This window comes from Sinohyriopsis cumingii, chromosome 10 (assembly GCF_028554795.1).
Source record: "Sinohyriopsis cumingii isolate HCF-2022 chromosome 10, ASM2855479v2, whole genome shotgun sequence".
NCBI lineage: Eukaryota > Metazoa > Mollusca > Bivalvia > Unionida > Unionidae > Sinohyriopsis > Sinohyriopsis cumingii.
This window is the reverse complement of record NC_142970.1, coordinates 84,442,105-84,730,462: the sequence shown is the minus strand read 5'-3', so window position 1 is coordinate 84,730,462 and position 288,358 is coordinate 84,442,105. Positions and strand designations below refer to the sequence as shown.

General features: G+C 36.8%; 4 protein-coding genes and 1 non-coding gene across 6 annotated transcripts in view; 1 reads left to right on the top strand and 4 right to left on the bottom strand.

The window, feature by feature from the left end:
- The window catches only part of LOC149790496 (uncharacterized), a 116,926-nt gene extending 55,913 nt beyond the window's left edge, over positions 1-61,013 (bottom strand). Inside the window, exon 1 of one of the 2 annotated variants that reach the window (XM_089972543.1) lies at positions 60,811-61,013. In XM_089972543.1, the coding sequence (XP_089828669.1) occupies positions 60,811-60,840 (30 nt within the window). In that variant the 5' untranslated portion in view covers positions 60,841-61,013. Of the gene's footprint in view, positions 1-31; positions 462-60,810 lie in introns of those variants that run through there. The other variant, XM_089972545.1, reaches the window with a different exon arrangement.
- On the bottom strand, positions 59,828-59,900 carry Trnas-cga (transfer RNA serine (anticodon CGA)). Its single transcript has one exon. It is a non-coding gene; the product is annotated as a tRNA-Ser (tRNA).
- A 27,041-nt stretch (positions 61,014-88,054) lies between the features above and the next one.
- On the bottom strand, positions 88,055-103,646 carry LOC149790495 (UPAR/Ly6 domain-containing protein cold-like). The gene is made up of 4 exons (XM_089972542.1): positions 103,504-103,646; positions 96,918-97,037; positions 92,303-92,481; positions 88,055-91,401 (listed from the first exon to the last, which is right to left on the bottom strand). Exons 1-4 carry the CDS (start codon positions 103,550-103,552, stop codon positions 91,315-91,317), a joined length of 435 nt encoding a protein of 144 aa, XP_089828668.1. The 5' UTR covers positions 103,553-103,646; the 3' UTR covers positions 88,055-91,314.
- Positions 103,647-132,352: 28,706 nt separating this feature from the next.
- On the top strand, positions 132,353-178,675 carry LOC149790494 (ubiquitin-like modifier-activating enzyme 5). Its single transcript, XM_089972541.1, has 12 exons — positions 132,353-132,601; positions 136,543-136,588; positions 137,507-137,596; positions 138,304-138,413; positions 140,069-140,155; positions 142,869-142,953; positions 143,409-143,513; positions 147,822-147,949; positions 148,710-148,845; positions 168,535-168,613; positions 169,476-169,591; positions 170,124-178,675. Exons 1-12 carry the CDS (start codon positions 132,465-132,467, stop codon positions 170,196-170,198), a joined length of 1,194 nt encoding a protein of 397 aa, XP_089828667.1. The 5' UTR covers positions 132,353-132,464; the 3' UTR covers positions 170,199-178,675.
- Positions 178,676-182,125: 3,450 nt separating this feature from the next.
- LOC149790493 (uncharacterized) lies at positions 182,126-272,663 on the bottom strand. Its single transcript, XM_089972539.1, has 14 exons — positions 269,652-272,663; positions 264,165-264,245; positions 263,354-263,492; positions 258,507-258,646; positions 247,734-247,973; positions 200,387-200,572; positions 199,341-199,493; positions 197,612-197,695; positions 195,637-195,782; positions 194,401-194,515; positions 191,349-191,606; positions 188,603-188,713; positions 187,434-187,532; positions 182,126-186,918 (listed from the first exon to the last, which is right to left on the bottom strand). The coding sequence occupies exons 1-14, from the start codon at positions 272,262-272,264 to the stop codon at positions 186,793-186,795; spliced, it is 4,491 nt and encodes a 1,496-aa protein (XP_089828665.1). The 5' UTR covers positions 272,265-272,663; the 3' UTR covers positions 182,126-186,792.
- Positions 272,664-288,358: the final 15,695 nt, after the last annotated feature.

Genomic DNA, 288,358 nt, shown 5'->3' with positions numbered 1-288,358 from the left:
GGTAGCATGTAAAGTTAAAAATTAGAATTACCTTCTCGCCGGAAGCATCTTTTCTTGGGGGCTCTTTGTTCGGTTTCTATGCTGTACTAACTATGAAATGTTTTATCGACGCTAATCTGCGACCAATACCTCTGATATGTTTTGGCGTAATATGTTTTCCATAGACTCTGATAAATCATAAATCATATATGCTATCAAATTAATGCAGAGCAAACTTCCACGTGGAAAATTCACAAACACACTGTGATCAACACAGATGGTATATACATCACATATACTGATAAGAATAATCCCTTTTCACCAATGTTTCCATTGAATTATCATGTCAACAGTAAACTTTTAAAAAATTCCTTTATCTAACGGTTTTCAACATACATGACAATCACATATCACACGCGCATCTGTCTTTATTCCATATCACACACGTGTATCTTTAGTCACTGTAAGATGCATGTACAAAAGGCAAACGATCCAAGGAAATGGGAAGTACATGAACTGCTGACAGCGCCACCTACCAACAACACATGAGATTTTAAGTACACGGCTTTGATAAGGATTCGATAAGAATAGATTGAAGCTAAATTCCTAATGGAATTCTTGTTCTGTTAGAAAACTGCTGACATTTAACAGATTTCAGCAGTACTTCTGACAATGCAAAAGTTTTCATCCAATATATGAGCACTCCTTCAGTTTCTGCACCAGACTTTGCTATGGTTGGCAGCAGCCAATTTTGGATCAACTTGAAAAGTGAGAACAGATGCTGCACCAAGTTAGGGGAATTCGAAAGTGTTGAGAGGCACTTAGAGGGAAATTGCCGTTTGATGTTCTCTGTATGAAATTCTAAATAGACTGTTTTGTGTTTTATCCGTAAAAGAGTCAAATATTATTTTTAAAAAAAGATCCATTAGGATGCAAAAGCGATAATTTAATTGTGAGATACATTTGGTAGTGGTGGGGGTGGGGCAAGACGTCTGCATTCACTTATTCCAATCATAAACTAGTTCTAAAATGAATAATGCAAAATTCAACCCCTAAATTCCAAGTTCTGAAATAAATTCTCAGCTGAGATGAAGATGTACTCCTTAAGACAGAACACTTTAAAATTATATAAAGTTTATTTTGCTCATTCGAGGATGATTTAGAAATCGTAATTTATACCTTCACGCCTGTATTAAATTGATCTGCATGCAACTGCGTCATTTCACTTTCTTTGCAGTTACCCGAATGATTGACTGAAGGGGCAATTATCTCTTCACATTTCCCATACGAATTATATATATATATATATATATATATATAGAGAGAGAGAGAGAGAGAGAGAGAGAGAGAGAGAAATATTTGAAGAAAATTACTACAAACCGAAGTCTCGCAATCACCTGCTTGGCTGTTTAGTGCTCTAAAATCCCAACGTTATTAAAACAGAAAGAAAAGAAGGTTCGCTGTGACCTTATTTTTGTGACCGAATATTAGCGTGCGTCGATTCGCTGGTAATGTTTCATGTTTGTGCAAGCAACATTATCTGAGAAAGCATGAACTATCAGTGCACAAATCTAATGTAATTACTTGAGTGTAAAAATTAAGTTATTAGCAGTGACTAATATTCATTTAGATCAATGCATCAATCAAATTGTTATGAACATAAATAAAACAGTTTCAGAGAAACTGAATTTAATACAACAGCTGCATGTATTACCGCCTAATGATATAGCAAAACCAATATAAAACCAATTAAAACAGGCAACAAGAACGTCATAAATGGAAAAGCGCCACCTATCTTTGTCCATGCCTCACTGGTAAATTATAATATAACGTACTGCATTACTACATGAATATACCGTTATTTTCTTAAAGCATACATGTGAAAAAAAAAGTATACTGGTGCCTACAGTAATATTTAATATCTAGAGAAGCTAATATTATCGCACATTTCTTATTAAATGTCTGAAATTAGTGATTTAGATGGGAATGTTCTGCAAATTATTCAACCAATATAATAAATTAAATCTAATATCAAATATTTGGCAGTATTTCATTACATTTTATTAGTTACCAGTTTATTTATCAATAGCTTCAATTTACAGTCATCAGCATCTAGCATGCGGAAATCTTAATTATGGCCTGCTTTCCAATACTGAACTAAATATTTTTGGACTCTTTTAAAACATTAAAGCTTAACACAAGAAAATATAACTATGACTATTACAACACTCTTTCACTATAGCGCATTGCATTATAACGCAGTTCCTATAATAAGGTGAGTACTGGATCTCATTTCAGAATGTAGCAGTAAAGTTATATATATATATATATATATATATATATATATATATATATATATATATATATATATATATATATATATATATAGTACACCTCATTAAAAGGCGGTTTTGCTATAACGCAGTCTAATCTGTATAAAGAAGGGTTGATGTAGCTACACATTCCCCCATGATTGAGCGCCTGCTTGATAATAATATAAAACGATGGAAAATTTCTATTGTAAAATTAGCTTCATCCAAATAACAAGCCAACTCCTACCCCTTTCAAAATTTTCAAAGTAGTGTCTTAAGGGTCTCTCATATGCGAAATGCTCAGGTGTAAACTAAGGTAAAAGATTTACGAATTTATTTTAAAGTTTTTTTCAGACGAAAGGTCAAATATAGAGTGAGAAACATAAAGGGTTATATGGTGGACGTGTTGTGTTATTCAGGGATGTATGGTATTTCTAACTGATCATGCTGTGTAAAGTGGCTAAATTTGTGCTCTCAAATTAACCTTGCAACATGGTTACCGTACATTTTGTAATAAGAAGGATAACGGAACATGTGCGTCTATGTCGTTTTCCGGTAATCTGTGCGCCTGTCATTTTTCCGCTAATATGTGCGCTTGATTTTGTTTTATATTTTTACACTGTGAGATTGATTTGTCTTATTTCCGCGAATATGATGCGACTTTTCGTCCTTTCTTTTCCTTCAAATTGTGACAACTCTGACATAAAATTGTGCAGACCTACCGGCAAGAAGGGAATCCAGGAGCACCTGCTCTGATCGGTAAATTGGACAGCTTATCTAGCAGCTAGATAATCATCCTTGCAAAGGAATTATATCACAGTGCCAGTCTGCTCGTGAGCCAATTAAAAGAGTGTATTGATTATAGATATAATAATGCCAAGAATTTTTACAATTCAAGTTTTTGGTCTGATTTTGTATTAAATGTGGTTTCAATTAAACTTTCTATCCTTTAAAACGCCATACAAAGTCACACATTATACCTGTATTTAACACCGTGTCCATTTTGTTTTCTCCCCGCCTCTTATGCATGCGAATGACCAATCACGTGACTAACTGATAAGTTCTCAATAACTCCTAGTCTCCAAAAGTTACAGCAAATGTTGTTGTGGACTGTTTTGCAGAGAAGAGTGTTATATGGCCTAATGGTACGTCAGCACAATGCCGGCTATGTAGAGATGATTAAGTATTAAGTATCAAAAAAATGTAATGATAACGAATTGCAATAAAAATGATTTCGGGTACTTTGGTACAAAGAGAAGAGAAATTAAAACAGCAAATCTTGTCATGGGAGATCACTCCTCCTGATAACAAATAAGGGTCTCTAAAGACAAGCGGTTCTACATGAAATCCCCACATTATAAAGTACATTTGATCTGTGCATGATAAAATGCGGTCCTTCCAAAACAATGGAATTTGAACAAGATTTTATTGTAGAAATGACTGCAGCCTGAAAGTGGCAATTGATTGTTATAGGTAGCCCAAACAACGCAAATGGCATCCTAAGCTAGTTGTCAATAGTATCCAAGTTGTCAATAGTATCCAATATGTCAAGAGGGTCCAAGTTGTCAATAGCATCCAAGTTGTCAAGAGGGTCCAAGTTGTCAATAGCATCCAAGTTGTCAAGAGGGTCCAAGTTGTCAATAGCATCCAAGTTGTCAAGAGGGTCCAAGTTGTCAATAGCATCCAAGTTGTCAAGAGAGTCCAAGTTGTCAATAGTATCCAAGTTGTCAAGAGGGTCCAACTTGTCAATAGTATCAAATATGTCAAGAGGGTCCAAGTTGTCAAGAGGGTCCAAGTTGTCAATAGTATGCAAGTTGTCAATAGTATCCAAGTTGTCAAGAGGGTCCAAGTTGTCAATAGTATCCAAGTTGTTAATAGTATCCAAGTTGTCAAGAGGGTCCAAGTTGTCAATAGTATCCAAGCTGTCAAGAGGGTCCAAGTTGTCAATAGTATTCAAGTTGTCAAGAAGGTCCAAGTTGTCAATAGTATCCAAGTTGTCAAGAGGGTCCAAGATGCCAATAGGGTCCACGTTGTCAAGAGGGTCCAAGTTGTCAATAGTATCCAAGTTGTCAAGAGGGTCCAAGATGCCAATAGGGTCCACGTTGTCAAGAGGGTCCAAGTTGTCAATAGTATCCAAGTTGTCAAGAGGGTCCAAGATGTCAAGAGGGTCCACTTTGTCAATAGTTCCAGGATCCCTTTTCTAATGAATATGAATTCAACTAATTTCCATATTAATGCTCCAGTTTGGAATTTTGCATCACTGCACTGGAAGTTAAAGGAGAGGCATTCTACGCATTTTCTCCAGCGGTACATATCCTAGGGGAGGGTCAAGGAACCCACCATTTTCTTTATTTTGATCTATGAGAGATGTGGGTGGGAGGATTTGGGCTTGAGAATGCACAGCTAGGCCTTATATTGATGCAGTGTTTTTCATGGCTGTTTTTACTTCCTGAACTTCAGAGGAAAGTCATTTAATAAAAAGAGTTGAAAACATTTGATTTATTTTTAATTTTAAAGTTTCAGGAGTGGACTTTTTCAGAAAATAGTAGTCTACACTGTGAAAGTTCAGTTTTGTATTTTAAGGGCAGGCAAAATTGGTTCCTTTGAGCTATTTCAGGAACATTTCCCCAGCACACTGACATAGTAATTTTCACCAATTCAGTGTTTCATTAAACGGTTTTCCTAACAGTGATAAAAATGTCAATCGAAGTAGATTAAATACATGCAAGTGTATGGTAACTTTCTCAATAATGCAAGAGTTGTAGAGCAAATAATATTTTCCTATGTCTTCTCCACTTTCGGAGGTTTTCAAAATCTCCAGAACGGGACCCAAGGCATACAAGTATCAATTTAGGCCACACTACATCTTATTAGAAAAGGCTGTTAGAGTTTTCACAAGGTTAAGTGAAAGGCCTTCTCCAGACACTTATGAATTTCCTAATTTAGCCCTAAATATTAGTCCAATCTCCACCCCTCCTTGAGAGAAAGCAAAACAGTAAGAAATTTTTAAAAAGCTGAGTTAGTTTGATTTCAGAGATTGTTTTAATTTTTAAACTGGGGGAAGGGATCTCAGCGTGTAACTTGAAACAGCGATGCACGTTTCTGCTTAAAGAAGTAAACATAATCTAAATTTTAAAAAATCCAATACAATTCGGTTTTGATGAAGAAGAAAAAAAGGTTTACTGCTTACATTGGGTTAATTCTATATGGTTTCCAAAATGTCCATAAACATGCAACAATTTGGACGTGACAAACTCATTCTGTCTGAAAAGTGATACCTACTTCCACACGTGTTTCTGATCAACTATATGTATGCTAATCGTCACTTTTACTACAATGAATAATGGCTGGCCTACTGGCCTATGTATCAGTTTTTTTCCACCTCAAACCAGGTTTTTAGCTGTTGTAAACAGGTACATGTAAATATATGTATTCACATATACATGTTTCTGCTTACAATACCATATGCATCCCAGTATGACATACATATGCCATTTTTTATTCAGAACATCTTGGGGTTTTCAGCGGTGGCCGAAAGATCCGAAGTGTTCCAGATGATAAATGCATGCATATATATATATATATATATATATATATATATATATATATATATATATATATATATATATATATATATATATATATATAATAGAAAGTGCTGACAGATCAGGTTGGTAATAATGGTTGTGCTATATTGGTCAAATAATTATGACAGATGTTGGTGGTACTGTTAGTAATGCTATACCTGTCACACAATTATGACCGACCAGGGTGGTAATGTAGTAATACTATATTTGCCACACAATTATGACCCATCAGGGTGGTAATAATGGTAGAGCTATATTTGTCAAATAAGTATCACCCATCAGGGTAATTATAATGATGCAAACTTTTGTAGAGATATTTTCACAGTACATGATGGCGTTGTCAGCGTGACAAGTAAACATTATGATTGACGTATGTGATGGGATCGCAATAAATTGCTGACTGCGAGGGATGGGATCTGCTCTGTTTGGGGCATGAACTGAATTTTAATTATAGTCCGTTCGATAATGGTCAGACACATGGAAGAGGATAATAGTAACGTAAGGTCAATAGCGGAAAATGACACGAGTTGAGACAACCCAGAGCAAATTTTGGGACATCTTGGGTCATTTGAAAGAGGTGTCATGAAACGATATTTTCAAGAATAGTTACTAATAAAGGCTGACCAGATAGGATTATTCGGACTTCGATGGGAGTGTTAAAAATATTTTGGCAATTGGAGAAAGTAATCCTGATTGGCTAAGCTAAACGAGAGGGGGTGTTCCCAAAAAGAAGTAAATTTCCCTCGCAATATTAGTCAGTCCGAGGTTTTTCTGCCGATGGGGGGGGGGGGGAGCCAAGGACAGGGAGTCAGGAAATGTGAGAGACGCAAAGCCAGAGAAGAGACAGAGATAATTCTCTGATGATAAGCGAGCGAGGGCTCGGGAAGGCACCAAGGTGTTGTCTCAACTGCATACAGTAGGTTCATTGATGTAACACTAATGATTTGTTGAATTTATTCGTTTTAAATTCTTGCTTCAATTTTCCTTGAATTCAGAAGATAATTGTTGCATGCATTTTGTCTCCAATGTCATATGATTCATATATTGTAAGAACGTCATATAGTATTTCACTGATATAAATGTGTTCTGATTTTTTAGTTTTGTATGAAAATAGAAATCGTGTATTGTAAAGATGTCATGCATTACTCTGATACGCATTAAATTAGTTAACTCGAAGGGTATAGGAAACATGTATTCTAAAGATTTAATGCATTTCTTCTCATACTAACAGTGACAAGTATATTATCTGCGGTCATGTCTTATTCATTTTATTCATTAACGTAAATAATCTCTGATAAGCTTAATCGAGCTGAAAAGATAGTCAATGATCTGCCGTTGCATCGTGTTCCAGCAGATCAGGGTCTATGTTCTACTTGATAACTCCTTTTAAAAAAACGTGTAGATCTAGATCTTCCGGTTTATCATGCAACAGCAGACATAGTTTCCTGCAGTTGTCAGCTGGACTCTACCTTTCAGCGGTATTTATAAATTCCACTAACTTTTTTTTGGGGGGGGGGTATCGATCTTATCTGCACATGTCACCCAAATAAGAAAGCGTATACGTTCTTCAATAATGCGTGGACTGGAAAGCTGTTTACACTTTTAAAATATGACAAATCCTCTTATGCAGCCATTATTGCAAACATCTCAAAATACTTCCATAAAACGAGAATGAAATTAATAATAATTTCATGCACCGACATAGCAAGGATGCTATTTCATGATGGGAACAAAAGTAAATGTTGACGCAAGAAAGAACATAACAGCAAAAGCTTTATTGAAGAGCATCTCTTCAGTATGCCAAGTGTGAATCTAACCAGAGTCGATTACGTCATCCATATGGCTCCATGTGATCCTTAACATGAAATAAGATGAGGTGGTCTTCTTTTGATAAAAGGAAGTACCAAGAACCGACATGAAATCAGATGAACATAAAAACAGATGCAAGAGGTTATAATAAAAATCCACATTTTAAAGTTTGATGGAGAATCAGCTTCCTTTATAAATTCTTCAAAGTAAGTTGTTTCACTATCAGATTTGATAAAACTGTGTTTAGCGGTTGTTGGTAATAAAAGGTTAAAAGGCTTTTCTATTTTTAGCACTTGTGGCGATATTTGAGGCGGACAGGAATAAAAGCAATCCGATAATTCAGATCCAGTCCCCTCGCCCCAATATGTATTAGTATGTTGTCAGATTACAACATGTATTATTAGGTTGTCAAATTACAACATGTATTATTAGGTTGTCAAATTACAACGTGTATTATTAGGTTGTCAAATTACAACATGTATTATTATGTTGTCAAATTACAACATGTATTATTATGTTGTCAAATTACAACATGTATTAGTATGTTGTCAGATTACAACATGTATTATTATGTTGTCAAATTACAACATGTATTAGTATGTTGTCAAATTACAACATGTATTATTATGTTGTCAAATTACAACATGTATTAGTATGTTGTCAAATTACAACATGTATTAGTATGCTGTCAAATTACAATATGTATTATTATGTTGTCAAATTACAACATGTATTAGCATGTTGTCAAATTACAACATGTATTATTATGTTGTCAAATTACAACATGGGAGGATTAACTGATATGGTTCTGAGTCGTCTGGGTTAGAACACAGTCAATTATTTCGCCCATTTTGCAATTTGACGAGCTATTGAACCGCGAAAATAGTCACATGACGAGATATTTATCACAAGACAAATCCACAAACGCTCCTGTCACATACCAAATTAACCATTCTGATGCAACGAAGTCGCATTTGGAACTGACGGTTATACGTTGGTGGAGCCTGACGGTTATACGTTGGTGGAGCCAAGCCATTCTGGATAGAGACAAGAGGCAGGGCTGCACTATTTCGCGGAGAGTTTATAAGTTGTCAAACATTTGATTTGATAAGAAAATTTGTTTAATGATCACCAGGCGGCCACTTCAATGAACTTAAAAATAAACGATATATGCACCAGTGTTGCACACGACTCTGCAATCAATTGCTAAGTTGTATAATTACGTAACATTTGACCCCTAACCATATAACATACCAATACAAAACTGGGAGGGGGGTAATATATCAAACTAGCACAAATTTATAAATTGTAAAGCCTTTCACATCAAGTTGTTTTCTTTCAAATTTTGTCAAATTCTGTTCAGATTTATTTTAAAGGTCATTACAAGTTCTTTTTTCTAATTTGGGTAATGACAGCCACATTTGATGATGTATCAACTGCATCTGTAGAAACATTTAAACTCTGCATACCAAAGTGCCTTCTCTTACATTTAAACTCTGTATACCAAAGTACCTTCTCTTACATTTCAACTCTGTATACCAAAGTGCCTTCTCTAACATTTAAACTCTGCATACCAAAGTGCCTTCTCTTACATATAAACTCTGTATACCAAAGTGCCTTCTCTTACATTTAAACTCTGTATACCAAAGCGCCTTCTCTAGCATTTCAACTCTGTATACCAAAGTGCCTTCTCTTGCATTTAAACTCTGTATACCAAAGTGCCTTCTCTTACATATAAACTCTGTATACCAAAGTGCCTTCTCTTACATTTAAACTCTGTATACTAAAGTGCCTTCTTTTACATTTAAACTCTGTATACCAAAGTGCCTTCTTTTACATTTAAACTCTGTATACCAAAGTGCCTTCTCTTACATTTAAACTCTGTATACCAACGTACCTTCTCTAGCATGTTAAAATTCTTTTCAGTTCTTTCTATAAGGTTGAAAACTGTGTATGTTTTTACCATCGGTCTCTACATTATTAATGTCGAATCAGCATCCTTTCTATAATAAAAAAAAATGTAGCCATTCGTGTTAAAATGTGTTTTTTTTTCTTCCTCTGTCAACATCTGATCAAATTCTCTTGAGTGTATTTTGAAAAGAATGTCGAATAAAGTTCTCTCTCTCTCTCTCTCTCTATAAATATATATATATATATATATATATATATATATATATATATATATATATATATATATATATATATATATATATATATATATAACCGCCGCCATTTTTAAACATGGCAGATTGGAATAATTTTAGAAACCTGAAAGTCTTTCATGCTATGGTCATACCTGCCAAAATGGGCTGCAGTTAGTAGAGTTGTTTTTTAAAGAAGCTGAAAACAAAACTGTTGACGGAGGTATGATGGACACTTGGACGTACTATAAGTTTGCTTAGCCTTAGAGACAGATGAATTAAAACAAAACAAAAAATGGTAAAATCAGCTAGTTCAATGAAATTCATAATGTCTGCACAAAACATATAAAAACAAAAATATCGTACATCTCAATCTCCCGAATGTTTACTTTCTGCTACTCAGCATTTTAATCGTCTCCCGAACACATATGACGGAATACTCTGGCGATCTTTTGTGGGCCGCCTATACCCCGGCAGGGGTGACGGGCAAAACTGAAGACATATGATATCCCAGCTCAATATAGACTAAATGATATCACCTCAAAAACCATATTCAATAATATGACAATTACATGAGATTCTACTGTATTTGTAACTTGCACCCCCACCCCCCAGCAAAATTCATGAGATCCATAAATATGACCCATGTCATGGATTTCACTTTTCAATGATGTATAATCAAAGAAGGGTGTCTCATAATAATGCATTACTAGCAAATTCAACATGTGTTTTACCCCATCTCCCATGGCAAAGCCACCAGAAGTGTACAACAAAATGAAATCTGACTGGGTTTTGTGCCCCTGCTGTAAACATATGGGACAAACATGGAAGGAAACACAATGTCGTGACTATCTTGAAACTGCACTACAGTAATGGCAACAACAACAAAATTGGACAAAACTGACATTAAAAGCGTGTGTGTGATTAGGATTTTTAATGTAGCTTTAACAATTTTTCAATCATACCGCTACGATGTCTGCAGTGTGACAGTTTAAGGTGATGTCTAGCACTGGGACATCATGCCGCAGACAAGTAGCATGATGTCCTATCACATTATCCTGACACCAGGCTGACCAGTCCTAACATTAACCAGCTAATGCTGAGCGCCTAGAGAGGCAGCTGTTAGTACCATTTTTTTTTCTCTGGTATGACTCGGTCGGGGTTCGAACCCACGACCTCCCGCTTATGAGGCGGACGCTCTAACCACTAGGCCACCGGAGTCGTCAACATTGAAAAGACAGTATTGACTGTGATACCTGTCATCAAAATGAGAAACAATTTTACCTAGAATCATCTATCTATAACAGCTTTTAAGATCAAAAGCAATATAACCCAATGCTAACCAGATACGTTGACCTTTAATATAGGGCAACAAATTGAAGTCAGAACATCTTCTGACATTGACCTTGAAGATAGGACAACAAATGTGCAGTCAATACATTTTCTACTGATATTAACCTTGAAGATAGAGCAACACATATGCAGCAGTACATCTTAACCTGGCATTGACCTTGAAGATAGGGAAACTAATATGCAGTCCATACGTCTTCTACTGACAATGACCATAAAGATAGGGCAAGAAATATTCAGTCAGTATATCTTCTGACATTGCCCTTAAAGATCGGGCAACAAATGTGCAGTTAGTACATCTTCTACTGACATTCACCTTGAAGATAGGGCAACAAATATGCAAGCTAGTAATCTTCTACTGACAACATATAAGTATATTATCTTTCAGCCAATTATCCAAGACGGAATTTAAATTATAGGACAAATGGAAATTATGACCGAAACCTAAATCGACACAATGTAACATTTAGTGTAATGATAGCTTTCCCAGGGTGGTACGTGACACACAATCTAATGATGACGTGCAAGTAAACACAGTTTCTTCCATTTATCTCACACGGCTCTAAAGTTGAAGAATCCAATATAGAGGAAAGTATGTGGAAAACTTGAAATACTGACACATACCCATCACCTTAAAAAGATTAGACTTCATTTCCGGTATGCATCACACATTCTGGTAATGATAATTAAACCAATTATCCTTCATCTCAAACGGATTTAACGTTACAGAGAGGAAAGTAAAAAGTGTGAAGGACATCTCAAGTACTGGTTCGTGATTTTAACCACGACACACCTTCTAATGAATATCTATACAAATTTTCATCCCTAATCTCACAGAGCGGAAATGACACTGTGACTGAAATCTGAAAACACCGAACCATTACCGTGACCTTATAAATAATGTCTCAGTGTGGCATGCAACACACCTTCTAGAGGTAACGGTGATAGTATCTAAATATGCCAGGTTTCGTTCGTTAATTTCAATCATCTTTAAAGTTATTAAGGGGGCAGTAAAGTGTGGCCAAAAAAAAATGAAATACTGATATGTGGTCATACCCTTGAAGATAGGACCACCAATGTTGTGTGAGACACACCTTCTAATAATGATGTTTACGTTCACAAAACTACAACCTTTAACCTTTTTACGTACTTTCAGCGAATTATTTGCATATTACAGTAAAACCTGTCTTGAGAGACCACTGCTATGAGAGACCACCTGTCTTGAGAGACCAGGTTCTCCATGTATAGATTTAGAGATTATATAGTGTTATAACCTGTTATGAGAGACCACCTGTCATGAGAGACCATTATGTTTTGGCAGAAGGGGTGGTCTTTCAAGACAGGTTCCACTGTTATATATATATATATATATATATATATATATATATATATATATATATATATATATATATATATATATAATGCAAATAATTCGCTTAAAGAAATGAAACTCTGTAGTAAATAACTTACCTCTTTATTTTCTGAACAGAGCTCAATTTCTATACTTTTATGTTGTGGAATATTTATTGCTGTCCTTTGTGTTCTTTTATGCAACTTTCCGGGCTTTTTCCTGACCACTGTCTGCTTTATTGATATGAATAAATTTATCAGTCTTTGAAAGCACGATTTTGCCATGCTGAATTCAAGTGTTTTGATGGCTTCGTTATCTGAATGAAACACACGAATTTCTCAGTCAAAGGAATTTGGGATAATGCCATTTGTACTTCGTGTCACTCTGTTATTAAACAGAATTTGTTCTTCACAATAAACAAATAGCAAAGTCTCCTTCTGGTAACAGGCTTCAATAAAATGACCCTCATATTAAGACTAAGTATTAACGCCGTTCCTCTTATTCTGCAAGAATCGCATCAGCACTGCACCTCTCCCCTAAAACAAATGTTCCACAGGCTAGTTAAATTTCAAATACAGTCAACAAAAGACCGTGAATGAATCTATTCACAAGCTGCATGACGATCTTTAAATCCAACAGAAAATCGTTCGACTTTTATATTCACTTCAACAATAATAACACATGTTGATTTCAATGAGTTTAAAACAATATGTGCATTAGAACGTCACATCCAAGATAAGATAATCCCATGTTATGCATCCAGTAAATTTCATTAGTTATAATACTATGATATACTCACAGTACAATGAATCACGTTTTAACAAACTCCACATAAAGTTCCACCTATAATTAGGACGCACGGAAGTTCAACAAGTTGAAGAAAAACAAAGTTTATTCCACTGACCAATTTTTACTGATGAAATTTCCATTTAAAATCTAAATATTTCACTGATTATAAAAGGTACCGGAAAACATTCGCTTGAAAAGACCACAGGATAATCTTTCAATGGAAAAATGTCAAAGAAAACCAAAAACAAAAAATATTTTAAAAAATAACAAAAACAAATCTCATTTTTATACAAATTCTGCAAAAGTAGCGCGCAGTGTGCAATCTCTATAAAGAAGCATGATTTTGACTTTCCTAGATGCCATTAATAAATTACTGTTTTTTTTTCATAAGAATTTATCCCGTACAGTTTTTTAAACATTTCTTCTTTCAACATAATTTTACATTCCTTAGAACTTTCATGTCCTTTCGATACAAATTCTATCTGAGGCTAAGAAACGGTTCCAGTAGCCTTCAATATGGCTCTTTTCACGATAAGTACTTTCTCCATTTAGCCTTGAATGACAGCTGCTGAAACTCTCGTCTTTATAATCTGCCCATAAATCTGACAATTTATATAAACAAATACTCTCCAACTCTGCATCTGATTCGAGGCAGAACAAGAAACATAATGACTGTTCTATGTCTATTGCAATTTCATCCCTTCAAAGGTAAATCTTCAGTCGGAGCTGAGTCATTATTGTACACGTACCGTAATAATCCGGTGATACGCCCATCCTTGCTTATCAGTGTATTCCAACGTAACAAAATAATTCTTTTTCCTATAATGTTTTTGAAGTGTTACAAAATTTACAAGATGTACTGGGTTTATCGTAAAATATGTTGTGTTTTTTGGTGTTTTGGGTTTAACGCCATTTTTCTAACGCATACTACGCTCTATACATGGCAGCCAGTATAACTGGTGGAAAAAGAACTTGGGACAACCCCAGTAAAAACCGCCGACCCACAGGAACCCACTTGGTAAGCTTTTTCTCATATCCACATTGGCCGAGCCCGTGACTCAGACCCTTGCGGACAGAGGTGAGACGGCATGATTGATAAATGAGAATGCTTTAGACCACTCGGCCATCGGGGGCTCCAGGAGAAATATTTGACGTAAGGCCATATGTGCCATGATGTGCCCCCACCCCCACCCCAAAACGCATGATACAAGACGTTACTAACTACGTGTAATTGGATTGTTGCATATCTTGTTAGATGAAGTGGCTGATAAAAATCTATGTAACTCTGGCTTCAGTAAGTCTCAAGAATATATCTTACATACGTTTTAAACAAATCGACCATACTGGGGGGAAAGAATGGACCTCCAAACGGAGAGCTCATAAAAAAAAGAGACAAACGAAGCTAACTCTTCAAATTGTATACACGTGACAGTAACAGTGTTTATGATATCTTCAGTGTCCACTTGTTATGACGAGTTTTACCTCTTGACATTAGATCAGAAAATAATTTTATGAACGTAAGCTGTGGGAACCTCTATTAGGTTGAATACAACACTCTAATAAACTCTTTTAAGTGATAGACCGGGGGGGGGGATAAATACGCATGCGCTGTATTTTTGAAGATTTGTTTTCAATGCTAAGTATAGAACACCGTAAGTAATATTTCAAATTTAGAGCTATATAAATTATAAATCAATGGCATGTATATATAACAAAAGTCATGAGAGTAAGTGAATAACCCTTATATAAGATTTACATCATGAGCTAGTATCCGTTGGGCAATGGCATATTGTTTTGACAAGAATATCCTGTATTTAGTCGGTGTGATAATACAAAATGAACCATATGCCGGGAAGCTGCCCCAGGTTCTACAGTAGACTCTGCTCTCATTCTGCAGCAGCAGCACCTAATACGTGAGCAGAAACCGTACAAATTCTTATGTCCGTATTAAGGCTAAAAGCGGATGGGTGAGATCTGTGTTACGTACACCCTATATAATCCTACCCCATTATTGTCAGCGTCTGTAAATATATGGATATAGTTTGACGGCGCATCAGCACAGTTATGACCATATGGTCTAAGCAAGGTTAGGTATAACCAGAGCCGGGTTATCCATACAGCAAAGCGGGCAACGTGTCCAGGGCCCCCGAGGCTCATGGGGCCCTGTATATTATTGTCTGATTTCACAGGCAGGGCCCTCGAGGCTCAAGGGGCCCCGTATATTATCATCTGATTTCACAGGCAGGGCAACCGAGGCTCAAGTAGCCCCGTATATTATCGTCTAATTTCACAGGTAGGGCCCCCGAGGCTCAACGGGTCCCGTATATTATCGTCCGATTTCATAGGCAGCGTTGTTAATAGTACTGTAACCATATATATAGACAAGGCTGGATAGCTATGGGCCCCATATGCTGGTTGTGCCCAGGGCCCCCAAAGGCCTTAATCCCGCTCAAGGTATATGCCCCCCACCCCCCCAAAAAAGATTTTTTTCACAAAAAAGGCAAAACGGTAAAATATTTTAAATACATAATCAAGTATTTGACATAATCCACGCTCTTTTAGAAAGCCAATGACATTTTCAGGTTGATCATTTTCGTGGGACACACTCCAGGGCAAACATATTCCACACATGTGTCGCCTCTTACAATATGCAGGAGGGCACAATATAAATACAGTATATACTCGCTTATAAGACAAAGCATACTGAACAGACCCAAATCTGCTGTCGCATAATACGCCGGCAGATATGGGTCTGTGTACTTTCTTAAGAGAAACCAGTAGAACAAACAACATAGACCCTGATCTGCAGGCACATTATGTTATTGCTGATCAGGATCTGTGTTTTGCAGTTGGTCTAAACTTATAACCGAGTTTATACATCCCCATGACCACAATGGGGTGTGGAGGTTAATGTGGATTTGGAGTGGGGTCAGTTTTGTTGCTAATTTTAAAAGTACAGTCCTTCCTCTCTGTGACACTTCGTAAAAGTGACCAACATTATAGCCAGGAATCACATACTGAAGGGCGTGTCCTTACAGTGCGCTAAAACAGAAATGTATTATATTTTACTGTCTGAAATTACATTTATGGTTATCACTGTATTTTTATGGACCATGAACTGACTAAAGTGCAATAAACTAAGCAGCATTGACAAAACACATTTCTAACTAATTATAAGGGACCCATATCCACGTGCACTATATAATTGTTGTAGCGGTGTACTGAGAAACTATGTAGTGAGCGACTGTTGTAACATTTTTCTTTCTCAATGAATTTAATTACGACAATGACCAGGGACGTAATTTTTTTTTTTGGGGGGGGGGATGGGCAGAAATGAAATGTTGAAATGGCGTCCCTGATAATGACTACAGCATAAAGCCGTCTTCTCAAGCAGAGGGAGATAACTCTTTATTACTTCCTCGACCTACGTTCTGTATAAAATAACAGCTGTAATTCATCAAACGTATTACTCCCCATGTGATAAAATGTATTTCTAGTAATTTACAAGCAAATGATTGTATCTATATTACTCAGCAGAATTAATATAATTTGTCTTTTATATTTGGAACACGGTAACAAACTTCCCAACAGAGCACAGAAAGGATCTTTGTTCCAAGAAAAATAAAATCATTGTACAATATAAGTTTCAAATAAAATTATATGTACTTGCCACCACTTACAAATATACACCAAACAGTTCGAATCTCCACCGAGTACAAATTAAGAATTATCTAACCTGTATGATAGTATTATTTGTATTAAATATTAATTCTGCCTAGTATTATCAACCATTCTCATCTATAATCCAGAGATAACACTTTCCGTTTGGTATATAGTTGTAATTAAGTATAATTAATCCTATATACATTCATTTATATCATAGGAATCCAGAATGACTGTGTAGATATATGAGAATTAATTTCTAGGTCGTCATGCGAGTGTGACTGCAATAACACCGACTCACTATCAGCATTTTTAGTAATGCTTTTCTTAGTCTGATGAAAAATGGACCCGAGTTCAAATCTCCGTAGAGTACAAATTAAACATTTTCTAACATGTATGATAGTAGTATTATTTATCAATAACACAACTCGATTTTAATATTTGACTGAAATGTTTAAATCGGAGAGACTAAAATGCGAACCGTGTCGTATAACATCGGAACATCGCTCGGCAGCGATCGGAACATCGCTCAGCCATTTCCGTCAGGAATACACATAAAAACAGAGATGTTTCTTTTGTGGCTTTGTCTCCTTTTGCCGCCTTATTATTCCATATTCTTATGTTACATGTTTAGGCTCCAATAAACAGTAACACAAGAAAGAGTGAAAAGAACAAGCTTTGAAACATTTAACAAATTATTTATTTCGCTGAAAAAATACTGTAACAATTAAATAAAACAATAACTTGCGGTTTCAAAAATTAAATTCAAAAATAATCCAATAATAATCCACGAATAAAATTTTAGAAGTCCTAATAATAAAATGCTCTTATGAATTCAAGTTGAGTCCGACGAAGAATCCAAGATGGAAGGCGATGACGTATGCTGAAACCTGTACTGTTTTTAAGTCTACAGTCCGTTGTAGAAACGCAAGAAGTAATCCGGTGTTTGATTTTTTTAAGAAATGTCTTTGTTCAAGAATTATGTATGAGCACTCAAAATATTTCCATAGAAACAAATTAATCCTTTTGAATTAAATAATCTGAAGAAAAATTACCATACAACTCGAAAACTGGCTACAGCAGAAGGAAATGACTTGACATCAAGCGTTTTTAATCCCAGACTGAGAAATCTCTCTCTAAGCAATGGTTTGAAACTTGAATAATGCGTAAAACAGATGCCCGGATAAGGGTCATATGATCATATTTACATATAAAAAATCACGTAGCCCCTGTATGTCCTTGAAAAGAACCAATCATTTTATTCCGAAAATAAAAGTTGTTTACTTCTCTAAAAACTATTTACAAGTGGAGGGTCACGTATCCAACACAGCCTCGATCTCAACCTTATTCTTACAATAAAAATCAATTAAATATAACTTGTTCACGTGGCTGTTACTAATTTTGAATTAAAGATGGGAACCAGGCCAGCTTATGTTTACAAAAATGAAACGTCAAAGTCAAATGTCAAAGTCAAGCTGTTTTCTGCAAAAAGTATGAGTTCCTAGTAACAGAACTACATTATTTTTACATAATATGATTTTTTTAATTAAAAAAAAAATAGATTTTAAAACTTACAAACAATTAAATCAGATATAAATTAAATCAAATGTACATAACAATATGAATGAAAGTATTTTAGAATATAGTTCTCAATGGTGACGGATTACGTCAGAGATATCTTTCTCTACTTGAAGGAAAAGGCCGAAAATGTTCCAATTGCGGAGACCGATACTGCCTCCCCAGATACATGCAACAAGGAATCTGATTTGATCAGTTTCATTCAGCTGCATCCGGTAGGGCAGTATAAAACGTTGCGGCTAACTAGAAATGCCAAAGGTTAATGTGGATACGGCTTTCTCTAACGAAGATGATGTGCACTCAGAGAAATTACAAGAGAGAGATGTAGGACTAACACAGAAAACTTCAATCCCTATATCAGGTGCTAAGGCATTTTCAAGTAAAAGCTTAAAGCACCAAACAGTGATTTCAGTCCTCTTTCAGACACTAAGGTGCATCAATACACAACTAATTGGACAACAATATGCCACGGCATATAGAAAAACTAGATACAAATAACAAAATGCAACTCATACACTCATGGTACAAAGATACTATCCATATAGACACTTTATTATTTTTAACACTATTTTTGGATACGATTCAAAATTGTACACAGGCAGGATTAGATAAGAAAACAAACCATAGAAGATCTGACCTAGATAGAGCCGTCCATACACGAAAAAGGGGACATAATACAACAGAACACACATAAGCACACATCACATTGGACTAAAATGACTCTGGCAGAGTCACTACTCAATATTAAAACAACAGGGGAAAGGGAAGGAAAACTACCCTGGGACTTAAATATTCCCCAGGGTGGATAGTACTTCCCTAGGTTCAAAGTAAGGGAGGATAGAAACCAGGCCCAATACCAGCCCAGGTATTGGGAAGGGAGTACAACCGACCAAACTTTATTGGGATAATTTAAACTCTGTCATATGATGAACAAAACATAGACTAACCCTGACCAAATTTGTATCTTTATTCTTCTTGGGGGCAAACAAACTTATAACACCTTATGGGTGGACAGGGATACACAAAGCATAAAACATCATTAGAAAACCAGGATGTCACTTCTAAGTCTTAATCAATTAAATGTGTTGGAATGAGACTAAGAGGTGTCAACATAGAAGATGATATTCGTAGCAATTAAGGAAATCTTTCCAAACTAGGTTTCCACTTGTATGGACTAATATATATTGTATGAAATAATAGCGACGCCTTCACTGTAAACACACCCGTCTCTTGTCAAAAGGTACATTAAAAAAAAAAAAAAATATATATATATATATATATATATATATATATATATATATATATATATATATAAAGTGCACCTGTCTTGATCTGTGCCTGCCCCGAGGGAGGGAAGCGGCAGCTAAAACTCGATTAAAATACCGACGTACGTTTTCTGGAACGTAATATCATGTATGCCTGTACACCATAACACCAGCGGTTCTGAACACCCTAACCCCGGTGACGCTGTACACCACACTATCAGGGTTAGAATAGGACTAATATATTTTTAAAAATGGATCATACCTGTTGAATTTTATCCAGTTATATTAAAGAGACGAAATGCACCTCCATCATAACGAGCTGACCAGAAAAGTCAGAGGTCGAAAAGTCTTTCAGTATGCAGATAAACTTGATTGCACAGAGTCGGTAAAATGTAAAATACAGTTATGTGGAATATTGCAATCTTGATTTACACCCTAAATTAGAAAATTATACTTATAATGCAAGAATTTGTTTACCTAGCATTTCATATTAAACGATTGGATCCATAATTTGATCTGTGAGGGTGAATATATATCCCCGGTTGCCCCCCGCCCTTGTCGGCCCAGACAAAATGAATGATAAAAGGCAAAATGGTAAACGTTAAAATGGTACTAATGTACGTAAAAATAAATATCAATTTAAAACGTAAACTCTTTCATCTGTAAGTGTTTTATGAGCCAAGTTAATTTCAACACTTCAAGATTTTATTTTGTGGTACGTTATCAAAAATGCTTTGTAAATGAGCTAGAGGTAACAATATTTTCAAGATAACTACCATGGTGGACTTATGGAAGGTTAGTTATTTTCATTTAGACAACTCCATGTCAAAACGACTTTGCCCTTAAGAGGAATAGGTAAGATGGCCACATATTTAATTTAAGATCAAGAAAATATTATAAGAAGTCTTTTATTGAAAATCCCACGATAACATGACCATCTATTCGGGAGTTGTGAGAACAAGATTTTCAAGCTGGCAACTGTCAGATATATTAGACAAGATAGCGGCAACATTTACATTTAGAAATAAGTAAACATCATAATAAATCTTTTGATGGAAACCATATCTGTCTACGTCTTTCCGTTCAGAAGGAGAAGTGATAACGAGATTTTCAAGATGGCACCTGTGTCAACTATATTGAACGACAGACCAGCGCCATTTATGTTTTGGACCAAGTAAACATAATAGGAAATTTGTAGTGAAAACCCCATGATGATGAGACCATCCATGTAAGATGTGTATTGATAACAAATTGTTCAGAATGACCATCTTGGACCGCAGATCGGCACCATCTTCATTTGGGACCAACAGACATCAAAATAAGTCTTTTAGTAAAAACTCTATGTTTATATAACCATCCATTCAGAAGGAGTAACGATAATAACAAAGGTTCAAAATGGCTGCCGTGGTGGTCATATTGGACATCTAATCTGCACCATTTTTCATTCAGGACTAACAAACATCGTTAGAAGTCTTTTAGTGAAACACCATGCGAATACGACCGTCCATTCAAAAGGATTAGCGATAACATAATTTTCACGATGACTGCCATAGCGGCGACACTTTATATCAGATCAGTACCATTTTCAATTATGACTAACTAAGCATCACGAAACGTCTTTCGGTGAAAATCCAATGTTGATTTGACCATCCATTCAGAAGGTGTAGCGATAACAATATTTTAAAGGTGGTCGCTGTGGAGGCCATACTGAACAATGCCATTTTCTTAACGACTAACTAGGCCATGAGATGAATGTGTCTGTATAGGTTCATGACAATCCTCTAAGCAGTTTAGCAGGTGTAGCTTTAACAAACTTGTGTAAACAGACATACTGATATCGGTCGACTGACGACGGACATAAGCTCTTCTTGTCTATGACCAGTTGAACTAAAAAAAATCCAATGAAAGCATTCCACTGCATGAATCACAGAGAATTCATTCGGACAGGTAAGGGTATACCTACCGCAGCTCAAATGCATCTATTTATTCGTCAGACATTGATGGAAGCCTTTGATACTTGTTACTTGAGTCTGACGTGGTTTGCATGGTATTGTACCATAAAGACTCTTATTTGTGACCACATCCCAAAATAGTGACCGTAACTATAATGTATAAACCTATAAAATAAAATAAAAACTGGAACAACTGCAAGCTTTCACACAGGTGACGATTCCTGGTTTCCCCGGAGAATCCAAATTTAATCAAGATTCCTCGTGTGACGGTTTAGGGGGATAATTTTGGTTCTTATAAGTCAAAACAAATATGCATTTTTATACTTAAGTTGATTTCAAATGACATCACGAATAACAATCGCTGCTGCATAACAAAATCTATTAATACAAACGGCCCGAGTAATGGTTAAAATGGGCTCCTTCTACATACGGGCTGAGATAATTTTACATCGTTCCTTCCCCTGTTGATACGAACAGTATGCATTTAAATTCTCCCTGTAAAGGTTAAGCAAATCGTATTGTAAATGTGTACCGCAGGGTAACAGTGGTTATACGTGTGTAAAACCATAAAGGGATGAAGGCCCTTGACTGGTCGTGGGCTAATGGCAGCTGCATCATAATTTGCCAGCATCGTGATGCCCAAACAAACAAAAACAAATATAAAGAGGGCGAAAATTCCAATTTTCACTTATCAATCAGGCAGTGATGATGCATTGAAATTGCTGTCAAAATTTGAATGATCTTTTTGTCTTCTATTTATAAATTTGCCTATTTATATACAGTTTCACTTGCCCAACATGTAATTTCAGCAGTACGGTCTAGACGGTCTGTACAATTGTCAACTCATAAATAAATTGAATAACACTTAGAAGCAACTTACAAAATTTTAAAAAATGTATAAATCAGAAAAAAAGCTTAAAATGAGATACTGAAATGGGACACCACAAAATACAAGTTTTCCATACACCTACAAGTTTCAGCAGTACTTGCAGCATGTTTACTATGACCCCGACAAGAACGTTGTCTAAGTCAACAACTGTATCTCCAGCTCAGAGATTACGTGAAGCACTGCATTACGCTGCATGACAAAATGAACGGTGGTCTAAATGAAACTGTGGGTGTAAGTTGATTTAACTATGTGCTTATAGTCAGGTCATGGCTATAATATTTACTAAGATTCGAAGGTATCCATTTAAAACTGCAGGATTACCTGTGTTAAAGGGATTACATCATATACTAAAGCAAGATACAGAAAGGGCAATCAAGAGAGCACTGTGATTTGTCCATATGCGCAAGCTCAGGTCATGATTATAGAATTTACCAAGGTTCCTGGCAATACATCAAAAACTGCAGGACTAGGTGCATTAACGATTGCAAGATGGAAGAACGGATGGACACAAGGCGATGCATACATTTGCTAGTGTCAGATTTTGAGTCCATCACGATAAAAACAGCAAAGTAAGTATATCAATAACACTTAAAGGTCACCTGCCACCTATATTGTACAAACGTGGGATATTATTATAGTTATAAACAAAACGCGCTGGTTATGTATACACACCATACAAATGTTTAATTAGACTTAAAACTCCGCTTTATAAAAGGAAAAAATTATTCGGCAATCTCCGTAAACAATCGGTAGTTTCCGCGTGCCCAAACCGGATATGACGTAATTTATCTCTTCTATTCAACCTAGCCATTCAAGTGCTTAATTTCCCCACGTAAATGTCTATGTGATATAGCGTACGATCGTGCTTTTGAACAGCAAATATGGTGCACTGTGTTGCATACGGATGTAACCAAAAGAGTGATGATGGGGAAAAGGCGTTCTTTCTTTTTCCGAAAAACCATGTTTACCAGAAAAAAGTGTATTTATTATGTGGGATCGAATAGGGGAGGGATGAGAAAGTTGTATCATTTATGCCGGATTATAGTGAATTTGGCCCAAAGACAATTCGGCCCAACTCGAAATACAATTCGGCCAAACATAACAATAGTTTGTATGTGCTTTTTCTTCAACAAAAAAGTAGATGCTATGTAAGATAGGTTTTAGGGGAAAAAACTAAATTTAAACAAACTATTTTGATATTCTTTGAAAGAAAATAATCATACTTCGTAATGTACATATTTATGAGAGAAAACAAACTGACATATTTTGCTTGTTCTAATTAAAATATTTATATACATCTGCACAAAGACATTCTCAATTTAAATCTTCCGGTCAAATTATCAATAATCATTTATAAAACAAAAATACGTAACAGATAATATTCTACATAAAACGTATACATTTTGCTAAGGGTAGTGTACATGAGATATTAAAACAAATATACGTAATTTTAGGCTTCACGTTGTAACACAGATGCATACAATACATACTAGATTACACATGAGAGAGAGAGAGAGAGAGAGAGAGAGAGAGAGAGAGAATAATGTTGAGCATTTTTTCAGTATTTAGTTTCTGCAATATGAAGCTCTTACCAGTTAATTTTATTGTTTGTTTATATTTTTCAAGTTGTCTTAGTGTTTGCACGCGTAAATTGAAAGCTTGTTATTACTGGTCAATATCGTCAATCATATTTGCTCCATTATTCCGTACAAATTAGAAAGGAAATAATTTTGTGTTTAATTTGTGCCACACACACACACACACTCACGGTACTAAATAAATTGATAAACATACACTTGTTTGAAAATAAAATGAAAGAAATTAACCTTGCATTGTTATCATATATAATGAGCATTTTTTTTTTACTGCTTATCTGGCAGATTATGAAAAAAAACAGTCTGCCCACATCTATGCTGATGCTAGCAGTGACTGTGACGGGTGATAAACACAACTGGCATGGAGCAATAAACTCATTGTTTAAACTTACCGACAGGATATCAAAATACATAGGTTATTTTATTACAATGCAAACCAACCCCGGAAAATTGACTTTTGTATCTTTTTAGTGTGCCGATTTTTTCTTCTGAAGTCGGCCGATAAAAGGAAGTCAAGTTTGGTGCCTTTGGATTCTTTAAGTGTGCCGATTTCTTTCATCTTTTTTTTATAAAGTCTGCCGACATAGGGATGCCAGCATTGATTCTTTTTACCTGTATTAGCAGGAATTTTCAAAATAAATTGAAACAATGGAACAGTTTTGAAAGCGACACAATCTAGTGCGTCGTGCACGCATACCGATATAAGGCTCAACAGTAAATTAGTTTTCATTAGTTTCATCTAAAATATTCCCTATTCATAGTTTATAGTGTTTTACTTTTCGACAACAAGAAGCATTTACTTCGTCTTGTAGGGATAAATGTACGTCATTTCCGGTTGCGTTCTCTGTAGGTGGGAAATCGAAACTAAGAGGAAGTAACAGCGTTGTATACTTCTATTTAGAGTAATTAAATTATTATTTCTTCTTTACCCTTTATAAATTTTTTTTTGTGCGAGTATAACTATTTTTAATCGTGTAATGGAAATCTGATATAAATAGGAAAATGTTGGAGTATGGCCGGTGACCTTCAAATATGTGGAGGAATGTCGACATTTGCTGCGAAGCATGTGATAGTCATGAAAATTCTACATCTGCTTCTTATGTTAGTTGAGTTGGGAACAAGCTACACAAGGCAGTTGTTTAGGCAGTAAGATTCATCACCCCTCAACACAAAAATGTCGGGTGATGTTTTTTTTACCTTGTAGGACTATGGAACTACATGTATATAAAAAAGAGATGCTACTCCATCTGGTAACTACCAGTGTCGTGTGTCGTTTGATTCGCCCATTTTAATCCGATCTTATTTGTTTCTTCATTATGTCTGGGAATGCGTAAATAAAAACATTCTGAACGATAAAAGTTATTGATCTTATCCAGTTAAGCATTGTGCATTCCATGAGATAACGTTTTTGGACAAATCTTTTCTCAAACAAATCAAATAATCACACCGATAAGAAATAACTCTTATAGAAAGTGTCGGAACAAACTGCTTTTTCAGGTATTGACCGTAATATTTACAAAGTTTCATCGCAATCCATAAAAAACTACTGGACTATTTATAACGAGATTGTGTCATACACTGCATTCAGGTACAAGACAAAAAGGGCAATAACTCTAAAGAAAGAAACTGAAAGCACATTGATTTGTTGAGAGACGAATCTTCGGATGAGGACCATAACGCAGGGACTGACTGACAAGAGGGTTTATATATATCTTCTCATCTACATTTTGGGGGCAATTTATATGTCTAGTGTGAAGGGCAAGTAAATAAGCCCTCAAACACATCATCTACATTTGTGGGCGATTCACGTCCCAAGTGTAAAAGGATCATCCACATTTTTTGTCAATTCATATACCTGTGTAAAGATGGAACAGTGTCAAATGATGGCTCAGAAAGCATCTCTTTTTGGAAACAAAACTTTAAAAAAATAAATAAAAGAGTCAACCACTCAGTCTATGATGGGATGTGGGATGAAATTTTCCTTTATGTCGAAATAATTTTGTTCCCTATTACAGACATACAATATTCAAGAAAGAATGTGGGATATATGTATAAATAGGGAACCAAAACATTTGTTCCCAGCAAAGCACAGCTGTTTTTCTTTAAAAACATATCCCCACTCGTCACCATGATAAAATGATTGGTGCGTGTAAGCACGTTAAAGAGATTGGACTCTTCTTCATTTGTGAATGGATACTGGTGCGTGAAGAAGATCTGAACATAGATAACTCTGATCAATCAACGGACCTCATTACCTTTAAACCCCAATACTTATACGTTAATGGCACGGTTACAGTATACATTTGCTCAGATATAAGCATCAAAGACATTGGGAAAATAATACATTTCCCAATTCTCATGGGTTGTAGAATCAAAGTTAAGCCTTTCTTTTCTATTGGTAGGCTCTATTAGTTTTCATCCATCCATGCTTTGCAGGTTCATGCAGGTACTATTTGAGTTTTAGGCATAAACCACTCTACCTTATGCCACCATATGCATAAACAACTATACCCTATGGCAACATAGGTATAAACAACTCTACCCTATGCCATCACAAGCATAAAGCAATCCACACTGTTGCACTATAGGCATAAACCACTCTATCCTATGGCATCATAGGTATAAAACACTCTACCTTATGGCACCATAGGCATAAACCAACCTACATTATGGCACCATAGGTATAAACCACTCTACCTTCTGCCACCACAGGTATAAACCACTCTACCCTATGGAACCATAGGTATAAACCACGCTACCTATGGCACCAGAGGCATAAACCACAATAACCTATGGTACAATTGGTATAACCACTCTACCCTATGGCACCAAAGGTACCCCATTACAATATTCTACTAAAAATGAACAGAATATGAATTACGACTTTTAAGTGTGAGGAAAACGTTTCATGAAATTGAGATGTTGAAGTCAAAATCTGTAATGGTATACTTTATAGTTCATGCATAATAAACAAGGACTGATCCTGTCTAACCGCTTCACCACAGCTGGATTAATCCTGTCTAACGGCTTCATCACAGCTGGGCTGATCCTGTCTAATCGCTTCACCACAGCTGGACTGATCCTGTCTAACCTCTTCACCACGCTGAACTGATCTTATCTAACCGCTTCACCACGCTGGACTGATCCTGACTAACGGCTTCATCACAGCTGGGCTGATCCTGTCTAATCGCTTCACCACAGCTGGACTGATCCTGTCTAACCGCTTCACCCCGCTGGACTGATCCTGTCTAATCGTTTCACCACAGCTGGACTGATCCTGTCTAACCGCTTCACAACAGCTGGACTGATCCTGTCTAATCGCTTCACCACAGCTGGGATGATCCTGTCTAACCGCTTCACCACAGCTGGAATGATCCTGTCTAACCGCTTCACCACGCTGGACTGATCCTGACTAACGGCTTCATCACAGCTGGGCTGATCCTGTCTAACGGCTTCATTACAGCTGGACTGATCCTGTCTAATCGCTTCACCACAGCTGAACTGATCATGTCTAACCGCTTCACCCCGCTGGACGGATCCTGTCTAACCGCTTCACCACAGCTGGACTGATCCTGTCTAACGGCTTTACCACGCTGGACTGATCCTGTCTAATCGCTTCACCACAGCTGGATTGATCCTGTCTAACCGCTTCACCCCGATGGACTGATCCTGTCTAGTCGCTTCACCACAGCTGGACTGATCCTGTCTAACCGCTTCACCCCGCTGGACTGATCCTGTCTAATCGCTTCACCACAGCTGAGCTGATCCTGTCTAACCGCTTCACCCCGCTGGACTGATCCTGTCTAACCGCTTCACCACAGCTGGACTGATCCTGTCTAACGGCTTTACCACGCTGGACTGATCCTGTCTAATCGCTTCACCACAGCTGGATTGATCCTGTCTGACCGCTTCACCCCGCTGGACTGATCCTGTCTAACCGCTTCACCCCGCTGGACTGATCCTGTCTAATCGCTTCACCACAGCTGGACTGATCTCGTCTAACCGCTTCACCATAACTGTACCGATCCTGTCTGGTCGCTATATCATATGATACTGTTAACTTAATTATCCCATCATGCCTATTATATGTGCACATGGCTATAGGATGGAGAGCTTAACATTTATCAGTTATGACCCAGAGTTAACTTCCCTACCCTTGGGGATGATCCACGGTTTTTGTTGTATATACATATGAATGCATCAGTGTCTGATGGTGTTATATCAAATCCCGTTACATGTGTTAATATATCTAGCCTTGGCAATGATGCATGCCAACGTACCGACCACCGTCTAGAAGAAGGAAAAAAACCCAACTAAATTCCTTCAGATTTGTTCAACACCCCAACCCAACCGCCACATCACCCTCCATAGAGGTCATATACAAATTTTAGAATTACTGTGCACGTTTAAAGACCTCACTAAAACACACCACAAATGCTCAGGTCTATCTTTTCGACAATGAACGAAAAACAGCTACATAACTAATGTGCGGATAACCTGAACAGTGACCCAGACTTCATAATGCAAGCTATGCAAATTGCTTGATGTATCTGCTTGCTTTGTCTACATAGGTCAAGGTTGGTCATAATATATTCTGACAATGTCATTGTAACTGAAAGTTCTTCACATGTTACTTTTGACAACCTCACAGAAAGCACGGGCGCAGTAGCCAATGATGACCTCCCCCCTCCCATATGGTCACCCTACGAGCAACATTAGAATTACTTAAATGGCTCGCAAGTCCCCACGATGCTTATTGCATATTTCCACCAACCCCTTCGATCTGAGACCCCAAAACTGTAGCCACAAACCTGTTACATGTACTGTATATACTCACTTATAAGTCAGTTCCAACGGCACAAAACATATACTCTGTGTCATCAGATCACGGTCTGAGTTGTTCGTTCTGTTGATTGCTCCTGGCAATCTGTATATACCAGATATAATATCACATTATGCGACAGCAGACTGGAGTCTGTGCAGGTACACGGTAGTTGTCTCCTTTTTCAATCAAAACATATATCGGTACATAAATCGGTATAAAAATGTATAAAATAAAACTATTGAAAAATATCCCAGTGATTGCAAATTTTCTATACTGGTGGATATCTGACCTAATCACAGAGACTCAAGTGGAGAGGTCCAAATATAACCCCTCTCGCAGATGGTTAAGTCTTGGGCTACCAGTCAACTAGGTTTCATGTATTTCTATCCAGAAATTTAGGAGGAAAAAGTAGTTATCGACAGACGGATGGATGGACTGAGTTATGGTATTACAATATCCCCGACGCTTTTTATGTATGATAATAACAGGAATAGAGATGCAATACGTCACACTGGAATTAAAATATAACATTTCCACTAGGTATCATTATGCAGTGTTATAGTTCTACTGGGACATAGAATATGTGCCCTGTTATAGTTCTGCTGCTACATTGAAAAACAGCTCTACATGTGCACAGAATAAACAAATTTATGCACAGTTACAGTTCAACTGGGACATTCAAAACCAGATTTATATGCACTGTTACAGCTCTACTGGGACACTGAATACAGGTGAATAGCAGATTTGTGCACTGTTACAGCTCAACTGGGACACTGAATACACAGGTGTTTGCACTGCTACATCTCTACTAGGACAATACACATATTTATGCATAAAATACATCATTACAGCAAAATCCCGCATTCTTTCAATTTATTCATAATGACCAAAAACTATACCAATATGAACAATATGTTTGTACAAGTCCATTTTCACAGATACGAGTGGTTGTTGTTGTTGTTGTTGTTTTGTTGTCTTGTTTTTAATGTATTATTCTGAGCCTATCCGTACTACTATCGTAGAATAATACGTGACACTTGGCAAACAGTAGATAGGTTGTAAATCACGAAAACTTCCCTCATAGGCGTGGGCCCTCTGGACAAATCGATTGCCGTGAAAATTTTTAAAAAAAACGTTTATCATTTTAAGCGATATAAACATCCTACACACTTTCGTATTAGGCCTGTCTGTATTGCAGATATTCACGTATAAGTCTAGTCAAACTGCAAACGACAAAGACCCTGATCTGCTGCAGCATAGTGCGCATGCTGATCGAGGTCTATATTGTTTGTTCCCCTGATTATTCCTAACAAACTGCACATACCCAGATCTGATGGCGCGTAATGAGCCGGCAGATCTGGGTCTGTGTAGTTTGCAACTGGATTTGTCTTACAAGCTAGTAAAAACTGTATATATACTAGTAAATCAGCTCATCTTCCCCCAAGAAAGGCCACAAAATATAATAACGCACCACCACTACCACCACCCATTACAGACATTGTAAAAGAAGCTGATATGTTTAATAGACAGTTTGGGCATTTGCCATTATTCTTTCAGATAAACTATACTTTCTGATAAAATGAGGATCTGTTCACTTATATTAATCTAAAAGTGATATTGTATCTCCACAGGTATTACTCTAAATAACCTAAAGATCAACTCTTACATTCCAGAATAAAAATATATATTGTTCATTAATTCAGTGTGATAAATATTTTATAGAAATGAAAAATGAAAAGTGAAAGTATCAGTTAACATTTCACCTTTTCCTAACATGCAATTGTTGGGTTACTTATTAATATTATGAAAATTCTTTTTTTTTTTTTTTAAATATCAGTGCAAATCGAAGATTCAGGGTGTCATTAGAAACTGAAGTGTTGGGGTTTTCCCTTGCTAATTCGGTCTATGACCAGGGCTACATCGATGGAAATCGTTGATTTAGAATAGTGTTGGTTTCCCTCGAATGGACTGACGCTCTAATTGGTTAATGAATTTCCAGGTACTCTAGATAACACTATTTCTTTCTTTAAAATGCAGGGAGTTGAAACCATCCCTCATATTATTTAGCGATAACAGTGTTATCAAGTTAGCTGTTGGGGTGGATATACCGGATGTCCGACTTACACCATTTTCATTTTGGACCAGCTAGGTATTGTAAAAGTCTATTGGTGAGAAATAAACCCTACGTTGAAATTGCCATCCATTTGGAATGAGTAGAGATAGCAATATTTTCAAGACATAGTGCCAGCTAGATGTCATAAGAAATCTTCTGATGAAAAGATTGTTCTATCCCAGCTTGTATCTCATCTGAATTCAAACAGTCTCTTTAGCGATGTACAATCTGCACATCGCCCTTGTCCACAGTAATGAAACTACTCTTTTAAAAGTAGTTAATGACATTCTCTCTGCGTTGGATAGCGTAAAGATTACAGTCCTCATCCTCCTTGATTTGTCTACAGGATTTGACACAACAGACCACCGTCTCCAGCATGTATTTGGCATTCATGATACAGCCTTACTGTGGTTCAGGTCCTACTTGGTCAACAAGACACAGATTGTGTCTGCAGCCCAGTTAATCTATAGTTTGGCGTTCCACAGGTTTTTGTTTGGGGGTGGGACTGTTTTCTTCATTCTATACACTCAGCCGCTCTCAAGTGTCATATATCATCATCCAGTGTCTCACCAGTTGTACGCTGATGACACCCAAATATACAAATCTAGCCACCCAACTGAAGTTGATGCTACTATCCAAGGTGTAGAGAGATGCATTTCTGATGTGAAATCATGAATGACATGTAACAAGCTGCAGATGATTGATGATAAAACTAAGGCCATTCTGATCACAACACAAAGACTTTCTCATTTACATCCTTTACCTCAAACAATAAATATCAGTAACACCAACATTAAATTCACACAGTCAGTACTAAACTTAGGTGTTACTCTGGACAGTACTCTCACATTGTACCAACATGTCATGAACATATGCAAGGCTGCATATCTTGAGATAAGACGCATCAGCTCCATTCGCAAATATCTTTCAGTTGATGCCACTAAAACACTTGTGTGTTCATTAGTACTTTCAAGACTGCACTATTGTAACTCAGTTCTGTCTGGTTCATCGCAATATCTACTCCAGAAATTTCAAAACGTTCAAAACACAGCTGCTTCGATCATAATTAGAGTACCACGATCAGGGCACACCTCCCCTCTGCTCTGTACCTTACACTGGCTATCCATTCGATCCAGAATCAAACACAAAATTTGTTCTTTGTGCTACGTTTCACTGACGGCCTCCAGTCCAACATACCTATCCAACCTCACCCATGTGTACACAACAGCAAGATAGTTACGCTCCTCTTCTGACAGACGTACGAAAACTCATTATTCCGACTATGAAAATGAAGTCATATGAACAACATTATTTTGCATATCAGGGCCCATCAACGTGGAATGAATTGCCCAGTGAACTTAGACATAAAGACACAGTGATCCCATTCAAGAGTGCTCTTAAAACTAACTTAAAGACCTAATAATGTTTCCTACCTTAAATATTTTCAGCATGTTTTTCATGTTTTCTAATTTCATGGTGTTTTTGTTGTTGTAATAATATCATTATATATGTTTTTTATGGTATAGGTGTTGTCTAATGTTGTAGTGCGTTAGAGCTTCTAAAGATTAGGCGCTATACAAAGTCATCGTGATGATGATGATGATGATGATGATGATGATGAAAACATTATGTCAGTAAAACTTTCAATTCAAGAGGAGTAGTGATAAATATATTTTCAAGATGGCCGCTGTGGATGCCATATTTGATGTGCGAACAGGACCATATTAATTTAGGACCATTTAGACCATGGGATGTGTGTGCATATTGTCTGGGTAATGCTCTAGAAAGTTTAGGAGGAGCAGCGATAACAAACGTGTGCTAACGGACGGAAGGACGATGGATGACAGACGAAAGACCGTCTCACGAGCTCTTCTGGTCTACTACTTGTAGAGCTAATACGTGATATTAGACATCAACTGACTAACCATTATAAAACAAACGTGTTCAATGAAGAGGCAACCGAATCGATTTGGCAGAGATTGAAGGGGTATGGTACTTTTTAACAATATGTCTGTTTATTTGCATTTATATTCATTAACGAAAAGTACTTCTGCAACAAAACGGTATTTTTATTGGTCTGGTTTTAAATCATAGAAATCTGAGCATTAACATATACTTTTTAAAGTTTTGGTCTTCAAGACTCTGTGTGTGTGTATGTGTGTGTGTGTGTGTGTGTGTGTGTGTGTGTGTGTGTGTGTGATCCATCTTCACCGTGTTGACTGGAACGAAACAAAATTGAATTTGAAATAGAGATAGTTAATAAATAAAAAGTAGGTCGTACTAGGCGACATTAATAGCGACCTCCAAAATCAACAAATAAAGAAGCATTGGTTGGATTTTGTTGAACCTTCTATGATTTCGTAGTTAGTTAATGAAACCACTAATTGACATCCAATTCAAAAGCGCTCATGGACCACATATTCACAAAAAAGACAAAAAACATTTCAATAATTTCTCACCCAAATTTTGGCTGAGGCAATCATTTTGCAATATATCTCATGTAAGAACATAACAGCAATATAGAAGAAAAGAATATTCATAACTCTATCACGTACATGTCTTTTAAATCTTTTGATAACGAAAATTTCTTTAAGGATTTAGAGTGACTCCCCTTGGATCCTACTGATGTAATGTAAGCACTCGGTCAGATCTAATTTTGGAGGTTGTTCATAAACATGTATCCTTGAAGACGCAGAGTGAAGCAGGATCGTCATCAAAGAAATTTTAATTATGAAAAGATGAGACCACATGAATAAAGAGGAATATAAAACCAGGATTAAAAAAAAGTAAGCAAAATGAATATTTTTTTTAAAAAAAAGAAAAGACAAACCACTACCAAAAATTCTAAACAACCTCAAAACTATCTGGAAACGTTTGATAAAATTTGGAGCATGGAAGTGCAAAAGTAAAACAGATATATTATCAATAATTAATGCTGGTAACTATGCTTATGATTCAAATAACATTGCAAATATTTTCAATGAATTGTTTCTAAATATTGCTTGTAAAATTACGGAACATAATTTACGCTCTGAATAAAAGATTTTTGTTCACAAACTTCTAAATGATACTAAATTTGAAAATCAGGAGATGAGTTCCGCGTTTGTTTTGAATTACCTAAAACATATGGGTGTTTCTAAATCTATAGGATATGACATGATAATTCCATAACTTCATGAGGTTGCTGCATCTGCTATTTCTGATAGTATTACCTTTCTATGTAATCACAGTTTGAGAACAAATCAATTTCCACCAATCTTGGAAATCTGCCAATATAACACCACTATATAAAAGAGAATCAAAGGAGGATATAAGCAACTATAGACCAATAAATATTCTTCCATTCCTTTCCAAATTACTTGAAAAGCATGTACACAATTATTGTATGACACATCTTTAATAATCACAGTCTTTTTCATGAACATCCACCTGGCTTTCAAAAAACGAATTGCTGTTATAAAATTGCAATCGTCTCCAAGAGTGACAGAGACTGAAAGCCTCAGATGAAGGCAGGTTAGTTGGCGCTATACATGAAGTGCCTCAACATAGATGCAGTCTCATCAGCTGACATGTATCCTGGTGACACATCTTGTCTGATGCTGAAAGCGATCAAGCTGAATTTGAGAAAAGGCACCAGACTGCTCTCAACAGATTTCAACATTAAGAGGTCAGTGTTAGAACTAGTCGGCCTGGTGTCAAGATAATGTGAATGGGTGGGACATCATGCTATATGTCTGTGGAATGATGCCCAAGTGCTAGACATCAACATAAACTGTCACACTGCAGACATTATAGCGATATGACTGAAAAATTGTTAAAGCTACGTTAACAATCCAAATCACGCACACACTCACAGAGAAAGTGAAAAATTACATTAAAGTGTGAAAAGGAAGTAAATGTTTCAGATAACTTTAGCACTTTTAAATCTCATTATGTGAGTGCGCGAGGTCTGGGCCTGAGGTCCCGATCGCCAAAGTGAAGCGTCTCTCACAGCCTCTCCTTTCCAGGTGTAGTGATCTCCGCGGGACCACTGTCTGGCTCTACTGGGCAGGAGGTTACTTGCCTATGGCCTTTCCTTAACTACTGTGTCCACAGCAGCACCTTCACGCGGGGAACCCTGTTTCCACAGAGCCTCTTGTGTGACGCGACCGAGTGGCCGGTGGTATAACTGGGTGGGCAGACTGGGCTCGTTAGCCTTGGCAGGCAGCCAGTCTAAGAGAAGGAAAACTCCAAACCCGGGCATATGGAGCTCGTTAGCCTTGGCAGGCAGTTCGTCTAGGAGAAGGAAACTCTGATTTCAAACCCACCACCTCACAGCCATTGGATGATGGCTCTGTTGCCTTGGGGATATTTTCTGGACAAGGAAAAGCAACGGGAGTAAACCCAGACAGAAAATCCGGACTGGAGTCCCTAAGACGGCTGGGTGTCAACTACGACTTCATTCCGGCAGCTCCTGCATCAGAACTGGTGCCAAATGGCATGCTCATCATTCATTTGGACCCCACCAGCAAGGACGAGAGGGGGATACTGACGTCTGGGCAGCTCAGGATCTCCATATTCCACGCTCAGGCTTACGCCCTGGCGCGGTTACTCCAGTCTCGCTACTGAGTAAGGAAACAACACGGAATCTGGCAGTTTATGGGCTATAAGTCCCACTCGATTGGCGTAAGGAAGGGGTGCCATGGGTCAGCTTCGACGGGGGGAGGGATCATCGTGTCCCACTGGCCGACTACCTACCGCCTCAAGCCAGGCAGCCCCCGGCCAGTAAGGTGTCTGCCTGCTCCAGTGGGTGTCCATCGTCTGCTTGCTTCAGTGGGTGTCTGGAGTTCAGTGTGTTGCTCAGCATAACAAGCAGACGTTAATTCCACACAAGACAAAAGAAACAAGAAACCAATAAAGAAGATTATAGCTCTTCGATTCGCAAGTTGAAACGTGCGCCCCATGTGTACAGTAATCTCTGACGACCTCAGGGAGGTGGACGACACTAGGAAGACGGGTATCATCGTTAGAGAACTCACCAGACTAACTATCAGCATAGCTGCCCTCCAGGATATCAGGTTCGCCTCTAGCGGCTCCCTCAGAGAGGAAAACAACACCTTCTTATGGAAGGGTCGAGAACTTGAAGATCTCCTCCAGCACCGAGTGGGCTTTGCCATCAGAAAGAACACCCGGCCTCGGTTGAGCCTCCCACAGGGGGAATAGAGCGTCTCTCCGCCTCACCACTGCTGCAGGTCCTGTCAACATCCTCAGGGTCTACGCCACCCACCCTCAGGTCTTCAGAAGACACAAAGGATCAGTTATATGGGCAACTGGACGAACAGTGCAAAAGATGCCCCAAAGACGAACCATTATTCCTCCTCGGCGACTTTACTCCCAGAGTAGGTACGGACCACGAGTCATGGCCTATCTGCCTTGGACATCATGGCACTGGAAACACCAACGAAAATGGTCAGAGACTGCTGCAGCTGTGCACCTACCATGGCCTGTCCATCATACACAACACAAAGCCACAACACAAAGTGTCATGGTAACACCCCATGTCTCATCGCTAGTACCAGCTCGACTTGGTCATCACCAGCCGCTCTGTCCTTAACAGCGTCCGCTCAAATGGAACCTACCACAGTGCAAACTGCGACTCCGAGCACGCCCTCGAGGGCAACAAGGTACGCCTACAACCAAACACACTCCACAGCTCAAAACCAAAAGGACGTCCTCGCATAACCACTGCAAAGATATCTGTCCCTTTCAAGGTCAAGGGGTATGCGTCCGCCCTGGACAAAGCACTCCAGGACCTGCCAGAACACGATGACACAGCCAAATGGAACGCAGGCTGCCCTCTACAGCACAGACATGTCCACGTTTAGCAAGAAGGAACGGCCCAGCCAGGACTGGTTCAACGCACACCTATCAAGGATGGAACCAATAATGGAAGACAAACGAAAAGCCTTCATAGCTTAGAAACAAATGCCCTGATGAACATATGCTTGCAGATCTCAAAAGTGCCCGACTGCTAGACTGTGCGCGAACAAGTACTATCAACAACTGTGTGAAGGAATCCAGCACAGTGCCGAATCCGGAAACATCTAAGGTATGTACAGTGGCATCAAGAAGGCTCTAGGCCCTACAGTAAAAGGGATCGCCCCCTTCTCTGACGGTAGAGAAGATCACTGACCGTGAGCAAAGGATGGCCAGATGAGTGGAGCACTACTCAGAGCTATACCTCTGAGAAACTCAGTCAGCGATGCGGCCCTTAGCAGCATAAAGAAACTGCCCACCATGGAGGATCTCGACAAAGTGCCCACCTTAGAGGAGTTCAGAAAAGCAACTGAGTCCCTCACAAACGACAAAGCACCAGGTAGTGAAGCAATCCCGCCCTAAGCTATCAAACGTGGAAAACCAACATTGATTCAGCCGCTGAACGAGCTACTTCGTCTCTGCTGAGAGGAAGGAGCAGTCCCCTAAGATATGCGCGACGCCACAATTGTGACCCTTTAAGAAAAAACAAGGGCGACCGCTGTGACTGTAATAATTACAGAGGGATCTCGCTCCTGAGCATCGTTGGCAAAGTGTATGCCCGCATCATACTCAACAGGCTGCAGCTGCTACAGGACCGTGTGCAACAGGAATTCCAGTGCGGCTTGAGAGCAGGCAGGTCGACGACAGACATGATCTTCTCCCTATGGCAACTCCAAGAGAAGAGCAGAGAGCAAGGTCAACTACTCTGCATGATGTTCATCGACCTCAACAAGGTCTTTGACCTGGTAAGCAGGAAGGGCATTTTTGAACTTCTCAGTAAGATCGGTTCCCCCCCCCCCCCCAAAAAAAAAATAAAACAAAATGCGTAGCATGATAATCTCTCCATGCCGATATAAAGGGAACAGTCCTAAATCCTCCTCGGCCTCCTTTGGAATCAACAGCGGCGTGAAGCAGGGCTGCGTTCTGGTGCCAACCCTTTTCGAGATCTTCTTCATCCTGTTCCTGTCCTACGCCGTCGACTCGTCCACTGATGGCGTATATCTACACACCATATCAGACGAGAGGCTGTTCATCCTGGCACGACTGCGTTCGACGACCAAAGTGAGGTCGGTACTCATCAGGGAGATGATTTTTGCAGATGACTCGGCTCTTGTGACCCACACCGAGGACTCCCTCCAGAGACTGAGAGACCGTTTCGCTGATGCCTGCAAGCAGTTTGGATTCACCATCAGCCTGGGAAAGACAAACGTCACAGTGCAAGATACCACCAATTCCCCTTCCATCAAAATTGACGTTGTCACCCTGGAAGCAGTCAACAACTTTACTTACCTGGGGTCAACCATCAACAACACTCTCGCTTGATGTGGAGCTGGACAGAAGGCTTGGAAAGGCAAACACCATCATGGCTCGACTAACGAAGAGGGTGTGGGACACCAACGCGCTGACAGAGCACACCATGATCCAAGTCTAACAGGTCTGAGTTCTCAGCCCCCTTCTATATGGAATTGAGACCTGAAGCACCTACACGAGGCAAGAGCACCGGTTCAACTCCTTACATATACGATGCACAAAACGTAAATCAGCTGGCAAGACCGCGTCCCACACAGCGAGATCCTGCAGCGTGCAAGTACTCCCTGCTAAGCAAACACTGCCTTCGATGGCTGAGACACGTTCGACGCACGGAGGATGGGAGGCTGATAAAGGACATCCTATATAGACCGCTGGCCACTGGCACCAGAAGAGTCGGCCGCCCCTCACTCCGTTTCAATGATGTGTGCAAGAGGGACATGAAGGAATGCGACATTTCACCCAACGGCTGAGAAGTGCTGGCCGAGGACAGAGACACCTGGAGACTGACGTAAAGCAAGGGCATGGCAGTCGCTGATGCGATGAGAGGCCAGTTGGCGGGAGAGAAACGTGAGAGAAATAAGAGCGCGGCAGCAACCCCAGTAACTCAGACTTCCCAGTATGTCTGCACCAACTGCAATAGGCACTGTCACTCACCCTTAAGCCTGCACAGCCACAGCAGACGATGTCAACACCCCAGAGACAGACGACTCTCCAAGGGCGCTATTCGTATGGCCTCTCGAGACTCAGCCGCAAATGATGATGATGATGACGATGATCAATGATTAGGAAACATTATAGCATGCGAATTAATCCAAGCTACAATAGATATTATCGTGATTACTTTTCATCTTTTTTACCGCCGGTTACATTGGTGGGTAGAATGGTATTAGCCGGGGAATCCGGACAGTCAAGTTCGTCGTACCACCAGCAAACTTCACCTCCAAATTATATTCCAGATAAAAAGATAAACACCTACCTTTCTTAAAGAATATCAATAAAAAAATTATTTAGGAATACTGATTTTCCTTCTTCATTTGGCACTAGCTAATGAAAGACCAATATGTTTCGTTGCTACACAACTGGTGTGGTAGTAGGGCTATTTCTAACATGAGTTAACGAAAGAGAAGAAACAATCAAACCAAACCAAAACATGATGATCGGTTGATTGGCAGGTATCAGTAGGATCAATACCACAGTATACCGATACCCTCGTTAAACCACACACCCATAATAATACCAAAATAATAACCTTGTTGACGTTCAAACTTCACAAGTGCCGATCTTTTTTGAAAACCTATCACTTATATTTAGGCATTATGGGATTGCGAACTACAACCAAAATTTACTTACCTCCGAAATTGAAGAGTTTTACCATGCGCAAACGTACGCAACTCCGGAAATGAAGATTTTACAACGGAAGTGTTCCAATAGTCATCGGCATTTTTACGCTTTACAAAAATACATATTTTCACAATTTTTGAAAGAATTTGACTTAGTTTCAAATTATTTCCAAGAGATTATTAGATTGACTTAAGTAAGTCATGAAAATTAAGAAAGTAATGGGGTCGCATTTAGGATTATTATGTTCTTCATAAGATACAGACGTGACAGAGTTGATCGGCGTAAGGATAATATCTAAAATTGGATAGTAAACCGCCTGATAGCAGAGTCACTTATTTAGTGACTATGGCGGAGAGTAGTTGACGTTATAACTACTAGCAATCGGAACGTCCTCTGCCTTTTTCCGCCACATGCTTGAAAAGAAACATGTTATGTAAAGGAGCACTCCATAGATATTATGTACTTGAGGCCGGTGTAAGATGAAGCTGTTTGCATCTGCAACGTGAACAGTGGAGAGAATGCTGACATACCTCTACTACTTGGACGTACTATAGCTGAAATGTCTTTACATGTTGTAGATGTGGAAATCGTGTACGATGTAGGCACACATCTGATCAAAATGTTATCTCCACGTCCTCGAAAGATGAGCCTGAGCTAGTCCAAAATACACTATATTTAGCAGGTATTAAAACAGAGAAACAAACTGTGTTAGGATAATCACTGCCATCATTTGAAGGTGCAACGAATGAGTTCCAAAATAGAGAAAAATTAAAAACAGTTATTGGCTCTTTTTATACACGTTACCAAGAGGTGAAAATGACCAAGCGGAACTAACAGTTTTTTTTATATAGCTGCACATCTGAATTTAGGCCAACATGTATACTATACTATTCAAATTACACACATCAATCATACATCAAAATGAGGGAAAACAAATGTTCTTTTAACAGTACCTATGATATAAAACGCCTTTTTAAAAAATAGCTTGGAAAACCAGTGAAGAATACCGGGAAAATTATTCTTCTCTAAACATTAAACTCTACGATAAGTTCGAAACGGCAGAGAGCCACCAAAAAATATAACATTATAATTAACAGTGTGCCTATTTAATTTATTTCTTCACATCGTCAAGCATTGTTTTCAACACTTATTACTGTACAAGAATCTGCTCTTTGCACTCTGAGCTTCTATCCAAACACTTAACAATTTAGTAACTATAACTACGGTTATGTCCGAATATATTTGAAATAGCCTAAGTTATTCCTCTCGCATGGGACAAACATTAGGACGTTCTGAATGTTGAATTAGATGATGAATGGGTACAATATGATTGCCTAGACGTGGCTGAGGCTACGAAATGATTGTATACTTTGTAATGGTACCAATAAAACTATTCTCAAAGACACAAATATGACTTGCGTTAAAATCTACTACTTAAGTAGAGTTCTGTTTTTTCAAGAAGCTTGGTTAATGATAAAGTTATCAAGCCTATATAAGGTATGTTGACGCTAACTGTAGTTTGTCCGCCATGACAGATAGCACAAGATTCTCGTTTAATTCATTTTACAAATAAGTCTTTCTATACTATATTTGGATATTCTATGATACGTTATTCAATGCATGCCATATGTACTACGATCTGTTTCCAAATAATGACGCGGTGTCATTATATTGCACAAGAGAAAATGAAGCTGAAAACGGAAGTAGTTATTAGATGAACTAATATGGCGGACAATCCAAAACAAAACATCTGACGAAGAAGGCAGACAATATTTTATGCGTATTTCGACAAATAAATTCAGCAACTCTGGTATCAAATATGAGGACTATTTAATTTCTTTCAGTATAAGTATCGAAAATCTTCAAACGTTTTGGCTATGTGTTGAAAACGCGCCAGGTGTCAATCGCACTTGACTGCTCTGCTCCAATTATACAAACAAGCTCGTTTTAGTACCCTTTCGCGAAGTAGGGGTACTAGTATAAGAAGTAGACGACGTATCTTCAATACTAACAACATAGGGTTATAGTCTGCGACTACGGAAAGTGAATGATTCCGTCAATTGTTGTATTTAAAAGATAATGGTATAACATTTGCACTGTGAGCACCACATGCTGTCAAAAATGGCCTTTGGATGTGAAAAATGCATGTATAAAATAGGGGTTGGGGTATATAAACTTCTTTTGCAATGAACTGCCATTGACTTCTCTGGTCAAGTGAATAGTATTCTTATGCTTTGTTGTAATATAGGTATCTAAAAATATGGACCTTTTTGGCCTCACTTGTGAAATTGATTTTTTTATACAAGGTCGCTGATTGCGGCATTAAATTTGTACATAAAATCTGGCCCCTGCTCCCTAAGGTGTATATGGAAATTCAACTACGAGTAGTAATATAAGGGAGACAACTCTATAAAGACCTGTTGAAAAGTAATGGTTTTATACTTATTTTGCTACCATTTTAAAACGTTAGAAATCGATTAGAATTTCACATTCAAAATTTAGTTCAGGCAACTTCTCATAACCAGTTTTTCCCCAACCAATCAAAATGTGTCCCCAACTAATCAAAATGTGTCTCGAACTAATCAAAATGTGTCCCCATCTAATCAAAATATGTCTCCAACAAATCAAAATGCGTCCCCAACTAATCAAAATGTGTCTCCAACTAATCAAAATGTGTCTCCAACTAATCAAAATGTGTCCCCAACTAACGCGATCACTCGTACCTAACACCTAACGCGATCAGAACCCGAACCCATTCAAGCTCGAGAAATCACTCGTACATAACATAGGTATTTTTTTCTATAATTAAAAAAAATGAAACTATCACACATAATAGCTGCAAATCAACCAACTAAACAAGTAAATAATTAAACAATTAATATTCATTGAATTGTCAGATTATAAAATAACAATAGGTTGAAGACAAAAATTATTTTCTTAAATAATTTACAAAGATTGTCTGATTATATGAATTAGTCATCAATTATCGTATCGAATGTAGTAACAGACTAATCACTGATCAAGTGTAGTGCACACGAATGGTTTTTTTACAATTTAGGAAAGCGAAGTAGCAAAACGACTCAAGCAATTAATGCAAAATCCTAGATTTAACATTATTATTTTGATGTAATATGATTAAATCAGGTAATATTGTTGGTCGTCTATATACCGTATTGTCTTTTTACAAAACACCCACAATCATACGTACAATCATCAACCATAAAAGTCATATTTATTTGGTGTACTTAAATATATCGTGCAGAGAACAATTTTCTTTTGAAAATATTGCAGTTTTTTGTACCTAGAATACACGCATCAATAATAATAATTAATGAAGAAATATAAAAAATATAAAAAACAGAGTAGAGACTTTATGGAAATCACATACTATATGTGATACCTATTTTTTAAAATCCCCATCCGCGTTCAGGAATATAGAAGAGGTCCGATGAGCTCTACCGAATGACGTAAAAAGTGCTTAATGGAGGCAGGGGCCGCGAATGCTTAGTGGAAAGCTCTTCGAAATCGTGACTGAATGAGTACGAGTTTGAATCTTATGACTGTATCCGGCCGGGTCGACAAGGCGCTTTACTTCAAATGCCTTGGCACTACAAAACACCAAGCCAAGCCAAACCAAGCATATCGTTTAAAAGAAAGAGTCCAGTTGATATAGAAGAAGCAGACTGAGTGGTCGGATGACATGAAAAGTACAAGAGAGAGAGAGAGAGAGAGAGAGAGAGAGAGAGAGAGCACGTTTCGACTAGATATGAACATTAGTCGGGTAAATTTAATAAATTTAAATTTCAGGTTCTACATTTTAGCAATATTTTTTATGAATGAAATCTGATGTAAAACAGTTATATTAAGTGTTTGATTTTGGTACGGTAACAAACCATTAGGAGTGACATAAATAAGCCCTTCATCACCTGCGGCTCATGTCAGTAACTTATCAGCATATTTTTTATATATAAAAAGTAAAAATCCTTTTCTCGAATACAGTAAACATAGGTATCAATTCACCCCCAACTGCTTTCAGCAGATCTCTGTCAATTTCGACTTCCGTAAGCACCCATTTATTCCCAAATGTCGCACAGGTCTATGAGAACCTATGCGTATTGATGATGTTGATCTAGGAACTGTTTTTTTCTTCTTTTTTTTCTTCTTCAAAACCTGGTACTTCTGTGTGTATCTATAACATGTACTGACCGAAGAAGAGCTATAATTCGTACATCGATGGTATGGACTATTAAGCACTTGACATTTAACTCTTTGTATAGACGAAAGTTTGCTCCTTTCTTGTAAGCAGAGATGCCGCACGTGTATAGCGTGAAAATTTGTATTTGTTTCCTTTATGTGAAACGGCCAGCAGTCATAATATGACCTGCGAAAAACACGAAAAAAACGACTCCACGTTAATTGAACAATGCACGAACAAATAACTAGATTCCGATAGATGCACACAGCAATGTATGTATTATTCTTACATTGATAATTCAGATTTTGATCAGTTCTAACTACTGGAGATAAGTGCTCAAGCATATCAGATAACATCACACATGATGGCTAACAACTGCTGTATCAACTATGTCCAGTATAGAGAAATTTCACTAGGAAATGAAGTTAAGAACAAAAGGTTAACAAGAGATCGCATTTTTGTCTAGCGAAATCTAAAATGATGAAATATAAACATTAATATAGTGGTTAGATAGAAGTACACACTTATATAAAGATGTACAGACATGCTGTTGTTGTTGTGGGATTTAAAACCATTTTTCTGCACAAGATAGGCTATACATGGCGGCCAGTATTAATGGTGGAGGAAGACGCGGTAAATCCCGGAAAGAACCACCGACCCACGAGAAGCTACTGGCAAGCTTTCTCATATGCTCACATAGGCCGAACCTGAGACTCGAACCCACGCAGACAGAGGTGAGATAGCAGTGATCCGTAACGGTGAGCGCTTTAGACCACTTGGCCACTCGGGGCCCCGCCCCCAAATGAGGTAATGGTTGACTACTTGAAGGCAATAATAAATTGGCTTTCTTTTTTCTACATGCATCACATATATTAAACTAAATATCCTTTTTTAGAAAATAAAATGATTTCTCAAGTATATTAAATCTTTGTTTTTCGGAGGTGGGTGGGGGTTAATACTTGTTTTATTGTTGGTAATGCTTTACACTGACCATGCCACTTTCATGTGAACTTCTATATGTTTGTGTATGGTAAATCAGCATGGAGAGACACAACCCAGGAAATTCCCAGCATGCCCTATCGGGATATCAGAGAAACGTTATCAGTTTCCACAACAGTTAGCGAAGACTCGATATATAGTTTTTATTTCCATAACACCGAGTAATTTGGATTTCCTGTCTGCTACAGTTCTATTTCTTTTATTTCCTGCAACCTCAAAACTCTTGATTTAGGACACGTTATAAACGCATTCATAGACTGGTTATCTACTGTGTGTCGGGGACTGTGTTTTGAATTGTTTAGAAAGTTAACACTTCACACTTATAGATTGAGTTTGCTGGTTCATCAGCGCAATCCTAACTATAATGTGCCGAATAAGTATAGGTATCCCCCTCCCCCAACAAAAAAGTTATGCAAAAACAAGATACAGGCAAATAATGGTAAACTCCTTAAAATATAATGTCGTTTTATAATACAAGGAATCCAAGGTATAAAAAATAAGAAAGAAAAAGAGATTGCTTCCATTAGTCGCCTTGAGCGACATACAGGAAGATAATCAGGCTTGTTCTACAAGGGGGCCCCGAGTGGCCGAGTGGTCGAAAGAGCTCTCCATTACGGATCACTGCCATCTCACCTCTGTCTGCCTGGGTTCGAGTCTAGGATTCGGCCAATGTGGGTATGTGAGAAAGCTTGCCAGTAGCTTCTCGTGGGTCTGTGGTTCTTCCCGGGGTCTTCCTCCACCATTAATACTGGCCACCATGCATGGTCTATCGTGTGCTGAAAAATGGCATTAAACCCCACAACAACAATTGTTCTACAATCTCGGGCCTCGAGCGACATATAGGAGGCTCATCAGGTGTGTTCAACAATCTAGGGCCTCAAGCGACATACAGTTGGCCCACCAGGCTTGTTCAACATTATAAGGCCTCGAGCGATATACAAGAGGCGAATCAGGTTTGTTCTACATCCTAGGGACCGCAAGCATGGATGGGTGTCGGGTGGGATATGATTGTAATACTCTTAATGTAAACAAACAAAAAAGGTTTTATCTGCATGTATTTTTACGTTTACAAATCTAAACCCATAAACGTTGCAAATGGCTAAATTTACTGTAAATAACAACATTTTAGAATCAATAAAATGTTTGAAATGTTTTACGAATGAATGACAGAATTACTCTATTATGTTCTCAAACTCAAGTCACAAGGAGACTTAAATTTTCAATCCATTATTGTAACAATCGGTGCACAACTTCCTTCAAAATATGTACAGTTATGCATATACATTGTGGATGCATAGTCCAAAATATAAATTAAATTTGATATGTATTTTCTCCTCAAAATGGCTAAATAGTTCAAAGCAACAACTGAAATTTGTTAAGGCAATAAACAATCCAATATTATGCATTATCCAACATATATTTGGCCTTTGTGCGCCAAAAATTAACTTTTTGGCCCATACATATACAAATTTGTGTAAAATTAGTCCGAAGTGCGTGTGCACCCATAGCATCCCACTTTGTACAAGCATGCTCTGGACTTTTGAGACCATGGGTATTGGAAACTAGCTTCGTTTAATTAAAAGCTAAACAAAAATAATGCTTCGTTTTTTAATTCCATTACTATTTTAATGCTACGAAAATATAGGCGATTATGCAACAGCTGGCATGCAGTAGACGGAATTAACGTATCATGGAAAGAACCATATTTTATCGCAGAAATTCAGCTATGAAACATAAACCATGTGATTGATTTCTATCAGTCATTCGTGAGAGTTTATATTATGGCATACCAATGCTATGCAACATAAGTATATGCGTATTAATAAACTGAACCGAGTGCTAAAAATAACGCAACATTACGTAACCAGCAATGTTTTAAATGCACGCTCGGTGTTCGTCAAATACACTGGAACAGCAACAGATAACGTTAGTAACATATATGCTTGCTTTTAAGTATATCCAAATAACAACAACTTAGACCCTAATCAACCGGCAGGTCAGTGTCAGCGTTGTTTAGTCTAGTGATTACTCCTTAAACACTTTGTATTATGCTACGGCAGATCTGGATCTGTTCAGCTACAATCGGACTTGATTTATAAGCGTGTACATACGGTATATCTCTAATACGTTAAGGCCCCATAATGCACTTGGTTTTCCAATAAAAGCGCCCATACGAAGGTAAGTATGTGTCTATGTACAGTATGCCACTTTTTCCTGTTATTAAACGTCTTAACATTTGTAGTTTAAAATTGGTTTCAATATATAGTTGACAGTTGAGGTTTTAGCGGCATTTTCAACACATACTTGTCTATATCATGTAGAGAAACAGGGAGCTAAGTGCCTTTCCCAAGGATACACTGATGTAAGTGACCAGAGCCTGGTCGGTTATCGAACCCGAAACCATTGGATTACGAGGCTCGTCTCAGATATTAAAGCGAAAATATTGTTGGTCCGTAATAATGTGCTACACCGCCAAATAAGAAATATGCTATTAGTCTGCAGTGATGTGCTACACCGCCAAATACGAAATATGCTATTAATCTGCAGTGATGTACTACACCGCCAAATAAGAAATATGATATTAGTCTGCAGTGATGTACTACACCGCCAAATAAGAAATGTGCTATTAGTGTGCAATGATGTGCTACACCGCCAAATAAGAAATATGCTATTAGTCTGCAGTGATGTGCTACGCCACCAAATAAGAAATATGCTATTAGTCTGCAGTGATGTACTACGCCGCCAAATAAGATATATGCTATTAGTCTGCAGTGTTGTACTACGCCGCCAAATAAGAATAATGCTATTAGTCTGCAGTGATGTGCTACACCAAGAAGTAAGAAATAAGTTTTTGGTCTTAATGATTTGATATACCGCGAAGTAAGAAATATGCCATTGGTTTGTAAATGATGTACCACACCGCGAAGCAAGAAATAAACCAGTGGTCTGTAATGTTGTGCCGCACCGCTAGCAAGGAATAAGCCATTGGTCTGTAATGTTGTGCCACACCGCGATCAAGAAATATGCCATTAATCTCTAAATGATGTGCCACACAGCAAGGAAGGCATATGCCATTAGTCTGTAAATGTTGTGCCACACCGAGAAACAAGAAATATGGCATTGGTCTGTAAATCTTGTGCCACACCGAAAAGTAAGAAATATGCCATTGGTCTCTACATGATATGCCACACCGCAATGAAGAAATATGCCATTGGTCTGTAAATGTTGTGCCACACCGAAAAGAAAGAAATACGCCATTGGTCTCTAAATGATGTGCCATACCGCGAAATAACAAATATGCTTGTTTGAGGAAGAAGAGTTGAACAGGATAGATTAGTTTAATTACTTATTTTTTTTACGCCATGTTTTTGTATCGCAGAATATTGAAATATTCGTGTGCAACCCTTGTTGATGTATGCAGTATAAGCATATTTACGCAACATACACTTATATATTATTACTATCCAGAAGTACTGTATTGTTGATTTCGTACTCGTCTTAGCGCACGGAGCCCGTGCTGTGCTTGGCTCAAACAAGACCTTTAACAAAGAGTCAACACCGACTCAACTACATCCACTAACTTCGTCATCTCCATCTTACATTTGTTGCCACAAAAAGTGTTACATTACTTGTATTCCTTCTAATGCCTACATATTCATTACATATTTCATAGTGAGTTATTGAAATATACCAGTCGGAGAAAAGTATATGGCCATTTGTGACAATATAATGTTACCATTTCACTTGTGAAATATTTCTTATATTTACTCCAACAATATGGATATTCTCAATATGGTTCATGTCTGCCTCAAGATTAAATCAATTACTATTTGAGCGTTTGATTTAGCAACCGGTGGCAATGCTTCGGTTAAGTTTATGATATAACTTTAAACCTAAGTTGATTTCGTGCAGTTCAGGTTTCGAGTTATTTGTGGTTATCTGTCTTGGCATCATTTTTATTTTAGAACAGGTTGTATCTGGCTTGCCTGACAAGCATATGCATATCCAAAACACACGAACATTAATCAAATTTAATAGAGCTACAATATAAATGACTTTTTGAGATGCAAATCTGAATTCATGCAGGGTTGGCAAAAGAATTAATTTGTATTTATCACATGATTCACATCAAAAGCTTTCCACTTTGTTTCTTCATCAGCTTCCTTCATGTAACATTCACAGTGCTCCCTTTTTACAAGGATACAAATGCGGGCCATAAAAAAGTACCCAGTGTAATAAGTAAGACCGCCTTATAATTTAGTACATGGTAAATAATTTTACTACGGTTCACTGAAATGCAATTCATTATCATACCCGCGTTATGACAGGAACCGTGTTATAATACAAGACATTATAGTGAGAGAGTGTTGTACATTTCTCTTTTTTCATAATGCTGTTAATGGGAGACATAAGTGACCAGTTTTATACGAGAGTGAGTCTTATACAGGTGATTGTTAAGTTGATTTTGGATTTAAAGGTTTGCTATCACTGCAAGTTTTTTTTTTAGCGCCTACAAGAAAGGTTATACGATAAAAAGTATGCATCAAAAAGGTGTTTTATAATTAGGGATACTCCAAGAAGGTTATCTTACGTCGGTGCATGAAAACACACACAAAAATTTAATGACGTAAAATCGCAGTATAATTTGTTTTTTTTGAGTCAAGAAGGAAATATGAGTGAAATAAATCACACACACACACAGATATATATATGTGTGTGTGTGGGTGTGTATGTGTGTGTGTGTGTGTGTGTGTGTGTGTGTGACAGGCAGCGTTATACTGAAAGGTTTTATAGCGGGGTCCACTGTACCGCTTTAACTCCTCTTAAATTTTGGGATTTATTGTAGATGCTGTGTGCGTAATAAATTCAGCACATTAATATTATCCGGTTACTGACTTGATGATGTGTTTATGAAGTCGTATCAACAGTGTGGATGATGAATGTCATTATCTCCTTGAATGTAGCTATTTCAGAGAACAATGAGAGCACCTATTACCCAAGCACACCTGTGTGAGACAAATGTGCTAAAGTTTAAAGAGTTATTGGGTTCTGAGAAACTTGGCGTTTTAAGAACTCTATTTAAAATGATTGATTAAATTTTATAAAAATTTCGCTAATTTCAAGTCATCTTTACTCGATGTGTTTATTGTTCTTTACTTTTCTAAGGACGAGATAAACATGATATCTTCATCATTGTAAGGCAGTGAGTTTACTAGAAATTAATTTGCGTTCCACATATTGTAATTTATAACCTCTCTTCACAAATATATCAATATCTATGTATTTAAGTTTCAACATGATCTTATTTCATGTAAAGTAATCACTGTAATAATTTAATAATGCTGTCAATCTGAGGTATATTGCAATTATTATGAAAACATAAATCTTTCATGGCTGATGTACACGCAGGATACACGAGTTATTATTATTTTACCTCAATACATACAAACATATCCCGCAAAAACAACCCACTTCAATGTCATTAGAGTAAATCAAACAGGAAATGCCTGATACCACCCCATCATATAAATCATTCTCACTTAATATCAGTTTCATACAACTTTATCCCGCACAAATATTTCACCTCAGCTAAGTATAATATATCACAAAAAAAAATTGTTCCACCACAGCATACTATATTCCACTACAGCCAACACCATCCATTCCAACATAGCCTACTCCATTCCAACACAGCCTACCCCATTCCAACATAGCCTAACAGCATATTCCTTTCCACCACAGCCTACTCCATCCATTCCAACATAGCCTACTCCCACTCCACCTCCTCTTACCCCATTCCAACATAGCCTACTCCATTCCACCACAGCCTATCCTATTCCAACATAGCCTACTCCATTCCACCACAGCCTATCCTATTCCAACATAGCCTACTCCATTCCACCACAGCCTATCCTATTCCAACATAACCTACTCCATTCCACCACAGCCTATCCTATTCCAACATAGCCTACTCCATTCCACCACAGCCTATCCTATTCCAACATAGCCTACTCCATTCCACCACAGCCTATCCTATTCCAACATAACCTACTCCATTCCACCACAAGCTATCCTATTCAAACACAGCCTACCCCATTCCAACATATCCTACTCCTTTCCATCACAGCCTACCCTATTCAAACACAGCCTACTCCATTCCAACATAGCCTACTCCATTCCACCACAGCTTATCCTATTCCAACATAGCCTACTCCATTCCACCACAGCCTATCCTATTACAACATAACCTACTCCATTCCACCACAGCCTATCCTATTCAAACACAGCCTACCACATTCCAACATATCCTACTCCATTCCACCACAGCCTATCCTATTCCAACACAGCCTACCCCGTCCAACACAACCTACTCCATTCCCCCACAGCCTACCTATTCAAACACAGCCTACCCAATTCCAACATAACCTACTCCTTTCCATCACAGCTTACTCTATTCAAGCTGTATTAAATCATAGTTCACTTCATTCAGCCAAAAGCCTAAATATATTATAAGTTCACTTCATTACTCCACCGCCCATCCAAATCAATTTAGCCCACTTCATTATGCACTAACACATTCCAGTCCCAGGGAAATGCCATAAAATGGATAATACTACGATTTCATCATAACCCAACAGACTTTTTTAAATATAAAAATTACCCATTCCATCACAGACAAATCAGATTCACCATAGCAACTTCATTTTATTATAGCTCACTCCATTCAAGCATGGCTCACCTATTCAAATTTCAATCAACGTCCATTTCATTCCACCATAGCTTCCGTCTGCTCCGATGGCCTAGTGGTTAGAGCGTCCGCCTCAGATGCGGAAGGTCGCGAGATTGAACCCCGGCCGAGTCATACCAAAGACGGTACTAACAGCTGCGTCGCTAGACGTTCAGCATTAAGAGGTTAGTGTTAGGACTGGTCGGCCTGGTGTCAGGATAATATGACTTGGTGGGACATCATGCTACATGTCTGAGGCACCAGGGCCCAGCAACGTGGAATGAATTGTCCAATAAACTTAGGCACAAAGACACAGTGATCACATTCAAGAGTGCTCTCAAAACTCACTTATTTTGACTGCAAGAACAAACTTAAAGACCTAATAATGTTTCCTGCCTTAAATATTCTCAGGATGTTTTTAATGTTTTCTAATTTCATGGTGTTTGTTTTTGTAATCATATCATTATATGTTTTTTTATCTTATATGTATTGTCTAATGTTGTAAAGCGCTTAGAGCTTCTAAAGATTATGCGCTATACAAAGTCCTCATTATTATTATTATTATTATTATTATTCCCTAGTGCTAGACATCCTATAAACTGCCACACTGCAGACATCGAAGTGATATGACTGAAAAGCTCTTAAAGCTAGGTTAAAAATCCAAATCACACACACACACACACACACACACACACACACACACACAATAACTTCCGTTCCGCCAATTCTATAAAAGCTCCTTGACGCCACAGTGACTCGGTGTTCTGAACTTTTTACACGAAAGGTACAGATTCGAAACCCAGCACAGCCCAGGTCAAGTCAGCACCCACGGCAGGGCCGGATCGGGAGGTTGGAGTAGGTTTCCGGATCCCTCCCCCGGCTAAAATAAAAACAACAAAATGTATCCACAAACAAACGTACAGTCTCTTGTCACTTGAAATTTGGCCATCGTTTCATTCTTGCGCATTGGGTATTATGCACATTTTGCGTTAAGCAGACACAGACTTTTTCTTTGGTACCCATTCGAAGAAGGTCGGTGCTATTTTAACATTGGTGGTGGTGGTGGTGAGGGGGACCCACAACACTTTACCTGGTCTGGCCCTGCGTGGTGTGATTCTGAGTGAGACACTTAAAATGTACTTCAGCTATGAGATAACGTTCCATGTGTTTGTGTGCGGTTAAACACGGATCATTCACTGCGACAACCAAACACTTTCCATTCTCCGCAGCCCACCCTGGTCATTATTATAGCCATTTCAATTCCAGTATAGTCCTCTCCATTGTACCATCACCATGGCTTTTCTCCGCTAGTAAATTGTTCTCTTCTATCGTGCTCATCAGCATCCATTTCCAAACAGGCACTCGTCCATCTGCCATCTATTTTGTATCTGACCTTCCCATGACCTTTCTTATTATCCAATGAAACAGTGCGATTGTACAAATCGTCAAGCTGCAACTTGTACAAAATTTCAGCAGACTTTAACTGACGTAGGTGGTAATCTTTACTAAAATAGACTAGTGATTTTTTTTTCTCAGACCGACAAGAATGGCTAATCAGCTGAACTTAGCGGTGGAATGCAGATCATTGTGTAAGCTACAATTCGACTCTAATAAACTAGACTACGAACGTTGTCTTTACTGATTTATAAATACAGAATAGGATATTTACTTTGGTTGCAGGGGTTTTCTTCATGGAGATTATTAACAAGGATTTGTTACCTAGCATTTGTATAACACTATATAGCGAGGATTGTTACCTAGCATTTGTATAAAACTACTTAGCGAGGATTGTTACCTAGCATTTGCATGCTACTCTATAGCGAGGATTGTTACCTAGCATTTGCTTACTACTGTATAGCGTGGATTGTTACCTAGCGTTTGTATAACACTATATAGCGAGGATTGTTACCTAGCATTTGTGCAACACTATATAGCGAGGATTGTTACCTAGCATTTGCTTACTACTGTATAGCGAGGATTGTTACCTAGCATTTGCATAACATTACTGAGCGAGGATTGTTACCTAGCATTTGTATAACACTATATAGCGAGGATTGTTACTTAGCATTTGTATAACACTGTATAGCGAGGATTGTTACTTAGCATTTGCATACCACTATATAGCGATGATTGTTACCTAGCATTTGCTTAACACTATATAGCGAGGATTGTTACTTAGCATTTGTATAACACTATATAGCGATGATTGTTACCTAGCATTTGCATAACACTATATAGCGAGGAGTGTTACATAGCATTTGCTTAATACTATATAGCGATGATTGTAATGATGTGTCATCAAAACCAATGCATACATACTCATCTACATTAAAGGACACCGTGCACAAATAAATGAGTCATCCAGGAGCTATGGTGCACTGAGTACTCCCTCATTATCATGCAACTTGATATTACACTAACTTTTATAAGAGGTCATGGTAATGGGTCATTTGTTTTAATATTAACATTATATGTAAATAACTTAATATAAGAATAAGTGGTGGTGTAAAGCGTCCATTTTAACGTTTCTAGTGAACTGGGTGAGAATAGCAATATGCAAGCTATTCAAACTTGTGAGTTTATTTTAAAAAATTTAACTCAAGAATTATATTCATATTTCCAGTCAGATTGAAATCACAACTATCCACCGCCACTCTCAGATTCTGAGTCTTTATTGTGGATCGTGTAGGAATGGAAATATGGAGAAATAAACCACCAGAATCGTACATCTGCATACGATTCTTTGTCTTCTTTTCTTTTGTTCTTAACAATGATGAGAGAACCAGACTTGTGTAATTCAACGCTTTTCTTGGGACTTTTGAAGCGTGATGCGGAAGAGAGAATATGACCATACAGAACGCCTTTCTTTCTCGTTTCATGCTATGGAAAGCAGGAGAGCTACCGACTTTCACTCATGTTACTAATTCAGAAAGGCGGGACAAAACGTGCAACTTCAAATTGTACCTTATTAGCAGTAATATGATGATATGAGCGGAACGGCAGCTTGCGTAGATTAAGTGGAATTGAATATAACTCTGCTCTGTAACTAATACTTTGATTATTCTCTGATCTGGCTGGTAACACAAAAAATGCTTGCCCTTATCTATTCAGACCGGAACAGACTGAAAATTGACAGTTAAGGGAGCAAAGAGCATGCAGCCGAACATAAAACAATATTAATGGTAGATAAGTGTATTTTGCACAAGGAATTGAAGCTGATGCACACATTTTATTTCAAACATTCTGACATGATCCCATCATCCATCCGCAGTTACTAAGTCGTCGGTGAGAGGGTAGGTTGGGATAAGAGTAGTTGACTTCAGTGATATATATATATATATATATATATATATATATATATATATATATATATATATATATATATATATATATATAATGATTCCAAATAATCAACTATAAATGATTATAATATATAACTTTGAGTTTTATTTTTACGCCATTAATTTCTAAGTTTAATGTTTTCACTACCACGAACAAGCATATTTACCGGATTTACGGTATACCATTTCAGTTATGCATTCTTAAGGGTTGTCGATCATCAGTATAATGCGTCCGGGTTTTTTTCTGTCTTTCTTTCTTTTTCGTAAGATATACGGGTGAATGGTAATTCTACGGGAACACAGAGAACCGTTTCCAACTATGCCACAATGAAATTTTCTTTGAAAACAGAAAGCAGCTGGAGCAGACGGTTGCTCGATTCTGAGAACTGATTGTCGAATTTTAAATTTAAACTTATTCCCAACACTAGTCGATTTTCGATGGTAAGGTCATTGTGGTTCAACAGCAGATCTTAATTTTTCAAGAACTGTCTGAAATGAGTTTTATTGTTAAACTATCACTCTAGACATGGGCTCCGTTTCTCTTTATCTTGGCGATATAAAAAGTAATGATTATCTGAAATGATACGTTATTTCCCTTCCAGTATAATGTTACTTTTTAAATTTCATAGAATTCATTTTTAATTGGGCTGTAATATAGCAATGCGTATAGAATAAGGCATGGGTTTTTAAAAAAAATTCCAGCATAATGACTTTTTTTAAAAACCTTCACCGCTTCCCCAAAAATACAATAAAATATTTTTCAAACAAAAAATATCGAAATTATGCCCCCCCCCCCATCTGAGTAACATAATTGTAACATCAACTACTTATCAAACGTTGTAAAGTAACAATGCTACAAGAACCTTGTGCAAAAATTGGAGCCATACAAGTTTATCGCGATATAAGCAAGACCGCCTTATATTGCAGTGCATCACATGAACAATACGAATTACATGTATATTGGATAGGACAATACTCCTGTTATTTAAGGAACAGCGTTATATACAACAAAGAAACAGCGAAACATACGGTGGCAACTTATCTTGTAAAACTTAACTTTATCGTAATGATGACCCAGAAATCACACGTCTAACATCTTTGCTTTTCAAACAAGGATACGATAAAAGATATAGTATCATGCATTTATCTAGAAAGAAACATACATACGAATAGAGTCTAAAGTTCTATCAAGTGGCTTGACTTGTATATCAGACAAGTCTTATCATAAAGTTGAAATGTACTAATCTAAATCGTGAAGTTTCAAGAATACTTCAGCTGCACGAAGATAGCTCTGCAACTGTGAGTAAAGTGGTAGTTCTTGGTCCACGCGCGCCCATCTTCTTCTCTCCGCGCATTCACTGCTATCAATTTTAGTTTCACGTGGAAGCCGCATAATGTCTGATAACTTAATAGTCCACCTCTGTACTTCACACGAATAAATGAAAACACGATTCGTGTAAAAAGTAAAAAAGATAGTACTAAAATTGATCAGAGAAAGAGAGAGAGAGATTTGTCATTTAAATTGAGGGTTCAGTTCAAAAGTGTGCCTTACATAATTTTCATTTAATTTTTTGTGCATGTACGTCCTCTAAGTTACTCTGTATGTCATCATTCGAGATTTAGGATTCGGATATGAGTCACGGCCGTTCTGGTGGACGGTGGTGGGAGATGTACCACGTACTCTGAACCCTGAACATCGGGTGTCCAGTTTCTACGTGTTTTCTTGATTCATGTGTGTTTCTATATCGAACAGAATGGAAGACGGAGGGTGTAATTCTCAATCATAACGAGTCACATAATAGGTCACCCGTATTTGACTTGAAAATGTATATTTTATAGTGAATTAATTGTGGAATAAAATGAATGTATGCACATACATGCACACACACACACACACACACACACACACACACACAGGTCTACGAAGTTTGCATTTGGACCCGACATATAAGCAAACACACAAGGTAGCATACCATTCTTAAAATAAGTTCCTTAATGTTTTCATAAAATATATGCACTGTATACAATGTGTTTTAATCATGAGTAACTACACATACATTTTGTGTGCAAAAACCTCTATCTATCTATCTATCTATCTATCTATCTATCTATCTATCTATCTATCTATCTATCTACATATGCGCACAGGCTAGCGAGATACTAATTTCGCACTGTCCGTTGTCAGTTTATTGCCTTTATCTTAATCAATCCCTGACACACGTGATCCCTTGCTGGATCCAGTGCACTTGAAATGATTGTTATTCGCCATATGATTTGTATCCTTTATATATGGCCCTTCGTGGAATCGTCAGACGCACTAAAGTTAATCCTGCCAAACAAACATGAATTATCCTACCGGAGACCAAAAAACCTCAAAGGACATCCTATTTAGCACGAAGCTAACGCCAATCACTAATCAAGACCACCCTAGTCAATCTGGCCCCTGTGGCGATAAAAAGTGCAAAACCTGTCAACATATGATATAGTCCAGGACATTTTCTAGCACAGTGACTAGAGAAAAATTAAACATACATGGTCTAAACAAAACGTGCAAAACTGAGAATGTCATTTATCTCATCACATGTAAGATCTGTAGCCTTCAGTATGTCGGAGAAACTGAAAAGCTACACAAAAGGATCAAAATTCATAGATCTGATTGGATGACAAAAAAGCTGTACAGAAGCCCGGTTGCAGAACACTTCTCCCCTGGCCACACGTTCAGTGATATAACACTTATTGCTAATGCTCACAACCTCTACTGGAGTCCCCAGACCAGGAAAGAAAAGGAATCTTGCTGGATCCAGTGCACTTGAAAGGATTGTTATACGCCATATGATGGTTAAATTTGAGTATTTAATACTATCAATGAACCAGTTCACCTTACATGGGTGTACACTGTTAACTAATTAACGAGATAATCTTGCAGTTGAACAAAAGTCTCCCTACGGCAGATGTGTTGATTTAACAATCTCAGTCGAAACCAGAGAAAAACATTCACTGTAGCTTTTCTCGTCTTTGTGATTTTCCCTAAAGCCAATGTTTCTTTGGGGATTGTGTTTAGTTAGTTTTTTTTTATGCAACTGCATATTAGATTCTATGTTGCTTGCATCAGAATCATACCTATAAGCGAGTACATGCGGTAATTTCTTTTTTTTAAAATTTAGTTACAAACTTGCTCATTTGCTCAACTTGATTCTTTAAACAGATTTTGTTGATTATATTTGAATTAGAGATTGGCATTTTTTTTTAAAAAAGCCCTCAAACGGCTGCTTGATTGGGTTGTTTATTTATGGGGATTTGTATTGCCTCAAAATAATAAAACTGTTACAAACTACAATACTTCTTTAGTATGGTTAATTAACAACCATTTCTGTATCAAATCAACTCGCCTTCCTTGAGTAAACACCATCGTAAAATAAAATAATTTATTTTATCACAAGAGTGATATTCTCGTAACATGTCCTGGGTTCTAACCTACAAGGAGGTGGAATATTTATTTTACTACACCTTGATGAGAAGATCCAAGATCTACAGCAACCGGAAGAAAGCAATCTAGATTCGCATGGCCGCCAGCAAAAAAGTGATTTACAACACCACATGAACAGTTGCATGACAACCGCCGGAGCCCCCCCCCCCCCGCAATAGACGGGGGTGGGGTGGGGTGGTGTGTGCAAAATTCCATCAAACATCTATTTTTATTGAGAAGGAGCCCATATTTAAGTTTTGCGGTGTGGGGGTGGCGCCCAAAATTGTTTGCTACGCTTGAATAATTTTGACTGGCTATAATATCTTGATGGACCAATTCATCGTTTATGAACACACCGTGCCTGTAATTACTGCTACAAATTTGCAACATTAGAAAAAGACTGCTTAATTCAGACGCGTTCATTTAATAACCACAGTACGTTCCGTTATATGTAGTTACTCTTTAATAATGGAAAACACAGAAAGATTTCTACTCAGGAACAAGGTAAGACTGAAATATACCAAATCAGATCGTACACAAGTGAAATGTACAGTAAACATTTGTCTTTAACGAAACAAAGCTAACTTTGTAGTTTCGAGTTTAAAAATATAATCACTGCATTTAAATTAGTTAGCAATCTCTTCGAATTAAGATGTCTTTTGTGTAATAATAATAATAATAATAATAATAAATGACGCAATGAAAATGATCGGTCTATTACTCCAATACAAACACTGATTATGATGGATAATGTACAACATAAACACAAACTACCTTACTATCATCAACATCAACACCTGTCATAATAAACCATCACCACTTGTCCTTCCTCACACATTGTCACCTAGCGATCAAGGTAAGAAATATTACTTTTCACGGATGGTAAAGATTGCATTATTGAATTCCCAGATCTATGTAAACATTGATGTTCTGACATTAGTAGAAACGTTTTAACACAGTTTCTTAATTTATGCAAATATAAATCTTCTAATTTATTTATTCGTCTAGCTAGTTAGATGCTAGTTTTTATTTCTAGGACGAAACTAGGTTACATTCCTGAGTAATTGTTACAGACTGTACAATGAACACTTTGGAGTGAAAATCTACAATAATTTTCATTTTTGCAAAATGCCTTTTTCTGTTTTGTGTGCGCATGTGTGTTGTTGTGGGGGTAAGGATGAGGATGAGAGCCAAGCGAGGCAGCTGTTAGTACCACTTTTGTAAGTCTTTGGTATGACTCGGCCGGGGATCGAACCCACGACCTCCCGCATTCGAAGCGGACGCTCTAACCACTAGGCCACCGGATCGGTCGAGGTACGAGTTCAACTTGAAGAGTGGTTTGAGTTGAAAAACTGGATGTGCCGGATAGAGAGATCGATATAAAAATAGAAAGATCACCAGTTACCTGCACTGATCATGTCACCTGTTCGCATCCTCCAAGCTAGGAATTTGGTAGAGAATCAGTGAAGTTCGTAGCTCCGTTATCATAACCAGACTACACAAAATACATGTAGGTCATATACCATTTCATATGTTTAAAAATAGCATTAGCAGAAAACGTCGGAGAAAAATGACACTCAACCACTGTAATCCAGTCCGTAAACTGACAAAATGTGTCTGAACTGTTTCGTAATAGGTATATAGGACTGTTACATGTAAGGTTGTTAACACAGAACAAATGAAATTACCTTTCGGCCTCACGAAACTACAACTCACTTAAATAAATACTCTGTGATGTGTATGCGTGTGTATGTGTGGAAAATAATGCCTCTAGTGTTGAATCTACAATTCATTTGGGTTGGAACTGTTGCTTAAGAACGTACTTAATAACTGATTAATGATTAATCAACTGAATCATTTTTGTTCCTTTGAATGAATGGATGGTGTTTTACTAGTGTTAAAAATCCAAATACACAAACAAAATAAAGACACTGTATACGTTGATTCTACAATATCTGGCAAATTTTATGCAATAAATTTCAGACAAAACAGCGTAATTAAACAGACTCCAATTTCATCCTGTGTACCAAACATTTCGTAGTGTTGATCATTGATACGGATTCAAAGAAGATACATTTAGCCAGAGTTGGGTAAACATTACTGGGGTCTACTATTCTATGGCAGGAAATGTTAGTATGCTGGAATTCTAAACAAAACCCCCAAACCCCAGCATAAAAAAACAAACGCCGACTCTTAAGAGTAAAAAGATACACATACCTTCAGGATGTTTAATGCTATTTTCTTCATGCCTGCCGTTGAAGTGGAAAACCCAAGTCCTTGTTATCTACACAACACTAGTAGTAAGGTGAGATCGGCGATGCGTTTCCCATGTTTGCAGCAGCAGCAATAATAACAGCTCGAGACTGGTCATAGTCTGGTCCAGGATTTCGTAGGTTTTTGCACTGAATATACCAGATGGTGTCATCAACCTATAAACCATAAGACCAGTTTATAAGGGATGCCTGGAGAGCATTTATCTTTCATTTCCATCTTAACGTACTGTACAATCTATATATTGTAACTAATCAATCTAAGGCAATCATAAGACTGCATAAATTTACCACATAATAATAACACACACACACACACACCAGTCGTTACTGTGGGCACGTGCATGTGGCAAAATGAAATGGCTCTATTCTTTTAATTTTTACGAAAGTATGTTAATCATTAGCCTAAAATGACACTTCTTGAAAATTATATACAACTGTGCAAATCTATCCTTCGAAAAAATATCGAAGTCCTTCAAACGACTATCGAAGTCCTTCAAACGATTATTGAAATGTCATGTCTTTATTGATTACTAAAAGCTGTATTTCATAAGATGTTAATACACATGCAAGTATTACATATATCGCGATTTTTAATTTGCAAGCTAAAATCAATCACACTTGTGGTAGCTGTTCTAGTGGAAAACAATGCAACCAGGATATGCCCCCCAACCACTTCCCAGACAGAAAAATGAAGAAGACTGCCTCATTGGCGGAGTGAGTGTTTGTGGCGCCCTACTTTGTTACATAGAACAGTTTTCATGTCAGTTGCTCACCTCCCCCTCCCCCCCCCCCCGCCAGTTTTATGAAGAAACCTCGTCCTAACACTATGGTGAAGGTGAAATACTATGAACATTTCAGCAACACACACACACACACACCCAAAAAAAAAAAAGAAACAGAGAAGCTCTAAACGGAGCCTCCCTTTGCCTGACGACCGAGGGCAATTTCCCTCTCACAACCCCTACCCTCCTCCCGCCTCTAGACCAAATGTTAAATGGTAAATGTTTTTTAAAATAAGATGGACATATTATCGAGACATAGTAATTTTCATCCCCTCGCAATGACTTTTATCACGGTCCCAGGCAACTAATTCATAATTTACCGCAAAATTACACCATCCCACCAAGCCTTTAAATATTGCCAAACACTCCCGGGGAATCATATGAACCTAACCCTGTGATACTGTTGCTGGCATTTTTCAAGGTCAGTATCTGTCTTCAGAGTTCCAGGAATAGCTACTGTATCAGTTTGCACTCCATACTGTAAAATAGATAGCTAAATTATGTAATGTTTCATAGGATAGGAAAATCCAGCTGTAATTAAAGCATGATTGAAGACACATGTGGTCTATACCTCTGTGTTGACTGCTTCGCGTATACAAATTTATAAAAGACTGCACTAAATGCAGTCTTAGATTCGTAATAAGTTGTTGGTTGTCAACAACTGCACTTTCTGGTGTGCAAGCCAAATGACGGACATCATTGTACGTTTCATTATACGAGTATGATATTTTGTTTAAGACTATGTGGAAGGGTTCAAGGCTTCTAGTTATTAAATTGAACAAATATATTTTCGTGTTATAAAGGGTAAAGTACTATATTTTTCGCGTTGAAGAGGGTAAAATAAAATATTTTCGAATAGTTTTGAAAGACTCGGGTGATTTTAAAAACATTTTTTCAAACTTTTTATATATTTCTCCAAATTTTGCTGATAAAAATATGTGCTTTTTCAACGTTCGTTCCTGTCCCCGACATTTTGTATTCTATATTTATGCAAAATGTTATACATTCTTCAAACATCATGCCTCATGTCTTACCCTTATGCAGTTTTGTCTCGCATTGGTATTTACTCGTAAGACCATGTCTGCCATTTTTGTGGCAAATACCTAGGTCAAACAAAGAGCTTAAACTGGTCAAAAGTTTGGCCAGGTTTTTGGTAACTCCATACAGTATGACACTTTATAATTGCCAACATTGCAATACTCCGTATACTGATGTTATTATTCATATGCTTGTCACGTGTTCAAAACTCAAAGAATAGGGATCTGTTTTGGTTGCATATTATCAATAATTTTGATATTGTACTTGGTGCGTATCTTCAAAATATATTTAACGAAGAATTTGTTCAGCACTTACTGGGAAGGGAATTCCCATAAACATGTGGACTGAATGTCCCAGAAGCCTACATAAATGTTATGATGTCAGCTGCTATATTTTCTGCAGGAAGCCTAAATGAATTTTGTAACTAATAGAATGTTTGTTAGCTTGTGACGTTTTAAGGTTAACTAACGAAACAACGATAAATAAATGAATTTACTCGAAATTATCCCGCCGTGTTACCTTTATAACTTGACTACACAGCTTTTGTTACGTAGCTATATAATTGCTCATATATTTTGATGTAATATCTCTGCTAGTTTTACGATGAACCGAACCTCACACTGGATGGAACACCTATTCCAGTTGTTGAGGAAACCAAATTTTTAGGTATAATCTTTGACAGAAAACTGACCTTTATTCCACACCTAAAGAACTTAAAAGCTAAATGCTTAAAAGCACTTAACCTACTTAAAGTAGTAGCGCACACTGACTGGGGTGCTCATAGAAAAGTCATCCTAAATTTATACAGAACGTTTATTCGCTCCAAACTAGACTATGGTTGCGTTGTGTATGGTTCTGCCAGAAAATCGTATCTTAAAATGCTTGATCCAATTCATCATCAGGGAATAAGACTGGCTCTGGGAGCATTTAAAACATCCCCGTGTGAAAGCCTTCTAGCTGAGGCGAATGAACCACCGTTATCGCATCGTAGAGAAATGCTTTCCGCACAATATGCTCTCAAATTAAAATCAAACCCTCTGAATCCTGCTTTTTCGGCTGTTATTCAACCCAAATACAAAACTTTATACGAAAATAAACCAAACGCCATACCTTCCTTTGGCATTAGAATATCATCCAGCCTTGACACTACAAATATAGATCTTTCAAAAATTCAGAAAACATCCATCTCCGAAACACCACCCTGGCTAATTAAACAACCAAAAGTACGTTTTACGCTACACGATGGGAAAAAGTCCGAAACAAACCCTTCTATCTTCCACAACTCTTACCATGAACTCCTCACCGAATTTAAAAACTATACCAGAATTTACACTGATGGATCAAAGGATGAGGAAAAGGCTGCTGCAGCCTTTGTTTGTGGAAGTCACACAACGCAAGTTCGCTTACCAAAGGGAGCATCAATTTTTACAGCCGAAATCAGAGCAATAGACCTTGCTCTGCAACATATAGAAAAGAACCGTATTTTAAACAGTATCATCTTCTCCGACTCGCTATCAGTACTCCAGTCACTACACAATAGAAAACTGGAGAACCCATTATTGAAAAACATACTCGTAAAAAATACCGAGCTGAGTGTCTCCCACAATATAATATACTGTTGGTTACCTAGCCACATTGGTATTAAAGGTAACGAAAAAGCAGATCGCGCTGCTAAAATGGCCCTTTCTCAAGAACCATCTGATTTTAAAATACCATATACTGATTTTAAACCTTGTATCAGAAAGTTCTTACGTCAGAAGTGGCAGGCATCATGGAATGATGCTGTAAATAATAAACTTCATGCAATCAAACCAACTCTAGGAGAATGGACTCCTTCCTACAGAACCATTCGTAGGGAGGAGGTAGTCATTACAAGAATCCGAATTGGTCATACTTATATCACCCACACGCACATACTAAAAGGTGAAGACCCACCAGAGTGCGTTTCTTGCAATGAACCATTCACTGTCAAGCACTTTATGATAGAGTGCTTTGACCTACAACCTACGCGCGATCGTTATTACGTTGTGCATGACATGAAAGAACTTTTTGATAATATAAACATCACTCGTATTATAGAGTTCTTGAAAGCCGTAAATATTTACTCTAAACTCTGACTTTTATGCTATCACCTTGTGCAGTTTTATGCAATATATATACCGTCCCATTTTAATACCTATCCATCTTTTTTACATCTCCCGTTGATCGGGAAGCTTTATTTTGCACCGTTACCATCTTACCGTTTTTAATTTCAACCATTTGTTCTTTTATATCGCTGGTCGATATAGAACCTTTTATAAGTTTTAAAAGATTATACAAGTAACACTTTGTTTGGCGCTAAATAGCCTAAAAGTGCTGATGCGCCGTTAAAAAACAAACAATCAATCAATCAATCTCTGCTAGTTTCCACATTTGATAATTGTATTGTTTACATCATATATCATGCTGAATCAGAGAATATCCGAACGATCCATTTTATTGGTTGGAAGCACTATCAGAATTCCAAATACCAAATGCATTCCTATCTATATACAGGGTCGGCGCTACCATAAGGGCAAACTAGGCAGCCGCCTAGGGCGCTGATTTCACGAGGCGCATTTATTTTTTTAAATTAAAAATTTATTGTTTATAAATTTTGAGATTGATATTTTCCGGGGGGGGGGGGCGCCAGAATCTAACCTTGCCTAGGGTGCCATATAGTATGGCGGGGTCTGGCGCCGGCCCTGTCTATATATGAATGAATATGTAATTTACATATGTAATTATGTGATTCTATGTACGAGTTTGTGATTTACATATGTAATTGTACGTATTGTCCTTGTCATTCGCGTGTCTGTATCAATTAGCTCTGTTATTAATCTCCGAAAGGAGGAAACAAAGATGTTTCAAAATAAAGTTTTTTTTTAAACATCAATGTTCACTTTATTGAAAACCCTTAAATGAGAATTATCCATTAATAACCCTTCATAAACGTAACAATTTCAAACACAATTATAAATAGGAAAATATGCAAAACAATAAATAGCAATAAACTACCGAAATATTCTAAATTGTTAATCTCACTTGGTTGAGCGCCTAGACACAGCCTCCACGGCATACGGTATGGAGTTTAGCGCCAAAAACCAAACTGATGACAAACAACACAAATGGTTTCATTGCAGAAATAAGGGTTAGTGGACAGAAGTTGGAAAGAGCCACATGCTTCAAGTATGTGGGATCAATTATCACAGATTAGGGCTAGAAACCAGAACAACTAAACAGGATTGCCCAGGCAACAGCAACAGAAACTAGGCTGAGACCAAAATGGAAAGATACCAACATTGCTCTGGTTCCAAAATAAGGCTGATACGCTCGATTGTCATAACCATCTTTCTGTATGCTTGTGAGACATGGAAGCTCAGATTAGATCTGCAAAGTAGGGTTCAAGCCTTCGAAAATAGATTATACCCCAAGATCATGGGCATATCATATATTGACAATGTAACGAACGAAGAAGTCCACAACAGGATCCAACGAGCCATCGGACCCTATGATGTCTTCTTGACCACTGTATAAAAAAGCGCAAACTGAAGTGGTACTGTCATGTCTCAAGATCATCTGGACTGGCAGAAACAATCTTGCAAGGCACAGTGCGAGGGTTCAGAAGAAGAGGCAGATGTAGAGGTGGGAAGACAACATTAAGGAGTGGACATACATCTGATTTGGAGATTTTCAAAGGGCCGTAGAGAACAGGGAAAGATGGAGAGAATTGGTTGTAAAGTAAAGTGTGGTGCCCCAGCGACCTCAAGGGTTAAGTGATTGACGATGAGACTGATGATGATGATGGAATATTCTCATTTGTTAATCTCACTTAAAATGTTTTCAAATACGAAAATCACAGAGATATTAGAAGACATTAGTTAAATATTTATTTGTCATATATATTTTAGCCACCACAGACTAAAAGTAAACTGGATAAATAATAGCATAATTTCTTTACTAATCATTTTCTAAATGTTACATTCGGGTTTAAAGGACACACAAACACCGAATAAGGGTCCAACAACTTTATGTAAACTAAAGATAAAATCTTCGCAAAAACTGAACCCTGTGTTGCTTACAGTACCAAGTCCAGCTCTCCCACACTGTTCTTGTTTTAGTCAGGGTGCGAGATAAGGAAGTTTAATTAATTTAACACGTGTGCCTTGTCCAAGGGCATGAACTGGTCCATGCTCAGTTAGCCATGGGAAGGTAAATAACAGAATGAGTCTGTTGACAGTCTCTTGTAACAAATATCAAGACTGCTGATATTAATGGTTTGGCCAACTGTCACTACGAACAGCTAGAATCTGATACAGGCACTGAGTGTGAATCTAACTGATAACACCTCCCTTTTTAAGAGGAAACTATGTTTTCGATACAATATTTTTTCAGATTAATTTGCTGGCTTGGTACATCAATAAAATTGTAAAACGTACATACAGCTTATGTTACTGCTAAAATGCATAAAGCTTAGAGTCACTACTGTTAAATTCTGTAAAAGAGTCTTGAATTCCATCAGTGACCATCCAGAATAGTGGAAAACCAGCAAACTGGTTACCGTCTATATCAGCATAAGTTCCTTAAGATTACAAAAATAGAACACAGTGGAGTTCGAAAAATCCAGGAATCCTGGGCTATACCAATAGGTTTCTCAGCACCTTTGAAGTGTACTTAGCACGCCAGTATCTTCTGTCATTTAATTCCTACATACTTCAGTTACATGCGCGATAATCCATATGCATTCCCATGTTGTTTTCTGCTCCTGTTCTTTATAATGAAGTTGTAAGGCTGGAGTGCCAAAACCATCTAAGTAGGCGCTGATTCTTACTTTGCATTTGATGTAACCATGTCCATGGGTTGTGGTAAGTCACGATTCCGAATGTTCCTGACATGTAATACCTTAAAGAATCAATCGCCCACACGATCGTAAGACATTTCTTCTCGATAGCTCCATATTTCTGCTCCCGCGATAGAAGTTTCCGGCTTATATAGACCACCGCATGCTCCTGATAGTCCACTGTCTGGTTTAGAACAGCACCAATTGCTATGTCACTAGCATCCGTCTGCACGATGAATTCCCTGCTGAAATCTGGTGCAATAAGGAATGGGGTATTAGTAATAGCATTCTTCAACATTTTCAAGGATTGGATGGCGTCTTCAGTCCATACAAGTATAGTTGGTCTTCCTTTCTTTGTCATGGAGGTTAATGGTACTGCTACTTCGGCAGAGTTCTTATGAAGTTTTCTGTAGTATCCAACCATTCCAAGAACTAATTCTCTTTTTCGTTGTGGGTAATGGAAATTCACGCATTGCTTAATTGTATTGTCGTCTGTCTTAATTTTTCCTCACCCAATGATACGCTTGAGGACTTCGATCTCAGCTGCTCCTAACTCTCCCTTTGACGGCTTTATTTTAAGGCCATCTTCCAGTATACATTGCATCAAGGCACGCAGATTGTCTATATGTTCTGATCAAGTTTTGCTTGACGCGATGATGTTGTCAAAATATGCTGAAATATTATGTAGTCCGGACATCAGAAAGTCGATGAGTCGGGCAAAACTGGCGGGTACCGTTTTCATACCGAAGAGCACGAACGGGAGTCTCAAATGCAGACTTTTGCCTCGATTCTTCAGCTACAGAAACTTGCCAGTAACCCTTAGTTCGATCTATCTGGCTCGGGTAACTTCCATAACCATTCTTCTCAAATAGATCGTCCATTTGTGGGACTGGATTAGCGTCGAATAAGGTGATATAATTAAGCTTGCGGTAATCTACACATAGCCGAAGTGTTCCATCTTTCTTGTCAACTTATGCATAAGGCGAACTCCATGGACTGATTGAGGGCCGAATGAGACCTTGCTCAAGCATTTCATCCAATATTGCTTTCACCTCTTTCCGCTGCGCGAAAGGTATTCTATATGGCCGTTGTTTAATGGGTGTCTCCGACGTTGTCTTGATATTGTGAGTTAAGATATTTGTTCCACCAAAAGTTGTTGTCAAAGTATCCAGAAATTCGTTGAAAAGATTTCTAATATCCTCTCGTTGCTATTTTGACAAGCTGACCCCCCAGCTTAAGACCAGCACCATCTTCACCTACTCTTGGAGGAAAATCAATATCCACACCATCGATCTCGTCTACCTGCTTCGCCAGTAACACGCTTGTATCCACGCACCTAGTTTACATGATAGGTTACCGTATCGCGCCTACCGGGTACAGATACCTGGTAGTTAACATCGTTTATCTTTCGGATCACACGATAAGGTCCCTGTCATTGTGACATCATCTTGGACGAACTTGATGGCAAGAGAATAAAGACTTCATCCCCTGGACTAACTTCTATTGTTTCCGTGTGACGATCATACAGTGCCTTGAATTTTTTTGGCGATCGAACGTATTATCTTTGATAGGAGCCCCGATGTCAGCCAACTTCTCGTGCATTTTCACAACAAGCTCCACAGTTGACTTCCTTACATCCTCCTCTCCCGTAAAGAAACCTTGTAAAATCTGCATTGGCCCCCTAACTGACCAAGCATACAACATCTCAAAGGGCGCAAATCCAGCTTTCTCATGTGGGACTTCGCGGTATGCAAACAACAAATATGGTAACATCTGATACCATTCATTCTTGTTGTCGATACAGAACTTCCGCAACATTAACTTCAACGTCCCGTTAAAACATTTTACCTGTCCATTCGCTTGTGGGTGACAAGGCATTATTGTAACTCCAAGGATACCCACTACCTCATACAACTGTTTCAATAAGGTGCTAGTGAAGTTGGTCCCTTTGTCTGTTAATATGACCCTTGGAAAACCAACACAGCTAAACAACTCAATCATTGCTCTAACTACACTCATTGCCTCCATATCCTTCAGAGGAAAAGCTTAGGGATTATGGGGATATATCGTTTAATCATCAACTACCGTCAGAATGTATTTGTGTCCAGACTACTTATAAATAACGGTCCTACAATATCCACTGCAATTTAAGAACGGTTTTGTTATCACCGGTGGGCAAATCATTGATGCTTTCCCACCTGCAGCCCGTTTTGCTGCCATGTGACATTCATGGCACGATGTACAATATCGTTTTACATCTAAAAATATTCCATGCCAAACTAACGATTGGAGAATCCTATCTTTCTTTTTCTTCAGGCCCAAGTTACCTGCAAGGGGTCGATCGTGTGCCAGCTCCATTATCATTTTTTGTAATCTTGTTGGTACAGCATATTTGCTCGCTTCCACGCGAACCATCACCAGATTGCTATTTCCGCCTAAAAATATCATTCTCCCATTAGAATGCCGTTGGTTCCTCCTCAGCCTCTTCACGAGTAGCAACAGACTTTTCTCGAATACTTGCAGTGAAATATCCGCAGTCTATAGTTTCGACAACATGTCCGCATTCATTGCTGAAAGTTTGTCAACTTCAGTGTAATCACGCTGATCATAATCTGCTGTCTCGATGCTGTTGCTGACAACTTCCTTCTTATTTTCATCCTCACATTGGTCAGTATTTTCTAGTCCTCTCATCGTTGAGTCCTTTTACCATCGACCTCGTAACAACAAATGACCCCTTCTTGCTAAGAATATCCATCCCCAATAAGGCTTCAGCAGCTAAATTTGAAACAAGCCCCATTTGCGCTAGTCCCTTATAATGCGGCGTGTCGATATTTACCATAGCCAACTGTGCGGTAAATGACTGACCCACTGCTGTGTATAATGTAACATTGTGCCCCTCCAGCTGGCAACTCTCGTTAGCAAGATCGTCTCTTATCAAGGTCATATCGGAGCCAGTGTCCTTCACAAATATGATCTCGCGCCCGTTTACACACTCTGTTTCCGAAAGAAGTCCTTCACCAATTGTTGGTTTAACAAAACAAGTTGCTGGGTTGCCACGATGTTTCGTATCATCTGTTGGACAATGCCTTGCAATATGTCCCCATTGCTTGCATCGATAATACTGCATATTCTAATGTTTGGACCGGTCATTCGTCAATGTTAGTTTCGCTTGCTGTTGTAAATTCTGAATATTGGTCTATTTACTATTTACCTTTATATTCGGACGAAACTTATTATTTTGCCATTGCTGTTGTACACTGGTGGGAATATAAAGTTCTGCAGCCTCTTCAACTGGACTAGAGCCCTTGTTCTTGCTAATCCACAGTGGCTGATCTTGTGGCAGGGCTTTCAAGAAAAAATCCTCACGAAGACAAATAACTGGGCCACGATCATGCAAGAAACGCTTTATGTGCTGATCAATCCTGGAGATCATACCACGATACGTCTCTGTGCTTTCCTTGTTCATACTCACCAACGGAATGAAATGTTCATGCGGTCACTTTCCAAAGCGATAAAAAAGTCCTTTCTAGGGTTCAAGGTAATCGCCACAAGCTTGGGTTGCAACATATCTAGCCTCACCTGTCAAAAGAAGTCTTAGCTGTAATACTTTTAACTAGTCAGACCACTCAGCATGTTTTGAAATTGATTCAAACTCTGAGAAGAAAGTCACAATATCTTCTCGTTCATGGTCATATGCCTACGCTGTACCTTAAATGGCACTGAAAATGTTTTTCCGTCGCGTTCTCTTGATGTTTTACTCTTTCTAACTACATTTCCAAACCCTTCATTTCTAATCTTAATTTCTCTCTTTCCCTTTCCCATTCAAACTCCTTCTGTCTTAACTCCAATTCTCTTTCATTCTTCTTTGCGCTAGGTTTTCTCTTTGTTTCCATGGGTGGTTGCATGTGCTCAAGGTTAAGTTTCTCTTCATACTCCGTAATCTGAATATCTGTAAATTCCACCAGTTTCTGTGCTGCCGCTTTTCTTCGTGGTCGTCCTGAAGCAAACGTTGCTGCCTCAACTTCTACCTCATCAGCAACCGACATACTGACGAACCATATGTACGTAGTGTAAGTTCTATCACTATATTCACAGCCACTGACTAGTGTTTCTTTTCCACGAATTTGGGATTGTTAGTGTACACTCGTTACAGTGATGCACACTTTGCACTTAGCAATCAACATTGTACGTTATATACACAGTTCAACCAGTCACAGCCAATATCACACACATGTTCGCTGAATCCACAGTTTTCAGAATTGTCTAATACAGTTCCAACGTATTGAACAATTCCAAATAATTCGCACGGAATTACTGGAATCCGTACCGCTGCCACCAAAATGCTTCATTCGGGTTCAAAGGACACATAAACACCAAGTAAGGGTCCAACCACTTTATGTAACATAAAGCTAAACTCTTCACAACAACCAAAATCAGTGTTGCTTACAGTATAAAGCCCAGCTACATAACTGCATGCTCTCCCACTCTGTTCTTGTTTTAGTCAGGGTTAGAGACAAGGGAGTTTAATTAATTTAACATCTGTGCCTTATCCAAGGGCATGAACTGGTCCAGGCTCAGTTAGCTTTGGGAAGATAAACAACAGAACGGAACCTGTTAATAGTCTCTGGTATCAAATATCAAGACTGCTGCGATTAATGTTCTGGTCAACTGTCACTACTAACGGCTAGAATCTGATACAGGCACTGGCAGTAGAATCAGACTGATAACACCAAATAAGTTAAATAGAAACAACAGAATATGATTTAAAATGTTTCTGATAAAAAGTACATAAAATAATTTTTCATAAACAATCTTAACATTTTAGACGAAATTTAAAAAAAAAATTGTAATAGATAAAAACGAAGCATGTTGAAAGAATATATTTTTCAAACTTTTAGAAAATAAGTATATACAATTCTTAAGAAATATAAAGATTTTTTTCCAAACATTATAAAGTCTATTAAAAAATATAACAATTTTGAAGGGGAAAAAAACAATTAAACAGAATTTTAAAAAATATATATGATCAAATACTTTTAAGATCAATACAATCTTTGAAACATCATTTTTACCCTCTTGAACACGAATACATTATTTGTTTCCTAAAAAAAGAAAGAAAATAATGCATTAATTGTAATACTGTATTTGAAACTTTTACTTTTAATTCTACTACTGCACCCCTATCGAAGTCATTCACCATCAAATATTACTGAATGATGCTTACTACAGTGAAAAGAAAGAGTTTTGAGATTGTTATAAAGAAATAATGCCCAAATGTCAGTGGTGGGAATGAACTTTTTATATCACTGGCTGTATAGTTTGCCTACCACCACCACGGTAGTTCTAACGGAGGAATAGAAAATTTCGCTATTTACTCAATGGTCAGTGAGACCCTACATTGTCCAGGTCCAGTGTGATCCAACATTGTCCAGGTCCAGTGAGACCCTACATTGTCCAAGCCACGGACAGATCCAAGAGCCAAGTCTGACATGCAAGTATTTACTACAGTGCATTTCTATAAATAAATGACATAAAAAAAACTAATATCTCAAACTTCATACAAGAATTTTATTGCTTATCAAATCATAGAAAAATTGGATATCCCTAACATTTAGAAATTTTCAAATCATCTTTGAATCTTAATGCCGTAGTTAACTAAAACTTCTAAATGTTCTCAAACGAAAAGATATGAAATACCCAACACACACACACAAAAAAAAAACCAGAACACAGCGGACATTCAAGCTTCATTCAGTGAAACAGATGGGAAAACACACTTGAAGTCAATCTATCTGCATCCAACAGTCCCAAAACTACCAATTTTCTCAGCAGAGAATCCAAGTTTCGTCTGACCTTTCCCACCCATTAGATATATTTTTTAAATTTTTTGGGTCAAAATATCTAAAATGTAGTAGGGAAAGGTCAGATAAAACTCAGACTACTTGACGGACTAATCAACCTAAGATTAACTTTGTTTTTGCCAACAGAGGTTATGTATAAAATGCCGTGCTCCTCAGAAGAAAAAAAGAAGTCAGTGGAAATGGCCTCATCAAGACAGACCTCAGATTAGCTTTGTTTCAGCCAACAGAGGGTGTGTATAAGGATAAAAAAGCAATCAGTAGAAGTGGTCTCATCAAGACAGACCACATATTAGCTTTGTTTTAGCCAACAGAGGGTATGTATTAAATGCCGTGCCCATCAGAAAAAAGCAATCAGAAGTGGTCTCATCAAGACAGACCTCAGATTAGCGTTGCTTTAGCCAACATAGAGTATGTATCAGAAAAAAAGCAATCAGAAGAAGTGGTCTCATCAAGACAGACCTCATATTAGCGTTGTTCAGCCAACTGAGTGTATGTATCAGAAAAAAACAGTCAGTGGAAATTGTCTCATCAAGACAGAAGTCAACAAGTTCTGATCCCTCTGACATGGCGAATAACCCATTTACGCTCAGTTTTTGTAATGGATCCGAATTAGGGTCTTGATGATTGAGACATGTATTTATATTTACTGCCAATAATATGTCTGGTGCAAGTAATATGCTCTTTGCTTGTTTCACGTGCGATCAATGGATCAGCTATATAATTGGATGTGCCTTTGAATAAGGCACTTGAACGACTGGCTTACCCTGTGCTTTACAATACATGCTGGACAAAACATACTGACCTCTTGTCATCATACTCAGGCCATGGCCAAGCCCTTTTCCAGTGGTCCTGGAAAGACCAAATACATTTATTTTATTAAACTTTCTGTCTTTTTTTGGACACGGAACATTTAAATCGAATCAGTGAAGTCAGACGAATTCCACGCAGTTGAGTCTTGCCTTCACTAGTGATGCTTAGGTTTAGCTATGGTTGAGGACAGTCAGATATTTGATTGACGAAGCTTAGACAGGCGATCAGCATATTGCATGCTAAATTAGCAGATCAAATTTAACACCACTGGTCTCTCTCTATCGATTGACTTCCGCTTGCAATCGTGCACTTTTATGGCTCTTTTGATATGTTTTAAGGTTTAAAAAGCACATTTTCTTCCATTTACAGAAACAAATAAGAAATATTAACGGTCCACCGAGCTTACATAAAACTTGTCCACAGCTATATAACAAATCAGTCCCGGATCTCGGACCACAGTAATTTTCAGGCCCGTTGTCAGTCAACATAAACATTTAGACCAGCGGCTTGCCTCTGAAATATTCTCGACATGGTATGCCAGAAATATGTTAAAAATATATTTGCACAGAAAGCTGACAAATTAAAATTCAGAACTTCAAAAACGACATTTCATCTATGAAATCGAAGTACATGCCAGAATCATTGTTACCATGGCAATGATGTATAAATATACGACAACACGGCATTGTATATATCACTCTCCATTAAGATCAGGAACGTGTTCTACTCTCTCTCTCTCTCTCTCTCTCTCTCTCTCTCTCTGATGTTGCCTATATACGAAAATATCAAGGAATGAAATACTCGGATGCTCTGAAATACAATTTATACTCTCTAGATGTGCCTTTATACATGTGCTTCTTTTATTTATTGACAGAATGTTTCAAATCCATCTTCTGAATCAACTACCGTTTGTCAAGCCATACGTCAAGAAGCTTGCAATCAACGTTTTAGTGTTTTATAGCACAGCAACACAAATACATTATTTAATGCCAAAGTAATTGGAGTAATTTAGTACCATACCCAAAGACATGCCAGAATTAACAAAATTCTAAAAAGAGAGGACTGTGAACATCTTATATGCCTGCTGCATGTTGAATAATCTTCTATTTTGCACTAATATGGTTTTGTTGACTTGGGATGTCATTAAGGGGTCTCAATGACCTTGACCATTTGTCAATGTATGTAGTCTCAGACCAAATTTAATATACAGAAACCATTATTTTCAAATCAGAAACTGCTGTGACTATGGACAATGATCTCTAGACCTAAGAATCTGTTTCCTTTTTCGCTTAAACGCAAGCCACATGCGAATGTTTAGTAATTGCAAGATGTGTGTTTGTTTCAGCCACAACAGTCTTTGAAGTTAGAACATTTGCCTCTAAAATAAAAAGTCCCTTGTTTACTTAAAGTGCAAGCAGGAAGTAGACTTTGGTCATCATACTAAAGTTATTATGCAACAAAAAAAAACTCCAAGTTACATTTGACCTTTTGACTCTTACCAAAATATGTAAGCTGTCCAGAAATTTTGTTGATTTTTGTAGGGTTTACGCCATTTTCAGCACAAGATAGGTTATACATGGTGACCAGTGTGGTGGAGGAAGAACTCGGTAAAATCCCAGAAAGAACCACCGACCCACGAGAAGCTACTGGCAAGTTTTTTCACATACCCTCATTGGCCGAATCCGATACTCGAAACCACGCAGAGGTGAGATGGCAGTGATCCGGAACGGCAAGCGCTTTAGAATTATGTTTCAGGAATTATGTTGATGACTGTCATTTTTGTACAGAAACCATATCTTTCTTTCAGTCACTGAATCAATGACCTTTAACCATTGTTTGTTATAAAATTATTATAAATAATTCTTATTTACCAAGATATCCACAAACTTTGGTCCAGCTTCAAGAACTACCATTAATACTCCTTTATGAGAGCAGTCCAAAGATCCAAACCTGCTGTCGCATAATGGACAGTTAGATGTGGGTCTCTGAAGTTTCTATTAAGTAATCAGTAGAATAAACAACAGTATGATGCCATATTAGAATCTGTATTTTTTTGCACTTGGACTCGACTACTTATAAGCTGGTGTATATGGTAATGTTATTGCACATATATCGTATTTCTTCTTTCAATTAGGGCTTTGAACTTGGAGCTTTTGATACCCTATTTGATGGGCTTCTTTCCAATTCCAGTGCAAACTTCCAATATTCACAAACTTTGGTATCTAATGCATAACTTATATTGCTGTGCAGAAACTATGTTTTCTGTTGGTGACAGTGACCTTGACCTTTGACCTTAAACTCAACTGGGTTCTTCCCTGCCCCATGGTTCAAGCCAAAAGTTCATTAACTATAGATGCTTTATAACCTGAGCTATTTTGCAGGAACAAAATTGGTAATAGACAGATGGTCAGATCAAGACAAAACATGGTGGGCAAGTAAGCATCTGAAAAATGCCTGAAAAATTACCCGAGGGCAAGATGGTTAACATAAAATTACCCGAGGGCAAGATGGTTAATATAAAATTACCCGAGGGCAAGATGGTTAATATAAAATTACCCGAGGGCAAGATGGTTAACATAAAATTACCCGAGGGCAAGATGGTTAACATAAAATTACCCGAGGGCAAGATGGTTAACATAAAATTACCCGAGGGTAAGATGGTTAATATAAAATTACCCGAGGGCAAGATGGTTAATATAAAATTGAAGTTCACATGAACACCTGCTCATGAAAATCAAGATCAAAATATTTTCTTGCCTGGTTATGTGTTTATGCATTTAACAAAGGCTCTGGTGTGTGTGTGTGTGTGTGTGTGTGTGTGATTTTTGTTGTGAAATTTGCTACAATATTACCATTCTACACAACCGAATGAACAAGCTGTCATGAATCAAATATTAAAACATAATAACTCTAATTTTCATGGACTAGAGAGCTGCAAAGTAAACATATTCACATTTGTTTTACACGATGACTAAATGTTACATTTCACCATAGTCACTACTCTGCTGATATGCCGGTATGCAGTATGCTTCCATATTCCATCTACAAATGTTTTTCCAAGGTAATAATGTGTACAAGACTTTAATATCATAAATGAATCAGATGTATGCAACATAAGCACAAAATCAAAATAAAGTTGGTATTTTGGTGATTTGCATTTGAACTTTAAGCTAAATGACAAGTAAAACACACTTACTTTGGACCTCTTTTAAGTAGCATGTAGCATCCCATCACATCCTCTACAAGTGCAATCCCAACAGATGTGTAATATATCCCTTCATGTTTACCAACATCACAATTCTCCCACCCCTCCAGACTAATATGGACTGAGCCTAAGTACCAGGTGATATTGGTTGGTGCCAGCTTGATCAACAGATAAAATCTTGTGCTGATGATGAACTGGGTTAAAGATCAGGATAATTTTGGCACAGGATGTAACAACTGATGAATGCCAGAGAGGGGTGAACCATTCATAAACTGGGTTCATTGATTTAGCAATAGATAATAGACATCTCTACATTAACTGCACCCATTCATAAGGTACTGCTGTTTAACTGGTAGAATTAGTCATGACTTTTATCCAAACTTGATCAGTCCGTATACACTATCTCTGTTTCCCTGCCTGGTTGTCTTTCTTTTTATTTTATGTTTAGGATGGCAGGGGATCTGAATAGATGAATGGATGAATGGTAAAGGGCATGCAGACTATTTTATCCATTTGGAAAGTACAATGAGTGGACTCTTCTAATCAAGTAAGCTTTATTATATGTACAATGAATCTGTAGCTTTCGTACAATAAAGGGACTACTCCGGTGGCTCAATTGGTTGGTTGGTTTTAACTCAGCTGAATCATAACAAAGACTTGTAAAAATGTTACTTTAAACTGTGTCGCTTGGCACTCAGCATTAAGAGGATAGTATTAGAACTGATTGGCCTGGTGTCAGGATAATGTGACTGGGTGGGACATTATGCTACATGTCTGCGGCATGATGCCCCAGTGCTAGACATCACTGTAAACTGCTACACTGCATACATTATATCAAACTGACTGAATGTTTTTTTTTAAAGCTACGTTTAAAAAATCCAAGTCACACACACACACACACACACACACACAATAAAGGTAATAAAGTAGCTGGAGTCAAGTGATTGTGTTAGATTGGTGTTTTATGCGAAGGCAACAGGTAGATTATTTCATACCAAGGTGTGTGTGTGTGTGTGTGTGTGATTTGGATTTTTAACGTAGCTTTTAACAATTTTCCAGTCATATCGCTATAATGTCTGCAGTATGGCGCTTTATAGTGATGTCTAGCACCGGCAGTTTATAGTGATGTCTAGCAAAGAGGCATCATGCAGCAGACATGTAGCATGATGTTCCCACCCGGTCACATTTTCTTGACACCAGGCCAACCAGTTCCAACACTAACCTTGTAATGACGAGAGCCTAGAGAGGCATCTTCTAGTATCATTGTTCTAAGTCTTTGGTATGACCAGCCAGGGGTCACACCCGCAACATCCCGCATATGAGGCGGATGCTTTAAATTCTTAAATAACCAGTGCAGTCCAGTCCTTCAGTTACATGTCTTGCATGCTAACCAATAAGTCACCATGACTCTTGAATTAAATGAAGTCATGGTTATATTTGATGGATGATCAGCATAATTTGTATGTAAAACTTGAAAAAACCCGATGTCGTAACCTTATCAAACTTTGTGGTACATTAGAATATCTTTTCATTCATGTTGCTATGATGTCTGCAGTATGGCAGTTTATAGTGATGTCTAGCATGGGGCATGATGCCACAGACATATAGCATCATGTCCCACCCAGTTATATTATGCTGACACCAGGCTGACCAGTCCTAAACATTATCTCTTAATGCTGAGTGCCAAGTGAGGCCGCTGCTAGTACCATTTTTATAAGTCTCTAGTATTACTCTGCCAGGGTTCAAACCCGCAATGCATCTGCAATAGACGCTCCAACCACTAGGCCACCAGAGCGGAAATTCGAGATTTATGGAATTTTAGTCATAGCTGCCAGGGATCGTCCTGAGCTTCGCCAATGTCGCAAATTGCGATTTTGTTCCCCTTTACTGGCGACAAAATATACCATTTGGGGATTTTTTTGGGCGACAGCCTTTTCGGTTGTTTAATTTATACATTCAATCATGGATTTGGAGTGCAGAAATTCAAAGGGACAACGAAAGGAAGCCACAAACTTGGCTACATAATGCACTGGAATTTATCTGTTACATAAACAATTCCTTTCTTCGTATTGATGAACCCATTTTTACAGTGCACTGTTACATCAAAATCCGCTTATGTTGACATCTGGCTTGAGTACTGTATGCTGTGATACACTCAGTCATGCTACCGGACTATACATACAATCGACTGACCTCTGAAGACGCGAACAGAAACAACTACAACTAATTAAATGGCTAATCCTTATGTTGTTTGTTTTTCTGAACTATAAAAATACCAATAAAATAGCATCGCTGAAACTTCAGAGAAAACTGATTACCTTTGAAGTACCGATTGCTGTGTATAAATACAAAGCAAATGGACAAAATCTCAATCACAATTATATACTGTCGACAGTGCAACATTATCATGGGTATCTGTAAGTTAAGAAAATTTAACAGCATTTGGATTTAGTGCAAATTCATCAGACAACACAGTCACTGACCCTGATATTAAACATGGCAGTCCAACATCACGTAGTAATGCTTCAAGTGCAACACCACATCATGATGAACGGGTCAAAAGTTCCCGAAAATGCCTAGACAGCCGAAACTTGGGTGTCCGTGGCTGAGATATGATACAAAGTTAAACCAGGTGTTCCGTGATATATGTATCAAGGCACAAGTCGTCAATTCATTTACAACTGGCTATCATATTTTGAAGGAGTGTGTCACCAAACATTAATCCAAGTGGGGTAAGTACTATATGCTAATTTTGCTCGTTGATCTTTTCCGTTTTCCGTCAATCCCGTGTTACGACAGCAGAGACTTAAACTACGCAACAAGAAATAGCGAAAAAACAAAACAAAACAGGTTTTGCATAATTACAAATAATTTATTTCTCAAAATACAGGAGTGAAAGAATTAAATTAACTTACAGCTTGGTGAATGAATTCCTAGTTCCTAAAAGTCCTATCAATTCCAATAGTTGCAAGAAATCCGAATATGTTCCACGAACGAAAACAGGCTCTTCTGTCTTGAAGTTTCAAATGTACATAAAGAATTAATTAATTTCCAAAGAATTCAAATAGTCGTTGAATAAATTTAGTTAATATCGTATCGTACAGTACAGTTATTCCAGAGTGTCATGCAAAAAATAAATCTTTTCAAAAGCCAAGTCGGGAGATTGAATCCGAAAACAGGCAGAATGGGACCTACCAGCGGCAAGTTTTTTTTGCGGCATACTTAAAGATCATTTTCACTAAAATATTCTCTGATTTTTCCAATACACGTGAAATTTTCAGAAAGGACACGCTACTTCTCCCTGTGGAGTGTCTTATTTGCCCGCCCCCCCCCCCCCCCGTATCCCCATTTCATTTTCTATACAATAGCTGAAGGTTAGTCGTAAGCCTATTCGACATACTTTAAAGAAACCGCTTGTTCTACAGTGAGTGAAAGCACTTGCAAATGATTGACAAATAAACCATGCCCTTTTTTTCTGTATCTAAAAATCCCTAAACTGGGTGTGAATTTATGTTTATATCTATGGTACATTAGTGCCAGGTGTTGACTCGTGCAAGTTTCATTGATGGGAATGGAGATATATGCTTGTCGAGAAAAAATATACAACAGTCAGTGATCATTCTTGGGATTTAGGAAGCACTTCACTACAAGCAAAGCATTAAAGCGCGGCAAAAATAAATTTCAGAAATTCCTGGTTAACGGAGATGTACTTTAAAAGGGGAGGGGGTTAATTGCTAAATGCATGCAATCGGCGGTCGCATTATACGTCACTTACCTTACATTGCAAAGTACGATCATAGGTTTTTCATAATTAACATGTCATCAACACGTTAACCCCTGGTGACGAGTTTACATGGCAGGAGGTAGTAGCCTACTGCCGAGCTCTGTGGCGTCAAGGTCATGTATGTTACACTAAAGTGGGTGGTATTATAGAAAGGAAGGCAGATGTAGTTCTACAATGATACCAAATAATCTAGAATTTCTAGTCGTACTACAAAATACAGAGTGAAAAACTTCATTTTTTGGGACCCGATTTATTTCCACCCAAACTTTGCACGTGGTCGGAATCTTAATTTGTGTCCGGATTTTAGACTTTTTGGTCTCAGATCTAAGGCAGACCGGTATGAACTGCAAACAGACAGATGGACCTTTGCAAAAAGTAGGATAAGATGGGCATTGGTAATAAAGAATGGTCTCCATACGAACATAATAGGTCTGTTAAGCAAAAATAAATAATAAAAAAATCCAACTTTTACCCTTCTGATCATGCGCGAGCCAAATAGCCAATGAAAAACGATGTTTCTAACACAACTTGGCATTATGTTATTGGATGATCACCTGGAAGTTTATGTATTAGGATGTATTCAGAAATGGCTTTCAAAATGTGTTTCCTGCTCGAATTTCAGGCGGAAACGATAAAAACCTCCAGGAGTTAATGTTAACTAAAGTTTCTTACAAAACTATTTTTTGAAAAATACTATCAGGGTTAGTAGCAATTTCTGTTCTAAAAATTTTAGGCTTTTTTAAAGGTTTTTTAAGGCCTTTGTGAAAATTATTTAGGTTTAAAGAATTGCGTAGTGTTCAGACTTTCAGACACATAAACAATAGGATACTCCTCAATATTACATTATTTTTAATAATATGACATAACTTCTTTTTCACATCCTTAGCAAGGTAAGATTTAAAACTTAACGAACAAAGCGTTAAAAGGTGTGTGTGTGTGTGTGATTTGGATTTTTAACGTAGCTTTAACAATTTTTCAGTCATATCGCTACGATGTCTGCAGTGTGGCAGTTTATAGTGATGTCTAGCACTGGGGCAGACATGTAGCATGTTGTCCCACCCAGTCACATTATCCTGACACCAGGCCGACCAGACCTAACATTAACTTCTTAATGCTAAGCGCCAAGCCAGGCAGCTGTTAGTACCATAAAATTTAGGTTTTCTTATAGTTTTTTTAGGCTCCATATGAACCTAGTCCTACATGTAAGACATAGCACATGTTGATTTTGTTAAGGTGCCATGTCTTACCACATGGGTCTGGCGTTTTATCAATAAAGTACGGCGAAATCTCTGACAATATGAAATCCCCTTATCGGTAATATAAATAAACACAAGGAGTGCAAGCGTGACCACAATCCGAGCAAAATCGGCTAGACTGAAGTAGCACATTCTACCAGTTTCTACCCTGCAGTAAATATGCGTTAGGGTCTAATAATTGTACCGAACACGGCGCAGAATCTGTTTGAATATTAGGGAAATTTATGACGTTTGATGACGTCATCAACCGTTATTTCTACTATCAAAACTTTGACTACATATTTCTGTTCTGGAAATTTAAATAAAATTATAAAATGATACAATCTGAAATACAAAGCAAGATAAACATTTTATCTTGTGAAATTACTTTCAGCATGTTATTCAGCATATTTACTGCAAGGTAGAAACTGGTAGAATGTGCTACTTCCGTCTAGCCGATTTTGCTAGAAAGGGATTTTGACCGTAGTGGTGAAAATAAAGGTTACTTCGCCGGATTGGATTCAGGACATGGTCATTTAAGAGATATTCGTTGGTACGTTACTGTCTCTTGAATGTATATGTGTAGTTTTTCAGTCTTCTTGCGATTCTGAAGCGATAAAAGACGCGTGAGAAAAAGTCGAATCGAGCGAAGGGTTGTGGTCACGCTTGCACTCCTTGTGTTTATTTATATTACCGATAAGGGGATTTCATATTGTCAGAGATTTCGCCGTACTTTATTGATACAACGTCAGACTCCTGTGGTCTTACTATCCAAATAACGGCCTTGTATAGTGTGTTCCGATGTCGTTGACATCGGAATGAGTAATCAAAGTTTCAGGAACATCTCACACACTTGGCAGTCTATATCGACATTCTTCCACAAATTTATGTGTAATTAATATACTTACTGTGCTGTCTTTATCCTGGTTGAATGAAAATATGAAACTAGCAAATGGATGCATTTTTACGTTCCGTTGACATACATTTGAATTTGTTGCAATGCGACGGTAGTCGAGGTATGCCGAAGTAAGTTCGAGTAGGTTCATGTTGGGGGATCTGTTCCTTGAACGAAACGAACCGTTGCTTACAGTTTCAATAGGCATAATATATTTTTATTCGTTTCGCTAAAAAAATAATATTTCAACTTAACCCGATTTCGGCATTCTCGGCTTTCATCGCTTTCCAGCCAAATGAAATGTAGGCCAAATAAACTTGAAAACGGGTCCATTTCTTTTGTGAGAATTTGAATTTATTAGAGAAAAGGCATCAGAGTAAGGAAAGTCCGTCGAAAACATTATAACTTTACTTTGTAGAAAAGCGTAATTATTTTAGTTGTCAATTGTGTGAAATATTCCTGAAAATTTTACTTTGATAATGATGTTTGTCGACATCAAAACACACTACACACCGCCGTTAGTTAGGCTGTAAGACCCTGACGCTCCAAACATAAATATCAGCGTCAGGTCTTACATGTAGGACTACCTACGAACCCTGTAATATACACAATATAGATTTGCTTAATATCAGATGTTTCTATTTAAAATATTGAGTGAGATACTGTAGATATCAGTAAAGAAGATATTTTACATTTGATAATGCAGTTTTTTCAGGGGAGAACAGTCATACCTATGCACTAATGGTGATGCAGGATGCAAAGACCATGGAAGTAGCGAAGATCGCTGCTATTAGTAAAAATGCCATTATCAGTACCATGAGGAACACTTTCTTTGCAGCTTACTACCACCACAATTTTGTTCCAAAGCTACACCAGTTGTGTATCACATAGGTATTGAGAATATTATATTATAGCTTGTTAACAGTAATATTCTATCGATTTAAATGACAGTAACATAGGGAAAAACACGTATACAACCTTAATATATTTATTGTGACGTTACAGCTGTAGTTCACTGTGATTTCTGCATTAATGCCAACTTCTTGCTAATTTTATATATATATATATATATATATATATATATATATATATATATATATATATATATATATATATATATATTCAGACCATGTATAATTATAAATTAAATATTTATGGCATAAAAAATTAATGATTCTTTCCATTTCAGAGTGCCATGGAACTCTCGGACCTTAAAGGAGACTAGAAATCAAAATTTTCATTCTACGTATGTAATTCTCTACAGATTTTAATTCGACTGACATGTTTATAAATTAAATATCGTAAGCGGGTAGTGATTTTATTGCATGGAAGATACCACGATTCCGTAAATTGCCGAGTTTTTCCGAGTTTTAATGAGACGACAGATCACGTGGTACCATGACGCAATACTAGCCAGTCCTCGAATACAAACATTAACATTGGCGAGCGAGGCAGACGGAAGGAGACCACATTTGGGTTGCACATTCAAAACTTGAATCTGCAGTCTGATATAATAGTTTATGTACTGTACTGGTCAGTGTTAAAAGAATTTTTTTAGGCACAGGCCCCGGGCAGGTGACTTAAATAAATTCAAGCCCTGACTAAAATTCCACAAGCCCGGACAGTTCATACCTGTCAACTCTCAAGCCGGGAGAAAAACCTCCTGATTTTGGGGGTATTTCCTCATCTACATCTCGATCTCGTAATATCTCTAAATTTTTCGCAGCGAAGTCCCGATAATTACATTATGTCTGTCAATTTTCATTTGTCAGAAGAAGAAAAAACCAACCCCAAACTGTTTATAAATAGATATAACGTATGCAATCCACAGTCTAAGCTGCCACACTGCAGACATCGTTGTGATATGACTGAAAAATTGTTAAAGCTACGTTAAAAATTCAAATCACACGCACACACGTCTAAATCCGGCACTGGACGAAAAAATTAATATCACACAACATTTTTTTTCTTTTTTTTTTCTTCTTCAGTAAATAGAACGTGAAAATTAAACATTATTCAAGTAAATTTCAGATGTTTTTAAACAACTACAACATTACTATAGTATAACAAAATTAAAAGAATACAATTGTCACCAATTAGCTTAAATGAATGATCACTGTGAAATTTTCTCTGCAAACAAAAATCGCATCTCCATTTTCGCCAAAGAAACTCGGCCAGTTAACACATGACATTCCTCGACCGTATATGTAAAGTTTAATTACCATAATTAAATTAAAAGGAATAAAACAAAATATACCATGCAGTATATGTGGCCCTAAAGAACTAATTCTGAATAAATATTTTGTTCAGCAAACAGTGTTACATGCATTAAGACTTAAACCTGAAGTCCATGGCATCGTAAGTAACAACAAAATAGGCGTCGTTTATTTTGGCAATCAATTGCTGGTGCTTACACGCACACACACTGTCGAACAGGGTTTCTTTGAAGTATGTCCGAAGGGCAGTCCTTTTCACAAGATCAATGCAAGGATGGAATATGTTCATCAGTCACATCGGCTTTATTGTGATGTGATGTGATTTTGATTTTTAACGTAACTTTAACAATTTTTCAGTCATATCGCTACGATGTCTGCAATGTGGCAGTTTATAGTGATGTCTAGCACTGGGGCATCATGCCGCAGACATGTAGCATGATGTCCCACCCAGTCACATTATCCTGACACCAGGCCGACCAGTCCTAACACTAACCTCTTAATGCTGAACGCCAAGCGAGGCAGCTGTTAGTACCATTTTAAAAGTCTTTCGTATGACTCGGCCGGGGATCGAACCCACGACCTCCCACATCCGAGGCGGACGCTCTAACCACAAGGCCACCGGAACGGTCACATCGGCTTTATTGTTTGCGTACTTAAATCAAAACTTCAGCTATTTTGCAATTTAGCCAGAGCTGACCAAAATATGCAAAATGGGCTTGTCCTGGGGGAATAATAAGGCGTATCACATGGAGAAAAGGTACGTCCCATGGGCGCTCGCACATTGGGGCAAGGGGTTGGGTCAATAGTCCCACCCCCCAGTTTCTATTGTCAGCCATTTAATGTGAAACTTTGACCTCTTTTCTTTTAATCGCTGTTATTTAAACTGCCCAAGGAATAATTTTATATCAGTTCCAATCATTACAGATTACCGTTTATGCATACTACATGTATACAATGATTTTTTTAAAAAATTTGTAATTTTTATAAGATTACTGAAAATTGTGTTTTCTCGAAACACGACAGGTTTAGAATATTATTTTTGGCAAAGCCTCCATTTGATTAAAATCAAATCTAAATTTCACCTTGGACAGTATTGATTTGATTTAGATTGTGCCATGTTAAGGCATGCATGTCAACATCTTGAAAATACATTTACTAATTTCACCAGCGCGATCAAAGTTTCCTCAGGCAAACAATTTTTGTTTCGACAAGCCTGACGGGCACCTCATTTTGAATACAGGATGGGCCGGAACTAAAACCAGAGGGACCCAGGGTGTCGGGCTTTCCGATTTATTTTTAGCACTGCTGGTGTAGATAAAAGATCTGTGAATTGGTTGTTGCATTTTGTGGTCACTTACTCGGCCTTCTGCCTATTTTCGTAACTCGCGCGTTCAACACTTTTCCCAGGATTTAAAATATTCAACATTATGTCTGGAACAGAGCCAACTTTTTGTCTAAGCCTAGCATTTGCGTATCCTTGAGCTGCCATTTTTTCAGAATCCCTGTCGTAACAGTTCTTTGAGAAATGTAACGAGCACATAGGGCTGTATGGTGTTGCTTTGAAATCGACTCGTCTGTAATAATGTATCCATTCTTTCAGTATGCCTTTATCTTTCGGAAAAGAAAAAAAAATGTTGTCCACTGGCTTTTCTTAATGTTTTATTACACCCGTAAGCAACGCAAAACGGTATTGTCTTTTACTCTGGCAACTCCCACTTGGGCTGCTGGAGTCGCTACTATGACGTCACATCCCGAAAGTAACCGAATAGGCGCGGAAATTTTGCATACGAGGTCACGGAAATTCAGCTCCTAGAAGATAGGCCAATATTTTAATATTAGCATTTCGGTCGCAGATGATACTTCAGAATAAGGTTTACTGCTATAGTACCTTTATTATTATCCAATATTTTCATTGGTTTCTGGTCTCCTTTAAAGTAGATATGCACACATTGTATGCATTCAACAAGCAGGCAGCCCTAAAATAGTGACAGGTCATCATGTGACATTCTATAACACTGTAACAGTGACAGTCATGTAATGATTTATTTTGTAATATTAAAGCTGTACTGCTTGTTGTTAATAAAGTAATAACTATCTCATCTTTTGCAAATTTCATTGCCTACTGCATTAATTACTTGGAAAAAACTGCTTGTTCTGGTGACATGAAAATTGGCAACAAAATTTTGAGGTTGGCAATTTTTTGGCGACAACTTTTGAAAGCCAGGACAATTCCTGGCTGCAAATATGTGGATGGATAATGGCAAACTGCTGATTTTTTCACAATCAAAATTCATACTGTTTCAATTGACAACTTATTACATACTCCCACTTCCACTTGTCTATTTTCTTTTTAGAGCGCTGTGATAGCTCAACTGGAAGAACCAGACTTCCACAAGTTCAACGTGTTGAGCGATACAAAGCCCACATTTATTTTACATGTTAATACAGTCAATTTTACTGGTACGTAAGTGTATAACTATAAAAAAAAAAAACAAGAACCAAAATGAAAATATAAAAAATGTTTTATTAAATGTATATATATAAAATACAAGTGAACAAATCTTTGCTTCATTATTCTTAACTGAAATGTGGTAAATTGTTTCATTTACATGACTTCATATTGATAATGCTTGCATTACTAGAATGAAAAATTCCAAAATTTCTACCACAATTTAAATTCATTACGGTATAATCTGATGAGCAAACAAATCCTTGAAAACCTCAGATCATTATTTGGTAAAAAGACAAGCATTAACAGATTTAATAGAAAAGAAATAAGAGTTTCTGATTTTATCCCAATGTTGGTTACCATCCATTGCTATATATACACGCTTGTAAGCTGGGTCCAACAGAAAACAACAAAGACCATGATTGGCCACTACATAATGCAATGATAGATCTGGGTCTATGTAGTTTGTTCTTCTGATTACTCTAGCAAAACTGCAATGAACCTAGATCTGACAGTGCATGATACAACAGCAGACCTGGGTCTATGCACTTTGCAGATGGATTCAATTAGATACGAGTGTGCATGGTCTCAAAAGGTCACAGTAAAATGAATTAACTTTTCATAAAGTTTGATTACCATCTATATACAAATATTCATAAATATATGGAATGTTTGTGAAGCATGTATCTGATTATTCAAGATATAAAAATAAACTGCTTTCCTGAAAAGAAGATACAATAAACATTGTATGTTGGTAAGTATTTATCTCCCCTGGAAAAATTTACTCATTCAATACTAAGCAATGTACAGATTTCAAAAATACAATGAAAGCCTTACAAATAAAATCAGGCACATGTACATTTAGGCTGTTCTGTCTTCCTCATCTAATTTAACTGTTGTGAAAATGCAGCGATTTCTCCACAATTATCACACAAGGAATACCTGCTTTAGAATATCAAACTGGGGTTCTTTCAATCTTTATTTTTTGGGGGTGGAGGGTTTTATTATACAAACAGCATCCATAAATTGACCTCCCACCACCAACTTTTAATGAATAAAGATAGATCTCTGTTGTTTATGTTCATTTTCAGCACAGCAGTAATGGTCATTTGTTAGGACAACTGCACTACATCATATGCATTAGAAATGTATGTAACGACAGTGACATTACTGCTGAATAGTGACATGTTCACACCTGTAAAACCTTGCAAAATGCAGCTGGTAAAACATTTTTATTACCTACATAATCAATGAAAACATCTCATTGCTCAGCTGCAAATAAATGACAGATGCTCTAGAAATAAATACAATCCAACCGAGCTTTGTTCATACTAAATGATATTTCATTATGCTCAGTGAAAATCCACTACACATGATTTTTCCACACACACTCTGGGTCTTGTTTAAGCTAGGGGAGGTAATTCATGCAATCACACATCCTGGAGAAAACACTGAAGCAACAGTCTGGGTATTATTAGATTTAAAAGTCACAGTTTGTCAAGAAAGCCCGTTTCCATGATCATGACATTGTATCAAACGAACTGCATAAATTTCACAAAGACAAAAAAGTGTCCACACATGCAACCTTATTTAATGTTCCAATTACAAATATATTTGGTTGCTGTACACTATCTCTATATACAGAATTTACAAAATTTATCTAAGTATTTCAAGAAATAAAGAGAAAAAAACTTGTGTTATGGTATGGTGGTAGCAATCCGATTAAAATCATATCTCCGAGGTCCTATGTGAAGATCTGACAGTGACCACATAGGGGTCATGTGACACTAGAATTAGCCAATGGAAATACATCTTTCAGAAATCTGAAAGTGAATCAAATCGTTTGGAACATATTAATGCTCTTTAGCCATAACTGCTTAATCCCCCAAACTCAAAAGTACAAAACTTCATCTGACTGGTTAATAAAATTACATACTACAGTAATAACACAGATCACAAGAACATCACTGCTAAGTAGTCACATAGGAGAGTTGCTATCTAATTTTAATCAGATTGTCGTGGTACAGTACTACCACTCTAGATGGATGCCAATGTTAAGTTTAAAAAATGTTTAAGCAACAGTGACCCTAAAAATGATTTAAAAAATGGTTGAAATGGCAACTAGTACAAAATGTAAGTCATGCTGTAATACTGTACTACTTATCCGCCTATAAGTTTCATGACGACAAGCGACGGTGTCCAGAAAATGACTTAACCATTCAAGGTGTAAATACACGCAGTAAGTGAAAAATGAAAAGGCCACAGTACTTCGATATGGTGGCATATTACTCCTCAGACTGTATCCGCATGTCAGGTTTCATGACTTTACAAACAACAGTACTGGAGAAACTCACCTAAATACACAACAGATACTTCTGAAATTGCTATCAATGATTTCAGCTATGATGATGGGATTAACAAACATGCTCTGTCAATATTAATTCTGGTAAGCTAAAAATAAGATAAAATAAGAAGATCATGAGATTTTATTACGAAGATGAATGCATACATTTATATGTAGAAAGTTACGTCTAAATACAATCAAAATGACAATCATAATATTACAGTAGTGAGAACAGCAATTAATGGTTTATGGGAACATAAAATAATATTCACTGAGATGTTTGTTACAGATATTATGAAATAGGTTTGCAGAATCAATGGATATTTAAAGGTATTCCTGATACATTCTCTTGGTTCTTATCTCCTCTAAAATCTCACGCGTGCATCAAACTGTTTCTTTTTTCCACATGTAATTAGATATACATATTGGCCTGAAAACTTGTCAGTAAAACTAATTATTAAAATCTAATCCAAACAATCAGTTTGCAAAACTGTTTGCAGCGAAATAGTGTCTACAACTGTGTCTTTCTTTCAAAGCAATTTTGTGGAAATAATCTTTTCTCTTAAAGCCTGAGAATTTCTCAAACTTTTAATGGCCATATGGATTTGAATGGCTGGTGTAATTAGTCAAGAATTTCAAAAAGAAATATGAATCTCTGCAAAAAATCCGGTGTTCAAAGGTTAAACATTTCTGGTTTTTTCCAGTACTATATAACATTATAAACTTATTACATATACACTTTTTAAACTTGTGAGAAGGAAATATTATGAATACAGGCCGAATACACATAAATTGACCAGTAACTCATCCCTCAAACACCTTTCAGCATGTTAACAGACAACCATAATCCTTTAATATCAAACTGCTTATTCATAAGCTTTTCTTTTATGTGGATATATGACATTGCTATGAGTTTGACATAATGTCTGCCCCCCCCCCCCCACATGTCACAACGGAATGTTCCAAACTTGTTATGATCTCAGCTTTAAAATCAGATGCACTGTGACTGTTGCTAACAGAGTCAGCAAAATGTTAAATTTCGTACTTGCTGCTCCCAGCTGAAAAATAAAATGTACAAGATGTACAATAAATAAAGAAGGTTTTATAATCAATTCTTGTTTGAAAATTACACAAAACAACTAAATTCCAGAAGAAAACAAAATGACATCCTCAAAAAGATTTAGATCATGCCATGGCTATATCTTTTGCAAAGGTTTTGTTCCAGAAAAAGCCAATGTTATGAAATGCTCAGAATTTGTAATGCTAAAATATGATAAAATAATGGAAATAAGACAGCAACACAAATATTAAAACATTACTTTTCAAGCTGATCTGGACATATCCAAGTCTGCACATGGTTTCTCACTGGTGCAAAATTTATATCATTTTGTAAACAATACATAATCTTTACTAAATAACTTTCAAGGAGAACCAATAAAAGTGTTAGGACACGACTCAAATGCATAAACAAACTTTAACTAAATTTCGAAAATAATTTAAAAAAAATAAAGAACCATATAACAGTGGAACCTGTCTTGAAAGACCACCCCATTTTCCAAAATATAATGGTCTCTCAAGACAGGTGGTCTTTTGTAGCAGGTCATACTACTATATAATCAATAAATCTGTACACAGAGAACCTGGTCTCTCAAGACAGGTTTTACTGTACCTATTACATAGTTTACCATTAATAATGGTGTTTGTGTGTCACTTTATCCTGACACCAGGCTGAGCAGTCCTAACACTAGCCTATTAATGCTGAGTGCTTAGCGAGGCAGCTGCTATTTCCATTTTTGTAAGTCTTTGGCATGATTCAGCCGTGGTTCAAACCCATGACCTCCTGCTTCTGAGGCAGACGCTCTAACCACTAGGCCACTGAAGCAGCCTAAAAATAGAATCAACATGAATGAATTTTGATCTTATAAAAATAGGAACATAAAAACAATGTAATCAACTCACTGTGACATAATAATTGCATCTGTCACCACGGCAACATTCTACACATTCCCAGTCGCGATACCAGTTTCTCATGCATCTCAATCCCAGAGTTTTCTGTTCATTTTCACAGCGATCGATCGTGTCACACTCCTTGTAAATGTTGTATATCCTTTCACTTCGTGGCAACCAATAGAACGGTTCTAAAAAAAAGCATCAAAGGATATATATTTATGTACAGTTAAAACATTTCACCCAAAAGACTAGTGATTTAACTGGAAACATAAGTGCCATGCGTAGCATACTGGCAAGCGTATCATAATTCTCAAAGTGGTCACTTGTCAGGAGATTAATGACCAATGGCTCTCAGTGACCTGGACCTTTGATTCAGGTAGATGATCGTGAACTTGCTTACTGTGCAGAAACCATTATTTTCTTATTTGACTTATAATGGCCTTTGAACTTAAGAACCCAAAATCAATAGGTTTATTATCCTTAGTGTAAGCATGCCACAAAGTTTGGTAAAGGAATATAAATTCAATCAAAAGTTAGTCTGAAAACCATTTGGACCTCACTCCCCGCAAAAATATGGCTCTTCCATGCTACACCAGAAACATCAGTCATCATGGTACATGGTTATGAAGTAAAGTTATTATGTAAAACCATTTCTATTCTTTCAGTCACCATGACCCTAGCATTAGATTTTGTTTTTAGACAAAATCAAGACTTCTTTCTTACCCAAAGTGCAAATTGTTCATAAACAGTCATGAAGGTACGCAGAGATCTGAAATGTTTGCACTGGAACCATTTTAGGTTTCTCTCAGCCACTGATCTTGGACTTTTACCTCTTTTTAAACTGTTTTAAATCTCGCCGACCGTAGTCATTTTAGGTGAAACCATAACACATCTGCTAAAACGGCAAATTCTGAAAACATGTCATTGTGCACAAAATTAATAATGCTGCATTGTTTTTTCATTCTGCAGCCCACAGACATGTCCAATTCCATCATTCATTCCATACGTCTCTCAGTGTCTGTGCCATTGTTTCCTTGATGAAAACGCGATACATTAACTATATTCTGTCTGTTGCAAAAATCCTTAACGAAAACACGATACATGAACTACATTCTGTCTGTTGCAAGAATCCTGATCGAAAACATGATACATTAACTACATTCTGTATGTTGCAAGAATCCTTAATGAAAACAAGATACATTAACTATAATCTATCTGTTGCAAGAATCCTTAACAAAAACACAATGCATTAACTACATTTTGTCTGACGCAAGAATCCTTAATGAAAACACAATACATTAACTACATTTTGTCTGTTGCAAGAATCCTTAACAAAAACACAATACATTAACTACATTCCGTCTGTTGCAAGAATCCTTAACGAAAACACGATACATTAACTACATTCTATCTGTTGCAAGAATCCTGATCGAAAACACGATACATTAACTACATTCTGTCTGTTGCAAGAATCCTTAACAAAAACATGATACATTAACTACATTCTGTCTGTTGCAAGAATCCTTAATGAAAACACAATGCATTAACTACTTTCTGTCTGTTGCAAGAATCCTTAACAAAAACACGATACATTAACTACATTCTATCTGTTGCAAAAATCCTTAACAAAAACACGATACATTAACTACATTCTGTCTGTTGCAAGAATCCTTAACAAAAACATGATACATTAACTACATTTGTCTGTTGCAAGAATCCTTAATGAAAACACAATGCATTAACTACATTCTGTCTGTTGCAAGAATCCTTAATGAAAACACGATACATGAACTACATTCTGTCTGATGCAAGAATCCTTAATGAAAACACGATACATGAACTACATTCTGTCTGTTGCAAGAGTCCTTAATGAAAACACGATACATTAACTACATTCTGTCTGATGCAAGAATCCTTAATGAAAACACGATACATGAACTACATTCTGTCTGTTGCAAGACTCCTTAACGAAAACTGGATACATTAACTACATTCTATCTGTTGCAAAAATCCTTAACAAAAACACGATACATTAACTACATTCTGTCTGTTGCAAGAATCCTTAACAAAAACATGATACATTAACTACATTTGTCTGTTGCAAGAATCCTTAATGAAAACACAATGCATTAACTACATTCTGTCTGTTGCAAGAATCCTTAATGAAAACACGATACATGAACTACATTCTGTCTGATGCAAGAATCCTTAATGAAAACACGATACATGAACTACATTCTGTCTGTTGCAAGAGTCCTTAATGAAAACACGATACATTAACTACATTCTGTCTGATGCAAGAATCCTTAATGAAAACACGATACATGAACTACATTCTGTCTGTTGCAAGACTCCTTAACGAAAACAGGATACATTAACTACATTCTATTTGTTGCAAGAATCCTTAACAAAAACATGATATATTAACTACATTCTGTCTGTTGCAAGAATCCTTAATGAAAACACAATGCATTAACTACTTTCTGTCTGTTGCAAGAATCCTTAATGAAAACACAATACATTAACTACATTCTGTCTGTGGCAAGAATCCTTAACGAAAACACGATACATTAACTACATTCTGTCTGATGCAAGAATCCTTAATGAAAACATGATACATTAACTATATCTGGCTCGTTAGAAGCCTTGCACTCGGCACAGAAGAAATTTTATACAAATTCGCTGTTGGAAGAGAGTACAAGATAATCACTTGAAAACAAAAATATATCTGTACATGACAGAAAAATAATTTATTTTGATGATGATTTAAAACAATTAACATATTGGGAGTTCATCTTCCTCCGTTCCAAAAACCTGGTACTATATTTCTGTACATAGTATACAATAAAATGCCAGTGTTCCAAACATCACAGAAGGCATACAAATTAGATGGATTAAAAGTGTGCTGAGAAATGCTTTTCAAAACCAAATGTAAAAAAAAACCACACATGTAATTAGGATTTTGATTAAAGTGATCATTAGGCACGAGCAGTTGATTAACAGGTGGCTTCATCAACTTGTCTGCTAAGATCTAGCATATGTGGCTTCACCTTATCACTTGAACTCTATTTGACAGCCAGCACACTATATTATTGACTCTTGATCTGTTGAAATGAATCAAATAAAAGCAAAGTTTGTTGGCAAAAATGTTTGCATAATATGAACTAGGCTCTTGGTGTTTTCATGCACCCAAAATTAACAGTAAATGTACTTTTATGCAGATTTTGTTTTCCTGGAGAGCCCTGGTGATGCTTATTTACATGAAGTATACTAAACATGCTTCATTTTATTTTGTTTTGAGAGGGGAGCTAAACAGTCAAAAGCTTTCTGTTGAGAGATTTTTCACAATGCTGTTGACTGCATGTGTTACGAAGACAACTTTTCAATGTTTCTGTATATTTTGTATCTTCCTCCATATTTGGCATGTCAGCATAATTTATTCAAGGCCTTCTTACCAGGATCGTTTCTTTCTATCCAACCAAGTTTTTAAAAAAAGTAATTTTGAAAAGAGGTTTATAAGGTTAGTAAATTTCGTAGTCATCATGACTGGTAATTTTTTTTGCCATCTTTGTGATTGGTAATAATTTTGGTAGTCTTCCTGAGTGGTAATAATTTTGGAAGTCTTTCTGGCTGGTAACAATTCTGGTCATCTTCCTGGCTGCTAATAATTTTGGGAGTCTTTCTGGCTGGTAATAATTTTGGTAGTCTTCCTGACTGATAATAATTCTGGTAGTCTTCCTGACTGGTAATAATTCTGGTAGTCTTCCTGACTGCTAATAATTTTGGAAGTCTTTCTGGCTGGCAATAATTCTGGTCATCTTCCTGACTGGTAATAATTCTGGTAGTCTTCCTGACTGGTATAAATTCTGGTCATCTTCCTGACTGGTAATAATTTTGGTAGTCTTCCTGACTGGTATAAATTCTGGTAGTCTTCCTGACTGGTAATAATTCTGGTAGTCTTCCTGACTGGTAATAATTTTGGTAGTCTTCATACCTGGTAACAATTTTTGTCATCTTTGTCTTTGGTAATAATTTTGATACTCTTTTTGGCTGGTAATAAGTTAGGTTGTCTTCCTGAAGAGGATTAATTTTGGTCATCTTTCTGGCTGTTAATAATTTTGGTGGTCTTCCTGGCTGGTAATAATTCGATTTTCCTCTCCTTACCAATAATCTCTATCTGCATCTATCAGGAAAGTTGTCTAAGTTTCCATCATGCAAATGAAAATTCTTATTTGTTTCAAAGATGTACAATTCATAATTACCACATATATCAATTTGTACATTGGGTCCAACTGCAAACTGCATAAACCCAGACCTTCCACACAACGCGAATGGCAAACCTGGATCTATGCAGTATGTTAGGAATAACCAGTAGAACAAACAACATGGATCATGATCTGCCAGTGCATTATGGGACAGTTTATGTCTTTGTGTTGTTAGCCGCTGGACTCCACTTATATGTGAATATATACAGCATTCATTTATACGAACAAGTTACATTGTTGTAGCAATCTTAGCTAAGTTCTTAGTGGAACTAAGTAAAAACTTGTACTGGAGGATGCACATATTGAAGACCAACATTCCTACCGTCTCAAAAAGATAAATATATTGTACGACTACTTACGGATCCATTTAATTCTCGTCATACACGCATTCTGATTCTGACGACACTGAATTGTTGTTTTGGTGCATTTGTCTCTGTTATCAGGCTGCTCCTGACACACATAACATTCCAGGGCTGTGGCTGTAATACAAAATGATTATGTATCAATGAACTACCAACTTTACAACTATCGTATTGTGACCAGGTCCAACAAATCATGTGATTTAAGCCAACATGCTACCTGAATGCTGGCTCTATCCTACTGTGAAATAAAATTTGCCACCATGCAGCTTAAACCTTGGGGCGACAAGAATAATTAATCTAGGCTAACCTGAATTAAGATATCCCATAGGCAACATAAGTTCTGGGGCTACCTCTAATATATTATGAATTGTACTCCACCTTCGACAACTCTAAGTTCTGGGGCTACCTCTAATATATTTATAAATTGTACTCCACCTTCGGTGTTCAAAAGTATTTACCTGGCACACTTACAATGTAGCTCAGGATTATTTAATCCCTTAAAAAATTACAGATTTAAAATAAACCTTGCTCCATCTGTGAAAATGTTTGTAACTATATAAAAAATCAAGCCAGTAACAGTGAGTGTAATGTTACCGATATGTTACTTTTTAGCAGATGTATTGGCATGATGTACATTCTTGGTACATGGTTGTGATGCAGATACTTCTGCAGGTAAAAATATAAGTTACTTCTAAAAGGTATACAAAGGTGCAAGATACCAACTGCAATAATAGGTAAAATTAAAATGAAGGGATAAAACTACAATGACAAAATTCTCTAAATCATAGAAATGTAATGGCAGTAAAATATAAACTTTATAATTTCTTTGCGAATTAAAAGCCCCACATTCCAAATTAAAGCAATGTGAATACAAATTACTTTGTAAAATTCACAATTAAGAAGCATTTAAAACGTTCATGGTTTGATTGCATCTAAAGTAATACTTAAAATATTCTGAGGACAATAATTTTGTTCAACCAAATCAATGATAAATACAAATAAAAATAGAAAAAGTCTTGTAAAATAATGGTGGTTGAGGTTTACTGTAAAGTGCAAGGCTGTGATGCAGATAAATTCTCAATATACTTTTCAAGATACCTACCACCCAACTAAAGCTATGAGATATTGATACAAAACTACTGTCTAAAAAATTCTGAATCATGAATGTCATTCCCTAAATCGTAAATGTCATATAAGTAGATTATGCATTTTTTATTTATTTTTATAGTACATGCTGTACATTCCACAATAATTTAGTATAAACAGATGTGTCATTACCATAGAAACGGGTTTAATTCATATTAAGTTGGCATTTAGCATCCCATAAATTTGAATAATATGTAATGTACATTATTATTTTTACACCTATCCCTTGATAACTCATGCACAACAGGGTCCAAAAACTTACAATGTATAATAAGCAAGGGTTTAAGTTACCAAGGGACCTAAAATAAATTGAGGGAATGCTATCCCTACTGAATAGCAAGAAAACATGGTGGTGAAGGTGGGGTGACAGGAATGTTTAATTGTCTCAATATTTATTTTACACCAGCACTGGGAATAATTGTCAATAAAGAGATTTTCTGATGATGCAGTTATTTAGTTTAAATAATATAACATTCATGTTCAAGAGAACCAACCAACATTAATTACTAAAGGTCTCAACAACCATCACATGTATGCTAAAACATTGTGTATTATGTCAAACCCTTTTGCTGTTCTTGATTCAAAACAAACGATCCCTCTTTTTTTCCAAAGACTTGCAACATCTATTTCATGAAGCAATCAATGTCTACACTCAATTTTTATTATTGTTCTATTAATAAAATATTAAATGCAATTAATAGTAAAGCTTTTTCTCATCCTTAAGGAAATCTCAAAGTGCTAATTCAGGAATTGTAAGATCCCAACAAATTCTGGAACTAACCTCACCCTAATGAACCATATCTGTGAAACACTGGTTTTCATTCACCAAGTACTCATTTTGCTTGGTAGCCATGAAATTCTTTGATCATGTTTGTCAACAGAAGCTAACTTAAGATGGTTTAATTATAATACTTATACAATAATAATTATTAACAACATTCAATTGATCAACTGAAATGAGTTGACCTGACACAGAACCATAATCGCAAGCTCTTATGCAGGTAGGATCTGCATACCTTCTAACATTTATTTTATTCTATACCCCTTATTTGTCTTGGTATAAAAGACATAAAGTCATCATGCAAAATAGGTCTGCTTTTAACTGATTAGCAATACAACATGTAAAGGTCTCGTATACTACCTTAGGTTGGGGTGAGGTACTGCCAGTCTTATCTTTAAATATCACGGAAGACCCACCCTGGCTCGTTTTTGTTAGAAACTGAAGTAGTGATAGAGATGCAAAGCTCTGAGCCCCCAGTCAGCGATGCCGACAGTTAAATTACTGAATACACAAAAGGTGAAATTCAAATAAACAACAAATTTAATGCCATTCAATTACAGATACTCCTTCCTCAAATGAAATTCAATATTCAAAACCCTATCACTCGTCTTTCACTCGACGAAGTGACGGCCTATTTCCTCGTCTGACTTAGTGTGATAGATTTTCCTCCTGTCCTGTGTTTCTACTCATCTGTAGTATTTCTTGACTGGTACCCAGTACCCCTTCAGTCCAACAACCACGTCCTTCACCCTTTCATCACTTCCGTTCTCTCCTTTTCTTGTCTCCCAGAGACTCAGGACCAACTGTACCAGGGTATTTCTCTTCTCTGTCTCCTACAGCTCCTCCGGTCTCTAAAAGCTTCCTTTCTGAAGCCCCTTTGTAATTCCAAGAATAACAATGTTTCCCGCCAATTTCGAATGACGTCGGAGTAGCTTATAACTTCCTTATGTAATTCCCGCAAGATGGTTTAGCGACTACTGATGTTTAGTTTCAAGACACTAGATTTAAACTTGTGATTCCAATGGTGGCCATGCCTTGCTCAATTCCAAATGGATGTTGATTCACCCATGGTCTACCTAATTAGCAGATACTGCCCATCCCCGGCAGTCTGTCAATATTGTTTACAGTTTACTAGGGGTGAAACGATACACCTGTGCCACGTATTGATATGATTCACGATACGCAACCTGCGATACAATACATATTGATACACATATGAACTTGATGGTCTTTCCATGTTTTGAAGGTAGGTGGTGCCCTTTTATGTATACTGACATTTTGATCCTATTTCCTGTATGCAGACTACAGACAGACATATAGTTATCATTATATTTATATGTAATTCTCAAACAGACTACCTGTTGGTTGCGGAGTTTTATCTGTTTTAGGCTATTTAATGGTGACTCCATTTAACTTCCTTAGTTTTGTACAAAATGAATGATTTGAAAACATCTTATTACCAATTTTGTGTCTCTGTTACACTTGGAAGATATTATGATGTTATCTTCAAAACAGAAGAAATAATGCAGTTTCCTTGTGCAAAGAAAATCTCATCTAGAACAAATTTAGGCATGGGAAAGAGGATGAATACCAACAAAATCTATCACAATTTACTTCCTGCAGATGCAAAAGACTGCTGCAGCCACATGTACTTGTATTTGTTAGTGCAGAAGAAAAACTATTGACTACACAGTCTTATTCTACAATTTTCATTTAAATTACACAAGGTGATAAACTTGAACAGTTTGAAATCTGCCCCATAGCTCATTCTATGCTATTTCATTTATTCCGTAAGCACTTTCATTCACCGATTAAATATCTCTGCATCAAAAAGAGAAATTTCATATTTGTTCCCTCTGTACAATTGAGGGACAGATGATGACAGGATTTTATCTTAAGGGAGACCTCCCTCTTCATCAAAGATATAAGGAGAGGGAGGAAGAAATGGTCAAAGGTCAATATTTATCAAAAGTTCAATATATGTCTCTCTTTCTTCCTGCTCCACTTTCTTATAGCTCTACTGAAATCAACATCTTTGACAGATGTCACTTCTAGTTGTATAAACATTAATCTGTTAATTAATTCTGAGCATACTCTGCTCCAGCATGCACATCTGACTCATATTTAATATGAGTGGCCGAGTGGTCTAAAGCGCTCTCCGTTATGGATCACTATCATCTCACATGTCTACGTGAGATCGATTCTCAGATTCGGCCAATGTGGGTATGTGAGAAAGCTTGCCAGTAGCTTCTCCTGGGTCTGTGGTTCTTTCCGGTGTTCTCCTGGGTTCTTCCACCTGCATTAATATTGGCCGCCATGTATAGCCTATTGTGTGCTGAAAAATGGCATTAAACCCTACAACAACAACGCAATGATCTGTAAATTACTTGTACCTCAATGAATACCTTGACAGGTCCAATAATCTTATAATAATGTACTTTCAAAATGATTATGATCATCATTATCATCAGCAAGTATTTGCCGAATGAAACCATAATGAACCATGCTAGGAAGCAGAGATCTTGGGTTTATTAGGTAGCCCATATTTTAAACAAGCATTTGTAAAACTTTCTTCATGAATGGTTTCAAACTATGCCATAATGCTTTTTCCTGGGCACATTGTACTAATCAAATTTAATTTCACAATCATTCATGTCCTGCTTGAAGAACCCAGATGTGGAACAACTGCTATCTGAAAAACAGGTGTTGTGATAAAACATTAAATAAAAATTGTATACTTTGCCAAGTACATTTTCATAAGTAGGACTTTAATCGAATTTGCAGGCATTCTCATGCGAATCATGCAATAGTACACCCTGACAGCATCTCTGCATAAGTACTTGACATATCTAATGACTTTCCTGCAAACATTCCGTTGCTCTGCCATTACTTCCTGTTTCTCACGCAGAGAATAAGCTTCAATGGTTTTGATTTGTGGTTATTGTTTAACCTGCACTGGAACAAGCAATAATTACAAATTCTATGTAACATATTTCACCATGCAACAAACCAGTAGCATAGTTTTCAAATCGACCAAACAAGTCAAGATACAATTCAAAGTAGAAACTTTGTGTGAAAGTTGTTATTATATGATGAGTAAAGTACTGCATTATACATGTGGAATACGTTTGGAATGTATAGTATATGCTGGACATACTTCTGGGTTAAGATAATTAGCATGGAATGGGGGGGGCAGATTATGAACCATGTCACTTTGTTTTAATTTGCAGATGGCAAATGGGTATTCTCAAATAGTAATTTTTGTTTTTACTTATAAAAATGAGTGTTACTGTAAATGCTGTTTCAGATGGATAATAACTTTACAGAATAACAAGGCAACTAATACAAATCATTCATGACTGCCAAAGACTAAAATAACATGCATATGGTAAGTATCATTTTGTATCGATTCTCCGTCTACTGTATCGATATGTGTATCGTTTCAGCAAACATACTGATGCATCAACATATCGATAAATCGTTTCACCCTACAGTTTACTAAGAATGCTGTTTGGAAAGAAATTTTAACAAAATACAAGATAAAACTAGTGATATATCAAGGTTTCATTTACAAATTTCCAGTGTGCACGCAACAGAACTGAATTTTCCGATTTTGTTTGTCAGAGTATTTGTGGTGTTTCATTTTATTCTACAAATTAAAGTGATGGACTGGGTGAATGGACAGGATAGGAGTAGGGGAAAGAAGTTTTTCACATTGCAAATACGAACATTTAAGTCCAGAAAAATGCTACTGAGTTAAAACCTTGCTGTCTGATTAAATGAAACAAATGTCGAAATGTTCAGCATTTCGTCTGCTTCATGTTGGCGATGTAATGATGGTTCCCCATTTGTAATATGCGATTCGACAAATTTAAGTGCTATCCACCAATCACATTCGGTTTTATTTTCATGACTATGGTCCATGTACAGTTACATGGCTCATCAAACAGAATAATCGACTCAATCCTTTCAGAGAATGTTCCGACATAAAACTTGTGATAACTGATATTTAACGACGACTGACCGCTCTAATAATATAAATGTTTGTCATTTAATAATCAGAAACTTGCAGAAAATTAGCTTTCAAACATGACTTTCCAATATTTGTGGGAGACCGCCGCTACAGACAATTAGCTGTCACGTGACCTCAACTCCCTACCCAACTCCGAGTTTCGAGATCTGTTCAAAGTGCGACCTGATTTTATAAACCTGCTCCAAGTTTGTACGTTAGTTATTTTCTGGGCAGTAATATTACCAAACAAACCTTCAATCTGACTTTTGAAAAGTGTTATTGAGCCACAAAACTTTGATCTAAATAGCGACTCCAGTCGAGAATCTGAACATAGAGCGGGACCTAGTGGGTGGGTGTTTGGTGATAATTGTTACTTCTGTGCTACAGGAAAGTTCGGCAGGGGGAGAAACAAACGTAAAAACAAACAAGGCAAATCATGTAGAATAGGCAGAAAAAAGAATGAGACAATAATATCAACACGTTTAGTACACGTAAACGCCACCAATTTCTACACAGGTAGGCCAAGACAGCCGCCATTTTGTCAACATCTTTGAATTCCGATTCGCAATAATACCTTTAACGTACGTCTTATGGTGTATTCAATCATATACTTTATAATTACCTGTATAATTTTATTAACCTACCTGTTGCAACCAGCCCCAAAAAAGAAACTAAAATCTGCTGAAGATTCATGAAACCTACATCAATATAACATGTTACGTATAAACAAACTCATTTGCATACATACAGAGGACGGGGTTGTGTCATGAAAAGGGGCACAACTCGATTTACCTGTACAGGTGCGAAGCGCTTTAATTTTCAGAATGCCATTAATTTTAAGCAGCTCTGTGATATTGGCAAAATAACCTCAGCATGAGTCATACTTTTCTTAAAAATAGATAATGTTTATGTCTTGTGAGTTGTAATTTTAACCTAGCTTTAACAATTTTTCAGTCATATCGCTATGATGTATGCAGTGTGGCAGTTTATAGTGATGTCTAGCACTTGGGCATCATGCCGCAGACATGTAGCATGATGTCCCACACTGTCACATTATCCTGACACCAGACCGACCAGTCCTAATACTAACCTCTTAATGCTGAGCGCCAAACGAGGCAGATGTTAGTACGATTTTTGTAAGTCTTTGGTATGACTCAGCCGGGGATCGAACCCACGACCTCCCGCATCCGAGGCGGACGCTCCAACCACTAGGACACCGGAGCGGCTTTTGTTTATGTCTAATTTTCTGTTATATATATATATATATATATATATATATATATATATATATATATATATATATATATATATATATATATATATATATATATATATATATATAAAATCCACTTTTATAAGGTGGTGATGTATGTGTTTGTAAATAATTAAAAAAATACCGTATTCATCATGTAGGATACAAGCAGTTTGAAAGTGTGTGTGTGTGTGTGTGTGACAGAGACAGATCGAACACTAATGGGTGTTAATATTACTTTTAGTTATTTCCATCGAAATATATTTTCATGCCTATGGGCGCCAGCTCATAGGGGCAACATGTTTTGGCCTACATCAAAAAAGAAGAAATTAATAGCTGACCACTACATGTTTACCCCTCCCCCCTCATCCTCATCCTCAGAAAATAATAGTAGTAAGGTGGGATACATTAGCGTCAATGGGAATTAGCATTACAGAGACCCCTGGGACAGATTAGCGTCAAGGGAAATTTAACATGGAGAAAAATCGTGGGTCAGATTAGCGACAAGGGAAATTAACATGGAGAAAAATCGTGGGACGGTTTAGCGTCAAAGGAATTTAAACAGGGTGGGACTTTATAGCGTCAAGGGGAATTGAATATGGGATTATTATTTTTTTAAATTTTTTAAAAAGGGGTAGGCAATGGAAAGGCTATCTCTTTTCGAGAAATATGGCTGGCCCTGAAAAGGGCCTTTGGGTTTATGTTAATGTATTCATTAACATAAATGGTACCGCATTGGTCTTCTTCTTGTCCTTAGGCTACGTCTCACTGTTGGTCCGTAAATCAGCACTCTTTTCAGGCATCCTTGTCTTTCTACGTAGATCCTACGTATCCACAGGCTGGTGTTTGTCCTGTGGACAACGGTCCACTTGGATCGGACATACATGGGTATGTCCGTCCGGAACATCATGGAAGACACAAGCGTAGAAGATTGCACATCGGTCCACATCTTGAAGCGACGAGAACAAGTGAATCAATGCACTGAACTGCGCTTATTTATAGGTAGAGGTAGGATTGAAACGGATTGAGTTCATTCACCAATCCAAACACGCGTTACAAAATTCAGTCAGCCCGCATCCAATCCGAAGAGAGTAGTCTGTGACGTCATGTGGTCTATATAGATTCGCTAGCGCTTGTGTGCAGTCAATCTATGCGACAGTGATTCAACATGACGGAAACTCAGAAAACGATCCATTGGGCTGCACCAGCAGGGGAGACTGCCCAAGGGAACCCGGACTTACTTTCAGAAGAGGTACATTGGGATTTTGTGGATTTTCTTACCTTGCAAGAATTTGTTCCGGAACCTTCGTTACCTTCTTCATTACCGCAAGTGGAGAATTTTAGACAGAGACAGAAAGAAGAATTGGAGAAATTTATGCAACGACAAAAGGAAGCGGAACAAGCTTTTCTCCTACAGCAACAGCAACAAGAAGAGGTAAGAAAAAAACAACAGCAACAACAGCAAGAAGAAGTAGCAGCAAAGAAACAAGAGGGTGAAAATCAAACGGCTACGGTACTGTTGGACATTTTAGCGGAGTTAAGAAGTCTGAAACAAATGTATCAGACTTCTTTATCACGACCGAAGAGAATACGACCTTCCCGAGCTAAACACGCCAACCCTGTGAGTAAGCCTGTCGTACCACCCTTAGTGATTTCAACCCAATCATCAGAAGTAGGCCTTGGCCGTGGCAAAGGCTTAAGGCAGTTAAAGTTGATTGGTTAAACTGACCCCTACACCAAAACAAAAAGGCCCTTTTCAGGGCCACCCACATTTTTCGAAAAGAAATACAATTTCAATTTGCCAATAACTCAAAAATAAACCCCACCCATTTTACCCTTATAGTACGTGTCTGTGCATGAGTGCGTGAGTGTAGCTTCTTATTTTAAAATCAAAACTCAAAGACACTTACCTTATATCATTCATGTATTCTTTTATCCATTTTTTACAATCCAATTCACAATTCACCACAGAACACTTTAATTAAAAGTTCATTGACTTCTTCTTTCTCCTTGTTTAGTCTCTCTGTTTTTTGAATTTCTTCACCGTTTTTTCCTCATTTTCTTCCCTTCTTCTTTTCTTCTCCTGTTTCTTTGCTTCTTTTAAATAGAATTGTCTTCTTTCTTCCTCTTCTTCCTCTGAAGAGTCCCTCTCTTCTTTCGAAGAATCCCTCTCTTCTTCCGAAGAATCCCTCTTTCTTCTGAAGAATCCTTCTTTTCTTCTGACTCCTCTTGTTTCTTTTTTGGGCAATCTGGAGACCAATGTCCTTTTTCTTTACAATAATAACAGGTATCTTGACTTTTGTCTTTTTTAGCCCCTGTTTTTTTTTCTTTTTTGACGGTCTGGACACTCTGAAGACCAATGCCCTTTCTTCTGACAGATATAGCAAGTATCCTGACTCTTATCTCGAAATGAAGGAGAGTAGTCCGTCGGCTGGTCTGAACAGAATTTTCTAATGACCCCTCGCAAAGCTCTGACGAAACGTTCCATCTGGGTAGTCTCTTCCATCGTTCTCCTCGGTTTGAGAGTGAAATGAATAGTGAAAGGACAAGACACACCCTTTTTATATACGCTGGTTTGCCATGACTATAAATTAGTCTATGGTGTTTGAACTTGAGTCATTTGACGTTTTGCACTCAAGATGAAACGATCCCATTCATTCGAGAAGAAAGAAGAAGAAGAAGAAAGTAAGAGGCAGAAACGTGATCTATCGCCTCGTACCAGGGCTGAAATCTTGGCACAAATTCATGCCAGTGATTTTGAAGAGGACATGAGTGAACCAGAATCCGAACCCTCTAAACCAAGTTCACCACCCTTAGTCAACCCTGAAAAGTACTATTCCATTCGAGAGACGGAAAAGCGCTCCTCTAGAAAATTTAGAACCACGGCTTACACCTACACGGTGAAGTTTAAAGATTTCAAGGCCGACGTACCATTGGAGAAAGCAGAAGGGTTTATCACCGAGATGTGGGATTCTTTGCTCACCTCACTCAAGCGACAATGTCAACCCAAAGAAGACGATCGCTTGACACTATCCATAGATCACGACGGTTTGAAATCCCCTGTTTGGATCGAGTTTAGCAGACCCGCAGAACTGACCCCTTCCAAAGTCATGGACAAGATACAACAGGTGCAACAATCTAATGACCAGTTTGACATCACCAATGGTAAAGCCACACTGAAAATGGCCCACGTCTCTCCTCCTCAAGGGACTGGACGCAAAAAGATGTTATTGGTGGACGACCTTCGCAACACCAAAAAGAGTCTCGTCCGAATTAACAACCCTCAAGACCAAATGTGTTTAGCCCGTGCCATCGTGGTGGGACGAACCTATGCCAACAAGAACGACACGGTAGAATGGAAAAGAACCTGGAAAACTATTCAACAATCCGACCGAGCCAAACAACGAAATGAAGCAGAACTCCTGTTACAACAAGCCGGACTGTCCAAAGACACACCCTGTGGCATTCCTGAGATGCAAAAATTGCAAGATGCCCTAGCTCCACGCTACACCTTGAAGTGCACCCTCAAGAAATGCGTGGAACTCTGTTGTTTCGAGGCCAAGATTTTAAGGACGGAAAATACATTCATGTCTATCATCACGATGATCATTTCGATACCATTACCAGTATCACTGGATTCCTGGGATACGGTTATTATTGTGAGAAATGTGACTATGGTTATAACAATCGAGAGCAACACAACCATTGTGGAATGAAATGCCCAGGATGTTTGGCCTCTCCACCCTGTCTGAGCGAAGGACCAGTGCCTTGTTCGACTTGTTTGCGCACGTTTGTCAGTCCTACCTGTTACCAACAACATTTGAAAACACAAGGTTAACAGAAGAAATGTGCTTGTCAACTCCTGAGATTGTGCCCTACCTGTGGACAAGGCATACTTACCAATAATGCCAAGGCACACGTATGTCGAGGAAAGAAAAAATGTCACATTTGTCACCACATCGTGGACTTGGAACACCAATGCTACGTGCAAAAATACCAACCCCCACCAGAGAAAGAGGACGGTCACAAGAAGAAAGGCAATTTCATCTTTTTCGATTTCGAATGCATGCAAGAGACCGGCATTCACATTCCTAATTTCTGCGTGGCTCATCGAGCGTGCGAGAAGTGCATTCAAGAACCTATCTTCAGTCATTGCCCTCACTGCAGCAAGATTCCTGGAGGACGTGAAAAAATCTTTCGGGGACCAAACACTTTAGCCGATTTTGCCCAATGTGTCTTAGACCCCATCGACAAGACGTGGAGCCAAGAGGACATCGAACGTTACGGAGATTGTCATCGTCATGCCACGGTGATGGCTCACAATTTCTCCGGATACGATGGACAGTTTCTTCTCAGATACTATACGGAACAAGGCACCGAACGTCCTAAAGTGACTTTGAACGGAGCCAAAATCATTTTCATGCAAGTGGGACAAGTACAGTTTAAAGATTCGATGAGTTACTTGGCCATGCCTTTGAGCCGAATGCCTAAAACGTTTGGAATGACAGAAATGGCTAAAGGGTACTTTCCACACTTTTTCAATACGGAAGCCAATCAACATGCCGTTCTACCCCATTTGCCTGAGGCTCACTATTACGACCCCGACAACATGCGTACCGAACAACGAGAAGCTTTCTACGCTTGGTACCAGGCTCACGCCTCGGACCCCTTCGACTTTCAGGAAGAAATGTTAAAGTATTGTCGTTCCGACGTGGACATTTTACGACGTTGCTGTGGAAAATTTCGAGAACTGTTCATGGAACACGGAGGGGTCGATCCTTTGAAAGAAGCTTGCACCATTGCCAAAGCGTGTTCCTTAGTGTACCGCCAACGATTCATGCCTGAAAACACCGTAGCTGTCATCAGTCCTCAAACGACCCACTTTGTCAAACGTCAATACTCGGTCAAAGCCCTACGCTGGTTACATTACTTGTGCGACAAGGAAGACAAATGGATTCAGCATGCCCGCAACGGAGGAGGCGAAAAGACCATCGGAACGTATTCGGTCGATGGCTGGGACTTAGAAAACCCCAAGATCGTGTACGAGTTTAACGGTTGCTTATTTCACGGATGTCCCGTCTGCTACCCTGACCGTGACACTAAAAATCAGTTTTTACAACGGACCATGGAAGACCTGTACCAGGACACTTGTCAGCGACGCCTAAAGTTAGAACAGGAAGGATACCAAGTGGTGGAAATGTGGGAACACGAGTACGATCACCGTATGAAAACCGATCCCGAGTTTAAACGCCTCGTGGAAAGTTACCAGTTCATGGACCCGCTGAACCCGAGGGATAGTTTGTACGGAGGAAGGACCAATGCCACCTGTTTGCTGTACCAAGCTGACGAAGAGAAAGGAGAAGAAATCAAATACTTGGACGTGTGTTCGTTGTATCCCTACGTGTGCAAATATTGTCGCTTTCCTGTAGGGCACCCGCCATTGCTGAAAGAACACATCGACCTGAAAAACATTCGACAATACGAAGGCTTGATCAAGTGCAAAGTTTTGCTTCCCACGAACCTATACCATCCCGTCTTACCTCACCATTGTCAAGGCAAACTGATGTTTCCCTTGTGCCGTACTTGTGCCGAAACGTGCAACCAGGACCAACCTTGCCATCACAGCCAGGAAGAACGTGCCTTGACGGGAACCTGGGTCAGCGTGGAATTGTTCAAAGCTCTGGACATGGGATACCAACTGTTAGAAGTGTACGAAATTTGCCACTTTCCCAAGACACAACAGTACCACAAGGGTGACCCTACTCAGAAACGCATTTTCGCCGACTACGTGGATGCCTTTTTGAAACTGAAACAAGAAGCCAGCGGCTATCCTTCCTGGTGTCACACTCCCGAAGACCAAATACAATTCAAAGAGAAATACTACGAACAAGAAGGCATCTCTTTAGACCACATCGAAAACAACGAAGGCAGGCGATCGTTTGCCAAAGTGATGTTAAATTGCTTGTGGGGTAAAATGGCACAACGACCGTGTTTATCCAAGACTGAATATTTGACAGAACCTTCCCGCTATTTCCAGATGATTCACGACAAAACCAAATACATGAAACACGTGGACGTCGTTCGAGAGGATTTGATCTTGGTCAATTACGAAGAAGATCTGGACTTTGTACAAGACGACCCTTTTGGAAATGTCATCATTGCGCCTTACGTGACGGCTCATGCTCGCTTAAAATTGTACGAAGCTTTAGAACTGTTAGAAGAACGCGTCCTGTACTTTGACACGGACAGTTGCATTTACATCCATCACCCGATTCAACAGCACCCTGACATCGAAGGAGACCGTTTAGGAGCCTGGACAGACGAGCATCCCGACGACAAGATTCTAAGTTTCGTCAGTGGTGGTCCCAAAAATTACGGCTACGAATACCGGGACAAACAAGGAGAAGTGCACACGACGTGCAAAGTGAAAGGACTGACTCTGAATCATCGTACCAGTCGAGTGGTCAACTTTGGGGTATTGAAAGAAGCCTTGCAATCGGGAGAGGATGGAAACTTTAAAGTGACCACTTATCAACCGAACAAGATTGTACGTTTACCCACTCACCACATCGTCAGTCGGCCCCTGGGAAAAAATCTATCAAATCGTGTAACAGAAGCGAGTGAGACTTCCCAATCACTTTACGTTGCCGTACGGTCACATCGATATTGGTCAGCATATAAAAAGGGACAACGTCCAAGACCAATAGTTCATTGTTCATTGAAGTAACTTACCATGTCGTTGACGAAGAAGAAACCATATTGGTTAGGAGTCAAATGTTGGACATCACCGAGACCAGGGTTTTGAGGCTTGGACACAAGAGGTGGCCCAGTATGCACGAGAGTTATTCAAGGAAAAAAGTTACTTTTCAACCTGTGTTAGTGACGGTGCCAGAAGAACCCGTCACCCAGGACAGGACTGTCGTGGACAGGCCTGAAAGACCCTTTCGGGAGGACACTTGTGTGACCTTACCCCCTACTATAGAACTGGTTAGAACTTTACCCAAAACATGTGGTTGTTGTACAGACACTTGTTTTTTATTCCACGTTCATGTGCCTTTTATTCTTGTACTTAAGCCTTTGGCTTTTATGTATTTTTGTCTTTCGTATTCATGTTTGAAAAAAACATTCAATAAACGTGTTCTGAAAAAGTATATAAACTCTTGTTTTGTTTGTTTTTTCGTGTCACAAGTGACATTCCTCACACCATGGCTACCTCTACTGTCTCTGCTCCCTCTTCCTCTACTGTCAAAGTCATCGACGAACACTTAGATCGTGCCAGTTGGGAGGCTTTGTATCTTCGCCATCCCTTTAACATGCTCATTGCTGGACCTAGCGGTTCTGGCAAAACCGAATTCGTCAAACGTTTGATCGAACATAAACATCATTTGATCGATCGGCCCCCTCAACGGATCGTGTGGTGTTACAAAGAGTGGCAATCGGCGTACAGCCTCTTGCGAGAAAGTCAAGGCGATTCCATTGTGTTTGTGGAAGGCATTCCTAAAGAAGACGACGGCATCGTCTCTGACTCCCGTCAAACCCATTTGGTCATTTTTGACGACATGTTAGGAGAAGACGAAGAAGAAATTAAACTGTGGTTCACGCGCAAAGGGCATCACCGTAATGCCAGTGTCGTTTACATCACCCAAAATTTGTTTCAACAAAGTAAAGCCCATGGCACCATCAGTCTCAATGCGCATTACGTGGTCTTGTTTAAAAGCCCTCGAGATAAATCGCAAGTGCAAGTCTTAGCCAAACAGTTAGGAACGCCTTGGCTGACTCAGGCGTACGACGATGCCACTCAAACGCCACACGCCTATTTACTCGTCGATTTGAAACCTACGACTCCCGAGTATTTGCGATTTCGTACCCACTTGTTTCACCACTGGTGCCAAGACGGAGGGCCTGTCCTGTACACGTCTCCGTCCTCGACTTCATTTCACTCCCCATAAAAAAATCTATAAAAACCTCAGACCCTTTTTCGTCTGTCTCACACAGTGCGAACATGACGTCCCTTCAGTCGCATCTACCCGTCAAATTGATTCGTGCCTTGTATGGCATCAGTCGAGAAAAAAATCCACAAACACGAGCTCGTGTCTTAGAAGCTAGTCTCAAAGAAGTCTTACGATGGTTCACGGTGACGGCACGTCAATTACTCCAAGGAATCATTCAGATTCCTCATCAAACCAAACGCTTTTTTGATCGAAACAAAGTCGCTTTGGTCCAACTGGCCGATCCCCGCATCGACACTCAAACCAAAAAACAAATCATTTTGAAACCTGGAGGGAGCGGTACTCTAGGAGGGGTCATCATTCGCTCACTCTTAAGATGGGATCCTAATGCCCCCAAAGTTATACCCAAGACAAAAGTCCAACGAAGCCCCAAGAAGAAAAAGACCAGGTCCCCAAGGAGAACTTCTCCAGTGGCAGGACCCTCCTCTGACCAGACACCACCACCACCACCCCGGAAAAAGAAAAGAAGCCCTCAGAAAAAGAAAAGTCCACAGAAAACTAGTCGCAAGAGAGGCACTTCGGCCAGGACGCAACCTTACACTCGCAAACCACGACCTGCCACGGCGGTGACTGCGTCTCCGGCAGCTTCACGTTTGTCCACTTCTCCGTTAATGACACCCAGAACTGAAGAGTACTTGGAGACGTTGATCACACCAAGAACTTCTCCGTTGATGACCCCCAAAAGAACTTCCCCAGTGGCAGGACCTTCCAATTTAGTGGCAGTGGCTGCTGCTCACAAAGTACCTTCTCCCAAAATCAAAGTTCAAGAAAGATCGGGCATGTTACAAAGTTTACTGGATTTGTCCAAGCAAGAACTGGCTCGATTTAGTCCGTTACGTACCCCTGCAAGACGTGTCATGCCTGTCCTCAAACTAATACGACGTAAAGACAATCAGTGGCGACGCGTTCCAGTATAAAAAAGGCCTGTGACCAAGTCGGGTATCAGTGTTTTTTGGTGCTCCTGAAGACTCAAAGATGTCACCCTCCAGAAAACCCCAAGGAAAGAAAAGGAAAGGACTGCCACCACGTTTAGCCAAACATGGGGACATGTTATCTGTCCTGTCCAAAGCTTCTCCACCCCTACGAAAAAAACTCATTCAAACAGCCTCCAAAGAGGTCATCGATACCGTGTGCGAATGTTGTTTGAACGTTTTGAAAGGCACGATCCCTTTGTCCAAACACCAGAAACAATGCTTAGGCAAACATCGTCACGTTCTTCGCCAAATGGTTCAAAAGAAAATTCCCATTCGTCAAAAAAAGAAGATGTTAGTGCAACGTGGAGGTATTTTACCTCTCTTGTTAGGCCCCATACTGAAAGGAGTCTTGGGAACCATGTTGGGAGGACTGGTGGGAGCAAGATAAAAAGGCCTCGGAAGTTCCAAGATCTCAGAATTGACCCCTGACAACCCCATGGAAGGACGAAAACTAGCTTTAGTGCCTTACAAACGATGGATGGAATACCATCGGTGGCAAGAACAACACACCCCGCATTTACCTCCCAATCCCCATTTGAGCGAGATGTCCCAGTTACAACACGAATTGCAGTCCTTGATGGATCGCCAAGATTTGTCCGAAACAGAAAAATCGCAAAAGTACGGTCAACTCTTGCAACGACTGCAACTCTTTCACCAGAAAGCTTTAGACGAAACAACTCTACCCACTCTGAAAGATTTTAAGACCTTGATGAAAAGTCCAGCACCATCACCAGTACCAGTACCAGTACCACCAGTACCCGTGACCAAGACAGAAAAAGGAGAAGAAGAGGAAGGGTTTCAAACTCCAACAGAAAAAGTACGCAAGTTAACAACACCACCTACCTCCAGAATTGGATGGATTAAAAAGATGATGGTCACCCCTTCTTCCTCACAAGAGAAAAAGAAAGTGAAGACAGAAGTGAAGACAGAAGTGAAACAAGAACCGATATTCCCCGCTCAGACATCCTTCTCCTCTTCGACACCTATTGCTAGCCGCACACGCAAAGCATTGCAATCCAAGAAAATACCCCAAGAGAAAAAGAGTAGCATCCTCCAAGAGTGGGTGTCTTATTAACACAAAAAAAATGGAAAAAGTCTTAGCCAGCATTTACTACGATCCCTCCCATCCTGCAGGTTACGCAGGAGTTCAAAAATTGTATCGTGCTGCCAAAACGCGACTGAAAAGTCTCCGTTTACCTCAAGTGCAACGATGGTTACAAGAACAAGTTACCTACACTTTACACAAACCCATTCGACGCAAGTTTGCCAGAAGCCGCACCCGAGTGGAAGGCATCGATCATCAATGGCAAGCCGATTTAGCCGATGTCTCTCATTTGGCCAGCTACAATCGTGGCTACAGATATTTGTTTTGTGTCATCGACGTCTTTTCCAAATTTGCCTGGGTCGTGCCCTTGACTTCCAAATCGAGCAGCGAGTTAGTGCGAGCCCTGCAACGGGTGTTGAAACAAAGCGGTCGTCACCCTCTTCGATGGCAAACGGACAAAGGCACCGAATTTCTGAACCAAGCGTTCCAAAAAGAATTAAAGAAACGTGACATTCATTTTTTTACCACCGAGAATCCCGAAACCAAAGCCAGCATCGTGGAACGTTTTCAACGCACTTTGAAAGAACGCATGTGGAAATATTTTACACATCACCACACTCTGAAGTACATCGACATCTTACCGCACCTGGTGCAAGCGTACAACCAATCTTACCATCGAAGCATCGGACGTGCCCCGCAAGAAGTGACTCCCGACAACGAAGTGTTGGTGTTTGAGCGTCTGTTTGGTACGTCCCCGACGAGGGCTGTCCCCGAGAAAAGTGGAATGTTGGCCGTAGGAGATTGGGTGCGCATTGGCAAAACCAAACGCACTTTCGACAAAGGTTACTTACCTAACTGGACGACCGAATTGTTTCGCGTCACTGGACGAGTGCATGGCCGTCATCCTGCTGTCTATAAATTGGAAGACATGAACGGAGAAGTGCTCAAAGGAACGTTTTACTTACCCGAGTTACAACGTGTCACCAAAAAAGAAGACGACGTGTACGACATCGAAAGCATTCTCGAACGCAGAACCCGTAAAGTGGGCAAACGACGTGTCAAAGAAGTCAAAGTACGTTGGAAAGGATATCCACCCAGTTTTGATTCTTGGATCGACGCTTCGCAAGTCATCGACTATAAAAAGAAGTGACCATCATGCCCTTTCACACAGCAGACGCAGCTACGTCGACCACTCCTCCTTCACCTAGTTCTTCTGTGCAAGATTTACAAAAACAACCCTTGTGGGTGTGGTGTGGAGAACGTGTGCCTAAAACGCAAATCGTCTTTTTCTGCCAAATCTTCGTGGTGTATTGTGTCATCGGGGCAGCCATTGCCAATTTGAGTTTGCAACAAGGAGACAAACAATTGTGGACCATTTTATTGAGCAGTTGCATCGGTTACCTGCTTCCTAATCCCTCCCTGAAATTCTCCTCGAACGGGAACCCCGGGAACCTTGTGTCCAGTGCCAGTGCCAGTCACCACTTCAACCACAATCAGAACCCCATTTTAGACGGAGACACGCCTCTGACGTCCAGTAATATCCCCTCGGACAGCCACAGAACTCTGGAATTATGAGTCACCAAAACCAATTTTACTTAACTTTACCCAGTGACAGTTCCATGGAGGTGTTTCCCAAGAACACGTTGTGCTGTTACACGGCCAAATTACCTCAGGCCATCCAGTTAGATCACGAAGCCCATTGGGAAGTGGCTTTAGTGGAAATGATTCACCCAACACAAATCAAAAAACATCACTGAAAAGCAAAACACTTTTGAGGTCGAAATCATGAACGAACAATTGCAACAATCCATGAATGAAATCGGGTTTTCAGGCGACACAAGACCAGCCAACAATCCACTCTTCAGTATCTACATCTTGAAAATTCCTCCAGGGTTTTATTTTAGTGGTGAACATTTGGTGAAAAATATCGCTTACAGGTTCGAGTCAGCCTTTGGCAAAGCCCTGAACAGAATCAAAAAAAGTGTCACCCTGGAGTACCATAAAGTGGCTCGTCGCTTACTGATGAAATTTCAGGATACCCAAACGTTGTCCATCAGGTTCAATGGTAGTTTGTTTGAAATTTTGGGTGGACATGCAGAAATGGTCGCAAACAATTTGAGCCCCAAGATCAACAGCAATATGCATTTTTACAGAGCTTTTCGATTTCTTGTAGAACTGAACCAAGGACTGAATTTGATCTTTGTGTATTCCGATGTGGTGGAGTACAACGTGGTGGGACACACCTCCGTACCATTACTGCGTGTCATTCCTTTCAAAGTGGATAGTGCCACGAACAGTGACCAGGAAGGTGGAGACACCTATCACGTCCACCGTGAATTTGTACTTCCTCACTATTTGCCTGTCAGCAAGTCTTATTTGGACACAGTCAACATTGCTATAAAAGGAGATCTGGGACAAAATATTTCATTCACCAAAGGAAAAGTCACGGTGAAACTCCATTTTCGAAAACGGTTCTCTCACGATTCGTAAGTCATGTATCCAGTGTACCGAGGGGTTGCTTGACAGCGAGGACACTGTTTAGGAGATATGCTAAAATCGGCCTTTCGTTCGGTGGCCCCAGTCTTGAAACCGATGGTGACACGCGGATTGCACGCCTTGAAAGATGCCGCACTGACACAAGGCAAAGAATTTCTCCAAAATGTCATCATCGACAAACAAAATCCTAAAGAAGCCTTCATGAGGGCAGGCAAAAATGTCTTGCTGCAAACGGGTAAAGACCTTTTGAGCCGACGAGAAACACCTATAAATGCTCTGCACGCTACCGAGTCAGGCATTCAGCAAGGACAAGACAGAAAGAGACGACGAAGAAAACAACCTTTCACCAGACTTCACACGTCTAAAGCTAGAAAGACAAATAAAAGAAGAACCGTCCGAGACTTAGACGTTTTCGATTATTGAGAAAGAGAAAAAAATGATGCACCGGGAGTCTTGTGCTTGTTCCAAGTCGGAACTGGATCTGTTTGTCATGTCCCCCACCATGATGACCATGCAAAATCCCAATGGGTGGAATTTCATCCCGTCTCCTCTTTGGCCGATTCAGCTCCCATCGAGTTTGATATCAAAGGTCAGCCCGAAGATTACATCGATCTGAATAGCAGTTACTTGTACTTGAAAGTCAAAGTTCAAGATAAGACTTAAGGTGCTATAGACGGTGACGAGAAAGTAGTTCCTGTCAACAATTTCATGCATTCCTTGTTCAGTGGAGTGGACTTGTACTTGAATAACAAACTAGTCAGTAGCAGCATGGATACTTACCCTTATCGTGCCTACCTGGAAAATCTCTTGACGTACGGAATAGACGCCAAGAGCACTCGTCTCAATGCCTGTGTGGTATGGGAAGCTGACGAAGCTGACGAGTTTGAAGAATTGGAAACTATTACAACTGATAAAACAAAAATACAATGAGGGATTTGTAGAACGAAGAAACAGAATCATGGGAGCCAACACAAGTTTAGAACTGATGGATCGTTTGCATTTGGACATGTGGTTGCAAGAGAAATATTTGCTGAACGGAGTGGATGTCCGCCTGAGACTGAATCGTAGCAGTACCGCTTTCCATTTAATGGCTGATAGTGACGATTACAAAACCAAAATCCAAGACGCTAGACTCTACGTACGACGCGTGGAAGTGTTACCTAAAGTGGGAAACGACATGAGTCAGACGTTGAGCAGAACGACCGCGAAGTATCCGATACGACGCGTGGAAGTGAAAACCTTCACCATTCCCTAGGGGCAACGATCCATGATCGAAGATGATGTGTTCCAAGGATAGTTACCCAAACCCCAAACGTTTAATCGTTGGTATGGTCGAGAATGAAGCCTTCAACGGAGCTGTCACTAAAAATCCTTTCTACTTTCAACACTTTGGCGTGTCCAAGATCGAAGTCAGTCGCGACGGCAAGACCTTGTGTACCCGACCCTTCGAACCTGACTTTGAGAAGAAGAATTACTTGAGATCGTACTTGTCCCTGTACGAAGCTACCGGTCAGTTAGGAACCAACACCAGTCACGGTATTACGTACGAAGATTATGCAGGAGGCTACGCTTTGTGGGCTTTTGATTTCACTCCAGACCAAGGCAGCGACGAGGGACATTTCCACCCTATAAGATCCGGCCAGATTCGTGTGGAAATTCAGTTTGCAAACCGAAAAGCCTGATGAAACGGTGAACGTCATTCTGTATGCAGAATTTGATAATACCATAGAAATCAACAGTTTGAGAGAAGTCATTCTAGATTATTAGAAGCCATGGAAGACTGTTATCCCTCTTTACCTAGTGGAGAAACTTTGGACATGGAATGTGAGGAGACTGTGGAAGAAGTTATCATGATGAAGTCGAGATGGCCAGAAGAAGAAGCCCATTTAGTCTCCTGTTTTGCCAAACACTTGGTCGAAAAAATGACGGAATTGATCAAGAAAGATTGCTATGGATGTCAAAACGATCATCCCAGTCAAATTCAACACGATAAATGCCTGATGCTGAGTCAAGAAGACAAATTGGACGAGTATCTGGACGAAGCTTGGAGTCTCATCTCGGACGAAGTCGTGTTGCATCAGTGGTATAAAGACTTGCGTGAACATTCTTGTCCACCATTAACCACTCAAGAGATCCATCGTATCGAAGCTCTCCTGAATCAGAGTGAGGAAACAGAACGAATAACCGTTTATTCGTCAGACATTTTCAAGCAAAAAGTCAGCATCGAATTAACGACTTATTATTACCTGTGAAGAAGAAAAAAAACATGGATACCTGGGAACTTTATTACCTTTTGAACCACAGTTCGTATACGGCTTCTTGGAATCCTGTCGTCTGTGCTAAAGATGAACTCCCTCATCGCAAACCTAAAGACCATCAAGCTTACGTGATCAACACGGACGACAGTCATCTCCCAGGAACCCACTGGGTAGCCGTCTACTTTCCTCAAGAAGGATGTGTGGAATATTTCGATTCGTATGGATTACCCCCTTTGGAAGACGATATCATTGACTTTATGAGAAGAAATGCTCAGATCACCCGATTCAATAATGTGAAATTACAAGGCACAGATTCCTTGGTGTGTGGAAAGTATTGTGTGTATTTTCTGCATCATCGCAGCCTGGGTTATTCCTTAGAACATTTAGAGAATCAATTTGATCCTGTGGCTGTCCGAGGGGTTACTGGACGTCAGAGGCGTGTCTCCGCCTAAAATGGGGTTGTTGTTGTGGTTATTATTGGAGTGGTGATTGACACTGGCACTGGACACAATGTTCCCGTGGTTCCCGTTCGAGGAGAATTTCAGGGAGGGATTGGGAAGCAGGTAACCGATGCAACTGCTTAATAAAATGGTCCACAATTTTTTGTCTCCTTGTTGCAAACTCAGATTGGCAATGGCTGCCCCGATGACACAATACACCACGAAGATTTGGCAGAAAAAGACGATTTGCGTTTTAGGCACACGTTCTCCACACCACACCCACAAGGGTTGTTTTTGTAAATCTTGCAGAGAAGAACTGGGTGAAGGAGTGGTTGCAGTAGTAGCTGTGCCTGTGTGAAAGGGCATGATGGTCACTTCTTTTTATAGTCGATGACTTGCGAAGTGTCGATCCAAGAATCAAAACTGGGTGGATATCCTTTCCAACGTACTTTGACTTCTTTGACACGTCGTTTGCCTACTTTACGGGTTCTGCGTTCGAGAATGCTTTCGATGTCGTACACGTCGTCTTCTTTTTTGGTGACACGTTGTAACTCGGGCAAATAAAACGTTCCTTTGAGCACTTCTCCGTTCATGTCTTCCAATCTATAGACGGCAGGATGACGGCCATGCACTCGTCCAGTGACGCGAAACAATTCGGTCGTCCAGTTAGGTAAGTAACCTTTGTCGAAAGTGCGTTTGGTTTTGCCAATGCGTACCCAATCTCCTACGGGCAACACTCCACTTTTCTTGGGGACAGCCCTCGTCGGGGACGTACCAAACAGGCGCTCAAACACCAGCACTTCGTTCTCGGGAGTCACCTCTTGCGGGGCACGTCCAATGCTTCGATGGTAAGATTGGTTGTACGCTTGCACCAGGTGCGGTAAGATGTCGATGTACTTCAGAGTGTGGTGATGCGTAAAATATTTCCACATGCCTTCTTTCAAAGTGCGTTGAAAACGCTCCACGATGCTGGCTTTGGTTTCAGGATTCTCGGTGGTAAAAAAATGAATGTCACGTTTCTTTAATTCTTTTTGGAACGCTTGGTTCAGAAATTCGGTGCCTTTGTCCGTTTGCCATCGAAGAGGGTGACGACCGCTTTGTTTCAACACCCGTTGCAGGTCGTGGTTTGCGAGTGTAAGGTTGCGTCCTGACCGATGTGCCTCTCTTGCGACTAGTTTTCTTCTGTGGACTTTTCTTTTTCTGGGGACTTTTTTCTGTTTCTTTTTCTGGGGGGTTTTCTTTTTCCGGGGTGGTGAGTGGTAAGAGGAGGGTCCCGCCACTGGAGAGGTTCTTGGAGACACGGGTCTCCTTGGGGACTTCGCCTTGACACCGTGGCTCTTTTTCTTCTTGGAGCTTCGTTTGACTTTTTTCTAGGGGAGAAGTTTGGGGGCATTAGGATCCCATCTTAAGAGAGAGCGAATGATGACCCCTCCTAGAGTACCGCTCCCTCCAGGTTTCAAAATGATTTGTTTTTTGGTTTTAGTGTCGATGCGAGGATCGGCCAGTTGGGTCAAAGCGACTTTGTTTCGATCAAAAAAGCGTTTGGTTTGATGAGGAATCTGAATGATCCCTTGCAGTAATTGACATGCTCTCACCGTGAACCATCGTAAGACTTCTTTGAGTCTAGCTTCTAAGACACGAGCCCGTATTTGTGGATTTTTTCTCGACTGATGCCATACAAGGCACGAATCAATTTGACGGGAAGATGCGACTGAAGGGACATCATGTTCAAACTGTGTGAGAGAGACGAAAAGTGTCAGAGGTTTTTATAGATTTTTTTGTTGAGTGAAATTAAGTAGAGGACGGAGACGTGTACAGGACAGGCCCTCCGTCTTGGCACCAGTGGTAAAACAATTGGGTACGAAATCGCAAATCATCGGGGGTCGTAGGTTTCAAATCGACGAGTAAATAAGCGTGTGGAGTTTGAGTGGCATCGTCGTACGCCTGAGTCAGCCAAGGTGTTCCTAACTGTTTGGCTAAGACTTGCACTTGCGATTTATCTCGAGGGCTTTTAAACAAGACCACGTAATGCGCATTGAGACTGATGGTGCGATGGGCTTTACTTTGTTGAAACAAATTTTGGGTGATGTAAACGACACTGGCATTACGGTGATGCCCTTTGCGCGTGAACCACAGTTTAATTTCTTCTTCGTCTTCTCCTAACATGTCGTCGAAAATGACCAAATGGGTTTGACGGGAGTCAGAGACGATGCCGTCGTCTTCTTTAGGAATGCCTTCCACAAACACAATGGAATCGCCTTGACTTTCTCGCAAGAGGCTGTACGCCGATTGCCACTCTTTGTAACACCACACGATGCGTTGAGGTGGACGATCGATCAAATGATGTTTATGTTCGATCAAACGTTTGACGAATTCGGTTTTGCCTGAACCGCTAGGTCCAGCAATGAGCATGTTAAAGGGATGGCGAAGATACAAAGCCTCCCAACTGGCACGATCTAAGTGTTCGTCGATGACTTTGACAGTAGAGGAAGAGGGAGCAGAGACAGTAGAGGTAGCCATAGTGTTAGGAATGTCACTTGTGACACGAAAACAGACAAGACAAGAGTTTATATACTTTTTCAGGACACGTTTATTGAATGTTTTAAACATGAACACAAAAGACAAAAATACATAAAAGCCAAAGGCTTAAGTACAACGATAAAAGACACATGAAAACCATCAACGTGGAATAAACACAAGTGTCTGTACAACATGTTTTGGGTAATGTTCTGACCAGTTCTATAGGGGGTAAGGTCACACAAGTGTCCTCCCAAAAGGGTCTTTCAGGCATGTTCACGACAGTCCTGTCTTGGGTGACGGGTTTTTCTTCTGGCACTGTCACTAACACAGGTTGAAAATTAACTTTTTTCCTTGAACAACTCTCGTGCATACTGGGCCACTTCTTGGGTCCAAGCCTCAAAACCCCCTTTTTTCCAGGCACGGACATCTGTCCAATGGGGGTGTAAGTCAAAAGCTACACACACATCGTCATACACGTCTTCGGTAGCTAAAAGTTGACGAATCTTTTTTTCCTGTTGAGGTCGAGAAGTATCCAGATGAAAACGCAAGGCTTTGAGCAAAAGGAGTCTTTCGTGACCATTTAAGGACATTTGGATGGTAAGTACTGTTCGTAAAGAGTCCACAAGGAATCGGCTGGTAAACGAAATCCCAGAAAACAAGTCACTAAGACACACTATGCGTCGTCCCAAATTGAACGGATACAGTTCTTGTAATAATTGATGTTAATGATCCACGGTTTGAATATGGTCATTGAGTTATTTCCATGGAATCTGTTCAATCACTTGTGACATGAGCCGTGGCATGGATTCCTGATTTTATAGTGTCTTTGTTTCGGAAGCAATAAAGGTACTTTCTAACAAAAGATCTTCGTTCTCCAGTGGGGAATCTAAATCTTGCATACTGTAACCTACACTTCTGAGTTCGTTTCGAAGTTTCCTCTTCCGCTAAGCAGATTTCACGTAAAATATGTTGGTAATCCTTTAACTCGTCTTCCTCAATGCGTTGCTCTAGGTGAATCTCGAAGTAACCAAAATGATGAACATTTCGTTCATTCACTAACTCAAAGTGTTCAACAAGGTCTGACCACTGAAACAATTTCTGACGAATCAGTCCTTTTATACCATTCAGGTACAGGTGGTTAAACATCTGCTGACGTAACGGATGCAATTGCTCTTTACGTTTGACTTGTATTTTGACCAGCTCTCGGTAAATGCGTTCTCTCAACTCCACAGGCAAAGCACGAATGTTCTCTTGTAAAGTATCCATTAATAGGTCATACTAAATCCTCTTTCTGACACAAGAAATGTACCGTTTGCACAGACATGGTTTTAATTCATTGTCGAACCTAAATCGTTTAATCACTAATTTACACATGACAATTCGTTCAGAAGTTTCCTCTTTTACTAATTTGACATTGTGTAGAAGATGTTGGTAATTCGTTAACTCTTCCTCTGGAATTCGATGCAGTAAGTTTACAATGTAGTAGATAGAATCATCAATAGCAAACCAATCCTTTTTAAAACCAGGGGGTCGTTGATCAATATCTGACCAATGGAACACTTTCAACTGAATCAGTCCTTGTATAGCATTCAGGTACCAGTGGTTCAAACACAGGCGACGTAACGGATGCAACTGTTCTTTACGTTTCACTTGTATTTTGACCAGTTCTCGGTAAATGCGTTCTCTCAACTCCACAGGCAAAGCACGAATGTTCTCTTGTAAAGTATCCATGAATAGGTCTGGTTGACTTTTTTCACTTTCCTCTTGTGAATTTCTCGGCATAAAAGTTCTACAGTCACCCATTGAGATTCCACTCTGGCAAGCCCCTGCCAAACTTCTTTGTAAATCTTCTCTTGCAGTTCTTTAGGTAATGATTCAATATCGCTTTTGAAATGAAGTTTAAATACTGGTCTTGGTGATGTCCAACATTTGACTCCTAACCAGTTTGGTTTCTTCTTCAACTACATGGTAAGTTACTTCAATGTCTCGGTCCCACTAAGGGTAAGTAATGACAATTCGGTGACCAACGAGCATGTTCTAGGTAGGCCGAATCTTGTGGTTCCCAGTGGTGAAGTGACACACCGCAACTGAAGCACTTGACTTTATCCCCTTCGCCCAAGTAGAAAAATCCGGCTCTGGCTAATTCTTCGGGGGTCGGTCCTCCCAGATACTTAGGCCATTTTCCTTTGAACGATTGAAGACGATTTTCAAAGTCGCAGTATTCCGACAAACGCACAGGAAACGAATATTCGTCTTTCACAGGTTCGTTTCGGTAACATGGACAGGAGTTTGCTCAGGGCTGGATGACATCCGTAGGGAGGTAGACGTGAAGGTGGACATTCACCTTTAAAACGAAACCCACTAAAGTGTCCAAGAGGACGAGCGGCATCGGGTTTGACACGCACAGCATCACTTTCCATGATAGGGGTAGTGAGAACAAAGTTCCCATGATGCTTTACGGAATAGCTAAGGTCACAACGTACAGCATCGTACCCATCGCAAGGCTCACAATCGCATTCCACTTCAGAGGCCCCAAACTTGAATTGTGCCTGTCTGAACTTGTTTTGTGTTTCTCTGAAAGTATTCATCTTGTTCGCTTGGTCTTGGTAGTCACAATGAACTATCGATCATGACCATAGCCCCTTTTTATACTAGTCGCAATGCAGTCTCAAGCTTGTACATCGTTCCTTTTTTATGTCTAGTTTTGGAAGGTACCGTCTCTAAGGTACCGTAATAATTGTACAGTAGTGTAATGGGTGGAAAGGCCATAGAAAGGTAGGGGCAGTGCGGAGACCATCGAGCAGTTCCAAAATAGCTGAAACTTTATAGATACATAGATCCATTCGTAACTTCAGTCCGCAAGCGAAACACTGTACTTCGTATCCCAATCCAGACTCAGGTCCCAAGTAGACAAATCCTGTTCTAGCTAAAACATTCGAAGAAGGTAATCCTTCCCTATCCGTAGGCCATGCTTGAAACGTTTCCAATCGACGGGAACAATCACAATAGTCAGGTAAGAAGACCGGAAAATGGTAGGGTTTGAACTTGGAATTCTCACTGGATTTCTCACTCGATTCTTGCTGTGGCGAAGTCATACTTCTGGTGGGTGGCTATCCTCTTACAGCCAATGTTTTATACCGACATGTCCATACGGCAAAGTAAAGTGGTTGGGAAGCCGCACTCGCTTCTGTTACACGATTTGATAGACTTTTTCCAAGGGTCGACTGACGATGTGGTGAGTGGGTAAACGTACAATCTTGTTGGGCTGATAGGTGGTCACTTTAAAGTGTTCATCCTCTATAGACTGCAAGGCTTCTTTCAATACCCCAAAGTTGACCACTCGACTGGTGCGATAATTCAGAGTCAATCCTTTCACTTTACACTTCGTGTGCACTTCTCCTTGTTTGTCCCGATATTTGTAGCCGTAATTTTTAGGACCACCACTTACGAAACTTAAAATCTTGGCGTCGGGATGCTCGTCTGTCCAGGCTCCTAAACGGTCTCCTTCGATGTCAGGGTGATGTTGAATCGGGTGATGGATGTAAATGCAACTGTCCGTGTCAAAGTACAGGGCACGTTCCCCTAACAGTTCTAAAGCTTCGTACAATTTTAAGCGAGCATGAGCTGTCACGTAAGCCGTAATGATGACATTTCCAAAGGGGTCGTCTTGTACAAAGTCCAGATCTTCTTCGTAATTGACCAAGATCAAATTCTCGCGAACGACGTCCACGTGTTTCATGAATTATGTTTTGTCGTGAATCATCTGGAAATAGCGGGAAGGTTCTGTCAAATATTCCGTCTTGGGTAAACACGGTCGTTGTGCCATTTTGCCCCACAAGCAATTTAACATCACTTTGGCAAACGATCGCCTGCCTTCGTTTTTCTCGATGTAATCTAAAGTAATGCCTTCTTGTGCCCAGTATTTCTCTTTGAATGTCTTTTGGTCTTCGGGAGTGTGACACCAGGAAGGATAGCCACTGGCTTCTTGCTTCAGTTTCAAAAAGGCATCCATGTAGTCTGCAAAAATGCCTTTCTGCGTGGGGTCACCCTTGTGGTATTGTTGTGTCTTGGGAAAGTGGCAAATTTCGTACACTTCTAACAGTTGGTATCCCATGTCCATAGCTTGGAACAATTCTACGCTGACCCACGTCCCCGTCAAAGCCCGTTCTTCCTGGGTGTGCTGACAAGGTTGATCTTGGTTGCACGTTTCGGCACAAGTACAGCACAAAGGAAACATCAGTTTGCCTTGGCAATGGTGAGGTAACACGGGATGGTATAGGTTCGTGGGAGGCAAAACTTTGCACTTGATCAAGCCTTCGTATTGTCGAATGTTTTTCAGGTCGATGTGTTCCGTGAATAATTGTGGGTGCCCTGCAGGAAAGCGACAATATTTGCACACGTAGGGATATAGCAAACACATGTCCAAGTATTTGATTTCTTCTCCTTTCTCTTCGTCAGCTTGGTACAGCAAACAAGTGGCATTGGTCCTTCCTCCGTACAAACTATCCCTCGGGTTCAGGGGGTCCATGAACTGGTAACACTCCACGAGGCGTTTAAACTCGGGATCGGTTTTCAAACGGTGATCGTATTCGTGTTCCCACATTTCCACCACTTGGTATCCTTGCTGTTCTAACTTTAGGCGTCGCTGACAAGTGTCCTGGTACAAGTCTTCCATGGTCCGTTGTAAAAACTGATTTTTAGTGCCACGGTCAGGGTAACAGACGGGACATCCGTAAAATAAGCAACCGTTAAACTCGTACACGATCTTGAGGTTTTCTAAGTCCCAGCCATCGACCGAATGTGTTCCAATGGTCTTTTCGCCGCCCCCTCTGTTACGGGCATGCTGAATCCATTTGTCTTCCTTGTCGAACAAGTAATGTAACCAGCGTAGGGCTTTGACCGAGTATTGACTTTTGACATAGTTGGTCGTTTGAGGACTGATGTCAGCCACGGTGTTTTCAGGCATGAATCGTTGCCGGTACATTAAGGAACACGCTTTGGCAATGGTGCAAGCTTCTTTCAAAGGATCGACCCCTCCGTGTTCCATGAACAGTTCTCGAAATTTTCCACAGCATCGACGTAAAATGTCCACGTCGGAACGACAATACCTTAGCATTTCTTCCTGAAAGTCGAAAGGGTCCGAGGCGTGAGCCTGGTACCAAGCGTAGAAAGCTTCTCGTTGTTCGGTACACATGTTGTCAGGGTCATAATAATGAGCCTCAGGCAAATGGGGTAGAACGGTGTGTTGATTGGCTTCCGTATTGAAAAAGTGTGGAAAGTTCTAGTTAGCCATTTCTGTCATTCCAAATGTTTTAGGCATTCGACTCAAAGGCATGGCTAAGTAGCTCATCGAATCTTTAAACTGCACTTGTCCTACTTGCACGAAAATGATTTTGGCTCCGTTCAAAGTGACTTTAGGACGCTCGGTGCCATGTTCCGTATAGTATCTCAAAAGAAACTGTCCATCGTATCCGGAGAAATTGTGAGCCATCTCCGTGGCATGACGATGACAATCTCCGTAACGTTCGATGTCCTCTTGGCTCCACGTCTTGTCGATGGGGTCTAAGACCCATTGTGCAAAATCGGCTAGCGTGTTCGGTCCCCGAAAGATTTTTTTCACGTCCTCCAGGAATCTTGCTGCAGTGAGGGCAATGACTCACGATAGGTTTTTGAATGCACTTCTCGCACGCTCTATGAGCCACGCAGAAATTAGGAATGTGAATGCCGATCTCTTGCATGTATTCGAAATCGAAAAAGATGAAATTGCCTTTCTTCTTGTGACCGTCTTCTTTCTCTTGTTGGGATCGGTATTTTTGCACGTGGCATTGGTGTTCCAAGTTCACGATGTGGTGACAAATGTAACATTTTTTCTTTCCTGAACATACGTGTGCCTTGGACTATTGGTACGTATGCCTTGTCCACACGTAGGGCACAATCGCAGCAGTTGACAAGCACATTTCTTCTGTGAACCTTGTATCTTCAAATGTTGTTGGTAACAGGTAGGGCTGACAAACGTGCGCAGACAAGTTGAACAATGCACTGGTTCTTTTCCTTCACTCAGACAAGGTGGAGAGGCCAAACATCCTGAGCATTTCGATCCACAATGCTTGTGTTGTTCTCGATTGTTATAACCATAGTCACATTTCTCACAGTAATAACCGTATCCCAGGAATGCGGTGATACTGGTAATGGTATCGAAACGTTCATCGTGATGATAGAGGTGAATGTATTTTCCGTCCTTAAAGTCTTGGCCTCGAAACAACAGAGGTCCGCGCAATTCTTGCGGGTACACTTTCAAGGTGTAGCATGGAGCTAGGACATCTTGCAATTTGTGCATTTCAGGAATGACACAGGGTGTGTCTTTGGGCAAGCCGGCTTGTTGCAACAGGAGTTCTGCTTCGTTTCGTAGTTTGGCTCGGTCCGATTTTCGAATGTTCTCCCAGGCTCTTTCCATTCTACCGTGTCGTTTTTGTTGGCATAGATTCGTCCCACCACGATAGCCCTGGCTAAACACATCTGGTCTTGAGGGTTGTTAATTCGGACGAGACTTGTTTTGGTGCTGCGAAGCTCGTCCACCAATAAGATCTTTTTGCGTCCAGTCCCTTAAGGAGAAGAGACATGGGTCATGTCCAGTGTGGCTTTTCCATCGGTGATGTCAAACTGGTCATTGGATTGTTGTACGTGTTGAATTTTGTCCATGACTTTGGAAGCGGTCAATTCTGCAGGGCTGCTAAACTCGATCCAAACAGGGGATTTCAAACCATCGTGTTGTATGGAAAGTCTCAAGCGATCGTCTTCTTTGGGTTGACAATGTCGCTTGAGTGTGGTGAGCAAAGAATCCCACATGTCGGTGATGAACCCTTCTGCTTTCTCTAACGGTACTTCGGACTTGAAATCTTTAAACTTCACCGTGTATTTGTAAGCCGTGGTTCTAAATTTTCTAGAGGGACGTTTTTCCGTCTCTCGAATGGAATAGTACTTTTCAGGGTTGACTAAGGGTGGTGAACTTTGATTAGAGGGTTTGGATTCTGGTTCACTCATGTCCTCTTCAAAATCACTGGCATGAATTTGTGCCAAGACTTCAGCCCTGATACGAGGCGATAGATCATGTTTCTGCTCTTTCTTCTCAAATGAATTGGATCGTTTCATCTTGATAGCAAAACGTCAAATGACTAAAGTTTAAACACCATGGACTAATTTATAGTCCTAGCAGACCAGCGTATATAAAAGGGTGTGTGTCTTGTTCTTCCACTATTAATTTCACTCTCAAACCGAGCACAATGATGGAAGAGACTAACCAATTCGAACGTTTCATCAGAACATTGCGAGGGGTCATCCGAAAATTCTCTTCAGACCAGCCGACGGACTACTCTCCTTCCTTTCGAGATAAAAGTCAAGATACTTGCTATATCTGTCAAAAGAAAGGGCATTGGTCTTCAGAGTGTCCAGACCGTCAAAAAAAAAGGGGGGGGCTAGAAAAGACAAAAGTCAAGATACCTGTTATTATTGTCAAGAAAAAGGACATTGGTCTCCAGATTGCCCAAAAAATAAACAAGAGGAGTCAGAAGAAGAGAGGGATTCTTCAGAGGAAGAAGAGGAAGAAAACAGACAGGGGAAGAAAAAGAAACAGGAGAAGAAAAGAAGAAGGGAAGAAAGTGAGGAGGAAGAGAAGGAAAAGACTGTGACGGTGAAGAAATTGAAAAAAACAGAGAGGTGAAAAAATGAGACAGAAGAAGTTTATAAACTTTTTAAAATTCTCTATTGTGAATTGTGAATTGGATTGTAAATATTTATAAGAGAATAAATTAGGTATAAAAAGGTAAGTGTCTTTGGGTTTTGATTTTAAAATAAGAACGTACACTCACACACTCATACACACGTACTAAAGGGGTAAAATGGTTATTTTCTTTTGAGTTTGAATGGATGTTGGCAATTGAAAGTCTATCTCTTTTCGATAGACGTGGGTGGCCCTGAAAAGGGCTTTTTTTGGTGTAGGGGTGAGTTTAAGCAATCAACTTTAACTGCCTTAAGCCTTTGCCACGGCCAAGGCCTACTTCTGGACTGCGTACTGTTGATGATGATGATTTGGTTGAAATCACTAAGGGTGGCACGGTAGGCTTAGTCACAGGGTTGGAGTGTTTAGCTCGGGAAGGTCGTATTCTCTTCGGTCGTAATAAAGAAGTCTGATACATTTGTTTCAAACTTCTTAACTCCGCTAAAATGTCTAACAGTACCGTGACCGTTTGATTTTCACACCCTTGTTTCTTTGCTGCTGCTTCTTCTTCTTGTTTTTTTTTCTTACCTCTTCTTCTTGCTGCTGTTGCTGTAGGAGAAAAGCTTGTTCTGCTTCCTTTTGCTGTTGTATAAATTTGTCCAATTCTTCTTTCTGTCTCTGTCTAAAATTCTCCACTTGCGGTAATGAAGGAGAAGGGTCCGGAACAAATTCTTGCGAGGTAAGAAAATCCACAAAATCCCAATTCACCTCTTCTGAAAGTAAGTCCGGGTTCCCTTGGGCGGTCTCCACTGCTGGTGCACCCCATTTTATCGTTTTCTGAGTTTCCGTCATGTTGAAAAAACTGTCGCATGAATTGACTGCGCACAGGCGCTAGCGAATCTATATAGACCACATGACGTCACAGACTGCTCTCTTCGGATTGGATGTGGGCTGACTGAATTTTGTAACGCGTGTTTGGATTGGTCAACGAACTCAATCCGTTTCAATTTTTCCTCTCCCTATAAATAAGTGCTGTTTGCTGCATTCCTTCATCTGTTCTCGGCGCCTCAACATGTGGACCGACGTGCAATCTTCAACGCTTGTATCATCCGTGATGTTCCGGACGGACATACCAATGTATGTCCGATCCAAGTGGACAGTTGTCCATAGGACCGACACCAGCCTATGGATACGAAGAGTCTATGTGGAGAGGCAAGGATGCCTCAAAAGAGTACTAATCTATGGCCCTACAGTTAGGCGAAGCTTAAGAAGAAGATGTCACAGATGCCCTTTATGTTAAGGGTATATTAACATAAACACAAAGGCTCTTTTCAGGGCCACTCATAGGTCTCGAAAAGATCTTGACTTTCAATTGCCTACCCCTTTTTTATTTTTTTTATTTTATTTTTTTAAATAAAAAAATAGAGACCCTCCCTGTTTCAATTTCCCATGTTAATTTCCCTTGTCCCTAGACAGACCCGAACTATAGTCCCATCTTAAATTCCCATTGTCCCTAGGGTACAAATTTTTTTCTCTAATGTTAAATTTTACACAGTCCCCAGGGTACAACTCTCATGTTTTTAATGGTAAGTCCCATTGTCCCTACGGTATCCCCATTCATTACTCGTCTACTTCGGCTGTTTCAGCTAGTCTCACTTTTCCAAAGTACGAGTGGCTTCCGAGAAGTAACAATATGTTGCTCAAGAATCTTCCTAGGCGAGACTAATTTTGTTGCTTACTAGTTAGAAGGTATAATTCGAGTCGAATTGTAGACACGTCCTCTATTTCAATGTTTGATTGGACATCCCTGTGGACTGATCCAATCAAAATTAGTGGACAATGTCCCTCTCGCTGTCTGTAAACGTGGTTACGGATAAGAACACGCCTCGTTCAACCCGCGGGCTGATCTTGGGACTAAGCTGTAACACATCGGTGTGATACGACAGTCCTTTGTTCAGTTATGCGAGTGGTCGCCTTCGCCGACTCAAGTTTCCGGTCTTCGGTCACGGTAACTTTGCGCAAGAGTTTAACACTAGCCTGCGGAAATATTTAGACATCAAACACATAGCCGCAGTAGTATTTCCAAGACAGTAAATTATAGCTTTTCCATGACTTTATAGCTATATATAATTTGAAGCATATTGGAAGCTTGCGACAGTCGTGAAATTGAAGACGTTACAACCCCCGCATATTTCTTTAATCCTTACATGAATGTACAGAAAATTATTATAGAGACAGTTCCAGAGTTTACCTGCCACATACCGAAATTGTTATTACCCATACATAGATGTTCTTACCTTGAGATCTCCAAGCCTTGGAGGTGTTTTTAAATCTAAAAAGAGTTAGAAGAATCTGTTACTATATAATCATTTAAGTACGTCGGACATTCCTTGTTGAAAATTTTGGATCATCGATACAGCTGTCGAACCCAAGAGTTCAAGTTTGTTCATATTATGCCACTGCTGAAATACCGGTTATGGGGACAATAGTTGAAATTTCGCATGGTGAAAGAGTGGTATACGGCCAGTTGGGGTTGGGGGCGGGGCGCACAAATAGTCTACAGGAACAAATGTTAATAACATTTAGTAGAATGTATATTGTAGATTAAAACATAAAGAGGTTTGTCAGTTTCTTATGTCTTTCTCTCGTTATTTTAGAAATATTGCTTAAGTGGCACCATTTCACAAGTGTTCCGGGTTACAGGACAAGTTATTGCAATTATTCCGCAACTGTTTGAAGTTCTACTAGAACTATTTAAAAATTCACATATACTTCCGCTCCACGTTTGACAGTAGGCTAAAAGTAAACACTGACATTCGGCTCGAGATTCGGCATTGATTCGAAGAAAATTTACTCAAATTAGAGAACATTTGTTGTCAATTTCCATTAAAAGCAACATGTCCTCAGCAGCTGAACTCGAGAAAAGAATAAAAGTGCTCGAAGCAGAGCTTGAAAAAGAGCGCTCAAAAAATGAGAGAGGCCGACAAAAAATTGCCCACATGAGTTCTGAAGTTGTCGATTCCAATCCATACAGGTATTTAAGAGAGTAGTTATTTGTTATTTAGTGTACCTGCAAAATATTTATTGGTAAAATTGACATTACATTGATTCGAATGGACAGTGAGAGTTTACAATAATTGTGTGGTACCATATGGTGACATGTTAGCTATGTTCAAGCAGGTGTGGATAACTCTAACATGCTTTAGAAAATTAACATTAGACCTGAGATAAGAACAAGTCTTTTTATGTGCCATACCATGTGATTATGGGTATTTATGCAAAACAGATGCAACGAATCTTGTGTATCTGGCCTCATAATAGCTACGATGTCATAGCCTCAACTTGATTTGTTGTGGCTGTAGGAGTAAGGGTACTAATATTAGTACTAGCCTCATGATAATTTCAGCACTCGTTTCAAGGTGAGTTAAAGAATGATGAAATCTTCAAATTACATTTGATCCCCTTAATTGGCCATGCTGTTGTTGTTGTAGGGTTTTAATGACATTTTCAGCACAAGATAGACTATACATGGCCGCCTGTTTAAATGGTGGAGGAAGAGCCAGGGAAAATCCTGGAAAGAACCACTGACCCACGAGAAGCTTTGGGCAAGCTTTCTCACATACCCACATTGGCCGAACTCGAGACTTGAACCCACACAGATAGAGGTGAGATGACAGTGATCAGTAATGATGAGCTTCCACTCAGAGACCCTTTAATCGGTACATATATTTTTAACATGAGCAAACTAAAACCCCTTTTTAAAATGTTTGAAAATTGTAAATGATGCACCTTGCTTCAAATTTAATTTTCAATTAAGTCAGTTAAGGTGGAAGAGGCAATGACTGACAACATACTGGAATACTTGGATATATTAATGCTGCACAATCTCCACTAACAATGCACCAGAAATTGTGAATTTTGGTATATCATGTGTGTTTTTGGCAGCGAGTTCAAAACAAACATTGAAGAAAATAGCCAAATCCATTTTTTTTAATATGAACTTTTTCATAATTTTCCAGTCAACAGATATGTAGTTGTAAAAGAAACCAGTTGCCATCTTAAGAGGTATAATCTTCTAGGCTGCTTTTGTGATGTATGCTAGTTAGTTCCATCCTACAGAGCTATAAATATGACTTAACCCCTTTGCAAGGGTCCAATCTTTAATTTACTACTCAGTTTTTAGGAACAAGGATGTGTGACATTGAAACAATGTACTTGCATTTTTGTTGTTTTTATTCACTTGGATTGTGTTTTGATTTGGGAGTAAATGAACATGAATTCTATGCACAGTTGGGGAGAATTTACTCCAAATTACAATGCGCAGGAAATAATTTTATGTCTTATATATGTTACATGTATTACACCACCGCTTTTTGCTGTTGTTGATTCACAACAAAACAAGATTCCTTTTTAATAAAAAATACTAACGAGCCTACAAGGTCAAAACTTGATTTGTACTTTATTATTCTAGTAGTAAAATATTGATGCCATGATTTAATTGCAATTTATAGTCAAACTTCTCATCCATGAGGAATCTCTAGTGCTAATTCAGGAATTTTGTGTTAACTACAAACTCTGAAACTTGCCCCTCCACGATGAACTTATCTGTAAAATGAAGCTTTTTATTTCACCAAGTACTCATTTTGCTTGGTTGCTATGATATCTTGATTCAAATTTGTGAATAAATTAGCTAATTTAAGTTACATGTAGTTTAATTATATTACTTACCCAATATTTAATCAGTTAATATGAGTTGATCTGGTACATGACTGTGAGACAGGCTCGTTCTCAGGTAGGATTTGCATGCATTTTAACTTTTCTTTTATTCCACTTTCTTTATTTGAATTGATACAGATATGTAATTATAATACAAAGCAGGCCTGCAGTACAACAAATACTTCAAGTCCAAACACCATTGGCACTTAATTAGGTCCTCACAGAAATGCTACCTACGATGGTAGATTGATATATTTTGTCTTTGAATACAACAGGGCTCATTGCATTTCTGATGATTATTTAAACTGAGCTAAAAGCAGAATTTCATTTGGTAAGACATATTTAGCTGGTATTTATTTATAAAAAATGCTGCCTTCAGTAGACATTATTATTTTCTCTGCATGGGTTTGAGTCTGAGTTTCTGCCTATGTGGGTATGTGAGAAAACTTGCCAGTAGCTTCTCGTGGGTCAGTGGTTCTTTCCTTGGTTTTCCCAGGTTTTTCCACCACCATTAATACTGGCCGCCATGTATAGCCTATCTTGTGCTGAAAAATGACATTAAACCTCCCAACATCAGCAACAACAACATTGACATTTTCTTGAATCAAAATTATGTTGAATATTTTACAGTGTACTAGGAATGTTATGTGGAAAGAAATTTAACAGAATGTATAGTTAGTTAGTTTTGCCCATCACCCCTGCCAGGGTATATAGGCCGCCCACAAAAGATCGCCAGAGGTTTCTGTCCTGTGCCATCCCTTCAAGCTGACTCCAGGTGTGACCTATCTTAGTGATGTCTGCCTCAAGGTCGCGTTGCCAGGTGTTTCTTGGTCGTCCCCTTCTACACTTGCCTTGAGGGTTCCATTACAATGCCTGTCTGGTAATGTTGGTTGGCGGCTTACGTAGGGTGTATCCTATCCAAGCCCACCTTCTCTTCTTGATCTCGTCCTCTATTGGAAACTGGGAGGTTCTCTGCCACAGGTTGGTGTTGCTGATGGTGTCTGGCCAGCGGATCTGAAGAATTCTTCTTAGGCAGCTGTTGATGAAGGTCTGAACCCATTACAGTCGACTTGGTGGTTCTCCAGGTCTCCATACAGTAGGACTGAATGTATGACTTTGTATTAAAGGCTGAGAATTTCATAATGCTAATCCTAATTTCTGGGTTCTGTCTACTGTTTTTTAAAGTGAGTGACATCCACATATCAGACGTTTCAGTTACCAATTTTGATCATAAATTTCTTCATGGTCAACAAATAGGGGCCAATTGCTTTGGTGTTTTCTAGTATAAAAAATGGGATCCATGCCTGTCCCTGTGTTATAATCAGGCTCTTGAGTTATCATGGTACATGTTACAGAGGTACATGTTACTGAGGGAGTCGTTTTCAAAATGCTTGGAAATAGAGTTTACTTACTTTATTTTGCTTGTTATCTATAGAGTTTGCTATGTAAGTTAGGCTGGCCTTGCTGATGCTTCACTCTCTGTCTTTGTGTAGAACCCATGAACATGTGACAGTATTCAATTACCACTTTCTCTAGTAATACATGATGTGAAGGAATAAATGAAGAGAGGTTGATTCAAGCATTCAGTATGCCTGGAGGGCATGAGTGGCCAGATAAAATGATTAAAAGCATAAAAATGGGAGTTTTCCTGACTTGTTGTAACATACATGTGTGAGGATTGGATTTGAAATGTAAAGTTAAATTTTTTTCAATCATATCACTATGATACCTGCAGTGTGGCAGTTTATAGTGATGTTTAGCACTGGGGCATCATGCCACAGACAATTAGCATGATGTCCCACCCAGTCACATTATTCTGACACCAGGCCAACCAGTCTTAATACTAACCTCTTAACACTAAGTGCCATGCAAAGTAGCTACTAGTGCAATTTTCATAAGTCTTTGGTATGACTCAGCTGCGGTTTGAACCATTGACCTCCCATGTCTGAGGCGGATGTTCTAACTACTTAGGCCACTGGAGCAATGGGGTTTTCTTAACATAGGAAGAAAGCACCTGTCCTGGACTAATATCTTGGAATATTTTATTTGTCTGACTTGAGAAATGAATAGTCGAGGACATTTGGATTATTTGATTTAATCAACCCTGATCAGAGGAGTATATTTATTTCTAACTTTCTTTAAGTTTTGATTTACACATATTTGGCTTTCATATGCATTTACATTCAGTATGTGTTTTTTTTTCTTCAGACATATTATTCAGATTTCACAGTAATAAGCTAATATGTCTTGACTTTTCAGTCGACTGATGGCACTGAAGAGAATGGGAATAGTGGACAATTATGAGGTTGGTTAAAGAGAATGGGAATAGTGGACAGTTATGAGGTTGGTTAAAGAGAATGGGAATGGGGACAGTTATGAGGTTGGTTAAAGAGAATGGGAATAGTGAACAATATGAGGTTGGTTAAAGAGAATGGGAATAGTGGACAATTATGAGGTTGGTTAAAGAGAATGGGAATAGTGGACAATTATGAGGTTGGTTAAAGAGAATGGGAATAGTGGACAATATGAGGTTGGTTAAAGAGAATGGGAATAGTGGACAATTGTGAGGTTGGTTAAAGAGAATGGGAATAGTGGACAATTATGAGGTTGTTAGAGAATGGGAATAGTGGACAATTATGAGGTTGGTTAAAGAAGATTGAGATTTTGGGAAATGGTTTATTGGGACAAGTTAGTGCATGATAGAGGGTTCAAAGTACCACTTGATACCACATTCAGTTGGTTTTATGCATAGGAAAGTGTTAGGTTGACAGACTCTGAGTGGGACTTTTCAGGTTATGCATGAGATGGGATTGCAACTATAGATGACATGCTGGGTTGTTCAGTTAAATAAACACTTTTCTATTTACTTATTAAGTTTAAAGGCAAAGAATATGATTCAGCTGTTCATCACATGTCTGTTGTGATATCTGAAAGCAAAATTAGGAAGATTCTTCAAGAGAACGTACTTCTATCCGTTTTCAGTGTAACAGTCACAATGTCAATTGTCTACAGGCAAAAGTAGTACTAAAAAAATCAAGAAATGAAAATGAATATAAAAAATATTTTAAACGTTTAGAAGTTGATTGAACATGTTTCTTTCTGCTTTTCCTTTTAAATTGTCTGTTTCAAAGTCACACTTCTTTAAGGAAATTTCAGATCTTTGATTTGCCAATCGCTCTATATTTTGCAGAGTCTTGCTCTTTAACATTCCTTTTGCTTACAGAGAATCCGTGACTTTGCTGTTGCAGTTGTGGGTGTAGGCGGAGTAGGGAGTGTTGCAGCAGAGATGCTTACAAGATGTGGCATAGGAAAGGTGATTATATATCATGTTATATTTTGTTCATATAATTTTGTTATTTAATTGGGTGTTCAGGCATGCACAATTTTTGCTTTCATTATTTTATATAATCATAGAAAAACAAAGATATAAGTGAGATTGTAAAATGGAGGAGAGATATTTTCAAAGTGTAAGTTTAGTCATTAATGTACATTATACTTTTTATAGAATTAACAAGTTATCTACCAGTTTTACCTTTCATTTAGTCCTTGACAGTGATAGCAGGACAAAGTTATCTAGCACTTTATCCTATCATTAGATTATTTACAGCTACTTAGACCATTTACGCAATAGGTATAGTGAAAATGTATTCAAGTTTGCATCTTTGCCTATAGCATGAATAGGTTATCCAGTGCTTTCACCTATTGGATTATTCACAGTGATAGCATGAACTGTTTTCTCTAACAGTCTGACCTATCACTGGATTATTGACAGTGACCCAGTCTGCTTATAAAATAGCTAAAGTGCCATGCATTTATTTTTTAATGCTTGACATGGAGGAGAATCTAATTCATAACAAGCATGTGTAAAGCATGTGCACAATTATAACTTCTATGGATGTAGTATCAGCTCAAAGAATTTTTCTACCATACCAGGTCAGTTTTGTCAAGCTGTTTTATGTCAGATATGTAATCCTGTGTCTTTGTAAAGCTAAATGAGAAATAGTTCTTGTTTTATTTCAGCTGCTCTTGTTTGATTATGACAAGGTGGAGTTAGCAAATATGAATCGTCTGTTCTACCAACCACATCAGGCAGGGCTCAGCAAAGTGGAGGCAGCTGAGAAAACTCTTAAGTAAGTAGCAAATGTTGTTTCTTTGAATCTATGCCCTGCATATGTTACCTGTGAAGCATAGGTGAAACATGGCTGTCTCCAATCTTCAGTCATTATGAGGGCAGTATTCTTGAGCCCTATGGTAATTGTCTTTTCCTTCCATTCCTTCATGTGTTTATCTGTCCATCTGTTCACACTTCTTGTAGTTACCAAAGTTCTGAAACCCTTCCATATAATTAGATGCCATTTGTTAAGCAAATTGCCTATTACAGGTGGATGTATATTTTGAAAGACTTTTCATATCCAGCACCATTTTGATGGAGTTATTGCCCTTTTCCTATCAATTTAAATTTATGCTATAACAGTTCATTGTAACCATAATAGCTCTGGAACCGTTCAATGTATTCTGATGCAATTAGGTGTGTGTATTGTTATAAACCTAGATATGCCTTTTATAGGTTTTGTTCTGACAACTCCATTCTGTGTAGTATTTTGACCCATGACATTTAACCTCCTTTCTTCATTTGGATGTTGTTTTTAACCAACAAAGTTCAAATTCCATTTGGCATCCTTTCTGATATGATCATTGCCTCATAGACTTGCATTTTAACTTTAGCCACATCTTCTCCATTTTGGACAGATTTGTGCTCCTTGTCAGGCACATTCATTTTTTTATTTTACAGCAATATATTTGGTTGGATTATTTAAAACTGACATGAAATAACATTATTTATTTATTTTTATATATATATATATATATATATATATATATATATATATATATATATATATATATATATATATATATATTTATATATGAAGGACTGATTTCACCTACCTGCAGGGGATAGATCAAAACTCTAAAACCAATGTGCACATTATGTCTAAATGGTGTAATTGTTACTGATATATGTACAAAATTCTATGCATGCAGTTTGAAACTGCATGCGGTCTTATTTCATGCTTGAAAAAGTAAGATTAAGTTTCTGGCAATCAGTTCATTGTACTTAAGACTTAAATGTTTTTCATAAATGATTATCCAAGAAGGTCTCAACATTACATATATAGATCATAATGTTATTGCCATTGATTATTATGTTTTCATGTCATCCAGTAAGGTTTCTTCATTACATATCCAGATCATAATATTATTACCACTGATAATTGACCGCTATGTTGGCCTAAGTGGTTAGAGCATCTACTTTGGATGTGGGAGGTGGCAGGTTTTAACCTTGGCCGAGTCATACCAAAGACTTTATAAAAAATGGTACTAGCAGCTGCCTTGCTTGATGCTCAGCTTTAAGTGGTTAGTGTTAGGACTGGTCGGCCTGGTGTCAGGATAATGTGACTGGGTTCGACATCATGCTACATGTCTGCAGCATGATGCCCCCATGCTGGACTTCTCTATAAACTGCCACACTGCAGACATCATAGTGATATGACTGGAAAAATTGTAAAAGCTATGTTAAAAGTTCCAAATTACACACACACATGGCTGATAATTAAATTGTGGTGTCATCCTGTGTGGTATGCTTCATAACATAAAAAAGTGGTAATTGATCAATCAATGGTGAGAACTTTATCCTTTCTTGCACTAAGTGGGTTTATTACTAAAATTTCCGATATTAACTCTGTAAGGACATGAATTGTAATCTTTCCGTTCTTTTTTTTCTTAGAGAAATTAATCCAGATGTTGAGTTTGAAATACACAACTACAACATTACGACAGTCGACAACTTTCAACATTTTATGGATAGAATCAGGTATGAAAATGCTTTTTTTTAAAAGAATTGTTGTTGTTGTTGTTGTTGTTGGGTTTAACGCCAATTTTCAGCACACGATAGGCTATACATGGCGGCCAGTATTAATGGTGGAGGAAGAACCCGGGAAAACCCCAGAAAGAACCACCGACCCACGAGAAGCTACTGGCAAGCTTTCTCACATACCCACATTGGCTGAATCCGAGACTCGAACCCACGCAAACAGAGGTGAGATGGCAGTGATCCGTAACGGAGAGCACTTTAGACCACTCGGCCACTCGGGGCCCCCTTTTTAAAAAGAATACTTTGATTTTAAAAGAATACTTTGATAATCATTATTTGTTGTATGAGTGCATACATGATTATAGAGTACACTTAATCGTATTGTTCTGTATGTATGTGTTGTGTGCTTAACTTTTATCCATGATTGTGGGTTGTAGTTTAAGCTAATGATCATTTGTAAACTAGATAGCTAGCTTTAGTCCATTATTGTAGATTGTAATTCAAGATAATGGTAATTTGTAAATATGTTGACATGGCCTTTTGACCTTAGAAATTTCTGAAAATTCACTTATGACCCACATCCTGGTCATCTTTTTGTGCTTTAAGTTTTTAAGTACGGTAGAGGTAAAAAAAAGTGTTCATTACAATCGTAAGATTGGTCTATGGAGTTATTTCCTGTTGTGTTTAGATATAATTCACAAGGAATTATTTAAATCATTCATTCTAAGGAAAATAGCGCTAATTGACTGGATGTACTATTTTAGGATTATTGTGAATTCATTCAAAGACATTCTGGATTAGATCATTGTGATACATCAAGACTGTTAGTACATCAGCACATTCAAGATTGGAATTCATTTTGGACTTGTGATAGAACTTTTAGGATTATTTGGGATTTAATGCACAATACTGATAGGTTCCTCTTAATTTTTCATTGTATAACTTAAAGAATTAAGTTATTTTTTGATTTTACCAAACTTTTTGGTTTTGCTTCTTTTTGTTGCTAAGTTCAAAACCATAGAGTCATAACAGTATTTTTAAGTGTTTGATTCAGATCATCATTTCTGCTGGAGAACACATCAAGCATTCACAGTTCAGCAGAACCTGTCTCTTCCATCAGTTTATTCATATATGCCTCTGCATGTCTGATACTGTTTTGTTTCATATTAGCAGTAAAAGTCATGTCATACTATAACTGAAATTGTTTTTAAACATGTTGTTTAATTCTGTTAATGTAGATTAATTTACATTAGTTAAATCATTTATTAAATTCATATTATGTTATATTTGATTGAATGAAAAAACTTTATTATGTTACGTATATCTATATCTTTTTAAACTCTCTGTACATGACTGTATCGGTGTTATGGGTAAAAAAATTTCATGACTGAATTGTAATGATCATCTATAATCAATATATTAGATGGCTAATTTTTGTAAATGTGTATAAAATTCTATTTTAAGATATTAAGAGTGTAGATTTAATAGGATCTGTAAATAGTTGTTGATGTAGGTATTTACGGTCATTAATAATAATATTAATAATAACACCGGGGCCCCGAGTGGCCGAGTGGTCTAAAGCGCTCTTCGTTACGGATCACTGCCATCTCACCTCTGTCTGCGGCGGTTCGAGTCTAAGATTCAGCCAATGTGGGCATGTGAGAAAGCTTGCCAGTAGCTTCTCGTGGGTCGGTGGTTCTTTCCGGAGTTTTCCGGGTTCTTCCTCCACCATTAATACTGGCCGCCATGTATAGCCTATCGTGTGCTGAAAAATGGCGTTAAACCCCACAACAACAACAACAACAACAACAATAATAACACCTGTTGACAAGTTTGTGGTAATTTCTCATTGGTTGATGGGGCCTGGTGGGTTCTTAGAAGATGAATTAAATTATTTCCCATTGGATGGGTTATGTCAGGTGGGTTCATTTACAAGGTGGGACTTTGCCAAGTGTTTATACATGTATGCTGGATTTCTTATGTTCTTGTTGCAGTATGTCTCAAGATGTAGTTGTGTTTAGATAGTATTTGACAAGAAACATTTGTTTGGATTATTCATTGGAATTACAAAGTACTATTTGGACTAACTTATCTGAAGACTATTATGAACTAGTCAAATGAGTTCTCGACAATGCCATTTTGATATATAAAGACTGTTGGTAGACCTGTACATTTGAGAACCTGAAGTTCATTTTGAACATTCGATTCTTTGGGACTTTAGTAGAACATTTTAAGATTATTTTGGATTAAGTTCATAATACTGTAAGTTCCTTTCAAATTTTCATTTTAAAACTTTGATAATTAAATTATTTAAGTTCTACAGACTTGTTTGTTTTGCTTCTTTCTGTTACTTAGTTTATGATCTTACAGTCATAACAATAGTTGAAATTGTTTTGTTCATAGTTTACTTTGTAAAGAAAATGATTATGCAATAGGTTGCATAGAGAAGATCACAGAAAATCTAAAATTGTTTCTGTATGTTTTATTTTTAAGTGTCCACATCCAGGTGTTAACCTCATTAAAAACAGATGTTATAGCAACAGAGAAATTTTGTTATCTTTCATTTCAAGTATTCTTCTTTGTTTGAAGCATAATGACCTTGTATTTCTTTATAGTGTGAGGTTCTTCAATGGGGATAGTTGATATGTATTTCTTTATAGTGAGAGGTTCTTCAAGGGGGATAACTGATATGTATTTCATTTTCATCTTTTAGCAAAGGTGGTCTCAAAGAGTGCACACCTGTTGATCTTGTTCTCAGCTGTGTAGACAACTTTGAAGCAAGGATGGCCATAAATACTGTAAGACATTTATATCAATATTTTTAATACTTTGCCTCAAATGTGGTTGGGGTCTATACCATTACCTTTCTCCATCCATCCACATTGTTAATCTTGGCAGTACGGTCTGATCTCAGGCACTGTGCTGCATCATTTAATCTTCCATAAATCATTTTCTAGTTATTGTTTGTGTCATATTTTGTATTGTTGTACACAGAGGCAATAAAAGCCTCTTATTATGGTCTTGATCCCTAAATTACATTCTTAGTATTGTCTCTTATTTCAGGCATTTGATTTTCTTGCTTGTATTTATCAGAATATATAATGTGGTTTTAACTTGTTTCACAGATAAACATGTATATTGACAGTAATAAATTTTTTAATAATTTGCAGGTCAGACATTGTCTTAAACAGAACCCAAATAAATTTTGTTTTATTTTGCTTTTTCATTTTTGCTGCATGTCCCTGATATTTAGGCCTGTAATGAGCTTGGACAGAAGTGGATCGAATCGGGCGTGAGTGAGAATGCGGTATCTGGTCACATACAGTTCATCATTCCAGGAGAGACCTCGTGTTTTGCAGTAAGTTACAGACTAAATAGACATTTAAAATGTCAAACCCGATAAAATTCTTTTAAAATAATCTCCCCATATTTTATTTATCTATGAAGATATTTTCTACTTATGTGAATGACAGTACCATAAATTATTATTGATAATTATTATTTAATAACAAAATTTGTGTGTCGATTCTATAACATCAATAAAAATTATACTATGTTTAAAAGATAGTTTCTAACGTAATGGGCTTAGAGATTATTTTGATAAGTACAATTAATTAAAACTTGACCATATGTTTGTGGTTTGCTTTTGTAACCGTGAACAAGAGTTAATTTTGCATGTTCTTTTTCGAATTAATCTTAATGATTGATATGTTTTGATTGATTGAAGGCCTCTTTTTCTGTTGATTTTGGAAGGAAATACATAGCTAAGGAAAGTTTATCATCTGTTGATTTCATATTTATGCTTGTATCACCCCAAAACATGGAATCATACAATAATTTATTAAATTATTCAGGGCTGTTCCAGTAAAACATACATGTGACACAGGAAAGGCTAATTTATTCTGAAGTAGGCACTTTTAGATGCAATTTAGAATTTGATATCACTTTCATTTGACCCGAGTAATTAGATTACCCCAGCATATATTTTTGAAAATATGCCTTCCCTGTGTACTAAGTATTATGTTTAAATGGAAGATCCATTGAGATTTGGTTTTTCCTTAGATTATTACTGGACACTTCTCTGTCTTGCAATCTAATAATATTGGACACCTCTCTGTCTTGCAATCTGATATTATTGGAAACCACTCTGTCTTGATATCTGATATTATTGGACACCTTTCTGTCTTCAATCTGATATTATTGGACACCTCTGTCTTGCAATCTGATATTATTGGATACCTCTCCATCTTGCAATCTGATATTATTGGACACCTCTCCATCTCACAATCTGATATTATTGGACACCTTTCTGTCTTCAATCTGATATTATTAGACACCTTTCTGTCTTGCAATCTGATATTATTGTACACCTCTCTGTCCTACAGTCTGCTGTTATTCCACTTCGTTGTATTTATTGACAATCTGATCTTGTTTCCTTGCATATATATTACTTCATTCATGGGAGGGGCCCCGAGTGGCCAAGTGGTCTAAAGTGCTCACTGTTACGGATCACTCCTATCTCACCTCTGTCTGCTTGAGTTCGAGTCTTGGATTCAGCCTATGTGGGTATGTGAGAAAGCTTGCCAGTAGCTTCTCATGGGTCGGTGGTTCTTTCCGGGGATTTCCCAGGTTCTTCCTCCACCATTAATACTGGCTGCCATGTATAGCCTGTCTTGTGCTGAAAAATTATGTTAAACCCTACAACAACAACAACAACAACATCATTCATGAGTGGTATAAAACAATGGCAGCTTTATTGATGTGGGTGATGCAAAAATGGGTTTCGGGTTTGACTCATGGGACATTTTTATGAAATTTGATTTAAAATCCATAGAAAAATTAGTGTTTTACATTATGATTATATTGAAAATAACCCTTACTTTTCTATTTGTACTACCATATTTACTACATTTTCTATTTGTACTACCATATTTATTACACTTTCTATATATACTACTGTATTTACCTCACTTTCTATTTGTACTACTGTATTTAATACACTTTCTATTTGTACTACCATTTTTACCTCACTTTCTATTTGTACTACTGTATTTAATACACTTTCTATTTGTACTACCATATTTACTACACTTTCTATTTGTACTACCATTTTTACTACACTTTCTATTTGTACTACCATATTTACTACACTTTCTATTTGTACTACTGTATTTAATACACTTTCTATTTATACTACCATTTTTACCTCACTTTCTATTTGTACTACTGTATTTAATACATTTTCTATTTGTACTACCATATTTACTACACTTTCTATTTGTACTACCATATTTACTACACTTTCTATTTGTACTACCATATTTACTACACTTTCTATTTGTACTACCATATTTACTACACTTTCTATTTGTACTACCATATTTACTACACTTTCTATTTGTACTACTGTATTTTTTACTACACTTTCTATTTGTACTACCATATTTACTACACTTTCTATTTGTACTACCATATTTACTACACTTTCTATTTGTACTACCATATTTACTACACTTTCTATTTGTACTACTGTATTTAATACACTTTCTATTTGTACTACCATTATTACCTCACTTTCTATTTGTACTACTGTATTTAATACACTTTCTATTTGTACTACCATATTTACTACACTTTCTATTTGTACTACCATATTTACTACACTTTCTATTTGTACTACCATATTTACTACACTTTCTATTTGTACTACCATATTTACTACACTTTCTACTTGTACTACCATATTTTTTACTACACTTTCTATTTGTACAACCATATTTACTACACTTTCTATTTGTACTACCATATTTACTACACTTTCTATTTGTACTACCATATTTACTACACTTTCTATTTGTACTACTGTATTTACTGCCTTGGATGTGGGAGGTTAACCATAAAGGGAGTGCTTAATTAGGTTCCCACTGAAGCTTTTGCAGTCATCTCCATGACAATTTAACCATTTTTGCATTTGAAAAAATGAAAACAGTCCCCTTGCTGGCTCACACATCTAAAATAGATCTTGCACTCCCTCTCACATGTTGCAAAAGGCGACAAATGGAGACAGGAGCTGTGGTGTTGCATGCAGAACTTGTGACTGATAGGGTGCAGGTTTGAATGCTACCATTGGATCAGCCAGAATGCACTTCTGTTGTGTAGCCTTATATCAGGCAGTTTACTTCAGTTGTCTTGTCACTAATCAAACCGCGTTGCTGTTCTGTGAAATACCAAACCAAACTATCTTTTATGGAACAGCAATACCGTTTATTTAGTCATGATTTTCTAACCTGCCTCCTATTTTAAATGGTGATTTGATGGCAAACTCCTGATTTTGTTCTTTTTTTTTTCAATTTTGGCAGGTCTGAGACTCATTTATATGATTACATTGAAACCATCTTAAATTATCAAATTATAACTTTAAGATTTTATTTGGTATTTATTTCTTACAGTGTTGCTACCAGTAGGCATTTTCCAAAACTGTCATTGCTTCATATTTCATTGTATTTATTGATACAGTATCTCTGTTAAAGAAAGTTTTATTAAATATATGATTTCTTATCAAAGTAGGTGGGGTTTTTTTTTGTCATTTTCAAATAGCAGCACACTAACTGGTGTTTCTAATGATAAACAGTTGATATATCAAGCTATCATTTTCTAATTTTGATCACGGTTTATGTTAAGTATGCCTGCGTGTTATTAGATACTCAAGTCTTCTACGTCGGCCTGAATTGATGGAACAGTGCATGTATTTATGGGGTTTAATGGCATGCCAACACAGTACCGGCAATTTAGCACCTGTTTGTAAATATTGGAGTGCCTAACATCTTGAAAAAAAATAATATTTTGACATATTCAGGATTCAGGTGATCCAAAATCACACAAAGTATTATTGTTTGGTATGTATTTTCCTCAGCTGCATTTGCACTGTGTAATGATCAGACTTATTATCAATAAGAAAGTTTATGTTGATGAGTGAACATTTGTGTTACAATACAGCTGTTGACATCATATCAGTTTTTTTGCAACACAAAGCCTGCATGTCAGTATTATGACAAGGTACAGTTTGGTTAAAATCGAGATCTCTGGTAAAAAAGGTGAACAAGGATGTGTTCACTTGAATTTTAAATTCACCAATCAAATTACAGCTTTCACATTTGGAAAGTAAAAATGTAATTGGGAATATTTAATTTCTAATGATAATACATATGTGTGGAGTTTATATTCAGTTAATCATTTTCTATCAAAGTTTTTTTTTGTAGCAATTATTTCATGGTCACTGAGAGTTCAAATCCTCAGGATACATTTAGGTGGCAAGCGATGTCATATTGATGATGTAATAATTTAAATATTGTGTCACTGCGATGCTATGTTGATTCTACAAAGAAGATGTCCTTAGATTCTAAAAATGTAATGGTAAGATGGCCTACATCATATGGAAGAAAAACCTTCCAAATAAAACAAAAGTTGTACTCTTACAAGATAAATGGCAAAAATATTCAAATGCTTTTGAAGGTATAGATAATAAAGGTAAAACATTGTACAATTCTTGATTATGCTTCTTTTAAATATAAACTTTATTATTTTAAAAAGTCCAAGATTTTCTCTGGTGACACATTTACATAAAAAATCCAAATCACACATGCACACACACAATTTCTTCTTACAGTGTGCCCCACCCCTTGTTGTAGCTACCCACACAGATGAGAAAACCTTGAAGAGGGAAGGTGTCTGTGCTGCCAGCTTACCCACCACTATGGCAGTTGTGGCTGGATTCCTTGTACAAAATACTTTGAAGTAAGTTCTTGTCGCAGGTTTTTTTCCTTTTTTGTTCTCAGATTATAGTTTTTATCTGCATTCTTTTTTATCTTAAACTAGAACTGTTTCGAGTAGTTGAAAACATTCAATTCAATCTAGTCATATTGTATCTTTGAAGATGGATAGCTAAAATACACAAGAATATTAACTGTGATGTAATAGAGAAACGTAGATGTTACTTTTAAAAGTCTTATAGCTGATGAGTGTAATTTGTTTCACTGTTATGATCCATTTCAAAGAATACTTTAAAAATCTGATGCATGTTACAGCTTAATGGAGAAAATAAGGGAATTAGATCTACAAATAATTAGATTGAAATACTACATGGAGATTTTATCAATCAAATGCCCAGTATCTTAGGGCAACTCAAAATTAAAGTTGTGTAATCATTTGACCCATAGTCAAAACCCAGATCAACAACCCTCTTTTAAAGGCAAGAGTTTAAAATAAATTTGGGGTTATGTATGCCATGATGCAAAATCAATAAAATGGGCTTTCTGTATGAAGTGATGGATGGAAAATAGTTACTTTGGTACTTTATTTTCACATAATTTATAAGAATAACAGTGCTAAATTTTAAATAATCTAGTAATTAAATTAGAATATCCTTAAATCGTTTTAGTCAGTCAGCAAGATCTTGCTGTGCAACCATTTTTGTCAGTGGTGCTGCCCAGTTGCAACAATGCTTTTGAAAATTTTTCAAACCCAGATTAAGTTGTTACTTTTTTGTTATTTTGAGGTATTTACTACGTTTTGGTAATGTGACATATTACCTGGGTTACAACGCCTTGGAAGACTTTTTCCCCACGATGGTCATGAAACCAAATCCACAGTGTGATGACAACTACTGTAGACAACAACAGGCAGAGTTTCAGGTAATTTTTCTTATTTTTTTTATAAACAATTTTAAAAACTACCTTAAAAATGTATAAGACAGTGACAGTTTTGAACATTTTTTCACCAAACTTTATATATTCAGTCATAGCCAAACACACAGGTGATGGTGTGAATGCATAAGATTCATGAGGTAATTTTTTTTGCAGATTTCATGGTTACTGTGAATCATATAAGATCAAATAAATCATGATTCTTCTGTGGAAGTAGTAGAAAATTTCACAAAACTATGGAAATTGATAGCTTTGAGAATAAATGTATAACTGTACTATATGAAATGTATAACTGTACTATATAACTGTACTATATGAAATGTATAACTGTACTATATGAAATGTATAACTGTACTGTATGAAATGTATAACTGTACTGTATGAAATGTATAACTGTACTATATGAAATGTATAACTGTACTATGAAATGTATAACTGTACTGTATGAAATGTATAACTGTACTATATGAAATGTAGAACTGTACTATATGAAATGTATAACTGTACTGTATGAAATGTATAACTGTACTGTATGAAATGTATAACTGTACTATATGAAATGTATAACTGTACTATATGAAATGTATAACTGTACTATATGAAATGTATAACTGTTCTATATGAAATGTATAACTGTACTATATGAAATGGATTTGATAATGACCCATGGTCAAGGTTCAGGTCTTGTTGGTGGATGGGTAAGCTGGAACAAAAAGCATGCTGGTTGCTCATGACTAATAGCACTGATTGATATGGTTAAACATCATTGTGATTGAATATCTTTCCTAAAATCTATTAAATCAGGCTTAACAAACTGTGGAGATACTTAAATCACTTCAGCTGTATGTTTCTGTGTCCATCCATTAGCAGAATAATGCAAAACTACTTTATGTACACAAATGAAATTCAATTTGGTACTAAATCAGTTTTCCCAATATTGAAAAAATTTCTGACTCAGACTGATTGGTTGACAAACTTGGTTAGCATGATTGTATAAAACCACTTGAAATAGACAGATGAAAAGTGGATGCGTTATCATGACGTTATCCAGCCCTGGATCTATGTGATGCTTCCAAGGGCAGGAAGGGGACTAGCTGAACATTTAGATATGAAAGTAAAATTCTCTTTCGCTTTCCCAGATTTCTGTATAAATTATGAAGGAAAAGCCTGGAGTTTTCCACTGTTTCATGAAGATTTCAATGATGGATAGTGGATCATTTTATGATCTTTCTAGTCCTGTAGAGGTGAAAGGTCACATATCAAAGGTCGGTGATTAATAGGTTTTCCAGTTTCATTCAGCTCAAAAATACTTTATGCTGAGATATTAACTGTCAAGAAACTTAATTTGTACAGATTGTTAGAACTTGTGCCATCTGTGTAAATATATTTGAATCTCACTGTAAAAACTGTTTTCGGTGCATGACACCTAACAGAATGCAGGTATGGATGACATCCATGGGTTTAGCTACATTTGTAACTGCAAACTCATTTCATATCACATGATATTTATGCCCCCTCCCCTCCTTATTTGGTAATGTCTGTCCTTATGATGTACATCCTGTATAGCTTGTTAATAAGATAGCATGAAACCGGTTAGCTTTGGCAGCAGCAGAGGGGGGGAACAGACCAAAACAGTTTTACAAGTAACCCCTTCTAGGAAACTATTCCTCGATAGAGGGCTTATTTCGACGAAATAAACCCTTCTATTCAGATCATAGAATAAAAAAAAATGTCCCAAAAAATTCGGAGAGTCTCTCCTCGAGAAATTTTTCGAATTTCCAGGGGAAAATGCAATACATTTCCGCTGGCAACTTGGTTTACTTCAATAAATCTGAAACAGTTTCCGTGGCGGGGTCGTCATTGAAAAATCCATGATCGGACCAGCCCCCTCTGCTGCTCTGGGAAATGAGTTTCCAAGGAAAAACATTTTTATGTTAGCGGAATTAAATCATTGACAAATAAATAATGGCAAATATCGGAGAAGCACTTACTACTAGATTAGCTCGAGAACATCTCGAAGCAATTCAGAAATTTCTTCCTGTCCGTGATAGTGTCAGACAAAAATTACAATTAAGACAGCAAGCACGGGAAGTCTTTGCAGAATCCGCGGAGGAATTATTTAAACCCGTCACTGCAGCTACTGAACGGGTTACAACTGTCATCAAAGAAGATCTTCTTCCGGTATCAAAACAAACTGCGACGCAGGCTGAAAAAATAGCAAGAAGAACTAAACAGACAAAGAAGATTTTACGAGATCTTCCAACTGGTATAGCTGCGGCTCAACTTCCACCTGTCGGTGAAAAAATACTTGAGGGTACTGACGTCGCCGATGTGGGAGAAGAACCAAAACCAGTAAAAGAAAACGTAGAATTGATTAAAAAATTTAAGGAAGGTTTTATCGAAGATATTAGAAATACTAAAGGGGAAGAATTACCTAAAAAAGTATTAATTAGTATATTTAAAAAATCTAGTATTTTAAAACCCCCCCATGAAAAAGTAACTGATGATAATCTTATCAAATGGATATATCGAATATATACAAACAAAAGGCAAGCTAGAGATGATGATTTAGATTATATAAGTCTTAATAAAGAAGTAATAAGACTTTATGACGAGCAAATAAAACAACTAGGACAAAAACAACTCGCCGGGTATCAACTTCCTCCATCTCTGCAACAAATAGAACAACAGCAATCTTCTTCACCGCAAAAACCATCTAAAGAGAAAAGGAGGCAGGTGGTAAGTGAAATAAAGCGAAAAGCAGAAGAAAAATGGAAACAAGAAGAAAAAATATTAAAAGATATAGAAACTAAACAACAGGAGAAATTACTTTTCCTAGGTAAAGAAGGAGATCCTGGTGATGATACTCCTCGACCGCAATCTCCAGAGGAAGAATTTCACGACGCACCAGCCGCTACTGGTAGTGGTCTGGGAAATAATTTTATTTGCCCTGATAGCATCGTCAATGACGTATCACGGTTGGAAGTTCTCATCGGAGGAAGACGTGCCGGAAACAACTCTCCGGAAATTATAAATGAAGCCGCAAATATCTGTCAGAGACTATTTCAGCGTGGCATCATGGATATCGGCATCTACCGGGGACTCATTGATGAACTCGCGGATGGTTACTACAGCGACTAATAAATTTAGTTAGAGAAACAATAATTAAATAAAATGATACTACATGATTCTTTTCGCAGACCAAGAAGTGTCAGAGTAGTAAACTCACGATTACCAGTATACGAGGTTGTTTACGGAGATGGAGTCGGTGATGTTGTTAGGGATTTAGTCACAAGAATCGCTCCGAAAGCTGGACCGTTAGCAAAACAATTCGCGATGAAAGCCGCTGATGTTGTCAAGGATAAAGCCATTGGCACTATTGGTAGTCTTGCCGGGAAAACATTTCAAATAATCAAGGATCGACTAGCACAGCTGATACAAAAAAAAACCCCAGTCAAGAGGTTGGCGCCAGTAAAACTACCATCCACTGAAGCTATGCCGGCAAATGTTAGTAGCGTAGTAAATAAGGCCGTAAATCAGAAATTAGCTGAGATCGCAACAGCGGGAATTACCTCCAAAGCGTTGCAAGATAGTGTAACTGCTAATTTGATAGCTGGTAGTGGTTTCCGGTGACAATAACATTTTAATTAGACCATCACGAATAATAATAATGTTTGTGCGAAAATCCAATGATGCATTTGATATGTCCAAACCAGTACTTAAAGATGATTCTGTACGTGATTTTCAATATTATTCTTATGAAGCACGTAATCCTAACCAACAGGGAAGAATTGAACTACAGGTCCAGGATACAAGTAGATACTTCTTGCCCGCTGAGGCCTTCATCGAAGTTGAAGGTAATTTTTTAAAGAATGATAACACCACCTACGCTGTCGGCGATCGAATTGGATTTGTTAACAATGGGATCATGGCGTTATTTAAATCCGCTATTTATATGATAGATGGAAAGGAACTTGAAACAATTCATGACAACGTCGACGTTGCCACAACAATTCTCGGGTTGGCGAGATACTCGGATGATTACACCAGATCAGCCGGACCATCAATGATGTTTGCAAAGGATATAGTCGACCACCCCGATAACAGGAATGTAACAATGAATGGTGCCGGTACCGAAGTTGCATCGATGAACGAAAATTTTAATTTGGGGTTTGCAACACGTAGATCGATGTTAAGTTTAAATGAAGAGTTCTCAAGTGTGATTCCATTGTCTCACATCTTTGGATTCTGCAGAGATGTTCAAAAGGTCATATTCGGTGCCAAACACACAGTTGTACTTGTGCGAAAACCTGATGATAATGACGCTATCTGGCGAGATGCTGCCGTTGACGCTGGTCAAATAGTACTAACTAAACTGTGTTTGTGGATGCCAGTGTTGTCTCCGTCAATCACCGAAGAACAACGACTGTTGTCTTTTATGAACACGGATGGTAAATCACTGCTATCCTGGAAAACAACAACCACAGACGCTATTCAAGGTGATCATAACGGGTTGTTTACATGGCATATATCATCGCAACAAGGAGTATCAGCACCACGACATATTTTTGTTGCATTTCAAGACCGTGCTAGAATAGGTGCACAGACAAGAAATCCAATGGTATTTGATACATTTGGAGTTTCTGAAGTTTCGTTGAGAATAAATGGGCATCAGGAGCCATCTGAGGATATATTAATAGATTTTGAACGTCATCGTGTCGCACGCGCGTATCATCGTCTAATGTCATTTATGGGGCGCGACCTTAATGTGGACACTGGCCTGCAAATATCACAGCGAGATTTTGTGGAATTGTATCCCATTTACTACTTTTCGCTGGAACATCTTGATCTGGTTAAACAATCTGTTGTCGACCTACATTTCCGAGCTCGTATAACTGCTGCTGTTCCTCCCTACAGAGTTGTCGCGGTTATACTCTCCGATAAAGCCATGCTGCTTGAAGGTGTTGGTGGTCGAATGAGAGTTATTGACGCTCCAGTAGAAAATATGTAACAATTAGATTAGTTTCTGAAATATAATGTCATACAGTCACGTTAACCTCACCTTGACTTCCGGTCAGACAAAGAAATTGCAATCGAAGAACGCAAGCACGTGCGGGACATCAATAACGTTAAAACGAGATCAACTTGTTGGTGGTCCAAACAAGCTGTCGTTGACTAATACTCAGATTAAACATTTTAATAAGGCACTAACAGCAAAAACCGGTGTCCGACTTGATTTCTCTGCTGCAGCTATCAAGGACATGACTAAAACCGGTGGAATATTTCCTCTTCTCGCAGCAATACCGGCGTTGATTGCCGCGGCAGCACCAGCCGTAGCAAAAGCCGCAGCACTCGGTGCAGTTGGAACTGCAGCTGGAATGGCACTAAAAAAGGCAACGGGAAAAGGATACAAGAAAAAAAAGGGACGCGGTCTAAGACTACCAGGAACTCCACCATCATGGTATCCAAAAAATTTCTAACGCTGAAACACAAAGTGTCCCCGATGTTGAAGCTTCCAGCTTCTAATTTTGATTTACTCGATGCTGTTAAAAAATTGCGTATAAAACATTTCAGAGGCGTATTTATGCGAGATCAATTACCGACGCGGCCGAATAATCCAGAAACTGGCATTATCAATCTCGACAACAAAGATGGTCCGGGAACTCACTGGGTTGCTTACGCGATCGATCCACGTGGAATTATCTATTTTGATTCGTACGGTTTAGCACCGCCAGTTGAGTTTCTCAGGTATGTCCGCGGAGTGCCTCGCACTCTCAACAGCAGATTTTTTAATGTTCCAGTGTGGCAGTCGACGTTACCAACACAAACATTAGTTGATCCGCCCATTTGCGGAAACGAGGTTTTAAATGTTCTTGATGCAATCTCAAGAAATTCAGCAACTCCTCCTCATAAAGTAGTGTATGAATATACCGCATCGAGAAATGCTTAGCATTTTCATGCTAGCATTTGAAAAACAGCAATAAGAATAATGGTGGATATTTACGGAAGACCTTTCACACGAAGAGGTAAACCAAGCACAGATGCTGATCTCTCAAAATATGCGACCCGAGATGAAGTCGAAAATCTTTTGAATCTAGCCGGAGTTGACCCAGATGAAGTTGCTATTTTCCAAGACAGGCAAGGAAAACTAAGAACGAGCAACATTAAGTGGAATGATATAATTCGCAGAGTTCTTGGAGCTACCAAGGATAACTTCGTTGCATTTAGTGATGGCGGCCGGATCAAGGACTCGAACATATCAATCGCAAGCATCAAAGACAGTATTGATAAAGGTGTTGATAAATGTGTGAAAAAAACCGGCGACGTAATGACCGGCGAACTCAGCATGAACGGCAACAAAATAACCGTTCTAAAAAATCCGGAAGGTCTCGAAGATGCCGCAAATAAACAATACGTCGACACGCAGTACCAACTCGTTGCTGGCCTAATCATCGACAGAGTAACAAAAGCCGGCGACGTAATGACCGGCGAACTCAGCATGAGCGGCAACAAAATAACCGCGTTAGCGAATCCCGAATCCGACCAGGATGCGTCAAACAAACAATATGTGGACATCGTCAACGGTAAACTAAATACGCTGCGGTCAGAGTATGATGTTCACGTGAACGGGTTTAAAAGACTCCAAAGAAACTTCGCAAAAACTGATGAGTCCGTGGATAAGTTTTTTGGGACTCCTCCAGTCGTCGGTGTAAACCTCGCTGATATCAAGACCAACATTAACACGATCAAACAAACACAGCAGGATATCGTATCGGGTATTCCTGATATCGTTAACAAAACCAGTTTGATTAAAGTTCCCACTGGAGTTACTCCCGGGCATATCACCAACATCGTATTCACGGTATCATCGGGATTCGCAACATGGTCCCGACAAAATAGCACTATCAAATATACAGCAACAGCCACCGGTGTTTACAGGTTGTCTGTGTTTTCAGCCGCTAAATTTGAAATCTTCACAACATATCCTTGGAGACCCTCCACCGATAGGTATTCCCCGGTTTGCACTGTAATACTAAACAGCGGAACCGAGGAAACATTTATGCTTGAAGCCGAGGACGATACTTTAACATCAACATCTTACTGGTGGTGTTTGGAATTCGTCGCTGCAACGCCTCAATTGGTTACGTAATTGAAAATTACCAGTAATTGAAATCGCCAGCGATTTTTAAATAAATGTCAACGTTGAAATTCGAAGGATTTCCAGATGCTCAACAATATCGATACAATCAAGTCCGTGAGTGGCAATCTGAGTTAAAAACTGTCATCGAAGTAACCAGTCAAAAAGTAAAAAAATACCGCAGACGCATAACAGTGTTAGACGTTATGGTTTATTCAGTATCCGCCGTTGTTGCATCCGCGGGAGTAATACTATCAGCGGTCACTCCAGTGACTGCAGTAGTCGCTGCCACGATCTCTGTTTCCGCTGCTACAGCAACAGCAGGAGTTTTCGGCATCATAGCAAAAAAAATATCCTCGTGTGCTAACACAAAATTACACGATTACACGACAAAATTAAATACAGCCACAACCGCATATCAGAAATTATCATCGCTGATATCATCATCGTTAGACGCGCAATCCAGCGACGCTGCGTTGATATCAGATTCTGAATTCAAACTAATGTCAGATGCGTACAATGACTATTTGAAAACTAAACAAATAAATAATGTCACAAGAACTGCTTCAACAAATAGTCACAAACACAACACCGGTAAGGACCACAATGATCTCAGTGTCCTCGACGACACCACAATTCGGTATTAATTTTCGAACTCCAATTCGTGTGAGCGAAATCGCGTTGGCAAAGCTTAGTGTGTATCACAGCTGGCCCAATATCAGGTCGGCATCATTTGGTGGTTTGCAGCCGAATAATTCGTTTGTGTTCGGGAGACCCAGCGCGGACCCACAACGTGAACTTGAATGGGATACAATTACGCTACCCACTGGGAGTTATCAGATCGAAGAAATCAACAATGAGATACAACGCCAAATAAAACGAATCACCGGCAAGGAAGCCAGAATATCTGTGACCGCGCACGAGCCAACGCTGTCTACGGTCATTGAAATCTCAACACCGGGATACGCCGTGGATATTTATAAAAGCTCAATCAGGTCCGTATTAGGATGGCCACAAAAACGACCCGAACCTGAACCGGGCCCACCACCACCCCAAAAATCAGATTTCGAGACCGTTAAGCAAGACCCACACGACCTCGTCGGGGATTATTTATTATTTGCAGATAAATTAATATCCGGAGAAGCCTGGTTTTCAACATCACCTAGAATTCCCGTAGATATAATAGAGGCAGCTTTCACGGGCGGGGAATACCGTCAATACCAGCCAGAAGATATAGAAGCTCATTTTTTTAATCCGATCAAACAAGCACATAAACAACAGCTAGAACTGTTGCAAGTATATTTTCAAGATTATATTTCTGATTTAACAAGTCCTGGAACTGGAAACGCTAGCGTTTCTACAAGCAGTTCTCGCGATAAAATTATCACAGCCATAGAAAAACTAAACAAACTCGCATCCGCGATGGAAATTATAAATCAAAAAATAATTCAGCATCTACTGAATCTCAAGGGCGATTACGGAAACGAAAAAAGATCGAATTTTGCATCCCAATTTGGTATTCCCGTGGAGAAGATTTCAGAATTTACACTTCCCGGATATAACGCGCGCACGCTACGAAAATCAGTCCAGGATCTCATCGATGAATCTTTCGAAGATATTCTTGCCGCGTACACGCGAACAAAACCACAACCTGTTATTTTAAGACACGACAACAGTACTACCGCGGACGGCAGACACATCTCCGTCGGGATCGTAAATATCACAGATGTTATTGCGGTCAATCTTGTATGTGACGTCATCGACGGTAGCTACAGCGCATCAGATAATACTACGGCCCAACAGGGGTTTATCCTGTACACGTTCACACCAAAAGATCCGCCCGGGTTTCTGATTGTGCAAGAACCAATCAATCCCGTCTATCTACGGTGTAATAATCCGTGGTTGTCAACGATAAATTTCAAACTTGCCGACCAACGGGGGAATTTGTTGGACCTGCGTGGCGAGACCGTCAGTATAAACTTACTGGTGAAGTCCTGAAACTCGAAGAGTTTCCACGCATAGCGTTTCACAATTAAAAAAAAAACAGTTGTGTATAATGTATGAATACATTCACACACGAGTTCATATTCATGATAAGCAAATTCTTCACGAGGCAATAAAAACCGCATTTGGAAACGCTAGCGTTTCTGGAAACTCAAAGATTCAGTCCCCGGAACAGTATTTCCCCGTTAAAATAATCGTTGACGTGTACGGCGACGAAGACTTCTTGTTGACGCGGTCACAATTGACGCAGTTACAGCAAAATCATATGATCACAGCTTGGTGTCAACGAGAACAGATCATGAACTATTCTCATTGTTGTATTGATGCTGAAGCGCTCAAGCAAATCCTGAAAATGTAAAACATTTCGAAAACTCTTTGAGTGGAAAACGCTATGCGTTTCACACACTCTGAAATTGGAAATACAAAAAAAAATAATACACTTTTTTTTTACCGTGAGAAGTCTTTTTGACTCGTGCATTTATACTTGGGCGTCACAAATACTAGTACATGTAGGCATTTCCGCGTCCTTTATATAACCTCGCAACAGTCTCACCCTGGTGTTAATTAATTTTCGAGTCTCATACTCGTGTGACAATCCAAGACGAATCTTCTCAACTGCACGACATAGTGGAATAAATTCAGATACCTGATTGGACGTTACCGTGGCAAGTGATTTGTAAACGTGATTCTGTATATTTTTAATGAACCTATAACACGCAGGGAGATTGTTCTTCTTCGTTGATAGCTCATTCAGGGATTCAAAATCTGACATAATTGTTTCAGTGTCTAGTAAAATATTAAAACCTCGCTGTTGTAATTCTTTAATTTCAACAAGTATGGTATTTATGTTTTCGTGATTCATATTATTATATATTTTCATATTTTTAAATTGGGAAACGCTAGCGTTTCTGAGAAGTCCCTTGGACTTCCACAGAAATACTTTACTGAGCGATGCTAGCACGAGAAACTCTTTGAGTTTTCAACGATAACAAAAACACACACGTAGATAAGCGGTTATCACTGGAAACACTTTGTGTTTCTACCCGGTACTCTTCCGGTTACTGTTCTTTGTTAGGATTTTTTTTTGTGATTGCATTTACAGGTCTTATATTATATCGTTGTTTGTGTCAATGATATAACAGAATGAAATCTTCTGTTTGAGCTTCTTGGAAAATGCTGTTTTGTAGATCCCGGTTGCGACACGCTGTACAACAGGTGGACAAATACCGAAATACCTACCGGCGGCGTTTATTGACTGGAATACAATTTCTTCACCTGTAATTGCGTTTATAGATTTAATAGCTTTTCTTGCAACTGTTTTACAACGCCCTGTGTTACCCAGTAGGCAGTTCTTGCTCTGAGTGACCACGCGAAGATTGTTTATAGAGTTATCAAGTATGTTACCGTTAATGTGATCAATGACAAAACCCTTAGGGATCACTCCAAAGAAACATTCATAGACGAAACGATGACATAAATACCTCTTTGAGCACGTGGCAGTAAATCTTAAATAACCACCATTATCAACTCCACCAACTGGTCGTCTTCGCGTGCAGTGTCGTACTATGCCATCTCGGTTTGCCTCATAATTTGGAATAGTTGGATGTGGAACAAATTCTTGATTCATTATACTATAAGCAAATCATTTGTCTAATTCATAATTTGTCTGAAAACTTATTTATGTAATCACGCTCCGAGAGAGTGTTCGAGTCTGGATTTTTTTTATCATAATACCGTTTTAGTTCTCGATAGCGTTTTCCACCACACGCTGAACATAATTGCGTTTTTCCTCGTACTCCAATGCCGCATCTGATACACGGTATCGGTCCTAGACTTCCCCCGCGGACCTGTTGAGCATGTTGTCCACAGTATTCGCCTCTGCAACGTCTGCTACACGGCGCTGATGAATTAAGTTTAATCCACTTGCATGAGAAACTCTTTGAGTTTCCGTTCATTATATATAATATTTTTGTCTATTTAAATACTTGTCTTAATTATAATATGGAGGAATTTGAAAGACTATCCAGAATAAAACCTGTATCAGGTTCTCGATTCGATCTTGACCGGTTAACCGCTGATCCACGACGAAGAGAGTTAGCAACGGTAATTGGTGTTATCAAGAACGCCAAAGAAGAGTTTCGTCGTGATGGTGCCGCACACACGTGGTCTTCGTATAAAATTATCCCCGACGCGGGCATTTCTGGAACCCCAAGGGGTTCTCGTGGCCGTATCATTGATGCTACCATGAACGATACAATCGCGCGTAACATAATTGGGTATCTCGACGATAGAAGATATTTCATACAGATAAAATTTATTGTTGGAGTCGACGGCGGAAAGTGGATTATCAGAGACAAACTAGACCCTGTTCTTGATGCCAAGGGGGTTCGTGGAAAAACCGTTCTGTTAAGTAAAGACTCAAACCCGGGAGTACTTGTTGGGATTGATATACCATATTATGCCAGAGCGTATCCTGTGACCGCAGTCATTTATGGAATTTATCCGATGAAGAAACCACGCGTTGATAAACTCAAACCGATGAAGGTGTCGCCGTTGACAGAGTCAAAGATGAATTGTGTAGCTGAGAGAGTAATGGAACATTTTAAAAATGCAATGCGAGGAAACGGCCTAACACCGCTAAGACAAACTAAAATAACAGCGTGGGCGACACGAGTAGCGGATAAAGGAGCGTCAATAAATGATGTTGCTGAGCTAGAGCGATTGCTAAAATTTCCTATAACGGTTTCATCGTTAACCGGTACGGTATTGTATGCGTGTAAATATGATTCCCGTGGAGCACCAATAACTATTATCGATCATAACAGTCACGCCTGGACTGACTCGGTTAGGATATTCCCGCGAGACCGTGTTGTGAAGTATTATCCGGAATTGCCGAGCGGAACCGCTAACGGGGAGAGTGCGAGGCACTCCATGTTTGATTTTATTTATCAGATAAGTAAAACCGATCCGGTGTCTGTGTGGTTATTCAGAAGTAGCGAAGATGGAGAATATGATCAGTTTGTGAGACCCGACGGGGAAATATGCAGAACAATGGCGTTACAGCACGAAATGAAAAAACTCGCAGAAAAATATCATGCGACGGACATTGATACGTTACTGACACACTGTTTTACTGTCCCGGGTGTTGCCGCACATGTAGCCCGGGAACGAAATTCATGGAGACCAACTCCGAAAAGTTTTCTTGGGGATATCCAACAGAGCTGTGTCGAATACGGACACGGCGGTTTGTGGAATACTCGATATGATTACCGCGGTATGATATCCGTGGACATGACGGCGTGTTATCCAGGAAGTTTCCTTGGGCGTGGAGAATGCAGCGAATATTTTAAACGGTTTGGCCACGTTACAAACTCGATGACAAGAGTTGCTGTAAACGGACCATTGCCTGATTTTGACTTGACCGGATTTGCTTGTGTGTCGTCGTTTAAATTCGCTAAGGATTTACATCCTGTGTGTTATGTTTGGTTTGGCAGACATTTCGTTGAGAAGCGATGGGCACCGATAGTGTTATTGCGATACATGCTTGACAGTCGAATACTGTTGTCACTGACGGTCAGCGAAGCGATTATATGTTATTGTCGTCAAACCGAAGTTTGGTTGCCAACTCCAACGTTAGAAGAAGTCATCGAAGATTGGTCACGAGAACATCCAGAAACTTCTATCGACGCTATCATCAAGGAAGCTCCTGAAGTACTTAAAAACAAACTCAGAAATGACGAAAGCACAGCAAAAGATCTAGGACGAAGAATAATAGGGAAATTCACTCAAGGTGGAGCGTATGATCATAAACAACATCACAGTCGATTAATCATGGACAAGACTGAATTGGATCTTGTTGTCGCTGATGCAGCCACGAACAACATGTTCTGTAACCGCGAAGATGTGTTTCTGTCAAACGGGGAAAAACTAGGGACTGTTTTTAGTTATATCGACGGAGAATCATCTCAGTACACACATTTGAGATCTTCGATGCTAGCTTATGTATCCATAAATTTGTTGTCGATGATTAATAGATTCCCTGTTGTCGCAGTGAGAGTTGCAACGGATTCATTTTATATTGATAAAAAACACTTAGCGGTGTTGGATAATGTTATATCGGATGATCCATCGTGGGGCTCGTGGAGAATAAAGAATGAAATGTTACAAGGATATTGTGAATCAGCTGACGTTGAAATCGTGGATGAGTATCGCAGCGCAGAAATGTCTTCGACGGTTTCGTTGTCTCCGCCGGTGCACGATCCTGTTACAAGACACAAAACAGTTTATCTAAACGGTCCTGGTGGTTCTGGTAAAACAACTCGGGCGATTGAATTATTTCGCGGTTCTGACTTGGTCGTGCTGACTCCCACACACAGACTTGCCAGGGAGATGAGACAACGGGATGTTAACGCGTGCACGTATCACAGTTTTTTCAAATACAGCGGCGGCACGTGGACACCTGAACGAATGGGAACGAAATATATTCCCGAGAAAATCATCTGGGATGAGATAGACACTGTGCCGTTAGATATATTAAAACAGTTTCTGGATTGGTTGCTAAAGAAAAATACCGCAGTGGTGATGTGCGGCGATCATGGTCAACCACCGCCATTTACAGGTGAATCTCCGCACGAGTGGCTGAAAACTTTTGTAGATTATTATGAGGAAATAACTAACGATGTTAGAGCACTCGATGAAACGCTGAAAGAGTTTAAGACACTGATCAGGCTACAAACCAATAAAGTCCAGTGTGAGATAATGCGTGAAATAATTCCAGAGACTTCGCTGAGCGACTTTTGGGAAATGTGGAAACCAAGTGATCTCATAGTGGCAAGTAGAAAGATAGTCAGGGACACACTTCAGCAGCGGTTATTTCAGTTACATCAGAAGAAATTTCCCATGTTGGGCGTCCCGTTGTGTTATAGACCAGCTGATACGCGATTGCAGAATATTGATGTTGATATTCCAACGCGCGTATCTGCGTCGGGTCCGGAGAAACAGAATTTAGTATTAAATGATATTGTTATCGTTGATGTTGATGCTGTCGAACAGGCACTGAAAATGAGCAAATCCCCGTGGACGCTAGGATACGCTATGACCATCCACAGTTCGCAGGGACTAACTATTTCAGATACAACAGTTTGGATTGTTGATGATCGCATCGAGTGGTCAAATTTAGTTTATTTAGCCGTGTCAAGAGTAAGAAGGATAGCTCAGTTACAAAGAATTGTATTAGATGATGTTGTCAACGACAGCATCAACAGATCAATCGCTGATGATACAATAAGAAAGAAATTAGCCGGTTACAAACAGAGCGACAAAAAAAATGGTAACGAGTTTGATCTCGACGAAGCATTTATTATACAATTACAACAACAGCAGAATAATCACTGCGCGAGTTGTAATTGTTTATTGCTGTGGCAGTATTCGAAAAATAATCCAAGGCAATTTACCGTAGATAGAATAGATAGTAATCGCGGTCATACGCGTGAAAATGTAATGCTGACCTGTCTTGAGTGTAATCGACGCAGAGGTGCTGCTGCAGTTATTTAAGTGATCGGGGTGGTAATTGTGTATCCGTGGGAATCACCAGAAGTTGCTCGCGTGTAAATCCACGCTGAGGAGCAGTTGAATCTAATCTGTAGATTGCGTTTCTCCCAGTTGATCTGGTTATGCTAGATATCTTGTGTGTTGTAACGCTCCATATAGGATCAGTTGCCCTTTTTTTTCCTCCTTCGAGTTCGCCGGGTTCGTATAAATACCTAACGGTGACATTACCCAGCAGTGGGGACGCTAGCGTACCTGGCTGCGTTGAAACATGTCCGCGTTCACTGACGGGGGGTATATATTTTTTTGTGATTGCATTTACAGGTCTCATGTTTGTTGTTCTGGTAATTTCATTATTCAGCGCGGCTATCACGTTTGGCAGTCTTGCAACCCATTCACGAGATCTCGTATCGTAAATGAATTCCCTCGCGTACTGGTATCCGAATAATCTCTCAGCGAGTGTTCTATTAAATCGCTCAACAATTGCCTGATCCCGATGAATTTCAGTATGCCCTCGTCGTATAACAACGTTATGCTGCTTTGTCAGTGATGATACCGCGCCCTGAAATTCTTTACCAGGATCAACTTGTAATAATCGGGGCCAGCTTAGAGGTCCTCGCTGATAAATTCGTTTAAACGCAGAGGCAACTTCAGCGGCTGTTTTAGTCGCTAACGGTTCTGCTTCTTTGTATCTACTAGCAACATCAACTACTGTTAGCGCGTATTTGTATGTTTTTCTACGGACAGTATCATGAGGCAGGAATAGTATGTCAGCCTGATGAACTTCATTGGGGGTACTAACATCAAAATGTGCAAAGTTGATTTGTCGAGGTGGTGGTAAGTAGATTTGCCATATTGCTTGTTTTGACAGCCATTTTTTAGCAACCTCGCGTGTTACTGATGCCGCGTTGGCGAGTTTATTAATTGCTGAGTTACCTCTCCAGTATCCAATTGGGGAATAATAAATCGCTTGCATTTTTATTAATTATCCAGCGCCTAATGCTAATTTAGATTTCATCGCTGATCTTACTAACCAATTAGCGAGTGACTCCTTAAATGATTTATTTTTTATGGCGCTTAGTGCATGAATTAATTTCACATCCGCGATATGCCTGTCTTGTAGATCTTTACTTCGATAAGCAACATCATGTATGTGACACGCTGCGTCGATAGCGTTTATCGGATACTCTCCCGGTTTTGGTTTAGACTGTTCATCAAGTCTGATATCTAGTCGTGTCCCTGGACCGCAGTAATTGTATCCTGGGAGATGCTTTTCTCCGGGATATTTAGCCCAAGGGGTACCTGGAAGTCGTCCGAGGGTTGCTGCAATGTCACCTCCGCTGACTTTGTCAGGCTTTTTTTTTGAAATCTAAATTTTTTTGTGCCACATCGCGCACACTTACCAGAAAGTGCTTGTCTGTTATTTTTTGTTGTAATGGTTGTTATGTCGTTTGTAGGGGTTCGTGCCTTACACTTCACACAATATAAATCCATAATTATTATTCCTTATATACAAATGGAGATCACTGATTTTTCTGCGACGCGAAGGAAAGAACCAGTCAAGCATAATTCCGTGCTACCAAATTCTATCAGAATGATCATCATAGGACCGTCAGGATCAGGTAAAACGCAACTGCTACTGAACATGATAATGAAGTGGATGAAATGGGACAAACTATACTTGATAGCTCCGTCTGTGGATGATCAACGTTGTTATGATGTTATAAAAGATTTTAATGAGAGTGCAAAAGCGCTGAGTGAAGACGGCGAGGATGTTGTTGAATTTATAACTGATATTGAAGAAGCTCCGTCCGTGGAAGACCTTAACGGGGAAATAAATAACCTAGTAGTGTATGATGATGTGATGCTGGACAAGCAAAAAAATCCTGCAAGAATATTTTCCCGGGGTCGTCATAAAAACACCGATGTCATTTATGTTACTCAACGTTACACACAAATACCAAAAGTAATCAGGGATAACTGTAATCTTCTTGCTGTGTTTAATGGAGTTGATGTTCATACGCTGAGAAATATTCATCAAACCTGGTGTGGTGGCGATATGGATTTAAATAAATTTAAAAATTTCTTCAGTCATGCTCAAAGAAAACCTCACGGATTTGTGACAATAAATTTACACGATCCCAGAACAAGATACCGTATTGGACTTGATACATTGTATGGTTAACATAAAAATGTTTTCCCAGAGCAGCAGAGGGGGCTGGTCCGATCATGGATTTTTCAATGACGACCCCGCCACGGAAACTGTTTCAGATTTATTGAAGTAAACCAAGTTGCCAGCGGAAATGTATTGCATTTTCCCCTGGAAATTCGAAAAATTTCTCGAGGAGAGACTCTCCGAATTTTTGGGGACATTTTTTTTTATTCTATGATCTGAATAGAAGGGTTTATTTCGTCGAAATAAGCCCTCTATCGAGGAATAGTTTCCTAGAAGGGGTTACTTGTAAAACTGTTTTGGTCTGTTCCCCCCCCTCTGCTGCTTTGGCAAATACAGTTTTGCTTTCATATTTTTATCCCGCTGTAGATGATCAAATTGTATTTATAGGCCCTTACTGTAACAGTAATTTGATCAGATTTATAGGTATTTACTCTGACAGTAATATGTTTTGATTGATAGGCCTTTTCTGTTATAGTAATCTGATTGGATTTAAAGGGCCTTACTAAAACAGTAATATGATTGGATTTATAAGCCCTTACTATAACAGTATATGATTTGGAATTATAGGCCCTTCCTGTGACAGTAATATGATTGGATTCATTGGCCCTTACTATAACAGTAATATGATTGGATTTATAGGTACTTCCTGTGACAGTAATATGATTGGATTTATAGGCCCTTAATGTGACAGTACTCTGATTGGATTTATAGGCCCTTAATGTGACAGTACTCTGATTGGATTTATATTCCTATCATACCTGTCCCAATGGCCACCTTTATATAGCAGTAACCTGGTTTAAATGGACATCTTAGTTTCCCCTGGCAAATTGTCTGTACAGTAGTTATATATAGTAACCTGCTTTCTGCAGTGAGCAGTCAGATGTTTCCTAACCAAATGGTGCCTTGTCTCGGCTGTAAGTAGCCACTGAAGTGCATGCAGATTAAACTTTTGTGTGATGAAGAAGGCATTGTTTAGATAAAGGAATGGCTTCTGCGTTGAAGAGTGAACATTTCTTGTCTCATTTATCATAGTGTCAATGGAACTCGTATGTGTCAATATGTCAAATTTGAAAGTGAGTTTTTGTTTTATAATTATTAGTGAGGTTGGGTAAAAGCAGTTAATTAGATGGATGTCGGCAAAAGTAGTCTGACATATCCAGCAGAAATGAGAGTTGCCCTTTGTGACAGTGTTATATGTTTGGCTTGAAATCTAAATTTTGTAATATCTGATGAAAAAGTTAATCTGTGAGGAGAGATACAAATTATCCCTTTCATTAGGGTCAGGGGTCATTCATTATTTACAAAACTCTTCTGTAAAGACATGTTGAAGTCCGGTTTATGTGTTAGAAACTACATTCACATGATGCTTCTTTACATTTCCTGTTCATCACAAGCCTCTCACACAACTCAGTTCTTCTGATCTTGGTGACCTGAGCAAATGGTTAATCCAGATGTTTTATTAAGTGTGAACACCTGTTCCAAAGCCTCTGTTTCAGAAGTTTTAGTAAGCTGTTAGTTAGATGGGGATCTTAATGTTGTCTCATGGTGCACATTACAGAGATCAGTGAGTGGTGTTTTTTTTTAAAGCATTAGTAATTATCAAATTATGAGATGGATTATGGAGAGCTGTATACAGTAATCTAGTGTGAAACATGACTTTGGGGAAGAACAACATATACACAAGCCATGTATTTCATTATTTTGTTGAATAGTGCACTAAATTAAATCTAAATTAAATCTGTTAATATTATAATAATAAGAATAATGATAATAATAATAGTAATAATAATAATAATAATAATAATTGCTTTAGGTGCATGCAGTATTTGTTTAAAAACAGTTTGAAAGGTAAATCTGCATACAGAAATCACCCGTGTACAAATGTCAGTTTGACTTTATCCCATGGGTGAGTGCTGTTGATAGGTTTGACTGCACTAAATTAAACTACTTAAGTGTAAAGTTTCTTCTCTCAGACTAGATTGTATGGGTCCAAAGAACACTGTAGGTAAAGTTTGGTAACATTAATTACCAGTGAACACTGTAGGTAAAGTTTGGTAACATTAATTACCAACAAACACTGTTAGTAAAGTTTGGTAAAATTAATTGCCAACGAACACTTTAGGTAAAGTTTGGTAACATTAATTACCAACAAACACTGTAGGTAAAGTTTGGTAACATTAACTACCAACGAACACTTTAGGTAAAGTTTGGTAATATTAATTACCAATGAACATTGTATGGGTCCAAAGAACACTGTAGGTAAAGTTTGGTAACATTAATTACCAGTGAACACTGTAGGTAAAGTTTGGTAACATTAATTACCAGTGAACACTGTAGGTAAAGTTTGGTAACGTTAATTACCAATGAACACTGTAGGTAAAGTTTGGTAACATTAATTACCAACGAACATGGTAGGTAAAGTTTGGTAACATTAATTACCAACGAATACGGTAGGTAAAGTTTGGTAACATTGATTACCAACGAACATGGTAGGTAAAGTTTGGTAACGTTAATTACCAACGAACACTGTAGGTAAAGTTTGGTAACATTAATTACCAACGAACACTGTAGGTAAAGTTTGGTAACATTAATTACCAACGAAAACTGTAGCAAAGTTCAAAAATGTTTGTTACAGTCACAGCTCTTTAGCCAATGTTCGTTAATCTCAATCACAAATGAACACTCGGAGCAAAGTTCAGTAACATTAATTACAAATGAACACTGTAGACAAGGTTTGGTAACATTAATTACAGACGAACCCTGTAAGCCAGATTCAACAATGATAATTACAAATTAATATGGTTTTCTGCAGAAACGGGAAGCAGCCAAGCCAAAGCAAGTTGTGGAGGAAAAGAAGGAAGAAGCAGTGACACATGATGACAATGATTGGGGTATGTGAGCTTCATTTTTGTTTATGGTGACACATGATAAAGGGGCTATGTGAGCTTCATTCTTATTTGTGGTCATAAGCAACTTTCCACTTTCAAAACCCTAATATTGTATAGACCGAGTCTAAATTGGCAAGCCAGTATCGTACGCTAGAAACTAGTAGTATGTGTCTTCTGATTGGCTACTGAGTGATACCATTCACACAATATTGACACTATTCACACAACATTGACACTATTCACACAACAGTGACACCATTCATACAAACAGTGACACCATTCCCACAATGGCAAGTTTGGAAACTTCCCCCTGAACTGCAGAGATTCTTTGGTAGCTTACTGTTGGCATGGTGCAGCATGAGAAGAATGTACAGAGACTCCATGTTTTCATTGTGATGGAAGATGAGAATTATTTGTTGTCTCACGAGCACTGAAGATGTGGTGCAGTTGTCAGCAAAAGTTCAACAGAGCTATCTGTACTCATGTTTGCTAAAATGTTTGAGTTCATGTGAACATTGATAGGATAAGAGTTCGTCTGAGGTGAACAAATTATTTTAAAATAGAATTTACTTACTCACAAAATGGCAGGCATTCATTTTGTATTTTGTTTAACTTGTTTCCTTTCACAATATCATATAGGAAGTCAATAAAGTTGTGAGTATTTTGACCCATGTCCCTCAACTTTACTGAGTGGATCAATTTTTATGCTTAACTGCAACAGCAGTAGTTGGGGAAAAATAGTACTATACTTGTCTTGCATTTAGGTCATTTCAAGCTTTGTGCTGGGGAGTCCACATTTTATGAGCACATTTCTAGTTAAAAATTTGGATATGCACAGTATGGAATTTCCGTTTCACTATTGTAGGTATAGAATTGGTATCCGAGACAACAGAAGAAGAGTTGCGTTTAGCAGAAGGAGACACACCACATCTGACTGAGGGAGTTAAATTTGCTTATACCAAACCAGCGCAGTCATCAAAGGTACGTATGCCAGGCTGGCCCAGATTTTATCAAACATTTTATGTTAAGGTTTAGGTTCCCATATTTGATGCCTTAGTGCTTTTTAATTTTTTATGATGAAAGATGGACTAAAATTGTTAGATGGTATAGGTGAAGCTCGTAATGATTATTTCCTATCAAGAGCATTTTTTCACTAGTCTGCCTTTAAATTAAGAATTTCTGCTTATGCCATTGTCTGCTATAAATTATATTTCTGACAAAGATATGCTTTCTTTTTCCTGATACAAATAACTGAGCTCTTTGTTTGTCGAGGTTTGCAGTTAGAATTTTTCTTTGTTGTAGTATTTTTCCAGTATATGTACTAGACTGTATTTAAATAGTAATAGAAGTCAAATATAATTCAAAAGCTAAAACCTATGTGTAATGTGTAGTCCTTATTTGCACTGAAAAAACTCATATACTTTTAGGTTACAAGCTGCAAGATTCATTACATTTTATACTTGAAATCGTTTGGAGTTCATCCTTTGGTTTTTTGTTGTTTTTTTAATTACAGAATGATTCAGGTACAACAGTGGAGAAGACTGATCAGAGTCTTGAGGAGCTTATGCAACAGATGAAGGGATTGTGATAAATATTAAATGTCCATGGAAGAAATTTGAATCTTGAAGCATTTGAAGGGATGAAAAATAGATATTGCCTAGTAAGCAGCTTACAGTGGCAGGTTGCAAGATTTTCAGAACTGGGAGTTCTTAAAATACTGCCTGGGCAATACTCGAAGATCTAGAAAATTTATTTGTACAAGCTACCAGTATTTTTCTTGATGCTTATTAAAATATGAGCAAGCTACAGTTAAGCACATCATGAATTAAAAGGCATTACAAGAATTCAGGAAAATGTGTGCAGTTCAAAGTTGGAAACTGCTAAAAATTCAGAACATGTACTTGTTACAATCAGTTTTCCAACCTTTCTCCTTATCAAAACAAATTTTATATCATATGAGGAATGAAATTGTTACTAGATGCAGAAAGTAATTTATTGAGTTAAATATTTCAGCACAGTGCAAAAGAAAATGCAACCAGAATTGTAATTGCTATATGTCTTGACTTACAAGTCAAGTCCAGCTATAAATAACATTGACCCTGATCTGTTGTCACTTATTGCACTGATAGATCAGGGTCTGTGTTGTTTGTTTTTCTTATTAAACCCGACAAACTGTGCAGACCCAGGTCTTCTTGCATATTATGCATCTGCAAATCTGGTTCAATGCAGTTTGCAGTTGGACTTACAAGTGAGAGTGTATGATAATGGTCGTTTCATTTAAACGTTATCCTGTTTTTTGTTTTGTTTCTATTAGATATGACACAGATAATCAGAAATGGAAATAAATCTTATTTCAGTACTGCATAATGACACCTTTTGACACCAACTCCTTTACAGCATCGTCAGGCATTTTGACAGCCACTCCTTCACTGCATAAAGAGGCCTTTTGACACCAACTCCTTTACTGCATGTGACCTTTTAATTCCAAACTCTTTACTGCATGATAAGGCATTTTGACACCAACTCCTTTATTGCATGTGACCTTTTGATTCCAAACTCTTTACTGCATGATGATGCCTTTTGACACCAACTCCTTTATTGCATGTGACCTTTTGATTCCAAACTCTTTACTGCATGATGATACCTTTTGACACCAACACCTTTATTGCATGTGACCTTTTGATTCCAAACTCTTTACTGCATGATGATGTCTTTTGACACTAACTCCTTTACTGCATGTGACCTTTTGATTCCAAACTCTTTACTGCTTGATGATGCCTTTTGACACCAACTCCTTTACTGCATGTGACCTTTTGATTCCAAACTCTTTACTGCTTGATGATGCCTTTTGACACCAACTCCTTTACTGCATGTGACCTTTTGATTCCAAACTCTTTACTGCATGATGATGTCTTTTGACACCAACTCCTTTACTGCATGTGACCTTTTGATTCCAAACTCTTTACTGCATGATGATACCTTTTGACACCAACTCCTTTATTGCATGTGACCTTTTGATTCCAAACTCTTTACTGCATGATGATGCCTTTTGACACCAACTCCTTTACTGCATGTGACCTTTTGATTCAGACTCTTTACTGCATGATGAGGCCTTTTGACACCAACTCCTTTACTGCATGTGACCTTTTGATTCCAAACTCTTTACTGCATGATGATACCATTTGACACCAACTCCTTTATTGCATGTGACCTTTTGATTCCAAACTCTTTACTGCATGATGATGTCTTTTGACACCAACTCCTTTACTGCATGTGACCTTTTGATTCCAAACTCTTTACTGCATGATGAGGCCTTTTGACACCAACTCCTTTACTGCATGTGACCTTTTGATTCCAAACTCTTTACTGCATGATGATACCTTTTGACACCAACTCCTTTATTGCATGTGACCTTTTGATTCCAAACTCTTTACTGCATGATGAGGCCTTTTGACACCAACTCCTTTACTGCATGTGACCTTTTGATTCAGACTCTTTACTGCATGATGATGTCTTTTGACACCAACTCCTTTATTGCATGTGACCTTTTGATTCCAAACTCTTTACTGCATGATGATGTCTTTTGACACCAACTCCTTTATTGCATGTGACCTTTTGATTCCAGACTCTTTACTGCATGATGAGTCCTTTTGACACCAACTCCTTTATTGCATGTGACCTTTTGATTCAGACTCTTTACTGCGTAATGAGGCCTTTTGATACTGATCCCATTACTGTATAATGAGAACATTTGATGCCTGACATGACATAACCAAATGAGATAATCAGTACTATCAAATAAATCATACTTCTTGCCCATGATTATCATTGGAATGTGACTTTGCACTAAATATACTGTACTGATGCATTTTCACTGGTTAAGTTTACTTCCATAAATGCAGCAAGAAGATATAAACAAAAATATCTTTTCTTTCAGAAATGTTTAAATATTCAAATATTGTGATACTAATCACCACAAAAATTCTGCAAATGAAAGTCACGAAATATTTATCTATTTTTAACAACAAAGAAAAACCATTAGTCACATGGCATGCAAATTCTGCTCAACTCCACTAAATTGACTGCATATTTCTCATGGTAAAATTTAGAATTTGTCCTTATAGAACTGTATTTCAGTACTTTTATATCTGTATCTAATGTCTCATATCATTTTTAAATCATTATTGTACCTAATTTTTTGAATTTCACATACAGGTAAAAATTCACTGGCCATACTCCAACATTCACATCCAATTTGCTTTCTATGATTAAAAGTAGTTACACTTGCACAAAAAGAATTAAAAAATTATCAAGTGTAAAGAAGAAATAATAATTTAATTGCTTGAAATAGAAGTATACAAAGCTGTTACTTCCTGTTAGCTACGATTTCTCACCTATAGCATATGCCAACCGAAAATGACATACGTTTATCCCCACAAGACAAAGTACATGTTTCTTGTTGTTGAAAAATAAAACACTATAAACTATGGATAGGGAACATTTAGATGAAACTATTGAAAACTAATTTACTGTTCTGCCTTATATCGATGTACATGCACGATGCACTAGATTGTGTCGCTTTCAAAACTATTCATTGTTTCAATTTATTTTTTAAATTCCCGTTAATACAGATAAAAAGAAATCAGTGCTTGTTTCGGCTGACTTTGTAAAAAAATAAATAATCAGCACACTTAAAAAAATCCAAAGGAACCAAAGCTGGCTTCCTTATTTTGGCAGACTTTATAAAAACACTTATAATGTGTGAATAGCGGGTGCCTTCAAGCCATCGGGTGATATTCTCGTATCTTTTACAATTTTATTATCTGACCTGAGCGATACACACTACAGTAAAGATGCATATGCCAGCCAGCATCCACTACATAAATGTAGTTCGTGGATATATTATCTTTTTAAATAAATTTGGATGATGAAAAAAGAAGGAATAAATGATAACAGTTCAAGGTTAGTTTCTATCATTTTATTTTCAAATAAGTGTTTTGTTTATCTATTTTTTTGTACCCAGCAGTGGAGAAGTGTACAGATTCAACACAAAATTATTTCATTTTCTTATTTGTATGGAATAGTGGAGCAGATATGATTGATGATATTGACTAGTAATGACATGCTTTCTGTTTTATGCACACAAACTAAGACATCAACTTGAAAAATAAAAACAAACAATAAAATTAACTGGTAAGAATTTCATATTGCTGCAAATAAACACTCAAAATGCTCAGCATTATTCTCTCTCTGTCGCTGTCATGTATAATCGAGTGTGTTATATGCAGCAGTGTTACAACCTGAAGTCTAAACTTAGATATATTTGTTATAATATCTCATGTATGCTACCCTTAGAAAAATGTATGTGTATTCTGTGGAATATTACATGTTAAGTATTATTGTTTTATAAATGAATCTTGATAATTTGACCGAAAGACTCAAATTGAGAATGTCATTGTGCAGATTCATATATTTTGTAAGCATACAAATTAAATATATAAATATTTTAACTAGAATGAGCAAGATATGTCAGTTTGTGTTTTGTCTCATATGTATCTACGTTACGAATGTATGATTATTTTCTTTTAAAGAATATCAAGATTCCTGTTCATTTTTTTTTCTAAAACATTTTCTGTTTTACAACCTATAAAAATTGTTAAAAACATTTTATCCTTCTTAAATTATATATATATAGACATAGTATCTACTTGTTCTTTGAAGTTGTTAAAACTATTAGCTGAATTTTCTTTCAAGTTAGGCAGAATTTCTTAATTTCAGCCCAAGTTGGGCAAAATTGTATTTTGGGCGAAATTTACTATAATCCAGCATAAATGGTACAACTTTCCCATCCCTCACCCTATACGATCCCATAGCTTCAATCCACATGCTTTCTGGTAAACAGGGTCTTTTAGAAAAAGAAAGAACCCTTTTGTCCAGTCATCACTCTTTTAGTTACATCCATATGCAACACAGTGCACCACATTTGCTGTAGAAAAGCACGATTGTAAGATATATCACATATACATTTATGTGGGGAAATTAAACACTTGAATGTCTAGGTTGAATAGAAGGGATAAATGTACATCATATCCATTTTTGCCATGCAGAAACTACTGTTTGTTTACGAAGATTGCTGAATAAGTTTTTCATTTAAAAAAGCGGATTTTTAACTCTAATTAAACATTTTCATGTTGTGCATACATAACCACTATTTTTTTGACGATAATAATATCACACATTTGTACAATATATGTGGCCATTGACCTTTAATATATTATACAATACAGACATTTTATATGTGCAAGTGATGTTAAACAATCCAGTTAGAAAAATTTGGGAATTGAACAAGACATTATTAGCTCATATGTGCAGTCAGAGATAACGTTTCTGCAGAACATAAATTGTCCATTGAATTTAAATTTTAGTGCAAAGGAAAATTAAAGTAACTATTTTCTGTCTTCAAAAAGGCACATTCTATTGACACTACACTCACTATATCAAAGACAGGGGCAGCATTTACTGTTTTTATGTAGATTTTTCAAAAGCGTTTGACAAGATCAAACACCTTAAGTTGTGGAATGTATCTTGCTTCAGAAGTTATCAATGGGAAATTTTTAACCATTTTAAGTTCATTGTGCTCTGACTTGTGGTTATGTATAAAGTCAAGTGAATGCTTAATCAAATGCTTTGACTGTACACTGGGGACTAGACAAGGTTGTGTTTTGAATCCACTATTATTTTCTTTGTTTATAAACGATTTATTATGACTACCGAGTGAAATTTTGGTAGTGTTTTTATTCACAAAATGTCCTTATTTTTTATCATTGTATTTGCTGATGATTTGGCTTATTGCACCGATATAGTGACGGCATTGCAACAACGGTTACACACGTTTCTGTAATACTAGTGGAATGGTAGATAACTTGGACAAGATAAAAAATAATTGTTGTTTTGCATTGGAGGAACTTTAAGGAATTATGAAAGTGGTATTGAATTAGGGCACAACTTTATACCATTTCATTAATATATGTGTTTTGTGTTGACTCCTAAATTTATATTTAGTGGATGCTAAAGAAACATTAGTAGCTCAGATTATAAAATCTGTTATGGCTGTTTTTTTATTACCAAAGGAAATTAGTTGTGTTGATGCCTTTAAAATATTTGATATTATGGTAGAACCTATATTATAGTATGGTTCTGAAATTGGTGACACTTATTCAAAATTCTTTAAACTGTTCAGAGCTGTTTCTGTAAACAATATGTATCTAATGTAATGTGAATGATTACATTGCCCTTAGAGAATGTGGCTTGTCTTTCATATTACTCTTAGGTGTGTTAAATATTGGTGTAAATTGTTGCATATGGATAGAAGAGTTACCCAGCAAAATGCTACAAAACGCTTAAATCATTATATGGTAATGGATGTGTTAGATGGGCATCTTATGTAGGGTAGTTATTATTTAGCTATGATGCAGGTGTTATCAAAATTAGAAAACATTATTAAATTTGAGAAGTACCAAGCCATAGGATTACCTATTTTTGGTTCTTCTGAGATTTGTCTGTTCTAGTCATAAATGTTTTATAGAGATTGGTACACATGATGGTGTTACTAATTCATATCATTTGTTTAATTTAGGTTATTGCAGTAATCTTTTGTTTGTAGAAGTTCAATTCATTCATTTTTATTTGTAAACATCAGATCTAAGAAAAAAGTATTTAGACAAACCTTGGTATAAAAATCTATCAGCAGAAAAATTATATGGCTTTATGTCAACACAAAACCTTTTTGTTATTCAGATCATCTTTGTTTATATACCATTTGCTTCATCAACAAGAAAATACATTCAGTATTTAATATCAGCACAATACAGTGTGACCCTGCTATAGCATGCTCCATTATAACACAAATTCGGATATAACACGGTTGTGGTGTGGTTCGCAAAATTTCATATACATGTATTTTTCTCATACATGAAAGAATATTCTTTCTTAAAAGTACGAAAAAACGTAAAAGGTTTATTACCATTTTGGGGAAGAGATTGGGCATGAATATTACAAGACGATCGTGGTGTGGCTCCTGAAATTTTATTTATATTTTTCTCGTACATGAAAAAGTAGTTTTTTCTTCTTAAAAGTACAGAAAAAAACGTATACAAAGTTTATTCTGGGATCGTGTATGGCTTCACCAATGTTGCAAACTTGGATTTTTATTCCTTATTGGCAGGAAAATATACTATCTGGCGATTTTTTTTGGGCGACATTGTTGGCTGTTTAAACTTTTATATACAACCATTGGTTTGGAGTGGAGAAATTCAGAGGCCCCATGACAGGAAGCTGCAAATGGATATAAAATGCACTGCAATTTATCTTTTGTTACATAAACAAATTCTTTGTCCATACTGATAAACCATCTAAACAGTGCATTATTATCATAATCCGCTTATCTTGGCATCTAGCATGAGTACTGTATGTTGTGAGATATCCGCTTTTTTGTTGTTGACATTTCTAGTAATGGAAATCAACCCGATGAGGCATTATCTCATAATCGATCTTTTTTCGGCTGCTTGCTAGTAAAAAATATATTTACAAAGACTGACATTTGTATGTGGATGGTAAGTAAAATTCCTCTTATTATCACTCAGAATTAAATCCTTCAGAACACTCACATTTTCTGTAATAATCCCTGCCATCAGACCAGAACACCTATGTCTCTATCATCCATTGACCCTTTGTTAAATTTCTGACGCATGCGTGGAAGGCAGCATCACCCTGCTACCACAAATGTAAAAAAAAACAACATCTTATTTATTGGTTCATTCAATAGGCAGTTAGGAACAGTACCTAGCCTAGTCCAAACGATGGCCAATTCCTTTTTAAAAATGTACCCAGATAAAATAGTTTGTTGAAATTTCAAAGGAAACATTACCTTTGAAGCACTGACTTATGAAAACGTGCTCAGCAAATGGAAAAAAAAAAATCAGTCTCAATCATACAATACAATTATTTGATGTTGCCACCACAATAAGAAAAGGGCATTTGTTTGGTTCTCCAAAAGTTGGCCTTTAGCAGTGACTTCAATAATGCATGCACCCTTCATCAAAGAAAGCCAACTACAATCTTCAATAAAAACAAAAACTTTTTTTCAAAGGAAGTCACTACCAAAAATAAATAAAAGTAATGGAATGTGATGAATTTTTGCTTTTTCCAACGTGACTGGAACACGTTAATTGTGCAGTGAAAATATTATGCTTATGAACTATACCAATGGCAGCTTAAAACGCAAACTACCTTTTACCGACTTCGGATGTACTGAAAAGTAAATGTGCTTTGTCATTCGTTAAGTGATTGTGTAAGTTTTTTTTACTGATTTCAGACCAATATGACCAGTGACAAAATTATTTTAATATTTTAAATCTGTGTGTGCATATTTTCAATGGAATCACTAGTATCATGGATTTATTGTATATGATGAGATTCATGGGTGAGTACACGGTGTTGATAATCTATTCGTCCTATACATTAGACATGCATATATAAACAGTATTCATGTATATGTACCAGTTCATGGTTCTCTAAATAAAGTAAACTTTTATATATGCATTCTGTTTCACTACAGGTGTATTTCTCATTTAATATGCATTGATTTAAGATGGTAACTGTGCCGATGAAGCACCTGTTTTACCGCCTGCATTTATTACCCCTACCCCCCCCCACAACGTTTTGGGGTACATGCATAATTTTCTTCAGCTAACTGACCTGGTTGCTTATAACACGGTTTGGTCTATAACACGGTCAGGTCGTATGGCTCCCAACTACCATGTTATAGCAGGGTCACACTGTACGTATATGTGCTTTTCAGGTGATAGATACTGTCTTTATATATATTATTGTATTTATGGGCTGGTGGCCTAGATTACCAATTAAAAATCTTGAATTATGTTTCATACATATTTTGGTTGTCATGACTTCATAGAGATACAGGTGATTGATACTGTCTTTATATATATTATTGTATTGGGGGCTGGTGGCCTACATTACCAATTAAAAATCTTGAATTATGTTTCATACATAGTTTGGTTGTCATGATTTCATAGAGATACACCCCAGTTCCACATATATATATTACAAAGTAAACAGGTTTCACTTTATTGCTTCCTTGGACTCAATTCAATATTGTTTACCTCATTAAATACATTCTGTTTCTCTGCAATCAGTGATATCAACAGTATGACAAACAGGGTTATGTCATATCTTAAAATCATTCTCATACATTCTTGTTATGATGTTGAATGCAGAACTGGCATGAAAAATGCATATATAGTATAAGATACATTTAGATACTTAAAAATACATAAAACTGGATAATAAAGATACAAATATCCCTATTGAAAACTAAAGTAGTACTTTATGAATAAACAGAGATAAGAATTTTATTACTTTTTCTTATTATGTATAATGCATTTAGTTATAATATATTTTGAAATGATAAAATAATGAAGATGGTAAATAATCTTTTAAATTTCAAAGTTTTTTATTTATCTGTCATTATCCATTATTAAATGCCAAAATATGTTACATTTATTAAAAAAAACAAAAAAAAACTTAAGAGTTAAATTTGAATTATGTCCCCTTGTACAATTGCTTAACAAGAATTTGCCACTGTAACCAAACTTATATAATTTTAATTTGCATAATATTGACAGTAATATAAACAAAGAAGTATTTTTTACAAAATAAATAATTATGTTATAACAAACTTAAGAAACAAATTGATACAGTACTACAGTATTATGAATAATTCACATATCAGTCTATTTGCAAGAAAGGTACTATATTTTTATACCCAAAACATTTTTGTCACTTTTACCAAAAGTTTGTTGATGACTTGCATATTGGGTTATCATAATAACTTGAGTTGCAGACCGTGTACCTTGGCTAATGTTTGTAGAGGACTTGCATCTCTGGTATGTAAGAGGCCTATTGATTTTTGGGTCAAAAGGTCAAAGGTCAGGATCATTGTGGCTAAAAGAAAAATTGGTTTTTTTTGGTGCAAAGTTAGTTCCTTGAATGACCTTTGTGGACATCCTGCCTTCTGTCATTGAAAGGTCAGAGGTTATGGTAATGATAATCTAACGAGAATAGGGTTTTCTGTACAGTAACTTTAGTTAAGTCTGCATAACTTCATCAGAGATCTAGGTTACTGAGACCCATTGCTCAATATCTGTAGAGTAAACCGTGCCCTACTAATGGCTACATAGAAAACTGTTAAACATGGGACTGGCAGGTAATGTGGTTCTCACAGTACTTATGTTGACAGTGATCTTAACACTTTAAGCAACTTCACTCTTCCCCTGCAAATATCAAGATATTTTACGCAGATAAAACAGGTCTTGAAAGACCACTGTTTGGCAACACCACCTGTCATGAAAGACCAGTTTTTCTCATGACTGGGGTCTCAGCTGTTTTGTGCCGTGTGATGACCTCTAATGAGAGACAACCTTCCCTGAGAGACTTTTTGTTGGCAGAAGGGGGTGGTCCTTCAAGACTTCGTTTTCACTGTAGCTGGTTCCTGTGATTGTGTAAAATTTAAAGTGTCAATTAGACATACCTTCCTTGGTTCAGAGTTGTCTGCCATCTTTTAGGTTAACCTCATTTGAATAATATTGACAGAAATAGTAATCATTTGCAGATGATAAGATATGTCCATAAAGATGTGATTATTCTGCCTGTAAATTTGGTCATATTTGTACATCATGAAATTCAGTTGTGCAAACTAATTTTGGCTAAATTGTATTTAAAAAATGTACCATATATACATGTACATGTGTATAAGTCAAATTCAACTGCAAACTGCACAGACCCAGATAATTGCATAATGTTCTGGTGGATCTGGGTCAATGCAGTTTGTTAGGAGTAATCAGTAGGATAGGCAACATAGACCCTAATCTGCTAATGCATTATGCAATATCAGATCAGCATGTATGTTGTGTGTAGTTTGACTTGGGGGTAATGTGTGTGATTTGGATTTTTAATGTAGCTTTAACAATTTTTCAGTCATATCGCTATGATGTCTGCAGTATGGCAGTTTATAGTTTTGTCTAGCACTGGGGCATCATACAGCAGACATGTAGCATGATGTCCCACCAAGTCATATTATCCTGACACCAGGCTGACCAGTCCTAGTACTAACCTCTTAATGCTGAGTGCCTAGCAAGGCAGCTGTTCGTACCATTTTTATAAGTCTTTGGTATGACTCGACCACGGTACGAATCTGTGACCTCCATGGATGCTCTAACCAATAGGCCACTGAAGTGGTTGGACTTGAACTTGACTGCTTAGAACTGAATATGTATATATAATGTCAGATATATTTCATCCCAGACAGAGTTCTTGAAATCTTTACAACGGTGATATTAGACACCTTTTTATAAGCACCATGATTAACTTAGGATGCAGTACCAATGATGGTGTGAATGGACAGAAATATTTAATGTGAACTCAGCTCCTGATCTCATCTAAAGTTCATTCCATGCAGGATTGCATCTGTGTCTCATTGAATTTTCAGGTTAGTGTTATTAAATCTAGTAAAAATTAATTAATTCAATTCATGCACAAAGTATTTCAACACTGTTTAAAGTGACATTGATCATAACACATCTCATTAATTACATGCTAAAACAAGGCGGCCCATGACCAATGGAAAAATCAGTTTGTTTATTAAAGAGTGATTAGCTTTCCTATTTGGCTATATTCAGCCATTATGTAGTTACCTCCCCTTTGATTTCTTTGCAGTATCAAAAATAAACTCTTCCAAATCTCAAGTTGAACATGGCAGATTACGTGTACACAGACCAGTCTCTTTCAGCATGTATCGAATGAATGGTGTTGCATTATATGTCGATATAAATTATGTTTGAATTGTTCTCGCATGAAGCAAATTTGGTAACTTTAGCAACATTTAGAGATGCTGACATGAAAATTCAGTGAGAATCAGAGGGGATATCATTTGTTGTTGTTGTATTGTTTAACGCCATTTTTCAGCACACGACCGGCTATACATGGCGGCCAGTATTAATGGTGGAGGAAGAACCTGGGAAAACTCCGGAAAGAACCACCGACCCACGAGAAGCTACTGGCAAGCTTTCTCACATACCCACATTGGCTGAATCCGAGACTCGAACCCACGCAGACAGAGATGAGATGGCAGTGATCCGTAATGGAAAGCGCTTTAGACCACACGGCGATATCATTTGTGATGCTGTGTGGAATGAACTAGAAATAACTTATCATGGTGAACCACCTAAGACAATGTTGGATGTTTTGAGTGTCTGCAGTTAGTTTAATGGGCTTTGACCTGTATTTTAGGAATTTTATACTATCTTTTATTTGATCTGCCTTTGACAGACTATTAATGTCCTCACTTTTTGTCTTCTCTACTTCATTTGCCTCTGAATTCAGTAATCTAGTAGGAATTTACAAACAAACAAAATGATAAAACCCACAACAAAGACATAATTAATTTTTCATATTTTATTTATTTTAATTTATTCAAAAGTCTGCAATAAATTAAGTTATTAAATACATACTCTTAAGCAATTGTTTAAATTCATATGGAAACAATAAAAACAAACTACTCAATGAGAATCTAATGACAATAAAGAATTATATTTTCATTAGAAATATAAAAATTGAATGATATTCTAAAAAGCAAAATGAACATTAATTCACTTCTCACTTTTATTGGATAACTGAACCATTCTTATCATATTATCTAATTAATTATAAACACATACAAGACAATATGTATCAACAAGAAACAACTTGTGATCATATTTTAAGATGGCATATTTTTGTTTGGCAAATGATAGGAAAAATATAACCATCCTTAATGTGAGAATAAAACATGAAAATTATGAAAATTTCCTTGAATTCTGAAAAATGGTGTAAAGTAGAAATATATACATCTGAAATTCAGTGACTTGTACCACATCAAATATCACAGATACCTTCAATCATATGTAACAAATAAATAGAAGAACTTTTAAAAAGGTAAGGTTCCTCATCACACAAAACACAAATAAACAATAACGAATAACAATGGAATGGTTTAACTGATATACATTAAAGAATAACATTATACAGACAACCTGCCTTAAAGGCTACCTCTCTAAAATGGACAATTTTTCAAAGTCTTTACTATAAACAAAATGTAGCAATATGTGAATGGTACGTTATACACCCACCCCATGTTTAATAGTCACTAGTAAGGCACATTTGACTCTGGAGATTATTGACCAATGGTGAGTAGCTTTGACTTAAATATGGTCTTGAACTAAACTTTACGCGCAGAAATCGTTATTTTCTTATTACATTTATCATGACCATGAACCTTCAAACTCAAGGATCTATATGGTTCTTTCTTACCTTCAGACTCGAGGATCTATATGGTTCTTTCTTACCTTAAGTGCAAGCCATACATATGATTTTGTCACAAAATATACCTAAGAACAAACAATCTCTGCAGGAACAGTTTCCTACAATTCACAATGACCCTGACCTTTGACCTAAATATTGACTTGCCTCTTGCTGACCTTAACTGTCAAGTGATGTGGTCTAGAACTATAGATATTATACAAATAAATTTGTTCTCTTCTGTCAGTCAGTGACCTTGTCCCTATGACTCCAAACTAAATAGGCTTCTATTTAATCAAAAGTGTAAGCCATCTTTGATAAAAGTACAAAATCAAGTTCAAAACCATTTTTATTTTTCAATCCTTTGACCTTTTAGATCTCAAAATGAAAAGACTTCACTCTTCATTCAGGTGCAAGTACTCAAAAAAGTGTAGTCAATGAAAGTTATTGAGCAGAGATCATTTTTCATCTTTCAATCATAGTGACCATGACCCCCAAATCCAATACAATTTTTGTTATCCCAAAAGCAAGCCAGGTACAAAATTTGGTCCATGTGTGTGATGGACTGATGATATTATGTGGAAACCATTTTTCTTCCTTAAAATATAGTGACCTTGATGTTTGCCCCCCCCCCCAACCAATTTCTTTTTTTACCAAAAGTGTAAGCCATCCACAAAGTTTGGGTAAGTTAGATTTTGGAAAACTGAACTTACTGTATGTGAAGAAAAAATAGGCAAACTGACACACATAATGTCATAACACAAGATTATGCTCTCCCTTGTAGTGGGCAATAAAAAAAATGAAACCCAGTTAAGCATGCACCTGTCTTCAAGAACCCTTTCCAGAGTTGGCTGCTTGGGACAGGTTGACTTGTTATTTAATACTAAAAACAGTCACTAGTCTTGTTTAGTTTTGTAAATCTTGTTTGTTCTCTCATTTCTCCACTGTTGAAATGGATGAAAACAAAACAATTCTACATCATCACCTGTGGAATATGTCTTGAACAAAAAATAATAGTACAAATGACAGATGAGTACAAGATTTTATATTGCAATTACGACTGAATCAGGCTTTAAATATAATAAATAATTAAATGTAATAAATAACTAAATATAATAAATAACTAAATATAACAAATAACTAAATATAATAAATAATTAAATATAATAAATAATTAAATGTAATAAATAACAACTGAAAAGAGTTTGACTTTTTGAATTTCTGAATGACAAAATTCTAGCTGGCAAACAAAAAATATTGAGCACAAAAACCAATTAACCAGTAATTTTTGTATAAAACCTATAAGTATCACAAATAAAGACATCCTTTGGAACTATTTCATGAGTTATTTTAATCCATTAGTTAGTATTTAACTATCAACAATATTAACAAGACTCTTGGAAGGCAATGTTCAACATTTAAAAACTTATAATTAACAATTTAATGAATCCAAACAGGAACAAATTTATTGCTCAGTTTTGTATTCTACTGTAGTAAACTGAATATTAAACTTGTTGTAATTACAAGAAGGATATTATCTACATGCCAAGCACATGATCAAAATATTGCTGTCAAATCTGTGACCTTGACCACAAGGTCAAATGGTGCAGTAAGGATCCTAGAAAAGAAACTGCCTCAGCTATTTATCCCAGGTTTGTAGAAAATCCATCAAAGCATTTAGGAAATATAAGCAAAGAAAAAAAACTTAACACAAGACCTTAACGCAGATTTTATATGACTGTGACCAATGACTCTAAGGCCATATGACTGAGCAAGCATGCTGCAGAATAAATTGCATGATCAGAATCTATCAAGGAGTTAATCAAATCCCTTCTGCCAATTTTCTATGACTGGCCTTGACCCCATGGTAAAAGATGTGAGTGAGCATGTCACACAATAAATTATCTTTGCCTCATTCCAAGCATAAAGGAAACCTATGATGGAGCTGAGGACATATATGCAAATGAGAAACTTGAACCAATACAATAGGTGAGCAATATGTCTCACTTCACACTAAGGGCTGTTCCATTATAACACTAGGGATGGCAGTTTTAAAAAAAACAAAACAAAAAAACAAAAACATATGCCAGGGTAGTTGGGTCCAAAATTACTTCTGTTTCTCATTTTGTTTATTCCATATAAGTGCCTCAATGGGTGGCTGAAATAATTGGCTGGGAAGGTGTGCCTAAATGTGCAAGGGAAATCTATTCTCAGACTATTCACTTTAGAAACCACATCATCAAATTTAAGCAAACTGCAGTAAAGGAGTGAACAGCCCTTGACTGGACATGATTATCTCCCATGTGTATCACATTGATTAGATGTATACATAAAAAGCTCCACTGAGTCAGATATAAGCAGGTTTGGGCAAGCCTGCAGCACGATGTCATAATAGTAGCCGAGTGGCTGAACTGTTAGTTTTATTATTTACCATAGCTAAAGAAAGATGTGAACATCACAAATGGATGCTACTGAATCATAAACAGAATTAAATAGAGTATCAAAAAGTTCTTTGCTTGTCAAAATGTAAATCTGTATACAATTTTATCATACATCTGATTGTTAGTCTCTTCATCAATTAAGTCTCATGAGAATTGAGCTTGGTTCTGTCGGATGCTCTCAGGTACAAGGAGCACTGCGAAAATGACAAAATTTTGTGATTTCAGTGGTTGACTCATATTCTCCATCGTTCCTACTCTATCGAAAAGATTGTTGGATTTGTGTGTGTGTGCTTGATATATAACAATGAGATAAGCCTGTTTATTGAGACTTTTTCAGGTTACTTGACCACTCTCATATATAGTCCTGTATATGGCCTTATCAGCAGAGAAGTTTGCAGTACATGCAGTTGGCTAATGCTTGATGCAATAACACTGTTGCTTCCTTATTCAGCTTCAATTCCATATAACACTGCAAAATGCATTTGACACCACACATAATCTACAAAGGTAGAAGATTGCACCAGTGACCAAGGTGGACATTCAAAGAAAAAAAAAAACAAACGTAAATGTACCGTACAAAGAATTTCTTGATGATATTCTGGCATCACCATCTCTAAATAAGATGTGATCAATATAAGACATAAAAATATACTTCCCTACCTCTGTGTTGTTGTTTTATGGCACATTATTTTCAGTATTTCACATACATTTGTTTCCTTAATTTACAATCCAGTAAAGATTCTAATTATAGCATTCATAATGAAGCCAATCAGATGGTGTGACAAATGTTCTTGAGCACAAATTTTCATGTGCTTTACATAGATCCTCGTACTAGGCAACCACATATGGCAAACAAACATGTTATAATGAAAAACGTATGCAGTTTGGTCATTATACAGGTGCAAGTTTCCATATCATTACACATGCATTAATTTCAACCTAGATTGAAAATTTCTGTTATTTTCTTAACTGCATAAATCTCTTTCTGATATTCTCTTGATACTGTTGACCGTGAACAATTCAAATGTCTGATGTGCTGAGGCAACTTTTAACTGGACTCAGCACATTTTCTGCAGCTTCACTTCTACAATGTTGCTGGTTAAATGTTTGTCCTCCAGCAATGTGTCCACTGATATCAATCAGTTTCAACTTGGGATGAGATGGGATGTAAACCAAATGCAGGCACTTCATTTGGAATAAATGCCCTTTATGGCTGTGAGGGTATGCAAGAAATACCTCTGCTAAATGAACAGAGTTATCTCTCCTGGCCAGATGACTTTATGTCCATGACATTATAGATGAGGTTCCAATGTCCGCTGACGAGTGTCTTCACTCTGGATTTACGTGTAGAAGAATGTTTGGCAATGCATTTCGACGTCGTCGCCAACATCCTAGATCTTGAATTAGTTGTTTCAAATGCTGTGACCACATGTTTGTTTCTTTTGGTGTGCCTGCCTGTAAAAAGCAATGTAAAAAATGCATTAGTACAAAAATCAAATTTTGGTAAGCCTAATATATGAAAGCTATGTTTTGCAATAACTTCAATTCATTTGAGGCAGAAATATACAATTTTCTCATATTGTTAAAATACTTGATTTCAAATTTAGCAAAATATATTTTCCAAAAAGTTTTACTTACATAATGTTATATATTTTTTATCTTGCCATTTTTATCATAAATGAAAATCTGATACAACTGGGTTCTCCAAACAGAACTGATATCCTGTTCCATGTTAGTTATAACAACAGCAGAGTATAAGGAATGCATTCCTTTGAGTGTTTTGTTGAGAACGTAGGTCAGAAATAACTGAAATAGATAAATGTCAATTTGACACAGATGACCTTCCCCATCATGATGTAACGGAAGAGCAAAGTTCCAAGAGAAACAGGGGCCATAACTTCAATAAATTCTTTTGCAAAGTGGTACAATAATATTGCACTTGCTAACTGGGGTACTGCATATCTATTTACCTTAAGCAAGTAGGGGTCTCTGTTCCACTCCAACAGCTCAAAAACTTCATCATAATCTGGGTCCACAGTCACAATACATTTCTCCAGCATGAATGGCTCCTGAAATGGATTGAGACATTAATGATGCTGGAAAATGATTTCATGTCAGCATCTTTACTACTAATATTCCATTTCTGTTTTTGTACTGATGACTTGTATAAACTCAGTAATAACAATACAATGACTCCTGAAATGGATTGAGACATTAATGATGCTGGAAATCTTTGTTTTCAGACATACTGGTTTTCTTTTCTTAGTAAGAAACAACCTGAATGGTCGTATTCTTTGTATATAATAAAGTATATATGAGATAATTAGTTCCTGAAGTAAATGTACATTTCAAAATCCAATGCCAGAGTAGAAGCAAACTTATTCAGATAGAATGACAGCCATTTCACAAAACGGATTAATATCACTGTACCATTCAGTTAGGGTCATAAATGATTTGGTGTCAGCATCTTTACTACTAATATTCCATTTCTGATTTTGTACTGATGACTTGTATTAACTCAGTAATAACAATACAATGTTTTCTTTGATTCAGTTCCTATAGGTACTCCCATACTTTTGAAGTACCTGTATGTTTTTATATTGCCTTTATAAAATACCTCTTTTTCTCACAGTTTATAACACAATTTTGTTTCTCTGAAATCTACATTTTTTTCCCAATTAATTGTTTAGGATAATAGTTTCTTACATGCCTAGCTTCATTTATTGTGAGAGTCCACTATTATGGTTAAGACTGAGTTAATTGTCCAGTTTACCTTTGACTGGGACAAGTCTATTTAGCACATCTTTGAGTCTTTTAACTTTGTACCACAAATTTATTCAAACATACCACTTCTCGTAAAGTTTACCAATGAAACATTGTCTAACATACACCACTATCAACACCATTTTGTTAATCAGGTAAAAAAAAATTACTTTCCTTTTGGTTGAGATTAAAGGGTTTTGTTGTTAATTTATTCTAGATGGTAATTTAACTGGAGCACTTTTATCTTTACACCTGCAAGAATTGTGGGCCATGACCAAGTTAATTTTTCAAACATGGATATGAAATTATTAAATAGCTGAATATAGACTTTATTATTTTTAAACAATTCCAAAATAATGAATTTGAGGTTACCTACCCTTACTGCCTGATATTTTCCATTCTTTTCTTTGATCAGGATAACTGCAGCTTGCTTGACTGGACTTTTTCTTGGGAACATTATGTTCTTGTTGTTGTCATTGCTTGATTGCTATTTGAGAAGGAAAGAAAACCAGTCAAATCAATGCTAATATGAACCGAACTAAGTTTTAACTCAGAAGATTTCATTTCAAACTGCTGCAAAATTCATGTCCATTGCACTTATGATGTGTTTTTTTCTGTTTCTTTCTGACTGTCTCAATCAAAACCCATTGTTCTGCAAAGTACTATAAAGAAAATAACTTCCCTAAAAGATATAAAACTTAAAAGCACAAAATAGCATTTATCATTGTACATATATCAGTCCTTCATATGATAATGTGGAGATGAAATAGCATAATATCCTTCAAACAATCTAACTTATAAGTCATCTTAAAAGGATAACTCACCCTGATATTAAGTATCATTAAATCAAATTTATTGATGCGCTTAAGAAAATGCTCCAGTGGGAAAATGTCGGCTTGGTTTCCAACTCAGTCAAGAACTGCCAAGTGAGTTCTGAGTTGCAATTTTCAGAACCCAATTGTAATCAGGAGTAAAATTTCAACATAAAAGGGAAACATTCTCTGTACCAGTTTTTGTATTATTTGCTATCCACTTCTTATTTAAGCATAGACCAATACTGTCAAGGTAAAGATATCCACAGAGTCTTTAAGATTACTGAATTCTGGTGGTAATCGACTGTAGCCATTTTTGTGCACATGGTTTTGTATCACATGTGAGTTATTCTGTTACTTATTATTATGCAGGACATTGGAACTTATGGTGTGGATACACTACAATCTGCAGCAAGAAGGCCAGTATCTATGTGTCAAGCCCAAGGTCAAAGCATTGCTGTAAAACATGTGACCTTGACTTCAAGGTCAAAATGGTTGAGAAAGCATGTTGCAGAATGACTTGTATTAGTTTTGTAACGATTCCTTGAAAACATGAAGAAAATCTACCATAGGGTTTAGGAAATATAAATAAATGAAAACTTGAACCAAAATGTTAAAGCAATTTTTTTCTGACTGGCACTGTCCCCAAAATCATAGAGGTGAGCAAGTGTGTTACACAATTATTTTAATTTTTATAATTACTCATCCAAAGTATACGGATAATCAACCAAGGGGTTTAGTAAATATAAGCAAAAGAAAAATTGTTAACCAAAATCTTAATGCAAATTTCTCATTACTATAACCTTTACTTCATGGTCTAAGGGTCAAGCATGTTGCAGAATGCACTGTATCAAGTTCAAAATCATTCATCCAAGTACGAACAAATTCCATAAGTAAATGAAACAAATTTAATCAAAATCCTATCACAAATTTTGTATGTCAGTGACCTTGAAAAAAAATAGGTAAAAAAATACAGGCTTGAATTTCAAAGAGTGAACAGTTTTAGCTAAATAATGATTTTTGCCAAGAATGATGAGATTTTATCAAAGGAATTAGGAAATTTATGCAAATTAAAATCTTTAGATTCTAGAACATGTGAATTGGAAATTATTGTTGTCCCAAAAGTCAAGGATTTGTTAGATGTTATTTCATTGTTGTAGTGGGGTTTAATGCCATTTTTCAGCACACAATATGCTATGCATGGCAGCCAGTATTAATGGTGGAGAAAGAACCCAGGAAAAACCACCAACCCAAGAGAAGCTACTGGCAAGCTTTCTCACATACCCAAATTGGCAGAATCCTAGACTCGAACCCATGCAGACAGAGGTGAGATGGCAGTGATCCATAAAGGAGAGCGCTTTTTTAGACCACTCAGCCACGCGGGGCCCCATATGTTATGTCAGTATAGCATAAATTATTTAATGTCTGAATTTATAACACTAATATAACTAAACATTATTTGATGAATTATAGATCCTAGTGATGGGTGCATTTCAAACCGACCTGCTCACTACCATCATCTTTATGTTGGGAAACAAAAGTTTTGACTTGGTCAATCAGGAGACACAACTCCTCCACGTGATGATTGTGTAATGCTGGATATCAGACTTCTTCAACGTTTCACTGATAAAAAGGTGCGTGATGCTGAAATCCAACGTTTCACTGCACAATTATACTATGCAAACCAAAGTTATGAGAATGCACAAACATGGGTCATACCTTGTCTAAATGATAATGAGGTATACTGGTAATGAGGAACACCAAGATATACTGATAATAAGGAACACTGAGGTACACTAATAATGAGTAACATTGAGATACACAAATAATGAGAAACACTAGAAGTTAGACTTATCTGAGGTGTCTTCAACATCATGCTGCATGCCAAATTTGGTCAAATCAAAACAATTCTAAGAAATGTAAAGCTGCAGAAACCTAAGTCTGATGGATGGAGGACTATCAGGGGCCATAACTCTTCTAAGGTGGAGAGCAGAAAATCAGACTCATTCATGGTCTTAAAGGTTGAAATCCAATAATTCCTAGTTGTGCCACTGAAACAAAGTTAGGTGGATAGACTATCAGCAGCCATAACTCCTCTAAATGGGGACAAGGAAGGCTGGAAATTGAACTCCTTCAAGTTCTTTGTCAATATAAATCAGCATCATGTTAAAATCCAAAAATTCTCAGTAAAGCTATGGTTTGGAAACCTAAATATTGATGGATGTTCAGATAATATATGTATATATGTAAGTACATGATTACTATAAAGTTTTGCCAACTTCGCTGAGCAGGCTTAAATGTGATAATTACCTCCCCTAAGGTGAAAAGGATTCCATGCACAGAGGAGAACTTGAGGTTTTTGCATTTTTTGGATGCCCATGTATGGTCTTGGGCCTGTGTCATTTGCAGATGACTTGTGATGATCTCGCAAACATCTTTCCGATTCCATCCAAGAACCTCCAGGGCAACACGATTGATTTCCATTTTTTCTGTCAAACTGTAGTGCTTCAGACTTGACCTTCCCTTCTGGCCCAGCTTCAAAACCCCACCACTGATACTCTTTGTTTTCTGAAAAATTTAAGAGGATAACCAAATGCTCAACTATTATGAGATTACTATATAACTGTCAAAGTTATTTATAAAAAAAAGGAAGAACAAAGTTGAGAAATCTTTGCCACTTTCCTTTGGGAATTATTCTTACAACCATTCTAAGGGGTCAGTTTAACTGTAAGGGTTTGGGTTCTAATAAGATTGTTTAGTTCTCTTTGAGTTATACATAATTTATAATCCATTTTGAACATGAAAACTGGGGAGACAAAGTAAATGTATGGGGTTAAATGAAACCAAGGATTGTTTTCTTTCTTACTCATTGGCGTATCTAGTAGAGTTGCTAAGGTTATGTGCATCTAGTTGAGTTGCTAAGGTTATGTGTATCTAGTAGAGTTGCTAAGGTTATGTGTATCTAGTAGAGTTGCTAAGGTTATGTGTATCTAGTAGAGTTGCTAAGGTTATGTGTATCTAGTAGAGTTTAGTAGAGTTGTTGAGGTTATGTGTATCTAGTAGAGTTGCTAAGGTTATGTGTATCTAGTAGAGTTGCTAAGGTTATGCATATGTAGTAGAGTTGCTAAGGTTATGTGTATCTAGTAGAGTTGCTAAGGTCATGTGTATCTAGTAGAGTTGCTAAGGTTATGTGTATCTAGTAGAGTTGCTAAGGTTATATGTATCTAGTAGAGTTGCTAAGGTTATGTGTATCTAGTAGAGTTGCTAAGGTTATGTGTATCTAGTAGAGTTTAGTAGAGTTGTTGAGGTTATGTGTATCTAGCAGAGTTGCTAAGGTTATGTGTATCTAGTAGAGTTGCTAAGGTCATGTGTATCTAGTAGAGTTGCTAAGGTTATGTGTATCTAGTGGAGTTGTTGAGGTTATGTGTATCTAGTAGAGTTGTTGAGGTTATGTGTATCTAGTAGAGTTGCTAAATTTATGTATATCTAGTAGAGTTGCTAAGGTTATGTGTATCTAGTGGAGTTGTTGAGGTTATGTGTATCTAGCAGAGTTGTTGAGGTTATGTGTATCTAGTAGAGTTGCTAAGGTTATGTATATCTAGTAGAGTTGCTAAGGTTATGTGTATCTAGTGGAGTTGCTAAGGTATTGCATATCTAGTAGAGTTGCTAAGGTTGTGTATCTAGTAGAGTTGTTGAGGTTATGTGTATCTAGTAGAGTTGCTAAGGTTATGTGTATCTAGTAGAGTTGCTAAGGTTATGTGTATCTAGTAGAGTTGCTAAGGTTATGTGTATCTAGTAGAGTTGCTAAGGTCATGTGTATCTAGTAGAGTTGCTAAGGTTATGTATATCTAGTAGAGTTGCTAAGGTTATGTGTATCTAGTAGAGTTGCTAAGGTTATGTGCATCTAGTAGAGTTGCTAAGGTCATGTGTATCTAGTAGAGTTGCTAAGGTTATGTATATCTAGTAGAGTTGCTAAGGTTATGTGTATCTAGTAGAGTTTAGTAGAGTTGTTGAGGTTATGTGTATCTAGTAGAGTTGCTAAGGTCATGTGTATCTAGTAGAGTTGCTAAGGTTATGTGTATCTAGTAGAGTTGCTAAGGTTATGTGTATCTAGTAGAGTTGCTAAGGTCATGTGTATCTAGTAGAGTTGCTAAGGTTATGTATATCTAGTAGAGTTGCTAAGGTTATGTGTATCTAGTAGAGTTTAGTAGAGTTGTTGAGGTTATGTGTATCTAGTAGAGTTGCTAAGGTCATGTGTATCTAGTAGAGTTGCTAAGGTTATGTGTATCTAGTAGAGTTGCTAAGGTTATGTGTATCTAGTAGAGTTGCTAAGGTTATGTGTATCTAGTAGAGTTGCTAAGGTTATGTGTATCTAGTAGAGTTTAGTAGAGTTGTTGAGGTTATGTGTATCTAGTAGAGTTGCTAAGGTTATGTGTATCTAGTAGAGTTGCTAAGGTCATGTGTATCTAGTAGAGTTGCTAAGGTTATGCATATGTAGTAGAGTTGCTAAGGTTATGTGTATCTAGTAGAGTTGCTAAGGTTATGTATATCTAGTAGAGTTGCTAAGGTTATGTGTATCTAGTAGAGTTTAGTAGAGTTGTTGAGGTTATGTGTATCTAGTAGAGTTGCTAAGGTTATGTGTATCTAGTAGAGTTGCTAAGGTCATGTGTATCTAGTAGAGTTGCTAAGGTCATGTGTGTCTAGTAGAGTTGCTAAGGTTATGTGTATCTAGTAGAGTTGCTAAGGTTATGTGTATCTAGTAGAGTTTAGTAGAGTTGTTGAGGTTATGTGTATCTAGTAGAGTTGCTAAGGTTATGTGTATCTAGTAGAGTTGCTAAGGTTATGCATATGTAGTAGAGTTGCTAAGGTTATGTGTATCTAGTAGAGTTTAGTAGAGTTGTTGAGGTTATGTGTATCTAGTAGAGTTGCTAAGGTTATGCATATGTAGTAGAGTTGCTAAGGTTATGCATATCTAGTACAGTTACTAAGGTTATGCAAATCTAGTACAGTTGCTAAGGTAATGTGGCAGAAAAAGGTTGTTGGTGTTCAGCAAGACATGAAAGGCTACACTGTGCATATGAAGTGGAACTACAAATGTTCTGACCAGAAATCATTTTCGATGATCTGGGCAACATAACAAAATTTGACCTTAATCTTGCTAACAACTGTGCTATCACTGCTCCCAAATATAATTTCAAATTCAGTTTCAACATGATATGGTATGAAATGGTCCCAAAATTAAGTTCAGCTTTATTCATACAGCACTCTACTTGACCATGTAAGTTAAACAGATCGATTGCTAACCACAAAGACACAGTTACCTGCAAAAGAAAAATTAGAAGTGTATTTAAAAAACACATACTGCATTGATATGCCCCAAGATATCCTCAATCTTGTCTTTGGCCTCTCTGATTTCCTCTTTGTCATTATGGCTTGGTGGAGTGGCCTTGTACAGTCTGTCCAACAGCAGGGGATACCTAAGGGGGGAGGAATCCACATTAAAATATTTTATATCTATATATTTATATATATAAAGACAAGATTAAGTAATGGTCCATTGATCAGTTGTGGCACAAAAGTTTGTATCTTATGACAAGGGTGGCTGGTTCATAAAATTTCATGTTTTTTATGCTAGAGAAAAATATGTTTTGCAGAAACAGCAAATAGTATACATTTTAAACAAAACATTTAACAAGTAAACCCTGCACAGTAACTTGCTTTGAATTCCCTATTTTCATGGAATACCAGATTTGATTGATTTCATGGCTGATAGAAATCCAAAAATTTATAGATCTAGTGAATAATGAAGTAATGATGAATGTATAATTTATCATAAAATAATGAAAGCTGATACTCTCAAAATAAATTAAACTATTCAAAACTTATTTAGTCACAATGATTTTGACTTTTTGTCCCTCTGACCCTAAGGTAAAAAACCTTCTTCCATACTAAAGCTGCAAAAAATCCACTAAATTTGGTCAAAGAATGTGGTCTAGAAGAAATCACATTTCTCCTTCTTGACCTTCTATGATCTTGACCTTTGACATCAAACTTAAAGCTTTTCCATATCCTAAGTGCAAGGTGTCGTCATGGTCTATTGAAAGGAAACCATTTTTCTTCATTGGGCCACAAAGACTTTGACCTCTCAGCCTTGACAACAATGGCTAGATTTTTTCTTACCCAAAGTGCAAGTCATCCATAGAGTTAAATGAAAGTAATTGTGGTCTTGAACTAAAATTATCATGCAGAAACTCAGTTTGCTTTAATCAGAGTAAAAATGACCTTTGACCCCTCCCCCATGGTTTTCAACTACATGTGTACGATGTCCACAAAATTTGGTCACGGTATGTGGTCTAAACTAATACTATACAGAAACCCTTTTCTTTTAAAACGTCATTATATCCTTGAACTTTGTCATTTTGCCTTCAAAATTTACATGTTAGTTCTTGCACCATGTGTCAGTTTTTTCCAAAGTTTTGTCAAGGTTGGTAGTCTAGAACTTTATGCAGTAGCAAACAATGGACAGACGGATGTATTGACGGATAGATGAACACTGTAGCATAATATATGGTGGGCATATAAAATTCATTGTCCCTACTTCATAATTCTCTGTACCGGCACCATAAGGAATGATTTTAGGTGCATTCTGCGCAGCAGGATATTCTCATTTTGTGACACATGCAGAAAAATCCTCAGTAACTCTTTTTCTTTCTCATATTGCTCCAATAATCTGGGGGCTTGTTCCTGAAATTATAAACAATAATTCATATATATATATATATATATATAAATATTGAGAGAGAGAGAGAGAGAGAGAAAGAGAGAGAGGAGAGAGAGAGAGAGAGTATATATGTTCTTACATAGCCAGGCCAATTTAACTGGTTTGACACATGTGACTTGGCGAAGGTAGCCATATTTGGAACAAAACTGCACGCATATCTAGAGTTTATATTTTTATGCTTTACAACCCTTTTCCATATATATCTGGCATATAATTTATGTACTGTCCTTTTACTGATTGTTAGAGGCTTGATCTTACAATTAAAATCTAATGGTTAATTCAGTGAGCAGTATTTATAAGTAGCATTCTTTAACACTGTATACAGGTAACATGTGGTAAGGATCTTAAAATATTACAGAATTTACACATAGCATTCTTTAACACTGTATACAGGTAACACATGGTAAGGATCTTAAAATATTACAGTATTTACAAGTAGCATTCTTTAACACTGTATACCAGTAACACATGGTAAGGATCTCAAAATATTACATGTGTCCTATGAAACTTTTAAAACAAGTTTAATAAATTCTGTATTGACTCAGTCAGCAAAAGATTGACATTATTCAATAAGTGAAATAAATTTTGCATGAAATGAGAATGAATTTAATAAGGGCTGTACCAGTAAAATATACTTGGGACCCAGTCAAGGCACGCTTATTGTGGAGTTGTCACCCATTGATGCAATTTTGAACAGTGTATCATTTTCATATGAACTCATTGAGCAATTAGAGTACCCTGGCATATATATATATTTTTTTTAAAGTGCCTTTCCTTGTTAACATGATTTTTAATGGATTAGCCCTAAATTTTATATGAAATAAGCACAATGCACAATAAATGTTGTACAAAATATTCACAAGTGTAGTAAATGTTATATGAAATATGCACAAGTGTAGAAAATGTTATATGAAATATGCACAAGTGTAGAAAATGTTATATGAAATATGCACAAGTGTAGAAAATGTTATATGAAATATGCACAAGTGTAGAAAATGTTATATGAAATATGCACAAGTGTAGTAAATGTTATATGAAATATGCACAAGTGTAGAAAATGTTATATGAAATATGCACAAGTGTAGTAAATGTTATATGAAATATGCACAAGTGTAGAAAATGTTATATGAAATATGCACAAGTGTAGAAAATGTTATATGAAATATGCACAAGTGTAGTAAATGTTATATGAAATATGCACAAGTGTAGAAAATGTTATATGAAATATGCACAAGTGTAGAAAATGTTATATGAAATATGCACAAGTGTAGAAAATGTTAAATGAAATATGCACAAGTGTAATACATTTTATATGAAATGAGCACATTTGTAATGAATGCTGTATGAAATAGCACAAGTGTAATAAATTATGCATTAAATAAGAAGGTACAAGATTCTTTAAATCACCTAGTAAGAATTCATTGACATCGTTCAACAAACCACAAAGTGAAAAGATATTCAGAAGGAGCAATATTCATGCGATACCCCAAAAAATGAAATCATGATGAAATGCTCTGTTGATCAAGCCATGTGATGGAAAATCTGAATAAATAAAAAATGCCTATTGTTCATGCAATTTTTGGAAAAATTTCAAAATATTCAGAAAAATTCTTTTGAATAATTAAGAAATAAATTTCAAATACATGTACAAAATTTTATAATATTTTTAAACTGACTACCACAAACTTCTTTTACCAGTTCAAAAACTCATCAGATATTTTGGGTCATCCTGTCACTTGCTGAAAAAAAACTTACAGCAAAATTTAAATTAAGTAGTGAAAATAAATCTTACCTGGTTGACACAATAGTTCTCGAAAGTCAAAAACATTGTTGAAGATTCCAAAAACAGACTGCCAATATTGATAAACTGCAAATCCTAAAAGCAGAAGGAAAATCAGAATGTAAGTATATATTGATCACTTCATCATAAAAAATGAGATTATTATATTTCATTTCATTTTTTCCTCTTTTGTCAGTAGGTAAAACAAAATCACACCTTCCTGTTATAAAGCCAATCATAATAACACGGTTCCTATTATAAGGCCCATCTTTATAACACAGTTCATGTTTTAAGGCACGTATATCATGGATAAAAAAATTTCAGGTTGTAGTAAATATATATACAATGTGTGTATATATATATATATATATATATATATATATATATATATATATATATATATATATATATATATATATATATATATATATATATATCATGTTCTTCATTTTAAGGTGATATCATTATAAGGCAGGATGACTCCAATTGACAACATTATCATGAGGGAAATACTCTATAATGTACTTCATTATAAGGTTATCTCACTGTTGGACAGCATACTCTATGACTCCCATGGATAGTTTTATAATGAGGGAATACTGTATAATTTATTTCATTATAAGGTGATATCACTATAAGGCAGGATGACTCCAATGGACAGCATTATCATGAGGGAAATACTCTATAATGTACCTCATTATTAGGTTATCTCATTGTTAGACAGCATGCTCTATGACTCCCATGGAGAACATTACAATAAGGGAGAAATGTATGACAGAATGAAATGTTGCTTTTTGAATTCTTGATTATGTTTTTTCTAAATTAATTAACTAACTACCTCATTACCACAATTCTACTCTAAAGACCTGAAATACAATGTACCAAGATAATATAATGATAATTTTCAGCCAATGGTTTTACAGATTTCATTTCTAAGTACTGTGCATTCACTATCGAAGGTACCAATTTTTGTGATTGCCATAATTTTTGTGATTGCCATAATTTTTGTTGCTGCTTTCACTTTTTTTTTATTTTCATGGCTGCTGCAATTCTCATGATTTTTGTGGTTAATAAAGCTTGCTTTTTAATGGCATTTATGACTTTTTTATTTTCACAGTTGTTACTTTTTGTTTGTGATTTTTGTGCCTGTGCTAATTCTTTTTTACTTTTTTGCATTTACCACAGAGCAATAATTTTAAGACCCAAGGACAATGAATCCATGGACTTACATGAACCATGTTCTCAAAGAAAAAAAATATAGTACCAACTAAAATATGTTTTTGCAAAAGCTTAATGTTTTAAGATGCACATTAAAAAATGAATTCTGATACCTTTTCATGCAATAGCAATATATAAGTAAATAAAATTTAAATCATTTAATCAAACATGCTAATTAATAAGATTTATACCATTTGTATGGTATAGGTCACAGTAATTAGTATGTATTAACTGCATATTAATGTAAGATCACAAAGACAAACCTTGATGAATTAGATCAAGAGTATTATAAATATCCAAGTGTCATTCAATATTTATAATTAAAAATTAATAATTTAAGCTAAAATTTGCAATTAAAAACAAGTCTTCACACATTTCCAGCATATATTTCCTCATTATGACTCCAATTTTGAACCATTTGTGTGTCACAATTATACTATTAAAGAATGGGTGGTAAAGTGGTATAGCCACCCCAACAAGGGAATGAATCCATGTTTTTATAAACAGGGGAGGTTACACTTACCACATCTTCATTCTGATTGGCTTCCTGTATGGCAGCCTTAAGTTTGGATGTAAATTGTGTGTTGACATGAATCAATTCATCTAGATTCAGAAAAATGCTGTCTAGCTGCTCTGGCTTTAAAAGACCTGCTGTTTTCATGGGATTGTAAAATTCCTGTAGAAATAATGTTAATTGATAACGTTTGTAAGTTCAATTTAAGAAAATAAATAAATAAATGTTTGAAACTGAAATTCAAATTTTAATTTCTTGAAAATCATATTGGTAACATTTGGCATGAGCTTTGACCTACCATTTTAGAGTATTACATCACTGATAGTAGCAAAAATATAATTATGGGATAAATTATGCATTTAGGATCTTCTCAAATGCTATTTTCAACTCATTTGAACATCTGATATATATATATATATATATATATATATATATATATATATATATATATATATATATATATATATATATATATATATATATATATATATATATATATATATATATATATATATATATATATATATATATATAGATAGACTTGGAAAATTAGTTGCTGAATGAAATTACAAAGCATAGATATTCTGTTGTGTTTCTGTCAAAATTATTAAACATTGTCAAAATTATTAAACATTGTCAACATTATTAAACATTGTCAAAATTAGTAAACATTGTGAAAATTATTAAGTAATGCACATCTTCTAATTTCTTTTTCTGTGGCCCAAATAGGTAGGTCACTGGCTGGCTATCTGGTCTAAGGCACTCGCCTTAACAGACCACTCATTCATCCCACTTCTGTCTGCATGACTTGCATCGGTATGTGAGAATGCTTGCTATTATCTTCCCATAGGCTGGTGGCTTCATCCTGGGGTCTTCCCAGGTTCCTCCTCCACCTAAAACATATTGGCCGCCATGTATAGCCAATCATGTGGCAAAAAGTGGTACTAAATCCGACAAATCCAGTGAAAGGTTACTTTTTTGGATAGCAACAGGTTTACCGATTTAATGTATAGATAATTTTATTAACAGAAAGCAATAAAAAACAAATTTCTTACATTTTTTAGAATCAACAGGTCCCGACCGTAACTAATTTCTGTATCGCTGATTTCCTGGATGGTTTCTTTTCTTTCGATCCTTCTCTGATAGCATTGTTTACACAGTCTGTCCTTATGGGATGTATTCAAATTGATGTCCAGATATGCAGGTTTCTTGTCCTGTCCACAATCTGCACATTTGATGAGCTGAGGAAAAAAAATGACCGTCACAGTAATCAAACTCTAAATTGTCCAGTCCTGGTGTAAAAAATTCAGTCTCATAATTCCTAATTTAAAAATCATACTCAGTTTCTAAACGTTGCTAAAATTTAAAGTTTTGTATGTGTTATGATCAAAAAGACTCCCTTAAAGGTTGAGTCCAGATGCAAACACACGCACAGACCCAGATCTGCCATTGCATAATGATCCAGCAGATCTGGGTCTAAGCAGTTTTTAAAAAAGTAATCAGTAGAACAAACAACAACGAACATACCCTGATATGCAGGCACAGTATGCATATTCAAGAAAAATGAGGAAATCTTGTCATAAAAATAATGACATCAGCCTATGTTACAAGAACACTAATTAAGAATTTAATAAATTATACTATAGTTTGGAATTACATTTTTATAATTCAATAGGAAATTCTGTGAATGCAACACAAACATATGATAACAGACTGAGTCCTTATCATTAAGATGTTATCATGCCTTTCAGAATGAGTCCAATGGCTTGGTAACCAGACAAATTTAGGGTGCATTCGATTATATGGTTCTGTATGAGTGAGTGTCCTTAAGTTGTCAATTACTTTCATTTTGCACATGCATGGAATTTCCAGAACTTGTCCTGATATCATAGCTTATATCAATCGAATGTGACACCCTAAAATATTAACTGTGCTTACAGCATGAACAATACGCTCGCAAATTTGGCAAAAATGGTTAAAATAAGTACGCTTTGCATGATCTGAATGCATTTATAAAATTCTTAAAACTTTAGTCAAATGTTAGTCTAAAATACCCAAATATGATGCTTACTTAGAGCTCTGCATAACTGAAATCATTCATGATATATTTTTGTAAAATCAAAATCTTGTGTATGAGATTTTCTACATGATTTCTACATGATTTATCCTATGAGACAAACTTCATGTCTCTAGGATAAAATCTGATGATAATTAATATTGGACTTAATTAATTACTGTCAGAGTTACATTACATGCTCATTAAAATTAACTTGAAAACAGCATTGAACTAGAAATCAGTGGCTCGGAAAAATTGCAAATTACAATAAATTAGCATGCAACAAGAAATCTGTGGCTTTGAAGAACTGTAAATTACAATACATGATGAAAGAACACGAAATCTGTAGCTTTGAAGAATTATAAATTAAACACATTAGCATCATTAAATACTTTCATAATTTCTTCTATATTGACAAAATAGTTATTAAGACTGATGCTGCCAATATGAGATTAGTTTGTTTTTCACATTTAATCATCTCATTTAACGGGTTTAAATTTTATCATGTTGAGATTCACATTAAACTCATGGATTGCCTTTTATCAATACTGCCCTCAAAAACAGAAAAGAAGATTAATTGGTAGTAATATCAGATAGGTTCTGCATAATGATCTATTTCTTCAGTCAGGCTCCACAAAATTTGTTCTCTGTGCTACGTTTCACGGTCGGACTCTAGTCCAACATACCTATCTGACCTCACCCATGTGTAAACACCAGCAAGATACTTAAGTTCCTCTTCTGACAATCGTATACTCATTATTCCCACTATGAAAACAAAGTCATATGGACAGCATTTACAGTGTTCTTTTGCATACCAGGGCCCAGCAACATGATATAAATTTCCCACTGAACTTAGACACAAAGACACAGTGATCACATTCAAGAGGGCTCTCAAAACTCACTTATTTCGACTGCAAGAACAAACTTAAAGACCTAATAATGTTTCCTACCTTAAATATTCTCAGCATGTTTTTTTAATGTTTTCTAATTTCATGGTGTTTGTGTTTGTAATCATATCATCATATGTTTTTTATCTTATAGGTGTTGTCTAATGCTGTAAAGCGCTTAGAGCTTGTAAAGATTAGGCGCTATACAAAGTCCTCATTATTATTATTATTATTATTATTATTATCTATTTCTTCAGTCAGGCTCCACTTAATGATCTATTTCTGCAGTTGGGCTCCACATAATGATCTATTTCTTCAGTCAGGCTCCACATAATGATCTATTTCTTCAGTCAGGCTTCACATAATGATATATTTCTTCAGTCAGGCTCCACATAATGATCTATTTCTTCAGTCAGGCTCCACATGATGATCTATTTCTTCAGTCAGGCTCCACATAATAATCTATTACTTAGCCAGGTTCCACATAATGATCCATTTCTTCAGTCAGGCTCCACAAAATGATCCATTTCTTAGCCAGGTTCCCCATAATGATATATTTCTTCAGTTAGGCTCCACATAATGATCTATTTATCCAGTCTGGCTCCGCATAATGATTCATTTCTTCAGTCAGGCTCCACATACTGATCTATTTCTTCAGCCAGGTTCCACATAATGATCTATTTCTTCAGCCAGGTCCCATATAAATGCAACTAGGTCCCATATAATGAAATACTTTTCCAGCTGGGTTCCACAAAGTGGATCTATTTCTTTAGCTAGGTCCCACATAATGATCTGTTTTCCCAGATAGGTTTTGTATAGTGAACTATTTTTCCAGATAGGTTCTGCATAATGATCCATTTCTTCAGACAGGTTCCACATAATGATCCATTTCTTCAGCAGGCTCCACATAATGATCTATTTCTTCAGTCAGGCTCCACATAATGATCTATTTCTTCATCTAGGTTCTGCAAAATTATCTATTTCTCCAGCAAGGTTCCACGTAATTATCTATTTTTCCAGCTAGATTCCACATAATGCTCTATTTCTCCAGCTAGATTCCATGTAATGATCTATTTCTTCATCTAGGTTCTGCAAAATTATCTATTTCTCCAGCAAGGTTCCACATAATTATATATTTCTCCAGCAAGGTTCCACATAATTATATATTTCTCCAGCAAGGTTCCACATAATGTCCTATTTCTCCAGCTAGGTTCCACATAATGCTCTATTTCTCCAGCTAAATTCCACATAATGCTCTTTCTCCAGCTAGGTTCCACGTAACATTCCATTTTTCCAGCTAGGCTGCACATAATGACCTATTTCTCTTGTGATTAGTATAAATATTTTATTAGCTCTTGCTAATGTGTGCAATAGAAAAGTCCTAGTATATCATGGTATAAATGCTAATGTGTGCAATAGAAAAGTCCTAGTATATCATGGTATAAATACCATCCTAGTATATCATGGTATAAATGCTAATGTGTGCAATAGAAAAGTCCTAGTATATCATGGTATAAATACCATCCTAGTATATCATGGTATAAATGCTAATGTGTGCAATAGAAAAGTCCTAGTATATCATGGTATAAATACCATCCTAGTATATCATGGTATAAATGCTAATGTGTGCAATAGAAAAGTCCTAGTATATCATGGTATAAATACTATCCTAGTATATCATGGTATAAATGCTAATGTGTGCAATATAAAAGTTCTAGTATATCATGGCATAAAACATAAGGCACAACTTTGTAGTACTGTAGATATCTTAAGACGTACCTCTGTACATAACTGCTTCTGTACATAACTTAGTACTACTTTAACTTATTATTACTGTACTTCTCTTAGTACTACTGTACATAATTAATACTATTGTACTAGTATACATTATTTAGTACTTCTGTATTAGTGTACATAACTTCAGTATTACTGTACAAGTGTATATATTTAGTACTATTGTTCTACTGTACATAACTTAGTACTACTGTATATATTTTAATACTACTGTACTAGCGTACATATTTAGCACTACTGTACTAGTGTACTTATCTTAGTACTACTGTACTAGTTTACATATCTTAGTGCAACTGTACTAGTGTATATAACTTAGTAATACTGTACTAGTGTACATACCTTAGTACTACTGTACTAGTGTACATATCTTAGTGCTACTGTACTAGTGTACATAACTGAGTACTACTGCACTAGTGTACATATCTTACTGCTACTGTACTAGTGAACATATCTTTGTACTACTGTTACAGTACTATAGCGTACATAACTAAGTACAACTGTTCTCCTAATTTGTTATACACTCTCAACCACTAAAATCATGCACTGGTCTGTTACTATAAAGCTGTTTTTTTTTAGCATCCATAAAAATGATGAACTGGTTTCTGATTATAATGTGCTTTATGGAAGCTATAAAAGTGATGCATATGTCAATCAATATTATGCAGTTTGTTGGATCCATAATAATGCTGTACTGGTCCCCTATATAATACCAACTGTAAGATCTATACAAATAATATACTGGTCCCTTACTATAATGCCATTTTGTAAGATCCATATAGATGATATACTGGTCCCTTACTACAATGCCATTTGTAAGATCCATACAAATAATATACTGGTCCCTTACTATAATGCCATTTGTAAGATCCATACAAATAATATACTGGTCCCTTACTATAATGCCATTTGTAAGATCCATATAGATGATATACTGGTCCCTTACTACAATGCCATTTGTAAGATCCATACAAATAATATACTGGTCCCTTACTATAATGCCATTTTGTAAGATCCATATAGATGATATACTGGTCCCTTATTATAATGCCATTTGTAGGATCCATAAAAAGGGTGCACTGTTTCCTCATTAAAGTGCACTTTTAGGGAGCATATAAGGTAACAATGTTATGCAAAGATACCTAAAACTGTGGTACATTTATGGAGAAATAAAATTCAACAAAGCATCTGCTATTGGGGTCTATGCTACTAGAAACTGCATAGACACAGAACTGCCAGTGTGTTATGATATGAGTCTATGCTGCAAGCAGTTGTATCCAATTCATATACAAGTACCACTGATCCCAACATAGAAGTCAGATTCAACTTCAAACTTCATTGATCCAGATCTGCTGCTGCATAATGCACAGGCAGATCTGAGTTTATGCAGTGAGCAATCAGTAAAACAAACAACAAAGACCTCGATACGCTGGTGCATTATCAAAGTAACCACAGAATATCAACAAACTTTGGTATCCCATGATTCACAGTAAACTGACATCTAGGTTCTCTGTTTAGATTCAGAATATTATTAAAAATAACAGAGATACAATTAAAAATGTTGCCAGTCTTGTGGTGGATTTAATATAATTACAATTATGTTCCTGTAACAGCAGATCTTTGTAGTACTAAAAAGAAACCCAACTATTTACATTTAAATTTATCAATGGCAATACGAAAAGTTAAATTTGTTTTGAAGACTTTCTTTTGATTCAACTTAACAAGATTATTAAGATGTTACAATAATTCAATTTAAGGCTCACCATGTCAATTCCAAATGAGTTCATTCCAAGGTTGTTATATCCCATTTCAAAATAACACAGATGAGCTCTTGAATATTATGTATGGCAGAATGTATTAAAAACAAACAATATTTTTTGATGAATTAATCTGATTTTTTTTTGTAATGTCCCAAAAATTAGAGTTCTATATAGCTCCTTTAACACTTTTCAGTGATGAGATCGCATGTTCCAAGGTTCAATCCTGGTTATCAGATGTTACTATTACTGTACTCTGGTCAAATCATGAATAAAAGTGTTATTTTCCTCCAAAATGAGTAAAAAGTCAACTGTTCCTTTCAAATGTTTGCAGGAAAAGACATTCTTCCAAGACAGCCTTTTTTTAAAGTATAAATATCAACTCCAAGAAAATTCTTGCATCAAATGCTGACTTCACAATGACAATCTATCACTGTAACAGGCTTGATTATGTCTAACAGTCAACACACCCCAATGTTTTGAAAGCCACAACACCAAGCCAAAGAGGATGAAGTGAAATCTGATTGGCTGATCAAACAGCTCTTGAGGCTACTTGACTGACATACATTCTTTTTATGATTGATCTATTAGACAGACTGCAGACCTGATGCAAGGGATCAACTAGACTTGGTTTAAGCAGATTCTTAAAGTTCTATTAACATGCTTGTTCATACTGATAATTGTGCCGCAATGTTATTTTACAATAATTAATAAAGAGTGATCAACAATTACGTGGCTCACCAATACCAAGCTTTTAGTGGTCTCCAACAGCCATTGTAAAACATTATTTATCATGCAGAAAATAAATTCAGACAACAGTAATTCTGACAACAAAATATTTGTGTTGTTTATTTTTCAATTGTTTATATGCCTTTAGTTTACATGATATATGCATTTTGCTAACACGTCAATAAACCATATGCATATATATGCATACAGGCATGCTGTCTTATGGCATATAAAACAAAAAACAGTGAAAAAAGAGTAAAGTTTAAGCTGTATGACATTGTGACCTTGTTTGGTGCAGGTGTAGCAATAACAGAGATGCATCCAATTATCAAGTTTCAATGAATTCGATTCCTCGTACTGACTTTAAATATTGTATAGATGAACATGTTTGTCATGCTTGGCAAAATATGTGGAATGAAAATGCCACAAAAAAACAGCAACAAATTTGCTTATGATTGCTAATTACAATTATCATGAAGGCAAAAATTAAAAAGAACCTGTGTTCAATAACCAAACACAACAGATGATGCAGAAAAATGGTTTACAACCTGCTTGTCATGTCTAAAAATGTCACAATTCATCATACAGATAAGTGAATTAAATAAATGGCAGGTGAGTCCACTGACTGCAAAATTCCTGGAAAGGGAAAATTAAATTCAAATATCTTCCCTTTTCTGCTAAGAAATTGTTTGTTTTTGAACAAAATTAAAACAACTCATTTGAAATACTAATATCTTGAGAAGAAGAACATATAATGCCAAGATGTATGCTATGTGTATGGAAAAAAAGTCTAAAGATCTCTCAAGGGAGCTTAATTAAACACTGATAAAAAAAATGATCAGGATATTATCCTAATGTTCACAAGGAATACAACATACAAGATGATAAATAAACCATCTATTGGCCCAAAGGGTATGGCTAATCTGCTTTACATTAATGATGTTGAACACTACAGCATGGCAACCCAAAAAACATGACAAGGGTCTTCAAGCATGGCCAGGATCTGTGGGGTTGATCTAGTGTTCTGGAACTGATTCTGGTTCACTCTCATGGGATGATGAAATTTTCCTTATTTATTTGTTGTTGTTGTTGTTGTGGGGTTTAATGCCATATTTCAGCACATGATAGGCTATGCACAGTGGCCAGTATTAATGTTGGAGGAAGAACCCAGGAAAATCCCAGGAAGAACCACTGACCCACAAGAAGCTACTGGCAAGCTTTCTCACATACCAATGTTAGCCGAATCCTAGACTCGAACCCACGCAGACAGAGGTGAGATGGCAGTGATCTGTAATGGAGAGTGCTTTAGACCACTCAGCCACTCAAGGCCCCTCCTTATTTGGTATGGTATTTTCCTTCCAGAAAAAAAGTATAAGCTTTGCAATAGCAACAGGTAGGGTATTAGTGATATTAAAATTGGAAAAGTTTCAATTGTTTCTCAGTTCTGTAGTAGTAAGCAAATACAATTGATCTCACCATTCTGTTGGCCTAGTGATTAGAGCATCCGCCTTGGATGCGGGAGGTTGTGGGTTTGATCCCCTGGTTGAGCCATACCAAAGACTTAAAAAAATGATACATATTAACAGCTGCCTTGCTTGGCGCTCAGCATTAAGAAGTTAGTGTTAGGACTGGTTGGCCTGGTGTCAGGATAATGTAACTGGCTGGGACATCATGGTACATGTCTGAGGCATGATGCCCCAGTGCTAGACATCACTATAAACTGCCTACCAGTAACTGCAGACATAGTGATATGACTGAAAAATTGTAAAAGCTACGTTAAAAATCAAAATCACATCATATCACAATTGATCTCCCTTAATTGCCTCTCCCTCACACCCACCTATGTACACGCACACACCCTTTTATAGGATGTTGCAAACTCTGACTTCCTCATGAAGAGATAGAGGTATTACTTTTCTGGCTTTGACAGATCGGTTCAGGCAGCATCAGCAGTGTTAAAGTTTCATGTACAAGTTTTGGCAAGGTGGATGCAAATGAGCTTGGGTTGTATGGAATGATTGTTTGTGGCTGTGCATGGGATGATTGTTTGTGGCAGTGGATGGAATGATTGTTTGTGGCAGTGGATGGAATGATTGTTTGTGGCAGTGGATAGAATGATTGTTTATGGCAGTGCTTGGAATGATTGTTTATGGCAGTGCTTGGAATGATTCTTTGCAGCAGTGCATGACATGAATAGAAAATAATGAAATAATAAAGACAAATGATATGATTCTAGCTTAAACAAATATGTTAAGGAAATGCATGAAATGTAAATGGCAAGATAATAAATGAAATAACACTGAGATTCTGACTTAATTGCAAACACAAGATAAATGCATAAATGGTAAATGATCAATCACCCATCCAATTTAAGTCATCCATGCATAGTAAGGTTAAGAGAGAGAGAGAGAGATGGCTCTACTTAACACTTTCATTCAAGACATTGTACTTAAAGTATTTGTACCTCAGCATTCCTAAGTAAATTTTGAAACTAAAGTAGGTGACAGTGTCCTTACTCAACATTTCCATCTGATCATTTTGGCCTGTGACCCATAAATTGTTTGTATATGTGTCTGCAAGGTTTGCATACTGCATGGGACTTAAAGTAATGTAACACACCAAAGTCCAAATTTATTATAACGTTGTTTTGGCAGCTACAATTGCACTCCTGAACTTTCTACTGACAGCATGCATGAGTGTACATGTATATCTGAAAAGTCCAATCTGTCAATAAGTCATTTATATTGAGAATAATTAAACAAGAATGTACTTATATAGCAAGGAATAAATAGGACTTCTTCTTAATGGCCTCAGCAATGCAGTGCGTCGGTGGCTGCAATTAGTGACGTTATCATATATCGTCATCACCATACAACTGCAAAATCTGACTGATCTGAAATAGCATAAACTTCCTGATACTATCACGATATCGCAAAAAAAGTGGCAATATTGGAATAAAATTTTAGGCTCATTATGGCATCAATATAGTTGCTCTTGTATAGATACACATAATAGAAAATCTGACTAACAGCATTGAAGTTACCTGGCAGAAACAAAAGTCTGAAACAGACTCGTCAATAATGTCAAGAAAACCTGGGCCTGCATGTCAAACCCATGGGAATGTTCTATCTTGTTCTGGCTAATGTGTGTTTGCCAAAAAAGTAAATTTATCTAAGTTTGTGCAACTTTCTGTTTCTGTTCAGAGAACTTTTAAAAAGTAGTACCTATTCAGCCATTCAAAAAATATGCATTAACCCTTGTTAAAATTTCATTGCATAAGAGTTTTATCTGCATTGATTTGCATTCAAACTTTGAATCATTTTGAGCCAGACTACACATCCTTGCTGTTCAATGTCAGGTAATGGACAGCTGATTTCAGCTAACATCAAATAATAATGATTGCCTAGACCTTTTCATGACCTTCTGCTTTAGATTCTTCTTCAAGGTCATTTATATTCTAACTCACACACGTGTACAGAATTCAGAAAGCTTCTGTTTTCATTACTGCATGAAACAAAATGGTTAGAATCAATATTTCATCAAACATATTTGAAAACAATTTCCTTATGAACAGAAAAAGTCCTCTTGTATAATTTTTATTTTTTTATATTTTCTATATCTTTGAGCACATCCCTATTTGATTTCCCTGAATAAACGGAAGTTTATTTTAGTGTAGAGGACAATAGCAACAACAATAATAATAAGAATGCAAGTCAAAAAGGGCAATAACTGTAACAAACTCAATTCAGATGCACATTCCTTGATATGCATGTCTTTAGATGAAGATTGCAGAGAAAATAGCCTTGATTGTGCTGCTGATGATCAACATTCTGAAGTTTCATGGCAAACCACTGAAAATTTAGACTTATTATATCACAAGATTCTGTTATAAGCATGTCAAAATGGATTATAGCTGTAATAATAAGTGATTTCTTGATATCCTCATCTTCAGCTGCTGAGGGGGCCCCGAGTGGCCGAGTGGTCTAAAGTGCTCTCCATTACGGATCACTGCCATTTCACCTCTGTCTGGGTGGGTTCGAGTCTTGGATTTGGCCAATGTGGGTATGTGAGAAAGCTTGCCATTAGCTTCTTGTGGGGTGGTGGTTCTTTCCGTAATTTTCCCAGGTTCTTCCTCCACCAATAATACTGGCCACCATGTATAACGTGCTGAAAAATGGTGTTAAACCCGACAATAACAACAACAACATCAGCTGCTGACCATAATATTTTTCAACTTTTACACTAATCCATCAAAACACTGGGGGACTTTAAATAGTGTTACTAACATTGCGTAATATGAAGCATAAAACTACAAGACAAAAAGAAGCAAAAACTCTAAAAACATTATGGGAGCAAAGTGATGTACTGATTTCCACATCTTCATGTGATGACCTAATGTGTAATATTTTTCACAGCAATCCATACAAAAATGACTATTTGTCCTACTGAGATCACATGTCAAGTACAAGGATAGACAGATGGACAGATTCCGATATTAGAGGTATAAAAATGGGGAGGTAACTTTCCAAACACAGGCAAAATTGGACAAAGTAAATAAAGATAGGGCATGTGAATAATAGAAAGGTTTATATGCATTTGATTGATGATATTTTGGTGTAATTGTCAACAGGGCTCATGATTTCAACAATTAGTGTCAATTTTTAATCGCTTGTCCTGGGATACAGTCTGCACACGGATGACTGTTTAAAAAATTAGCCACTTTTGAACAGGAAGTTAAATTCGTGTGTGCAATATATAAAGATGAAGATTAAACCAAGAAATCTATGGACCTGATTTGGAATTCTGTGCATCATGGCTGCATAACTCAGCATTTCTATCAACACCCTAAGATCAATGCACGGCAACAATTGTTTCTTCCATCCATTTGATTATTCAGTCAGGGCACATTTTGTACATAGATAGGAATCTCCTATTATGTTCTTGTTCCGTGCCAAGGGCTGTGGACTGAAAAGGACAAATACTTTATGTCTGTGAGGTCATATTTTTGGGCAGTTTTCTCAGACTGACTGCATGGCATCAATCTGTGTGGATTGCTAAAAGTGGAATTTTGTTTTAGTATTGTCCATACATGTATATCCTCTGATGATGGGTTATGACCTTGTGAGGGAGGGGGGCATGGTGAGAGATGGGGACATGGTGAGGGAGGGGGACATAGTGAAGGAGGGGGACATGGTGAGTGAGGGGGACCTGCTTATTACAGTCTGACGATTTTTCATACTATGCCCTTACAATTTTGGGGTTCATGGCAATGATAAAATCCTTTTAGTTTGTGTACCTATGTAAAAAGTGAATTCATTGTATTGGCTGGATTCAATTTGATTCTTGGACCCTTGCTGAAATGGGCCGACCAATAGAAGCAGTCTTCGACATGTCCTGTGATGATGTTAACATTGGTCAGGTTGTTAATGTCTGAGAAAAGTACAGTTGATATTTAAAAAATCTGAATTCATATTTTAAGAATTTTGCCCTTATTTGCCATAATCTTTCTTCTGAATATGTCTTTTTTTAGGAACGCCTTCAGCTTAGGCAGACCTAATAATGTTTCCTACCTTAAATATCTCAGCATGTTTTTTTTAATAATGTTTTCTAATTTCATGGTGTTTGTTTTTGTAGTCATGTCATTATATGTTTTTTATCTTACAGGTGTTGTCTAATGTTGTAAAGTGCTTAGAGCTTCTAAAGATTATGTGCTTTACAAAGTCCTTATTGTTATTATTATTAATAGCATGGACTGTGCTGATTCCATTAAAGCCTACAAATACAGCAACATGGAATGAATTGCCCACTGAACTCAGACACAAAGACACAGTGATCCCATTCAAGAGGGCTCTAAAAACTCACTTATTTCAACTGCAAGAACAAACTTAAAGACCTAATGTTTCCTACCTTAAATAGACTCAGCATGTTTGTTATGTTTTCTAATTTCATGATGTTTGTTTTTGTAATCATATCATTATATATGTTTTTTATCTTATGAGTGTTGTCTAATGTTGTAAAGCGCTTAGAGCTTCTAAAGATTGGCACTATACAAAGTCCTCATTATTATTATTATTATTATTATTGTTATACACACATACACATGCACACCCACCCACCCATACACAAACACACAGACACATACACAGAGACATGTGTGACACAAAGATACACACACACACATGCACACACACACACACGCAGTGTTTAGTTTTGCACTTAAATTCTATAAATACTTTAATATTTCCTCTTCTTGATGAAAAAATGAAAATATATCCAACTACTACAAACGTTTATTCCAGAAATTATTGCTACCATGGTTTCATTTTTGAGAGTGGAGGGAGTGGTTCATACCACTTATAAACTGACCATCTATTTACATTTCTGATAGAAATTGTACTAATTTGACTGAAAGGGAGGTGAGGGATGAGGGTGGGCACAAACCCCATGAATCCTCTTTTGGACTCCCTCAACAAATTATGACCATGACAGACTAAGTAAAATTTATGAAAAGTCATATGATCATCTCCAATGTTTCATCTGTCTGATACATTTCAAACCAGTTACAGCCTGTCAGATTAAGGTAAAATATTTCATCTTCAAGCTGACTTTAACATTTGCAACAGCATGATCTATTACTAATTGCCATGTGTCCTTCCTGCCAAGTCAATAAAACATAATAGCAATGTATCAACATGATTTATTTAACTATTCCTACCATTTCCTTATAATATTTTAACATAAAGGAATTTTCTTCCCCAACTGCTGAACAATTTTAAGGCTATTCATGAATTCCATTAACCTACTGACCCAGAGAATTTCAAATCACGATAATGCCTTCCATTGTTATGAATTACAGGACATCTGCTGGCAGAATGTTTCTGTGTTATTCTCAGTAGTGTCAATTGGTAATCTTGACTCCATTTCACTAATTACCATATCATCCACACTTCCGGCATTTGGTACCATTCTAAGAATAATGCATCTAAATTGTCTGTAGAAAGAAAGATGCCAAATGATGGGGAAAATAATCATTTCATACAACATGTTATTTTCTTCTTCTAGATACACAGTTAAACCTGTCTCAGCAGGTACCTCAATGTTCAGGACATATACTCATACAGGACAAAATATTAAACCCCTTGTCATGTAGTTTTATATCACCTTCATACTAAGGGAACTTTATAAAAGAAAGAAAATATTTTGTGTCCTCTTTAATCCCTTGAATGTCTGCAATTACAGAAAAGGGTCAAACTGATGACCATCAATATAACTTTATTAATACTTGAAGCTGAAAATGTAAAATAAAATAGTGATCAGGCCAACAGTCCAGTTGCAATGTACAGTGGCCTACACTGACACAAGTTGTCCAACATTACTTTGCAATAAAGCTGTAATGTACAGTGGCCTACACTGATACAAGTTGTCCAACATTACTTTGAAATAAAGCTGTAATGTACAGTGGCCTACACTGACACAAGTTGTCCAACATTACTTTGCAATAAAGCTGTAATGTACAGTGGCCTACACTGACACAAGTTGTCCAACATTACTTTGCAATAAAGCTGTAATGTACAGTGGCCTACACTGACACAAGTTGTCCAACATTACTTTGCAATAAAGCTGTAATGCACAGTGGCCTACACTGATACAAGTTGTCCAACATTACTTTGCAATAAAGCTGTAATGCACAGTGGCCTACACTGACACAAGTTGTCCAACATTACTTTGCAATAAAGCTGTAATGTACAGTGGCCTACACTGACACAAGTTGTCCAACATTACTTTGCAATAAAGCTGTAATGCACAGTGGCCTACACTGACACAAGTTGTCCAACATTACTTTGCAATAAAGCTGTAATGTACAGTGGCCTATACTGACACAAGTTGTCCAACATTACTTTGCAATAAAGCTGTAATGTACAGTGGCCTACACTGATACAAGTTGTCCAACATTACTTTGCAATAAAGCTATAATGTACAGTGGCCTACACTGACACAAGTTGTCCAACATTACTTTGCAATAAAGCTGTAATGTACAGTGGCCTACACTGACACAAGTTGTCCAACATTACTTTGCAATAAAGCTATAATGTACAGTGACCTACACTGACACAAGTTGTCCAACATTACTTTGCAATAAAGCTGTAATGCACAGTGGCCTACACTGACACAAGTTGTCCAACATTACTTTGCAATAAAGCTGTAATGTACAGTGGCCTACACTGACACAAGTTGTCCAACATTACTTTGCAATAAAGCTGTAATGTACAGTGGCCTACACTGGCACAAGTTGTCCAACATTACTTTGCAATAAAGCTGTAATGCACAGTGGCCTACACTGACACAAGTTGTGCAACATTGCTGTGCAGTAAGGCTGTTAGGCACAGTGGCCTACACTGACACAAGTTGTCCAACATCACTGTGCAGTAAGGCTATTATGTACAGCAGCCACACTGACACAAGTTGTTCAATATTGCTGTGCAGTAAGGCTGTTAAGTACAGTGGCCACACTGACACGAGTTGTTCAATATTGCTGTGCAGTAAAGCTGTAATGCACAGTGACCTACACTGACACAAGTTGTCCAACATTACTGTGCAGTAAGGCTGTAATGCACAGTGGCCTACACTGACACAAGTTGTCCAACATTATTTTATAGTAAATCTGTACTGCACAGTGGCCTACACTGATACAACTTTTCAACACTGCTGTGTAATAAAGTTGTTATGCACAGTGATAATTAAACTAAAACTTCGGGGGGGGGGGGAGAATTGATAAACGAGATTTTGGTGGAAAAATATGACAGAAATTATATAATCTCAAATTGTCTATTTTAAACATAATTTTCTAGATATGCCTCTCTCTCTCTCTCTCTCTCTCTCTCTCTCTCTCTCACACCATAACAAATGTCTATCCTGAGCAACCATGTCTTTCTTCTCAGTGAGATCATAACAGTTTGTCTCAAAATGATTCTATTTCTCTAAATGGGAGTCATTTATTTTCAACTAATGATATATTTTGAAATAGTGAAAAACATTTAAGACCACAAAGCAGATTGATAGAAAATTTATTCATTTTATTTTTAATGGGGTTATTTAACATGAATTATTATCTAAGGAGATTAATATTCATGTGAAATTTGTTTTCACCTTAGTGAGGAAGTGTTTCCTCAAACTTTGCAATCATGTATTTGTTTACATAAAGTTCTGACATGATGAAAACAGCAGTCTCCACAACTTTTTTTCATGAGGAGTCACATTGTCACATTGTATGTCACATGAATGTTGGAAGATTTTTCAACTTTTTTTTATCACTGACATGAGGTAAATAACAATAATAATAATAATAATAATAATAATAATAATAATAATAACAATGAGGACTTTGTAAAGTGCCTGAAACTATAGGAAAGCATAAAAAAATCATTTTTTTTTAAAAAAGTGATCAGGAACCATTTTGTTCCCAATTATTTAGGTTAAATATATAAGATATCTTTAAATGCATACATGTCTGAAATGATAATCAGAATTCAAATCACAGTGAACATACATATCTACTGTAGTGGAGGTTTCAAACTGATGAAAAAAAGCAGCAACGCCATCAAAACTGGACTTGAAAAGGCAAACCTTGTATTCCATAAGATTTGCCATAAGTTTTATTTTGAAAAAACAATGTAGGGCACCAAAGACACTATAGTAACAGATTAAAACACTTGGACTATATGTTACAATTGGCTTAGACTTAAATATAATGCCTGACTTAAATATAATGCTTGACTTAAATATAATGCCTGACTTAAATATAATGCTTGATTTAATGATAATGTCTGAGTTAAATATATTGCCCAGCTTAAATATAATGCCTGACTTAAATATTATGCCTGACTCAAATATTATGCCTGACTTAAATACGATGCTGTACTTAAATATAATGCTTGACTTAAATATAATTCCTGACTTAATGATAATGTCTGACTTAAATATAATGCCTTGCTTAAATATAATGCTTGACTTAAACATTATGCCTGACTTAAATATAATGCTTGACTTAAATATAATGCCTGACTTAAGTATGCTTGACTTAAATATTATGCCTGACTTAAATACAATGCCTGACTTAAATATAATGTCTTACTTAAATGTAATGCTTGATTTAAATATAATGCTTGACTTAAATAGTATGCCTGACTTAAATATAATGCCTGATTTAAATATTATGCCTGACTTAAATATAATGCATGACTTAAATATTATGCCTGACTTAAATATAATGCCTGACTTAAATATTATGCCTGACTTAAGTATGTTTTACTTAAATATAATGCTTGACTTAAATATAATGCTTGACTTAAATATAATGCCTGACTTAATGATAATGTCTGACTTAAATATAATACCTTACTTAAATATAATGCACAACTTAAATAGTATGCCTGACTTAAATATAATGCCTGACTTAAATATTATGCATGACTTAAATATAATGCTTGACTTAAATACAATGCCTGACTTAAATAGTATGCCTGACTTAAATATAATGCCTGACTTAAATATTATGCCTGACTTAAATATAATGCCTGACAAATATAATACCTGACTTAAATATAAAGCTTGTCATAAATATAATGCTTAACTTAAATACAATGCCTGACTTAAATGTAATGCCTGAGTTAAATATAATGCCTGATTCAGTGATTTCAATGCTCATGCCATGGGATGGTGATTTTCAATAAAAGGATCCTAAAGTCAGAATTTCAAACAGTACAATTTAAACCAAGTCAGTCTTGCTTAATTATGACATCTTCCAGAGAAAATGGCATTAAACCCCAAAACAACTAACCTTAACAAGGTGTGAAAAACTTCATTTTTACTGCTTGATCCCAAGGTGCATGGAATAAATTATTGGTTAATTAATTAATTAATTAATTATTGGTTAATTAAAACAAGTTAAGTCATACACTATTTCTCACATAATAAAACAAGGTGGCCAGCCAAATAAATTTATCAAAATTTAAGGGGCAGACTTATTATTAGAAACTAGAAATCCTTAGCACATGCCAACATTTTGTAAAAATTGGGGGGGGGGGCATCATCACATAAACATGTCGACAAGGTGATCAATCAGGTGTCACAATGTTTGGGTCTGCATGAGTAAAATAGAGAAAAATCATGTAACCATGATTTGGGAAGCTTTTAGGAAGTATACAATATTTATAGTAAATACTGAAAGGAGGTATATGCAATGCTTTATTGTGTTGGCATTCTTTTGATAGTAACAATAATAAATGTTCTATGTCACTGAATGATATTTCCATAACTGAACATGTAAATTGTGTTCTAAGGTGTTTAATATATCAAAAATGTTTTGTTTATTATGTTGAGTTTATTTAGGAATAAACAGGCTTCCTCAAATGCCTTATGTTTTTTCTTTGTTAATGATCAGCAATTACTACCTGGTACTCTGCAAGCTTCATCTTCAGTCAGCTACAATTCATATATATCCAGCACTAATCAAGGCCAACCAGCCAATCAGATTCCAATAAACAGCAACTTTTCTTGATGACAGGTAAACTCTGCCTCTTTTTACATTAGATGCTGAGCCTTAGAGGGGAGACACTGCATTTCATGGAAACACTTGTACTAACTATATATATACTTGAAATTTAAAATAAAATGTATATTAGAAAATACAGATTGTGTGTTACATGTACAAAAAATAAAGATACAGCAAAGTGTTATGTGATTGACTTTGACAATGATCTGTGATTTCACTGTTTGCAAGAGTATCATGAATGACACATTATACACCCACCCCTATGTTTTACATTTCCTCTATGTATGCACAGGGTATGGTCTACTGTGAAGACTAATAACAAATGGGTCTCAATGACCTTTACCTTTGGGGTCAAGGTATGCAGTCTTGAACTAAAGGTAATGTGTAGAAATCACTGCTTTATTATAAGACTTACTATGAGAATGATTTAACTTTTACGACCCCAACTGAAGCCATCCACACAGTTTAGTCAAGGAACTTACTCTTGAAAAATTATCAACTTGCATAACCCATTTTTCTTAAAGCCACAATGAACTCATTCTTTGCCTTTTGACTTCACAATCTGTAGGCCACTTGAAAGCCTTAAGAACAAGCCCTCCATCAACATTGGTCAAAGTACATGATCTAGAACAATTGTTATTATGCAAAAACAGTTTTCTTCTTTCAGCTAGTGACATTGATCTTTGACCTTTAGACCACCACATCAAACAGCTTCTTTCTTACTAAACCTGTCATCACAAAATTTGCTGAATGTACATGGCCAATGACTGAAATTCTTGTGCAAAAATAACATTGTTAGTTTTTTTGTCATCGTGATTTAAATCTTTGACTTGCTGACCCCAAACTAAAAAGCTTACCTTAGTTGTTATGCCAAATGCAAGCCATCCACAAAGTTTGGTCCAGGTATGTAATGTAGAATTAATGTTATTGTGCAGAAACCATTATTTGTCTTTCAGTCAGAGATCTTGTACTATGATCATTTGAACCCAAAATCAATAGGCTTCTTCCTTATTTGAATTGCAAGCTATGCATACAGATTGGTCCCTGACGCTGATCTAATGTTACAATGCTAAACCATTTATTTCTTCTTTCAGTCACAAATGACTTTGAGTGTTTCTTACACCTACTGCATGCCATCAACAAAATATAATCCACAAATGCAGTGTAGAATAAATGTCATTGTGTGGAAACCATTTTTATTCTTTCTGTCACAGTGATCTTGACCTTTGACCTGTTGACCCTAAAACTAACAAATTTCTTTCTTTCCTTCTACAAGTTCAAGCTATTTACAAGGTATGGTAAGTACAGATTGTGATGCGATCCAGCTTTTGTGCAAAAAACCATTTTGCATGTTTCAGTCACTGTAACCTTGACCCTAATGAACTTTTGAGCACAATAATGATTAATTATAGACTTGTTCCATGTGCAATTCATCCAGACAGCTTTGCATCTGTAGATTGTGAAGAACTTTAGTTAATGTGCAGAAATAAAGTTGATAACAAACAGAATGGTACACAGACGTCATAATGCACTATGTCTTTATGGCTGGAATATAAAAGCATCATCCAAAAGCATTCAAGTCAACTCTTGTCATTGGTTTCAATGGTTTTCTTTTTAAAAGTGCAAACAGCTTAATGACAGATTCATGATAACAATTGTTTAAGTACTTAAAACCCAATTTAAAAAAATAAAAATTGATGGAAAACCCAATTTTGATGTAATATTTTTATCCTCACACTTTTGCAATGAGGAAATTATAATACCCTCTGTATGTCTGTCCATGTGTCTGTCTTTCTGTCTTCTACCACAGCTCCTAAGCTGCATGGTGTGATATCACAAAAGTACGTAGATATATCAGCCATGTAGTAAATAGTTGCAAGAAGGGTGCCACTCTTAGCTTCAGCTCCTTGGATCCATGTCAGTGGTGAAAAAGTAAATTGTACGAAACTTAATTACATTTATATTTTAAGTTATTTTCCAACCAAACCTTAAATATAGTCATAGATGGAAGAGACATAATATATCTGACTGCTCCTGTGGCCTAATTGGTTAGAGCATCTGCCTTGGATGCATGAGATTGCAGGTTTGAATCCTGGCCAAGTCATTCCAAAGACTTATAAAAATGGTACTAGAAGCTGTCACACTTGGCACTCAGCATTAAGAGATTAGTTTTAAGAGTGGCCGGCCTGGTGAAAGGATAATGTGACTGGATGGTACATGATACTACATGTCTACAGTATGATGCCCCAGTGCTAGACATCACTATAAACTGCCACACTGCAGACATCATAGCGATATGACTGAGAAATTGTTAACACTAGATTAAAAATCTAAATCACACAAACAGACACATAATATTTCTGATGGATTTTGCATTGAAACCACCAGGTTACTCTTGAGGTAGTAGAGGGAGTTGGAATTATTCAGTTGTGGGTTTGCAATTGTGAGCCACTGCAGTCGGTTTAGTTTAAAATTTAAAAAGTCTCTCGAATTCCATAATGAAGTTCTGCCGCACCTCTTTATTCATATACTGAAATCCATGTACCATAGACCCAGATTTTTCATCACATAACAAATTGGCATGCCAGGCTCTATGCTGCCTGCTTCACATCATAGCAATACTAATCCTGTGAGTTTTCATGGTTAGCAAGGGTTCAAACTAATAATAGATAAGAAATTATATTTGATTAATTGGTTCTGTTTTGTTGTGTGGAGTTTTTTGGCACGTGAACTCATTAAGTTTATATCATCTCAGGGCTGGCAGAGTAACTACACTTGGCAATATAATATCTGAACTGATGGTATAATTAGAATCTACACCCTCTTTGTAATTAGTCTAGCATGCAAACCATCAAGACACCACATGCATGGTGCATATAGTACAAAATTCAGTGATCTCTTACCTCACGTGGCAATACTAATCATGTTTATGTAAACAATTTTCATTACACGTGGCATCTGTAATTTCGCATTGTTCTGATGGATTTTATAATAACTCACGTGGCACTACAGATCCTGTTGACATAAACACTATTTTTGCGTTACACGTGACATCAGAAATATTTAAAACATTCTAATGGCTTTATAGTAACTCACGTGGCAGTATCAATCCTCGTGATAGAAAAGAGGTTTTATTACACGTGACAGCAATTGTTTACACCAATCTATTAATAATGGATTTACACCTGACAGTAGTAATTAATACATAGTGTGAGCTGAACAGATTGGTTTGTCAGAGCATTGATTTACTCCAAACAATATTTACCTGTCAATCCGATCTAATAACAAACGTATCAAGATGTCTGTTTCTGTAAAAGTTGCAAATTTCTGATATTTAAAAAAAATCAGAGCTTATTTTGTAAAATACTTCTTATTAATTTATCAATTATTTCATTTAATTCTGCATCATAAACTTTTAATTTATAAACAGATGGTTAAAGCTATGAAAAAATTAAACTAAATGGAAAGTTTCTCATACATATATATATATATATATATATATATATATATATATATATATATATATATATATATATTATGGCACGTTTTTATTCTTTTAATTAATACTTTGTTAGTACCTTATTTTAAAAGCTGGTTTGTCTATTTTAGGTTCAAACAACAAATTATTGTCTGTCTTTATACTGTATATTACATATGGAACCCTAACTAATCATTTTTCTTACAAAGTTTTTATATTTATAGTTTTTATTACTTACTAGTTTACCAATATGAACATGGCTAAATTATAGGTGTATAATGTAAGTGACATCATAAATTCTATGGGTGATTTATTCTAGATTCAAATTTTGTGTTTGTGTGTGTATCAAAGTGTGTGTGTGTGTGTGTGTGTGTGTGTGTCTGTGTGTTGTTTGGGGTTTAATGCCATCTCTCATGAAAGATAGGATATACATTGCAGCCAGTGTAACTGATGGAAGAAGAACCTGGGAAAACCCTGGTAATTTCCACCAACCCACACGAAGCTGCTGGCAAGCCTTCTCACATACCCACATTGGCCATGCCAGAGACTCAAACCACGTGGATAGAAGTAAGATGGCAGTGATTAGTAAATACGAATGTTTTAGCCCACACAGCCAACCAGTGGGGGGGAGTGATGGTGGTGGTGGTGGGTGAGCATGCATGTGAGTGGGTGGGGGGAGGGGGTGGGTGGGTTTAATAGCTGATAGAATCAAAATGTACAGGGAAAACTTGCAACACACTTGTGGATCGAAAAACACTTCCAACGAAATGGCTAAGATCGTAAAAAAGGTTATACAAATATAAAAGTTCATAATTTCTACAATATTCAGGAAGACAAACTTTGTAAACATCTCTTGCCACATAGGGTTTTATTATGTAGTAGTGATAGATCCAGAGGAGTGGAATGTCATGAAACAGTGCGTGAGAATGCAACACAAGTATCTGAAGTCCAGGATGTGCTGTCAAAGAACAATTAGATTCCCAAACCAGTATTTGAATAACCAGGATGTGCCATCATAGAACTGTGAGTGTCCAAGACCAGTATGTGAAGGACCAGGATGTGATGTCATAGAACAATGAATTTCCAGACCAGTACTTCAAGGTCCATGATGTCTGATAGAGCAGTCCAAGACCAGTACTTCATAGACAAAGATGTGCTGTGATAGAACAATGAGAGTCCAAGACCATACTTTTTCAGGGACCAAGATGTGCTGTCACAGAACAGTGATAGTCCAAGACCATACTTTCTCAAGGACCAAGATGTGCTGTCACAGAACAGTGATAGTCCAAGACCATACTTTTTCAAGGACCAAGATGTGCTGTCACAGAACAGTGAGAGTCCAAGACCAGTACCTCAAGGTCGAAGATGTGCTGTCATAGAACAGTGATAGTCCAAAACCAGTATTTCATGGACCAGGATATATTTTGTTTATAGAACAGTGATAGTCCAAGACCAGTATTTCATGGACCAGGATGTGTTTTTTTATAGAATAGTGAGAGTCCATGACCAGTATTTCATGGACCAGGATGTGTTTTGTTATGTGATAGTCCAAGATCAGGATGTATTTTTTTCATAGAACAGTGAGTCCAAGACCAGTATTTCATGGACCAGGATGTATTTTGTTTATAGAACAGTGAGTCCAAGATCAGTATTTCATGGACCAGGATGTATTTTGTTATAGAACAGTGATAGTCCAAGATCAGTATTTTACGGACCAGGATGTATTTTGTTTATAGAACAGTGAGTCCAAGATCAGTATTTCACAGACCAGGATGTATTTTTTTATAGAACAGTGAGTCCAAGATCAGTATTTCACAGACCAGGATGTATTTTTTTTATAGAACAGTGAGTCCAAGACCAGTATTTCATGGACCAGGATGTATTTTGTTATAGAACAGTGATAGTCCAAGACCAGTATTTCATGGACCAGGATGTATTTTTTTTATAGAACAGTGAGTCCAAGACCAGTATTTCATGGACCATGATGTATTTTGTTTATAGAACAGTGAGTCCAAGACCAGTATTTCATGGACCAGGATGTATTTTGTTTATGGAACTGTGAGTCCATGATCAGTATTTCATGGACCATGATGTATTTTTGTATAGAACAGTGATAGTCCATGACCAGTATTTCATGGACCAGGATGTATTTTGTTATAGAACAGTGATAGTCCAAGATCAGGATGTATTTTTTGTTATAGAACAGTGAGTCCAAGATCAATATTTCATGGACCAGGATGTATTTTTTTACAAAACAGTGATAGTCCAAGACCAGTATTTCATGGACCAGGATGTATTTTTTTTATAGAACGGTGAGTCCAAGACCAGTATTTCATGAACCATGATGTGCTTTTTTATAGAACAGTGAGTCCAAGACCAGTATTTCATGGACCAGGATGTATTTTGTTTATAGAACAGTGAGTCCAAGACCAGTATTTCATGGACCAGGATGTATTTTGTTTATGGAACTGTGAGTCCATGATCAGTATTTCATGGACCATGATGTATTTTTGTATAGAACAGTGATAGTCCATGACCAGTATTTCATGGACCAGGATGTATTTTGTTATAGAACAGTGATAGTCCAAGATCAGGATGTATTTTTTGTTATAGAACAGTGAGTCCAAGATCAATATTTCATGGACCAGGATGTATTTTTTTACAAAACAGTGATAGTCCAAGACCAGTATTTCATGGACCAGGATGTATTTTTTTATAGAACGGTGAGTCCAAGACCAGTATTTCATGAACCATGATGTGCTTTTTTATAGAACAGTGAGTCCAAGACCAGTATTTCATGGACCAGGATGTATTTTGTTTATAGAACAGTGAGTCCAAGACCAGTATTTCATGGACCAGGATGTATTTTGTTTATGGAACTGTGAGTCCATGATCAGTATTTCATGGACCATGATGTATTTTTGTATAGAACAGTGATAGTCCAAGACCAGTATTTCATGGACCAGGATGTATTTTGTTATAGAACAGTGATAGTCCAAGATCAGGATGTATTTTTTTTATAGAACAGTGAGTCCAAGATCAATATTTCATGGACCAGGATGTATTTTTTTACAAAACAGTGATAGTCCAAGACCAGTATTTCATGGACCAGGATGTATTTTTTTTTATAGAACAGTGAGTTCAAGACCAGTATTTCATGGACCATGATGTATTTTTGTATAGAACAGTGATAGTCCAAGACCAGTATTTCATGGACCAGGATGCATTTTGTTATAGAACAATGATAGTCCAAGACCAGTATTTCATGGACCATGATGTGTTTTTTTTTATAGAACAGTGAGTCCAAGACCAGTATTTCATGGACCAGGATGTATTTTTATTTATAGAACAGTGAGTCCAGGACCAGTATTTCATGGACCAGGATGTATTTTTTTTATAGACTGGTGAGTCCAAGACCAGTATTTCATGGACCATGATGTATTTTTGTATAGAACAGTGATAGTCCAAGACCAATATTTCATGGACCAGGATGTATTTTTATTTATAGAACAGTGAGTCCAAGACCAGTATTTCATGGACCATGATGTATTTTTGTATAGAACAGTGATAGTCCAAGACCAGTATTTCATGGACCAGGATGTATTTTTATTTATAGAACAGTGAGTCCAAGACCAGTATTTCATGGACCAGGATGTATTTTTTTTATAGACTGGTGAGTCCAAGACTAGTATTTCATGGACCATGATGTATTTTTGTATAGAACAGTGATAGTCCAAGACCAGTATTTCATGGACCAGGATGTATTTTTATTTATAGAACAGTGAGTCCAAGACCAGTATTTCATGGACCAGGATGTATTTTTTTTATAGACTGGTGAGTCCAAGACCAGTATTTCATGGACCATGATGTATTTTTGTATAGAACAGTGATTGTCCAAGACCAGTATTTCATGGACCAGGATGTATATTGTTATAGAACAATGATGGTCCAAGACCAGTATTTCATGGACCATGATGTGTTTTTTTTTTATAGAACAGTGAGTCCAAGACCAGTATTTCATGGACCATGATGTGTTTTTTTTATAGAACAGTGAGTCCAAAACCAGTATTTCATGGAACAAAATGTGCTGGAGAGTTCTTTAGTATAATACAGTTCTGTTACTGCATTGTAAGTAAATCTGCATATTCTCTATACCAATTAGTACAATGTTTATCCATAAATATAATTATTCATGATTTTATCCTCTAAATTTTCTCCAAACAGTTTGTCTCACTAAAACTGTAAAAAATGTCAGATACTAAAGGAATTCAAGTTTAATAATATTATTCATAATTATTAATGTCTATGATACAATAATCAAGCAATAACGACCTTGATCTGCCATTGCATAATGCACTGACAGATCAGTGTCTATGTTGTTTGAGCTACTGATTACCCCAATAAAAATGCATAAACCCAGATCTGCTGGTGCATTATGCGTAATCAGATCCAGGTCTTTGCAGTTGGAAGCTGGACTTGACTTACAAATTAGTCCTTACCATATTCAAAAAGTGCTTCTAACAGTGCAATTGTGGTAATGCTAGTGTGTCAGGACATGTTTGATTAAAGTAAATCTGAAGCATCTTTTTACACCTGATCTGTTTGTTTACAAGAATTTTCACTAAACTTGAAACTAATAAAGCCAAGCCCTAAAACTGACCCCTGGGGCAGGTTCAAATTTTCATTTCATTGTTCGAAATGGCATCATTATGATGATTTTATGATTTGATTGGATGACTAATAGTTTCTATTTTTGTCTTATACCTTTTACAACCATGTCTTACCTTGCATTAACATGTCTCAATTAATCTCAATTTATAACTACAAGCATATTCCAGGAATTTATGTCCCCCAGGGACTGGGGAAGTAGGATACTGTAGTTTCACAGGAACTGTACAGGAACTGTTGTTTCAAAATTGTATGCAATAGCAAGATTTTCAAGATGGCTGCTTTACATGGCAATTGGCCAAGTTTGACAGCAGTTCATTTTCATTATGGATCATCTACATAAAATATACTTAAAGTACAAAAGTACCCACATTATTCTGGTTGTTTTCTTTGGTTTGACGATATTTTTCAGTGCATGATAAGCTGTACAGTATATCTGGTGGAGGAAGAACTGAGGAAAATCCCAGGAAGAACTACCAACCCAGGGGAAGCAACTGACAGTCTTTCCCTCATAACCATGCAGGCTGAGCCTGGGACTTGGACCCATGTGAAAATAATACCACATAAAATATATTCTGCAGAAGTAACAAATACTTGAAAAGATGGTTTCTGTGGTGGCTATGCCTGAAATTACATTAGAAGCATTTTCATTTAGATCTCACCAAAATAGTCATAATGCTTTGTTTATTTTAGTCAATACCATCTATTCTGATGAAATACTGAGTCACTGAGTGTAGCTATAACAATATTTTTCAAGCTGTCTGCATGTTAGGTGTAATGGAGCACCATGTTCACTTGCTGAAGGATATGCAAATGATGGGGGATGAGTGAATATTTTCTAAATAAACAAAAAAGTAACATTGTAAACATTATTGTGGAAGTGTCATTTGTAACCATGGTGAACAACCGAAAATCATGAGGAGCAAAGCATATGGCAAATTTACAACTTAAAACATATGGCAAACTTGGATGGAACCTGCCATCTTGTTGTTGTTGTTGTTGTTGTAGCGTTTAACGCCATTTTTCAGCACAAGATAAGCTATACATGGCAGCCAGTATTAATGGTGGAGGAAGAACCCAGTAAAACCCTGGAAAGAACCACTGACCCAAGAGAAGTTACTGGCAAGCTTTCTCACATACCCATGTTGGCCGAATCCAAGAGTCGAACCCACGCAGACAGAGGTGAGATGGCAGTGATCCGTAATGGACAGCGCTTTAGACCACTTGGCCACTTGGGGCCCTGCCATCTTGTAGCATCCCACTCTAAATTATGTAAATCACATGACTGCAAAGCAGTAGCTCTTCTAAACCGATTGATTAGTTGATGTACAGGAAAAAAACTGCATTAACATGACCTCTACAACTCCCTCAGGGACAAGTTTCAAACGCTATATTGATACCACCATCTTTTTAAGAAGAGAAGCAGAGATATATTCAAGATAGCCTCTGTGGCAGTCATGTTGGAGGTCAGATCGTCACAATTTTCATTCTGATGTTTTGGTCAAAATCATACTTATGTCAATACGACATTTGGTTCAGGAACTATTGTCAGAATAAGATTTTTAAGATGTTAGGTGTCAATCAACACCACTACTGTCTCTAACTAATTTTATGTTGCAATAAGGTCCCTAATGCAAACTTCCTATTAGCAAGAGATCCAAGTGTATCCGATATTGCTCACCTGGATTACATACCTTAATAATTAACCAGATAAATAAGCAGGTGTACATAATATTGTAAGATCTTGTAACATTTATATCATAAAGATTGCAATTCTATTTTCATAAATAAGTATCATAGTCCAAGACACTTTACTGAGATCTTCAAGAAATTTGTATTCATACAAATTCTTAAATGACCCATGTGTTATGGTTTTATGGGTTTTGGATTTTAAAGTTATTAAAGCAGATTTTCTGGTTAGGAAAATAGGAAAGCTATCACATCAAAACCTATCCTGAAAATGTCTTTTTGCCACATTTTTTATTTGGGTTTTGAGTGGTCAGTTTCTCATATTGGCTAGTCCAATAACTGGCTTAGAGCAAACATTTATGTGAAATTCTCCAATTTTTAAAAAAAATATAATTACCTCAACAGACCCATTTAGAAATCACCTAAAAAAATATTTTTGTTCAACAGTCACTTTAGCTGTGCTTCAAAATGTTCATTCCATGTGACCTATGCAGATTGGTAAAAAGCCAACCAGGAATTACTTTGTATTTGACTAATGTACCCAAATCCATATTGCATCAATCTGTCTGATTCTATATTATTTCTCCTTTTAATTGGTAAACTGTTTCTGACATATACAACATCATCATCCCATGAACCACAACCATGCTACCACCTGTACCTCTTTTGCATCTGAGTGTTCTGCCATTGCCATTAATTACAGTAAGTGATATTTGCATGACTATCATTTAACTTTGTTTCTTTGCATTTGTTATTTATATTTGTGGGTTTGTAACAAATGGAAAATGTTCTTGCACAGGAGAAAGAAACATATATACTTGGCAATATAAATAAGGGCCTTCTCAATACTCAAATAAGGAACAACTGGATGGAATCTATTGAATCATTAGGCCTAGTCCAGCTGCAGGTATAAATGAACCCACAAGGGTAACAGTAAAATCAAGCACTCTTATTGATCACATTTATATCAACATTCCAGACAATGTTGCTTGTGTTAATGTACTGAATGTTGATCTTAGTGACCACTATCCTACTTTTTTGACAAGAAAGGTTAAATGCAAGAGAAATAAGATAAATACACACAAAACTATCACTTACAGATCATTCAAAAATTTTAAGGAAGAACAATTTCTCAGTGACCTATATAAAGTTCCATGGTATATGATCCAATATTTGGGTGACATAGATGAAGCACTGAGGGTGTGGACTGACTTATTTATTGATGTAGTCTCTAAACTTGCACCACTGAAAGTACATCGAGTGAAGAATAATTGGCTTACTACTAAAACCCTAAACTCTATGTAAACATGAGGCCAATTCAAGGCTATGGGAAACCATGCACAACATAAAGTATGGAGAAATAAAATAAGTTTGATTAAAAAAACTAAAAACATTGCTTGAGAAGAAATGGAGTCACTTCAATGAACTCACTGGAGGAGCACACAAAGATTAGACAAATAAAATTCACTCACTTCTGGTAAATGACCCCATAGTCAATGATGACACTGGCATTGCAAATGTTTTCAATGACTTTTTCACCAATATTACCACAAAGTTAAAAGAACCAGTGATAGAAAACAATTTTAATGAACTGAAAAAGTTCCACTGCAGCAAAATCTCTAAGGAGGTATGTTTCTCTATCCCACAAGTATCACAAAACTTTGTTACAAAATGTCTCAGTGAACTTGATACCAAAAAAGCTACAGGACTTGATCAAATTGGTCCATGCCTCATTAAATCTTCTGCCTCTGCTATTTTAGATAGCATAACATTCATAATCAATTTAAGTATTGCAACCTCATCTGTCCCCAAAATTTTGAAAACCGCAGAAGTAACTCCTATTCACAAATCTGGTTCTAAGGAAGATGCTGATAATTACTGGCCATCTCAGTACTACCAAATTTGTCAAAACTGATTGCAAAACATGTCCATGACTCATTCCTGTCATATTTAACCAAACACTTGCTGTTACACTGTGACGTTCACACGCATTGGGGTGGGGTTCTTCCAATATATATATTAATTAAATTATGATGAAAGTTCCACCCGGGCTCATGGGGTTAGAAAGTTAAATTAGTGACGAGGTAGATTTACAGCTCTGAGCCCCCAGTCAGCAATGCCGACAGTTAAATTATAGAGAACATGAAGATGAAATTCAATTAATAACAATTTAATAAATTCAGTAATTTAAAACGATAAACTCTCAATCACCCGTCTTTCCCTCGACCAAGTGACAGCCTAATTCATCCCGTGATTTACAGTGTGAGTTCGATTTCCCCCCTGTCCTTGCGTCTACTCATCTCTTTCCTTCCCGCTAATTCTTTCCTTCCTTCCATTCCTCCAACACCTCCTTCGACTCTGTTTCCCTCTCGACTATCTCCTCCTCCAATTTCGCTCCCAATTTCCTCTTCCTCCCTTCTCTCCCCTTTTCCTCCTAGACTTCAACTTCTCCTGACTTCTCTCCTTTCTTCTCCTTTCCTCCGTCTCTCTATCTGAGACTACGGGACCAAACTGTAACTGGTCTGTCCCTCAAAGCTTCCTTATTTGAAGCTGTCTGTACTTAGAATTTCCTGTTCTAAGATATTCCCGCCAATAACGAATGGCGGTTCGGAGTTATGCTTTTCTCCTCTGGGCAACTTTCTAGCAAACTAATTCTTGCCGGAAGACGCGGAGATATCATTCTACCCAAATCAGGGTCTCTCCCCATCTCGATTCTGATTGGGTGGCGCTGTGACCCTGTCCAATTGTCTTGGCGGCCAGTTCAACCTGGCTGTCTGTCTGCAGGGAAAAGAAGTTAAGACACTCCCACTTCTTCGGGCAACTTCTTTTGATCTGGACAAACGTTTCCACATCTAGGTGATAATTGACTATCTGGCGGCCTCGCAGCTCCTAGGTCTGGCTCTCCACTTCTAGCCATGGCAATCTTACGTAAGGGATTAGTGCTAGCCTAACATCAAACAATGGCTTGTCAGAATTACCTTGATTATACATGTTTCAAACTGGGGCTACTCTGGGTCAGGGTAAACGTGACATACACCCTAATCAATAAGGCTTTAGACAGAAACATTCATGTGAGACTGCCTTGATCTCCCTAACTAATAAATGGCTTCAAGCACTGGTTCACATGCAATGGCTCGGTGGTAAATACTGGTAAAACTAAAATATTACTTATTTCAACAAGACACAAAAGGGAAAATCTTGATAGTGATGAACTATGTCTGACATGGAAGGATACAAATTTGCAAATGGTCTGTCATGAGAGACTACTTGGTGTTCTTGTAGATAATAACCTATCATGGACTGAACATTTCAAACATATCAGTAAAAAAGACATTTTCTCTCTGAAAAGTACAGAAAACTATTTTATAACAGTTACATACAACCCTATTTAAATGACTGTAATACAGTATGGGTTATTTCAAGTGATAAAAACATAGCAAAGCTGGCACATCTTCAAAAAAGAGCATTTGGGCTAATATCAATCCAGAAATAAAGCAAGGAAAATTAGCTGGCAAGTTACAAATAGTATCTACGAAAGACTAAATCTGAGGAAAGCCAAATTAATGTACAGGATATCCAATAATAGTGCTCCTGAATATTTACAATCACTATTCCAGGAAAGGCTACCTGGCAATACTCCCCACCTGTGATCCATGTCTACCAAACAGTAAAAAATTCCCAAACCAAATAAGGAATTATTTTAGAAGGAGATTCCAATACTCTGGAACTTTGCTCTGGAATAGTATTCCAGCTGAGATAAGAAACGCCCACTCTATTTCCTTCTTTCAAACCCAATATATCCAGTGACTTCAGAGATGCAGCTAAAATAAATAAATTCCTTTCTATGAGGTCCTCAAGGTAGATTAGTTTTTAGCTAATTGTGTTGCCCTCTTTAAACATAAATGTTACAGTAAAAAATTTCATGTTAACAGGATTATATATTCAAAAGCAATACACACATTACCACTGTGGCACCGCTCCAGTGACCTAGTGGTTAGAGCATCCGCCTTGGATGTGGGAAGTTGCTGGTTTGAACCCTGGTTGAGTCATACCAAAGACTTACAAAAATAGTACTAACAGCTGCCTCACTTGGCACTCAGCATTAAGAGGTTAGTGTTAGGACTGGTCGACCTGGTGTCAGGATAATGTGACTGGGTGGGACATCATGCTACATGTCTGCAGTATGATGCCCCAGTGCTAGACATCACTATAAACTGTCACTACAGATATCGTAGCGATGTGACTGAAAAATTGTTAAAGCTATGTAAAAAAATCTAAATCACACACACACACACACACACACACACACCATTGTGGTACTCTCACATAGAAGTCTAATACTAGTAAATGAAAAGGGTTATTCTTTTGAATGAAAGCAACAGGCAGAAATGTACTGTTCTGGAGTTGGGAAAGGGGGTGGCAATGCAGTGATCAACTCATCAGGATGGCTACCACGAAGACCATGTTGGATGTACACAGGCAATATTTCTATTTAGTAGCACTGAGACAATGAGACATCATTTTGAAAGGGTTCAACAAGTTCATGACTTTCTTCTGAATGATTTAGGAAGAATTGTGACTACAAATGATTTTGAAGAAATGACATGAAGAGGATCAATTTCCCAGGTGCCATTAGGTTGATACACTCCTCTGTTCTTCCACCAATAAAGTTACTAGTAAATTAATTTAATGGAATCGTCTTAATATCTTCTGAAATCAGAGATAAATTTTTATCATCTATTAAATCTATTTCCAACTAAACCCTCTTATTCCCTTCCTGATCATTGACTTGTATCATCATCCAATTATAGATTTCAGTATGTGACAACTTCCTCACATGTTCACAGACACGAGTTTTATATTTGCTATTCCTGATCTGAGTTTTGCCCCACCTGATCTAATTTTATATCAAAACTATCACCTGACAGTAATAAAAGTGCATAAAGTGTGGATGCATTTAAGATCTTTACAGTATTTACATAAATCTCTATATCATGGAAAAATAATTATTTTGACTTTAATAATTAATTCTTAAGTTTTAACTCGTATCTGATCAGCTTAACTGCTAAGCTTTCTTACAATTTGTTCAGTTCGTTCAGGTGTGGCTTTGCTCACATGCCTGTGTCCATGTTTCACTTCTTTAGGTGTGATTTTGTTAAGGTGTGACTTTGTTAAGGTGTGACTTTGTCCAGGTGTGACTTTGTCCAGGTTCGCCTTAATTCAAGAATGGCTTTCTTCAGGTGTGACTTTGCTTACATGTGGATTTATTCAATTTCTCTGCCATTTTTCTGCTTTTCTTTCCTGCTTTGTGTCCTACTGCCATTCTGCTTTCTACTCTGCACACTATATCTTGTATCTGTCTATATACACATATCGTAATCCCACACCCTTTCCCCACATACAGAATATGATTGGCTAACCATTATTAGATGAATGAAAGCTCCCTCCCCCCCCAACCATACCATACCATAACTAAATGGTGCTGAAACAGCAGGAATATGACCCAGTTATCCAGGTATGTCATGATGCTGACCTGTTGACCCAGATTTTTCGAAGCCTTCCTGAAACCCAAAAACTTTACATGCTATTGATATGTTCTCACACCATCTTACATTAGTTTCTATGATGCCGACCTAGTTACTCAGATTTATCATTGCTTCCCTCACACCTGTCTCTGAAATTCCCATATTCACACCCCCCACATATTACTAGTTAGAAACCTGACATTGGTACTGCTATATAATTTCCTTTTTCAAACACTAAAATCCCTTTGGTCATAGTAAACATCATGCTTACAAATCTAAGATCCATAGATTGCTCTCTACCCAATGAATGGTTTTTGATGATTGTTCTGTTCTCACTAATGGCAGCCATACCATTTATGTCAGGATAGTGTCTAATTTGGTCAAATTATGTTCAGTGAATTTTTATAAAGATTAATTAAATGTTTATCCATTTTTATTAACATTGGCCATATTTGACAGTCGAACAACATCATCTGTATGCAAGTGAAAATCCTTTATGCTAGAATAATTTCTGTAATTTTTTAAAATATTTTTAAATTTTTATTTTTATTTTTATTTTTTTGAGGCCTTAGTGGCTGACAAATCAGCATCAATTAAAAGAATTTGTATTAGGTCTTGATGCCATGCAACATGTTAAACAATTTGCAAACCAGTCAAGTAGTTTCTCATTAGAAGTTGTAAATAACTGTGAATGCTGAACAATACCATAAACAAAAGGCCCAAGTGGGCTGGATATTATTCACTTGGCTTACATTACTTAACCCTTTACCTCATAGAGCAAAGTTACCCAGTGCAGTGCGCTATAAATAGGACACCTGTTACCTATTCGACTCCATACACATAGGCCTGCCTGTTAATTGTTAAGCAATGTAGTGTATGTTACGTTTAACAGCAATTTTAACCATTTTACATTTTTGGTACACATCTATTATGTGTGGAAAAATTTAAAAGTAAAGTCCAATTATTATAGTTGTGTAATTATTTTTCACAGAAGCATTTTTTATTTGCATTAAAATCTTGAGAGAGCTCGTTCACCATCAAGTCAGTGAAGCCGCGTGACCAATCATAACTGACATTTCTCATACTCGAAATTTACAAGTTTTTTGTCCACGTCTACATCACTAAGTCATCTGAATTTGATAATTTATAAAAACTAATTGCTGCCTACATCAATATCAGAGCCTTTACCTAAGTTATTGAAGCTTTCATCCTTGTGATTCTAATCATGAAAACTTCATAAGTACTGAATGAAATCCGCAACCTCCATTTTGGAGAGTGGAGATTACAACCCAGTTACTTTAACTAGCAGATTTTGACCAGAGCATAAACAGTGACCATGTGATCTGATGTAATTGTCTTTTGCAGAAATGAATGTAGTATCTAATAGGGTTTTTTCCCAAAGGTGGCGCTATGAAAACCTGCTTAAAATGGCTGATGTTTACAGCAGGCATCAAAAGGAGCTTCCATGTGAATGGAGTAGATGTGTCCAAAGGCGCTTGCATGAGGTAAAGGGTTAACAGATGACCATCTCAATGAGCAGGCTTATGTAGTACCCTACGTAAGATTTATCACACATTTTATAGCATGTTCATCTTACCTATTGTACTAAATACTGATGGAAGTTTCCTCTAAGCAGAAACAGTAATTAATGTGCATAATATCTTGCTCACAATCAAAATCAGACTGCTCTAATGGCCTAGTGGTTGGAGCATCCACCTTGGATGTGGGAGGTTGTATGTTTGAATCCTAGCCGAGTCATACCAAAGACTCCAAAAAATGGTATTAACATCTGCCTCGCTTGATGCTCAGCATTAAAAGGTTAGTGTTTGGACAGGTTGGCCTTGTGTCAGTATAATGCGGTCAGATGGGACATCATGCTACATGTCTGTGGAATGATGCTCCAGTGCTAGACATCAAGGTGAATTGACACACTGCTTACACTGAATCATTATGACAGAACAATTGTTAAAGATATGCTAAAAATCCAAATCACACCAACACACACAAAGTCATCCAGGATGTAAACGATAATAAATCCAACAGGTAAACAATATTTCTCCAAGAATGATAATTATCCCATTGCAAAATCACATTATTAATATGCATTGATCCTGCTTATTTTCAATAATGTTATAATTACCCTTTTAAAATACATGTTCAAATCATATGCCCTTCATAATACACTCTCTGATATTGATGACCTTGATAATACACTGTCTTATCATATTGAAACCCTGGATAATACAAATCAAATACAGTGTCATATCATATTGCTGCCCTAGATTAAACATTATCATATTTTATTTCTATCCTTGATAATACATTGTCTTATCATATTGTTGCCCTTGATAATACATTGTCAGGTCATATTGCTGCCCATGATAATATATTGTCCGATTATATAGCTGCCCTAGATAATACATTGTCCTATCATGTTGTTGCCCTTGATAATAAATTGTCATTTTATATTGCCGTCCTTGATAATACATTGTCATATCATGTTGTTGCCCTTGATAATAAATTGCCCTTTCATATTGATGCCCTTGATGATATATTGTCATATCATGTTGCCCTTGATAATACATTGTCTTTTTATATTACTGCCCGTGATAATACATTATCATATCATGTTGTTGCCCTTGATAATACATTGTCATATCATATTGCTGCCCTTGATAGCATATTGTCATATCATATTACTGCCCTTGATAATAAAATACCATATCATATTGCTATCCTTCATAATACATTGTCACATCATATTGCTACCCTTCATAATACATAGTCATATCAAATTGCTGTCCTTAATAATACATTGTCCTACTATATTGCATTTTCCTATTATATTGCTGCACTTGATAATACATTGTCATATCATATTGCTGCCCTTGATAATACATTGTCATATCATATTACTGCCCTTGATAATATATTGTCATATCATATTGCTGCCTTTGATAACACATTGTCCTATTATATTGCTGCCCTTGATAATACAATGTCATATCATATTACTGCCCTTGATAATACATTGTCATATCATATTGCTGCCTTTGATAACACATTGTCCTATTATACTGCTGCCCTTGATAATACATTGTCATATCATATTACTACCCTTGATAATACACTATCATATCCTGTTGCTGCCATTGATAATATATTGTCATATTATGTTGCTGCTTGTGATAATTCATTGTCATATCATATTGCTGCCTTTGACAATAAATTGTCATATTGTATTACTGCCCTTGATTATACATTTTGATACAAACCCACAAATCTTAATGGCATGAACAAAAGTCATTCCTTTTATGGAAATAACATGAACTTATTTAGAATCCATTGGTATCTGTGCAAAAGCGCAAGACAGATGCCAACAAAAATAACTTAATTCATTTATTCTGGATATCTTGGATTAAAATAACCCCACTTCTTGACTGATCCTGCGACTGGTGGATGAGTAACTTATTGCAAGTTCTTTTCAGTATCAGAAACAAATAATGATGGTAACCTTAAAAGGTCTCCTGTCCTTCAGCGTGTGTAGGAAGTTGGAATTTTTGGAGCCTGGTTTTGGCAATGAACTGCACAGCATACTTATTCAAAGAGAACAAACACTATCACATCAATGCTCTAGAAGTGTTTGTAAAACACAAATGCCCACATTGCAGACAAAAATAAATAAGTATCAATCCAAAAAGTAAAAAAGATAAGGATGACCTATATGAAAACAAATTGTCTACATCAAGTGGATTTCACTTCATCTTGCAAAGTCAAAAAAGACCAAAATTGGTAAAATCAAAAAATACCATAAATGGCACATTATATGCCTGCCCGATGTTTAATAGTTCTCTACTTAGATAACTGAAATTTGTGCAAAGAAATTACTATTCTTCTTTTCGTCACTCTGAAAGTGACCTCTGATCTCAAAATCAATAAGCTTCATCCTTAACAAAGGTGTAAGCCTTATACATGAACATTGTTTGGTCCATGTGTGTGATGTAGAACTAATGTTATTGTGTGGAAATCATTTTTATTCCTTCATACTGACTTTGGCCTTTGATTCTTTGATTCCCAAATCAAAAGGTTTCATCCTTATCATACATGCAAGCCAGCTACAAAGTTTGCTAACTGCTGATAATAGAGAATTGAAGTTAATGTTCGGAAACAATTTTCTTCTAGTCATTGACCTTGACCCTTGATCTTCTGACTCTGAAATCAATAGGTTTCTTCCCTGCCCCAAGCATAAGCCAATCACAAAGTTTTCTTAGTCAGAATGACCATGACCTCTGAACCCCTACACTGACAGGGTTCCTTCCTACCCCAAGTTCAAGCTATCCATGAAATTTTTTAACTGTAGCTGGTGAAGAACTCAAATGACTGTGCAGAAATGATTTTGTTCTTACAGTCGCAGTAACTTTGACTTTGAAACCTTTTTGCCCAAAGATCAATAGGGATCTTCCTTACCCAAAGTGCAAGCCATCCACAATGTTTGGTAACTGTAGAAATTGGACAATTCAAGATATTGTGCAGAAATGAAATCAAAAACAAAGAGACGGACAACATCATTACATAATACACACTGCCTTATAATGGCAGGCAGACACAAATTGCCAAATTGCTGTAATAGCCTGAAAATTTAATCTGCATATAAATACAGATATGTGAGGCAAATTTCATTCGTCTATAGTGAGTGGTTTTTGCATAGCCTTGCTTATAACCTTCTATGAATTGATTAATGACTGGATAGACAGTACAAGGCCAAGATGCCTGCATCTACTACAAGCAGTTGGTGCATACAAATGTGAAAGCCACCAGTGGTGATTAATACTTAACACTATAAGACTGACAATAATTCCCTGATCGCTATTCTCTCTACTTTCATTGACAAGGGTTAAGGGATTGCAGTGTGTGTGTGTGTGTGTGTGTGTGTGTGTGTGTGTGTGTGTGTGTGTGTGTGACATTAGTGGGGTCATGGGTCATGGCAACTCAGTGGTTAGTATGCTTGACTCAAATCAGGTCAGTTGCCATGATACATGTCTGGGCAAGGAACTGTATTGCCATATTGTCTTGCCATTAAATAGTCTATCTTGTGCTCATGAATCAATTTAGCATGGGATAATAGCTGTGATACCTGTTTATTAATTACCTGAATTTGGAAAGTCCAGAAACAGCTAGACCTTGTAGGTATTGTTGCATCACACAGGATCTCACATGTAATATTTTTTTGGCTAGGCCTCTGAATGATGACATGGAATACTCAAAATCCGTCTCATTTACAGTCTCATTAACATAAAGGTGCATGATGAATTTTGTTCATATTGTGTGGAAATCATTTTTATTCATTTATATACATGAACAACATTTGGTCCATGTGTGTGATGTAGAACTAATGTTATTGTGTGGAAATCATTTTTATTCATTCATATTGACCTTGACCTTGACATTTAGTAGTAAGCGTCACTGCAGATGCAATGGTTAGGATGATGCCCAAACAGTTAATAAATAATTCGTCTAAATGATACATGCAATGTGGAATGCTTGACATTCTTCTAAATGATACATGCAATGTGGAATGCTTGAAATTCTTCTAAATGATACATGCAATGTGGAATGCTTGAAATTCTTCAAAATGATACATGCAATGTGGAACATTTGAAATTCTTCTAAATGATACATGTAATGTGGAACATTTGAAATTCTTCTAAATGATACATGTAATGTGGAACATTTTAAATCAAAATCATTCAACATCTAATCAATATAAAGCTACATGCCAAATCTGGCTGAAATCCAACAAATTTTGGTCAAGTAATACTGTATAAACCAAAGTTGGGAAACCAGGCAATCAGGGGTCTTAACAAAGGTGGGAAGGCACAGGGACCTTAACTCTTCTGCTCAATAATATGGAATGCTGGAATTTAAACTCAGTATATGAATATAGCTTCATGCCAAAGTTGGTCAAAATCCAACAATCCATGGTAAATTAATGCTTCAGAAACCAAACTGAAGAGTTGACAAATAGTTGCCATACTCCTGTAAATGATGTCATGGAATGCTAGAAATCCAAAATTACTTGCAAAATTATACTGCCAAAGCCAATGTTAGGAAGACAGGAAGTCACAGGCCATAACTCCAATAAATGATGCGGGATGCTTGAAATCAAGGACCATAACTCCACTGAATGATGTGGCATGTTGCAAATCAGGGGCTATAACTCCACTAAATGATGTGGGATGCTTGAAATCAGGGGCCATAACTTCATTAAATGATGTGGGATGCTTGAAATCAGGGGCAATGACTTCACTAAATGATGTGGGATGTTGGAAATTAGGGGCCATAATTCCACTAAAGGATGTGGGATGCTGGAAGTCAAATTCATTCAAGGTCTTATCAAAATACAACTCTATGTTAAATCTGGTTGAAATCCATGAATCCTTGGTATGCCATATTTGTTTGAAATCCACCTTAATGAATTTATGTCAAAGAAACCAAAGTCTAAAAGACAGGGAATCAGAGGCTATAATCCCATGAAGAATGTCATGGAATGCTGGGGATGAAACCCATTCTTGACCTCATTAATATTGAGGTACATGTGCTCAGTTCTGGACACACAAACAGACAGTACTTAATATAGGTCTCTGCCAACTTTGTTAAGCAGGAGTTAATGAAAACTGATTCAAGTCAGAGCTAAAAATTTATCATTTAATTTACAGTATTAATTTTTTTTTTAACTACAGTTTAATTTGACAAGTAAGGAAGATAACTGTTTCAGTATACACTCAGAACTCCAAGTACTGCAGGCCTAACAATTTGCTAAAAGTTTTCAAGGTTATAGATAGGCAAGGCTCTACTCTGGGAATGAGCGTCAGTCTTTTACTGCTAAATATTTGATGGTTGGCTTTAATGGCAATCTGAACATGTTAGTGGCTATATCATGTTCAGCAAATGGGAGCAGAGTGCCCCAGTTTCCAAGGACATGACCAGGGTTGGCTGGGAGGGTATCGAATCCACAACCCCTGGATAACAAAAGCAATGTTCTACCAATTGAGCTATTTCATTTGTGCAGAATTTTAAATGGTTGATATACAAATAATCAAAGTTTGACTTTATTAAACTTTTTCAATCAGTTTGTTAAAATTATATTATGTTTGTACTGTGAATAAAGTAACAGACAAGTTTCATGCACTTTCCTGCAAGAAAGAAATTAATTTTAAAGTAGTTTCATTAGTCTCAGCAGTAAATCACATATTCAATATATTGAACCCCGCCGGAAGATGCAGAGTTGTAGGAATTAATCCGACTTTTTGAAGCAGGTGCGAACAGTACTAATAGATAAAGCTAAGTAGATTACAATGGTTTGCAACTGTGCTACTGTATTTAACCATATAAACTGCATGCCCAGTTGTGGACAGCGAAGATATTGGGCTATTCTAGAACTGAACATTTTGGTCAATGAAGATTCAGGGGTACTCTAGGACTGACAATTAGGATAGTGAAGATTCATGGGTACTCTAGGACTAACAGTTAGGATAGTGAAGATTCATGGGTACTCTAGGACTGACAGTTAGGATAGTGAAGATTCAGGGGTACACTAGGACTGACAGGATAGTGAAGATTCAGGGGTACTCTAGTACTGACAGTTAGGATAGTGAAGATTCAGGGGTACACTAGGACTGACAGGATAGTGAAGATTCAGGGGTACTCTAGGACTGACAGTTAGTACAGTGAAGATTCAGGGGTACACTAGGACTGACAGGATAGTGAAGATTCAGGGGTACTCTAGTACTGACAGTTAGGATAGTGAAGATTCAGGGGTACTCTAGGACTGACAGGGAGGATAGTGAAGATTCAGGGGTACTCTAGGACTGACAGGATAGTGAAGATTCAGGGGTACTCTAGTACTGACAGTTAGGACAGTGAAGATTCAGGGGTACACTAGGACTGACAGGATAGTGAAGATTCAGGGGTACTCTAGTACTGACAGTTAGGACAGTGAAGATTCAGGGGTACTCTTGGACTGACAGTTAGGACAGTGAAGATTCAGGGGTACTTTAGGACTGACAGTTAGGATAGTGAATATTCAGGGGTACTCTTGGACTGACAGGATAGTGAAGATTCAGGGGTACACTAGGACTGACAGTTAGGACAGTGAAGATTCAGGGGTACACTAGGACTGACAGGATAGTGAAGATTCAGGGGTACTCTAGGACTGACAGTTAGGATTGTGAAGATTCAGGGGTACTCTTGGACTGACAGTTAGGACAGTGAAGATTCAGGGGTACTCTTGGACTGACAGTTAGGACAGTGAAGATTCAGGGGTACACTAGGACTGACAGGATAGTGAAGATTCAGGGGTACTCTTGGACTGACAGTTAGGACATTGAAGATTCAGGGGTACACTAGGACTGACAGGATAGTGAAGATTCAGGGGTACTCTAGTACTGACAGTTAGGACAGTGAAGATTCAGGGGTACTCTTGGACTGACAGGTAGGATAGTGAAGATTCAGGGGTACTCTAGGACTGACAGTTAGAATAGTGAAGATTCAGGGGTACTCTAGGACTAACAGTTAGGATAGTGAAGATTCAGGGATATTCTAGAACTAAAACTTTGGACAGCTAAGATCCAGGGATATTCAAGAATTTAAAATTTGGACAGTGAAGATCCAGGAGTATTCTAGAATTTAAAATTTGGACAGTGAAAATTCCATGATGTTTTAAAAAAGTGAAACTGATATCTAAATTTAGCAATGAAGTTTAACTCTGATAATTAGATTTTAATTGATTTCATGCCTAAATCAAATTTGATTTACCTTCTCAACTTTAAGGATGCCTGCCTGTTTTTCTGTGCTATCCATTCAGTGGCCATAACTGTGCCCGGTTGAGATGACAGTGCAATGGGCTGAATGGAATACTGTGCTCAACATCATCATTGTTAAATTTTCATCATCATCATTGTTCAGTTTTCATCATAATCAATGTTCAGTTTTCATCATCATCAATCGTTCAGTTTTCATCATCACCATTGTTCAATTTTTATCATCATTGTTCAATTTTCATCATCATCATTGTTAAATTTTCATCATCATCATTGTTCAGTTTTCATCATCATCAATGTTCACTTTTCATCATCATCATTGTTCAGTTTTCATCATCATCATTGTTCAGTTTTCATCATCATTGTTCAGTTTTCATCATCATCATTGTTCAATTTTCATCATCATCATTGTTCAACTTTCATCATCATCATTGTTCAATTTTCATCATCATCATTGTTCAATTTTTATCATCATCATTGTTCAGTTTTCATCATCATCACTGTTCAGTTTTCATCATCATCATTGTTCAATTTTCATCATCATCAATGTTCAATTTTCATCATCATCACTGTTCAATTTTCATCATCATCATTGTTCAGTTTTCATCATCATCATTGTTCATTTTTTTTAGCTATATTTTGCATAGACAGAGACGACTATGTTGATTTATTAAATTGTTTGTCATGTGTAAGTGTCCACTCTTGCATTTTTCTTGTGTTTTATTTATAGGCAAATTGTAAAGAGGGAAATAACATGTTCATCTTATGTGGATAACTACGGTATGGCCTGTACTTGATACAACTGCAGCATCAGGATGGATCTTTACCAGTAAGATTGATTTATGTGTAATACAGCTGCATTTGCTGACATGGAAAATAATCATGCAGTAATACTAGGTCATCTGAGTCACATGGCACTGCCTTATGCCTTAAGTAATGGGCAAAGATGATTACTCTATATATTCACCTATAAGTCGAGTCTCACTGCAAACATCATAGACACTGATTAGTGCCATCGCATAATGTGCTAGCAACTCTGGGTCTATGATGTTGTTCTACTGATTACCCAATACAAGCTGCAAAGACCAAGATCTGCCAGGATGCTATGCTATGCCAGATCTGATTCTGTGCAGTTTGCAGTTGCACTTAAATTATAAGCGAGTTATATGGAAGTAACATTCAAACTTATCATGTCATGCTATTTTGTTAGCATTTATTTTTCTTGAATCCACAGTCTCTCCTCTTTGCTGTTGCTCACTCAGCCATCTGCATCCACTGGACTTGCAAGTGTGTCCCCTGCTGATAGGGTCACAGGTAATTAATTATGCATTGCCAAGTTATGAACAGTCAAAGCAGAGACTGCTTGCATGGCAATACTTTTGTAGAGCTTTCATTTCTCCCAAGAGTCATATACAAATTGAAGAAAAAAAAACCAACAGTATTCAATACAAAAGGATGGTCATAAACCTGTATGACAGAGTTCACTAGGAATTAGGTTGTAGATTTTTCAACATTGTGTCAAGAGTTTTGAACAACAATAACAACAAACAATGAAAACAATACCTTAAAGTGACATTAGGTATTCATAAAATGTTTTTGTGTGTATTATTTGAAACAAAGAAAAGAAAAACTGTGTTAAATGGGGTGATACTGTGTTAAATGGGGTGATACTGTGTTAAATGGGGTGATGCTGTGTTACATGAGGTGATACTGTGTTACATGGGGTGATACTGTGTTACATGAGGTGATACCAGTACTGTGTTACATGGGGTGATACTGTGTTACATGAGGTGATACTGTGTTACATGGGGTGATTCTGTGTTAAATGGGGTGATACTGTGTTACATGAGGTGATACTGTGTTACATGGGGTGATACGTATGGCTAAATGTAACACCACAGAGTTATTGTCCTGAACTAACAAAAGTTGTCAATGTTTTAAGCCCCAATCACATTACTCATTATATGTACATGCCAGTTTTTGTGTAATGAGGTAGTACCCTCAGTATTCTGACCTCTGTGGCATCAGCTTCAGGATACTCCAAAGCAAGTATTAAATGAGGGAGACGTAGCTCAACAATACTTACCAAATAATGTTCACTTTCTACTCATGTAAAAATAAAAAAGGCTGAAAAAATGTCATTTTGAGACTGGATTTTAATTAGGATAAAAATTATGTTTTTGGAACCAGAGTTTGTATCGGAACTACAGACTTTGTGAAGTTAGCTCAAAAGCAGACCAGTCTGAATGCACGTGGACAGATGTATCTTTGCAAAAAGTAGGCCACATTTGAGATATGGAGTAGTAAAAAGGGGCCAGGAAATGAAAATTGTCTGTCCAATATGGGGGAAAAAAAAGGACATCTAATTTTCACCCATCTGCTCATGCATGGGCAAAATATCCATTTGAAATCAATGTCTTACATACATCTAAGCATCTAGCAAAATGAAAATCTCACAGATGTGGTTTGGATGTTATCAAAACTAACGAAAATAAAAGTTTCCTCCCACTGTTTCAGGCAAAAATGAAAAGAATATCCAGGTGAAAATGAGTCAGAGAAGTAGCATGGGACAAGTGTTACTCCACTATTATATTAAAATTATCAGTGAACCAAAATTGGGTCCTTATGGAAATGTGATGATATAATTCCAAACCATAAGAAAAACTTCGTAAGTAATATACTCCAGAAAGTTTTGAATAATTTGGTATTTAATATCTGAACAATCAGGAAATTAATCAGGTGACACCCGATAATGTACACAATAACTAATGATTACACCACTCCCTCGATAACTCGCACCCTGATGACTCGCGAACCTACTTATAATGTGGGGTCAGGCATGGATCCCATTTTATAAACTGTAAAATACCCCAATAATTGATCCCTATTTGTTGAACTTGAAGAAAATCATGATCAAAATTGGTAACGGAAACTTTGATGTATCACTTGTTTTATCGTCGAAAACGGTAGATAGGACCTGGAAATTTTAATTAACACTATGAAATATCAAATTTAAAAATAGGTTATACATTTTTTTTTACATTTTCTTTCCAAAGAAAATTCCTGGTACACCACAATTAACAATATGTAAAGAAAATTTGATTAATGAAATGTCATCTACACTGAGTGGAGGCAGTACTTTAATAAATAAATACAAATTAAATAATTTTATATCAATTGAAATTTGTGTTCTAGTTCTATCTTTAAGTTCTTTTTAAGTGTAATTGTCATAAATGCAATGTGTCCTCTTGTAATTAAACAAAAAATGCATCAATCTACCATAACAACTATGTCCACGAGCATTTCTCTGAGAACCTAATTAAGTGCTGACCGATAACTGACTTGTGGAAGTATTTGTTGTATTGTTGCACTGAATTGAAAGCTGGCCTCCTTTGTATTATCACCTCAATTATGTCTTTTGAATCAAATAAAGGAGGTGGAATAAAAGAAAAATTAAAAGGCACAAAAATCTTACAAACTTAAAATCTAGTGGTCCCTGTTCGTATGTCAGATGAACTCACTTCATTTGATCGATCGAACACTGTTATAAATGATCTTGTGTATGTAACATAAACTATCTTACTCTGACCAACTCTTTTATAACTGTGATCAAAGATAACAAGGCAGCCAAGTGAAATGAATACTTCTTAAAATAAAGAGCTTGATTTCACAGATACGGACCATTGTGGGCAAGCGAGCTGGCACTTAATGATATCCTCAAGGATGATAAGAAGTTTCATTATTACTTCAATTGAAATCACGGCATCAATATTGTACTAATTGAACAATATAAAAATTGAGTTTCAATGTAGATGATTGTCTCACGAAATAAATGTTGCATGTTTTTGTAAAAAAGGAATCTTGTTTGGTGGTGTGTCAACAGTTAGTCTAGTTCCCTGCTATGTGGACTCCCAATTTGGCAGGATGCTATTAAACACCACTACGGGAACCAGACTCATCAAGAAAACAAAAAGCAGTGAAGTAATACACAGATTTTTTGCATACACATGATGGTCATTGAAGCCAATTGGAACAATCTTTCATAAGTTGGACATTTTGAAAATAAATGTTATTTAAACAGAATAACGAACAACTTTATTAGAAAAAGTGCGTTATTATAATTATTTATATCAATGTGATTGTAAAATGAGGATTCACTGTCATTAAACAGCCGAGTTCCCTAATGCCCCTCCCACGAATGTCAAAACAATTTTTTTTTTAATTTTTCGAGGTCCCTCGGTAACTTGCACCTTATCGAGGAAGTGTATATGCTAGTCTTGCCGATCTTAAGTTACCAGCTTTGAAAACATGAGTACATGGGCATGACATGTACTGATGCTTCAAATAATCTCAAAAGGTGCAGAAATATTTTGGACTCAATCTTTACATGTGAATACCCCAATTCATGTTTGTAGTCCATTTATGTGTATAGTCCCAATTCATTTGTATAGCTCCAATTCATGTGGAGTTCCCCAATTCATGTGAATACCCCAATTCATGTGTATAGTCCCAATTCATTTGTATTATAAGTCCCAATTTATGTGTAGTTTCTCAATTCATGTGTAGTTCCCCAATTCATGTGTAGTTCCCCAATTCATGTGACATAGCTCCAATTCATGTGTAATTCTCCAGTTCATGTGTAGTTCCCCATTTCATATGTATAGCCCCAATTTATGTGTATAGTCTTTCATGCATATAGTCTCAGTTCGTGTGCATAGTCCCAATTCGTGTCACAATAGCCCCAATTGAAGTTAAAATTTTGAAAAGTAATATTTAAATTGAAATTCACATAAAAACAAGGGAAAATGGATATGTTTGAGAAACCACTACAAGCTGTGGATTCATGAAATATAATGCACTCATCCCTTCAGGACTTGTGCATACTTTTTCAGGTATCCACTGCTTGGACTGGTAACTCAATTACTTCAGTATGGTTTGATCAATTCTAAACATGTCACAAAACACTAAGATCTACCTCAGTCAGTAACCAAAAGCTGTCAAATTAGTGTCTTTTACGCAAGATTCCAATGGTTTGCTGCCCACTCTAAAGCCATAATATATTTGACGAGAGCATATGGACTTAGCAAGCCTGCCTGATTATAAAGTAACATTGTAAACTGATTATCTGACACCTTTGCCAATTTCACTATATAGGGGTGTACAAATTTAAATTGTCATAACTTCACTATCTCCTATTAGTATTTTAACACTAAACATGTTAAAATAAACAGTAATTATTGCCATCTTCATATAATGTGCATTGTTATACTCTCCTTAAGAGGGCCTCAAGGGAGAATGGTCCTTGACTAATGAGTCACCCTCTATAAATAAAGCATTATTATTATTATTATTATTATTATGAACTAAAAAATACTCTCTGATAAAATGCTAATCAGCAGACATGATTTTCTCAAATTTGGGGATTCATGAATTAACCAGGAGAATTTCTTACCTTCTGATGGGCTGTTATTTCACTCTGGCTGCGTACAATGGATGTTGTTGTGTCATGTGACAGATCTTGTGATAGGAAGTCAGGCCATGTGGAAGTGTGTGTAACACTCAAAGTACTGGTGGGACTGATTTGCGAATCCTGTCCAATCACACCACTGTCGGTACTGGTTATACTGGCACTGCTAAGGCGATTGCGACCTTTCCGTTCTTTTTCAAATGCAGTCTCCGGCAATGATTCATCCTGCATCAAAATAAAGAAAAAACCAATAGCCTTCATTTTCTATATTAAAGATGAAAAATATCTGCAACTGTATAGGTTGCTTGTAGAATGTAAAGAAAAAAATGTAGCTGATATGAGAAATGTCATCAAAAGCCATACGATGAAGGTATATTTACCATCATATTGTCACTTATAATGTGCATGTGTGAAGGTAAGTATCATACTGTTAACTGAAACATTTTGTTGATATTGATGTGATCAATTTTCATGGTTTCCTGAAAAATGACATGTCTATCAACTTATAATTTAATGGACTTATGAAGGAGTCCGATTGTTTCCATGTAAGGATCATCTTTTGCTGGGTCCTTATTTTCGTGGTTTTGAGGAGTCCGATTGTTTCCATGTAAGAATCATCTTTTGCTGGGTCCTTATTTTTGTGGTTTTGAGGAGTCTGATTGTTTCCATGTAAAGATTTTCTTTTGCTAGGTCCTTAAATTTTTGATTTTGTTAACTCTGGTAGTGCTGTGTTGTTTTGGGATGATCTCAAAACCAGTGCTGATTTGTTTCTAACTGCCCTGCTCTCTGTGTATGCTGAATTGTTTCAGAACAATGTACATTTTGGGCCAAATCCATTTAACAATTACAAGACTAGTATTCAAAACCAGATTGTTGTGAAATTGTATAAAGTGATGCATATATGCATGCAGATTGCAAACACTAAAAATGTCGATGAAACTGATGCATGTTCATGGTTACCATAGCAGCCAAATAGAGAAAATGGGTGGAAAAGTATTTTTTGACCAAACAAAATTGAATATAGTGTATACTTTGGTATCAAATGTAGTTATTCTGAATGTGTACATGGGCAGTTAATTTGTTTCTACATATCACATATCCTCAGTTCATTACTTTTAGGCCTATGCTAGATAATTAAAACTTTACTTTCAAACATGTCTCTACATTTCAGTATGGTACAATATTTAGATGGTGCAATATTTATGTAGTTATTATTCACAAATTTTCTCCATATAAACCATAATTATATTCACTTATATAGTTCACTGATAAGTAACAAATACTAATCATACTGAAAAATGATAAATAATTATAAATTTACTTTGGTTGCCATAGCGACCAAAAAGTAATGTTAGTGTTTGATTGGTTTAAAAGACTGTTTAAAATAATATTGTTGGCAGAATCTTTTAATCCAACTAAATACAGCATTCACTGTTCAAAGAACTCAATGTTATCATGTTGATTTAATTATGAAGGTAAAATAATAATTATCATAATGTAGAACAATTATATTTGTCATGTTTTACAATGAAGTCAAACTAACCGAAAACTAGTTATCTCATTTGAAAATTGTTGAAAGGCAGATGTCTTACAGATTTTTACATCTCAATAAGCAATTACTGTTGGTTGCAAGAATAAGTCTGATGAATACTCTATATCTCTATACATGTGACAAATGTAATAACAGACACAAAATCCATCTGCAGGTTTGTTATTGACTGCAGTGGACTTTCATCACATCATGTAAATGAAACAAATATAAATTTTTCTTTAAAAAAATACTGTTAAAAAAGTTAGGATTTCATACATCTAATTAATGACTTTTAGGTATGGGACAGCTGCAAGACTGCAACTACGTAACAGCCATCATATTGTATACATTAATGTCCACTGCTGACATCAGACTTTCCTGGGCAAATAAGTCGGTTTGAATATTTGTTTCACTGATGTTCTGTTACAGTGATGCAGAGCTGTGATGCTATCTCCCTGTTATTATTAGCACACAATTAATGATTGGCCTAGATTGGACATCTGTAGATGTCACTGCCCTGTGCCATAAAAATATGGTATCCTCACACCGAGCTAGGTGACGTTTGACCATAAATATATGGTTCCCGCTTACACAGCCAGGTGATGTTATCCATAAATATATGGTTCCCGCTTATACAGCCAGATGATGTTATCCATAAATATATGGTTCCCGCTTACACAGCCAGATGATGTTATCCATAAATATATGGTTCCCGCTTACACAGCCAGGTAATGTTATCTATAAATATATGGTTCCCGCTTACACAGCCAGGTGATGTTATCCATAAATATATGGTTCCCGCTTATACAGCCAGGTGATGTTATCCATAAATATATGGCTTCTGCACTACGAGGGTTAAGCAACCATTAAATTCATAAATATTAGTAGCCTTCAAAAAAGTCTGAATTTAAATTACACACTCCATCACTATAATGTCTCTCATTATAACATTTCATGTTATAAGGTGAGTATGATCATGGATCCCATTTGATTAAGTGGTAGCAAAATTATATGTATAATGTACCTCATTATAAGGCAGTCTCACTTGAAAGCAGTAAATTCTATTGGATCCGATGGGCAGTGTTACAATGAGGGCTTTGGTTGTTTAGGGTTTAACACCATTTCTCAGTACAAGATAGGCTATACATGGTGGCCAGTATAACTGTGGAGGAAGAACCTGGAAAAACCCACAGGAAGCTACTGGCAAGCTTTTTCACAAGCCCAAATAGGCAGAGCCAGAGACTTGAACCCAATGGCAGTGAGTGGTAAAGTCCAGCACTTTGGACCACTTGTCCACCCAGTGCTTCTATAATGTGGAATCACTCTACATGGAGAGGAAATGGAGAGTCTGGTAGGTTTTTACAAAATATCACTGAAAAACTACTGTACCTTTCTTCTGAATGCTTATGCTTTCAACAGGGGACAGTGACCTCAATTTAAGAGAAACTTTGATAGTTCTCCGTCACATATATTGTTTTCCATGTACATTTTGTATGTTAGGACAAATTATAAAAATGTCATAACATTTTACTTTAGATACAAGATTAGTGGCTTAAAAGCAAGAGGCCAAAGGTGGTTCAAGACAATTTTCTCGTTCTTACAAAAATGTAATATTAAATCTTGCCATGTAATCCAAGTAAATGGCAAGGTTTAATGTTCCTGATATACCTTGATGATTCCCATCACATTTGGTTACAATTGGTCAAAACTTCATATATTTCCTTAATTAATGACTGCAATTATACAATATACTGCAAGTGTATATAGCCAATGTACTGTACACTTGCAGCATATGATATACACCCAGTATACCATATACTGCTGGTGTATGTAGCCAATGTACTGTACACTTGCAGTGTATGATATACACTCAGTATACCATATAGTGCCAGTGCATATAGCCAATGTGCTGTGCACTTGCAGTGTATGATGTACACCCAGTATACCATAGTCAAACCTGTTCATACAGGACACTAGTGAGACATTCAAATCTACCCTTAATCAATATGTGTCATTTATACAAAGGTAAAATGATATGCAAATTTACTACAGCAATCCATAAGCACTGTATGTTATAAACAGGTGTTATTCACATAGAGGTCTACTGAGACAGGTGTTATTCACATAGAGGTCTACTTAGGTGTTATTCACATAGAGGCCTACTGAGACAGGTGTTATTCACATAGAGGTCTACTGAGACAGGTGTTATTCACATAGAGGTCTACTGAGACAGGTGTTATTCACATAGAGGTCTACTGAGACAGGTGTTATTCACATAGAGGTCTACTGAGACAGGTGTTATTCACACAGAGGTCTACTGAGACAAGTGTTATTCACATAGAGGTCTACTGAGACAGGTGTTATTCACATAGAGGTATACTGAGACAGGTGTTATTCACATAGAGGTATACTGAGACAGGTGTTATTCACTTAGAGGTCTACTGAGACAGGTTTAGCTGCATGTGATGACAGATCAAGATAAACTATACATGTATATCAAAAGGTTTGGTAACAACTCTCTGTACCATTTGGTACAAATAAATCCAGTACCTTCTGAAAGGAAGCTGTCATATTTCCTTGTTTTATTAAGTACACCTAAAGACTGATCAACCTCATTTATCACAATTAAAGGAGGCTTGATACCTTGTGCTGTCTATAAAATTTAGTTCAAGAGAAAATATCTTGACCACACTTTGTGAATGGTTTCTACATAGAGTATGAAGAGATGAAGATATTGGGGTCTGAAGGTCAAATATCAAGGTCACAGTAAGCATTTTAAGACAATTTTGGTTTCTGTACATTTAGTTAAGTTATACGCCAGATGCCTTGATAAAATCTCATAGAAGGCTTCACACAGGCAATAAAGAAAAACCACTTTAAGGTCAAAAGGACCAAAGTCTAGGCCATTCTGACAAAAATAGATAAATGTTTTATTTAAAATAACCTCAATTACACTCCAGATAATGGCACAAATCTCTAAAGAGGACTTGTTGATATGGGAAGGAAATGTGTTACATAGTTTTGGTTATATAACTGAAAGGTCAAGGTCACATTTGCTAAGCAGAGTTCTTAACTAGGTCTAATGTATATTTAATTTGTATTTGTTACTTTTTTTCTCCTCGATTATAGGCTATGTCTAATTGTATTATGGACCTGACCTTGTCCAAAAGTTCTCTGTGTACCTGATTAAGGACACTGCTGTTGTTTTTATTTTGTAAACAAATAATTCATAGTTCATTTTTCTCTAGGAATTTGGGCTAAATATTAAGATCATTATCAAAAAAGATGAACATGTTTATTTGGGTCTCAGTCTAGCATATTGGAATTCCTCTATGTAGAATCTTGTTGTACCTGATCCTTCCCATGTTCTTTATTATATTTTTAGTAATATATTTTATTTCTTTACAGCTTATAATTATTTTAGAAATGAACTTGGGACCTACATCATGGCTCAATTATTCTGTCATAGATATTTTAAAATAATCTTGTTTACTTGAAAAATTATTTGGAAACAATTGTATTGCTAATTGCTGATTATTTGGAAGACTGCTAGCATATCATCACACTTCAGGCCACTGGTACCTTAGTACATTCAAGACTAAAGGCATATCAACACCTTCAGTGCTGGATCCCATTTTGAACATCACTTGAATTTAATTAGAACTTTATTCATTAGGACTGGTGATATAAAGTTTAGACTATTTGGGATTTAATTCACAATACTGCAAGTTCTTTTTAAATTTTCTCTTTGTATTCTAGGGAAATAAATTATTTGTTGAAGTTTACAAAACATGCTGGCTTTGGTTCTTTTCTGTTACTTAGTTTAAGACCATAGAGTTGTAATACTCATCTATTTAAAAGTCCAGCTTGAAGTCTAGTTCCTTATTAATCTGTATTTTTTGTCTTATATTCATACTAAATTTAAGTTCCTCTGATCTGTAGTATTACTTGTGAACATTTCTACAGCAATATATACTTGCTTATAAGTCTAGTCCACCAGCAAACTGCAAAGACCCAGATCTGCCTTCACATAAAGCAATGAAAGATGCAGTTTTTAGGAGTAATGAGGACATAAACCCCATAGGCCATGATCTGGCAGATCAGGTTCTATGTTGCTGGAAGTTTGACTTGACTTATAATCAAGTAGATATGGTATATAGATGATGTAGAGAAGATACAAGTGAAAATAAGTTTGATTATATCTAACTATTGTAAATCTATGACTATGTTCTGTTTTACCCCTAGCTATAGATCGCAACCCTGACTATTATGTACGAAACACTTTTAACAAGAGATTGTTTCAAATTAAGAAGGAAAGACCTCTCCTAAGTAAAAAAAGTTTTTTTATTAAATAGATGAAGTTCTACAAGTAGTTAATTTAAAATTATTTGGAATTTCCTGACAACAGCAAACAAGGTTCTGTATCATATTTTGGGGACGACAGCTTTGTATTTGAGGATTTTATTGCATTCTTGATGGTTATACATGTACTGTGACTGCTAAATGTGTTTATATGTAAGTATAGCCAGTAAGACAGATATAAGCGACAGCAAATCTACCATTGCTAATTGTGTTTATATATAAGTGTAGCTAGTAAAACAGATGTAAGTGACGTCAAAGTACCATTGCTAATTGTATTTGTGAATAATTGTACCAGTACAGATATAAGCAACAGTAAAGTACCATGTTTTTACATATAAATATATTTATATGTAAAACAGATATAAGTGACAGGAAAACTACCATTAACATTTTCATATCCTCAAACACAAGACTGTTATCCACATTATGGGACAGTACCTTTTGAAAATATAATTCCTTTGGTGCCATGTCATAGTAAGGGCATTGACCTTTATGTAGCATCATAATTTGACAATTTTACTGCTGAACATTTTGACATTCGTTAAATGTATTTTTCTGAAAACTTTATCTTGAAAAGACTATTTATTCATGATAAGTACTGATAACTAGACTGTCAAGATGGCCACTGACAGTGTCTGCCATACTGGATTCTAAATGGCACAATTTCAATTCAGAAGCAACCAAACATAAGAAATCTTGTCAATGTGATTCTCCAATCAGGAATTGTGAGCAGCACCATTCAACCAACTACCGTATATACTCACTTATAAGATAAGTCCAAATACAAACTGCACAGTCCCAGATCTGCCACAGCATAATGCGCTTGCAGATATGGGTCTGTGAAGTTTATTAGGATTAATCAGCATAGTAAACATCATAGAGGCTGGATTGGCAGGTGCATTATGCTATTGCAGATTAGTATCTTTGATGTTTGCAGTTTGACTCAATTTATAAGTGAGTATACACCACTCCCTCGATAACTCGTGCACATCGGGGTCCAGAAACATCGACTGCACTATAAGCAAGGCGCGAGTTATCGAGGGACCTATAAAATAAGCCCAAAACCAAAAAAGTGATTGACGACATAACAGAAAAATAAGGGGGGGGTTAGGCAGATTATACTGTTGAATACTCACTTTATAATCGTTCTGAGATTAACTGTTAATAAATATCTCTTCATAACGGTGTACTTTATTATTTTCTCATAGGACAACATTAAAAATTTCAGGATAAATTACAGTATATTGAGGCGATCATCGAAAACATTATTCCACGTGGTTTCCGTTCGCTGAACATGTGTACCACTTCACACATTGTGTACTACGTCACTAATTTTTATGTTGAATTGGATACATTCTAGTTTTATTGTTTGATCCAAATTAGACGTTTTTTATATACAAAAGATCGACTCTTTTCAAGAAACAGTGTCGATTGAATGATAGATAGATAGATTTGAATGCGAGAGAACTAAAATGGAAAACAAAATAAAACAAGAGTTAATCAGTACTAACATATTTAATTGGTCTACAAATTTAAAACAACGTAAATTAGAACAAGTTAATACTTGCCGTTTGTGCCATGCTTGACAAATATCAATTCACTTTTTGAAAAAATCAGTTAATTTTGTGTGTGTGTGTGTGTTACTCCTTGGTTTCTCTGCCGCCGAGCAAAATCCCTCAGATTTCTCAACTGCATGAGCTTTATGTAGTCAACATTTTGGGTCTCCAGCCACCTTATGGCAATATCAAAATATCTGATTGCTTCCTGTGCAGAGGGGTGGGGGTGCAACATCTGTGTCTGCATCACTTTCAACACTTGTGTTACTCCAGTTAGAATCGTCTTCTGCTGCAAATTTGTTCGCTATAGAAATAATTATAGTTTCATCTGACATGTATTCGGCTGTAGGGCAATCATTGTCAGCACAAATCCATTCCTCCATATCATCAAGAGAAACGCCCATCTCAGGACCATGAGTCTGTACTAATTTCTCCCAAACAGCCTCGGCATTAATGACATCAGTTTCACTGAAACATTCGAAGTCACTATCATCGTCGTTGTCTCTGTTACTGTTTTGCTTTATGTCAATGGCAGCTCCAAGACCCTTAATCCAGCACCCGAGGTCTCTTGTAATCGATTTTTTTTTTTAATGCAACAAACACTTCCCCAAGCTGTTGATCAAAACAAAGCCGGCACGTACATGTAATTAGGTTCTCACAGAAGTACTCACAGGTTTCGATGTGACGGTTGACTGACTTTTCATGTTTTCAATGAACAGACTATGTTGTGATTATAATGTTTACACTGAAACGGAATTAAAGGATTAGAACGTGACTTTCACACAGGAAGATGTTTAATTGGTGTTTATTTCATTCTCTTTTGCCACCTGTTAACATCTACCAGAAGTTTTCATTGATCGCTATTTCACCAGACTGTTTATTTACAGTATAATGACAACTATTTATCATAAAAGCTTACATAATATATGATATCTTTAAACAGAGGTCTTGCTAGGATTTTCAAATTGGGTCTTTCTGCCTCTGAATTCAATCACTAAATATCAGTACATTTTCTCATTCAGCCGCCAAGTCAAAGCCTTTCAACTAGCCGCCTAGCTGTTGCATCATGTTCTTTTTTTTTTTTTAATGTACTCTTATAAAATAGCAACAGTACATCAAAGAGTCTTTCAGTCACTGAATTCTGTCATTGTAAATATCAGCACAGTAAACTGATCAACACATTTTCCCACAAAGCAGGTGGCTGAAACAGGACCGGCAAATCTTTGAATTTTCCTGCGCACCCATTACATACATACGAAGGACTCCCGCGTCAGTGATTTTCTGCATCCCAGATAAAAAATTGGCATCCAAATGCGCATAATTAAGTGTTTTTGAGATCTCTGAAATTAATTCTTCTCTAGAACTTGCAAATTTCAAAATATGGATTATATTTTTACGGGCATTAATCACCATTTTCGATTATAAAATGAGCAATGTATCAAGGTTTAATTTATCAATTCTTATCGTAATTTTTTTCATGTTCAGCATATTTTAAAGATATTTTAAATATATTTTCTCTGGAAAAAATCGGGAGCCAAGACGGATACCACGTTATAAGCGGGATTGCGAGTTATCCGGGCGTGAGTTATCAAGGGAGCAGTGCATATGGTATAAAATGGGATGAATATGCTATAAATTTTCATGGCAGTAGTTCATGAGGAGTACTCGTGTGTGTGTGTGTGTGTGTGTGTGTGTGTGTGTGTGTGTGTGTGTGTGTGTGTGTGTGTGTGTGTGTGTGTGTGTGTGTGTGTGTGTGTGTGTGTGTGTGTGTGTGTGTGTGTGTGTGTGTGTGTGTGTGTGTGTGTGTGTGTGTGTGTGTGTGTGTGTGTGTGTGTGTGTGTGTGTGTGTGTGTGTGTGTGTGTGTGTGTGTGTGTGTGTGTGTGTGTGTGTGTGTGTGTGTGTGTGTGTGTGTGTGTGTGTGTGTGTGTGTGTGTGTGTGTGTGTGTGTGTGTGTGTGTGTGTGTGTGTGTGTGTGTGTGTGTGTGTGTGTGTGTGTGTGTGTGTGTGTGTGTGTGTGTGTGTGTGTGTGTGTGTGTGTGTGTGTGTGTGTGTGTGTGTGTGTGTGTGTGTGTGTGTGTGTGTGTGTGTGTGTGTGTGTGTGTGTGTGTGTGTGTGTGTGTGTGTGTGTGTGTGTGTGTGTGTGTGTGTGTGTGTGTGTGTGTGTGTGTGTGTGTGTGTGTGTGTGTGTGTGTGTGTGTGTGTGTGTGTGTGTGTGTGTGTGTGTGTGTGTGTGTGTGTGTGTGTGTGTGTGTGTGTGTGTGTGTGTGTGTGTGTGTGTGTGTGTGTGTGTGTGTGTGTGTGTGTGTGTGTGTGTGTGTGTGTGTGTGTGTGTGTGTGTGTGTGTGTGTGTGTGTGTGTGTGTGTGTGTGTGTGTGTGCGCGAGCGATTTGGATTTTTAATATAGCTTTAACAATTTTTCATGCCTGCAGCATGGCAGTTTATAGTGACACCTGGCACTGGGGTATCATGCTGCAGACATATAGCATGATGTCCCACGCGGTCACATTATCCTTACACCAGGATGACAAGTCCTAACACTAACCTCTTAATGCTGAGCGCCTAAAAGGCAGCTGTCAGTACCATTTTTATGTCTTTGGAGCCAGTCCATAAGCATTTGGTCATAATCAGCAGAACTATAAAAACTACATTATTCAGACAGAGAGTAAATGGAAAGAAGGCATGATGAAAAGATGCCAACATACAGAGGAAAAACATATTCCATATATTGTGCTGTTTCCAATTAGGCTTGAACATCAGATATATTATCAAAATGAATTCATCTGATCTAAGGGTTCTGTTTTTAATTAAGATTTCCTATATTCAGTGGTTATAAAGAAATAATTGCACAGTAAACCCTGTCTTGAAAGTGCATACCTTTAGCATAAGAAAAGGTCTTCCAAAACAGGTTGTCCCTTAAAAGAAGTTTTCATTTTATTAATCATAACATATACATGTATGGACAATCTGGTCACAGATTGTTTCCCCCAAAAATGGTCTCTCAAGTATCGCACTGGATCTGTATTATTTAACATCATACTGTGCAATCATGTTTTTTTTTGTTGAAACTTTACGAAAACCTTTAACTTATGGATTTTAACATATTATTTAACTTGGGGCTCGTGAAATTCGAATGTATTTCATGCAAAGAGAAAAAATAAAAAAATAATCATGAAAGAAAAGGACTTCATGGTGAAGAAGCATTTCTTGCCCTAGAAATAATTAGGATTTCACAGTCAACATGCAATTACTGTCCTAGAAATAAATAGGACTTCACAGTCCACAAACTGTCCTAGATGTTGCTAACTTGCCTCATCATCATCTTCATGTAGCTCTTCAAGACTTGGAGAGCTGTCATGATGTGTGAAGCTGTTGTCAATTGTTGCGTTTCCAAGGAAACTTAAAATCTCTTCACGACTAGAGGATGCAAAACTGCGATGATGACGTAGACCTAGCAAATAAAAAAAAGTCAAATGCAGATGCATTAGCTTCTTTACCTTTATGCTATGTAAATCAATACTGGCTTTAAAACAAAAACAAAGGCAGTAATATACATGTAGCCAAGAACCGAGATATCTTGAACGTGTCTGAATAAGTCCTAAAACCAAAAATTAGCTGATCAATAAAATAAGTTCTAAAATTTATTAGTGAAAATTACCACTTTTCATGGGGCACCAATTTCCATGGATTTTGTGGTTGATGCAAAACACTGACGTAAAGACCCAATAAACAATGATGTTTCCATGACAACAGTATGATCCTTCCCAAGTCCATAAATTAAAGGACCAATGAATTTTTTTACTGTTTTCAAAGAAAGGAAATGATACCCATGAAAATACAATGTATTTAACAGTATACACTTGCTTAAAAGTTAAATTTAACTGCAAACTACAAAGACCAAAGATCTGCCAGCAAATTATGTGCTGGCAGATCAGGGTCTATGCAATTTGTTTCTAGTAGTAAGGAGAACAAAAAACACTGATCCTTATTATCTGATTGCAAATCAAGGTCTATGCTGCTTGCAGTTAGATTGACTTCTATGCAAGTATATATGGTAATTTGCAGTTAATTATGACTTGCAATGTTTTGATATTCAGCAAATTTTCTGGTTTGAGCAAATGGGATATGAAATATGCAGCCAAATTTGTCTTGAACTATCTGTACTAAGCAATCACATGTTCTATACTGTTGCATTCCATGGGTCTTCTCAAGTGATTTTTTTAAAGAAATAAACCCACATTAAGTAGTCATGAGGTTTAAGATTTCTCTGGGATGTCCACTGAAGTAACAAGTTTGACTAACTGTAACTAACAACTATTTTGTCCTGCAATGACTTTATAAGACTATGTAACATCACATATTGCCAATTATCAGTAAAGTAAGATCAGGTGTTCTTGATTTTATTCTTCTGGTAGAGTGTTTTATTTTAACATCTTCAACCTGCTCTGGTTTCTAACCACTTACTTGCTTTTCAATTGATAATTTGGAAACTGTGCAGAACATTCTAACATCACAAATCAAGTCTGCCTTACCATACTATATACTGATTAAATCCTGTCAGGTGGAGACTTTGAACATGCTTTTTTCCCCATTTGAAACCCAGTTGCAGGCTACAGTCAAAATATTACTTTCTTTTATTTCAAAATCAGAGTTTGCAAAGTATTTACAAAATGCTTTGCACAAGTGCAAACAGTTTGCAAGTGTCCCTTTTGGGCAATAAAGGAATTGCAAATAGTTACTTTGTAATGCAAATCTTTTGCAAATACCATTTGCAGCTATTTTTTTCTTTTGTAAAGCTTTTGCAAATATGTACTTATGAAAATAATTCCAGGTAAATCAATTAATTAGACTTGTTGTTGTTGTTGTGGGGTTTAATGCCATTTTTCAACACATGATAGGCTATGCATGGCGGCCAGTATTAATGGTGGAGGAGAAACCTGGGAAAACCCTGGGAAGAACCACGGACCCACAAGAAGCTACAGGTAAGCTTTCTCACATACCCACATTGGCCGAATCCTAGACTCGAACCCACGCAGAAAGAGGTGAGATGGCAGTGATCCTTAACAGAGAGCGCTTTAGACTACTCGACCACTCGGGGCACCTAATTAGACTTGGCTACATTACTCTAGAAAAGGTTATACCAACAAGAACATAACATTTTTCACTGCAATTATTTTGCAAACACATAATTTGACCTTTGTAGAGATCCACATGTTTGATGATATGGCATTCTAAACCCTATGGCTACTCTGATCAATGAAAAGGAAAATGGGATCAAATAATTATTGTGCTATAAGATGAAATGTACTATGCTATCTAATTTTCATGGGGAAAACACATTCAGTTCATCAATGTATGAATAATATTTGTATCATTTTAAAATAAATCAATGAATAAATATCAGAATCATGTGTTCAAAATGCAGAAGTAAGATGACATAAATCAAATATATGCTATACTATAGTACAGGTTTTGGTGCCTCCTGATTGTTTAGGAGTCAAGGTGGCTCCATGGTCTGCATGCCAGATTAGCAACCCAAAGGATGCAGGTTTGAATCCTACCACTGGATCAAATTAGGATCTGCTACCATGGTGCATCATTGAGCAAAGCACTTTACTAAAACTGCCTCAGTACTAAACAGCCAACTTGTGTCACTCTGCCTTAAACACCAAAACCAATCCAAACCAGACTTTGTAATTATTTATGTATTTTATTTTACCACACATTTCTTTTGTTTTGTAATAATGTACAAAATCTAAGGTTTTAAAAGAAATCATCCAATAACAATTTATTTCTGGATGGTGACAAATTAATAAACAATAAGACATGTCAATGGCAAAATTTAGAATGGATGTTTCATAATTTAGGCAGTCAAACATACTCTCTGTATCCAGTGAACTTAAAATGATAGTTGTTTTCCCAGCTTTCAGTGGTTTCTAAAATTATGCAATGCATACAAATGTCCCAGGATTAACTATTGACAATAGATTTGTGAACAGACTATTTATTTGGATTAACTATTGACAATAGATTCGTGAATAGACTATTTATTTGGATTAACTATTGACAATAGATTTGTGAATAAACTATTTATTACAAGCCAAATTACAATGACCATTGGAATCAAAAAGATAACTACACTGTTTTCAAATATAGTACAAAGTGTATCAGATGTCATGAAAATGGAATCTGCCGGAGTACATGTCTTTCTTTATGCATATCACTTTTTCTTGTTTCATTTCATATTAAATTCTCAATTAATAACCTGTTTTTAGTGTGGTGATTCAAAGCAACCATAGTATCTCCAATAAAACAGAGCTAATGTGGTGATTCAATGCAGTGGCTCCATTATGTTTGCAAAGAATAAGGTTAATATTGGTGATTCAAAGCAGTGGCTTCCAAATGATCTCCACTAAATTTAGAGCTACTGTGTTGATTCAAAGCAATTACTAAGGTACCATAATATCTCCCATAAAATAGTGCTAATGTGGTGATTCAAAGCAGTGGCTACAATATTTCCACTAAAATTAGGGCAATTGTGGTCATTCAAAGCAGTGGCTACCATAGTAACTCCACTAAAATTAGGGCTAATGTGATTCAAAGCAGTGGCTACCATAGTAACTCCACTAAAATTAGGGCTAATGTGATTCAAAGCAGTGGCTACCATAGTAACTCCACTAAAATTAGGGCTAATGTGGTGATATATGTTGGAGGAAGAAATACAGTTCTACAGGGATTCAGCTACTGGCAAACTTTCTCACATACCCACATTATCATCCATGCCTGAGACTCTAACACATGCAGATAGAGGAGAGATCCAGTAGCTAATTTTAGTTACATATCCAAATTAATCTGTACATGACAAGCAAGTGTGCATGTCTGATTATACGGTACTGATCTCAACAGTTACATATTCAAATTAATCTGTATGTGACAAGCAATTATGCATGTCTGATTATATGGTATCAATCTCAACAGTTACATATCCAAAATAATCTCTATGTGACAAGCAAGTGTGCATGTCTGATTATACGGCATCAATCTCAACAGTTACATATCCAAATTAATATTTACATGACAAGCAAGTAAGCAATCTCAATAGTTACCAAATAATCAGCTAGGGGCCAAGTCCCTGCAGGCAGGGATGAACCTCATGCATGCATACATGTGTCTTTTCATGATAAATGTGTACATACATACATACATACATACATACATACATACATACATACATACATACATACATACATACATACATACATACATACATACATACATACATACATACATACATACATACATACATATATATATTTTTCAGTTATGACCCAGAAGCCAAGTCATTGAAAAGGGGGATACACTCCTAGGTCAATATCAGTGTACAGAGTTATGGAGTGGATATCATTATAGTTTCCATAATTGTTGTTGTTGTGGGGTTTAACGCCATGTTTCAGCACATGATAGGCTATGTATGGCGGCCAGTATTAATGGTGGAGGAAGAACCAGGGAAAACCCCAGAAAGAACCACCGACCCTCGAGAAGCTACTGGCAAGCTATCTCATATATCCACATTGGCCGAATCTGAGACTCAAACCTACGCAGACAGAGGTGAGATGGCAGTGATCCGTAATGGAGAGCGCTTTAGACCACTCGGCCACTCGGGGCCCCTCCATAATTAACCAAGGGGCTAAATTCTCAAGGTAATGTACAGACCCTCTGACCAGTAACAGCTGCAGTTATAAAACTGTCTTTCTATGATCAGTATATAAGTGTTTCTGGTTATAGGGTGAGTTACATCAATGGTTTCTGTTGTGATGTAGCGACCGCAACATTATATCCCCTGAGTATGATACAGGGGTGCATTTCAATCCCTATATGACATGTGCTGAAATCAACCTCATCCACCCTTGCTCTACAACCAGTGGCTAGATCAAAAGTTTAAAATCATTGTGCACATCCACATTCCACACCCAATTAAATCCCTAGGAATGGAGTCTCTGTATTGAGCCATGTTGTTGTGTGACAATACTAATGCATGCATGCACACATTACATGTACATTATTACCTAATTCTATTCTTAGAAAAACACATGGATAAGAAGAATAACAACATCAAGGTCAAGGTTGTTGTCAGTGTTTTGCATGGCTGTAAAAGTACCTGTAGAGAGGTGTGATGGCAAGTTTTCTAACCCTGTAAAGGGATCACTCTTGTAGGGTCTCTCTTTACGCTCCCTTCGTTTCTGTACGGCTTCTGCTGTGGCATTACAGGCATCTGATGTGGATCTCAACACTGGACTCTGAGTAAATAAACAGCATCATATTTAGATTTATGAATGACTCAACATCATGTCAGAAACAGTGTATTATGCACACTGTGGCATTACAGGCATCTGATGTGGATCTCAACACTGGACTCTGAGTAAATAAACAGCATCATATTTAGATTTATGAATGACTCAACATCGTGTCAGAAACAGTGTATTATGCACACTGTGGCATTACAGGCATCTGATGTGGATCTCAACACTGGACTCTGAGTAAATAAACAGCATCATATTTAGATTTATGAAAGACTCAACATCATGCCAGAAACAGTGTATTATGCACACTGTGGCATAACCTCCTCTATGAATGGTGTCAAGTCTAAATTGTTAAAGACAAACGATAAGCAAACTTATTTTGATTGAATGCTAAATTTATATGATCTACTTCTTACACCTTTACTTACACTATTCACAGGTAAACATCTGAAATGAGTAGTAGAACTTGATTATAGAAATTCATCTTCATGAATTTAGGAAACATTCAGCTGTTTTGTATGATATGTGTAAGTATATTTTTGTTCAAATTGATGATGGAGAGAGAGATTTTCTGTGAGAGACACTAGCAACATTACCTGTTCACAGGTAAACATTTTTTTTGTTCAGTCTAAATGTATATGTGATAAAGATAGAGAAAGAGACACTCACCACATTATCCCGTGACCCTTTCATGCTGAATTTTCTGTCTTCATATTCGTAATCATCGAACTCTTGGAATTTGTCGACATTCTGAAAAATTAAGTTTTTCTGTTTTGTACTTCCTTTATAACACATATCTAAATCGCTTACCTATTTACAGATTTTTTATTGGGTGAGGAGTTTTACAGTTTTCAAGCTACAATTGTGGGCAACTTCTCAACCCTTGATGCATTATCCAGAGCCCAAGATGGATGCATATGAGACACTATCTCCTTATGCCCATTACATTTATATATGGTTACTGAGTGGGGATCTTAACAGTTACCACGTAATGATCCTGGAGAAAGTCTTCAACCCCTGGGGCATAACTTATGGTTCGTATTAGATGTCTGACTCATTTCATCTCCTTCAAACTTATACATGTACAAGATAAAAAAGTGGTGGTCTCAACAGTTTTCAAGTGATGACCCATGGTCAAGACAGCCCGCTTTGTACTGACACTGTATATGGCATGATGATGCCTGTGATGCCATGATTGTTAGCGGTTTTTAAGGAAATTTTACTGCTGAAAATGCAAATTTTTCTGACCTATAAACAGTGATTTTAGTTTACTGTCAACTTAACTTTTAATGGTCTTTAGAATCACATGATGGATGTAAATATAACATATAGTTTGCCTGAAGTATGTTTGTTCATTAAGGACTTCATTACATTGAAATTCAAAGTTACTTTTCCATATGAATAGTATTTACTGTGACCAGAAGTTTCCAACCCCAGGTCACAACTCAAACCAGGGTCATGAGAACATTCTGGAGGTGCATGGCGGGTCACCATAATTTATTCTTTTTCCAATGCTAATTGAAAAATTATCCATTATATAAGTTGGCATTGGATAGGGATATCAAGCCAAAAGGTCAGTCTTTGCCAAGTTTCTGCCCTTAAATTCTGATCCCTTAGGTGGTCATATTGGATGTAAGATTGGCACAATTTTCATCTGAGACAGAACCAGACATTATAAGAAGTTTTTTGATGAAAACCCATTGAGAAGATGTGGTAAAAGCACATGCTGAAAAATGGCATTAAACCCTACAACAACAACAACAGCAACAACAACAACAACAACAACAACAACATCAACAACAACAACATTACCAAGATTTTCAAGATGACCATTATGTCAGCAGTACTGGATGCAATATCAGCACCATTTTCAACCAACTAGATTTCTTCTGGTGAAAATATCATGTTGATGTGTCTTTCCATTTAGAAGGAGGAGTCCAAACAAGATGGCTGCCAAGGTGGCCATATTGGTTGTCAGATTGGCACCATTTCATTAGGTCCAACTAGGCATCATCATGAAAACTCGATATCAATATGCCAATCCATTAAAGAGGAGAAGCAATAACAAAATTGTCAAAATGGTTGCAAAGGTGGCCATAATGGAGATTAAATTGGCAACATTTTCATGTGGGGAGAAACTAGATATCACATGGAAATCCATGCTGGTATTACCATCAGATTAGGCACAGTAGCAATAACAAGATTTTCAAGATGGCCACTGTGGTGGCCACATTGGATGTCTGACTGGCACAATTTCACTTTTAGGAGCAACCTGACATGGAATGAATGTTTATGTACAGATTTAATGCAATCCTCCAAGTGATAACAAACATTTGATAATGAATGGAAGGATCACAGAAAACAGGCCATTGCTTAACTCTACTGGTCTATGGACAGAAAAGCTAATGAATGGAATAATCACAGAAAACAGGCAATTGCTTAACTCTAAAGGTCTATGGCCTATGTCCTTAACTCTACTGGTCTGTGACCTGTAGCCTTCACTCTACTGGTATATGGCCTATGGCCTTAATGCTATTGGTCTATGGCCTTAACTCTATTGGTCTATGGCCTTAACTATATTGGTCTATGGCCTATAGCCTTAACTCTACTGGTCTATGTCCTGTAGCCTTAACTCTACTGGTCTATGGTATATAGCCTTAACTCTACTGGTCTATGACCTATAGCCTTAACTCTACTGGTATATGGCCTATGGCCTTAACCATATTGGTATATGGCCTTAGCTATATTGGTCTATGGCCTATAGCCTTAACTCTACTGGTCTATGGACTCTGGCCTTAACTCTACTGGTCTATGTTCTATAGCCTTAACTCTACTGGTCTATGGCCTATAGCCTTAACTCTACTGGTCTATGGACTCTGGCCTTAACTCTACTGGTCTATGGTCTATAGCCTTAACTCTACTGGTCTATGTTCTATAGCCTTAAATCTTCTGTTCTATGGCCTATAGTCTTAACTCTACTGGTCTATAGCATATGGCCTTAACTCTACTGTTCTATGGCCTATAGCCTTAACTCTACTGGTCTATGGCATATCCTTAACTCTACTGGTCTATGGCCTATACTTAACTCTACTGGTCTATGGCCTATACTTAACTTTACTGGTCTATGGCCTATAGCCTTAACTCTACCAGTCTATGGCCTCTGGCCTTAAATCTTCTGTTCTATGGCCTATAGTTTTAACTCTACTGGTCTATGGTCTATAGCCTTAACTCTACTGGTCTATGGCCTATGGCCTTAACTCTATTGGTCTATGGCCTATAGCCTTAACTCTAATGGTCTATGGCCAGAACAGCTAAAGAAGAAAAAACTGCAATATAAATTGAGTTCATTAATATTTATAGTAAATACATACTTGCTGGTATTTCGTTTTTTTAAATAAAACAATACAATTACCATGATCCCTCTCTAAAATAATCAAATTCCCCTACTGAATATCTTGGCTTGAGCAAAACTGTTTCATGAATTTTGTTAGATAAATTGATCAAAAGAACCCAGGCCAATCTTGTACATCTTGGAAATAAGTACATTTATTTTATTTTACCTGTGAGAATAACACATAGCCATATTAACATGAGACCAGCCAATCCCAGTGACCTTCATCTCTGAACTTTGAACCAGTCCATTCCTGTGTTACACTAGCATGTGCCATCTCTGATATAAATCTGTGTAAAGAACTAGATGATATAGACCCTTTATAATGCTCTCAAAAATTTACAAAAAAGGCTAAAGAGCATTTCAAGCTGTGACCTTGACCTTTGGCCCATAAATCCTCCATAAATCCTGGTGAATCTAGTTCAAAGTGGGTTTTTTCCAAAATACTTTACCAAACAAGCTAAAGTGTTTATTTCCCCTCCAAAATACTTTACCAAAATAAGCCAATGTGACCATGACCTTTGACCTTTTTATCTCAACATCAGTATTAATATTTTTCCTGACAGACATATTGATGATATCTGATGGAAATTAATCCATGACAACAGTAGATAGTACAGACAGATCCAAAGACTTTACCCACTCATCACCCACCAACAATTTAAATAATTGCTCCCTGTGGCCTTGCCCTTTGAGTCTTCAATTTCTGGGGGTTTTGCTTCTACTTGATTAATGTGGACAATATTCTGACATGATGTTGAGTCATTAATAACTGTCCTTTAAAAACTTCATCCAACAGGTTGACTTGTGATAGATGGATGGATGGATGTTGGACAGACATTGTGACTGCTATGTTTTTTGTTTGAGACATTCATTTCTGGCACAAAAAAATGGGACCATGATTCCTTTCATTTTCATGAACAAGAGACAAGTCCATGTTAAAACAGTGCTCTGTTTATGCTAGTTTCTATATGGCCTATTTTTGTACCAGAAATTCTCTTTTTGTTTGTTTAACAGTATCAGAAATACAAAATAAAATCATAGGCACTTTTTTCTGATCCAGATGTTTTTATATTTTGTGATTCAAATGAAGCACAAGGACGTAATTCAATCCTATTCAGTTACTTCAAATAATGTGCACATCGTGTTTGTTTACATGCTGACACCTCTGTCTGCATGGGTTTGAGTTTCGGAATCAGATAATGTGGGTATGTGAGAAAGGTTGCCAGTAGCTTCTGGTGGGTCGGTGGTTTTTACTGGGGTTTCCCCAGGTTCTTCCTCCACCATTAATACTGGCCACCATGCATAGCCTATCATTTGCTTGAAAATGGCATTAAACCCCACAACAACAACAACAACAACTACATGATGACATCATAGGGACATCCTTTTCCCCACTGATATCAGAAAATGAACCCGAATACATGCATATTAGAAGAATAAATGTTGCAATACTGAATAAATGAAACAATACTGTATGTCTCCTTATCAACCAACTGCTGGTTTAAACTGCCATCTACTTTTTTAGTTGGACTACCTTTGAAACACTGTAACATAATATTTTATACTGTTGCACAAAGCCAGTTTATATTCTGAGATGGCTTTTCAAAAGGTCATGAAATGGTTGCATAAGCAAGTACATGTGCACTACTCATGTAATTTAAAGCCAAACTTTCCTACAAATTAACCCATGAAAAAATCTAGTAGTTTAATGCCAAATTTTCATACAGATTAACTTTTACAAATGAATCAATTTCATATGTAATAATCAATTAATCAAATGCAAAATTTTCACATGGGTTAATTTTTATTCTGCTGAACCAATTTACATGTAAAAATCAATTATTTTAATGAAAAATATGTAAAAAAATCAATTAATTTCATGCAAAATATGTAAAAATCAATTAATTTCATGCAAAACCTTTATACAAATGAACCAATTTGCATGCAAGAATCAGTTAATTTAATGCAAATTCTTTATACAAATGAACCAATTTACATGTAAAAATCAATTAATTAAATGCAATTTTTTTGTTCAAATGAACCAATTTACATGCAAAATCAACTAATTTAATACAAAAGTTCTATACAAATTAACCCCATTACATTTAAAAATCAACTAATTTAATGCAAAATTTTTATTCAATTGAACCAATTTACATGTAAAAATCAAGTAATTTAATCCAAAATTTTCATAAACGTTAACCTTAACATATAAAAATTAGGTAATTTAATAAAAAAATTTCATTCAAAATTGACCAATTTACATGTAAAAATCAAGTAATTTAATACAAAATTTTAATAAAAACTAACCATTTTACATGTAAAAATCAAGTAATTTGATGCTAAATTTTCATACATGATAGCACGTTTGCATGGAAAAATCAAGTAATTAAATGCTAAAGTTTCATAAAAGAGAACTATTTTTTTAACGTAAAAATCAAGTCATCTGATATAAAATTTCCATACAAATTAAACCTTTTAAATGTAAAAACCAAGTAACTCAGTCACAAATTTTCATACACATTAACCATTTACACATAAAAAGTAAAGTAATTAAAATGCCCATTTTTCATACAAATTAACCCTTTTATGCATAAAAATTAACTTAGTCAAATTAACCCATTACATGTAAAATTATAATTTAATACCAACTTTGCATATAAATAAAACTTTTCAGACAAAATAAATCAAGTAATTTATTGTCAAGTTATTATATATATGATCCCATTAACATGTAAAAGAAACTGAAAGCTTTTACTAACCTCGGTATTTAGACTGTCAGGGATTGACTGAATACTGCTTGTAGTTGACTCTGCTCTCGCAAGAAAGAACACCTCTGAGCCATCATCTTCCGACATAGAGGAGTTACTCCCCCTATACTCTTTCTTATTATGCATCAATGACGAGTTATTTCCCTTACATGGGTCACTACAGTTAACTGTTCCTTGTTTTTGACTAGCACTAGAACTGGAATAAGTATGTTCATTCATCTGTGTCTGAATATCCATAGATTTTTGAATGGAAGAATTTTCACAAGTTTTAGCATTGTTTACACTTTTATTCTTCTCTTTTTTTTTACCAATTCCAATTGAAACGACTGAAAGAAATTTCTTTTTAATGCTATCTGAGTGTTTTTCATGCTTTTGACTTGTACAATTTTCTGACTTGAATTTTAATGCATTTTTTGAGATTGGCAAGGATTTTTCTGCTGATTCAGCAAATGATGTATTTATGTCTACTAGATCAGTCTCATGCCTTCCAGCTGATGAATCTGTTTCTATTAAATCAGTCTCATGCCTTCCAACTGATGAATCTGTTTCTATTAAATCAGTCTCATGCCTTCCAACTGATGAATCTGTTTCTATTAAATCAGTCTCTTGCCTTCCAACTGATGAATCTGTTTCTATTAAATCAGTCTCTTGCCTTCCAACTGATGAATCTGTTTCTATTAAATCAGTCTCTTGTCTTCCAACTGATGAATCTGTTTCTATTAAATCAGTCTCTTGCCTTGTGAATGGTGTATCTGTTTCTATTAAATCAGTCTCTTGTCTTCCAAATGATGAATCTGTTTCTATTAAATCAGTCTCTTGTCTTCCAACTGATGAATCTGTTTCTATTAAATCAGTCTCTTGCCTTTCTTCTGTGCCTAAAGAAAATCCATCACTTGTTTTATTTTCTGCATCAAGATTAAAATGTCGTTTAGAGAAAACTGAATCAGTTTCTTTGGTATTCTCTCTGATAATTTGTTTTGGTGATGAAATTATTGCACTGTTGTCATTTACACTTTCTTCTGTGAATCTATTAAATTCCTCCAGTTTGCTATTTTGTGTCATTTTTGATGATGGTTTAAACAATGTCTTGTTTTCATTACCTAACAATTCATCATTTTCATTTTGTTGAGAATACGCTGTTTGTTTTGGGTTTTTTGAGGAATCCACAAGCTGCAGCCTTTGATTTGCTTTACTATGAAACCCTGAGGTGTGCGGTTGCACAAATTCATGAGCTGAGTTACCATTTGCTTTTTCCATATTTTCCTTATTTGCCTCCTCTGAAATATGTTTCAGAGAATATTCAAAATCAAAAACTAAGTTAGAAATTTCATTTTTCAATGTTGCAGGGGACTTGGGGTTTAACACTGTGGTATCTGAACAGCTCTTCAAGAGCTTCTGTCGTCTCTGCCTTTTAAACTCATCAAATGATGGAATACAGTTTCGACCCATGACACTTGGTGGATGTAAACTCTCTTTGTAAATGTCAAGGGAACTATCAGCTCCAATTGCCAAAGAATACCTCCTTGAAGAAGTTTTCAAAGCTGAGTTTCTATGAGAGTTTATTTCCTTGTTCCTATTTTTGGCTGAATTAGCAGATGAAATATCTGAGGTAGGATTATTTTCACTACAGTTTTCATCTCTTGTCAAATGTGTCCTTGCTTGATCTAAATTACTAGTTCCCCTTGCTAAATTCAATGATTTCACATTTTCAGAATCATTTTTTCCTTCATGATCAAATGTAAGTGTGAGGTCTAAATTAGAGACAGATTTTTTCATTCCCAAACTGTACCCAATACTGTGCCTGTGTAACAAATCTTTGTGATTTTCTAGATTTTTTCGAAAGAGATCTGAATTCATTAACAAATCCACTCGAGGAGAAACTTGTATCCGCTTCATATTCCTTCGACTTGTGGAAGATGATTTTGAATGTGGAATAGGAGGTAAACCTGGGGTATAAGACCTTGATTTTGACAGGTTAATATTTTCCTCAATTGACCTTTCATGGTCTTCCCTGCCTACCATTCCAAGGCTTGTTTGGCATCTTTCATTCTCTAAAAGTGCTGTCTCTCTTACAAGAGCTTTGTCAACAGCTTTAGCATTGTCTCCTAAGGATCTTGCTTTGGCAAATACTTTTCTCTTTGATGGAGTTCTTGTCAAATTGACCCTATTTTCCCCAGTAGCATCCATTGTGGTATCACCATTTCCATCACTGTAGGATTTTACATCTGATGATGTACTGCTGTTTGGTTTTGTCAATGTCTGATCATGAACTGGTTCTTCAGAAACATAACTAACATCATTTCTTTTCAAATCCTCTTCTTCTGAAAATGTGGACTTATCTCTCTTCACCAGTGTTTCACTTGCGATCAAAGAATCTATTTTACAAGATGTTATTTCGACATCTGCCATATCAAAAGAACTATGCAAACCAGTCAAAATGCCTGTAATGCTCTTCCTTCTTTGAGCAACATGAGACTGCATATTTTCTTTCTCTTTATTGTCACAATGACTGTGCCTCTCTTGTTCACTTTCATTACCCTTACACAGAACACTGGAATCAGCCATAGAATCAGTCTGAGACTGGTTCCATTTACCTGGATCCATTCTCAGATTTGAGTATAATGTTTATAAATCTAACATTTACTTAATATTCATAAGGCAAATGTTGATAAAGATCTAAACATTTAAAAACAACTGGGGGGTGTGGTGGGGTGGCAGGGAATAAAAAATTTACCATCTTCCACCATTTACCAAGACTGTCCATGCTGGAGAGAAAGATTCATCCATGTTGAAAAATAATAACCAGAAATCATCCATAACTGCACTGACAGATCCTGAATATCGAGAAGTTTAAAAACTAAAATCTGTATTATTTTCCACAAAATGCAACAGAAAACATTGTCTGGTATCCACTTCTCTTTTCTGTCAAGTCTTCTCTTTGAAGATCATGCCTTGTTGTAAAGTATGCAATCCACAATCAATCATGAAGCAACTCATCTCCATTATTTGCCCATATAATTAATTCTGTCATCTGGTCTTCTGCAAAATGTAAATAATAAAAAAATATTCAAATATGTATGTAAAACTGATTACACAAATACATTTGCTTTACATAAAACAAAAAAGGAATACTAAAATTCAACCCTGTAGAACAGCAAAAAACCCAACCCCACCAAGAAAAGATAGTAAATACTTGTCCCAGCATACTGTGGTGAGGTTACATAATGCATATAATGATGAAATTTGACCAGGATCTTCGTGACAGGGTTGGCTGAGTTTACTGGGCAAACATGGAATTTAGAAACCATGTTTTGTTGCTCTTTTTCCAAAGCAATTATAGTGAAAGTATATAAATGGGGAAAATATTTATGTGACCCTGACGTTTTGCAACAAAACCTTGACTCTGATTCATGGGAGACAAGCATAAGAATGTCAACTCTTTTTTATAACTTCCAACAGCATCAAGGATATAAAGTATAAACAAAAGAAACAAGATAATATCTTCTTGTGACAATATACACCTATACCAAACAGCTAATAAGTTATAGAGCAAAAGGTAAAATGTTCCTGAAACTTAACCTTGTGAAATGTGACCTCGACCTTGAAGATAGAATCCCCATTTGTGATACATACCTTCTTAGTTATGATATACAGACTAAGTTTCATTCCTTAATCTCACAAGACTCTAAGGTTGCAGGAAGGAAAAGAATGAGAGATGGAAAACTTCAAATAGTGAACTTTGATCTTGAATTTGAAGATATGACCCCTAAATGTGTTACACATCATGACTTTTTGTGATACTGCATAAGTATACAATATTTCATCCCTTAATCTTAGATGGTTCTCAAATGTTATATAGTGAAATGGAAAGTGTGATTCAAAAACATAAAACACTAACCTGTGACCTTGACGATGGATATAGGATTCCCAGCATGTTGTGCAAATACCCATTAATGATGATGTACAAGTATACCAAGTTTTATTGCCCAATCTTAAAAGGCTGTAAAGTTAGAGAGCAGAAAGGAAGTGTGATGGACAACTTAAAATATTGACATGTTAGTTAAACCCTGAAAGTCAGAGACCAAATGAGGCATGTGACACACCTAATGATAATGTAGAAACACATAATTTATATAAATATTCCATAACCTTAGATTAATTGAAAGTTAAAGTGAATGAATACTGAAAACTGACCTGCAACCATGACCTTGAAGATAATGTAGTATATAACTTCTGATAATCATTTAACAGGAAAACAATTTTCATCCACCATGGATGTGTGATGTGATGTGATTTTGATTTTTAATGTAGCTTTAACAATTTTTCAGTCATATTGCTACGATGTCTGCACTGTGGCAGTTTATAGAGATGTTTAGCACTGGAGCATTATGCCACAGACATGTAGCATGATGTCCCACCCAGTCACATTATCCTGACACCAGGCCAACCAGTCCTAACACTAACCTCTTAATGCTGAATGCCAAGCAAGAAGGCAGCTGTTAGTACCATTTTTGTAAGTCTTTGGTATGACTCAGCCAGGGGTCGAACCCACAACCTCCTGCATCCAAGGTGGACGCTCTAACCATTAGGTCACCGGAGCGGTTCATCCACCATGGAAACAGACTGTGTCTTCAATGCATATAAAAACATCTTTATGAATAAATATTTTTATTTATCTGACAAGTTTCTGATGGGATTGAAGAAGTTCTTTTGATTAAACATTGGAGATACCTGTATATTGCTTGAAATATAGAGTATATTTTTCATTTGAATTAAGCAGATTTATTTGACCTGGAGCTAAAACTATTTCTATTATTCTGATATGTGCCAGAATTGTTTTTTTGAACAAGTGCCAGTAACCTTAGGTTATCATGCAATCTCCCATAATAGTTACCTCCCCTGAAAAAACACATCTAACATCCATAACGGTACTGGGAATTTTTGTTTCCTAAATGTATATATCTTGAAATCCAAATTTATTCCATCCCCTCAATAGGCAGTAAAAAGAACAATAAACAAGCACTCTATACTCAAAATACTGGACTGTAATCAGGCAATTTTCCTATTGTCTACCTTTTTATACAAATATATATTTGTTCTATTTAAGTGTTCAATTAAACTTTGCTCATGCATTGGTCCCATTCTGTTAGCATGCAATGATGTCATGTGATGAACTGGCTGCTTTACTGAAAACAACTGTGCTGGATAGTTTGTTAAAATGAATACATTTTTTCACTGAATGTGCTATAAAAAAGTACTTTACGTTAGTATCAAACCAGTCTATTTCTATATTGCTGGATATTGCATCATTATAAATGTAGAATATATGTATTCTTATATACGAATATAAAGTGCCATTATAAAACCAGTCTATTTATATGAACTGGAAGTAATATTTGTACAATAATTTTATCTTCCAACAACTTGATATAGCTGAAATCACAGTGTGACTGTAAGGACGGTAGTTTCAAAGTAATCCAGAAGAAAGAAAAAAAATCATTGTAAATCCAGCATGATAAAAATTAATTACAACTCCATTTCCGAAGTCAAGGTCACAATTTCTATACCACAGGATGGTTGCTTAATATTTAAACCCTAAACGTGTTATAAAAAATTATAAACAGTGCAGTCTTTATGTATCTACTAATCTCTAGATTTATTGCTGAAAATAAAAACTCTTTTTATTTGTTTTGAGGTATTGGTGTAAACTCAATCACATGTAAAAGGCAATGGGAGATCATTTGGGTTGCAAATGTCCTTCCGAAGACATTTACTGCAGTGAACATGATGTGGCCTTGTCCTTGGAAATGCTGCCTTGTCTTTGGAAACTGAGTCATACTAAATTTTTGCCATGCTGGATTTGCAAAAAAAAAAATCTTCTGAATTGCCAGGTACATTGGACCTGCTGTATTTATGGTCATGCTACAACGACAAATAGTTTATTATTGACATTCCTTCTTTTAGGCGGGTACAATTTATAATAATATTTTGATAGTCATCAAAAAAAGAACTAATTTTTATATTGTATCCCCACCAATCCAAACACTATGTTCCCAACTTGGGGGAGTTGAGGGGGGAAGGGGGAGGATTCCTTTCCCTCGTTTGATACTCTGCCATTTTCTTATTAAAGTGACAGCATTTCAAAAGCCAATGGTCAAACCAAACAAAACACATGTAAGATCCATTTTTTCCACCTATTTACCCCATAAAGTTAAGTGGTAAAAAGATAAATTTTGATTGGATGATATCATGTCATGTGATAATTCATGATATCAGTAAATAATAGATCTCATTGACCAACACCACGAGTTTTGTCAGGAAGCTTAGCAGTTTATGGATGGTTTCCTGAACAAAACAAAAAGGCCGTGAGGCAAAATATCTTACAGGTATTGATCTTGTGTTGAAAAACACTTGCACCAATAACCTGACCTCAGAAAATTCTCACATTCAGTGGCAAAGTCTGCATTCTACCAATTACACCTTGTGAGTAAATATTATTCTGGCATACTGGTGCTTGGTCATATAAGGCAAAAACAAAATATGTTTCTGTTAATGCCTTGCAAAAAGAAATAGAGTAGATTGGCATTTATTATTTTTTTATATTTTTTTTTCTTTTTATTGAAATAGGTTTGTATGAACAGAGCATAGGGTATAAATTTTCTTGTATGCAATGAATATTTTTTTCAAAAATTACATTAATCTTTCACCAAATTTTCCTTTTTAACAGTTTTAATTAGTTTTAAATGCTGGCTTAGTGGTTAAAATTAGGTTAGGTTGGATTAACATTAACACATAATTGGGGCCGATTGGGGGGGGGGCAAAATATTTTATACCAATTTTGTATTGGATTAAGAGAAAGGAAATTATGAAGGACTTTTTCTGCCATGAGTTCATTGAATAAGGACTTTTTCTACTGTGAGTTCACTGAAGAAGGACTTTTTTTACTTGGAGTTTATTGACATCACTGACTTGCAAGATATATCCAACCTTATATATAAAGCTGTATGAGAAGTGGCAATTTTATTTGAAAATTTACTTTGAATTTGCTTAAGAAGACCAAGCACTGTTCTCATGACTTTGTAATGAGTTTTAAAATGTACCATGATATCACAACATTTTTACAATATCATTGTGATAAATTAAAATGTACCATTATATTGAAACTTTTTATGATATTGTTGAGATAAATTAAAATGTACCATCATATTGCACCATTTTTACAATATTGCTGTGATAAATTAAAATGTATCATTATATTGCACCATTTGTACAATATTGTTGTGAAAATATCATGATTTTATACTGTCCTACTGAATACACTGCCAAGGTTACAGCTGACAATCTCCTGTTCACTCTTCACAGACTTTCTATGTATGACAAACATGTATCATGAAATATACTCAGTATAGACACAATTATCCTCTACAATTAGTACTCACTATTGTAGTGAGTTAGAAATGGATTTGTGTAGGTGAGGGATGAGTCTCAAATCTATTTAATATCACTAGTCTATAAATTTTTATACTGTTGCTGCACCAAATCCAGCAATGATAATGTGATGGCCGAATAGTCTATTCAATGAGACATGATAATGTGATGGCAGAATAGTCTATTCAATGAAACATGATAATGTGATGGCAGAATAGTCTATTCAATGAGACATGATAATGTGATGGCAGAATAGTCAATTCAATGAGACATGATAATGTGATGGCAGAATAGTCTATTTATTGAGACATGATAATGTGATGGCAGAACAGTCTATTCATTGAGACATGATAATGTGATGGCAAAATAGTATATTCAATGAGACATGATAATGTGATGGCAGCATAGTCGATTCAATGAGACATGATAATGTGATGGCAGAATAGTCAATTCAATGAGACATGATAATGTGATGGCAGAATAGTCAATTCAATGAGACATGATAATGTGATGGCAGAAAAGTCTATTCATTGAGACATGATAATGTGATGGCAGAATATTCTATTCACTAACACATGATAATGTGATTGCAGAATAGTCTATTCACTGGGACACGATAACGTAATGGCAGAATATCCTATTCAATGAGACATGATAATGTGTTGGCAGAATAGTCTATTCACTGGGACATGACAATGTAATGGCAGAATAGTCTATTCACTGGGACATGACAATGTAATGGCAGAATAGTCTATTCACTGGGACATGACAATGTAATGGCAGAATAGTCTATTCACTGAGACATGATCGTTCATTGTCAAATCATTGCAGGATTCATAGGCACATGATTGTAGGAATAATCGACACAATATTGTGCACACTCTGCTCAACAGTCATGGTTAAAAAAGATTAAACAGAGATCTCTCGTGTTTATATCTGTATTTGGTTATACAATAAGACTGTAGCAATTTTGAACACATTTTGATTCAATTATTTTAGCCATGTTTAGCAAAATCATTGACGGACGGATGTAATGATGGATTGTAGCTTGTAGGTGAGGCTGCTTTAAATCAAATTGCACTGTATTTATTCGATCATTTTTTGTAAATACAGTGGCCCATCACTTTAAAACCACTCAGTTGACCACTGCTTTTTTGATAAAATACATAAGGTCATGGATCGTATTAAATTGGTAAATTTTTTATCGTCGCAACTTTACATAATTTATTACAATTTATTTTATGTTACACCTTATGTTACTTGATTTTCCAAATGAAATAAATAATAAATAAATTCACAGAAGTGGAAAATGGTTAATATTTTTTTTCACTGCCCTGTCAATAAACATCAGTAACAATATGGACAAGAAATCTGAACAAATTTTTGATCCCTGTTTGGTCTAGTGATGACTATGGCTGCCTCATATGCGGACAAAGCAAACTTCAAATCCCACAATATCAATATCCTGTCTTCTTCATTTTTTTATGTGCTGTTTTACCTTGAAGTAGTAGGACAGATTATTATGCTACTACGTTAGAGTTAGAATTAGTAAGGGGAATTATGTTATTACTGACATTTTCTTTATGAATATATACAAAAAAACAGTAAACCACTGGTAATAGCATGTGGGAAGTAGTAAGAAATTTGCCACTCTAATCAGATATGTAATATAATGCAAGCCATCATGTTAGAGCCTAAAGTAAAAAGAAAATTTATTTTAGCTCTTTGCTTACAGGAACCAGTTAAAATATATATTCATGTAACTAAATACTATGGTTTTGTATCGTGAGAGCATAGTATCGTTGAATCATCCCTTTGTGTAAGGCTTCCTTACTTATAATGGATATAACTTTTATGGCTCTCACAAATAGCAGTTAAAGATTTGGCACAGTAAAACAAAACTTAAAATAGTACTGGAGATGCGATGAATTTAATAATTTTAACTTTGATATTTTCAAATAAACATCCAGTAATATGCATTAAATTCATTTTTTAAAAATAAACTCTCTTACTCGGTGATAACAACAAGCACAAACACAGGCAAAATGTGACAGGCATAATATTGTTTAGTAAAAATACGACCCTACCACATTGTCATAAAAAAATCCCAATCATTTGCAATGCCATTAAATCATAACATTCTCCATTATTTGCAATGATTATATGCTTAGATAATCATCTTCTACTCAGGAAAGTGTCTCCACATTACAAATATATTCTATTCCTATATGCTGATATTAAATTAGATATCTTGTTTGTTGTAGCAGACCAAACCGCTAGTGAATTAGTTATTTGTTTGTTAAAACCAAATAAAAAAGGTATGTGTGGCTCTGGTTATCGAAATGATCTTATATTTTCCTGCCAACACTACAGTTTGGGGGTTTTAAAAAACGGGGGAAAAAGAAGAAAAAATTGGGTATTTAAAATTAACAAAGACATGTAACTACTGACCAAAAAGATGGGAAGAAAAGTTTGTACCAAACTACCTAACCGAATTTTGTTTCAATGTAACCAGAACCCCGCATACATTTTTATTTGGGTAATCAGAAACTTTACTGTGTGTGTTTATTATAGTGGTGGACTAAAAATATATGAAGGTAGAAACTTTACTGTGTGTGTTTATTATAGCAGTGAACTACAAAATATATGAAGGTTGAAACTTTACTCTGTGTGTTTATTATAGCGGTGAACTACAAAATATATGAAGGTAGAAACTTTACTCTATGTTTATTATAGCGGTAAACTACACAATATATGAAGGTAGAAACTTTACTGTGTGTTTATTATAGTGGTGATCTACAAAATATATGAAGGTAGAAACTTTAGTGTGTGTATTTATTATAGTGGTGAACTACAAAATATATGAAGGTAGAAACTTTACTGTGTGTATTTATTATAGCGGTGAACTACAAAATATATGAAGGTAGAAACGTTACTCTGTGTGTGTTTATTATAGTGGTGAACTACAAAATATATGAAGGTAGAAACTTTACTGTGTGTTTATTATAGTGGTGATCTACAAAATATATGAAGGTAGAAACTTTACTCTGTGTGTGTTTATTATAGTGGTGAACTACAGAATATATGAAGGTAGAAACTTTACTGTGTGTATTTATTATAGCAGTGAACTACAAAATATATGAAGGTAGAAACTTTACTGTGTGTTTATTATAGTGGTGATCTACAAAATATATGAAGGTACAAACTTTACTCTGTGTGTGTTTATTATAGTGGTGATCTACAAAATATATGAAGGTAGAAACTTTATCTTTGTTTCTTGTGTGAAATATAAGAGCTTAAAACTTTGCTATTGTTCCTTAGTGAAGAACATGTATTGTAAGTCAAAGCAGGGAATTCTTTAAATCCATGCATATCAAGCTGACAGAAAAGACAACCATTGTGTTGAAATGGTAGTCTAGATAATGCACACAAATGGTTTTCACTATAGTACCTTGAGTGCATTTTCTTTCCAGGGTCCTGCAACCATTTTAGATTTTCAGGATCAAGAGTCATTTGATTTTACATGGAGCATAATTATATATTTTCTGGGCGATAAAACTTAATATCCATCTTAACAAAGGTCAATAATTATTTTATTGCATGATTTAATACAAAATTTTTCAAAGTCAATCCAATAAAAAAACAGAAATAGAAACTTTCAACCAAATATGATAAACTAAGGGATATGAAACTGCAAACGAGCTCTATATCAGCTGACAGAAATGATACGCGTACATGTATGTCCATCTTCACTATCTTTATTGATCCACTTCATTTCATATTGACCCCCAGCATATGTATACCTAACCAAAACACTGCTCTAAATAAGCTTTCTCTGCTAAATAAGAGTTATCCCCCCTCCTACCACAGCAAGCAAGATCAACTGACCTATGAAATAGCTTGTTACATTTGACATATTCAACCTGTGATTGATTTGGTTTAAATAGAGAAACTGACATGCAGTATGTGCTGCTTTGTATATGGAGGCCACAATGGTTAATCCAATGATATACCTGTTTAATTAAAACAAACAATATGATTAGATCAATTTCTTTCAGATTCATAGAATCAGATGGCTGAGTTAATTGATCCTGTTTCAGCTACCTACACATACTATGGTTGATGTAGAATGAAGTGGATCAATGACCCCCTGACCCCTGACTTAGATGAAGTGGATCAATGACCACATGAGGACATGCTGGGCTCTTAATCAACTGTCCTCCATGTCCTTTGATTTCTGCTTTAAAATTATTTATAAGTGGCACTGAATCATTCAACTTTGGACTGAAGTTTTCAAAGGAATATACCTAGGCTAGAATAATAGAACGTCAAAGTTGTCATTTCTTCCTTAATAAGACCACTTTTTGTTGAGCATATGACTTTTTGGCACCAGACATACTCAAAACATCAGAAATACATGTAACATGCAGCTTGAGTGTGTGTTTTTATATGTTCTAAACATTTCTTTTTTAGTTAGAAATTTAGTTTGTATTTATGTACCTAGTAACTATCATGGAAGAATAAAAATATGCACAATTTGCTTTTATAATGCAAATGGTTGGCAAAACACGTTTAAATGACTCTGAATCCTCCAGCTCAAACTCTTGTCATCTGTCCCGAGTCCATGTCTGCACACTGTACACAATCCCTATATTCTTTTTCTGGGGGTTGTCATGGGTTTAATATATACCCAGAACACCCTGGGTCAGTTAGCCCTTTGTTTCATTGAGAAAAGTACTTAGTTCCCAGTTCCTGGGGATCATACAGCTCAGTGGGTTCATGACCCAAAACTGGGTCAGTGTGCTGTTTTGAGTGGGTCAGGAAGATCAACCTTACCAACTGGAAATTTCCTACCCAAGTGCTTTTCTTAGCGTTCAATGGGTCATGAGACTAACACCACAAACCTAATCTGGGTTGCCGCCCAAAAAGGTTAAAAACCACTAATACAGCTAGTAATGAGCACAAAGTTCTATTCAAATCCAGCAAGTTACCCACTATTATTTTCTGCTGTGTTACACCAATTATATATTTTTCAATTGTCATAACAGAATTTGTATGTAACTCTTGAGAGAAAAGAGTAACATTTCAAAGTGTGTGTGTGTGATTTGGATTTTTAACGTAGCTTTAACAATTTTTCAGTCATATCACTACAATGTCTGCAGTGTGGCAGTTTATAGTGATGTCAAGCACTGGGGTATCATGCTGCAGAGATGTCCCACCCAGTCACATTATCCTGACACCAGGCCAACCAGGCCTAATACTAACCTCTTAATGCTGAGCACCAAGCAAGGCAGCTGTTAGTACGATTTTTGTAAGTCTTTGGTGTGACTTGGCAGGGGATCAAACCCACGACCTCCTGTATTTGAGGTGGATGCTCTAACCACTAGGCCACTGGAGAGGTTGTACATTTCAAAGAACATTTTCACTGTTTTCAAATCTGTCATAACAGAATTAGTATATGATAAGATTTAAAACAACAATTCAACATAAGCTCTAATGAGCTCTTTACTGACATGACACGAAACAACAATAAAGACATCAAATCAAACATGATTTGCAAGACATTCCAACACAGCATAATATTTTGATATAATTGAAAATAACACATAGTGCACAACTTGAAATATAAGCAAGCAAAGCATCTTAAAAAGCAGTAATTAAGGGTAAAGTTAGCATTTAGGTAAATTAAAAACCTCAGGTTATGATGATTTGAAGGATGAGAAGGAAAAGAAAGCTATTTTACTGAAAATTACAGGTCAAATTTAAAATTTAAATTAAATACAAAGGAACAAATTTAGAACTGAAAGCAAACTGAGATGCAGATTATGCCTTACTTAAAAAGAAAAATGGTGACAGTACAGCACTTGATGGTACATAACGCAAGGACAAAAAAAAAACATGGTAACAGAGATGTTAGTTGTCACCATTATGACAGGAGCGTGGGGTGGGTAGGGTGGGGGCGAATATTTTTTGCAAATACTACATTTATAGTCTTTACCACTCCATGATCTTAAGGAATTGAAATTTGATTGTTCTCTAAGGTGATCAGGTGATTAGGTGGTCCATTCCACAGAATGTTAGCTGCATACCTAGAAGATTTCTAGCTATATGTTGAGGTTTTAATTCTTTGGGCATCTAAAATATCTGAATATCTAAAATTGTATTTATTATATTTAAAACAGATCAAATCAACAAAACATTTGAAAGCACACTTATTCATAATTTTATAAGTCTCTTGTGCCATAGCCCCAAGTCTGTATGCTTCAGGGTTGAAATTTTTGACATACGTAAGAGTTCATGAAAAATGCTTGTAAAATCATTATGTACAAATCTCAGAGCATGTTCTTATATGTGTATTTTTTAAGTTTATTAGTGTTCATGTCACTGCAGAAATAGCCAGGCTAAGGAACAGAAAATTAAATCAGAAAGGATAAACGTTTGTAAGATTGTAAATTTGTTGAATCTTAGTTAACCTATGGCCAATTCATTTCAAGAAGCTTTCCTACAAAAGATTTGTTTTATATGTGAATCACACTGCAGTTGATAGTCAATGTCAATTCCTCAATGCCCTCAGTTACTGAGACCAACTGCTCTTTGTGAGCATTTTAGTAGCTAAATATGACATGAGCTTAAATATGACATAAACTACTCCATATGAGCACTGCAGTAACTAAATATGACATAAACTACTCCATATGAGCATTGCAGTAACTAAATATGACATAAACTACTCCATATGAGCACTGCAGTAACTAAATATGACAACTACTCCATATGAACATTGCAGTAACTAAATATGACATAAACTACTCCATATGAGCACTGCAGTAACTAAATATGACATAAACTACTCCATATGAGCATTGCAGTAACTAAATATGACATGAACTACTCCATATGAGCACTGCAGTAACTAAATATGACAACTACTCCATATGAGCACTGCAGTAACTAAATATGACATAAACTACTCCATATGAGCACTGCAGTAACTAAATATGACAACTACTCCATATGAGCACTGCAGTAACTAAATATGACATAAACTACTCCATATGAGCACTGCAGTAACTAAATATGACATAAACTACTCCATATGAGCACTACAGTAACTAAATATGACAACTACTCCATATGAACATTGCAGTAACTAAATATGACATGAACTACTCCATATGAGCATTGCAGTAACTAAATATGACATAAACTACTCCATATGAGCACTGCAGTAACTAAATATGACATAAACTACTCCATATGAGCACTGCAGTAACTAAATATGACAACTACTCCATATGAGCACTGCAGTAACTAAATATGACAAACTAATCCATATGAGCATTGCAGTAACTAAATATGACATAAACTACTCCATATGAGCACTGCAGTAACTAAATATGACAACTACTCCATATGAGCACTGCAGTAACTAAATATGACATAAACTACTCCATATGAGCATTGCAGTAACTAAATATGACATGAACTACTCCATATGAGCAATGCAGTAACTAAATATGACATGAACTACTCCATATGAGCATTGCAGTAACTAAATATGACATAAACTACTCCATATGAGCACTGCAGTAACTAAATATGACAACTACTCCATATGAGCATTGCAGTAACTAAAAATGACATAAACTACTCCATATGAGCATTGCAGTAACTAAATATGACATGAACTACTCCATACGAACATTGCAGTAACTAAATATGACATAAACTACTCCATATGAGCACTGCAGTAACTAAATATGACATAAACTACTCCATATGAGCAATGCAGTAACTAAATATGACATGAACTACTCCATATGAGCATTGCAGTAACTAAATATGACATAAACTACTCCATATGAGCACTGCAGTAACTAAATATGACATAAACTACTCCATATGAGCATTGCAGTAACTAAATATGACATGAACTACTCCATATGAACATTGCAGTAACTAAATATGACATAAACTACTCCATATGAGCACTGCAGTAACTAAATATGACAACTACTCCATATGAGCACTGCAGTAACTAAATATGACATAAAATACTCCATATGAGCATTGCAGTAACTAAATAAGACATAAACTACTCCATATGAGCACTGCAGTAACTAAATATGACAACTACTCCATATGAACATTGCAGTAACTAAATATGACATAAACTACTTCATATGAGCACTGCAGTAACTAAATATGACATAAACTACTCCATATGAGCATTGCAGTAACTAAATATGACAACTACTCCATATGAGCACTGCAGTAACTAAAAATGACATAAACTACTCCATATGAGCATTGCAGTAACTAAATATGACATGAACTACTCCATATGAGCAATGCAGTAACTAAAAATGACATGAACTACTCCATATGAGCATTGCAGTAACTAAATATGACATGAACTACTCCATATGAGCATTGCAGTAACTAAATATGACATGAACTACTCCATATGAGCATTGCAGTAACTAAAAATGACATAAACTACTCCATATGAGCATTGCAGTAACTAAAAATGACATAAACTACTCCATATGAGCATTGCAGTAACTAAATATGACATGAACTACTCCATATGAGCAATGCAGTAACTAAATATGATATGAATTACTCCATATGAGCATTGCAGTAACTAAATATGACATGAACTACTCTGCATGAGTATTGCAGTAACACAATATGACATGAACTAAATCAACACTGTTGCACAACTGGTTTTATAGATCAGAGAATTTACATCCTGATGCAACAAAGTACATGAAACAAAGTTCATCAAATTCATTTTCTAGCATTTAATAACAACAAACTGCCAAATAACAGCAAACTGCCAAATAACACCAAACAGCCAAATAAAGCCGTGACAAATACTCTCTACTACAAATTTATCTGCAAATCATGCTTTGTATATAGTAACGATAACATGCATCACTCTATTTCTCCCATAACTTCTCATGGGTTGGTGGTTATTTCTGTGGTTTTCTCTATGTTCATCCTCAGCCATTGACACTAGCCACCATGTATAGACTATCTTGTGCTGAAAAATGGTATTAAACCTACAGCAACAACATCTCCCAAACCCAGTACTTTATATGTATAGGTACTTACAAGTTAAGTTCAACTTCAAATGGCACAGACCCAGATCTGCCACTGCATTTTCTTAGGAGTAATCAGTAAACCATAGACCCGTATCTGTCAGTCAATTATGCAATGCCACATCTGGGTCCTGGACATGACTTATGAGTTTGTACATACTTTATTTATCCGTAAGACATGTGATCAGGTAAAGACTCAAATCTCTTTGCACTGTTGAGAAAAGTTGTTATTAAAATTTCATCTCATAAAATGTGCCCCACCTCAAGCAACAAGAATCCATATCAAAGGACACTCATACAAAACACTGCTGCTATGCTGTTCTTTCCAGAATGACACAGATAAGCACTTTGGTCTTTACAAGAAATGCAAGCAATAAAGAGATAGTGAGCAGAGATGGATCATGACTAAAATATATAAAAACAGTGAATAGCCCGCCTTTATGCGCATGATTTAACATTGATTCCATGGGAGGTAAATCAAGAAAAGATAACAGTTTTGTTCAATAATGACTTACTGGAATCAATAACCACTGTAATGGTACTTTAATTGCAGTGATATGGCACTTACGAAAGCAATATTTGAGGGACAAGTGAACTGCATTACAGGTGCATTCACTTTATACATGGGTAAATTAAACCAAGCATTACATATTCAGTTTAAGGTGATTTAATTCAAGGTAATCCATGAACATAAATGCCTTGAGATGCCTTACAATGAGTGTGTTTTATGCTGAGGGACATCTTATCTTGAGATGTTTTGTATAGAGGGACATCTTATATTGTGTTACGTACACCACTTCCTCAATAACTCGCACCCTGATAACTCGCGAGCCTGCTTATGATGCGGGGTGAGGCACAGATCCCATTTCTTAAACCAGAAAATACACAAAAATTGATCCCTAGTTCTTGAACTTGAAGAAAATCGTGATCAAAATTGGTAACTGAAACGTTGATATATTGCTCGTTTTATGGTTGAAAATGGTGATAGGACCTGGAAATGTTAATCAACATTTTGAAATTATCAACTTTTAATAAAAGTCATATAACTGGTTAATTTTTTTTTCTCCAAACAACATTCTTAGTACATCGCAATAAAAGAAATTCATGGAAATTTTGATCAATGATAATGTCACTTACATCTAGTTGTAAGCAGTACATTAATATTTCAATGACAATTAAATAATTATTAGTAAGTGAAATTTGTGTTTTAATTCTATCTTTTCGTTCCTCTTAAGTTTAATCATCATAAATGCAATATGTATTTGAACGTAAAATGTGGCAATCTACCATAACAGCTACATCAGCAAGCGTTTCTCTGAGAACCTAATTAAGAGCTGACCATGTTTTGATAACTGATTTACGGAAGTATTTGTACTGTTGCACTGATTTAAAAGTTGGCCTCCTTTGTATTATCACATTATGTCTTTTGAATCAAATAAAGGAGGTGGAATAAAAGAAAATGTAAAAGACATGCAAATCCTACATACTATAAATCTAGTGGCCCAGGTCATATGCACATCGTTGCTTACAATTTACCTGTCATACGTTTTTTAAATAATATCTACCGGAGAGGACACTTCTCTCCTTTCTCATGCAACCCATTTAAGCATCAGTCTGGTATCATAAACCCTGCATGTGCAGTTTTCACAAAAAAATCCATCACATATCCAAATACACAATTAAAATGATTTATGAAATTTTCATATAGAGCTACATTACAAAGTGCCAGATAAATAAATGTTGTACATATTGCCAGATAAATAAGTTTGGTACACAGTGCCAGATAAATAAGTGTAATACACAGTGGCAGATAAATTAGGCATACCAACACATATACTTGGACTAAAACCTTCTTTCCATACTGCCGCCTACAGTTAACACTTCACAGCTACCTGTCATTCATTTCAAAACTAATGAGTCATTTATTCACCAAGAACTTTTAGAAGTACTTGCATGGTTGTATCTTAAGACAATTTCCTTTTTGGCAATTTGATAGTATTTACTGTCTGACAAAAGTCAAATTTGGGAATTAGGCCACTATGTATTTAAATAGGAATATTTAACTCATGAATGAAGAGGACAAATTTATAGGATTGTATTAAGATTGTATTAACATCATCTAAAATTCTTGAAGGCTATTTATATTTTGACATTTTTACCTTT

Excerpts from the sequence above, each read along its gene's own strand:
- LOC149790495 (XM_089972542.1), bottom strand. The coding sequence starts at position 103,552 with ATGAATCTTCAGCAGATTTTAGTTTCTTTTTTGGGGCTGGTTGCAACA. Across the intron at positions 97,038-103,503 it reads TTTGGGGCTGGTTGCAACAG|CCACAGCCCTGGAATGTTAT; the intron begins GTAGGTTAATAA and ends TTTGTATTACAG. Across the intron at positions 92,482-96,917 it reads GACGAGAATTAAATGGATCC|AACCGTTCTATTGGTTGCCA; the intron begins GTAAGTAGTCGT and ends GCTTTTTTTTAG.
- LOC149790494 (XM_089972541.1), top strand. The coding sequence starts at position 132,465 with ATGTCCTCAGCAGCTGAACTCGAGAAAAGAATAAAAGTGCTCGAAGCA. Across the intron at positions 132,602-136,542 it reads GTCGATTCCAATCCATACAG|TCGACTGATGGCACTGAAGA; the intron begins GTATTTAAGAGA and ends TTGACTTTTCAG. Across the intron at positions 140,156-142,868 it reads CATTTTATGGATAGAATCAG|CAAAGGTGGTCTCAAAGAGT; the intron begins GTATGAAAATGC and ends TTCATCTTTTAG.
- LOC149790493 (XM_089972539.1), bottom strand. The coding sequence starts at position 272,264 with ATGGATCCAGGTAAATGGAACCAGTCTCAGACTGATTCTATGGCTGAT. Across the intron at positions 263,493-264,164 it reads AAGGGTCACGGGATAATGTG|AGTCCAGTGTTGAGATCCAC; the intron begins GTGAGTGTCTCT and ends TTATTTACTCAG. Across the intron at positions 194,516-195,636 it reads CCGGTACAGAGAATTATGAA|GTATCCCCTGCTGTTGGACA; the intron begins GTAGGGACAATG and ends CTCCCCCCTTAG.